This window comes from Mustelus asterias, unplaced genomic scaffold (assembly GCF_964213995.1).
Source record: "Mustelus asterias unplaced genomic scaffold, sMusAst1.hap1.1 HAP1_SCAFFOLD_193, whole genome shotgun sequence".
NCBI lineage: Eukaryota > Metazoa > Chordata > Chondrichthyes > Carcharhiniformes > Triakidae > Mustelus > Mustelus asterias.
Genome location: NW_027590186.1, coordinates 8421 through 296778, shown reverse-complemented (window position 1 = coordinate 296778; position 288358 = coordinate 8421). Strand labels below are relative to the sequence as shown.

General features: G+C 46.0%; 10 protein-coding genes and 3 non-coding genes across 20 annotated transcripts; 6 read left to right on the top strand and 7 right to left on the bottom strand.

Moving 5' to 3' along the window:
• Positions 1-60880: 60880 nt before the first annotated feature.
• On the bottom strand, positions 60881-60955 carry trnak-cuu (transfer RNA lysine (anticodon CUU)). The gene has a single exon. It is a non-coding gene; the product is annotated as a tRNA-Lys (tRNA).
• A 3114-nt stretch (positions 60956-64069) lies between these two features.
• Positions 64070-64141, bottom strand: trnaq-cug (transfer RNA glutamine (anticodon CUG)). Its single transcript has one exon. It is a non-coding gene; the product is annotated as a tRNA-Gln (tRNA).
• Positions 64142-68832: 4691 nt separating this feature from the next.
• On the bottom strand, positions 68833-68904 carry trnae-cuc (transfer RNA glutamic acid (anticodon CUC)). The gene has a single exon. It is a non-coding gene; the product is annotated as a tRNA-Glu (tRNA).
• Positions 68905-78039: 9135 nt separating this feature from the next.
• On the bottom strand, positions 78040-96176 carry LOC144485398 (uncharacterized). Its single transcript, XM_078203588.1, is given in 3 exon segments — positions 78040-78692; positions 92648-93695; positions 96027-96176. Coding segments are annotated over 2 exon segments (1338 nt in total). The 5' UTR covers positions 93401-93695; positions 96027-96176; the 3' UTR covers positions 78040-78107.
• A 28453-nt stretch (positions 96177-124629) lies between these two features.
• Positions 124630-154154, bottom strand: LOC144485388 (uncharacterized). Its single transcript, XM_078203576.1, has 4 exons — positions 153569-154154; positions 153217-153400; positions 138231-139194; positions 124630-125879 (listed from the first exon to the last, which is right to left on the bottom strand). Exons 1-4 carry the CDS (start codon positions 154152-154154, stop codon positions 125043-125045), a joined length of 2571 nt encoding a protein of 856 aa, XP_078059702.1. The 3' UTR covers positions 124630-125042.
• LOC144485395 (uncharacterized) lies at positions 130933-137207 on the top strand. The gene is made up of 2 exons (XM_078203586.1): positions 130933-131086; positions 133147-137207. Exon 2 carries the CDS (start codon positions 133493-133495, stop codon positions 134333-134335), a length of 843 nt encoding a protein of 280 aa, XP_078059712.1. The 5' UTR covers positions 130933-131086; positions 133147-133492; the 3' UTR covers positions 134336-137207.
• Positions 154155-155540: 1386 nt separating the features above from the next.
• Positions 155541-199121, top strand: LOC144485387 (uncharacterized). Its single transcript, XM_078203575.1, is given in 7 exon segments — positions 155541-155596; positions 156820-157858; positions 160782-160788; positions 170021-170872; positions 180196-181109; positions 194293-194352; positions 197895-199121. Coding segments are annotated over 6 exon segments (3192 nt in total). The 5' UTR covers positions 155541-155596; positions 156820-157025; the 3' UTR covers positions 198421-199121.
• A 1708-nt stretch (positions 199122-200829) lies between these two features.
• LOC144485386 (uncharacterized) lies at positions 200830-217563 on the bottom strand. Its single transcript, XM_078203574.1, has 4 exons — positions 217522-217563; positions 206243-206719; positions 201294-201971; positions 200830-201128 (listed from the first exon to the last, which is right to left on the bottom strand). The coding sequence occupies exons 1-4, from the start codon at positions 217561-217563 to the stop codon at positions 200946-200948; spliced, it is 1380 nt and encodes a 459-aa protein (XP_078059700.1). The 3' UTR covers positions 200830-200945.
• A 5522-nt stretch (positions 217564-223085) lies between these two features.
• On the top strand, positions 223086-227815 carry LOC144485385 (uncharacterized). Its single transcript, XM_078203573.1, has 3 exons — positions 223086-224317; positions 224476-225539; positions 227802-227815. The coding sequence occupies exons 1-3, from the start codon at positions 223956-223958 to the stop codon at positions 227813-227815; spliced, it is 1440 nt and encodes a 479-aa protein (XP_078059699.1). The 5' UTR covers positions 223086-223955.
• On the top strand, positions 227292-239793 carry LOC144485393 (uncharacterized). Of its 8 annotated transcripts, none has more exons than XM_078203581.1 (4): positions 227296-227694; positions 229146-230437; positions 233290-233407; positions 235912-239793. In XM_078203581.1, the coding sequence occupies exons 2-4, from the start codon at positions 229504-229506 to the stop codon at positions 235982-235984; spliced, it is 1125 nt and encodes a 374-aa protein (XP_078059707.1). In that variant the 5' UTR covers positions 227296-227694; positions 229146-229503; the 3' UTR covers positions 235985-239793. The 8 variants fall into 8 exon arrangements, 6 of the variants coding, with proteins under 6 accessions (XP_078059705.1, XP_078059707.1, XP_078059708.1 ...); XM_078203582.1 differs by having other exon boundaries at positions 227300-227694; positions 233290-233367; positions 235912-237229; XM_078203579.1 differs by lacking the exon at positions 235912-239793 and having other exon boundaries at positions 227292-227694; positions 233290-234579.
• Positions 236693-247874, bottom strand: LOC144485394 (uncharacterized). Its single transcript, XM_078203585.1, has 3 exons — positions 247816-247874; positions 244488-246025; positions 236693-237005 (listed from the first exon to the last, which is right to left on the bottom strand). Exon 2 carries the CDS (start codon positions 245672-245674, stop codon positions 244496-244498), a length of 1179 nt encoding a protein of 392 aa, XP_078059711.1. The 5' UTR covers positions 245675-246025; positions 247816-247874; the 3' UTR covers positions 236693-237005; positions 244488-244495.
• Positions 247875-248537: 663 nt separating this feature from the next.
• Positions 248538-257176, top strand: LOC144485384 (uncharacterized). Its single transcript, XM_078203571.1, has 2 exons — positions 248538-250151; positions 255631-257176. Exons 1-2 carry the CDS (start codon positions 249012-249014, stop codon positions 256567-256569), a joined length of 2079 nt encoding a protein of 692 aa, XP_078059697.1. The 5' UTR covers positions 248538-249011; the 3' UTR covers positions 256570-257176.
• A 24369-nt stretch (positions 257177-281545) lies between these two features.
• LOC144485396 (uncharacterized) lies at positions 281546-284839 on the top strand. Its single transcript, XM_078203587.1, has 2 exons — positions 281546-281659; positions 283065-284839. Exon 2 carries the CDS (start codon positions 283411-283413, stop codon positions 284167-284169), a length of 759 nt encoding a protein of 252 aa, XP_078059713.1. The 5' UTR covers positions 281546-281659; positions 283065-283410; the 3' UTR covers positions 284170-284839.
• The last annotated feature ends 3519 nt before the right edge of the window (positions 284840-288358 follow it).

Genomic DNA, 288358 nt, shown 5'->3' with positions numbered 1-288358 from the left:
ACTTGTCTATGTATAACGATGTGTGAACTGTTGATGTCCGGACCTCTCGACTCAACTTGCAACGATGTGCTAACGGCGAATGTCCGCACTGTCTATTATCTATAAAGTCTAAACGATGCTCAACTACCATCGTGTAGTTGAGAAGGTGACTGCCTGCATTGCGGAGTGCCAGCACTTCCCCCAAAGCGTTGTCCGAATAAAACTGTTTGTTGAACCTCCAAGTCTGACTCCGAAGTGGTGACTTTCCCACCACAACTGGGAGAGTGTTATGGCAATGCACAGGAAGCCCAGAACTGTATATATAATGCTGTGCTACATTTGCACTGGAGTTCCTGATGGGACAGTGAAGATGGACATGTTCTGCCTATCTCACCCTGTGCTGCACCTGAAGTGAAGTTTATTGATTTTAGAGGAACTTTTTCTGTGTATCTCAGCTGGTGTTGCGTCTGTACTCAAGGTATTGATGGGACAGTGTAGAGGCAGATTTCCTGTGTATTTCAGAAAGTGTTGCATCTGCAATCAGGGTATTTGATGGGACAGTTTGCAAGGAGATTTCCTGTGTATCTAACCGTGTGCTGCATCTACAATCAGGGTATTTGATGGGACAGTGTAGAAGGAGATTTCCTGTGTATCTCAGACTGCACTGTATCTACAATCAGGGTATTTGCTGGGACAGTGTAGAGGGAGATTTCCTGTGTATCTAACCCTGTGCTGCATCTGCAGTCAGGGTATTTGATGGGACAGTTCAGAGGTAGCATAACCTTGTAAATGTTAGTTGGGTATAAGCATGTGGAATTTTTTATGGGTCCGTGACTAATCCTCTGCATTGAACCTGTACTTTACCAGCCTCGCTACTTCCATGCCATGCAGTTTGAAGTGTGTGTGGAGAGGGGGGGGGTGTGGTTCGGGTGTGTGGGCAACACCCTCACACTGCACCTCTGTAGATAACAATGGAGTGCTTGATGCGATGGTGCAGATGGAATTTGTTCTGTGTATAACGGTACTCTGCCTGCCCTCCACACTTTGTACAGTATACTGAAGAGACACCTTTCCACCTAACCCCTGCTGCAAACACGCTGGGGGTGACTGGTGGACAAAGACATAGTGATATAAATCCATGTTCTCCCCATCTCACCACAATGCTCCCCCTCACACTAACACACCCCTCTCACCTCAACACGCCTCTACCAGCCCAACACTCACCCTTTCTCCTCAAAGATCCCCCACTCACGACACCACCTCACCAATCTCAACACCCTCCCTCTCTCAAATCAACACTTACCCCGCTCATCTCAACACTCTCCCCCTCAAATCAACACTCCCATCTCAATAAAACACACTCCCTCTCACATCAACACTTCCATCTCATACCTCTTCCATCTCTACCCTTCCCCCTCACCTCATTTCTACCCCTCTCACCTTCACACTCCTCATCGCAACACAACTCCTCCCCACCCCGCCCCCCGCTCTCACTGCAACCCGTCTACTCTCAGCTGCGCATCCCTTCTCTCAGCCAGAGGATGCTGGTTTAAGGTGCATGGAAACAGAAGCAACATAAGGAAGTGTTTGTAATGTGGTGAGTGGGCCCAATCTGGAATTTACCGCTTGACCATGAGGTGGAAGTGAATTCTATCCGGGACATCAAGAGGAAATTGAATGGAAGAATGAAGAGAGAATATTCACAGGGTGTGGGGAGAGAAACACATCTAATCAGCCATGATCTAATCGACAGGAGAAGAAGACACGAGAATGGCCAACTAATTATGATTAGACAACTATTAATGACGTGGATGATAATATAGGAGGCATGGTTAGTAAGTTTGCAGGTGACACTAAGATTGGTGGAATAGTGGACAGTGAAGAAAGTTATCTCCAATTGCAGCGGGATCTTGATCAATTGGGCCAGTGGGCTGACGAATGGCAGATGGAATTTAATTTAGACAAAGAACAGTACAAGGAACAGTACAGCACAGGAAACAGGCCCATCGGCCCTCCAAGCCTGTGCCACTCCTCAGTCCAACTAGACCAATCGTTTGTATCCCTCCATTCCCAGGCTGCTCATGTGACTATCCAGGTAAGTCTTAAACGATGTCAGCGTGTCTGCCTGCACCACCCTACTTGGCAGCGCATTCCAGGCCCCCACCACCCTCTGTGTAAAAAACATCCCTCTAATATGTGAGTTATACTTCGCCCCTCCCATCTTGAGCCCGTGACCCCTCGTGATCGTCACTTCTGATCTGGGAAAAAGCTTCCCAACGTTCAGCCTATCTATCCCTTTCATAATCGTGTACACCTCTATTAGATCTCCCCTCATTCTCCGTCTTCCCAGGAGAAAAACCCCAGTTTACCCAATCTCTCCTCATAGCTGAGACGCTCCATACCAGACAACATCCTGGTAAGCCTTCGCTGTACTCTCTCTAACGCCTCCACGTCCTTCTGGTAGTGCGGCGACCAGAACTGAATGCAGTACTCCAAATGTGGCCTAACCAGCATCTCTACAGCTGCATCATCAGACTCCAGCTTTTATACTCTATACCCCGTCCCATAAGAACATAGAACAGTATAGCACAGAACAGGCCCTTCGGCCCACGATGTTGTGCCGAGCTTTATCTGAAACCAAGATCAAGCTATCCCACTCCCTATCATCCTGGTGTGCTCCATGTGCCTATCCAATAACCGCTAAAATGTCCGTAAAGTGTCTGACTCCACCATCACTGCAGTCAGTCCAGTCCACAGCCCAACCACTCTCTGCGTAAAAAACCTACCTCTGATATCCTTCCTATATCTCCCACCATGAACCCTACAGTTATGCCGCCTTGTAATAGCTCCATCCATCCGAGGAAATAGTCTTTGAACGTTCACTTTATCTATCCCCTTCATCATTTTATAAACCTCTATTAAGTCTCCCCTTAGCCTCCTGCGCTCCAGAGAGAACAGCCCTAGCTCCCTCAACCTTTCCTCATAAGACCTACACGCCAAACCAGGCAGCATCCTGGTAAATCTCCTCTGCACTCTTTCCAGCGCTTCCACACCCTTCTTATAGTGAGGTGACCAGAACTGCACACAATATTCCAAATGTGGTCTCACCAAGGTCCTGTACAGTTGCAGCATAACCCCACGGCTCTTAAACTCCAACTCCCTGTTAATAAAAGCTAACACACTATAGGCCTTCTTCACAGCTCTATCCACTTGAGTGGCAACCTTTACAGATCTGTGGATATGGACCCCAAGATCTCTCTGTTCCTCCACAGTCTTCAGAACCCTACCTTTGACCCTGTAATCCACACTTAAATGAGTCCTACCAAAATGAATCATCTCACATTTATCAGGGTTAAACTCCATTTGCCATTTTTCAGCCCAGCTTTGCATCCTATCTATGTCTCTTTGCAGCCTACAACAGCCCTCCACCTCATTCACCACTCCACCAATCTTGTTGTCATCAGCAAAGGTAAGCATACCAAATGCCTTCTTCACCACCTTCTCCAACTGTGTTGCCACTTTCAAGGCTTTGTGGACTTGCACACCTAGGTCCCTCTGTGTTTCTATACTCTTGATGGCTCTGCCACTTCTTGTATAACTCCTCCCCACATTATTTCTTCCAAAATGCATCACATCGCATTCATCCGAATTAAATTCCATCTGCCACTCTCCCCCCAATTTTCCAGCCTATCTATATCCTGCTGTATTGCCCGACAATGCTCATCGCTATCCGCAAGTCCACACATCTTCGTGTCATCCGCAAACTTGCTGATAACACCAGTTCCACCTTCTTCCAAATCATTTATATATGTCACAAATAGCAGAGGTCCCAGTACAGAACCCTGCGGAACACCATTGGTCACAGACCTCCAGCCGGAAAAAGGCCCTTCGACCGCTGCCCTCTGTCTCCTGTGGCCAAGCGAGTTCTCCACCCATCTATCCACTTCTCCTTGTATCCCATGAGCCTTAACCTTCTGAACAAACCTGCCATGTGGGAATTTGTCAAATGCCTTACTGAAATCCATGTAGACGACATCCACGGCCCTTCCTTCGTCAACCGTTTTTTCACTTCCTCATAAAACCCCACCAAATTTGTAAGGCACGACCTCCCTCTTACAAAACCATGCTGTCTGTCACTAATGCGAGGTGATCCATTTTGGCAGATTGAACCAGGGCAGGAATTACTCCTTTAATGGTAGGACGTTGGGGAGAGTTACAGAACAAAGAGATTTCAGGGGACATGTTCATAACTGCTTCAAAGTGGAGACATAGGTGCACAGAGTGGTGAAGAAGGCATTCGGCATGCTTGGCTTCATCGATCAGAAGATTGAATACATAGAACATAGAACAGTACAGCACAGAACAGGCCCTTCGGCCCACGATGTTGTGCCGAGCTTTATCTGAAACCAAGATCAAGCTATCCCACTCCCTATCATCCTAGTGTGCTCCATGTGCTTATCCAATAACCGCTTAAATGTTCCTCAAGTGTCTGACTCCACTATCACTGCAGGCAGTCCATTCCACACCCCAACCACTCTCTGCGTAAAGAACCTACCTCTGATATCCTTCCTGTATCTCCCACAACGAACCCTAGAGTTATGCCCCCTTGTAATAGCTCCATCCATCCGAGGAAATAGTCTTTGAACGTTCACTTTATCTATCCCCTTCATCATTTTATAAACCTCTATTAAGTCTCCCCTCAGCCTCCTCCGCTCCAGAGAGAACAGCCCTCGCTCCCTCAACCTTTCCTCATGAGACCTCCCCTCCAAACCAGGCAGCATCCTGGTAAATCTCCTCTGCACTCTTTCCAGCGCTTCCACATCCTTCTTATAGTGAGGTGACCAGAACTGCACACAATATTCCAAATGTGGTCTCACCAAGGTCCTGTACAGTTGCAGCATAACCCCACGGCTCTTAAACTCCAACTCCCTGTTAATAAAAGCTAACACACTATAGGCCTTCTTCACAGCTCTATCCACTTGAGTGGCAACCTTTACAGATCTGTGGATATGGACCCCAAGATCTCTCTGTTCCTCCACAGTCTTCAGAACCCTACCTTTGACCCTGTAATCCACACTTAAATGAGTCCTACCAAAATGAATCATCTCACATTTATCAGGGTTAAACTCCATTTGCCATTTTTCAGCCCAGCTTTGCATCCTATCTATGTCTCTTTGCAGCCTACAACAGCCCTCCACCTCATTCACCACTCCACCAATCTTGGTGTCATCAGCAAAGGCAAGCATACCAAATGCCTTCTTCACCACCTTCTCCAACTGTGTTGCCACTTTCAAGGCTTTGTGGACTTGCACACCTAGGTCCCTCTGTGTTTCTATACTCTTGATGGCTCTGCCACTTCTTGTATAACTCCTCCCCACATTATTTCTTCCAAAATGCATCACATCGCATTCATCCGGATTAAATTCCATCTGCCACTCTCCCCCCAATTTTCCAGCCTATCTATATCCTGCTGTATTGCCCGACAATGCTCATCGCTATCCGCAAGTCCACACATCTTCGTGTCATCCGCAAACTTGCTGATAACACCAGTTCCACCTTCTTCCAAATCATTTATATATGTCACAAATAGCAGAGGTCCCAGTACAGAACCCTGCGGAACACCATTGGTCACAGACCTCCAGCCGGAAAAAGGCCCTTCGACCGCTGCCCTCTGTCTCCTGTGGCCAAGCGAGTTCTCCACCCATCTATCCACTTCTCCTTGTATCCCATGAGCCGTAACCTTCTTAACAAACCTGCCATGTGGGAATTTGTCAAATGCCTTACTGAAATCCATGTAGACGACATCCACGGCCCTTCCTTCGTCAACCGTTTTTTCACTTCCTCATAAAACTCCACCAAATTTGTAAGGCACGACCTCCCTCTTACAAAACCATGCTGTCTGTCACCAATGCGAGGTGATCCATTTTGGCAGATTGAACCAGGGCAGGAATTACTCCTTTAATGGTAGGACGTTGGGGAGAGTTACAGAACAAAGAGATTTCAGGGGACATGTTCATAACTGCTTCAAAGTGGAGACATAGGTGCACAGAGTGGTGAAGAAGGCATTCGGCATGCTTGGCTTCATCGATCAGAAGATTGAATACATAGAACATAGAACAGTACAGCACAGAACAGGCCCTTCGGCCCACGATGTTGTGCCGACCTTCATCTGAAACCAAGATCAAGCTATCCCACTCCCTATCATCCTAGTGTGCTCCATGTGCTTATCCAATAACCGCTAAATGTTCCTCAAGTGTCTGACTCCACTATCACTGCAGGCAGTCCATTCCACACCCCAACCACTCTCTGCGTAAAGAACCTACCTCTGATATCCTTCCTGTATCTCCCACAACGAACCCTAGAGTTATGCCCCCTTGTAATAGCTCCATCCATCCGAGGAAATAGTCTTTGAACGTTCACTTTATCTATCCCCTTCATCATTTTATAAACCTCTATTAAGTCTCCCCTCAGCCTCCTCCGCTCCAGAGAGAACCGCCCTCGCTCCCTCAACCTTTCCTCATAAGACCTCCCCTCCAAACCAGGCAGCAACCTGGTAAATCTCCCCTGCACTCTTTCCAGCGCTTCCACATCCTTCTTATAGTGAGGTGACCAGAACTGCACACAATATTCCAAATGTGGTCTCACCAAGGTCCTGTACAGTTGCAGCATAACCCCACGGCTCTTAAACTCCAACCCCCTGTTAATAAAAGCTAACACACTATAGGCCTTCTTCACAGCTCTATCCACATGAGTGGCAACCTTTAGAGATCTGTGGATATGGACCCCAAGATCTCTCTGTTCCTCCACAGTCTTCAGAACCCTACCTTTGACCCTGTAATCCACATTTAAATTAGTCCTACTAAAATGAATCACCTCACATTTATCAGGGTTAAACTCCATTTGCCAATTTTCAGCCCAGCTTTGCATCCTATCTATGTCTCTTTGCAGCCTCCAACAGCCCTCCACCTCATCCACTACTCCACCAATCTTGGTGTCATCAGCAAATTTACTGATCCACCCTTAAGCCCCCTCCTCTAAGTCATTAATAAAAATCACAAGGAGCAGAGGACCAAGCACCGATCCCTGCGGCACTCCGCTAGCAACCTGCCTCCAATCCGAACATTTTCCATCCACCACCACCCTCTGTCTTCGATCAGACAGCCAGTTACCTATCCAATCGGCCAACTTTCCCTCTATCCCACACCTCCTCACTTTCATCATAAGCCGAGCATGGGGGACCTTATCAAATGCCTTACTAAAATCCATGTATATGACATCAACTGCCCTACCTTCATCAATACACTTAGTTACCTCCTCAAAAAATTCTATCAAATTTGTGAGGCGCGACTTGCCCTTCACGAATCCGTGCTGACTATCCCGGATTAATCCGCATCTTTCTAAATGGTCATAAATCCCAACTCGGAAGACCTTTTCCATCAGCTTACCAACCACCGAAGGAAGACTAACCGGTCTATAATTACCAGGGTCATTTCTATTCCCTTTCTTAAACAGAGGAACAACATTCGCCATTCTCCAGTCCTCTTGCACCATCCCCGTGGACAGCGAGGACCCAAATATCAAAGCCAAAGGCTCTGCAATCTCATCCCTTGCCTCCCAAAGAATCCTGGGATATATTTCATCAGGCCCAGAGGACTTATCGACCTTCAGTTTATTCAAAACTGCCAGGACATCCTCCCTCCGAACATCTATTTCCTCCAGCCTATTAGCCTGTAACACCTTCTCTTCCTCAAAAACATGTGAATACAGGAATTGGAATGTCTGGTTGAAGTTGTACAAAACATTGGTAAGGCCACACTTGGAATCCTGTGACCAATTCTTGTCACCCTATTATAGAAAGGATATTAGTAAACTAGAAAGAGTACAGACAAGATTTACTAGGATGCTACCGGGACTTGATGGATTGAGTGATGAGGAGAGGCTGGATAGACTGGGACTTTTTTCTCTGGAGCGTAGGAGGCTGAGGGGTGACCTTATAGAGGTCTATAAAACAATGAGGGGCACTGATCATCTGGATAGTCAATATCTTTTCCCAAAGATAAAGGAGTCTGAAACTCGTGGGCATAGGTTTAAGGTGAGAGGGGAGAAATACAAAGGTGCCCAGGGGGGCATTTATTTTTCCACACAGAGGGTGGTGAGTGTCTGGAACAAGCTGCCAGAGGTAATAGTCGAGGCAGGTTCAATTTTGTCTTTTAAAAAGCATTGAGATAGTTACATGGGTACAATGGGTATAGAGGGATATGGGCCAAATGCAGGCAATTGGGATTAGCTTCGGGGTTTAAAAAATAAAGGGCGGCATGGACAAGTTGGGCCGAAGGGCCTGTTTCCATACTGTAAACCTCTATGACTCTATGACTTTATGGTTCTCCTATTTCTGTATACTTTAGAAGAAATGTTATTGTGCAAATGACAATGTACTTTATCTGACGTGGGAGTGTTTTTAATTGGATCATTGTAGAGTAGAGGGCGTGTTGCTCTGTGTCTAAACACTTGGGGTAACTTAATAAAAACAAATCACTGCGGATTCTGGAATCTGAAACCAAAAGGGAAAATGCTGGAAAATATCAGCAGGTCTGGCAGCATCTGTAAGGACGGAAAAGAGCTGACATTTCGATTACAGGTAACCCTTTGTCAAAGCTCAAAGACAAAGACTGTGAGTCATATTGATAAAGTGGGGTGAGGGAATGAAAGCTGCGTGATAGCCCCAAAAACAGGGGAAAGGCTCCGAATGGCAGTCCATTGAGGGAATAGATGGTGTAAATGTCCAAACGACAGAGAAGCTGAAATCAGAGGGTAAATTGTGACAGATGAAAATGTGTGTGTTGCGGGGGTGGGGTGGGGCGGGGGGGGGGGGGGTGGGGCGGGGGGGGGGGGCGGCGAGGTGGAGATGGGGGAGAGAGGTAAAATTGATAGAACACGGGGAGGGGGAAGCAATCATGTGTCACAAGTTTGATTGATGTTTTTGAAGGGTAATCAAGAAGGTAGAAGAGGGCAGTTCAGACGACGTTGTCTCCTTGGACGTTAGCAAGGCTTTTGTTGCCAAATTGATACAAAAGTGACTTGACGACAGAAGCCAGAGATTAGTTGTAGAGGGCTGATTTGCACACTGGAGGCCTGTGACCAGCGGTGCGCCTCAGGCAGCATTATTCGGTCCACTGTTATGTGTCGACTATTTTGATGATTTGCATGCGAATTTAGCCGGCATGGTGAGTAAATTTGCAGATGACAAAAAGATTCGTGGCAATGTGGACAGTGCAGAGGGTTATCTCGGATTGCAACAAAATCTTGATCAATTGGGCCAGTGGGCTGACGAATGGAATTTAATTTAGATAAGTGCAAGGTGATGCACTTTGATAGATCGAACCAGTGGAGGACTTACTCAGTTAATGGTAGGATGTTGAGGAGAGTTATAGAACAAAGAGATCTAGGCGTACATGTTCATAGCTACTTGAAATTGGAGTCACCTCAACACTCTCCCTTCTCACCTCAACACTCTACCACTTTCACCTGCACAACCCCCTTTCCCTCTCACCTCAACATCCCCCTTTCCCTCTCACCTCCACATCCCCTTTCCCTCTCACCTCAACACCCTCCTTTCCCCCTCACCTCACCATCTCCCTTTCCCTCTCACATCAACATCCTTCTTTCCCTGTCACATAACGACTCCACCTCTCACACTCACACTCCAACCCCTACACACCTCCCGCTCTAGCAAAGGATGCCGAGTGAAGGTACATGGGGACAGTGGAAACATTTGTAAAGTAGTGGATAGCTAGTATCTGAAATGTAGTGCCTGATCATGAGCCGAAAGCAGATTCAATCAAGAATTTCAAGAGGAAATGGGACACTGAAGTGTAAATATGTTCAGGATTACGAGATGAGAGACACATCAAATGAGCCATGATCTTATCAACTGGATGACCAGTTTCGAGGGGCTGAGTGATCGTTAGGGACGTAGGCTTGTCCTCCCCTCCCCGCCCCCCCCCCCCTCCGCCCACCCCCACGACTGTACTTCCAAGTTAATGCTTGATGGATGAGTGCAGGGGCAGAGTCCTGTGTCTCATTGGTGCTGTACCTCACCTGGGAGAGATTTATAAACACAGTGTCGAGTGAGGTGCATTCTGTATGCAATCGCTCATTCCACACAACCTCTCACCAGCCCCCAAACCTCAACACCAATCTTCTTATCACGACCTACACAATTACGTCACTAAATTCCTTTTATTCCCAATATATATCCAGGTAGATGCCTGACCTCAGTCCTACTGCCATTACCCTCCAGGTACATCACCGAATTCATTCTTAATATCCACAGACAAACAAATGCACCACTCACCTCACTCTCGCTGCTTAGTCCTTGTAACCTCGACATTAAAACATCGAAAAAGGACAACACAGCAAAAGTGCTACACAAACTGTCTCAAACACTTTAAGATTTCCTTCAATTTTTCTGATCCGAGGCTAATATGAACAACGTAAAGATTGAATTCAGGACTAAGTCTCTTCCTCCCGAATGCATTTGGTTTAACTAATTGCTGAATCGAGCATCTAATTCAGGTCAGGCAAAAGTGGCAGTGTGGGAGCATGGTGCTAAATATCAGAATTATCTGTATCAATATCTGACTTCTCCATAAAGCTTGCTACGTTGTTTGTGGCCAATTATTAGCAGTCGGTCCAAACTGAGATAGCTGATTCCAGCTCCGGAAAGAGGACAGAAATTCTGTGGAGTGAAAGGAGAACGTTGGATCATATAAATAAATAGAAATGGTGGAATATCCCGCGTTAACCGTGACTCAGCATGTCAGCGTTAAACAAGAGGGATGACATTCCCACAGCTGTTCAAAACTCTCACATCACTCAGTGAATGAAGGCATCATTCAGTAGCTGGGGATTGGTTTGCTGAATTCAGCGGAGTATATATCAGTGGAATTCATAAAGCTGCATTTTGTGACCTGATACAACTTAATCGAAAAACATTTCTAAAGCTGCTTCTTCCACTGACTTTGAGGCCTAGAAGAGACACAATTACTGAGATCTCAAGGTGAATGACATTTATTCCAGTCACTGAACGGCAGCATTAACCCTTTCGTAATCCAAATCTTTTCATGCATCGTGACATGCATCTAATATCTTTATTTTAAATCCCGTCGGGTACTTGTCATCATATGACATAGCTTTAAGGTGTGTTTAAAGGTTTAGAGGAGATTTGCGCTGCAAGTTTTCTTACACAGAGGGTGGTGAATGTCTGGAACGCGCTGCCTGGGGAGGTGGTGGGAGCAGGTGCAATAGCGGCGTTTAAGGGGCAACGAGACAAGTGCATGAATGGGATGGGAATGGAAGGATACGGACTCCGTAATTACATATGGTTTTGGTTTAGGCAGATATCAGGATTGGTGCAGGCTTGGAGGGCCGAAGGGCCTGTTCCGGTGCTGTACTGCTCTTTGTTCTTTGAAGGTTGAGCTGTAGTCAATAAATTGGAGTCCGACACATGTGTCTTTATTATCTACGTGTTCCAGGGTTGAGCGCAGGGTCAGGGAGATGGTGTCTGTTGAAGACTGGTTGCGTTGGTAGGCTAACTGTAATGCATCCAAGCAATCTGGGAGGCTAGAAGTGATTTGTGCAATTAATAATCTTTCAAAGCACTTCATAATGATTTTGAATTGATTTGTTATTGTCACATGAATTTGCATACAGTGAAAAGTATTGTTTCTTGCGCGCTATACAGACAAAGCATACCGCTCACAGAGAAGGAAACGAAAGAGTGCAGTCATAGCTGGGGTGTAGAGAAAGATCAACTTAATGCAAGTTAAGTCCATTCAAAAGCCTGATGGCAGCAGGGAAGAAGCTGTTCTTGAGTCGGGTGGTACGTGAGCTCAGACTTTTGTATCTTTTTCCCGACGGAAGAAGGTGGAAGAGAGAATGTCCGGGGTGCATGGGGTCCTTAATTATGCTGGCTGCTTTGCCGAGGCAGCGGGAAGTGTAGACAGAGTTAATGGATGGAAGGTTGGTTTGAGTGATGGATGGGGCTACATTCACGACCGTTTGTAGTTCCTTGCGGTCTTGGGCAGAGCAGGAGCCATACCAAGCTGTGATACAACCAGAAAGAATGGTTTCTATGGTGCATCTGTGAACGTTGGTAAGAGTCGTAGCTGACATGCCACATTTCCTGAGTCTTCTGAGAAAATAGAGGCGTTGGTGGGGTTTTCTTAACTATAGTGCCCGCAATGGGGGACCAGTACATGTTGTTCGTGATCTGGACACCTAAAAACCTGAAGCTCTCGACTCTTGCGACTTCGATGGATATCAGAGCCACCGGACGATCGTCATTAAGGCACGCTGCTTGTTTTATCTTTGCTATTGGGACAATGGTCGTCTTCTTGAAGCAGATAGGGACCTAAGATTGTTGTAAAGAGAGATTGAAGCTTATTGCAAGTACCCCTGCCAGCTGATCCGCGCAGGGTGTGTGTGCTTGTCCGGGTATACCCGATCCGGGCCAGTCGCTTTCCATGGGTTGACTTTCGAGTAGGTTGTTCTGACATCTGCAATGGTGACCTCAGACACAGCTTCTGGGGCTTCCGGGGTGGAGGGCATGCTGCTGCTGATCTCATGCTTAACACGGGCATAGAACGCATTGAGCTTATTAGAAATGGGTGTGCTGAAGCCAGCGATTTTACTTGCCTTCATCTTGCAGCCTGCTAGGTCTTGCAGACCTTGGCATAATCGGTGGGCTCCGTGTGGCGAGCATGGGGCACTAGCTTGGTCCAGTACTGGATTTTGGCAGCTTTGATGGATCTGTGTAGATCATATCTTGCTTTCTTGTATAGGTCAGGGTCGCCTGACTTGACGCCTCAGACTTGGACTTAAGGAAGCAATGGACATCCCTGTTCATCCATGGTTTCTCATTGGGAAACGCATGCAATATTTTCTTGGGCACACAGTCTTCTACATACTTCCCAATGAAGTCAGCTACTATAGTGGCGTTCTCGTTCAGGCTGGTCGCAGAGTTTTTAAATACTGACCAGTCAATGGACTCTAAGCAGTCACGTAGGAGATCTTTCGATTCCTCAGACCAACATTGTATGACTTTATTTGATGGATCATTCCGCTTCAGCTTTTGCGTGTAAGCCTGTAGCAGGAGCACAGCCTTGCGGTCTGACTTGTCGAAGTCTCTCTTATCCCAGTTGCGTCTTTTCTGATCCACACTCTCAAAGAGCAAAGGGCAAAGAAATGGAAAGCATAGGAACAGGCCTTTCGACCCTTTCCAAACCTGTGCGGATCATGATGCCCGATTAAAAAAAACTTTCTGCGCTTACTCGGTCAGTATCCCTCTTATCTCCTAATAATGTATCAATCCAGATGTCTCTTAAATGTTGCTAATGTGCATGCTTCCACCACCTCCTCTGGGCAGCACGTTCCAGGCACCCAACACTCTCTGTGCGAAAAATATCCCCCTCACATCTCCCTTAATATTTCCTCCTGCCATATTGAACCTGTGCCTCCTTGTAATTGAACCTTCCGCCCTTCGACAAAAGCCTTTGACTATACACCCTGCCTGTGCCTCGCACAATTTTTTAGACCTCTATCAGGTCTCCCCTCAGCCTCCGTCTTTCCAGTGAAAATAATCCTGGTTTATTCAACCTCTCCTCATAGCCAACGGAGCTGACTTCTCTCGAAGTTGAGTTACTGTTATAACCACCATTCGTTTCACAATAACTGCTTCCCCCATCATCAAACCTTCACTCCCACCCCATCTATACTTCTCTCTGCCTCTTTTTCACTTTCACTCGCTCAGCGTCTTCCTCTCTCACTCTTATCCATTCATTTCCCCAGCCTCGCACCCTTTCTAGATTCAGCCCATCCCATATGTCGTCCCTCTCTCTCGTGCTCATCTCTCTCCTTCCACATCTGAGCACGTTTCTGAACACTGTATCAGATGTGGGTCCAGTGTAATTTGGTGTCTGTGCATTGCTTGTCACAGTTAAATCTGTTATTTTACTGCTCCAAGAGGTGATGTGATTGTATCTGCTGCAGGGCCTGAATTTTCTGAGATGCCCCATTGTTTCTGAATATTTTCTCAGTTTGAGGAGTTGCATTAGATTTCAGGATAAAAACCACATCTCTTTGCAGGCTAAATAGTTCCAAATTATTGATCAACAGAATTTTGCAATTTATGCTAAACGCTAACCCATTTAAATCACATCGCAGAATGTCCACAGTTGAAGATCACACAGAGAGACCCGGTAACAATTGGAACTCAATTACTGAAATGTCACAGTCCAGTGACAGATATCACTGAAATTATCTGAGATCTAGAGGTGGGACTGATGGTGTTTGAGTGGACTGCATTTTTCCACTTGTTCTTGATAAATGTGATCAACAGAATCCAGTGTTTGGAAAGAAGTAAGTCAATCCTAAAAATAAATATTTTCCATCACTGAACTCAATGTCGTAATCTGTTTGTTCATGTATTTTTTTTAAAAACTTTAAACCAGATTGCTGCCACAGAGTCCCTAAGGTGACTTTACAGTGTATTAATTAAAGGCTTTGGGAACATATAGCTTCTGAGTTTAAGACAGAGAGACTGCCAGCAACTGGAAGAGGCAGATCACCTCACACTGAAGATGCATGATGTAATCCAGATGGTTGAGAAAATATTCTACCCAATCATTGCCAGTATTGGTGTTCCTGGTGAGTGACTCTAACCATTGAGGTTGTGTAAATCTGTGTGTGAGCGGCTCTCTGATTTTAAACTCTGACTGAAAATGCTCCATGCTGATTTCATGCTCACTGTTATGCAGACACCAGGTCAACGATGTAATTTACTTAAATCAAATGGCTTGAAATATCTCTGTGCTTTTAATCCTTTTCATGAACTGACAAAGCGCCTCTGTGTGTTACTCACCGGTTCACAACTCAATGAAGTTAATGTACTGAGTAGTGAACTACTCAATCTTATCTATTGTAAGATTGGACCTCAGTGAAGGTGATCTCTCTGAAATAATGTTTAGTGGGAGTAAGAATATAATCGAAATTTGAGTGTGGGTCACTAACCAGAGCGGAATACCTGACACCCAGTGAACAAGTATTGCAGGGTACATTTGTCAATGTAAAATTGTACTGATTGTGTTTCTTTCATCTGAGTGGAATATCTGATCGAATTCTCCATTAATATCTAGCACTATCTGTCCATGTAGAATTGTATTGTGTTTAGGAAAAGAGTTGAAATGAAATAAGTTGTTTCAATTTTAAATATATACTATTTTAATTTGGTGAGTGAGATGTCCATTCTGTGGAGCTGCCTCAGTCTTTAATCTTTCGAATATGTTGTAAACAGGAAGAGTTTTGCTTTGTTTGGTGGTCAGTGTATGTTGTGAAATTTCTCCATACCTCGGCTTTGTATTGAAAAGAAAGAAGTTTCAGCTCGTTCCTGATATTTAAACAAACCAATTATAAATCATGCAGTATTCAGGGATTGTCAAATATTTTGTGATTTGTTCACATTTCCATTAATCTGGAAATGAACTACAATGGGTTTTTTTCTGGATTGTTGTGGTTCTGTCGAAACTGTGTTGCTGCTTAAAGCGATTTGTGAATCTGATCCCATAAAGCCCCAAACTCCTGGAAAGCTTTCAGATACTTGAATTCGATAGAGTCATTGGGAAACATATTGTTCCGATCAGAATGAAGAACCTGACACTGAGCTGTGGTGAAATTAATTTCCAATTCTAATACCCAATTTGAAAGTTTATAGTTTATTATTAATGTGTTATTGTGTTTAGGTGTATTCTTCCACTCTACTGATTCGCATTCTCAGTTTGGATTGGTTAGTAAATTTTGAAATTATAATTTTGCTTCCTGATTCCATATTTTTTATGTAAATGGTGAAGGACAGTTATCCCAGCGGTGCTCCTTGTGGAAAACCACTTCCCACCTTCCAGCAATCAGAGAAAATCCCTTTAATTCCCTGTGTTGTGTCTTTGTAACCAGCTTCTAGTCATTCTGCTGCTGGTCCTCTCACTCCACTTGCATTGAGATTACTCACGAGTCTGTTAAGTATTAACTTACTGAAGGCATTTAGAAACGCCATGTGTCTGACATCAACATTCCTGATAATTGCTAAAATTATTCAATGAAATCTGTCAAGAATGATCTTGAGTTTGAATATGTGCTGACTGCTCTTTATCACTGCCTGTGTAAATTGATGTATTTTTTTTACTCTTTTGAAGTTAGTTCATTTATTTTTTTCTGGTGAGGTTGTGACTAGACAACTGCTCTTTGGATTTTTAAAAATTTAATTTCTGTTTAAACTCAAGAAAAAACATAAACCTTCTGTTGTTTTCCATTCCAGTGGGTAACTTCTGATGATCAGATACAGACATGACAATTTTCTTTCTTAGCTGATGTGTAGAAGGTAGAAGCAGTGAGGTCATGATGGAGATGTATGAAACGCTCATTTGTCTTCAGCGAGAGTACCGTTAGGATTACTCTGGCCTCACTTGAAGGAGGATGTGATTGCTCCGGAAGGAACGCAAAGGAGATTCAGGATGTTGCCTGTGCCACAGTTTTTTTCTGCAGTGAAGACAGTCTGGATAGGCTCGGGTTGCTTTCCTTAACACAGGATAGTTAGCAAGAAAATTTATCACCTTAGCAGAGGGCTCAATGTCCAAGGTGTGTAGATTAAGGGCAGCAGCAGTTAGAGGGTCTTTGAGGAAAATAAAATGTTCCTGTATCATTTCAGAAATCCTGCTGGTCATCTTGCACAGCAAGATCCCACAATCACACTGCAATGTGGGAGCAGCCAGATAGAAAACACAATCGCTGTTTGACAATCCAGCCTCTTGGGAGGAGCAAGGGATTAATTAAGGAAAGAAAAATAGAGTAGGAAAGTAATCTACCGTGGAACATAACAACTGACTTTATAAAATGTCTTTCGGGTATGTAAAGGGAAACAGATTGACAAACTAGGACCATTGCAGTCAGAAATCGGAGATCTCATAACGGGGAACAAAGTAATAGCCGGGGAATTAAATTGTACATTGCTTTGATCTTCAGAAAGGAAGACATGAATAACGTGCCAAAAGTTCTGAGAGGAACAAGTTTTAGAGAGAAGCTGAAGGAAATTTGAATTTGTCAAGAATTGGATTTGGGGAAAATGATGAGATTGAAGGTGGATCAATCTCTAGGTCCTGATAATCTTCATCCCAGAGTACTTAAGGAAGTCTTCCTGGGAATAGCAGATCCAATGGTGGTTGTTTTCCAATTTTATTGGACCCTGGGCTGGTTCCTACAGATTGGAGGGTAGCTAATGCAAACCCGGTATTCAGACATGGACATAGAGAGAAAACAGTGAACTAAAGGCCAACGAGCCTAACGTCGGTGCGAGGGAAGTTGCAATAGTCAAATTTGAAGGATTTAATAAACCGGCATTCGGAAGGCAATGGCATATTCAGACAAAGGCAGCATGGATTTACTAATGGGAGACCATGATTGGAATATCTTGCAATTGTTTGAGGGTGGAACTAGTAGAGTTGGCAGAGGGGAACCAGTGGGTGTGATTTATTTAGTCTTCCAGAAGGGTTACTGAATGCATCATCTCCAAATTTGCAGATGGTACAAACCTGGGTGGGAGGGTGAACTGTAAGGAGGATGCAGAGAATATTCAGCGTGATTTGGACAGGCTGGGGGTCTGCTCGTACGCTTGGCAGATGCAGTTTAATGTGGATCAGTGTGAGGATATCGACTTTGGTAGGAATAGTAGAAAGACAAGTTATTACTTGAATGGGTGTAAATTGAGAGAGGTGGATACTCATCAAAACCTTGGTCTCCTCGTGCATCATTCCCTGCAAGGAACCAGGCAGGTCCAGCAGGCAGGAATGGAGCTAAATGGTCTGCAAGTTTTCATATCGAGATGATTCCTATTTAGGATAGGGATGATTTGCTGCAATTTATGAAGCATTGTTGAGGCCACACCTGGATATTTTTGTACAGTTTTGATGTCCTGATCTGAGGAAGGATGTCCTTGCTATAGAGGAAGTATAACGACGGTTTACCAGGTTGATTCCTGGGATGGCAGGTCTGTCATATGAGCAGCGATGAGGTTTGTTATGATTATATCCAATGGAAATTTGTCGAGTGAGAGGGGACCACAGAAAACGTATTAAATTCTAACAGAATGAGGCAGGGTAGATTCAGAAAGAATGTTACCAATGGTGGGGGAAGCCACAACTCGGGGTCATAGTTTGAGGATTAGGGACAAACCTTTTGGAACTGAGGTGAGGAGAAATTTATTCAGTCAAATGGTGGTGAATGTGTGGAATTCACTACCACCGAATGTTGTTAAGGCAAATGCATTCAGAATAGTGAGAGAGAAACTCATAGAAATTTATAAAATTCAAACAGGATTCGAACGGGTCGGATCAGAAAGAAAGTTACCAATGGTGGGGGAGTCCATAACTAGCAGTCATAGTTTGATGATAAGGGCAAATATTTTTAGAACTGAGGGGAGGAGAAATTTCTAGAGTCAGAGGGTTGTGAATGTGTGGAATTCACAGGCGTTCTGTGATTTCAAAAATAAATTAGATATAGCTCTCGGGGCTAAAGGGATGAAAGGATTTGGGGTAAGGGTGAATCAAGATATTAAATTTGATGATCAACCACGGTAAAAAAAAATGAATGGCGGTGCAGGCTCCTGCTCATGCTTCTAATTTATATGTTTCAATGACTGGGGGGCTCGCCTGGAATGAAACGGTGGATGACCCCTTAAACACGTCCACTCTCCCCCCGCCCATCTTCCCTCCACCCACCCCCCCCCCCCCCCCCCCCCCAACCCCCGGCAATTTATCTTCTCACCTCTCCCTCTCGTGCTTCTCTCTCTCTCCCTCACTGATAACACAATCTCACGAGAACATTCTGTGAGAGAGTTGGAAAACAGACAATTGCATCCTCAGTGAAATGAATTGACCTGGCTGCTGCAGTTTTATTTAACGATTGCAGTCATAAAATTAAACACAGTAACTATACGGAATGAAGCGAATGGAAATGGCATCCTGAGGCCCCTGAGAGTAGGCCTTTAATTGAGCCCGAGTCACAGAAGCTGCAATAAACCTTGGGGACAAAGAACAGAATTCTCCCCACCCCAGTGAAACAGAACTGTCCTTTTCAGCCCCAAAACATCCCACACACGGATGGAAGGGGCGAGAGGGTAAAGAGATCCACTGTTCCCCACCATCTGTCCCATCCGCTCACCCCTCATACACTCCACAACAATAAAAAAACATTAAATCACAATGGGATTTTATTTTACATTAATTACAAGAATTCAACATTGAAGCAAATGGATGGAGAGAAAGAGGAAAGGTTGCAGTGACAGAGGCCGAGATATTGAACCCCTTTCCCTACCCAATCCCCCACAAAAAATAATTAACCCTCCAAATCGCACCACCCTGTCCAAAAACGCAAACAGGACACAGGGATTGAGAACAAGCCTTTACCATGGCCAGGGGTTTGATTTTTATCCCCTCCTCCCTCCCATGTGCTTTATTGTTTCTGATCTAAGTTGCCTATTAAGTTGTGTGGTTCCCATTTGCAGTTCTGTATATGCTGCCGGTCATTGATGCACAGAAGGATCCCAAGGGCAGCAATGTTTCCACACCGCCCAACCAAGTCGGCAAGTGGCTCAAACCTCATCTGGGAAGAAGCTGTTCATTTCTTCAGGATACATTTCAAAACGGGCTGTCTCAGGACTGGAGTGTTTGAACATCACACCTTCTGGAAAGATGTGACAGGGACATCAGCAGTTACTGCACACAGGAAACCCTTTCCCCCCAAATCCTGTGCCATTTTCCCTCCACCCAACTCCACAATGTTCAGATATCTCTCCCCCTGTTTACCCTGATCCTCCCTTTTCTCTCTCGCTCCCACATTCTGTAACATCAGCCTTTCCTCAGCCTATTTCCCCACTCTCTCACTCCCTCTCTCTCACAAGCCACACAATGGAGATTCAGAGACACAGATAGAGAGACAGTGTCATGAGACAGAGGTTGGTGCGCTTTTAACAAGCCATGGCAAATTCCCGAAGAGGAACACCTTGCTTTGTAATCTGTGAAAGGTATGTGGGAAGGTGTGAACTGTTCTTCATTAACATTTAGTGGTTAACTAACAGAAATATCTGACACTCAACAATTAACAATTTATTTATCTAACTACAGGGAACTTGACTTAAAGAAGTAACATAGTGATTACAGTATGATTCTACAGGAGTGCTGTTCAAATAAACACAAAGACATTCATTGACAGAAAAAAAAGAACATAATTTAGTCACTTGCAAAAATGTATACAACTAGATTGTGTGTCTTTGGAAAACTTGGCGGTCGTCTTTCTGTTCTGCTGCCTGCAAGTTATTTCTGATTCAGACAGATAAATGGAGAGGAATATTAAGTGATATTCGAAGCTTGAGAGAGCTGCTCTTTCCTTCTCTTGGTTTTGCGAGGTGGCCGCCCTTCAGCTGAACTGCAGGCAGGCAGTTGATCTCCTGTTTTTATAACTGCGATATCCTATGAATTTTCCTGCACCAAGGATTGATCTGATCTTGTCCACAACAATAAATTCACATTCGATAGTTTCCTGATAGCTGAGTGTCTTCTTTAAACTGCTCGGCTCAACACAAAATTCAAAAGCTGCAAAGCCTGTTACCATGGCGATGCTGATGCTTGTTCTGTCCCACAAATGTTGCAGTCTGTGTACCCTGTCTGCATCTGCATTTTAAACCTCCAGGCATTGACACAAGTGCAGCTTTAAAGGGACACAAAACCAGCTTTTAAAGGAACCACACTTCACAAACTCAGCTTCGCTACAACAGGCATTGAGCGAGAGCGCCGACAATCACCACCACAGCAAACTGTATTCAAAATGAAACCCTGTGCATTTCATTTCACCCTCACATTTATCTCTCTGCCTCAGACACATTTTTTATTCCAACATTATACCCGCCTCAAGTTAAAGAACTTTCATTCCAGGCCATCAAGAATTATTTACAGTAATGAGATTAATTGTTAATCTGACCTCACTGCTGTTAATTTGGATATTTCTGATATAACTTGTGCACAAGAAGATCCAAAGCACAGAGGCAGTTTCAAAATTCAGTTCAGATTTTCTGATAATTGTTGTATGTGTGTGTTTCTTGCTTTATTGTACAAACTGAAGCTGGAATATTGGTCGCACAGTAAGATCCCACAGGCCGCAATGTGATATTGGCTGATTGACCCCCGAGTCCTCTGCAGAAAGTGATCATGAACTCCCTCAGTCCCATTTTTCAAGTTTAAGCTTTTTTATATTCAAGGCCCTGGATCTTTCTTTGCAGTCAGTGAACTATTTTCAAAGAGGATGGTCATTGTTTCAAGGCAGGGAAAGGGCCCAGGACAGTGTGTGCACAGCAAGATCCCACAGCAGCTGCACTGTGAAATCAATCGAATGAGACACAGACATTCCCCTGCTCCGATCCTCAAACCTGCTGTGAGCCCCTTCCACCACTGCACTCAATGAAAAATCCCACCTACCTACCACTCTGTGTGTGTGCATTGTCCCAAGTCTGGAGAATTCCCTTCACTTCCCTGGAAAGATGAAACTCTCTCTTAACACTGAGACAACCTTTTAAAACAAGTTCTGCAGCACGATCGCACATGGTGCAGTTAGTAGTGTGGAGTGTGTTTTACACCGTTTAATGGAATGTAAACCGGAAAAGTGTGAACTGGTACACTTTGGAAGGAGTAATTTGACAAGGAAATACTCAATGAATGTACGGACTCCAGGAAGAACTATGGCAGAATGTGACCTTGACATGTTTGACCACACATCTTTGAAAGCAGAAGGGCATGTAAGTAGAGGGGTGAAAATGGCATTTGGGACACTTGCCTTAATTGAGCCATAGATTACAAAAGCAGGGGAGTAATGTTGGAGTTGAATAGACCTTTGGTGAGGCCCCAGATAGAGTACTGTGTGCAGTTCTGATCACTACATTATAGGAAGGATGTGATTGCACTGGAAGGGGTGCAGAGGAGATTCACCACGATGTTGCCTTGGATGGAAGATCTACATTATGACAAGAGAGTGCGTAGGCTTGGGTTATTACCGTTTTTGCAGAGAAGTCTGAGGGGCGACCTGATCAAGGTGCACAAGATTATGAGGGACATGGAGCGACGGTTCCCCTTATCTGAAGGGTCAGTCACGAGGGGACATAGGTTCATGGTGGGGACAAGGAGGTTGAGGGGGGGGGGGAAGTGAGCAAATAATGTTTTACTCAGAGGGTTGTGACAGTCTGGAATGCGTTGCCTGGGACGGTGGTGGAGGCGGGTTGCCTCACATCCTATAAAAAGTATCTGGATGAGCACTTACCGCATCATAACATTCAGGGCTATGGGCCAAGTGCTGGCAGATGGGGTTAGGAGGGATTTCAAGTATTTCTAATGTTTCAGTGCAGACTCGATGGGCCGAAGTGCCTCTTTTTCACGATATGATCCTATTATTCTATACCTTTCATTCTTGGTTCTCCGCATTATCTCTCACTCTTTCCTTCCCTCCATTTCTTCCAATCAGACGGAAATATTGAAATGGAGAAAGAGAGAGATCCACAGAGAGAATCTTCTAAAGCTGAATTAAAATGCCAGCCCTGCTGCACCCTGCCCACCTCTCAGTCTCTAGAAGCCGCTCAACTCCCTCTTTCAGTTTGGGAAGCGGCTGCTGATTCCTTCAGGACACTTTTTAAATACTCCCAGACTTCTGACAGGATTTGAGTGACCACACACTGGAGACTCTCACATCGTGTCTCTGTTTCTCAAATGCTCTCCCTCCATCACCACCTCTGCTTTGACCTTCCACTCCCGTCGGGCCTCCCTCCGTCTCTGTTCCACCACCCCTTCTCTTTTCTCATCCTGCCACTATCGCTCTCACTCATTGTAAAGATGGATGTTCTGATTGAGGGCAAGGTCTATGCAACCCAACCCAACACCCCTTACTCCTTCGTCCTTCTAACTTCCCATTTCTGTCCACATCTCTGCTTCGTTCCATTTCTTTCATGTGCACTGTGTTGAAAGGAGCCATGCAATATTTCTCACCCACATTGCCAATAAGCACAAATCATATTATTGTCATGGGGTGGGAAGAACCACGTTATCGAGGGGTCTCCAGTTAGGATTCAATGCCCAGATTCCTGTGTCTGGAGAATAGCCTCAGTCAGTGCCCTGAGATTCCTTATTTACAGAAATCAATCAATAGATCAATAAATCAATTAATTTAGTAATTAACAACTACTTGGAGGCTCATTTTAAAAAGTCTACCATCGGAATGACACAGCTTGTTCCCAGTTTAAAAAGTTGAGTTTATCTCTTTCTGTCACTGAGGGGATATGCATCCAACCTGAGGATTCACGTGGCGGTGGGTGGAGGATTACACCAAGTGCGAGGCTAGGGGAATGAAATGTCTCCCCCCCCACCGCCTCCCCCCCGACTTTGTTCTCTCTGGGTATGGTCACAGCGCTGCCCATGGGATCATGCTGTGCTTAAAAGTCCCACAAAGAAAGCTGGAAAGGGAGAGGGAGAGATTCTGGAGGGAGGTGAACAGAAATGGGGAGAAAGCGAGATGGAGAGAGCAATACTGGGGTGAGATAGAGAGATATGGGGAGAAACATTCGCAGAGAGAAAACAATTGGAGAGCGATAGGGAGATATGATGTAAAGCTATAATGTGAATGAAGAATGGAAAAGAAATCCAGACAGAGGGGAATAAAACTGGTCGGAGAGAAGAAGAGTTTAGGAAGAGATAGATAGGGAAGCAAAGGAGGGGGGATAGAGAGAGGGAGAGAAGAAGAAAAAAGGGACAGACAGAGGATATAATCTGGAAATTAGAAGCAGAAAAGCTGCGCGGGAGAGTCAGAATGGGGACGAAATTTGGAGAGGGGAAGTTAAATAGAAAAAGCCTGAATTGACTTCCAACTCCATCAGCTGTCCAGTCCAGAGACGTGTTAATTTTGGGGTGGGCTCTGATAATTGGGTGCAGGAAGGGATTGCAGATTCTATCTCTGTCCACTTTGGGTCTAATTTTGGAAACCCGTCCAGTTTGAATTAATCCTGTAAAACAGACCAGATGAGAAATGCAATCTCTCCGAAATATTTGAATGATCAGAATTTGCAGATTTACTCCATCAAAGTGAGAGATGTGTAATTCACAGCTGTCTGTCCCCCATTCCCTACTTAACCAGCGGTGTTACATTGGCCACTTTCCAATCTGCAATGTTAATCTCTAACACAACTCCTCCAACAACACTGCCGCCCCGGGAACCCCTGTCCATTGGATTGATGCTGAAATCCTCTCCTTACTGTCGGTTCACACATGGAGAATGTTTACTCACTAATTTCCCGGCTCTAATCCCTTTTTCTCTGACAGTTAATTTACTAGGAATTGTGATCCTGAGTCGAGGAAAGTGTGGCCTCTCCACCTGCACCACTCGCTACCTGGTGGCCATGGCAGCGGTGGATCTACTGTACATCATCATTAGCCCCATTCTCAGCTACATAAATAGTTATTATTTCCCTGTGAGTTTCCTGTACATCACCTCTGTGTGTAGTGTTACCGGTGTCCTGCTGACTGCAAGCAGAGATTGTTCTGTCTGGTTCACCATCAGTTTCTCCTTTGATCGATTTGTGGCCATTCGCTGCCAGAACCTGAAAACTAAATATTGCACCGGAAAAACTGCGGCTGTGGTTCTGGCAACAACCGGCATCCTGCTCTCTGTGAAAAACATCCCCGTGTACTTTACAAATGAACCTGAAAGGATAATACACAATGTCCAGTGGGGCTGTCGGACAAAGACAAGCTTCTGGACTGATCCTGGCTGGGTTGCATATTCCTGGTTTGATAAGGTTTTAACCCCATTGCTCCCATTCGGTTTAATCCTGTTGATTAACGCACTGACAGTCAGACACATTTTGGTAACCAGTCGAGTCCGGAAGGAACTGAGGGCTCAGAGTCAGGGAGAGAATCGCAGAGACCCCGAGATGGAGAGCAGAAGGAAGTCAATGATTTTACTCTTCAGCATATCAGGAGCTTTCATTATCCTCTGGGCCGTGACTGTTATATTTTTTATCTATTCGACAGTGAAAGGACTACATTACGTCACTCTTCCTGAATATACAGCTGAACACGTCGGATTTATGCTGCGGGATTTAAATTGCTGCACAAACACATTTATTTACATGGTGACTCAATCGAAGTTCAGGAAGCAGATGAGAATCGCAGTGAAATATCCGCTTACATCAATTATTCAATTAATGAAGAAACAAAACTGACTGACAGCCAATCACAGAGCGGGATCACTAAATCACCACCTCAGCCAATCAAGGACTGGATTGCTAACTGACTCTCCGCCCTCAGCCAATCAGAGACTGGATTGCTCACTGAATGCCTCAGCCAATCAGAGGCCAGACCGACTGCATGAATCAGCCAATCAGAATTGTCGCACGCTTCCGGACAGCCAAGTCTACCAATGACTGGTCTCCGCACTTTGACAGCGGATGATCCAATCAGAGACTGGGCTTTCAGACTGACAGCCTTGTCAGCCAATCAGAACACGGGCAGCTAACGGCCCGCCGGCAGAACAAATCCGGGAGCTCCATTCGCTTAGCGGCAGACGCTTCAACCAATCAGAAAGCTGGTGTGTGCTTGTTTGTATCAGTGTCTGTGTGTGTGTGTGTCGGTAAGATTATGTGTGTGTGTGTCTGTCAGAGTCTGTGTGTGTGTGCCTGTCAGTGTCCGTGTGTGTGTGTCTGTCAGTGTGTGTGTCTCTCAGTGTCTGTGTGTGTGTGTCTGTCAGAGTCTGTCTGTGTGTGTCTGTCAGTGTCTGTGTGTGCGTCTGTCAGAGTCTGGTGTCTGTGTCTGTCAGTGTCTTTGTGTGTGTGTCTGTCAGTGTCTGTGTGTGCGTGTCTGTCAGTGTATATGTGTGTGTCTCCGTCAGAGACTGTGTGTGTCTCTCAGTGTCTGCGTGTGTGTATGTCAGTGTCTGTGTGTGTGTCTCTCTCAGTGTCCGTGTGTCTGTCTGCCAGAGTCTGTGTGTGTGTGTCTGTCAGAGTCTGTTTGAGTTTCTGTTAGAGTCTCTGTGTGTGTGTGTCTGTCAGCGTCTGTGTGTATGTGCCTGTCAGTGTATGTGTGCGTGTCTGTCAGTGTCTGTGAGTGCGTGTCTGTCAGTGTCTATGTGTGTGTGTCCATCAGAGTCTCTGTGTGTCTGTCAGTGTCTATATGTGTGTGTCTCTGTGTCTGTGTGTGTGTGTGTATGTCAGTGTCTGTGTGCGTGTCTCTCAGTGTCTGTGTGTGTGTGTCTGTCAGAGTCTGTCTGTGGTGTCTGTCAGTGTCTGTGTGTGTGTCTGTCAGAGTCTGGTGTCTGTGTGTGTCTGTCAGAGTCCGTGTGTGTGTCTGCCAGAGTCTGTGTGTGTGTGTCTGTCAGAGTCTGTGTGAGTCTCTGTCAGAGTCTGTGTCTGTGTGTCTGTCATTGTCTGCGTGTGTGTGTCTGGTAGTGTCTATGTGTGTGTGCGTGTCTGTCAGAGTCTCTGTGTGTGTATCTGTCAGAGTCTGTGCTTGTGTGTCTGTCAGAGGCTCTGTGTAGTTTAAACTAGTGTGGCAGGGGGATGGGGATCAAAACAGTCGGCCAGTAAGTACTGAGGCTGGGGTCGAGCAGAGGGCCAGGGCAAGGCTAGCTAAGAAGAAGAGCATTCTGGAGCAGGATGACCTGAGTGGGCCTGGAGGTCTGGAGTGCATCTGCTTCAATGCGAGGAGCGTAACGGGTAAGACATACGAACGAAGGGCTTCAATGTTTATGCGGAATATGGATGTGGTTGCGGTGATGGAGACAAGGTTAAAAGAAGGACAGGACTGGCAGCTGAATATTCCGGGGTATAAGTGTTTTCGGTGAGAAAGAGGAGGGGCTAAAAAAGGCGGGGGAGTAGCGGTATGAGTTAGGGAGCATATTGCAGCGGTGCAGAGGTTGGACAATTTAGAGGGGTCCTGTAATGAGTCGCTGTGGGTGGAGCTCAGAAACAGGAAAGGTGCAATCACTATGCTGGGGGTATACTACCGGCCACCCAACAGCCCACGGGAAGTGGAGGAACGGATATAGACATAGAACATAGAACATAGAACAGTACAGCACAGAACAGGCCCTTCGGCCCACGATGTTGTGCCGAGGTTTGTCTGAATCCCAGATCAAGCTATTTCCTCCCTATCATCCCGAAGTACTCCATGTGCCTATCCAATAGCTTCTTAAATGTTCCTAAAGTTTCTGACTCCACTATCCCTGCAGGCAGTCCATTCCACACCCCAACCACTCTCTGAGTAAAAAACCTACCTCTGACATCCTTTCTATATCTCCCACCATGAACCCTATAGTTATGCCCCCCAGTTACCGCTCCATTCACCCGAGGAAATAGTCTTTGAACGTTCACTCTATCTATCCCCCTCATCATCTTATAAACCTCTATCAAGTCTCCTCTCAACCTCCTCCGCTCCAAAGAGAAAAGCTCAAGTTCCCTCAAACTTTCCTCATAAGACCTACCCTCCAAACCAGGCAGCATCCTGGTAAATCTCCTTTGCACTCTTTCCAGTGTCTCCACATCCTTCTTGTAGTGAGGTGACCAGAACTGCACACAATATTCCAAATGTGGTCTTACCAAGGTCCTGTACAGTTGCAGCATAACCCCACGGCTCTTAAACTCAAACCCCCTGTTAATGAACGCCAACACACTATCGGCCTTCTTCACGGCTCTATCCACTTGAGTGGCAACCTTCAGAGATCTAAGGATATGTCAGGAGATTCTGGATATGTGCAGAAAAATAGATCTATGGATATGTCAGGAGATTCTGGATATGTGAAGAAAAATGGGATTGTTGTGGTGGGAGACTTCAATTTCCCTGATATGGCTGGAAAGTGCTTAGGGCTGCGGGTCTGCACGGTGGGGAATTTGTAAAATGCGTACTGGAGGGTTATTTGGAACTGTATGTAGATAGCCCGACTAGAGATGGCGCTATACTGGACCGAGTTCTTGAACATTAGCCCGGTCAGGTCGTCAAAGTTTTGGTCGGGGAACATGTGGCAAATAGTGACTACGACTCTGTTAACTTTCGGATAGTAATGGAGAAGGACGAGTGTTGTCCTCAGGGTAGGGTGCTAAATTAGGGGAAGACTAACTGTAGCCGGATTAGGCAGGAATTGGTGGCTGTTGATTGGGAGAGGCTGTTCGGGGGTAAGTCCACATCTGGCACGTGGGAATCTTTTAAGGAAAATTTGATAAGGCTGCAGGACAGGCATGTGCCTGTAAAAAGGATAGGAAAGGTAGGATTCGAGAGCAGTGGATAACCAGGGAAATTGAGGATCTGATCAAAAATAAAAGAGAGGCATACGTTAGGTCCAGACAACTTTAAACAGATGGAGCTCTGGAGGAATGCAAAGAATATTAAAGCAAATCTGTGTCATTCACAGCAGGAGGCGCACAATTGAATTATGGCAAATATTTATTTTTTTGTCATAATCATCGAAGGACCCTGAACAACTTGTTGATTCTCTTAGATCGAGGCTTCAGATCCAGTGCCGTGCAGTTAGAAAATAATCTTTGTAAATCTTTGTAATCCGACCCTGATTCACTGCTTGTGAATGAATCAGAGAAATATCCGGGAAAGGCGAAATTGCACATCAGTTTAAAGTTTATTTATTAGTGTCACAAGTAGTGTGCGTGGCACGGTAACACAGTGGTTAGCACTGCTGCCTCACAGCTCTAGCGACCTGGGTTCGATTCCAGCCTCGGGTGACTGTCTGTGTGCAGTCTGCACGTTCTCACTGCGTTTTTGTGGGTTTTCTCCGGGTGCTCTGATTTGTTCCCACACTCCAATGATGTGCAGTTTAGGTGGATTGCCTGTGCAAAATTGCCCCTTAGTATCCAAAGATGTGCAGGTTAGGTGGATTGCCTGTGCAAAATTGCCCCTTAGTGTCCAGGGATGTGCAGGTTAGAAGGATTAGGCCTGTTAAATTGCCCCTTAGTGTACAGGGATGAGCAGGTTCGAAGAACTGGCCATGATAAATGAACCCGCAGTGTCAGAGATCCAGCAGGACAAATACAGGGGGTTTCGGAGATGGCACCTGGATGGGATTGGTGTTGGTACAGGCTCAATGGGCTGAATGGCCTCCTCCTGCACTGCAGTGATTCTATGACTATCTGATTAATTGAGCATTCAAATTAAAACTCCAGTACTTGGTATGGCTCCTGTTCTGTCACGGACTGAAATAAACTACAAAGGGTCGTAAATTAAGGACAGTCCATCACACAAACCAGCCTTCCATCCATTGACTTTCTCTGAACTTCCTGCTTCCTTGACAAAGCAGCCAGCAAAACCAAGGACCACACAAACCCCGGACATTCTCTCTTTCACCTTCTTCTGTCGGGAAAAAGATATAAAAGTCTCAGGTCATGTACCAACCGACTCAAGAATAGTCATTCAGGACATTAAAAGTCAAGTCAAGTTTACTTATTAGTGTAACAAGGAGGCTGACATTAACACTACAATGAAGTTACTGTGAAAATCCCCTGGTCGCTACACTCCGGCGCCTGTTCGGGACACTGAGGGAGAATTTAGCATGGCCAATACACCTAACCAGCACATCTTTCGGACTGTGGGAGGAAACTGAAGGGCTGGACTTGGCTGAAATGTTGCTGAAATCAGATCATAGATCAACATTCAAAAAATATAAGTGGAAGTAACATTGAAAAGGGAATATAGTCAGGGGTCTGCGAAAGAGCAGGGGGAGAAGATTATTGAGATAGTTATTACAAAGAACAGGCATCAATTTATTGGGTCGCATTGTCTGCCATTTCAAATGTCGTTCACACTCAAAGGATGTCACTTCAACATAAATAAAACAGTTCAAGTTTCCCGCGTCCTGGCATTTCCTTCTTTCCAAGTGTTAGAGCAAAATGATAAGTAATCTGAAATCAAACAACTATGAATAGAAAAGTTGCATGTGTTGTAAGGGATGCGCCAGTATCTCGATGACAATTTTAAAGATGCATTGTAAAATGCAATGAATGTAATTTAATTCCACCTGGACAGATAACATTAACACAATTGTGTTTGTTCACAGGTTATGTGTATGGATGTCGTAATAGCTTTGAATTATATTCCCTTCATTGTATATACTCGTTTAACCAAACGGAATAAAGACAAAAATATTATTAATGTATAAATACTGATCCCTTTACTGTACCTTTTTTGATTTAAAGTTTAAAGTTAATTTATTAGTGTCACAAGTAGGCTTACATTAACACTGCAATGAAGTTACTGTGAAAATCCCCTCATCGTCACACTCCAGCACATGTTCGGGTTACACTGAGGGAGAATTTAGCATGGCCAAAGCATCTAACCAGCACGTCTCTCGGACTTTGATTTGATTTATTTTTGTCACATGTATTAGTATACAGTAAAATTATTGTTTCTTGCGCACTGTACAGAAAAAGCATACCGTTCACAGAGAAGGAAAGGAGAGGGTGCAGAATGCATTGTTCCAGTCAAAGAAAAGTCAACGTAATACGAGGTAGTTCCATTCAATAGTCTGATCACAGCAGGGATAGAACATAAAACATAGAACATAGAACATTACAGCGCAGAACAGGCCCTTCGGCCCACGATGTTGCACCGACCAGTTAAAAAAAAAACTGTGACCCTCCAACCTAAACCAATTTCTTTTCGTCCATGAACCTATCTACGGATCTCTTAAACGCCCCCAAACTAGGCGCATTTACTACTGATGCTGGCAGGGCATTCCAATCCCTCACCACCCTCTGGGTAAAGAACCTACCCCTGACATCGGTTCTATAACTACCCCCCCTCAATTTAAAGCCATGCCCCCTCGTGCTGGATTTCTCCATCAGAGGAAAAAGGCTATCACTATCCACCCTATCTAAACCTCTAATCATCTTATATGTTTCAATAAGATCCCCTCTTAGCCGCCGCCTTTCCAGCGAAAACAATCCCAAATCCCTCAGCCTCTCCTCATAGGATCTCCCCTCCATACCAGGCAACATCCTGGTAAACCTCCTCTGCACCCTCTCCAAAGCCTCCACATCCTTCCTGTAATGTGGGGACCAGAACTGCACACAGTACTCCAAGTGCGGCCGCACCAGAGTTGTGTACAGTTGCAACATAACGCTACGACTCCTAAATTCAATCCCCCTACCAATAAACGCCAAGACACCATATGCCTTCTTAACAACCTTATCTACTTGATTCCCAACTTTCAGGGATCTATGCACACATACACCTAGATCCCTCTGCTCCTCCACACTATTCAAAGTCCTCCCGTTAGCCCTATACTCAACACATCTGTTATTCCTACCAAAGTGAATTACCTCACACTTCTCCGCATTAAACTCCATCCGCCACCTCTCGGCCCAACTTTGCAACCTGTCTAAGTCTTCCTGCAAACTACGACACCCTTCCTCACTGTCTACCACACCACCGACTTTGGTGTCATCAGCAAATTTGCTAATCCACCCAACTATACCCTCATCCAGATCATTAATAAATATTACAAACAGCAGTGGCCCCAAAACAGATCCCTGAGGTACACCACTTGTAACCGCACTCCATGATGAATATTTACTATCAACCACCACCCTCTGTTTCCTATCCGCTAGCCAATTCCTGATCCAATTTCCTAGATCACCCCCAATCCCATACATCTGCATTTTCTGCAGAAGCCTACCATGGTGAACCTTATCAAACGCCTTACTAAAATCCATATATACCACGTCCACTGCCTTGCCCCCATCCACCTCCTTGGTCACTTTCTCAAAAAACTCAATAAGGTTAGTAAGGCACGACCTACCTGCCACAAAACCATGCTGACTATCACCTATCAATTCATTACTCTCCAAATAACTATAAATCCTATCCCTTATAATTTTTTCCAACATCTTGCCGACAACAGAAGTGAGACTCACCGGTCTATAATTCCCGGGGAAGTCTCTGTTCCCCTTCTTAAACAATGGGACAACATTCGCTAACCTCCAATCTTCTGGTACTATACCAGAGGCCAACGACGACCTGAAGATCAGAGCCAGAGGCTCTGCAATCACTTCTCTTGCCTCCCAGAGAATCCTTGGATAAATCCCATCCGGACCAGGGGATTTATCTATTTTCAGACCCTCCAGAATATCCTGCACATCCTCCTTATCAACTGTAATACTGTCTATTCTACTCCCTTGCAACCCAGTGTCCTCCTCAGCTATATTCATGTCCCCTTGCGTGAACACCGAAGAGAAATATTGGTTCAATGCTTCACCAATCTCCTCCGGTTCCACACATAACTTCCCTCTGCCATCTATAACTGGCCCTAAACTTGCCCTAACCAACCTTCTGTTCTTGACATACCTATAGAACGCCTTAGGATTCTCTTTAACCCTATCCGCCAAAGTCTTCTCATGTCCCCTTTTAGCCCTTCTAAGCTCGCTCTTCAACTCCCTCTTAGCCAATCTAAAGCTTTCTAGTGCACTACCCGAGTGCTCACGTCTCATCCGAACATAGGCCTCCTTTTTCTTTTTAACCAACAAAGAAACTTTTTTGGTGCACCACGGTTCCCTAGCCCTACCAATTCCTCCTTGCCTGACAGGGACATACCTATCACAGACTCGCAGTAGCTGCTCCTTGAAAAAACTCCACATGTCGGACGTTCCCAGTCCCTGTAATCTCCTAGTCCAACCTATGTTTCCTAATTCTCTCCTAATAGCCTCATAATTACCCTTCCCCCACCTAAAACCATTGGCCCGAGGTTCATGCCTATCCCTTTCCATCACTAAGGTGAACGTAACCGAATTGTGGTCACTATCACCAAAATGCACACCAACTTCCAAGTCTAGCACCTGGTCTGGCTCATTTCCCAGCACCAGATCCAATATAGCCTCACCTCTAGTTGGCCTGTCTACATACTGAGTCAAAAAACCTTCCTGCACGCTTTGAACAAAAACTGACCCCTCTAACGAGCTAGAGCTATAACAATTCCAGTCAATATTAGTCAAGTTAAAATCCCCCATAACAATTGCCCTATTACTTTCACTCCTAAGCAGGATTGACTCCGCAATCCTTTCCTCAACCTCTCTAGAACTTTTAGGAGGTCTATAAAAGACTCCCAACAGGGTGACCTCTCCTCTCCTATTTCTAATCTCCGCCCATACTACCTCAACAGATAAGTCCTCATCAAACCTCCTCTCTGACACTGTGATACAATCTCTGACCAATAATGCTACCCCTCCCCCTCTTCTACCTCCTTCCCTACTTCGACTAAAACATTTGAACCCCGGGACCTGCAGCATCCATTCCTGCCCCTGCTCTATCCATGTCTCTGAAATAGCCACAACATCGAAGTCCCAGGTACTGATCCACGCTGCAAGTTCACCCACTTTATTGCGAATACTCCTGGCATTGAAGTATACACATTTCAAACCCTGCTCCACCCCACCTCTGCAATGCCGTGCATTGCAGTCCCCATCCATGCATCCCTCACTTTCAGCCCCACTACTCAGGATCCCTCCCCCCCCGCCGAATCAGTTTAAACCTCCCTGCATGGCCTTAGCAAATTTACCCCCCAGGATATTGGTCCCCTTCTGATTAAGGTGTAGACCATCCTTCTCATAGAGGTCACACCTTCCCCAGTACGAGCCCCAATTGCTTAAGTACCTGAACCCCTCCCTCCTGCACCATCCCCTCAGCCATGAATTCAAACCTTCCCTCTCCCTATTCCTCTCTAAACTATCCCGTGGTACAGGCAAGAGTCCAGAGATAACCACTCTGTCAGTCTTGGCCTTTAGTTTCCACCCCAACTCCATAAATCCCTGCCTAATATCCCCTTCCCCTATCCTCCCTATGTCGTGTGTCCCCACATGTACAATAACTTGTGGTTTATCTCCCTCCCCCCTAAGAGTCCTGAATACCCTGTCAGACACATCCCGGACCCCAGCCCCTGGTAGGCAACACACCAACCCTGAGTCCCTACCTTTAGTTCCGACCCTCCTATCTGTCTCCTTAATTGTGGAGTCCCCAATCACAAGGCCCAGTCTTTTACAGCCCCTAACCACCTGAGCTTTCTCACTCGGCTCACCCCCAGAGATCTGCTCTCTATGCTCAGTTGATTCCTCCTCAACTGTAGCCTCCAGCACCGAAAACCTATTATGGAGGGGAACCGCCCCAGGGGATTGTCTTCCCGATTGCTTCTTACCCCTCCTCCTGGCATTGACCCAAGCCTCATTTCTAGGAGTTACTATTTCTCTATAACTCCTATCAACTTCCACCTCCGCCTCCCGAATTATGCGGAGTTCCTCTACCTCCCCCTCCAGCTCCTTTACACGCTCCTCCAGAAGCTGCAATCTAATGCACTTCTTACAACTAAAATCTCCTGAAACACTACTGGATTTCCTCACCACATACATCCCACAGGAGATGCAGCATACTGCCTGAACTGCCATCCCTGAAGCCATTACCAGCAAGAAAAAAAGAAAACAAAAAACTTCCCCACACTTCCCCAACTGTCACTCTCCACTGCAGCCCGAGCAACACTCCCTCAGTGAGACACCAACTGTCACTCTCCACTGCAGCCCGAGCAACACTCCCTCACTGAGACACCAACTGTCACACTCTACTGCAGCCCGAGCAACACTCCCTCACTGAGACACCAACTGTCACACTCTACTGCAGCCCGAGCAGCACTCCCTCACTGAGACACCAACTGTCACTCTCCACTGCAGCCCGAGCACCACTCCCACAGTGAGACACCAACTGTCACTCTCCACTGCAGCCCGAGCAGCATTCCCTCACTGAGACACCAACTGTCACTCTCCACTGCAGCCCGAGCAGCACTCCCTCACTCAATGGATGAAGCTGCTCTTGAGTTGGTTCGTACATGACCACAGACCTTTGTATCTTTTTCCCGATGGAAGAAAGTGGAAGAGAATATGTCGAGGATGTGTCGGGTCCTTGATTATGCTGGTTGCTTTGCTATGGAAGCAGGAAGTTTAGACAGAGTCAATTGATGGATGGCTGGTTGGTGTGATGGACTGGGCTCCGTTCCCGACCCTTTGTAGTTTCTTGCGGTCTTGGGCGGAGCAAGAGCCATGCCAAGCTGTGATACAACCAGAAAAAACGCTTTCTATGATGCATCTGTAAACGTTGGTGAGAGCCGTCGCAGACATGGCAAATTTCCTTAGCCTCCAGAGAAAGTGAGGGAGTTGGGGCTTCCTTAACTGAAGTGTCGGCATGGGGGTCCAGGGTAGGTTGTTGGTGACCTGGACAACTAGAAACCTGAAGCTTTCGACCATTTCCACTTCATTTCCATTGATCGTGACAGAGGCATGTCCTCCACTACGCTTCCTGAAGTCGATGACTATCTCCTTCGTTCGACGGACATTGAGGGAAAGATTATTTTCATCGGACCAGTTCACCAGGTTCTCTGTCTCATTCCTGCACTCTGTCTCGTCATCAGCAAATCTGAAAACCAAGTTCGAGGGGAGTTTGGCCGCAAAGTTATAAGTTATAAGGAGAATAAGGGCTGAGGACACAGCCTTGTGGGCACCGGTATTGAGGATGATTGTCGAGGATGTGTTGTTACCTATCCTTACCAATTGTGGTCTGTGGGTTAGGAAGTCTGGGATCCCGTTTCAGAGGGAGGAGTCGAGCCCCAGGTCATGGAGTTTGGAATTGAAATATTATTAATGTATAAATACAAATCCCTTTACTCTACCAGATCACCATTCATTGATTTTATGTAAGTGTTAAAATTGCAAAGTGGAGAATCAAAATTGTCGATTAAATTAAATTCTGATTGTTTTGAGAGTTTGATCTTAATTTAGGGAGCAAATATGTGAACAGCATTCACGGAATCATTCATTCCACAGTGCAGAAGGAGACCGTTGGATCCATCGAATCTGCACCGACCATAATCCCACCCAGGCCCTATCCCCATAACCCCATGCATTTACCCGAGCTAGTCTCTTGACACTAAGGGGCAATTCAGTTTGGCCAATTCGTCTAACCTTCATATATTTGCAGTGTAGGAGGAAGCTGGATTACCCGGAGGAAATCCATGCAGACACGGGGAGAAGGTGCAGACTCCACACAGGCAGAGACCCGAAGTTGGAATTGAACCCGGGTCCCTGGCTCTGTGAGGCAGCAGTGCTAACCACTGTACCACCGTGCCGCAGATCAAATATGGAATCTTGAAACACAGGTAAATGTAGAACTTGTACAGATTTGCCTCCCCGTCCCCCACCCCCCTCACGCCCCTGCAGGTCAGTGCTCCAATCCTTTGGTTTCATTGACAGACACAATCATGATGTGAAGTCCATTTTCCATAGAGGTCAGTCTGGTGAAGTAAAATCCCTCACGCAGAAAGAAAGAATCACCAATGATGAAATAAAACATATTTTTTGGAGAAACACAAAAGTTCAATGATTTGCATTGAGATTTCCGATTGACCATCTGAGCAATGCGTGCCAACTTTTTCTTTTGTTCCACAGGATATGGCAGGAGAAACAGCTCTGATAAATGTTTCAATTCAGATCATCCGTTATTCTGCGATGTTCATGTTGGATATAGAATGACAGAATCCTTACAGTGCATTCGGCCCAGCAAGTCTGCACTGACCACAATCCCCACCCAGGCCCTATCCCCACTAATTTACCCCATTAATCCCTCTAAACTATGCATCCCCGGACACTATGGGGCAATTTAGCACCGTCAATGCACCTAACCAGCTCGTCTTTCAGTCAGTGGGAGGAAACCAGAGCACCCGGAGGAAACCCATGCAGACACGGGGAGAACGTGCAAACTCTACACAGACAGTGACCCACGCTGGGAGTCGAACCCAGATCCCTGGAGCTTTCAGGCAGCAGTGCTAACCACCGTGCCACCCTCATAATCTCATAAACAGACATCTGTCTGAGTTGTGACAGCCCACATTTTATTTTGTGACAGCATCTTACAAATGGCTACCAAAGAAAAGAACACTCCACATCTGCAAACATCCACTCCCTCCACCACCGACGCTCAGTAGCAGCAGTCTGTACTATCTACAAGATGCACTGCAGCAATTCACCAAAGATCCTCAGACAGCACCTTCCAAACCCACGACCACTTCCATCCTAAATGACAAGGGCAGCAGGTACCTGCAAACACCACCACCTGAAAGTTCCACTCGGACCCACACACCATCCTGATATGGAAAGAAAACTGCCATTCCTTCACAGTCGCTGGTTTAAAATCCTGGAATTCCCTCCATAACGGCATTGTGGGTCAACCCACAGCCCGTGGACTGCATTGATTCATAGAACACAGAACATAGAACACTACAGCGCAGTACAGGCCCTTCGGCCCTCGATGTTGCGCCGACCAGTGGAACCAATCTAAAGCCCCTCTAATCTACACTATTCCAATATCATCCATATGTTTATCCAATAACCATTTGAATGCTCTTAATGTTGACGAGTCCACTACTGCTGCAGGCAGGGCATTCCACGCCCTTACTACTCTCTGAGTGAAGAACCTACCTCTAACACCTGTCCTACATCTCCCACCCCTCAATTTAAAGCTATGTCCCCTCGTGCTAGCCATCACCATCCAAGGAAAAAGACTCTCACTATCCACCCTATCTAATCCTCTGATCATCTTGTATACCTCTATTAAGTCACCTCTTAATCTTCTTCTCTCTAACTAAAACAACCTCAAGCCCCTCAGCCTTTCCTCATACGATTTTCCCACCATACCAGGCAACATCCTGGTAAATCTCCTCTGCACCCTTTCCAATGCTTCCACATCTTTCGTATAATGCGGCGACCAGAACTGTATGCAATACTCCAAATGCAGCCGCACCAGAGTTTTGTACAGTTGCAGCATGACCTCCTGGCTCCGAAACTCAATCCCTCTACCAATAAAAGCTAACACACCGTACGCCTTCTTAACAACCCTATCAACCTGGGTGCCAACTTTCAAGGATCTATGCACATGGACACCCAGATCCCTCTGTTCATCTACACTACCAAGTATCTTACCATTAGCCCAGTACTCTGTATTCCTGTTACTCCTTCCAAAGTGAATCACCTCACACTTTTCCGCATTAAACTCTATTTGCCACCTCTCAGCCCAGCTCTGCAGCTTATCTATGTCCCTCTGTCACCTGCCACTTCCCTCCGCACTGACTACAACTCCACCGATTTTAATGTCATCCGCAAATTTACTAATCCATCCTTCCACGCCCTCATCCAGGTCATTAATAAAAATGACAAACAGCAGTGGCCCCAAAACAGATCCTTGCGGTACACCACTAGTAACTGAACTCCACGATGAATACTTCCCATCAACCACCACCCTCTGTTTTCTTACAGCTGGCCAATTCCTCATCCAAACCACTAAATCACCCTCAATCCCATGTGTCCGTATTTTCTGCAAAAGCTTACCATGGGGAACATTATCAAACGCTTTGCTGAAATCCATATACAACACATCAACCGCTTTACCCTCATCCACGTCTTTGGTCACCTTCTCAAAGAACTCAATAAGGTTTGTGAGGCACGACCTACCCTTCACAAAACCGTGCTGGCTATCCCTAATCAAATTAATCCTTTCCAATACTTTGCCCACAACAGAAGTAAGGCTCACCGGTCTATAATTACCAGGGTTGTCCCTAATCCACTTCTTGAACAAGGGGACAACATTTGCTATCCTCCAGTCTTCTGGCAATGTTCCTGTAGACAATGACAACACAAAGATCAAAGCCAAAGGCTCTGCAATCTCCTCTCTAGCCTCCCAGAGAATCCGAGGATAAATCCCATCCGGCTCAGGGGACTTATCTATTTTTACCCTTTCCAGAATTGCTAACACCTCCTCCTTATGAACATCAATCCCATCCAGTCCAACAGCCTGCATCTCAGTGCTCCCCTCGACAACACTGCCCCTCTCCAGTGTGAATACCGACGAAAAATATTCATTTAGTGCCTCTCCTATCTCTCAGACTCCACGCACAACTTCCCACTACTGTCCTTCACTGGCCCTAATCTTACCCGAGTCATTCTTTTACTCCTGACATACCTATAGAAAGCTTTAGGGTTTTCCTTGACCTTTCCTGCCAAATACTTCTCATGTCCCCTCCTGGCTCTTCATAACTCTTTCTTTAGGTCCTTCCTGGTTAACTTGTAACTCTCAAGTGCCCTAACTGAGCCTTCACGTCTTATCTTAACATAATTCTCCTTCTTCCTCTTCACAAGAGATTCAACCTCCTTAGTAAACCATTGTTCCCTCACACGTCTGCTTCCTCCCTGCCTGACAGGTACATATTTTTCAAAGACGCTTAGTAGCTGTTCCTTGAACAAGTTCCACATTACAATTGTGCCCATCCCCTGCAATTTCCTTCCCCACCCTATGCCAGCTAAATCTCGCCTAATCGCATCATAATTTCCGTTCCCCCAGCTATAACTCTTGCCCTTTGGTATATACCTATCCTTTTCCATAGCTAAGGTAAACGTTATCGAATTGTGGTCACTGTCACCAAAGTGCTCACGTACCTCCAAATCTAACACCTGGCCTGGTTCATTACCAAGTACCAAATCCAATGTGGCCTCGCCTCTTGTTGGTCTATCTACATACTGTGTTAGGAAGCCTTCCTGCACACATTGGACAAAAACCAACCCCTCTAAAGTACTCCAACTATAGCTTTTCCAGTCAATATTTGTAAAGTTAAAGTCCCCCAGTACAACGACCCTGTTACTTTCGCTCCTATCCAGAATCATCTTTGCAATCTTTTCCTCTACATCTCTGGAACTTTTCGGAGGTCGATGAAAAACCCCTAACAATGTGACCTCTCATTTCCTCTTTCTAACCTCAGCCCAAACTACCTCAGTAGACGAGTCCTCATCAAATGTCCTTTCTGCCAGCGTAATACTGTCCTTGACTAACAATGCCACACCTCCCCCTCTTTTGCCACCTTCCCTGCACTTACTGAAATATCTAAACCCCGGAACCTGCAACAACCATTCCTGTCCCTGCTCTATCCATGTCTCTGAGATGGCCACAACATCGAAATCCCAGGTACCAACCCATGCTGCAAGCTCACCCACCTTATTCCGGATGCTCCTGGTGTTGAAATATACACAATTCAAACCGCCTTCCTGCCTGCCAGTTCACTCCTGCGACTCTGAAACCTCATCCATGACCTCACTATTCTCAACTTCCCGTACGGAGGTTTCTTTTTCCAAAACAGGAAGTAGGCCCAGGAGAAGCCTGGGAAGGTTTTTGGAGGGTTTAAAAGCAGGCTGCACTTTTGAGCGGGCAGCGTCGGGAGCGGGCAGTGGAGTGAGTGGGAAGCAGAATGAGAGTTGACGGGCTTTGGCTCATCGGGCTTCGGCGTAAACAGGCAGAGGTGGGGTAGGTTTAGACAGTTTTTCCTGTGTGATTGGAAGAAGGCGGGAATTATGAGTGTGAGGCCAGTTTGTTGTTCTCAGTGTCGGATCTGGGAGGTCCTGGAGTCAGCTAGCCTCCCGGACGTCCATATCTGCGCCAGGTGCGTCGAGCTGCAGCTCCTAAGGGACCACGTTGGGGAACTGGAACTGCAGCTCAATGACCTTCGTCTGGTATGGGAGAATGAGGAGGTGATAGATAGGAGCTACAGGCAGGTGGTCCTACCGGGGCCACAGGAGACAGACCAGTGGGTCACGGTTAGGAAGGGGAAGGGGAAAGGTCAGGTACTAGAGATTACTCCAGTGGCTGTGCCCATTCAAAATAAGTACTCCTGTTTAAGTACTGTTGGGGGGAGCAGCTACCTGGGGGAAGCAACAGTGGCCGTGCTTCCGGCGCAGAGTCCGGCCCAGTAGCTCAGAAGGGTAGGGAAAGGGAGGATGAGCAAACTGACCACAGCACCAAGGTACAGGGAGCCATCCAATTGGTGGGGGGGGGGGGAGGGGAACAGAAAATGCACCTGCAGTAGAAATTGGGGATCGTACACTTTTGGGTGCTGTTGCGGGGGGACGACTTAGCAGGGGTAAGCCATGGTGTACAGGTCACTGGCTCAGAGTCCGTCCTTGTGGCTCAGAAGGGAAGGGGGGAGAGGAGTAGAGGATTAGTCATTGGGGACTCCATATTTAAAGGGACGGATAGGAGATTCTGCGGGAACGAGAGAGACTCACGGTTGGTGTGTTGCCTCCCAGGAGCCAGAGGCCACGATGTCTCGGATCGTGTTTTTGAAATCCTTAAGGGGGAGGGGGACCAGCCCCAAGTTGTGGTTCACATTGGCACTCAAGACATAGGTAGGAAAAGGCATGGGGATGTAAGGCAGACATTCAGGGAGTTAGGGTGGAAGCTTAGGGCTAGAACAAACAAAGTTGTTATCTCTGGTTTGTTACACATGCAAAGTGATAGTGAGGAGAGGAATAGGGAGAGAGAGCAGTTGAACACTTGGTTACAGGGATGGTGCAGGAGGGAGGGATTCAGATACCTGGGGCTCTTTCTGGGGTAGGTGGGACCTCTACAAACAGGATGGTCTGCACTTGAACCAGAGGGCTACAAATGTCTTGGGGGGAAATTTGCTAATGCTCTTCGGGAGGGTTTAAACTAATTCAGCAGGGGGGTGGGTACCTGAATTGTAGCTCCAGTGTACAGGAGGTTGAGAGTAGTGAGGTCATTGAAGAAGGCAGCTCACCACCACCATTTTTTTATTCATTCGTTGGACATGGGTGTCACTGGCTGGGCCAGCATTTATTGTCCATCCCTAGTCACCCTTGAACTGAGTGTCTCGCTCGACCATTTCAGAGGGCAGTTGAGCTTCAACCACATTTTTATGGTTCTGGAGGCACATGTAGGCCAGACCAGGTGAGGACGGCAGATTTCCGTCCCTCAAGGGCACTTGTGAACTAGATGGGTCTTTCCGACAATCGACAATGGTTTCATGGTCATCAGTCGATTCTTAATTGCAGATATTTTTTTGTTTGAATTCACATTCCACCACCTTCCGTGGCAGGGTTCGAACAGAACATTGGCTGAGTTTCTGCATTAATGATCGAGCGATAATACCACTCGGCCACCGCCTCTCCCCCAAAGGAAGGGATAATATTGCACATGGAGGCTGTGTTGACGCCTATCTTAGCTGTTGAATAGTTGGGGACCTTTCAAATTCATGTAGCACAATTGATCAATTGCTTCAAATTCAGTATAACCAACACGATGAAACTAGTCCCTAAAGATATCAGTCAGACAAAGAATTGTGAGGAACATAAAGTCCCAGTTCTATTGTATTCGTATTGTATTAATATGGATTTTGAATTGGGTTTAATCAATTAATGCTTATACAAATATTCATCTATCACAGGACACAATCACTATGGATACTCTCATCATCGCCACCCGTATGATTATGTTAAATATTTAATTTATTTAAGATTTTTCAACATTTTTCATTTGATTTGATTTTTTATTGTCACATGTATTTGTGTATAGTGAAAAGTATTGCTTCTTGCACGCTATACAGACAAAGCATCCCGTTCATAGAGAAGGAAAAAAGGTGCAGAATATAGTGTTACACTTATAGCTCGGGTGCAGAGAACGATCAAATTAGTGAGAGGCAGGCCCTTTCAAAAATCTGATGGCAGCAGGGAAGAAGCTGTTCTTGAGTCATTTGGTATGTGGCTTCAGACTTTTGTATCTTTTTCCCAAGAAGGTGGAATAGAGTATGTCCAGGGTGTGTGGGGTCCTTGATTATGCTGGCTGCTTTTCCGAGGCAGCGGGAAGTATAGACGGAGTCAATGGATGGGAGACTGTTTTGCCTGATGAACTGGGCTTCATTCGCGACCCTTTGTAGTTTCTTGCAGTCTTGGTCAGAGCTGGAGCCATGCCAAGCTGTGATACATCCAGAAAGAATGCTTTCTATGGTGCTTCAATAAACGTTGGTGAGAATCGTAACAGACATGCCAAATTTCCTTCGCTCCTGAGAAAGTAGAGGCATTGGTGGGCTTTCATAACTATAGAATTGGTGTGGAGGGACTCGGACAGTTTGTTGGTGATTTGGACATCGAGAAACCTGAAGCTCTCAACTTCCACTTAATTCCCCTTGATGTAGACAGGAGCATGACCTCCACTACATTTCCAGAAGTCGATTTGATTTGATTTATTATTGTTACATGTATTAGTATGCAGTGAAAAGTATTGTTTCTTGCGTGCTATATAGGCAAAGCATACCGTTCATAGAGAAGGAAGGGAGAGGGTGCAGAATGTAGTGTTACAGTCGTAGCTCGGGTGCAGAGAAAGATCGTTAATTATCTCCTTTATTTTACTGACGTTGAGGAAGAGATCATTGCACCAGTTCACGAGATTCTCTATCTCTTTCCTGTGCTCTGTCTCGTCATTGTTTGAGATCCGTCCCACTACGGTGGTGTCATCAGCAAATTTGAAAATGGAGTTGGAGGGGAATTTGGCCACGCAGTCAAAGGTTCATAAGGAGTATTGTAGGGGGCTGAGAACAACCAGAGCAGGAGTTATGCCAGGCTGTGATACAATCAGAAAGGATGCTTTCTCTGGTGACAACGATGACAAATGATGCCAACACAAATTGTTGCAGCCGTTGAAGTAATAAACATCCAGGATCCTTGGCGCAATGTTGATCAAACATGAAGAATAAATAATTGATGATAAATATTCTACTTAGTATTTCCTCGCCAATGTCTGTTCTCAACTCTGAGCACCGCCAGTTAGCAAGGCAGTGAAGGCAATGGAGGTTATGTGGAAAAGACAGACTGGAATCAATGAATAGGGATGAGAGACATGAATGAAAAGACACATTGAGAAAGATTCTGCCCAGAGCGAGGAACAGATAGAAAAGTGAAATGATTCAAATGAAGTTTTTGGAGAGGGTTGATTGGTCTTTCAAAGAGCTGCACAGATGAGGCAGGTCGATTGCTGTGTTGTCCATTCTATTATGTCATTATACATCTGCTAAATGGGGAAATGTGATTTCCAGTATCAAAGGTTTAAGGAAACACAGCACAGAAAAACCAAAGCAGTGGCAAGAGGAACAGAAGTGGAATGCCAGTGAGATAGAATCCCTACAGTGCAGAAGGAGGCCATTCGGCCCATCAAGGCTGCACCGACAACAATCCCACTCAGGCCCTATTCCTGTAACCACACGGATTTACCCTGTTGATCCCCCTGGCACTAAGGGGCAATTTAGCAATGGCCAATCCACCTAACCCGCACAACTCTCGACTGTGGAGGAAATCAGAGCCCCCGGAGGAAACCCACGCAGACAAGGGGAGAACGTGCAAACTCCACACAGACAGTGACCGGAGATGGAACTGAACCCGGGTTCCTGGCGCTGTGAGGCAGCAATGCTAACTACTGTGCCACCTTGACCCCTTTAGCTGCGAGGGCTACCTCCAGCTCCCTCTTGAACATATCTATCAAACTGGTCCCAACAACTTTCTGTGGTAGAGAATTCTACAGGTTCACAACTCTCTGAGTGAATACGCACTTCCCCATCTCAGACCTGAATGGCTTACCCCTTATTCTTAGACTGTGACCCACAGTTCTGGACTTCCCCAACATCAGGAACACTCTTCCCACATATAGCCTGTCCAGTCCAGTCAGGATTTCATATGTTTCTATGAGATCCCTTCTCATTCTTCTGAAACTCCAGTGAGTACAAACCCAGTCGATCCAGTTTCTCTTCATATGCCAGTCCTGCCATTCCAGGAATCAGTCTGGTGAACCTTCGCTGAATTCCCTCCGTGGCAAGAATGTCCTTCCTCAGACCAGGAAGCCAAAACTGCCCACAGTACTCAAGGTGTGGCCTCTCCAAGGCCCTATATAACTGATCTTGAATGCACTTCTGAATCGATTGTGGGATGAGCGTCAGGAGTTAACTGGACAGCAGAATTTAGGAATACAATTGATAACGATTAACTGTCCTGTCTGTGATGTAAAAGCAAATGCATCGGGATAGGTGGATGGCACTTCTAAAGAGCTGTCACAGACACCATCTCTCCATTGACACTTTCACAGAATCACAGGATACTACAACGCAGAAGAGGCCATTCGGCCCATCGAGTCTGCACTGCTGCATGAAGGGCCCTGACCTGCCCACCTAATCCCACGTGGCCCATAACCCTGAATGTTACGGCATGCCAAGCACTCATCCAGGTACTTTTTAAAGGATGTGAGGAAACCCGCCTCTACCACCCTACCAAGCAGCACATTCCTGACCGTCGCCATCTTCTGAGTAAAAAAGCTTTTCGTCAAATCCCACCTAAAACTCCCACCCTCACTTTTAACGTTTGCCTCCTCGTAACTGACCCTTCAACTAAGGGGAACAGGTGCTCCCTTTCCAACCTGTCCATGCCCCTCATAATCTTGAACACCTCGATCAGGTCAACCCTCAGTCTTCTCTGCTCCAGAGAAAACAACCCAAGCCTATCCAACCTCTCTTTGTGACTTCAATGTTACATCTCAGGCAGCATCCTGCTGAATCTCGCTTGCACCCCATCCTCTGCATTCATGTCCTTCCTATAATGTGAAATACAATGGGAAATTGAGGATCTGATTAAAATGAAAAGGGAGGCGTACGTTAAGTCCAGGCAACTGAAAACAGATGGAGCTCTGGAGGAATACAGAGAAAGTAGGAAAGAACTCAAACGGGGAGTTAGAAGGGCAAAAAGAGGTCACGAGATGTTCTTGGCAGGCAGGATTAAGGAGAATCCTAAGGCATTCTATTCATACGTTAGGAACAAAAGAGTTGTCAGGGAGAAAATCGGACCTCTCAGGGACAAAGGAGGGGAATTATGCTTAGAACCCAAGGGAATAGGGGAGATCCTAAATGAATACTTTGCATCGGTATTCACGAAGGAGAGGGGCGTGTTAACCGGGAGTGTCTCGGAGGGAGTTGTTGACCCGCGAGAGAAAATCTCCATTACAAGAGAGGAAGTGTTAGGTTTTTTAGGGAACATTAAAACTGACAAAGCCCCAGGGCCTGATGGCATCTATCCTCGACTGCTCAGGGAGACGAGAGATGAAATTGCTGGGCCTCTGACGGAAATCTTTGTCGCTTCTTAGGACACGGGTGAGGTCGCTGAGGATTGGAGGATAGCGAATGTGGTCCCGTTGTTTAAGAAGGGTAGCAGGGATAACGCAGGAAATTATAGGTCGGTGAGCTTGACGTCCGTGGTAGGGAAGTTGTTGGAGAGGATTCTTAGAGACAGGATGTATGTGCATTTAGAACGGAACAATCTCATTAGTGACAGACAGCATGGTTTTGTAAGAGGGAGGTCGTGCCTTACAAATTTGGTGGAGTTTTTTGAGGAAGTGACAAAAACGGTTGATGAAGGAAGGGCCGTGGATGTCGTCTATATGGATTTCAGTAAGGCATTTGACAAAGTCCCACATGGCAGCTTGGTTAAGAAGGTTAAGGCTCATGGGATACAAGGAGAAGTGGCTAGATGGGTGGAGAACTGGCTTGGCCATAGGAGACAGAGGGTAGTGGTCGAAGGGTCTTTTTCCGGCTGGAGGTCTGTGACCAGTCGTGTTCCGCAGGGCTCTGTACTGGGACCTCTGCTATTGTGATATATATAAATGATTTGGAAGAAGGTGTAACTGGTGTAATCAGCAAGTTTGCGGATGACACGAAGATGGCTGGAATTGCGGATAGCGAAGAGCATTGTCGGGCAATACAGCAGGATATAGATAGGCTGGAAAATTGGGCGGAGAGGTGGCAGATGGAGTTTAATCCGGATAAATGCGAAGTGATGCATTTTGGAAGAAATAATGTAGGGAGGAGTTATACAATAAATGGCAGAGTCATCAGGAATATAGAAACACAGAGGGACCTAGGTGTGCAAGTCCACAAATCCTTGAAGGTGGCAACACAGGTGGAGAAGGTGGTGAAGAAGGCATATGGTATGCTTGCCTTTATAGGCCGGGGTATAGAGTATAAAAGCTGGAGTCTGATGATGCAGCTGTATAGAACGCTGGTTCGGCCACATTTGGAGTACTGCGTCCAGTTCTGGTCGCCGCACTACCAGAAGGACGGGGAGGCGTTAGAGAGAGTGCAGAGAAGGTTTACCAGGATGTTGCCTGGTATGGAGGGTCTTCGCTATGAGGAGAGATTGGGTAGACTGGGGTTGTTCTCGTTGGAAAGACGGAGAATGAGGGGAGATCTAACAGAGGTGTACAAGATTATGAAGGGTATAGATAGGGTGAACAGTGGGAAGCTTTTTCCCAGGTCGGAGGTGACGATCACGAGGGGTCACGGGCTCAAGGTGAGAGGGGCGAAGTAGAACTCAGATATCAGAGGGACGTTTTTTACACAGAGGGTGGTGGGGGCCTGGAATGCGCTGCCAAGTAGGGTGGTGGAGGCAGGCACGCTGACATCGTTTAAGACTTACCTGGATAGTCACATGAGCAGCCTGGGAATGGAGGGATACAAACGATTGGTCTAGTTGGACCAAGGAGCGGCACAGGCTTGGAGGGCCGAAGGGCCTGTTTCCTGTGCTGTACTGTTCTTTGTTCTTTGTTTGTTCTTTGGATGTGATAAAGGCTGGAATACAGACTGTGGGAATGAGGGTGAAACTGCTGTGCAGAGCGAATGGTTCTTGTTGTAGGGAGGGATGGGAGGAGGGAGAGAGGGATGGATGGAGAAAGGGAGGGAGTGTGAGGTGGATGGAGGGAGAGAGGGATGAATGGGGGTGAATGTGAGAAGCTGAAGTTTACATTTGAAGAGGTTCCCAGTCTCTCTGATCTCCAGTCTCCAGCTGAACTGGGGAATCTTTTGCGCAGACTGTGCTGCTGCTGTTTCCCCACCTGTCCACCAGGGGTCGCTGTTGGCCTCCCAGCTGCTGCTCCTCCTAGTGTCACCACTTGCCCACTTCGGCCCATGCAGTACACCTCACTGGAGCCCCGGGCCATTCTTGCCATCCTGCCAGGTCGCGGGTACTGAGGCCAGTAGTAAAGTTTATTTATGGGTCACAAGAAGGTTTACATTCACACTGTAATGAAGTTTCTGTGAAAATCCCCTGGTCGCCACACTCCGGCACCTGTTCGGGTACACTGAGGGAGAATTCAGCTTGGCCAATGCACCTAACCAGCACGTCTTTTGGTCTGTGGGAGGAAACTGGAGCACCCGGAGGAAATCCACACAGACATGGGGAAAATGTGCAAACTCCACACAGTGACCCAAGCCGGGAATCGAACCCAAACCCCTGTGAGGCAGCAGTGCGAACCACTGTGCCACGTACCGCCCAGTGCTCGATGGTTACGTTTCTTCTTCAAACCTAAGATTCAGTGCCACATCAAGGCGGGGAAAAGGGAGATCATTGGCGTCAGATGGATAATGATAAAAGTTAATATCCCAATTTATTCACTCTATTCCTTCAAGCTGAGGTTTACAAAGTGAAAATTCCGCTGTTTACAGCAGTGACTAAATAAGCAATGACCCACCACATAGCTGGTCGTTCAGAATTTATCCCATAGGCAGCTCCTTGGCTCATTGTCTGCTGATGTGTCATCCAGAGCTGTTTTCCTGGCAGTTTGTGTCAGTAGCAGGCTGCCGTTACCATCCACTCTTGGGCAGGGTGAGGAGACAGCTCCGACACCGACCTCAGCTGGAATGGGAATTGAACCATACATTAATCCGCATGCCAGCAATGCTGCAGGAATTGCAAAGGGGCTGCACAGAGGTCCAGAATTAGAAGAGGGGGTTGTGAAGATGGAGGAAGCGTCTGCAAGACATGAGGACATTTTGGATTATCTCAAAATTATAGAATGCAGGAGACCAGTCAGGAATGTGTTGAAATTGTCAAGTCTGGCGGTAATGTGTGGATGTGGGATTCAGCAGCAGATGAAGGGCTGCACTGTGGAACAGTGGTTAGCACTGCTGCCGAACAGCACCGGGTTTGAATCCAGCCTTGGGTTTGTGTGTGGAGTTTGCACCTTCTCCCTGTGTCTGAGTTTCCTCTGGGTGCTTCAGTTTCCTCCTACAGTCCAAAATTGTGCAGGTTAGGTGGATTGGCCATGTTAAATTATCTGTTAGCGTCCAAAGATGTGTAGGTTAGGGGGGTTAGCAGGGTAAATGCACAAGGGTACAGGGCCCATTGAATCTGCACCGACTCTCCAACAGAGCATCTTACCCAGGTCCTATCCCCGTAACCCCACATATTTACCCCGCTGTTCCACTGTGTTACTTGTTCATTACAAAAGGACCAGAGTCTGAGGTTATAAATGGGTGAGTTTACTCCAATAGTAATTCCTTCAACATCTGACAAGTTTACAGCTATGAAGGGAGGTGTTGACCCGTTAGAGAAAATCTCCATTACAAGAGAGGAAGTGTTCGGTTTTTTAGGGAACATTAAAACTGACAAAGCCCCAGGGCCTGATGGCATCTATCCTCGACTGCTCAGGGAGACGAGAGATGAAATTGCTGGGCCTCTGACGGAAATCTTTGTCGCTTCTTTGGACACGGGTGAGGTCCCTGAGGATTGGAGGATAGCGAATGTGGTCCCGTTGTTTAAGATGGGTAGCAGGGATAACCCAGGAAATTATAGGCCGGTGAGCTTGACGTCCGTGGTAGGGAAGTTGTTGGAGAGGATTCTTAGAGACAGGATGTATGTGCATTTAGAACGGAACAATCTCATTAGTGACAGACAGCATGGTTACTGCTTCAGTAATTGATCCAATGCCAATTCAGTAGCTTCTTCCAATGGAATTCCCGCACTGTTGAATCAGTCACCTCCGGAAGAATGGATGGTCATGTCTCACCAACAGTGCTCATTGTGAACTAACCTGTATTGGGCACAGGAACTGCATATGGCATGTCCCCCACTGAGAAATAACATCACGTCTGCCCGACCTTTGGTGTCCGTGTGTCACCTGCCAGTAAAAAAAAGTTCATCTTCAGAGGAAATCTGTCCTCAAAGATTCCTGTATGACTTCCAAGCCGAGACTCTGGAATTTGCCATTCATTTTCAGATGCAGGATTGCATGTTTATTGTTTTTGCAAAGCCATGATGTTCCAGCCGGCTATATTTAGGGAGGCTGCAAAGAAACATCATACGAATTATTTTTTGAAGTCTTCGGGCGTTCCATAAGTAATTCCAAGAGGACATTCGACAGCCGGTTTTAGCCGATGCCAAACTGCGCTCCTCTGAAATGTGCTGGCTCTTCAGGTTTCCATGTGAATGATCTAAATCGCACTACAGCCATTCATCAACACAAAAGGGTTCCACTCCCTCAATGTGCAGATCGTCTGTGATCGTAGCACAGTGGTTAGCACTGCTGCTTCACAGCTCAAGGGTCCCGGGTTCGATTCCCGGCTCGGGTCACTGTCTGTGTGGAGTTTGCACATTCTCCTCGTGTTTGCGTGGGTTTCCTCCGGGTGCTCCGGTTTCCTCCAACAGTCCAAAGATGTGCGGGTTAGGTTGATTGGCCAGGTTAAAATTGCCCCTGAGATGCGTAGGTTAGAGGGATTAGCGGGTAAATATGTGGGGGGTAGGGCCTGGGTGAGATTGTGGTCGGTGCAGACTAGATGAGCCGAATGGCCTCCTTCTGCACTGTAGGGTTTCTATGATTCTATGACTATCAGCTGAAGATCATGCAGGTCGATGTACGCCACCCAGGGACTATCCATGACAGTTTTGTGATCCGGCAGTCGGGCATCCCTGAGCTCTTGGAAGACAAGACCAGCCCAGACTCCCGGGATGGCTACTGGGTGACAAGCGTTACCCGCTAAGGTCATGGCTGATGACGCCTGTGCGGAGGCCCCAGACCGAGGCGGAGACCTGCCATAGAACATAGAACATAGAAAAGCTAGAGCACAAACTGGCCCTTCAGCCCACAAGTTGTGCCGAACAAGTCCCTACCGAGCAGGCTTACCTATAACCCTCTATCTCACTAACTTCCATGAACTTATCCAAAAGTCTCTTTAAAAACCCTGTCGAATCCGCCTCCACCACCACTACCGGCAGCCCATTCCATGCACCCACCACCCTCTGAGTGAAACACTTACCCCTAACATCTCCCCTGTACCTATTCCCCAGCACCCTAAAACTGTGTCCTCTTGTGGCAACCATTTCAGCCCTGGGTAAAATACTCTGAGAATCCACTCTATTAATACCTCTCAACATCTTATACACCTCTATTAGGTCCCCTCTCATCCTTCACCTCGCCTAGGAGAAAATACCTAGCTCTCTCAACCTATCCTCATAAGGCAGTCCAACGATGTGCGGGTTAGGTTGATTGGCCAGGTTAAAAACTGCCCCTTAGAGTCCTGAGATGCGTAGGTTAGAGGGATTAGTGGGTAAATATGTGGGGGCAGGGCCTGGGTGGGATTGTGGTCGGTGCAGACTCGATGGGCCGAATGGCCTCCTTCTGCACTGTAGGGTTTCTATGATTCTATGATTTCTATGCCGCCTAATCCTTGTAAGTCTCCTCTGCACCCTTTCTATGGCTTCCACATCCTTTCTGTAATGAGGCGACCAGTACTGGGCACAGTACTCCAGGTGGGGTTTGACCAGGGTCCTATACAGCTGCAGTATTATCTCCCGATTTCTAAACTCAAGTCGTCTCCTGATGAAGGCCCGCATTCCATACGCCTTCTTAACCACCGCCTCTACCTGGGACACTGCTTTGAGCATCATATGAACCCGGACTCCAAGATTCTATTGGGAAAAAGAGACCAAAGTCTGAGCAGAAAAGATTTATCAGGATGTTGCCTGGTATGGAGGGCAGTAGCTACGAGGAGAGGTTGGAGAAATTTGGTTGGATCTCACTGGGCTGACGGAGGATAAAGGGCGCCCTGATAGAAGTCTTCAAGATTATGAGGGACAAGGCCAGAGTGGATAGTCATAAGCTTTTTCCCTGGGTGGTAGTTCAGTTACTAGGGGGTATAGGTTTAAGTTGCGGGGGGCAAGGTTTAAAGGAGATGTACGAGGCACGTTTTGTGCACAAAGGGTGGTGGGTGGCTGGAACTCGCTGCCAGGGGATGTCGTGGAAGCAGATACGGTAGTGACTTTTAAGGGGCGTCTTGACAGATACATGAATAGGGTGGGAAAAGAGGGATATGGTCCCCGGACGTGTAGGGGGTTTTAGTTCAGACGGGCAGCATGGTCGGTGCAGGCTTGGAGGGCTGAAGGGCCTCTTCCTGTGCTGCAATTTTCTTTGTTATTTGTTCGTGCACATGCATAGGCAACTGCGATCAAGTGGATCCCATGAAGAATACAGACGTTGTCGGAGTAGAGTTAAGAGGGAAATCAGGAGGGTAAAGAGGGGACATGAGATTGCTTTCGCAGATAAGACAAAGGAGCATACAAAGAGATTCTCCAATACATAAAGGGCAAAAAAATAGCTAGGGAGAGAATAGGGCGTCTTAAGGATCAACAAAGTCACAGATGTGCGGATCCACAAGAGATGGGTGAAATCCTAAATGAATGTCTCTCATCGGTATTTACTGTTGAGAAAGGCATGGATGTTAAGGAACTTGGGGATATAAATAGTGATGTCTTGAGGAGTGTACATATTACAAAGAAGGAGGTGCTGGAAGTCTTAAAGCGCACCAAGATAGTTAAATCCTCAGGACCTGATGAAATGTAGCCCAGGATGTTGTGGGAGGATAGGGAATAAATTGTAGGTCCCTTAGCAGAAATATTTGAATCATCAACAGCCACAGGTGAGGTGCCTGGAGATTGGAGGGTAGCAAATGTTGTGCCTTTGTTTAAGAATGGGTGTGACCGCCTCCTGAAACAAAACTTCCTGGTATCTCTCTCCCTCCCTGATGTGTCGCAGAGTCAAAATCCAGCTGAATGTCTGAGTCGAAGCTCCTCAAGACGCAGAAACTTACTGCAGACATACTTGCCCTGGATCACACCAGTATCCATGAGCACCACATACTGCAGTCATCACACATCAACTGCCCTGATATACTTCAGATCTTTAACTAACGACTTAATTATTTTATTCAGTTTAGATATTAATAAATCTTATCGCAAAGTGCAGAACAAATTTGAACCTTCGGAAAATAGATGTTGACCACTTACTGGATATTCACCAACAGCTCGCCACCTCCCCTTTGGAAAAGCAGAAACCAATTCCCACAGGGTGAAAAAGTTAGAAAAGCAAAGGAGTAGCGCTCTCCCCTCCTCACTGAACTCCCTCTTCTCACCAAACTTCCACACTCTGTCCAAAGCCACACTCAGTGCTGCTCACACAGAGACTGTCTGAATTTCAATTCCTTGCTTTGAGCCATGTATAAATCAGAAAACAGTCAGTTCATTTTCCTTCCATGTTTATTTCCAGAAGTTACATTTCTTACATTGAAGTTGTTGAAATAATATGATGTTTATAACATATGGGAAATGACAGACAGAGAAAAACACTCTGGCGCATCCAGCCTGTCTCACTCAGATGCAAGGCCTTGTGCAGCACATTATATAGACTTCTCCACTTCACCCAGGAGGCCTTATCAACCTGAATAAACAGATTGAAAAACAAAGTTAATTTGGGAGAAACATTTGCTGGTAAATTCCTCTCTGATCCCCATAGGCAATTGAAAACTAGTTCAGGAGATCACTCTGCTCCGAGTGAGTTCCATGCATTATAAGGTGATTGCTCATCACGAAACTAAATGCTCACTCAGCCACACAGCTGTGCCTTCACAACCATGTCTCACTCTCAATGCGCAACCACTATCTTTGTTTTCACTCCGCTCAATGCATTTCTCACTCTCACAATTCGCTATTTTCATCCCTTTCAATAAAGAGTGAGCCGAACTGCAGGGAAGGGCGAGGACAGGATGTGATCCTCCAGTGACAGGCACCTTGACAAGAACTGGCAATGCATGCCCTCCTGGTCCACTGTGGGGGAGGCCTTGTTACCAGGGGCTGCAGACATCAGCAAGACCTGCCATCAAAGTCTGAGCCTCTTGATTAAGCTTGATTGCTTGGACCTGGTGCTCACACATGTCGTCATCAGAGGTTCAAGGTGCTTCCGTGCTGCGGTGAGACATTCGGGAAGTGCTTATCAGGGTGAGTGATGCTCAGGACATCTGTCTCAGTAAAATATCTTCAGACCTGATACAATTTTCGGACATTTATTTTGATACTATTACTCTGTAGATCACATCGATTTGGTTTCCACAAACCGTGTGCCTCTGTAGATTGATCATTTTTAGCAGCCTAGCACTCAGCTTGTTGACACCTAAATAGAACTCAGGATGAAGTACAGAAATCAAGAAAATAATCCCCCAATCACCGGGGCTCAAGCAGGGAACAGGAAAATGCTGCACTCGCTGCAGAATGAACAGGGTTTTACAATGTACAGGTACTGGATCCCGTATCGGAGGCGCTGGGGACTGGACCTGTTCCAGATTCGCGTATTTTGGGCTCTGGACGGCGTGCTTGTAAAACATGGAGAAACAATGAGAAACAATGACCAAAAGGCTTTTATAATTTTATTTTTATACATTTACTATTTCATAATTTTGCATATTGCATTGGAACCGAGGCAGAGGCAGTTGTCATACTGACGCAGGCTGGGAAAATTGAAGGTTCAGGCTGATTTGGCAGATTTTGGGTCATTTTTGCTGTGTTGATAAAACATGGAGAAGGAATGAGAAATAAAGACTTTTAGTTCATTCGTGTACATTTATTATTTCATAATTTTACAAGTCAAATTACATATCAACCGAGGAAGAGACAGATGCCGTACAGACACAGGCTGTGAATATTGAAGGTTCAGGATCTATTGTACGTCTTTTAAACATGTCCTGCAGCTTAAATTGTTTCAAGTACATGGGGTTTTCTTTCACAAACACGTCTTGTACTATTTAGACCCACATAATATGCTGTTGTGTAATGAAGCTCTTCTGTCATTAGACATATTGATCTTCATCATCACCACTCTCATTCTCTTTATTCTTGGTCAAGACAACGGTGTGTTTCATTGTGTGGGACTTGGAAGTGAATTTCAGCACTGTTGCCAATATTACAGAATCCTCAACATCTTCTTCATCCAACAGCTGGGCTTCAGCACAGGGAAGTCTCTCACAAACGCCAACAATATTTCCAAAATATCTTTCTTCTGAGGCACACGGACACCGTTAAATTCAGGTTTAATTTCATCATCACCAATCAAGGAAATTTCTGGAAGATGGCAGGAAAATGCTGCATTTCTCACAGATGGAATAGGATTTTACAATGCACAGGTACCAGACCACACACCTGGAATGTCTGGGATCCAACATGTTCTGAATTTGTGGACTTGGCAGATTTTGGGCCCTTTTTGGCGTGCTTATAAAACATGGAGAAGGATTGAGAAATAAAGGCTACAAGGCTTTTAGTTCATTTATTATTTCATAATTTTACAGCTCAAATTACATATCAACCGAGGATGAGATATCTGCCGTACAGACACAGGCTGAGAATATTGACAGTTCAGGCTCTGACAACACCGTTTAAACATGTCCTGCAGCTTATGGATTCTGGTCTCTGAATCGCATGTTTATAAAACACGGAGAAGGAATGAGAAATAAAGACTTTCATTTGATTATTGTACTTTTATTACTTCATAATTTTACAACTCAAATTATATATCGTCCGAGGAAGAGAAAGCAAAGCAGAACTTTCACATCTGCCAATAGATCTTCAGCAACGTTCTCTCCTCAGAGAGATGAAAAGCACTAAATTCAGGTTTAATTTCACCATCACCATTTAGGAACACGGTAAATGGCTTGAGGTTGTGCCATCCATTTATCACTATCTTGGGTTACATTGGCTCAGGCCTTCGCTGCACTGCAGAGTGCATCGTTCACAATGAGTATTTGTTGGAATTCCTTCCCAACCAAGCTGAAAGTTCCATGCACTGAGCATTTTGTGCATGAATTCAGCCTTGTATCTGGTCTTGAATGGCCACAAAATGCTTTGACCCAGGCTGGATGAGGGACGTACAGTCGGGTGACAAATGAATTCCGAAAACATTCCGGATTTGACGGATTATGGTCTCTGGATGGCGTGTTTATAAAGCACAAAGAATGAATGAGAAATAAAGACTAAAAGACTTTTATTTCATTATTGTTCTTTTATTCTTTCATAATTTTACAACTCAAATTCCATATTAACCGAGGATAAGATATCCACCGTACAGACACAGGCTGTGAAATGTGAAGGTTCAGGATCTGTTGTACGTCTTTTAAACATGTCCTGCAGCTTAAATTGATTCAATTATGTTGACTTTTCTTTCAGGAACAGCTCTTGCATTTTGTAAACCCACGTAACTCACTCATTGTTCCATAGGAGCAGCTAGAGAGGTGATTCACGTGAGGAGAGCGAGTAGGAAAGAGGGATTTTTAACTTACTTTTTTTTCTTTTTTTCTGAGTTTTTGTAAGGCAGCCAGAAGTGTAAAATCGGAAGTCGGCACCAGAGAGACCTGGGAACTTTATATTCTGACGTCAGCCAGTAGCGTGCGGAAGGTTTAAAAAGTACGCCGCTCTATCCAGAGGGCAGCGTTGTGAGCGGGCGGCGGAGTGAGAGGGAGCAGAGTGGGACGGCTTTGGCTCAAACAGGGGCTTTGTGCGGAAACACACAGCTGAGTGAGTGTTCCAGTGCACTGACTATGTGTGAGTGTGTGAATGTGTGAGTGTGAATTTGTGAGTGTGAGTGTGTGTGTGCGTGTTTTTTCGGCTTTGTGCCTGAGTTACGGTTCGGGTCGCTTCCAAGGTGTAACGGTTAGTACTCTGGACTTTGAATCCAGTAATCCTGGTTCTGATCTGCGGCGAGCCATTATTCCACTATTCCTCTACGACCCCTTGTATAAATTGGGACATGTGCATGGGAGAATGACACTTGTAAGTGGTCCCTCTATTCGTTGTGGCTTATCTGCCTCTCAGCGAATTGTGTTCTTTAGCAATCGCACTCTGGTGCTGATGCGATGACGCCAGGCCTGTCAAGCGTTGCATAGTCTGCAATGTGAGTGCTATGGAATAAGCTGAAATTTTCTCAGTGTTTAAAGTAACACTTTCTGAGAAATTTAAATATAATTGCCTTCAACATATCAGTCGTTTGCTGTGGCAAAGAAAAGCAAAGTCCTGCCGAGATTTGAACTTCAATCGCTGGATGTCGAGTCTATCCTGCTCATCATTAGAACGCCGAACGTGGCCGTCCGCTGCAAATGGTCACTCACTGCATTCAATGCGGCAGCAACAACAAGTGCGGCAAAAATGTCTCATTATGCGGCTACCATTGATATGCGAAAAGCCCATATGACAATGCCCCTAAGTCACTGCATCTGAAGCCATATTGGGAGATATCAGCAGAAATAGTCATGTTTCACAAGGGCAAGTGCCCAATCATAGAGTCACAGAGCGCAACAGCACGGAAACGGCCCTTTGGCCCATCGAGTCTGCACCACTCAAACAAACAACTCTCTATTATGCTCCCACTTTTCAGGTCTGCATGCCTTGACATCACAAGTACAAACCTCAATACTTCCTCAAAGTAAAGAGTATCGCGGCCTCCACCCACCACCCTTTCCGGAAGAGAGTTCCAGATTCCCACCACCTCCTGGGTGAAACGATTTTTCCTCACATCCCCTCTAAACGTCCGACCACTGACCTGAAATCATTAACCCCGAGATATTGATCCCTCCGCCAACGGGAAACATTCATTCCTGTCTACTCTCGCTATGGCCCTTATAGTTATGAGGGACATGGATAGAGTGGATAATGTACATTTGAATGGTCAGTCGCCAGGAGGCATAGATGAGGAGCAGGAGGTTAAGGGGATTGTGGGGAAACACCTTTTCACCCAGACGGTTTTGACGGTCTGGCATGCACTGCCCCTGAGGGTGGCAAATGCGGGTTGCCTCATATCCTTTAAAAAATGCATCCAGGTGAGCGCTTGGCACGTCATGACATTCAGGGCTATGAGCCAAGTGTTGGTAAATGGGATTGGGTGGTATTTCGGGCGTTTGTAATGTGTTGGTGCGGACTCGATGGGCCGAAGGTTCTATTTTGCTCTGTATGATTCTATGATTCCATGAAATGCCGGGTACTGAGTCACACCCGGCCGAGGTGTGAATCCATTCTCAACCATGATGCACTTAATTTTCACTCTCCAGTGTGACACTGTTATTGTATCAGTAAATCGGATGACAGAATGTATCACTTTTCATAGTCAGCTGATGATGATCTTACTCTCACTTTGATTTTACCCATCGGGTTTCAGCTCAGCGGGAGATCTCTAAGCTTTCTTTGCAAATAATTCCAACATTCTGAGGACACACCAGTTAAACAAAGATATCATGCTGCAGCTGCTTGGTACCTGTAATAAGAACAGCTGGCAATTCTGGAATTTTCAGTCAATCTGACTGCATCTGTGAAGAGTGAAACATTGTTCACATTTAGAATCATAAAATTCCTATAGTACAATAGGAGGCCATTCGGCCCATCGAGCCTGCACCGTTAACAATCCCACCCTATTCCCATAATCCCACATTTTCACCCTGCTGATCTCCCGAAATTATGACCAATTTTGCATGGTCAATCAACGTAACTTGCACATCCTTGGACTGTGGGATGAAACCGGAGGAAACCCACGGAGAATGTATAAATTCCACACAGTCACCCAAGGCGGGAATTGAACCTGGGTCCCTGGCGCTGTGAGGCAGCAGTGCTCACCACTGCTAACCCAATGGATAGGGTATGGAACTCAGTGTCCGAGCTGTGTTGAGGTGAACACCTCCATTGGATTAAAAAGAGAACTCTTGGTTAAAAAAAACAGTTCAGATTCCGTAACCTATTGGGATACAGAGAAATATATAGACTGTGGGATTCGACTGGATCCCTCATCCCTGAAGGCATCGACAAGATCGATCGAATGGCCTCCTTATTGGGATAAATACTTCCATGTTTCATCATTTCAATGCTTAAGAATGATTGGATTTTTCTTGTGTGATTTATGAGTTTGTTCAACGAAAAAGCTTGCGAGAGGAAACTTGGAGAAGGATTGAGAGTTTTCAGACAGAAAACAAGAAAATACTGTCAATGCTTCAATCTAAAACAAGAACATAAAATGTTCCAACATAAAATGTTGGAAAATCGCAGCAGGTCTGGTAGCCTCTGTGGAGAGAGAATAGAGCCAAATCGAGACGTTAGCTCTGCTCCCTCTCCACAACTGCCGTCAGATCTGCTGAGACTTTCCAACATTTTCTGTTCTTGTGTTCCTGAGAATTTTCAGTGTAGGAGAGAAGTTAAATGGATCAACAGAGCAACACATTTCCAATCAGAGCAGAAATAGATAACAGATACAGAATGACTCACCTTTAGTTCCTTAACTTCTCCAATTCCCATCACTGTCCCTTTTCAGCCTCATACGTATTGTCATCAAATCTGTTCTGCTTCCACATGATTGCAAACCTTACCTTCCTTTCGTACCACTCCCCCTTTCCTTGCCTCTGATTTCTTTTGAAATCTGTGACGTCCCTAACTTCTTTCCAGTGATGACGGAAGATCAGTGATCTGAACGGTTCAAGTGTATCTCCCCCCGGCAGATTGGGCCTGTGCCGCTGAGGATTCACCACATGTTTCTGTATTTAAATGAGAGCAAGAGATGTCTAGTTATTTCCACTGTATCAAGGGTGTCTGAAACTGATTTCCACAGTCCACAGGTCAGAATGATTCTTCCAATGTGAAATTACCCGGTTTGATTCCACGTGGAGGATTTACACGTACATTCTTGAGGGAAGATGGTGACATAGTGGTAAAATCATTGACGTATGAATCCGGAGGCCCAGGAACACGGTCCAGATCCCCGCCCCTCCCTCGCCCCCCCCACCTCCCCCCGCACCCCCCCCCCCACCTCCCCCCCACCCCCCGCCCACACACACACACACACACACACAGGCTAGAACTGAAATTGAAGTGACAATTAGTCTCAATAATGAAGTATTGTTTTCTGATTGTCGTGAATACCCACCTGGTCCCGTACAGAAGGAAATCTGCCATTCTTATCGAGTCTGGCCAATATGAGAGTCCAGATCCACAGCAATGTTATTGACTGTTAACTGTGCTATGAAATGGCCCAGCAAAATACGCAGTTCAAGGGGAAATAGGGATGGCCAACAAATGCTGGCATTGACAACCAAATATATATTGCTTTCGTAATATTTTATGAAATTATTAACTTTCATTTTGCTTCATTTCATGTCAAACAGGGTGACATGCCCTGGTGTATCATTATTTAAAACCTCAGCCCTTAAATAATTTAAACAGGTAAAGTTCAGTCAGAGAATACTGATCCACTGTGACCCAAAAACAAGATACCGCAGTTGCTGCAAATCCCACCTCAAAACATAAGATGTTGGAAACAGTCAGCAGGACAAACAGCGTCTATGGAGAGTGAGACAGAGTGAATGTTTCAAGTCGCTGACCTTTTATCCAAACCTGAAGAATTAGAGATTTAATGATTTACAAACAAATGCAAAGTCAAGGAAAATAGAGACGGATAGGAGGAAAGGACAAACGGCCTCGTGATAGGATGTAACGTTGGAGTGATTGAATGACAATGGGGATGATTAATGTTTCCACTGACACAATATCCCAGATCTGGATCCAAATCTCAGGCGAAATGAGAAGGGAACTCCTCGCTGAAACAAGCACGAACTCCTGGATGCAGTTTTCACTCATATACTATTAACTGTGATATCAACAAAGCGGGATGGAGAAAGGCTCATTTTCAGCGGGGACATCACCAGAGGAATGGACAGCTGGAGTTCACCCAAGAAAACGGCAAAGTTTAAAAGCAGCCGCGGCCAACGTGGGGCTGGAACCCACGACCTTGAGATTAAGAGTCTCATGCCCTACCGACTGAGCTAGCCGGGCACCAGCAACCGCAACCATTCCAAATTCCAAAATGCGTGGAGACAAATATGTGTTTTTTTTCCATCTGGTGTCTCAGATTGTTCTGATTCCAAAGTTTGCAATGAATCGACCGACAGAATCGCTCGGGTTACAATGCATTCTTCTCAATCATCAATAACATCATTGTCATTTTCCATGTCCCAGCTTCATGTCCATACCAACATAGAGCGAGAGGGAGTGGGGCAGACATGTACAGCCCATGAGTAATACTACAACATCCCAACAATCCCATTTGGCCCATCGAGTGTGCATCGACCACAGCCCCGCACAGACACTATCTCCATAACCCCATGCATTTATTCGAGCTAGGCACTCAGAGGCAATTTGGCGTGGCCAATCCACCTAACCCGCAAATCTTTTCACAGTGGGAGGATTCTGGACCACCCAGAGATAACTCACGCAGACATGGGGAGAACGTGCGAATTCCTCACAGACAGTGATCCGAGCGGGGAATCGAATGCGGCTCTCTGGTTCCCTGAAGCAGCAGTGCTAACCACTCTGCAACCGTGACACCCAAATACACAGCAGTTACCTGATGAAGACGCTGCGGTCCGAAAACCTGTGACAGCAGAAAGGCCTGCTGGACTTTAACCTGGCATTGTGAGACTTCTTACTCTGCCCACCCCATCCAACAATGACGCCTCCACATCATGACTGTACACACAGCAGCTGTCTGAATCCAAAATCATGGGATCCTTTGAATTGGCGAATTGGGATAAAGTGAATGTCCATATGTTTAAAAAGTCTTGATTTACTTGTGAGTGTGTTATGTTGATCGAATCCCTGCAGCGTGTACTCAGTTTCTCAAACCAAACCCCATATAAACCAATTCTGCCGTGTGCACGGTTATAGGGACACACACAGGTACTGGGGCATACACAGTTACATGGGCACTCTCAGGTACATGGGCACACTCAGGTACATGGGTATACAGACGCAGATACGGGGGCGCGCACACAGGTACAGGAACAGCTCATACAGAAACAGGGGCACACATACAGATACAGGGACACACATACAGATACAGAGACATAGACGCACAGATACAGGGGCACACACACACAGACACACACACACACATAAACACACAGAAGCGCGCGCACACATGTACACGCACACACACACACACACGCACACACACACACGGAGAGACACAAAGATACCAGGGCAAACACACAGATACAGTGACATACCTCCAGATACAGGAACGCACACTCATGCAAATGCCTGAGTTCTCACAGATACAGGATGACGCACAGATTTAGGGGCACTCAGAGATAGAGGAGCACACACATATACAGGAGCACACAAACAGAGATACTGGGACATACAGAGATCCATGGGCACACACAGACTCTGCGGCACACACTCAGATAGTGGGGCATACGCAGCTACAGGTGCACACACAGTGAGATAGTAGGGCATACAGAGATTCAGGGGCACGCACAGAGTCAGCAGCACACACAAACACACACACACACACACACAGATAGTGGGGCATATACAGATCCGGGGCACACACACACAGATACAGGTGCGCACACAGAGAGATCGTAGGGCATACACAGATGCAGGGGCATATACAGATTCGGGGGAAGACACAGCGACACAGGGACACACACACACAACAATACAGGGGCATCTTCGGAGACACAGGAGCACAGTGATGTGACCACAGCTGCTGCCAAACCTACTGAGAACTTACGACTTCTGCTGTTTTTATTATCAATCCTGGTTTTATTATAACATAAAACACAACAAGTCGGCAAAGATCAGTGGAATGAGGTGCACCCCCTGGTAACAGCAGGACATGTTTCTCGACTCATTGATCGACAGTTCCGCCGCGCAATAGCAAAAAACCGCAATGGCCTCCTCAGAAACCAAACACAGGACATGGCTGATAGAGTGCACTTCGTCGTCCAGTACTTCCCCAGAGCGCAGAAATTACGACATTTTCTTCGGAGCCTTCAACATGTCATCGATGAAGATAAATATCTCGCCAAGGCCATTCTCACACCGCCACTACTTGCCTTCAAACAACCGCGCAACTTCAAACAGACCAATGTTTGTCGCAAAATACACAGCCTTCAGGAGAACAGCGCCACAACACCACACAACTCTGCCACTCCAACCTCTGCAAGATGTGCCGAATCTCGATATGGATGCCATCATCGCACCCTGAGAACACCATCCACCAGGTACACTGTACTGGACGTTGAACTGGCTGCCAAATTGTCCTCCCGATTCCTGCTTTATGAGGAACTTAAATAAAAGATGCTTCGACAAATCAATCCTCAACAATGGCAAAGAAGAGCAAAGGTCCGCCTAAATTTAAATTCTGTTCGCTGGATTCAGAGTGGCCACCATTAGACCAGAGGACCTACAACATAGCAGCCGGCTGCAAATGGTCACTCAAAGCATTTGACCCACTTGCAGTTGCTGCCACATTGAATGAAAAAGGTCACGTGCATTTCATTTTTAATTTTCAGAAAGTGGAAAACTAAACACTGAGGAAATTTCAGCAAATTCCAGCGCAATCACATTGCAGACGATGCAGCGAATGACTCTCCTGGCGTCATTGCATCAGCTCCAGAGAACGATTGCTCAAGAACACAAAGGGCTGAGAAGCAGAGTCACCACAGTGGGCAGGGGGTCCACCTACATGTGTCACTCATTCACTCATCCGTCCCAATTTAAACCAGAATTCGGAGGCGAGAGGCCAGAATGCGAACCATTACACCATGGAATCGACAGCAGTCTTTTCTCCAAAACATACGCACGCACCGACTCTCTTTCTCTCTCTCACGCACTCACACACACACACATTTTGCTCAATAATTGCCAGACTCCAATCGAATTGTTATTGTGCGACACCAACTACTTCTATCTTTCAACAGAGGAGTTAAAGAGTCGCGAAAAGATGAAAAGCACTGAAGTTGCAGGCATCTGGCGCCAGAGGTTCAGCAATGTGCATTGTAACAGCAGCTGAACTGGCTGACAAATTGTCTTCTCGATTCAGACTTGTTGAGTAAATTAAACTCCCTTCAGCATATCCATCATCTGTAAATTAAATCAAAGTTTCGCCGAGATTTGAACTCGGATCGCTGGATTCAGAGTCCAGAGCGCTTACCATTACACCACGGAACCCAGCACACGGCGCTATCCTGAAAATGGTCGCTCAGTACCTGTGTCAATTTGAACAGCAGGGAGAAATATCAGTCCCATTGCACAATTCCGTCAATTGCCCACTGCAATTCATATTTACTGCAGACGGGAATGGGTTAATGACCCTTGTCACACTTAAGCAGTAAGACCCGAACTCTGTGATTTTGTTTAGAACACTGCAGAGTCCATGTTTTTGTCAGAGTTCGGTGTTTTTCATGTCTGTGCCAGATAATAGGAACAGCTATTCCTCTGTCTCCATTTGTTATCAAGAAATGCGATTAACCCAGCTCGAAATAAGCTAAACAGTCTCCATTTTTATGTACCTTTGTTTAACACGATGGAGTTGGCATGTATGCCTTCTGTCTTTGAATCACCATAGATTCATATATATATTCATCATACGTTATTCATCTTATCCTGATATAAAGTATTATTCAAACCTGTATGTAGATTAGTTAACTTGTTTGTGCAAAACCTGTGATGTTGTTTCATAGATATAAATGACGAACAATCGTAGCCTTGGAGATCGGACAAACTGCGCAGAGGAAGATACTGCTAAAACAACAAGAATCTCACCATGAATAATGACAGCCATCTCAGAAAATTGCAATGTAATGAGGGCGGGAACAGGGACATATATAAACTCTGTTCTTACTTGTGTTCGAGGAGAAGGCTGGGGGTCCACTGTTAGGAACCTCACTTCTCCCACAATTGTGAAAATAAACTCTGCATTTTGAACCACTAATAGTGTCAGAGGTTTTTTGACCGACAACATTTACATTGCCCTTGCTGATTCCTCCTGCAAAAATGAGTAAGCTACCTTCAAGTGCATTATATTTCACTGTAGCTCACCACGTTTAAAGAACAATGTTAGCATCGAACTTTTATAAACCTGTTGGGTTAAAAATGCTGAACAACATCTGCTTTCGTCACACTGGAAGCCAGTTTGAAAATATGAACAATTTAATGTCTTAACAGACAGGAAGGAGTGTATGAATGTCGATAACTGGCACTGTGCACATTCCTGTTATTAGTATTTGGGAGAATCAGGAAGATGAGATCCTCGTGATCCAGTGGTAAGGGTTCAGCCCTTTCAGGGACGCAGACTGCTTTCCATACATTTAAATGGAATTAAATGTTTTGGCAAACAACCCCGAATACTTTCTGCTCGAAAGCAGCTCTGCCAGAAACAGTGGAGTGAGATTAGTATTTTTGCTTCCGAGTTGGAAATGTCATATGGGCAACAGGTCAGGTCGAGAACAAATACTGATAGTGAAAGACAGTGATAGCCTGCAAAGCGCTGACGATGGAGATGTTGATAGAAGGTAAAATCTGGGTGGTAATGGGTCAGATTTAACCGTTTGCATTGACACAAATATCATTCATTTCTGGATAAAAATATCTTGCTGAATGACAAGAAACTTCTCACTGAATTTAGCAGTAATCTATTTGACTTAGACTGATTCCAAGCAATCTTCATTCAGAAAGCAGTAACTGTGAGATTAACAAAGTGGGATAGAGAAAGACTCAGTTTGATTGGTGACGCTGCCGGAGGAATGGAGAGCTGGAGTTCACCCCGGAAAGCAGCAAAGTTTAAAAATAATGAGAACCAGCCAATGTTGCCCTTGTCCATCATTCCTTGTTTCAGTTAATCCATCCTGTTATACTCTCTATCACAGACCTTCCCTTTTAATCTCTTTACTGAGTGATTCCCGTCATAGATGTCGCAAAAACTCAACAGCTCAATTAATGTTTCGTGACAAACGAGAATAATTCTGAAATCTGAATCATTTTGAAATAAAACTATTTGAAAATGTTTCTACTCGGTCCTGAAGCGGAAACTTTCGCGTGTGAGGCGAACATGACAACAACGACACTACAGGAACATAGAAATGCATGCTTTTGAAGCAGTTCCAGTTTACTGGTGGAGCAACTGAACTCGTCCGACAAGCCCAAGTGTTGTTCATTTTACATTCTGTCTGCTGGTTCCTCGAAGCAAAATGAATGATGATGTATGCTACTAAATTCAATTTTAGTGATCACATGTTTGCTCAATTTTGTTCGTAGCGTTTAAAGGAACTGTAACGAAAATCTGACATTGGGAGAATTTGATCCACTCCTCCACAAATGTCGCTATCCTAACTTTAGTGCCTTAAACTTCCCATCACTGACACCATCAGACGTGATTGCTGACAGAGCTGGTATTGGCAGTGAACCAAATCAATGGAGTGGGATTGGATCACATGTCCCATTGAGTCTCCTCCGCCATTTAAAATCAGGGCAGAGCCCCGGCTCAACAATCGCCTCATTTCAGCAATCAATTCAATGAAACTTTGCTCCATCCAAATAGCGAGAGAATAGAAGGAACAAAAACAAAAGAGAGGAAATAATAGTAAGACTGAGGGAAGGACTGAGGAAGATCTACAGAGAAAAAGAAAAAATAGAGCCAGAGTGGGATCGATACTGAACGGAACAGATAGACTTCTCTGTTCCATATGATTTCTAGAAAAACGCCTTGAAGGCATTGGAAAGAGCAAATGCTGTGGCCCTGGAAAATATTCTGGCAATGGTGCTGAAAAATTGCGCTTCAGAATTGCCGCAACCTTAGCGAAGCTGTTCCTAAACTACAACACTGGCATCAAACCACAAATGCTACATTTGCCCATGATTGCCCTGTTTACAAAAATCAGGTCAAATCCAACGCCACCAATTACCACCAGTCTACACTTGATCATCAGTAATGTGATGGAAGAGGCAATAAACAATGTTATGAAAAGGCACTCCAATGCAAACTGGAGGAACATTGCCCCATCTCCCGATTCGGCAATTACTGCGTTCGGGTCTTAACATTGAGTTCAACAACTTCGGAGCATCTCCTCTCCTCCATCTTCATCCAATTTCCATTTATTTTGCTTTATTTCATTTTAACTTATTCATTTATTTATTATTTTATATCTTTTATATATTGTTTTAATTTCCACTTTCTCATTGTTTATTTAAAATTTCACTTTCCATCGCGTTGCCCCCTCTCCCTCCACCCCACTCGGGCCGTCTCTTACATTTCCTTTGTCCTGCTATTTCCACATTCTGATCTCTTAACGGGCAGCCAGCAGCATCCTTCTTAACCATGACGACCACCATTTAATTTGCCTTTGTTCTTGTATTTATATGTGACAGCTTTGTTACCCACCCCACACCCATGTCCCTCTCCGTTACAGTATAAATCTCGTCCAAATTTCTTTGTCTTCAGCTCTGACGAAGGGTCATCCAGACTATGAACTATAGCTCCATTCACTCTTCACAGAGGCTTTTAGACCTGTTGAGATTTTCCAGCATTTTCTGTTCTTGTTTCAGATTCCAGCATCCACAGTAAACGTGTTTATATCAAGAGGCACTTGTCAGACAGACTTGTCCCTGGAATACAAAAAAAGCCTGTCGTAGAAACAAAGCGTCAAGTTAGCAAGGATAGGATAAATTAAAACCATTGCAGGTGCTTTTGCTGGTGGTCAAAGGTTAGGATTCGGCGCTTTCCCCGCCGCAGCCCGGGTTCGATTCCCGGTCAGGAAGTTAAGATTTATTGTGATTTTGCAGCATATGATTTCAGTGGAGTTGGAATTACTTGGATCGAAAACAGGAGTGATATTGGTGCCAGTTTCAACAGCAGAGAGAAAATTGCGTCCCACTCCACAGGACCGTCAATAACCCACAGCAATTTATATTTACATTGCCGCTTTTGGTTCCTCCAGTCAAAATGAACAGTGCTATATTCTCATAGAATCCCGACACTACAGAAGGAGGCCGTTCGGCCCATCGAGTCCGCCCTACACAATCCGGCCCGCGGCATATTCTCTGCTAATCCCGTTGACATTCGTGTCAATTTACCATGGCCAATCAACCTAACCCATACATCTTTGAAAAGGAAACCGGATCACCAGGAGGAAACCCACGCAGACAGGGGGAGAACGTGAAAACTCTGCATATACAGTAACCCGAGAAATTGAACCTCAGTCACTGGCGCTGTGAGGCATCAGTTCGTACAACTGTCCCACCGCGTCGGTGTTCTACTGCATTCAATTTTACTGCAGCCCACTGCATTCAAAGGGCAGTGTTAGTATCAACCTGTGATTAAATTATGTTGTGGTAATTCTGCTGAACAACATGAATTTATCACCGTTAATGGACCGTGGGTTCCAGCCCCACGTTGAGCGCGATTGTTTTTAAACTTTGCTGCATTTCTGGTTGAACTCCAGCTCGCCATTCCACCAGCAGTCTCACCACTCAAACTGAGTCCTTCTCCATCCCGCGCTGCTAATCTCACCGTTACTGGTTTCTGAGTGAAAACTGCCTCCATTTCACTGGAGGTCAGAAAGTTTGCTGTTTAATTCGATTAAAGGTTTTCTTGTCACTGATCCCGAGATTTGGACCCAGATCTGCAAGATCTTTGTGTCAGTGGAAACAGTTAAATCCACTCCATTGTCAGCCAAATTCTACCCCGCATCACCATCTCTATCGTCAGCGCTTTCCAGTCCATCGCTTTTTAAAAAATTCTTGACATGTGACATTTCCAATTCAGACACAAAGGAAGAAACCTCCCTGGTACTAATTGCGATAAAACTGGTGCTGACCCGGAAGTAACGCGGGATTGTTGTTCAGGGTATAGCAATAAATTGACATCCCCTGACGGGGAATCGAACCCGGGCCCCGGCGGTGAGAGCGCCGAATCCTAACCACTAGACCATCAGGGAAGTTGATACAAATTCTTTAAAACACTAATTTATACATGGACCACCTGCCTTTTATGTTATTTTGGTCATTTTATTCACCAGAGCATGTTTCTCCTTCAAAGCTTAATGTTTAGATCGAACACAAGTGACTGCTTCAGCCAATGAAAACAGCGAATTCTGTTAGTTGGAACATGAAATCGACAGTGAGGTGAAATAGTCCCGCAAGCTGCCATGTGACACTTTCAATTTCCAAAACCCACCAACTCCATCACTGTGGCTCCTGTGAAACTTACAAGGTAACACACGGTAGGCATTCTTCACGGAGAGCAAGTGATACAAGTCATTTACGAAACACTATCATGTCGCTTCTCTTCCTGTTTCTGTTCTCCACCTTCCTCTGACCGTCCAGCTCCCAGGGTCAATTAGCTGCTTAATGCAGACAGAGACAAGTAGTGAGCCCGAGCTATACCTGGAAAGCAGGGGCAGGGAATGTAAGACACACGGTACTGAGAGGAGATGGAGTTTAGAGATGACAGTATAAAGAGATCCAGATATCTCATCTTCCTGATCCTCCCAGTAACTGATTACAGGAATGTGCACACTGCCAATTACCCACTGTCACACTCTCCTTCCAGCCTTCAACACGGAGTTAAGTTTTGAAGTTTTTGAAGTATTGCTACTGTTGTTCAGGGTTTAGCAATGCTGCCTCACAGCGTCAGGGACTCCGGTTCATTTCCGGCCTCAGGTGACTCTCTGTGTGGAGTTTGCACGTTCGCCCCGTGTCTGCACGGCTTTCCTTTCAGTTGTTCCGCTTTCCACCCACAGTCCAAAGATGTGTGGGTTCAGTGATTGGCCATGCTAAAATGCCCCTCAGTGTCAGAGGGGTTAGCAGGTTAAATACGTGGTGTTGCAGGGATTTGACGGAGGTGGGATTGTTGTGGGTGCAGGCTCGGTGTACCGAATGGCCTCCTTCTGTGCTGCAGGGAATCTATCATTCTATGAATTTGATTGGGGAAGACATTATTTTCCCTGGCTGTGGAATCTAAGACTTTCGCAGTAACTTCATTGCAGTGTTAATGTAAGGCTACTTGTGAAACTAATAATGAATAATAAATGAATAAACTTAAATAATGTTTTGATTCTAATTGTTAAGTTTAATGGGATAATGGAAGCAAATTTAAATTACGTGTAATTTGTTTGAAATCAATATGCATTAAAGAATGTTGATAACACCGGATAACATTCCATCCGGTAACACTTGATGGATATATAGATGTACGCGACACGTTTTTTACACAGACAGTGGTGGGTGCCTGGAACTCATCGGGAGATGCAGTGGAAGCAGATACGATGGTGAGTTTTAAGGGGCGTCTGGACAAATACATGAATAGGATGGGAATAGGGGGATGTGGTCCCCGGAAGGGTAAGGGGTTTTAGTTCAGTTGGGCAGCATGGTCGATGCAGGCTTGGAGGGCCGAAGGGCCTGTTCCTGAGCTGTAATTTTCTTTGGTCTTTTGTTCTTATATATTTAATGACACCTCAGGGCCCATTGCCAACCCGCAACTGTTTGCCTATGAATGCTGATGGGGTCAAAACAGTGAAAACTACGTCTCTGGGTGGTCTTAAACTGATGTGGAGATGCCGGCGTTGGACTGGGGTGAACACAGCAAGAGTTTTAACAACACCAGGTTAAAGTCCAACAGGTTTATTTGGTAGCAAATACCATTAGCTTGAGAGCACATTTCCACTCCATCTGATGAAGGAGCAGCGCTCCGAAAGCTAATGGTATTTGCTACCAAATAAACCTGTTGGACTTTAACCTGGTGTTGTTAAAACTCTTGCTGTGGTCTTAAACTACCAACTTTTCAGTTAACAGCTGAACGCGCTGACTAATTGCGCCACAGAGACTGACAAAACAGCTGCTAAAGATATTCTAAACCAGGGTGCCAATGACCCAAATTCTATTTCTGCAAAACCTGTTCCAGAGCTACAGCATGACCGCAGCGTTTACAATTCTATATAAGTCTCTTTGGTTATGTTGATCCCGCAGAATCCCGCAGGATATTATACTTTCCACTCAATCACAAATAACATCATTCACAGCTGCACCGCCTTCCCAACATTGTGACCCATTTCCCTCAGGATTTCTTCCAGTATTTAATATTTTCCTGGTTTTCTCATCATTTTGAAATGAGATTCTCTTCAATGTACAACACAAATGGAATTGCAAATCTGATGGACAAACAATGGAAAACAATTCACTGGGTAACAGAAATCCCACACTGCTCATTTCCAGATTCACAACACTCAGCTTTTCAGTCAAATGAACGAATTTATGACTGAAAAGTTTTGGAAAGTTGGTAAAAATATTGTTTGTGACTTACTCGGGTATTGTGTAAATGCTGTTTGAATATTCAGTGAACGCACTATAATCGATCAACTTTTTGATGAGCGTTTGGTCGGTGCATTGTTATGTTTCACCCCGTTTGGAGTATCCTGTGTCCCAGGGATGGGCAGGAAGCCGCTGATTGAAGCTGCAGTTGCCGCTTTCTGCTGGCAGTGGATGGGTGATTGGAGAGTGCGTGGTAAGATCCTGCTGCTTGTCCCTGTCCCACTCGCTGTGGAACTGGGGTAGAGAGAATCATTGATCGTTTTGTTTCCCCGTCTATGTTGCATTATAGGAAGGATGTGGAAGCATTGGAAAGGGTGCAGAGGAGATTTACTAGGATGTTGCCTGGTATGGTGGGAAGGTTTTATGAGGAAAGGCTGAGAGACTTGAGGATGTTTTCGTTAGAGAGAAGGTTAAGAGGTGACTTAATAGAGGCGTACAAGATGATCAGAGGATTAGATAGGGTGGATAGTGAGAGCCTTTTTCCTCCGATGGTGACAGCTAGCACGAGGACATAGCTTTAAATTGAGGGGTGATAGATATAGGACAGATGTCAGAGGTAGGTTCTTCACTCAGAGAGTAGTAAGGGCGTGGAATGCCCTGCCTGCAGCAGGAGTGGACTTGCCAACATTAAGGGCATTTAAATGGTCATTGGATAAGCATATGGATGATATTGGAATAGTGTAGGGATGGGCTTTAGATTGGTTTCACTGGTCGGCGCAACATCGAGGGCCGAAGGGCCTGTACTGCGCTGTAATGTTCTATGTTCTATGAATCAGGGCAGCACTTACTCAGTTAATGGTAGGGCGTTGAGGAGAGTTACAGAACAAAGAGATCTAGAGGTACATGTTCATAGCTCCTTGAAAGTGAGGTCACAAGATGGACAGTGGTGAAGAAGGCATTCGGCATGCTTGGTTTCGTCGGTCAGAACATTGAATACAGGAAGTAGGACGTCTTGTTGAAGTTGGACAAGACATTGGTAAGGTCACATTTGGAATACTGTGTACAGTTCTGGTCATCCTATTATAGAAAAGATACTATTAAACTAGAAATAGTGCAGAAACGATTTACAGGGATGCTACCCGGACTTGATGGTTTGAGTTATAAGGAAAGGCTGGATAGACTGGTACTTTTTTCTCTGGAGCATAGAAGGCTGAGGGGTGATCTTCTAGAAGACTATAAAATAATGAGGGGCATAGCTCAACTGGATAGTCAATATCTTTTCCCAAAGGTAGGGAAGTCTAAAACTGGAGGGCATAGGTTTAAGGTGAGAGGGGAGTGGTACAAAAGTGTCCAGAGGGGCAATTCTTTCACACAGAGGATAATGAGTGTCTGGAATAAGCTGCCAGAGGTAGTAGTAGAGGCGGGTACAATTCTGTCTTTTAAAAAGCACTTAGATTGGAACATGGATGCGATGGGTATAGAGGGATGTGGGCCAAATGCAGGCAATTGGGACGAGCTGAGGGGTTTTAAAAAAAAGGGTGGCATTTACAAGTTGGGCCGAAGGGCCTGTTTCCATGCTGTAAATCTCCATGAAATTGTGGTCAGTGCAGATTCGATGGGCCGAATGGCCTCCCTCTGCACTGCAGGATTCTATGATTCTATTGATCATAAGTCTGACGTGTCTGGGTCATGAATGTGCACAATATTAATTTACTGTGCCCTTAAATGTCAGCCACCTCCTGGAGAAAACATCCCTTTAATTGTGAACATTAGCAAAGAGACCATGCTTCATCCAGACAAATAAATGAGTCAAGCTGAGGGAGCAAAGGATGTCAATGTCTTTAAAAAAGAGCGACAGACAGACCTGGGCCAACCTTTCCAGAGTCTGCAGCCTCCCTGGATTCACTTCCTTTCCCTTCAGTTGCTGCAAGTCCCCAATTTCCCCCAGAATGAGAAAAGAAATGGAAAGGGGGAGAAAAGAAAGTCTTTTACTCACAGATGTTGCCCTCTTTTTAGGTCAAACCAAATAAACAAAGTCAAATTAAGTCAGGACAAAGTAAAAGGGGCAGCTCCCCAAAAGGAGGGGGAACAGTCCGAACAGAAATCAAAGTACAAAGGAAACTTAAAGACATCAAATTAAAATGTGATTATTAGGGCCGATAATGCACCCCAAACCCTGCGGTGCCCAATGGGTGGGGAAGGCGTCAACCGCGCCCGTGGACACCGCATGCTCCCTCTCCAGGGACACCTGGCCACGAATGGAGCCGCGGTAGAGGGGAAGACAGTCAGGATGGACGGCTCCCTTGATCGCCCGCTGCCTGGACCGGTAAATGGCGCGTTTCACCAGGCCCAGGAGCAGGTTCACGAGGAGGTCGCCATCCCGACCCTCCCCTCTCCGCACCGGGTGTCCGTAGATCAGGAGCGTGGGATTGAAGTGCAAACAAAACTTTAACAAAAGTTTCTTCAGGAAAACATAAAGGGAATGCAGCCTAAGACACACAACATAGACATGGTCCACGGACTCCACAAGGCCACAGAAGGGACAGTCTTCGGAGCCCGTGAACCAGTGAATCCTACGGTTGTGGGGGGGGGTGGGGTGGGTGGGGGGTGGGGGGGGGGTGGTTGGGGTGGTGAGGGGGGTGGGGGGGAAGGCTGGGGTGGGGGGGTGGGGGGGCGGGGCTGGGGGTGGGGGTGGGGGGGGTTGGGGGGGGTGCGGTTGGGGTGGGGGGGTGGGGTGGGGGTTGGGGAGCAGCGTCGCGAGGCGACCGTGTTCCAGACAGTGAGGAGGTCCTGGTTAAAGACAGGCAACTCCTGCAGGGCGGTCGAAGCACGCCCCAGTTCGATATGCAGGAGCTGCCCGTCATAATTGAGGTTGTGCCACTGGTGGAAGAAATACGTCGCCATGGCACACCACTGTGGAGGGGGCTCAACGTAAAGGTACCTCTGCAGGGCCTGGAGACGGAAGGTCGCTATCTGAGTGCGGAGGCACACCAGACCTTGTCCGCCCTCCTCAAGCGGGAGATGCAGAACTGCAGCAGGGACCCAGTGCAGTCGATTGTCCCAGAAGAACTGCACGAGGGACGACTCGGTGGGAGGCACGAGGGAGACCCCGCCTCGCTCTGGGCAGACTCCAAAAGTGCCCCCGTGCCCACCACCGAGCCGCTGACCTCCTCAGGGCAGTCACCCCTCGACTCCGAGTCCCCCGCCGCAGGACGTACGGCGGGCGGCACGGAGCCGCCAACTCACCCCAACCCCTCCCCGATCCCACCCCCAGGATCGGCGGAGGAGGGGTTCCCCCCGGGCTCACCTTCCCCGGTTTGCAGGCCCGCGTGCGGCGGCGACTCAGTCCCCCGCTCCGCCCCAGACGCTTGGACACCCCCGAGGTCCGGTACAACCTCCGGATTAAGGTTGGGGATGTCCAGCGTCCAAGGCCGGGACGGAGAGGACGAGTGGACCATTTCCTCGCCGCCGCCGCATGGGGACACGAACACTGGGGTGCTGCCCCAGTCCCCCGGCATACTGAAAAAGAACTCCGGGTTGTAATCGGCCGGGTGGAACGGATACTGAACCCTCCCTCCAGGACCTCCTCCCGGGTCAGGCAGACAAATGGAGAAATGGACAAAAAGGAGTAGACATGGCGGAGGGAGGGGTACCAAAGGTCAAGCGGGATCGGCACCACCCCGGACCTGACCTCCCCCAGTGGATGGAGGTGGGGGAGGAGGAGCTCACCGGGTAGAAAGGGCGGGACGTTCGAGATGATGATCTTATGGGCGGTGGCCTCCAAAGGGTCCACCGCCAGGAACGTCCCGCCCACCGTGAGCCCCCTCTCCAGGGCGAGGTGGACCGCCCGCTCGGCCTTCAAAAAGAATACGGCCCGGCCGTACATCTTAGAGGCCGCGACAATGGCTCAGGGGCCAACAACCCCAGCCATTGCCTTGACACAGGCCTCGATGGACATGTCGGGGTGGGCATAGCACTTTACACCGAGCTGCCGCGTGAGCAACGAAAAAGGTGGCAGGGCCTTGGGAGCGGCGGGGGCTCTGGTAGCTGCCACGCCCACATAGGTGGACCGAGGAGGCTCTGCCACCGGCGATACTGGCGATGCCGCCATAGTAATCAAGGGAGTGCTATGCCCACCCCGAGACTGCCCAGATGCACGGCAGGGCGTACAAAAGGAGGGAAAAATAAGGGAGGGTAGGGTAGGTGGATGGGGGTCTAGGTGCTCTCTCCCTGGAGCGAGAGAGGAGAGAGGAGGTCGGAGGAGCAGGAGGGAGGACGAGGGACAAGGCACGGAGGGGGGCCGGTGCCCCAGTCAGGGGGAAAGAGGGGAGGGGGTGTTAGTGTTGGGGGCAGCAGCAGTGGGTGGGGGACTTTACTCCTCCAGCCCTTTCGGGCGCGAACAGTTCAAGTCCGGGGTGTCTTCACCACCACCACCCCCCCCCCCCACTGCAGATGGAAAAAACAGTCTGAATTTACTTCACCGCCCCCTCCCTTTCAGGCACCGACCTTCTGATGATGAGGGCACCAGCCCAACCACTCAGTCCCTAGATGTTGAAGCGTGCAGTCCTCCCTCCCATAGATGGAAAGAAAAAAGAAAGAAAGTTACTCCGTGTCCTCTCTCCCTCTTTCCCTCCAGGGAGAGAGCACCCTCCAGTGGACGGACGGACGGCAGGCAGGTAGGCCAGACGGCAGGCAGGCCAGACAACAGGCAGGCAGGCCAGACGGCAGGCAGGCAGGCCAGACGGCAGGCAGGCCAAACGGGAGGCAGGCAGTCAGGCCAGACGGCAGGCAGGTAGGCCAGATGGCAGGCAGGCAGGCCAGACAACAGGCAGGCAGGCCAGACGGCAGGCAGACAGGCTGGCGAAACGGCAGGCAGGCAGTCAGGCCAGATGGCAGGCAGGCAGGCCAGACAACAGGCAGGCAGGCCAGACAACAGGCAGGCAGGCCAGACGACAGACAGGCAGGCCAGACGACAGGCAGGCAGGCCGGACAGCAGGCAGGCAGGCAACAGCTCACCTTCCTCCCCCTTCCCACTTTCAGATGCTGGAATGAACAAATTGACATTTCTTCCCGGTTTTGATCCAGGGACCTTTCGTGTGTCAGGCAAATGTGACAACCACTTCACTACAGAAACAACCTCTCTGATGTTGGAGACAGGAGGAAGTTTCAGTCTGTCTGAAGCTCAATCTTCATTCACACAAAGCCCGCGCTCTGATCAGCTGGAGGACCAGAGTCCATCCCGTCCTCCAACTCTTCCTATTAGTCAACACCTCAGAAGGTCAGGGGGCAGGATCTGCCCTGCAATTCGCAGCTTCCCCCTCCCTTGGACATGCGCAGACCTGGACCGGGGGGAGGGGGAGATCACCGAGCAGCTTCTCGCTCTGGCCGGAGCTGTCAGCCGGTTGCCTGGAAACCTTGGCTCGATGTGGTGCAGGGGGAGGGGAACAATGGGTGGGGGCGGGGCTCCCGGATCCTTGCGCCCGGGCCTGCGATTGGAACCCGGAGACGTCACCGCGGAGCAGAGAGATTCCTATTGGCTGATTCAAGGATGGCTCCGCTGTGACGTCACAAAGGGGAAGTTGGCCAATGATGATGTAATTTAAACAATGCCTGAGATCACTTCACTTCTTGGTCAGACCCCCTTTTCAGTCCAGTGCTACTTGGAGTTTACCGTCAATTCAACAACTATTGGGTTACAAGTCCCTCACAGTTCTGATCTCAAATTTATGATAAAATAATTTAAATAATGCATGAGAACGCTTCTTAACTAACTACCGACCACTGTTTGATTGATCAGACCCCCATTTTACAGATTCGGGAATCTCAGCCACTGAACACCAGCCCGTCCTGGAATAAGTTTAATTCTAACTCATTCTGAGTAAATATTCTCACCAGGTCCTCTGTCGGGGCCCTGCCAAGCAGCTTTAATAGTCCGTGATTGCAGAAACTGAGCAGTGACAGGAATGTGGTCAAGATAGTCCAGTCCCATAATGCCTCACATTCAATCTGTAGTCCTTCAATTATAACAGAATATGTGGCTGTATGTAGCTGCCTCGGCCACGATCAGCGCCAATACTGCCTTCCTGAACTGTTACAATGCCTAAGGTGTAAGTACACCCACAGTGCTGTTAGGGAGGGATTTCCAGCTACACATTCCACACTTCCTCTAGACTGTGGGTGGATACGAGATTGATACATTTCATTCAACTGCACTCAAGCTGAGTTATTCAAATCCCTTTATTGTACGGGACAATATATTCATGATTCCTTTAAAACAGAAATTAAACATTCCCATTTGATTTCAGGTATTAACATATTCTGTTAGTTTGTTCTTTATTGTCAATGTCAGGCTGGGGGTTGTTCCTCTTGGAGAAAAGGAGGTTGAGGGGAGATTTGATAGAGGTGGACAAGATTCTGACAGGTTTAGATAAGGTGGACAAAGAAAAGCTGTTCCCATTAGCTGACGGGACAAGGACGAGGGGGACACAGATTTATGGTTTTGGGTCAGAGATGCAGGAGGGATGTGAGGAAGAATATTTTGATGCAGCGAATGGTAATGACCTGGAACTCGCTGCCTACGAGGGTGGAGGAAGTGGAGACAATAAACAATTACAAAGGAAATTGGATGGGCATTGGGAGGTTTCAAACAGAAATAGTGACTCTGAACTTCCTAACATCCTGTCACTCTGTGATCCTTGTGAAATTTGAAACCAGGTATTCACAACAAGACTCAAGGAGCATCAGCCCACTGGAGGCAAAGTCATGAGACCGACCAGTCCAGCAGAAAGAAACCCTCCGACCCTCCCCATTGACCAACTGTGAGAATGAACAAAATGCAGTCCTGGATGTAATTGAGAGCAGAAACAATAACAGCAGAATCCAACCCCTGGAATCACTCGTGAACTTTTTGGTGTCTCAACAGATGGGATGAAAGACTGAATATCTTCTCACACACAGAGCAGGAGAACGGTCTCTCCCCAGTGTGAACTCGCTGGTGTCTCAGCAGCCGGGATGAAACTTTGAATCCCTTCCCACACTGAGAGCAGGTGAACGGCCTCTCCCCAGTGTGAACTCGCTGGTGTATCTGCAGGTCAGATAATTGACTGAACCCCTTCCCACACTGAGAGCAGGTGAACGGCCTCTCCCCAGTGTGAACTCGCTGGTGTCTACGCAGGGTGGATAAATTAGTGAATCCCTTCCCACACTGAGAGCAGGTGAACGGCCTCTCCCCAGTGTGAACTCGCCGGTGTGCCTGCAGGCCAGATAACTGACTGAATCCCTTCTCACACTGAGAGCAGGTGAACAGTCTCTCCCCAGTGTGAACTCGCTGGTGTCTCTGCAGGTTGGATAACTGACTGAATCCCTTCTCACACTGAGAGCAGGTGAATGGCTTCTCCCCAGTGTGGCTGCGCCGATGAACTTCCAGCTCTGAAGGGGCTCCGTATCCCTTCCCACAGTCCGCACATTTCCATGGTTTCTCCATGGTGCAGGTGTCCTTGCCTCTCTCTTGGGTGGACAATCAGTTGAAGCCTCGTCCACACACAGAACACGGGTCCAGTCTCTCCCCGCTGTGAATGGTGTGATATTTATTCAGGCTGTGTCACTGGTTAAAGCTCTTGAGTCTGTGAACTGGAACACTCTCACTCGAGTGTGACAGTGTGTTGGTGCTTTTCCAGTCACACTAATGTTTGAAATCTTTTCAAACTGACAGCCCAGACAACAATTTCTCCTTCAAGATACAAAGGCCGATGATATTCAGGTCCCAAGGAATATGACTCTGTCAGATCTAGATGTGACGTTTGAGATTTCAGCCTGTGATTCCTCTTTCAATATCCTGTAAAACAAGTTTACAGAAGTCATCAGTGTCAGTACAGGATCGAAATTCAGAACAGACAATTCTAGTTTCTATGGAACATTCTTTCCTCTCTCCAGACTCGAAACATTGGCTCTTTTCTCTCTCCATCTGGGGGATAGCGTGGGAAATGATGCTGCGGTAGATCAGCCAATTCTCAATGAATGGTTGAGGCAGTTCGATGGGCTGAATGGCCAACTGCAGCTCCTGTTATGATTTCTGAGTCGTGGACAGGAAGCAGTGAGCGTGGATCTGTCAATCAGCCTCAATCAGCACCTTCAGGAGAATTGGGAGGGTGAATATTAGATACAGCAGAGTGAGAATGGAGGGAGAGTGAGTGGGATGGAGATTCACAGCTTTTGGGAATGAGAGGGGAAAAAATGTTCATGAGAATCATAGAATTCCTACATCTTATCAACCGTCCCTGAGCCTTCACAATGAATCTCTCTTCTCAAGACACTCTTATCTCTGACTTGTCTGTGCTGCTCGCTGTCTCACAAAGCAGCTGCCTGTGTGTTGATACAAGGTTCCCTGTGAGGCAAGTTTAATGCTCCATGACTGTGTCTTTAATGACTGAATAACTATTGGAATATGGTCAAGTCAGCTAAATCACATGATGCTTTATATTTCGGTTAGTAACTGTCCATTTTGTTAACATAGCACATTTGGATATATAAATATATATAAAAGCAAAATATTGCGGATGCTGGAATCTGAAACAAAAACAGAAAATGCTGGAAAATGTCAGCAGGTCTGACAGCATCTGTGGAGAGAGAATAGAGCCAACGTTTAAAGTCTGGATGACCCTTCATCAGAGTTCTGACAAAGGGTCATCCAGACTCGAAATGTTAGTCTATTCTCTCTCTATAAATATATATAGGACAGCTGCCTCAGCCTTGGCCCACTCTAACACATGCACGAAGCAGGGCTGACTATGTGGAAATGCTCAGATTAAAGTTTCCTGCCTTCTCTGTAACAGCGAGTGAAAATATTTATCGGCTTGCAGACCTTCAAAGGAGTCAGTGTCTGCTATTTCAGCACGAACAGGCTAATCTTCACCGACGTAGGCCCCAGAACATTCTGCTTTTCGGCCTTCACCAGAGGGTGAGCAAGACCAGATTTCTCCATAACAAATACCAAAGGCGAGATATGGGGATATGCTATGCAAATAAAAGATTAGCAGAAGTCAATTTTGAACGCGAAAGGGCGAAAAGCTAGGATTTAATTGGCGAATATGTCCGTCAATGAAGGATTAGAAAAATTCCTGGTTTCTGATTTGCTGTAATTGACTATTATTGCCAAGTTATTTTTCTGTAACATCAGAACCACTTGCGGGACAGCTGCACAGGGTTTCTCCTTGTGCACAAGTCATTAAAGGCTCCACATTGGATTGTGCCTGGTGTCCAGTGCCGTTTGTACTCAAGTCGACTAAGAATGCCTAAAGTTGCTGGTACCCAGGATCTCTGACAACTCTCCCTAACCGGACCTTGATTATCCAAAGGTTGGTCAGAATCCTCTCCAGTAACTTACCCGCCACTGTTGTCAGGTTCACCGGCCTGTAATTACCAGGCTTCTCTTTGCTGCCCTTCTTAAACAATGGAACAACATTAGCCACACTCTAGTCTTCCAGAACTTTGCCAGTGGAAAGGGATGAAGCAAATACCTCTGCAAGGCCCTCTGCAATTTCTTCCCCAAGTTCCCCAAACTCCCACAAGATCCAAGGATGCACTTGATTTGATTTATTATTGTCACATGTATTAGTATACAGTGAAAAGAATTGTTTCTTGCACAGTATCAAGACAAAGCATACAGTTCATAGAGAAGGAAAGGAGAGAGTGAAGGATGTAGTGTTACAGTCATAGCTCAGGTGGACAGAAAGATCAACTTAGTGCGGGGTAGGTCCATTCAAAAGTCTGACGGCAACAGGGAAGAAGCTGTTCTTGATTTGGTTGGCACGTGAGCTCAGACTTTTGTTTCATTTCCCCAACGGAAATAGGTGGAAGAGTGAACGTCCGGGGTGTGAGGGTTGATTATGCTGGCTGCTTTTCCGAGGCAGCCGGATGTGTACAGAGTCAATGGATGGGAGGCAGGTTTGCGCAATGGACTGGACTTCATTCACAATCCTTTGAGAAATCCGTTGGTGAGAAAAGCATGGATGTTAGGGAACTTGGGGAAATGAATAGTGATGTCTTGAGGAGTGTACATATAACAGAGAAGGTGGTGCTGGAAGTCTTAAAGTGCATCATGGGAGATAATTCCCTGGGACCTGATGAAGTGTATCCCAGGACATTTTGGAAGGCTAGGGAGGAAATTGTGGGTCCCCTAGCAGAGATATTTGAATCATCGATAGTCACAGGTGAGGTGCCTGAAGATTGGAGGGTGGCAAATGTTGTGCCTTTGTTTAAGAAGGGCTGCAGGGAAAAGCCTGGGAACTACAGGCCGGTGGGTGAGCCTCACATCTGTAGTGGGTAAGTTGCTCGAAGGTATTTTGAGAGACAGGATCTACAGGCATTTAGAGACGCAAGGACTGATTAGGGACAGCATAGCTTTGTGAGTGGAAAATCATGTCTCACAAATTTGATTGAGTTTTTTAGAACGTAGAGTTTCAGGTCATTACCATTCGCTGCATCAGAATATTAGTATTGTTTCTGAAAATTTCATGCATTCCCTCTTGACTTGACCGGACATCTATTCATTACCAACTTGAGTTTCGCTAAATCCCTGTCTCAGCTGAGGTTTCTAGAACTTTCATTCATTCCTTTATTTTCTTTAGACTTGACTGTCAGCGTCCCTCATTTAACCCATGAAAAACTTTGGTGTATATAAACCTCTGTCCTCTGCATCAAGTCCCACACACTCACCCATCACCATGTCCTCACCATGGGGCTGCAGTGGTTATCACTGCTGCGTCACAGTGGGTTCAATTCATGGCTTGGGTGACTGTGTGTGTGGAGTCTGCACGTTCTCCCCATGTCTGCATGGGTTTCCTCCCACAGTCAGAAAGGCTTGCTGGTTAGGTGCATTGACCCGAACAAGTGCCGGAGTGTGGCAACTAGGGGAATTTTACAGCAACTTGCAGTGTTAATGTAGGCTAAGCCTACTTGTGACACTAATAAATAAACTTTAAAACACTGACCCACACAGGCTCCTGGTTAAACAACTCAATTTAAAACATTGCATCTTTTTTTGCAAATCCTTCCATGACATTATCGTTCCCTATTTCCAGTCACACAGATGTTTGAATCTTTTTCTATAGACACACTTACAATCAGGTTCTGATGAATGGAGTGAATCTGTCAGGTTTTGATCTGATGTCTGGTTTGAGTTTCCCTTCAAATTTTGTCATCAAATTTCCTGTAAAAAAAGATCATCACTGTCAGTCAAGAATAGAAATTAAGTGAGAAACATTTCTCTTGGGTTGAGTTTTCTGTGTGTAAATCCTCCCCTTCTAACTCCTTGTAAAAGGAGTTTCCAAAGTCCATCCCTGTCAGTCCAGGAGAGAAATTCACAACATTCTCTCCTCCTGCTGGCAGGGAGCACCGCGCATGCGCACTATTGCCCATCGCCCCGAGAAAGATGGCCTCCGTCAACTCGGGGCCTCCAAATCGGCATCTGTGGTCGCGGCCTCGAATGGTAGGAACGCGGCACTGAGCAGTTATTATTCGGGTTCTCCTGTCTCCACTGGGTGCTTATGAAGCCTCTCCACCCACCCCGCCGCCTCCATTACCCTCCAGAATAAGCCGTTTCCCTGGAAACCCGGAGCCGATATAACCCCCTTGCTGATACTGCGGCAGCAACATCCACTGCGCATACACTTTAGATCTACAGTACGCATGCGCAAAGTCTGTTGTAAGGATAGATCATATTCTGATTCACTGTGAATGCTGGGTAAGATAGCCACCATTGAAGTATGTTCTTGCATAAAAAATAATTATGTTTTCTGATTCAATTATGACTGAAGCCAAAGCACCAAGGTATAAAATAAAAATAACATACAGTAGCTAGCTCTGTCCTGAGTTTAATCAATGTAAGAAATCTCACAAAACCAGGTTGAAGTCCAACAGGTTTATTTGGTAGCAAATAAACCTGTTGGACTTTAACCTGGTGTTGTGAGACACTGGGGCATTGCAACAGGCCAAGGACAGCGATGTGGGCATGAGAGCAAGATGCTGAGTTGAAATCGCAAGTGACTGGAAAGCGAATGTCATGCTTGTGGACTGAGCAAAGGTGTTCTGCAAAGCAGTCACCCAGTCTGCGTTTAGTCTCCCCAGCATAGAGGAGACGGCATTGTAATGCAGTGGACTAAATTGAAGGAGGTACAATTGAAATGCTGCTTCATCTGAAGGGAGTGTTCGGAGTGTTGGACAAGGAGGATGTACTATTGCACCTTTTGCGAATGCGTGGGCATGTAAAGTGGGATGAGGGGTTGAGGGTGATGGAGGAGTGGACCGGGTATCATGGAGGAAACGGTCCCTGCAGAATGCTGATTGGGGTGGTGAGCGGATGTGTTTCATGGTGGTAGCATGCTAGAATTGGCAGAAATGATCACATGGTTAGCATGACTGCCTCACAGCTCCAGGGACCTGTGTTCAATTCCCAGCTTGGTCACTGTCTGTGCAGAGTTTGCACATTCTCCCCTTGTCTGTGTGGGTTTCCTCCAGGTGCTCTGGTTTCCTCCCATGGTCCAAAGATGTGCAGATTAGGTGGATTAGCCATGTCAAAATGCCCCTTAGTGTCCCAGGATGTGTATGTTAGAGGGATTAGCAGGGTAAATATGTGGGGTTTCGGGGATAGGGCCTGAGTGGGATTGTTGTTGGTGCAGGCTCGATCGGCCAAATGGCCGCCTTCTGACTGCAGGGATGCTATCCTTTGATTGTGGCCGCTGGTGTTGTGAAAAGGCAAGACAAGGGGGGGGACACCTTTCACCTTAATCATATTGAGTGACAGAGCAGGCTTGATGGGGTGAATAGCCTGCTTCTGTTCCTATTTCTTACTATCTCTGAGTCCAAGACAGGAAGCAGTTAACAGAGAATTGCAAAGGTGTAGAATTACGTACAGCAGAGTGGGGATAGAGGGAGGCTGTGTGGCGTGGAGATTAGCAGATATTGAGGATTGAGGGAGGAAAGAATATTCCTTAGAAACTAGAATTGTTTGTTCAGAATTTCTATCCCAGACTGACTGATTAATTTTGTAAACTCTCTTTACAGGTATTACAAGGGAAAAGTTTACAGATGCAAAACTCAGGACAAACATGACTTGAGTCACTTGATTGTTCTTCAACCTTTGAATGTGGAAGTATAAATGTTTGTCTGTGGAAAAGATGTCAATCGTCAGTGTGACTGGAAAAGCACTGAGTTGCATAGCATGTAAAAACATCATACCGTTCACAGTGGAGAGAAGCTGTACACGTGTTCTGTGTGTGGACGAGGCTTCAACTGATCATCAAACCAGGAGAAACAACAAGGACACCAGCACCATGGAGAAACCGTAGAAATGTGAGGTTTGTGGGAAAGGATTCCGTGCTCCCTGTGAGCTGGAAACTCATCAACGCAGTCACAGCGGAGAAGGCCATTCACCTGCTCGATGTGTGGGAAAGGATTAATTGATTCATCCACCCTGCACAGACACCAGAGAGTTCACACCGGGGAGAGGCCGTTCACCTGCTCTGAATGTGGGAAAGGCTTCAGTGATTCATCCAACCTGCTGATACACCAGCGAGTTCACACTGGGGAGAGACCATTCACCTGCTCAGAGTGCGGGAAAGGATTCACACGGGCATCTGCTTTGAGGAATCACGAGAGCTTTCACACCAGTGAGGGACTGTTCACCTGTTCTGACTGTGGGAAGGGATTCGCTCACTCATCCCTCCTGCTGACACACCAGCGCATTCACACCGGGGAGAGGCCGTTCAGCTGCTCTGACTGTGGAAGGGGATTCACTCAGTCATCAAGTCTGGTGAGACATCGACGCATTCACACCAGGGAGACGCCATTCACCTGCTCCGTGTGTGGGAAGGGATTCAGTCAGTCTGCTGGGACAACGAGGCACCCACACCAATGAGACACATTTTAAATGCTCTGACTGTGGGAGTTGCTTCATACAATCTGTGCTGCTGGACACTGAGGAGAGACCGTTCAGCTGCTCTCACTGCACAAAGTGCTTTAGAATGTCATACGATCTGCTGATACATCAGAGAGTTCACACCAGGGAGAAGCCATTCACCTGTTCTGACTGTGGGAAGGGGTTCAGTGATTCATCCAACCTGCAGAGACACCGAGTTCACACTGGGGAGAAGCCATTCACCTGCTCTCAGTGTGGGAAAGGATTCACTCAGTCATCCCACCTGCAGACACACCAGCGAGTTCACAATGGGGAGAGATCGTTCACCTGCTCCGTGTGTGAGAAAGGATTCAATGATTTATCCAATTTACTGAGACACCAACGATTTCATAACGCAGAGATTCATTCACCTGCTGTGTGTGTGGGCAGGGATTCACTTGTTCATCCAAACTGCTGAGACACCAAGGCAGTTACAGTGATTCGATGCTCTGTGGCTGTTAATCGCATCAATTGAGCGACTACATAGAAAGGAAGACTAACAACGAGTTACTTTAGGAGGTATACACCTGTAATGTTTCACTCTGAATAAATCTATTCCAAGTAAAGATTGGCTCCAGTTTCTTCCTTCACCATAAGACTGTCAGGAATAATAGATGGTCACAGAATTCTTGCTGAATGTTGGAAACTCAAGAAAAATAAAATTTCAGGCAGAAGATTACAATCCCAGCAGCTTTTGTGAGGATGGCTGAAAGTGAGTGGGAATTGTCAGGGTCTGATTTCCCACCGATGTTCTCGGAGTCTGAACCATAAGACCAGTGGAAGAATGAAGTGGAGATGTGGACAGGGGTTACATTTCGACCAAGGAGGAAACAAGGTCCGGCCTTGGCATTGTCACTTCCTCATTAAAGAAAGCTGAATACCTTCTTTAAACCAACAAAGCTACACAATTATTTTTACCAAAATGAACTTTATTGTACATAATACTATTTTGTTTTAATTCTTTTAATTTAACCCTATTATTTATAACTGTGTGTGATGTGTTCAGGTTTACTTTTTACATGCCCAGATTCTCTCTCAAGGCACAATCTGGAAGTTATTTATTTCTGTCTAGACCACAATAAACATACCACTGTCCCTTGGGAGAATTCTCCTCAGCTCCAGTTATTCTCCAAGGTAAAACTTTCATTTACCAGCCCCTGTCTATAAATGCTCAGACTTTTGTTCTCATTCCACACGCTAATCTGCTGTAGGTCATTGGTCCAAATTTTCTTCACCATTTCCAGAATGTCATTCAAATACTTCTGATGTTTAAGCAAAATGGTTTGCTGCTCCTGTTTGTTCTTTGAACATTTCATAATCCTGGAGTTTCTCCTGATCTAATTCAGATTGAGTTTTATTTAATTTCTTTCCAGCGATGTCGAAGCTTCTTCATTCTGGACTTTCATTTTGTTTTCTAACATTTTGAATCTTCCTCATCACTCACAAACTACTCATTCCAATCATTGGGGGGGGGTTTAAATATTTTTTTAAAAAATAATTTGTCCATTTCTCTGAACTCCTGTTGTTGTTATTTCTTGTTCTGTCTCAGCAATAGCAGCTACTCTGTCAATTGTCATTCACTATTTGAGGTCTTATTTCCTCTGGTGGTGGACTTTTATCTTGAAATGTTTCCAGCACTTTTCCTGCCTCTGCATTGTCCATTACCAGGGTGGATATCAATATCTTTACTCGTGTTAGTTTGATTTGATTTATTATTGTCACATGTACTAATATACAGTGAAAAGTATTGTTTCTTGTGCACTATACAGACAAGGCATACCATTCATAGAGAAGGAAAGGAGTGTGTGCAAAATGTAGTGTTACAGTCATAGCTAGAGTGTAGCAAAAGATCAACTTAGTGTGAGGTAGGTCCATTCAAAAGTCTGATGGCAGCAGGAAAGAGGCTGTTCTTGAGTCGGTTGGTATGGGACCTCAGACTTTTGTATCTTTTTCTGACAGAAGAAGGTGGGAGAGAGAATGTCCGGGGTGCGTGGGGTCCTTAATTATGCAGATTGCTTTTCCGAGGCAGCGGGAAGTGTTGACACTCAATGGATGGGAGGCTGGTTTGCGTGATGGACTGGGTTTCATTCACAACCCCCTTTGTAGTTCTTGCGGTCTTGGGCAGAGCAGGAGCCATACCAAGCTGTGATACAACCAGAAAGAATGCTTTCTATGGTGCATCTGTAAACGTTGGTGAGAGTCGTAGCTGATATGTCAAGTTTCCTTCGTCTTCTGAGAAAGTAGAGGCACCTCTGGGTGAAGAAATTTGTTGCTTCACTGGAGCACAAATAGATGAGGGATTGTTTTACTCACAGGAACATCTTCTGAACCGTGAACATGGTTTCAGAACATGAAAAACAATATCACCAACTATATAATTCCCCACTATAAAATCTCTAATCAGTAAGCCGATAACTGTCCCCTTTATTAAAGCGTAGTTTAAATTTACACTGCACAATGATAGACACACATTTAGAAACATAGAAACTAGAAGCAGGAGTAGGCCATTCAACCCTTCGAGCCTGCTCCGCCATTCATTTTGCTCATGGTTGATCATCAAACTCAATATCCTGATCCCCTTCCCCCCATATCCCTTGATCCCTTTAGCCCCAAGAGCTATATCTGATTTCTTCTTGAAATCAGACAACATTTTGGCCTCAACTATATTTTGTGATGATGAATTCCACACATTCACCACCTTCTAGGTAAAGAAATTTCTCCTCACCTCAAAAAGGTGTAAAAGTTTTACCCCTTATCCTCAATCTATGACCCCTAGTTCTGGACTCCATCAATACCCAAATTGTAGTTTTAACTCTACACAAATGAGATAGACACACAATTCAAATCAATGACCAAAGTGTAGTTTAAGTTCACTCTCCTGAATGTCACACACACTTCCCATCACAGCAGCTGGTGAAATTTGAATGCAATAAAAAAATGTAGAATTAAGAATCTACTGATGACCATGAAACCGTTGTCGATTATCGGAAAAACTCCATCTGGTTCAGTAATGTCCTTTAGGGAAGGAAATCTGCCATCCTTACCTGGTTTGGTCCACATGCAACTCCAGAGCCACAGAAATGTGGTTGACTCTTAGATGTCCTCTGAAACGGAGGGCAATTAGGGATGGGAAATAAATGCTGGTGCAGCCAGTGATGCACACATCTGATAAATGAATTTTTAAAAAAAATCTACACAATGGGATAGACAGACACTTCCAATCAATGTCTCAAAATCAATACATTTTGTTTCAGAGAACTTTTGGAAAAGTCTAAATCTTTTCCCAACAATAAACTCTGAACTGAGGCAGTATCCCTCAGGATAACAATCTTTCTCGGCTCTTGGACAAAAATGGAGTGATTTCCCCTTCAAATATAAATGCTTCATAAAAGCAAAATTCTGTGGATGAAGGATTCTGAAACAAAAACAGAGAATGCTGGAAAAACTGCAGGTTTGGCAACAACTGTAGGAAGAAAATAGAGATAATGTTTCAAATCTGTGTGACTCTTTCAGAACTAAAGAGAAGAAAAATGTGTTATTTACTGTATAGGACAAGGTGGAATTTACAATTCCTTCATAATCCCTCATGTCTCTATTTTCACCCATCATAAATACATTAGAAGGTACTGATTTCTGACAAGCTCCCTCCTTTGCTGCAACCTTCGCAGGAGAAACACCAACATCTTTAGCAATGCCATTGGTTTAGTTTTAATCTCCAATAATCTGATTTTAAATGTACGACCATGAAAACATATTGGTGTTTTAGACTCAGTTCTATCCTTTTACAACCCTGTGAGCATCTGTTTTCTTTCATTCCTCCAGCGTGTTCTGCAATAGTTAGAGGTCGGGTTGGCAACTCGAGTCCATGATTACTCTCTGTAGAGCAATCCTGTCAATCCTATTCCCCTTCTAGATTCCAATTCCCCTGCAATTTGATTTCCTTCAAATCAATTTCAATCATCCATCCAGTTTCATTTTGGAATCATTGATCATCTCCAATTCCACTCCGCTCCTGGTCAGTGAGTTCCTGTATGAGCTGCGGGCGGGCTGGAGCGGGCAAGAGTTGACAGTGGGAACAGCAATGGCCGGTAGAGTTACAGCGATCCTTCGTGGCCAGGAGGGGAAACTGCAGCAGCAGCAGCACAGTCTGGCCAAAAGCTTCCCCAGTTCAGCTGCTCAGAGGCACTGGGAACCTCTTCAAATGTAAACTTCAGCTTCTCACATTCAGCCCCATCCATCCATCTCTCCCACAATCCACCTCACACTTCCTCTCTCTCTCTCTCTCTCCATCCATCCCTCCCTAAAACAAGAACCATTCACTCTGCACAGCAGTTTCATCTTCATTCCCCCAGTCTGTATTCCAGCCTTCATCACACCCACTCTGCTCCCAGATACTTTACACCATTAGATATTACAATTCAAACTTTATAATCTCTACAATTTAATATTTGTTATTTGGCATTTAGAACGGAACAATCTCATTAGTGACAGACAGCATGGTTTTGTAAGAGGGAGGTCGTGCCTTACAAATTTGGTGGAGTTTTTTGAGGAAGTGACAAAAACGGTTGATGAAGGAAGGGCCGTGGATGTCGTCTATATGGATTTCAATAAGGCATTTGACAAAGTCCCACATGGCAGGTTGGTTAAGAAGGTTAAGGCTCATGGGATACAAGGAGAAGTGGCTAGATGGGTGGAGAACTGGCTTGGCCATAGGAGACAGAGGGTAGTGGTCGAAGGGTCTTTTTCCGGCTGGAGGTCTGTGACCAGTGGTGTTCCGCAGGGCTCTGTACTGGGACCTCTGCTATTTGTGATATACATAAATCATTTGGAAGAAGGTGTAACTGGTGTGATCAGCAAGTTTGCGGATGACACGAAGATGGCTGGACTTGCGGATAGCGAAGAGCATTGTCGGGCAATACAGCAGGATATAGATAGGCTGGAAAATTGGGCGGAGAGGTGGCAGATGGAGTTTAATCCGGATAAATGCGAAGTGATGCATTTTGGAAGAAATAATGTAGGGAGGAGTTATACAATAAATGGCAGAGTCAACAGGAGTATAGAAACACAGAGGGACCTAGGTGTGCAAGTCCACAAATCCTTGAAGGTGGCAACACAGGTGGAGAAGGTGGTGAAGAAGGCATATGGTATGCTTGCCTTTATAGGACGGGGTATAGAGTATAAAAGCTGGAGTCTGATGATGCAGCTGTATAGAACGCTGGTTAGGCCACATTTGGAGTACTGTGTCCAGTTCTGGTCGCCGCACTACCAGAAGGACGTGAAGGCATTGGAGAGAGTGCAGAGAAGGTTTACCAGGATGTTGCCTGGTATGGAGGGTCTTAGCTATGAGGAGAGATTGGGTAGACTGGGGTTGTTCTCCTTGGAAAGACGGAGAATGAGGGGAGACCTAATAGAGGTATACAAGATTATGAAGGGTACAGATAGGGTGAACAGTGGGAAGCTTTTTCCCAGGTCGGAGGTGACGATCACGAGGGGTCACGGGCTCAAGCTGAGAGGGGCGAAGTATAACTCAGACATCAGAGGGACGTTTTTTACACAGAGGGTGGTGGGGGCCTGGAATGTGCTGCCAAGTAGGGTGGTGGAGGCAGGCACGCTGACATCGTTTAAGACTTACCTGGATAGTCACATGAGCAGCCTGGGAATGGAGGGATACAAACGGTTGGTCTCGTTGGACCAAGGAGCGGCACAGGCTTGGAGGGCCGAAGGGCCTGTTTCCTGTGCTGTACTGTTCTTTGTTCTTTGTTCAAGGCAATCACAGACAGCAGATAAATCATCAATTCCACTCCCACCCTGAGCAATAGGGGATATATTTATACATTATCTCATTTCATAGTAAAACCCACACACTGAGCCTCAGATTTGCTTCTGTTATTATTTTAGTGTCCAGCAGGTGGATATTAGAATGAGATTAACATCAACCCTTCATGGTCTCAGTCTCCGTGTTTGTGAGAGTGTGTGTGATAATGTGTATGTCTGTGCATGTGTTTGTGTAAGTCTGAATATTTTTTCGTCTGCATGTCTGTGAATGTGTTTGTCTGCCAGTTTGCCTGTAGATGTTTGTCTGAGATTATGTATATCTGGAGATATGTTTGTGAGTTTCCCAGTGTCTGTCAATGTGTCTGTGTGTCTGCGAGTTTGCCTGTTGCTGTTTCTGAGATTGTTATCGATTTGTGAATGGGTCCATCTGTATTAAAGTATATTAAAATGAAAAATAATAGCAACAAGAAAATTACGGCAGCACAATTCTCCAATAAGATCCTTTCGTCATCTGAGAATTCAGTGATCTCCCAGGTAGAGACCAATTATCTCACAGCACCATAAGAGGGAGCTCCCTCACTGTGTTCGCTGCAGCAGGAGGAGGGTGGGATGAAAAGGTCTTCAGTTATTGTCAATCTTTTCATGTTTAATAGATGTTTTGTTAAAAGCTAATTGGCCGTCCAGTGACTCTGTTCATCCACATTTCTAAAACAAAAAGGTAAAAGTTATGGTCACTTGAGTCAGGGTTTTATTCTTGGACCGTCCTGTCCAATAGTAACATCAGCTGGGATTGTAACATTCCATCTCCTCTCAGCAGCTCATCGTGTCCAGGAGACCCACCTTCTGTTCTGTTCACCCAATTCCCACTAAACTGCTTTTAGATTTGGATAAGTTTGTATAAAATAGATAAAGGTGGATATTCAAGATACTTCACAAGTGAATAAAGGCACAAAATTCCACAGATTCTGAACAAACAAAATAAACTTTTCTATACACCTGTGAGAAAGGTACAACAATTCACAATATGAGGAAGGGGAGATTGAATGGTAGTTTACAAGGGCATGTGTCAAGGATATTTTGGAGAGAAGTGGATGATGATATTGGATTTGAAGGAGGGAGCTATTAACAATAGCAGCTATTATGGAGAAGTCGTGCTGTCAGTAGTTCAGTGGGAATAGGACTGAAGGATCAGGAGATGGGACTCATGGACAAGATGAGCTCTAAGAGGACACGAGGGGAGGTGGGAGAGAAACTGCAGAAAGATCAGAGTTCAGAGCGCAGACAAAAGGGAGCGTTAGAGGAGGTTTGGTTCAGTGGGTTAGGGGAAGGAGGGAAGCAGCAGAGGCAGCTGATTGGATTGTCCCAATCCTAGTGACAAAGAAGATCATGAGTTTCTCCTCCATGAGCACTTGTGGGGAGGTGAAGATAGAGGAAGATCAACGGGAGAGCACCACAAAAGGAATTCAATTGTGTTGATGATATTAAAAAGATTCAACGTGGCATTGAACACAAAGATAATTTATTTGACTTTTATTCAGAATGTTAAACAGTACAACTGGCTAGAGTTCATTAACATCAACAAAAACAAACCCAATGAACATATTACAGTCATGGACAGGATTAACAGCAGATTCCAATCACTGTGTTACTTGTGAATTCTTTGGTGTTTAAGCAGGTTGGATGAATCAGTGAATCCATTCCCACACTCAGAGCCTTTCTCCGGTGTGAACTCACTGGTGTCTCAGCAGGCTGGAGGACCGAGTGAACCCCTGCCCACATTCAGAGCAGGTGAACGGCCTCTCCCCGGTGTGAACTCGCTGGTGTCTCAGCAGGTTGAAGGACTGAGTGAATCCCTTCCCACATTCGGAGCAGGTGAATGGCCTCTCCCCAGTGTGAACTCGCTGATGGACAATGAGGCTACATGATTGCCTGAACCCAGCCTCACAGTGAGAGCACCTGAATGGTCTCTCGTCAGTGTGAACACGTTGATGGGACATCAGTTCACTAGAACTTTTATAGCACTTCTCACAGTCAGAGCATTTAAAAGGTCTCTCCCGAGTGTGAATAAGCTGGTGTGTCAATAGGTGGGATGACCGAGTGAATCCCTTCCCACAGTCGGAGCAGGTGACTGGCCTCTCCCCAGTGTGAACTCGCTGGTGTAATGCCAAATTGTATGACTGAATGAACCTTTTCCCACACACAGAGCAGCTGAACGGACTCTCCCCAGTATGAACACGCTGATGTAATGCTAGGTTGGATGACTGAGTGAAATCCTTCCCACATATGGAGCAGGTGAAGAGTCTCTCCCCAGTGTGGGTGCGTCGATGTGTTTCCAGTTTGGATGGACAAGTGAATGCTTTCCCACAGTCCCCACATATCCACGGTTTCTCCGTGGTGTCGGTGTCATCATGTCTCTCCAGGTTGATGATCAGTTGAAGCCTCGTCCGCACACACAACATGTGTACAGTTTCTACTCACTGTGAATGGTGATGTATTTTCAGGCTGTGTAACTGGTTAAAGCTCTTTCCACAGTCAGTTCACTGGAACACTCTCACTCGGGTGTGCGTGTGTCTCGGTGCTTTTCCAGTCACACTGATGTTTGAAATCTTTTCCCATAGACAAAACAAACAAACATTTCTCCTTCCACTTTCCAAGTACGATGATATCCAGGTCCTAATGAATCGAGTGATTCTGTCAGATCTTGATGTGATGTCTGGTTTGAGATTCCCGACTGCAATCCTCAACTTCTAATAGCTGTAAAAACCGTCAATAAAAGTCATCACTGACAGCCCAGGATAGAAATTCTCAACAGACAATTCTAGTTTCTCTGGAATTTTTTCCTCTCGAACCCCCAAAGTTGCAGATCCCCATCCCACACATTCTCCCTCCTCCCTGAACTGAAATCCAAATAAATTAACAGATAATCATTTCAGTATCCTTTTAAAAAATGTGTACAACTAGAGATAGTATTTTCGATGATTCACTTCATTCATAACACATGAGAAAACATTAATCTGAATCACCCCGACCCGATCAGTCAGAATAGCAGATATTAACTTTGTGTCCAGAACTGACTGTTTAGAGATTTGATGAGAAATTGTGAAGGGGGTTTCTCTAAACCTCCCTCTCTAACTAAGTTAAACCTGGTTTCAGTCTCGGGGCCTATTCTGCTTTCTGGTTCTCTTCCTGCTGACTAATTAACCTCAATTAAATATCAAGAATACTGAAGCCATTGTTTTTGGTCCCCCTTCCAAGTCTTGTTCCTTTGCAATCCACTCAATCCCTCTTCCTGGAAAATGTCTGAAATTAAGCCAGTTTGTTCATAACTTGGTGTCCCATTTGATCCCAAGTTTCTGGGACTGCCTATTTCCACCTCGGTAACATCGGCACGGTAGCACAGTGGTTAGCACTGCTGCTTCACAGCTCCAGGGTCCCGGGTTCGATTCCCGGCTCGGGTCACTGTCTGTGTGGAGTTTGCACATTCTCCTCGTGTCTGCGTGGGTTTCCTCCGGGTGCTCCGGTTTCCTCCCACAGTCCAAAGATGTGCGGGTTAGGTTGATTGGCCAGGTTAAAAAATTGCCCCTTAGAGTCCTGGGATGTGTAGGTTAGAGGGATTAGCGGGTAAAATATGTGGGGGTAGGGCCTGGGTGGGATTGTGGTCGGTGCAGACTCGATGGGCTGAATGGCCTCCTTCTGCACTGTAGGGTTTCTATTCTATTCTATTCTATCACATGCCCTCAACTCTGCCTCAGTGCATCTGCTACTCAAACCTTCATTCAGGCCATTGTTACCTCCAAACTCAACTGTTCCATCGCACTCTTCCAGGCCTCCCACATTTTATACATGGGAACGTGAAGTCATCCAAAAGTCTGCCAACCCTTTCCTAATTAACAGCAAGTCCCTGATCACCCCTGTCCTCCGTGACTTGCCTTGGCTCCCAGTCATGCAACACCTTGATTGTAAAATTCTCATCTTTGTTTTCAAATCGTTCCATGGCTTCAGCCCTCCCGATCTCTGTAATCTTCCCACAAACATCTGAGATATCAGTGCTGCTCTTGTACATTCCCTACTGTAATTGCTCCACTACTGGTGGTGTGTCTTCAGTTCTTCAGCCCCAGGATCTGAATTCCCACCTCTGTCTCTACCTCACTTTCCTCCTTTAAGCCTCTCTTTAAAACTCACCTCTTTGTCCAAGCTTTTGGTCATCTGTCCTAATATCTCCTGATGAATCTGGGAATCTCACTTTGTTTTATAATGTTCCTCAAAGTTTATTTATCAGTCACAAGTAAGACTTACATTAACACTGCAATGAAATTACTGTGAAATTCCCCAAGTCGTCACACTCCAGCACCTGTTTGGGTGAATGCACCTAAGCAGCACATCTTTCCGACTGTGGGAGGAAACATGGTACCCGAAGGAAACCCACGCACACACGGGGGAGAATGTACAAACTCCACACAGTGACCCAAGCCGGGAATCGAATCCTGGCGCTGTGAGGCAGCAGTGCTAACCACTGTGCCGCCTGTGTGAAGTGCACTGGGATGATTTATGATGTTATAAATAGAAGTTGTTGTTGGCTATAATTCTGACCTCCTGTTTTACAACAACCCACTGTTTTCACAATAAACTCTATCTCTGATGTTTTTCTCTGCTGAGGGTTATCCATTTGGTTTTGCCCTTAATAAAGATGGCAGATGTTAACGTCTGAGGATTTTGTCTTGTAAATTGAGGGATTAAAGTTTAATTATTAGTGCCACAAGTAGGTTTACATTAACACTGCAATGAAGTTACTGTGAGAATCCCTGAGTCACCACACTCCAGCACCTGTTCGGGTAACACTGAGGGAGAATTTAGCACGGTCAATGCACCCGAACCAGCACATCTTTCAGACTGTGGGAGGAAACCGGAGCACCCGGAGGAAACCCACGCAGACACGGGGAGAATGTGCAGACTCCGCACATACAGTGACCCAGGCTGGGAGTTGAACCCGGGTCCCTGGCGCTGTGAAGCAGCAGTGCTAACCATTGTGTCACCCATGCCCGAGATCCGGCACCTGGCCGACACCGGGTGTTTATGAAGCCTCACCGCCCGGATCCATTTATGTTTCCGGTTTTCTTTCGGGCTCTGGATCCGCGCCATTTAAAATTTCCATTGAAAACCCGCCGGCTCGAGCTCCTTCCCGCCTGCGGATCCACAAAGTTTTTCCAAATCCTCCCAGCCACCGCCTAACGCTGACTCCGCTTCTCCGGGACAAACAAGCGCCAAGGACAGCAATGACACTGCGCATGCTTCACATCACAATGCCCGGGCACTGATTGACGGCAGCTCCGGACCAATAGGAAGAGGGGGCGCGGCTGGAGGACCGAGCGGGAGTGGCTGGTCCTCCAACCAATCGGAGTGAATGAGGGGCGAGTCCAGGCTGGGAGTGGAGCATGCGCAAAGATGATAAGGCGCTGGGGAGCCTGGGAACGCACTGCGCAGGTGTGGTGAGCACAGTAAGAAGTCACAACACCAGGTGAAAGTCCGACAGGTTTATTTGGAATCACGAGCTTTCGGAGCGCCGCCCCTTCATCAGGTGACTCACCCAGTCCAACACCGGCATCTCCACATCAGGTGGTGTGGGTGTGCGCTCTGAGCATGCTCAGTGTCAGTCATGGTGTTGGGGAGGGTTCTGGGGGAGATTATGATGTGGAGATGCCGGCGTTGGACTGGGGTAAACACAGTAAGATGTTTAACAGCACCAGGTTAAAGTCCAACAGGTTTATTTGGTAGCAAAAGCCACCAAATAAACCTGTTGGACTTTAACCTGGTGTTGTTAAACTTCTTACGGAGATTATGAGCACAGGGTAGGAATGGAAACCACGGCTGCACTGGAAACAGCACCAACTTCTGGCCCAGGAAACAGGCCCTGGCTTTACCGCAGGCGGCTGGACATCTGGGAGGATTTGGAAACACTTTGTGGATCCACAAACCCTTCAGAATCATTGTCAGCTCCTGGTTTGCAGCTGCGGGGCTTCTCCCGGGAACAGGCCCAGGTTAACGGCCCCATCCTGGCTCAGCCACTGGAGGATGGTTCACATCAGAGGATGGGGGAGGGGGACAATAAATAAGAGGTTACACTTTGGCCTCAAATCAATGAGGACTCTGATCTCTGGGAAGGAAGGAAACCCTGGGAGGTGGGCGGGGAGGATTCACAAACACCCGCTGGAGGACCCAACACCCCCAGTAAGACCCATTGGTTTTATTGTCAGTCTGCAGACAGGAGCTGGAGAACTGAACCCAGACAGAGGAGAGGGAGGGAGAAAACTGAGAGTGGAGGAAAGAGAATTGTCTGTTCAGCATTTCTATTGTGGACTGACACTGAGATGTTTGAAAACTGCTTTTACACATTGTTACAAGTTGACGATTTACACAGAGAACTCAACCCCAAGAGAAATGTTTGTCTCTCTGTGATTTCTGTTCTGCATTGACTGTGATGATTTTTGTAAACAGAGATTATAGCTTTCAGGAAAGATTAAATGGATTGAAGTTTTTTCCTATCGAGCAGTGACCTGATAAAAGTCTTTCAAATTATTAGTGGCTTGGACAGGGGAAATGTGGAGAGAATGTTCCACTTGTGACAGAGTCTAAAAGAAGGAACGATCAATAAACAGAGTCATAAATACAAGATAGTTACCAATAAATCCAAGAAGCAATACGGACAAATTTCTTCACTCACAGGTTTAGAATTACCATAGAAATGAGTTGAGGAAAGTGCTGAGATTGTTTCAAAAGGAAATGGGAGAAACACACAAGAGAAAAAGAAATAGAAAAATCAACTGAAAGGCTGAGATGAGGTCTGTGGGACAGGAGAAGATGTGTCAAGTATAAAGAATTAAACTGAATGGCTTGTTTGTGTCTTGTATATTCAAAGTAATTCAATGTAAACTCCTTTTCCAGAATATCTGCAGACGGGCGATTCAAACCAAAGGTCTCGGGATCTGACAGTGTCACATGGTTCTTCAGGATCTGAATATCAAAGGCCTATGAATGTGGAATTATTCAACATCAGTGTGACTGGAAAAGCCCCGAGACACAGACATCTCAGTTATTTTTCCACAGTCAGCTGGAACAGAGCTTTAACCAGTCACACAGCGTGAAAAGAAATAGCACATTTACATCAGGTAGACACCGTACTCGTGTTCTGTGTGTGGACCTGGTTTCAACTGATTATATAACCTGGAGAGACAGGAGGACACCTGCACCATGTGAACAAGGAGCAGCAATAGGCCATTCGGCCCCACAGGCCAGTTCCGCCATTTAATAACATCATGGCTGATCTGATAGTGAGCTCAAATCTGCATCCCGCCTACACCCGATAGCCTGTCAATAATCATGGAGAAACCGTGGAAATGTGCGGACTGTGGGACGGGATTCAATTACCCATCTGAGTTGGAAACCCATCGACGTATTCACACTGGGGAGAGGCCATTCACCTGCTCTGTGTGTGGGAAGGGATTCACTCAGTCATCCAGCCTGTACACACACCAGCATGTCCATACTGGTGAGAGGCCATTCACCTGTCTTCAATGTGGGAAGGGATTTAATGCTTTATCAAACCTCCGGACTCACCACCAGGTTCACTCTGATCAGAGACCGTTTCAATGTTGTGAGTGTGGGAAGAGCTTTAAAAGCAGAAAGGATTTGATGATTCACCAACACACTCACACTGGGGAGAGGCCATTCATCTGCAAAGTGTGTGGTAAGGGATTCACTCAGTCATCCCACCTCCTGACACACCAAAGTGTTCACATTGATCAGAGACCATTTAAATGTTCTGACTGCGAGAAGAACTTTAAAAGTAAAAAGGATTTACTGATTCACCAACGCACTCACACTGGGGAGAGGCCATTCATCTGCTCCGTGTGTGGGAAGGGATTCACTTGTTCATCCCAGCTCCTGAAACATCGATTTGTTCACACGGATCAGAGACCTTTCAATTGTTCTGAATGTGAGAAAACATTTAAAAGCAAAAAGGATCTTCTGAAACACCAGCACACTCACACTGGGGAGAGGCCGTTCACCTGCTCTCTCTGTGGGAAGGGATTCACTCGATTAGCTCACCTTCTGAGACACCATCGAGTTCACACTGGGGAGAGGCCGTTCACCTGCCCTGTGTGTTGTCAGGAATTCATTGATACATCTGACCTTCTGATACACCGGCGAGTTCACACTGGAGAGAGACCGTACACTTGCCTCCTGTGCGGCAAGAGATTCACTCAGTCATCCCACCTGACTACACACCAACTTGTTCACACTGATCAGAGACCTTTTGAATGTTCTGATTGTGAGAAGAGATTTAAAAGTAAACAGAATCTGCTGAAACACCAGCGAGTTCACACTGGGGAAAGGCCGTTCAACTGCTCCATGTGTGGGAAGGGATTCGCTCAGTCAAACAACCTGCTGAAACACCAGCAAGTTCACAGGCGACAGCAGGGGTTGGATTCTGCTGTTATTGCTGCTGTTAATCACATCCAGGACTGAATAGTGTCTGGTTACCAGTGAGGTTCCACAGTTTTGTGGTATATATCAACGACTTTGACTTAAATGTAAGGCTCATGATCCAGTTTGCAGATGATACAACAATTGTATTTGTGTTTAACAATCCAGAAGAAAGCCGTGGACTGCAGGAAGATATCAGTGGGCTGGTCAGATGGGCAGAAAAATGGCACATGGAATTCGATCTGGAGCAGTGAGAGAGAATGAATTTGGGACATTAGACAAGACAAGGGAATGAACAATAAAGGGATGATACTGAGAATTATAGAGGATCAGAGAGAACCTGGAGTCAACATCCAGGCATCCGTGAAGGAGGCTGGACAGGTAGATCATAAGACCATCAGATGTAGGAGCAAAATTAGGCCATTCAGCCCATTGAGTCTGCTCTGCCATTCAATCAAGGCTGATCAGTGTCTCAATCAGGTGGTCAAGAAGACATTTGGCCCAAGCCTAGTGTATAAGAGGAGGGAGATTATGCTCAAACTGAAGCAGAGAGTGGGAATAAATGGATCCTTTTCAGAGTGACAAGCAGTGACGAGTGGGTGCGGCAGGTTCAGTGCTGCAACCCCAGCTGTTCATAATATACATTAATGATTTGGATGAAGGAATTGAATGCAATATCTCTAATTTTCAGACGACACTAAGCTGGGTGGCAGTGTGTGCTGTGAGGAGGATCCTGAGAGGCTACAGGGTGGCTTGGACAGGCTGAGTGGGCAGATACTTGGCAAATGCAATATAATGTGGATAAATGTGAGGTTATCAACTTTGGTGGCAAAAACAGGAAGAAAGATTATTATCTGAATGGTGGAGTTTAGGAAAAGGGGAAGTGCATCGTGACCTGGGTGTCATGGTGGGACAGTTGCTGAAGGTTGGCATGCAGGTACAGCAGGCAGTGAGGAAAGCTAATGGCATGCTGGCCTTCATAGCAAGAGGATTTGAGTATGGGAGTAAAGATGTTTTGCTCAGTTGTACAGGGCCTTGGAGAAGCCACACCTTGAGTATTGTGTGCATTTTTGGTCTCCTAGTCTGAGGAAGGACATTCTTGCTATTGAGGGAGTCCAGATAAAATTTAACAGACTGATTCCTGGAATGGCAGGACTGACATATGAAGAGAGACTGGATCGACTGGGCTTTTACTCACTGGAATTTAGAATGAGAGGGGATCTCAGGAAGGCAGCTCACCACCACCTCAAGGGCAATTAGGAATAGGCAATAAAAATACTGGTCTGGCCAGTGACACCCACACCCCATGAAAAAAAAATGTCTGTTCAAACAAGACTTAATTAAGGCAGGACAGAATTCTTTGGATAATAAATTTTACATTAAATTAACATTAAAATTATTATTAAAAGAAAGAGATTTGCATATCAATTCAGGAAAACTTCCAAGATGGTGCTGGAGTGTGGCAACTTCTTGCAAGCTGTTCCCAGCACACCCTCTAATTCTATCTTCTACTCGTTCTGTGCTTCTAAAACTTTATTCTAACTCTTATGACTGAAACACTACATTCTGCATCCTCTCCTTCTCTACGTACGGTACTCTTTCTCTGTATAGCACACAAGAAACAATGCTTTTCACTGTATGCTAATACATGGGTAACGAAATTTGCAGACGACACAAAGATAAGTGGAAAAGTGAATCGTGTGGAGGACGGAGAAGATCTGCAGAGAGATTTGGACAGGCTGAGTGAGTGGGCGAGAATATGGCAAATGGAGTATAACGTTGATAAATGCGAGGTTATACACTTTGGAGGAAATAATAACAAATGGGATTACTATCTCAATGGAAACAAATTAAAACATGCTACCGTGCAAAGGGACCTGGGGGTCCTTGTGCATGAGACGCAAAAGCCCAGTCTGCAGGTACAACAGGTGATCAAGAAGGCAAATGGGATGTTGGCCTATATTGCGAGGGGGATAGAATATAAAAGCAGGGATGTCTTGATGCACCTGTACAGGGCATTGGTGAGGCCGCAGCTGGAATACTGTGTGCAGTATTGGTCCCCTTATATGAGGAAGGATATATTGGCATTGGAGGGAGTGCAGAGAAGGTTCACCAGGTTGATACCGGAGATGAGGGGTTTGGATTATGAGGAGAGGCTGAGGAGATTGGGTTTGTACTCGTTGGAGTTTAGAAGGATGAGGGGGGATCTTATGGAGACTTATAAGATAATGCGGGGGCTGGATAGGGTGGAGGCGGAGAGATTCTTTCCACTTAGTAAGGAAGTTAAAACTGGAGGACACAGCCTCAAAATAAAGAGGGGTCGGTTTAAGACAGAGTTGAGGAGGAACTTCTTCTCCCAGAGGGTGGTGAATCTCTGGAATTCTCTGCCCACTGAGGTGGTGGAGGCTACCTCGCTGAATATGTTTAAAGCGCGGATGGATGGATTCCTGAGCGGTAAGGGAATTAAGGGTTATGGGGATCAGGCGGGTAAGTGGTACTGATCCACGTCAGATCAGCCATGATCTTATTGAATGGCGGGGCAGGCTCGAGGGGCTAGATGGCCTACTCCTGCTCCTATTTCTTATGTTCTTATGTACTTATGTGACAATAAATCAAATCAAATCTGACAATGATTTTTGCAACTTTATCGAGGTGTTGATCCATCACAGCGTTCCCCTCTCAAGACTCTGTCTCAGACACAATCCCACTTGCTGAGATGGACATGTGATTCTTGCCTCGAGTGAGTGTCTTCAGTAATCAGCCAGCAACAAATCATTACGGAGCCCTGACTTTTCACCCCTGAGTGGCCAGCACCCGGTGTCAGAGTCTGGGGTAAACCACTGTGAGCTTATTACCGGTATATGTGACATGCCTGGACACATCCCTGCCGGCCCTACCCGAGACTCCTCCCCCCCCCCCCCCCCCCCCCCCCCACCCCGGTCCAGGTATAAAGGCGACTGCTCCCCACCCCTCTGCCTCAGTCTGGACCAGTTCATCGGCATGGGTGTGCTCCAAGTATTTTGCTAATAAAAGCCTATTTGTTCTTGCATACAAACTCGTCTTTGCTCAATTGATGGTGCATCAGAGTCAACCTTTTCCTCAGTTAATAATTACCTCAAGCTGCTGCTCGGGTTAATCCAATTAGTTCTTAGGCACAGTGGCCACCCAGCCTCAGTATAGCAGACAAGAATACAAGAGAGTTAAAATCTCTTGATTTTGAACTATCTCGCTATCCACTGGATCAAACTAAAGATTGTAATGTACCATTCCTCGGGACCTTTATCAGGGATCCTTCATTATTAGAATAGTTTGTCTGAAATTGTCGTTTCTCACACAGAGAGACATGTAATAATTCAACTTAACAAGTTTTGAATGAAAATCCAGTCTTTCCAATATGATTATTAATTCATTATTTATAACTTAATCAAGGTTCATCAATTGTACAATCATCTGTTTCATGACTGGTTCCTCCCATCATACAGTAATTTGATTAATATATGTGGTTAATACAGTGAACAAAATGACCTCTTTCATCACATGTTAGTCTGACTTCCTTGACCTTGTTAGTTATTACAGCAGATACAATATAAAAATGGTCAAGTTAAATTAAGGTCTGACCAATCGGACCGACTTACAGTGAGAAACATGATTGAAAGCAGCAGTAGTGAGAAAGGGTCAATTGTAAAGTTAAAACTGAGATGTGTCTGGTGCAGTTTTAACAGAGAATATCTAGTCTGATGTAAGCTGATGCAGAATCTAATGTAACGGTAACTAAGAGAGATGTGAAGTATAAACAGAGACTTAGTCTTTAGTGGGATTAAAACCAGGGCCTCCTATGGTCTAAACAGAGAGATGTTTTGTCTAATTATTAATAAGGAGAGTTAAATGTAGAATAGAGCAATTGTCTAGTGTAACATAAACTGAGACGCAACCTGGTTTAACATAAATATAGTGGTTAGCACTGCTGCCTCACAGTGTCAGGGACCCAGGTTTGATTCCCGGCTTGGGTCACTGTCTGTGCGGAGTCTGCACATTCTCCCCGTGTCTGCTTGGGTTTCCTCTGGGTGCTTCTGTTTCCTTGCACACTCCAAACATTTGTGGGTTAGGTTGATTGGCCACGCCCCTTAGTGTCAGGGGGATTAGCAGGGTAAATATGTGGGGTTATGGGGCTAGGACCTAGGGAGGATTGTCAGTGCAGGCTCGATGAGCTGAATGGCTTCTTTCTGCATGAGAGGACTTCTATGCTTTGAAATATGAACATGGTCTAGAAACAGTCTTAACAAAGGGAGGGTCTGCAGTAATTTAAATAGGGGCACGGCTGGCACAGTAACTGAGACAGAGCTGTGAACAATGTGAACTCAGACAGGGTCTGGAGTTGTACAAAAAGGCTCAGGTGTAATAATAACAGATAATAATAACTGAGACAGGGCCCAACTTAAAATAACCAGAGATGGGAACCAGGATTTTACAGCCCTTCTTGCCCAGCAGTACATTATTGTCCTGTTGAACTAAATGCAGATTTAAATGGTTCATTGTCTTTCCAGAAGAAGAAAAGCTGTGCTCGGACCATAAAATTCTGATGTGGAGATGTCGGTGCTGGACTGGGGTAAGCACAGTAAGAAGTCTCACAACACCAGGTTAAAATCCAACAGGTTTATTTGGTAGTACGAGCCACAAGCTTTCAGAGAGTTGCTCCTTCATCAGGTGAGTGGGAGTTCTGTTCACAAACAGGGCATATAAAGACACAAACTCAATTTACAAAATAATGTTTGGAATGCGAGTCTTTACAGGTAATCAAGTCTTAAAGGTACAGACAATGTGAGTGGAGAGAGGGTTAAGCACAGGTTAAAGAGATGTGTATTGTCTCCAGCCAGAACAGTTAGTGAGATTTTGCAATCCCAGGCAAGTTGTGGGGGTTACAGATAGTGTGACATAAACCCAAGATCCCGGTTGAGGCCGTCCTCATGTGTGTGGAACTTGGCTCTCAGTTTCTGCTCAGCGATTCTGCATTGTCGTGTGTCGTGAAGGCCGCCTTGGAGAAAGCTTACCTGAAGATCAGAGGCTGAATGCCCATGACTGCTGAAGTGTTCCCCGACAGGAAGAGAACACTCTAGCCTGGTGATTGTCACCAGGCAGGAGTGTTCTCTTCCTGTTGGGGAGCCAACAGGATTGGTGATTGTCACCAGGCAGGAGTGTTCTCTTCCTGTTGGGGAGCACTTCAGCAGTCATGGGCATTCAGCCTCTGATCTTCGGGTAAGCGTTCTCCAAGGCGGCCTTCACGACACACAACAACGCAGAATCGCTGAGCAGAAACTGATAGCCAAGTTCCGCACATGAGGACAGCCTCAACCGGGATCTTGGGTTTATGTCACACTATCTGTAACCCCCATGACTTGCCTGGGCTTGCAAAATCTCACTAACTGTTCTGGCTGGAGTGGGTTTCATCTGGAGTGGTTTAATCTCATTCAACCCTTGGATCCCGCTCACTAATAATCTCACTAACTGTCCTGTCTGAAGACAATACACATCTCTTTAACCTGTGCTAATGCTCTCTCCACTCACATTGTCTGTACCTTTAAGACTTGATTACCTGTAAAGACTCGCATTCCAACCATTATTTTGTAAATTGAGTTTGTGTCTTTATATGCCCTGTTTGTGAACAGAACTCCTACTTACCTGATGAAGGGGCAGCGCTCCGAAAGCTAGTGGATTTTGCTACCAAATAAACCTGTTGGACTTTAACCTGGTGTTGTGAGACTTGTTACTGTGTCCTGTCCAGAACACAGGGACCTGAAAATTGTTATGCATGTAACTGGTCTAAACATACAAGTGCATCTTTAGTGGGCTAAAAGTGTGGGTAATATTATTCAATGTGAGTTACAGAGGTTGGGTGGGGAGGATATTTATTTAGGCAATGAGAGATGACATTGAACTCACTGCCTTTGAGAGTGTTGCACAGGATGATCAATAATTCCTCAATTTACCTGGATGAACACAAAAAGTAATAATGCTACAGGAAACGGGGTTAGGGTATATTGGGATATGGCGGGGGGAAGAGAATGGGACTGGCTGGATTGCTCTGCAGAGTTTTGGGCATAGATTCAAGTTGCTCAATATAGTCCTGTGCCACAACTTTATGATTGGAAATATATAACAGAGTTACAGTACAAGATTACAAGACTAGAAATATAAAGAAATGATCTTTATTATAGAACCATAAACAAAATATGTACCATATAATACTAGACATGTCTATGTTGTTACAATCCCCATAAAGACCTTGAAAACAAACAAATTCCCAGACAATCCCAATGGAATAAACTGAAGGACAAGGTTTCACTTAAAAAAAGCTTTTTCTGTAACGATCGAATTAAAATCAATATAAATGAATCAGAATGCTGCCAGGATGGAACCTTTAAGTTGTGAAGAGAGGTTGGATCGGCTTGGATTGTTTTCATTGGAGCAGAGAAGACTGAGGGGTGACCTGATCGAGGTGAATAAGATAATGAGGGACATGGACAGAGTGCAAAAGGAGCTACTGTTCCCCTTAGTTGAAGGGTCAGTCATGAGGTGACATAGGTTCAAGGTGAGGGGCAGTAGGTTTAGGGGGAGATGTGAGAAAAAACCTTTTTACTCAGAGTCTGGAATGCGCTGCCTGGGAGGGTGGTAGAGGCGAGCTGCCTCACATCCTTTAAAAAGTATCCAGATGAACACTTGGCACGTCATCACATTCAGGGCTATGGGTCAAGTGCTGGCAGATAGGATAAGGTGGGAGTTCACGTGTCGGTGCAGACTCAATGGGCCAAAGGGCCTCTTCTGTGCTGTATGATTCTATGAATCATGAATTAACAAACAGTATCTGAATAGACAGGATAAATTTGACTTTAAAAAGCTCAGACAATAAAAACACGTTTCACAAAATCACAAACATTTTCCCCTCAGTATATTTGGCTCTAATTCCAGTTCCAGAGAATTTCTCTGTCTCTGTATTTCCCAGGGGCAGAAAGAAAGTGTTTTCCTCACAGATGTTGTCCAGAGGATGAAGTTTGAGTCTGTGTGTGAAGTTTGAGTCTGTGGTGAAGTTTGAGTCTGTGTGTGAAGTTTGAGTCTGTGTGTGAAGTTTGAGTCTGTGGTGAAGTTTGAGTCTGTGGTGAAGTTGGAGTCTGTGTGTGAAGTTTGAGTCTGTGGTGAAGTTTGAGTCTGTGTGTGAAGTTTTAGTCTGTGTGTGAAGTTTGAGTCTGTGGTGAAGTTTGAGTCTGTGTGTGAAGTTTGAGTCTGTGTGTGAAGTTTGAGTCTGTGGTGAAGTTTGAGTCTGTGGTGAAGTTTGAGTCTGTGGTGAAGTTTGAGTCTGTGGTGAAGTTTGAGTCTGTGGTGAAGTTTGAGTCTGTGGTGAAGTTTGAGTCTGTGGTGAAGTTTGAGTCTGTGGTGAAGTTTGAGTCTGGTGAAGTTTGAGTCTGTGGTGAAGTTGGAGTCTGTGGTGAAGTTTGAGTCTGTGGTGAAGCTACAAACAGAAGCTGTTCTGTTTCAAATCAAACTGCGGCACTGGGAAGAAAATGATGGGAAGAGATTTTGCAAAGTCCCCTCCCCCACTCCCTCAGCTGGCAGCCCAGCACGCAGGCGCAGAGAGCGCTGCTGAGCCGAGCTGTCCGGAGCAGGCGCAGAGAGCGCTGCTGAGCCGAGCTGTCCGGAGCAGGCGCAGAGAGCGCTGCTGAGCCGAGCTGTCCGGAGCAGGCGCAGTGCGGCTGCCGCCAGCGATCGCTCTCGATCTCTTTTTGGAGCAGCAGCCGACGTAGAGAGAGGGGGGAGGGGGAGATCACCGAGCGGCTTCTCGCTCTGGCCGGAGCCGCCAGCCGGTTGCCTGGAAACCTTGGCTCGAGGAGATGCTGGGGGAGGGGAACAATGGGTGGGGGTGGGGGTGGGGGCGGGGCTCCCGTGGCCGCGCGCCCGGGTCCGCGCGCGCTTTGTCCCATTGTCTGAATGTAGAGTTCAGCTGCTCATTCCTGCCCAGCAAAGCTGCTGCTGCTCTCTCTCTGAATGAAGATGAAGCTTCAGACAGACTCAAACTTCCTCCTGTCTCCAACATCTGTGAGTAAAACACTTTCTTTTCTCCCCCTTTCCATTTCTTTTCTCATTCTGAGGGAAATTGGGGACTTGCAGCAACTGAAGGGAAAGGGAGTGAATCCAGGGAGGCTGCAGACTCTGGAAAGGTTGGCCCAGGTCTCTCTCTCTCTTAAAGACATTGACATCCTTTGCTCCCTCAGCTTGACACATTTATTTGTCGGCTAAAAGGATGGTCTCTTTCCTAATGTTCACAATTAAAGGGGTGGTTTCCCCAGAGGATGGCTGATCTTTTAAGGGGACAGTAAATGGGACAGAGTGTTGTTGTGGTACATATTAGACATTATTTATGTTTCTGTAATAATTATTTACTATTAATTCTACATTTTAATATGTACTGTATATCTTTACAGTCCTCGCGATCTAGAGATCATTCAGCAACTCCAGTCCTTACCAATGCTTTGTCGAGCAATCTAATCAGCTCTATTCCTCCCCATATAACTGTACTTCTGTAAGTTTATTTACATCCAATTTCACTTTGAAATAATTTGCCACTGCTTCCACGATCCTCATAGGCAGAGATGCAGGTTAAGATTACTCACTGTCTGGATAATTTTCTTCCTCACATCCCCTGCCACTGTGCTGCTAATTAAGAAATAGAGTATGGCATATCACATATTTGTCATTCAGGTTTATACACGTGATATTAAATATATATTCCAGCAGACTGCATATTGAGGTTTTCAGGTTTCTTTGAAGCTGTTGAATTGCTCCTTCACTAAAATTGTTTGGCTGAATATTTAGTACATCAGAGTGAGAATAGAGAGAATGTGTCATGCAGCACAAAGAACAGTACAGTACAGGAAACAGGCCCTTCGGCCCTCCAAGCCTGTGCCGCTCCTTGGTCCAACTAGACCAATCGTTTGTATCCCTCCATTCCCAGGCTGCTCATGTGATTATCCAGGTAAGTCTTAAACGATGTCAGCGTGCCTGCCTCCACCACCCTAATTGGCAGCGCATTCCAGGCCCCCACCACCCTCTGTAAAAAAACATCCCTCTGATATCTGAGTTATACTTCGCCCCTCTCAGCTTGAGCCCGTGACCCCTCGTGATCGTCACCTCCGACCTGGGAAAAAGCTTCCCACTGTTCACCCTATCTATACCCTTCATAATCTTGTACACCTCTATTAGATCTCCCCTCATTCTCTGTCTTTCCAGGGAGAACAACCCCAGTTTACCCAATCTCTCCTCATAGCTAAGACCCTCCATACCAGGCAACATCCTGGTAAACCTTCTCTGCACTCTCTCTAACGCCTCCACGTCCTTCTGGTAGTGCGGCGACCAGAACTGGACGCAGTACTCCAAATGTGGCCTAACCAGCGTTTTATACATCTGCAACATCAGACTCCAGCTTTTATACTCTATACCCCGTCCTATAAAGGCAAGCATACCATATGCCTTCTTCACCACCTTCTCCACCTGTATTGCCACCTTCAAGGATTTGTGGACTTGCACACCTAGGTCCCTCTGTGTTTCTATACTCCTGATGACTCTGCCATTTATTGTATAACTCCTCCCTACATTATTTCTTCCAAAATGCATCACTTCGCATTTATCCGGATTAAACTCCATCTGCCACCTCTCCGCCCAATTTTCCAGCCTATCTATATCCTGCTGTATTGCCCGACAATGCTCTTCGCACGGTGGCACAGTGGTCGGCACTGCTGCCTCTCAGCTCCAGGGACTTGGATTCGATTCTCGGTTTGGGTCATTGTGCAGAGTTTGCCTGTTCTCCCCATGTCTGCGTGGGTTAGAGGGATTAGCAGGGTAAATATGTGCGGTTATTGGGATAGGGCCTGGGTGGGATGGTTGTCAGTGCAGACTCGATGGGCCAAATGGCCTCCTCCTGCACTGCAGCGATTCTCTGGTTTCTATGATCAGGGTCGATTTTTGTTTAGGAACGATAGAGGAAAGATGGTTCCATTGGCACGAGAAGTTTTGCTTTTGAATTTCTATCCTGCCCGACAGTGATGACTTTCATGAACTTCTTTTACAGGGTATTAGAAGGGCAATATTTGCAGACAGAAATCCCAGACAGTGTAACTGGAAAAGCACCGAGACACACACACACCCGAGTGAGAGTGTTCCCTTGAACTGACTATGGAAAGAGCTTTAACCAGTTACACAGCCTGAAAAAATATCACACCATTCATAGCAAGGAGAAACCGTTCACATGTTCTGTGTGTGGATGAGGATTCAACTAAGTGTCCAACCTGGAGAGACACAAGAACACCGGCACCATGGAGAAACCATGGAAATGTGGGGATTGTGGGAAAGGATACAGTTACCCTTCTGAATTGGAAATGCATCGATGCGCTCACACTGGGGAGAGGCCGTTCACCTGCTCCACCTGTGGGAAGGGATTCACTCAGTCATCCAGCCTGCTGACACACCAGTATGTTCACACTGATCAGACACCTTTCAAATGTTCTGACTGTGAGAAAACATTTAAAAGCAAAAAGTATCTGCTGAGGCACCAACACATTCACAGTGAGGAGAAGCCGTTCACCTGCCCCTTGTGTGGGAAGGGATTCACTGCTACATCCAACCTGCAGAAACACCAGCGAGTTCACACTGACAAGAGACCCTTTAAATGTCCAGACTGCGGGAAGTGCTTTAAAACCTCCGGTGAAGTGACGTGTCATCAACGTGTTCACACTGACGAGAGACCATTTAGATGTTCTCACTGTGGGACTGGGTTCAGGCGATCATCTGAACTCACTGTACACCAGCGAATTCACACTGGGGAGAGGCCATTCACCTGCTCTGTGTGTGGGAAGAACTTCATTCAATCATACCACCTGCTGAAACACCAGCAAATTCACATCGAAGTAAAACCTTTTCAATGTTTTGACTGTGAGCAGAGCTTTAAAAGCAGCAAAAGTCTCGTGATGCACCAGCGAGTTCACACTGGGGAGAGACCGTTCACCTGCTCTGTGTGTGGGAAGGGATTCACTCAGTCATACAACCTGTTGAAACATCAGCGGATTCACTCTGATATAAAACATTATAAACATTTTGATTATGAGCAGAAAATTAAAAGTAGCAATGATCTAATGATACACCAGCAAGTTCACACTGGAGAGAGACTGTTCACCTGTTCCGAGTGTGGGAATGTATTCACTGACTTACAGCAAATGCTCAGACACCAGCAACTTCATGAGTGTCTGCAGGGGTTGGATTCAACTGCTTTTGCTGCTGTTAATCACATTGAGGACTGAATGTGTGGGTTAATCCTGAGGTGTGTAAGAAATGTGTTCAGCCGCTCTCTTCCATGGATCAGAGCTCCTTATCTGGGGAGAGAAAACAGGTCCATTCTGGGTTTGTCACCCAGCAAGCTGCTGTGGAAGCTTTCTTCATAAGAGGGAGAGAGGGAGGGACAGAGAGTGCTGTTCTGTTAATTTTCAAGGAACCTTTTTACATTTTATGAAGATTATTAGATAGTGATTGTTTACAAAGCATGCTCTGAAATCAGATTGATATAAAACTGCGAGCTGTTCCTGACCACAAGTGACTATTCCAGTCTGAAATGTCTCTGATCTGAAGTTTCCAAATGTTTTTGTGTCATTCCTGAGTTTTCAGATGAAAAGCGGCGACAACAATTGGTATTTACCCAGTAACAGGTTAAAATGTACCGAGACCCTTCACAGACGGTCAGAAGCTGGGTTGAAAAGGTAAGGAGCAGGTTTAGTGAGGGATTTCCATCCTTTAGGACCTCAGCAGGTGAAAGTACAGGTGGAGTGAAGCCGGTTGGGGGAGCTGAAGAGGGTCAGAACATTTTATTTTATTGTCTCCTGGGATGTGGGCATCACTGGAAAGGCCAGAACTTGTTACCCATCCCTTATTGTCCTTGAACTGAGTGACTTGCTCGGCCCGAGACTCAACCACATTGCTGTGAGTCCAGAGTCACACGTAGGCCAGACCAGATAAGGATGGCAGATTTCCTTCCCTAAAGGACATTGGTAAAGTTTTACAACAATCGATGATAACTAACATGGTCATCATCACTGAGACTAGCTTTAGAATTCCAGGTTCATTAATTGAATTGGGGATTTGAACCCATGTCCCCAGAGCATTAGGCTGGATTTCTGCATGTCTGTTCCAGAAGTGGAAATGGTTGAGAGCTTCATGATTTGAGGTGTCCAGATCACCAACAACCTGTCCTGGTCCCTCCACGCCAACACTATAGTTAAGAAAGCCCACCAACACCTCTGCTTTCTCAGGAGGCTAAGAAAATTTGGCATGTATTTTACACAGAGGGTGGTGGGGGCCTGGAATGCGCTGCCAGGCAAGGTGGTGGAGGCGGACACACTGGGAATGTTTAAGACTTATCTAGATAGCCACATGAACGGAGTGGGAATGGAGGGATACAAAAGAATGGTCTAGTTTGGACCAGGGAGCAGCACGGGCTTGGAGGGCCGAAGGGCCTGTTCCTGTGCTGTATTGTTCTTTGTTCTATGTCTGCTACGACTCTCATTAACTTTTACAGATGCACCATAGAAAGCACTCAAGTCTGAGATCACGGACCAACCAACTCAAGAACACCTTCTTCTCTGCTGCTATCAGACTCTTGAATGGACCTACCTTGCATTAAGCTTTTCTCTACACCCTAGCTATGACTTTAACACTATTTTCTGCACTGTCTCCTTTCCTTCTCCCTGATGTACTCTATGAACAGTATGTTTTTTGTCTGTATGTTGTGCAAGAAACAATACTTTTCACAGTATCCCAATACAGGTGACAATAATGAATCCAATCAAAGACATTACCACTGTGTCACCTTCTTCCCTAATTGGAGAAGGGCAGGGAGCTCGGAGGGTTGTGGGGCTGGTGGAGGTTCGAGAGACTGTCTATCATGGAGAAAGTGGCTGCCTCCATGGAGCTTCAAGCACGGCTCTGACTTGCCTCCAAGCAGGTCATGACCATAAACTGTAAACTTCCAGCCCTTGTCCATTGTTACATCCCGAGGACCAGCTCCCCCTCTCTCTGGCTTTGTGCTGATTGTCGATCCGGCTGGGAGCCACTGGGTGGATGAGTGGGTGAAGGAATGTTCAGTGAACATGAAGGGGGTTGTGTCTGTTTCCCCATTTTTGTTCTGTTCACTTTTCCAATATTTATTTATTTTCATTTTTAACCAAAACATATTCAAGTTGTAACATTGAAATCCAGAGGAGTTTAAATCTGTTAAAATCAATCCCCATCCAGTACACAGGAGGACTGGACTGGTCCCAACTTTTTATGGTATCAATAAACACGGATCTTACAAGATGTTTATCGGGGGAATAGTTTTTCTGTGAGACCAGGGACGGTCAAACACTGTCCCAAAGTTCAGATTAGAGCCTTGAGCCTGGGCTATGGGGCCACACACATGGAGCACCATTCCCAGATGTCCTTTCCCGGATGTCCTTCACCCCTGATTTAAATCACTCCACCATTGGTGGCCGTGCCTTCAGCTGCCTGGACCCTAAGCTCTGGAATTTCCTCCCTAAACCTCTCCACCTTTCCACTTCACTTTCCTCCGTAAAGACAATCCTTATAACCAATCTCTTTGGATCATCTGACCCAATATATCCTTTTGTTCCTATGAAACTGCTTAGGACATTTTATTAAGTGAAAAGTTCTACATAAATATAAGTTGTTGTTGTAGTTCAGTGAGATCTGATCACTTCCTGAGTGCGTGAGTTTGTATAAATGTAGCTCAGATGGACACAGTTTGTTAGAACAGACCTGGGGAGAAGGAAGCTCTGAATTAACCACTGGACTTTCTGTTCTAACTTGCTTTTACACCCTGAAGCTAAATGTTTTCCAGACACACTGGCTGCTTACAGAATAAATCTGAAATTTTAAACACCCCCCCATCAACAAGAAAAAAACCAATATAAATACATTGATACCAACTGCATGGCGATCATTACAACATTTTTTTATTCATTTGTGGGACATGGTCATCGTTGGCTGGACAGCATTTATTGCCCATCCCTAGTTGCCCTTGGTGGGCATTTAAGAAACAACCACATTGCTGTGGCTTTGGTGTCACATGTAGGCCAGACCAGGTAAGGATGGCAGATTTCCTTCCCTGAATGACATTAGTGAACATACATGCATAGAACATAGAAAAACTACAGCACAAACAGGCTCTTCGACTCACAAGTTGCGCCGGTCTATATGCGAATATAGGAATTAGGAGGAGTCGGCCATTTGGCCCCTTGCGTCTGGTCTACCATTCAATAAGATAATGTCTGATCTGATTGTAACCTCAACTCCATATACCCACCTACCCCGATAAATTTTCACCCCCTTATTGTTACAATCCTTGACCAGACCCCGGGATGTGAGGGGGGATCCAGTTAGGGACAATAAACACTTTGATTAAAAGAAAGGTTGCAATCCAAGACACTTGACAAGTGGTTAGCACTGTTGCCTCATCACCAGGGGCCCAGGTTCGATTCCGGGCTTGAGTGACTGTGTGGAGTTTGCGCAGTCTCCCTGTGTCTGTGTGGGTTTCCCCCGGGTGCTCCGGTTTCCTCCCACAGCCTAAAGATGTGCTGGTTAGGTGGATTGGCTGTGCTAAATTGCCCCTTAGTGTCAGGGGGACTAGCTAGGGTAAATGCATGCGGTTATGGGAATAGGGCCTGGGTGGGATTGTGGTCAGTGCAGACTCGATGGGCTGAATGGCCTCCTTCTGCACTGTAGGATTCGATGATTCTAACAAGTGAATGAAGGCACAAGATTCCAGAGTCTGGAGCAGGACTGGAGGGGGCACTCCGCTCCCTCTCGGTCCTCCAGCCCCGCCCCTCATTCACTCCAATTGGTTGGAGGACCAGCTGCTCCTTCCCGGTCCTCCAGCCCCGCCCCTCATTCACTCTGATTGGTTGGAGGACCAGCCACTCGCGCTTGGTCCTCCAGATGCTCCCTCTCGGTCCTCCAGCCACCCAGCGGAGCCTCTCTTTTCATTGTTGTGGAATCACAACCTGGAGCAAAGGCCCATCTGGGAAAAGGTGATTATTTCTGGATATTTAAAATCAGTAATAAAGTCATTAAAGTTGATTTGTTGTTGTGAGCTGTATAATTTGTTGGGATGAGAGTGAAGGAATGGACCCACAGCCTGAGTCACCAGTTTAAGGACAGGAGGAGAGAGAATCAGACTGAATCTGGAGCAATGAGCAGAGAGGGAGAGGAGTGTGTGGGACACAGTTACAGATCTGGGGAAGTATATATGGGGGAACTATAAGTATATAAAGAGGAAGAGAATAGCTAAAGTAAATGTTGGTCCTTTAGAGGACAATACTGATGATGGGGAACGCAGAGATGGCAGAGACACTAAACCAATATTTTGCCTCTGTCTTCATGGTAGTGAATAATGAAGATTTTCCAAAAATTGTCGTTAATGTAGAGGAACTTGGTACAATAACTAAAAGGATTAAAGGCAGATAAGTCTCTGGGACCTGATAACCTGCACCCTTAGGTATTAAAGGAGGTGGCAGCAGAAATAGTGGATGCATCAGTTGTGATATTTCAAAATTCCTTGGATTCTGGTGAGGTCCCGGTGGATTGGAAACATGCTAATGTAATCCCTTATTCAAAAAGGGAGAGGGAAAAGAAGTAGGAAACCAAAGGCAAGTTCACTTGCCCTCTGCAGTGAGGAAGTTGCTGGAATCAATCGTTAAGGAGGAGATGAAGGAGAAGGAATGTAAGAAAAAGGATAACCAGCCGTGGATAACTAAGGAAATAAAGGAGAGTATTAAATTAAAAACCGATGCGTACAGAGTGGCCAAAACTAGTGGGGAACTAGAAGATTGGGAAAGCTTTAAAAAACAACAAAGAACTACTAAGAAAGCAATAAAGAAAGGAAAGATAGATTACGAAACTAAACTGGCACAAAATATAAAAACTGATAGTAAAAGTTTTTACAAATATATAAAAAGGAAAAGAGTAGCTAAAATAAATGTTGGACCCTGAGAAGACGAGAAGGGGGATTTAATAATGGGAAACGAGGAAATGGCCGAGGCCTTAAACAAGTTTTTTGTGTCGGTCTTCACGGTAGAGGACACAAATAGCTCACCGAAAATTGACGGTCGTGGGACTGTAGGGGGCGAGGTCCTTAAAACAATTACTATTACTAAAGAGGTAGTGTTTGGTAGGCTAATGGGACTAAAGGTAGACAAGTCCCCGGGCCCGGATGGAATGCATCCCAGGGTACTGAAAGAAATGGCAGAAGTAATAGCGGATGCATTGGTTGTAATTTATCAAAATTCGCTGGACTCTGGGGAAGTGCCGGCTGATTGGAAAACAGCTAATGTGACGCCACTGTTTAAAAAAGGAGGTAGACAAAAGGTGGGTAACTACAGGCCGGTTAGCTTAACGTCTGTAGTTGGGAAATTGCTGGAATCCATCATTAAAGAAGAAATAGCAGACACCTGGAAAAAAATGGTTCGATCAAGCAGACGCAGCATGGATTCATGAAGGGAAAGTCGTGTTTGACGAATTTACTGGATTTTTATGAAGATGTAACGAGTGCAGTTGACAGAGGGGAACCAGTGGAAATGGTGTTTTTGAATTTCCAGAAGGCGTTCGATAAGGTGCCTCACAAAAGGTTGCTGCAGAAGATTGGGGTACACGGAGTTAGGGGTAAGGTGTTGGCGTGGATTGGGGATTGGCTATCTAACAGGAAGCAGAGAGTTGGAATAAATGGGTGCTTTTCTGGTTGGCAGTTGGTGACCAGTGGCGTGCCGCAGGGATCGGTGCTGGGGCCTCAACTATTTACCATATACATAGATGATCTGGAGGAGAGGACCGAGTGTAGGGTAACAAAGTTTGTGGATGACACAAAGATGAGTGGGAAAGCGAATTGCGTGGAGGATGTGGAAAGTCTGCAGAGAGATTTGGATAGGCTAAGTGAGTGGGCGAGGATCTGGCAGATGGAGTATAACGTTGACAAGTGTGAGGTTATCCGCTTTGGAAGGAATAATAGTAAAATGGACTATTATTTAAATGGTGGAAAATTACAACATGCTACTGTGCAGAGGGACCTGGGGGTCCTTGTGCATGAATCGCAAAAACTCAGTTTGCAGGTGCAGCAGGTGATCAAGAAGACAAATGGAATGTTGGCCTTTATCGCAAGAGGGATGGAGTATAAAAGCAGGGAGGTCTTGCTGCAATTGTACACGGTACTGGTGGGGCCGCAACTAGAGTACTGTGTGCAATTTTGGTCCCCTTATTTGCGGAAGGATGTATTGGCCTTGGAGGGAGTACAGAGAAGGTTCACCAGGTTGATACCGGAGATGAGGAAGTTAGCTTATGAGGAGAGATTGAGTAGATTGGGCCTGTACTCATTGGAGTTTAGAAGGCTGAGGGGAGATCTTATAGAGACATATAAGATAATGAAGGGGCTAGACAGGGTAGAGGCAGAGAGATTCCTTCCACTTAGAAAGGAAACAAGAACTAGAGGACACAGCCTCAAAATAAGGGGGAGTCAGTTTAGAACAGAGTTGAGGAGGAACTTCTTCTCTCAGAGGGTAGTGAATCTCTGGAATTCTCTGCCCATTGAAGCAGTGGAGGCTACCTCGTTAAATATGTTTAAGTCACAGGTAGATAGATTTCTGATCAATAAGGGAATTAAGGGTTATGGGGAGCGGGCGGGTAAGTGGAACTAAACCACTATCAGATCAGCCATGATCTTATTGAATGGCGGGGCAGGCTCGAGGGGCGAGATGGCCTACTCCTGCTCCTATTTCTTATGTTATTATTTGGAATGGCAAAGCTCAATCCATTATTGTCAGCATGGTTTTATGCAGGGTAAGTCATGTTTGACAAGCTTGCTTGAATTCTTTGAGGACAGAACCAGCAAGGTGGATAGTGGGGAACCTGTGGATGTGGTATATATAGACTTCCAGAAGTCGTTTGACAAGGTGCTACATGAAAGACTAATCCAGAAGTTGAGATCGCAGGGGATTGGGGGTATAGTACTAGATTGGATTGAGGATTGGCTCACTGACAGAAAGCAGAGGGTCGGGATAAATGGGTCCTTCTCTGGCTGGCAAAATGTAACTAATGGGGTGCTGCAGGGGTCAGTCCTCGGACCTCAACTCGACAATCTATATAAATGATCTGCAAGCAGGGACAGAGTGTAACGTAGCAAAATTTGCAGATGACACTAAAATAGGTGGGAAAGCAGACAGTGAAGAGGATATAAAGATTCCACAGATGGATATAGATAGGTTAGGAGAATGGGTGAAAGTTTGGCAGATGGAGTTTAGTGTGGACCGGTGTGAGGTTATCCACTGACAGAAAAAAATGGAAAGACAAATTATCTAAATGGAAAGCAGATTCAAAATGTGTCCAGGCAGAGGGATCTGGGTGTCTATGTTCATGAATCACAGAAAGTCGGTCTGCAGGTGCAGCAAGTAATAAAAAAGGCAAATGGGATGTTGGTATTTATTGTAAAGAATCTGGAGTATAAACAGGTGGATTTGAGACCAGGGAGAGATCAGCCATGATCTGATTGAATGGTGGAACAGGCTCGAAGAGCTGAATTTACCGACTTCTGCTCCTAATTCCTCTGTTCCCTTGAAAGCTTCCACAGAAACTAGAATTGTCTGCTCCGAATTTCTATCCTCTATTTACACTGATAACTTCTGTAAACTCCTTTTACAGGGGGTGAGAGGGAGAGGATTCCAGACAGGAAAGTCAGAACAAACATCATGTCAAAATCTGAGAGTCACTCGATTCATCAGGAGCTGAATATCATTGATCTTTGAATGTGGAAGGAAAAATGTTTGTCTCTTCTGTCTGTGGGAAAAGATTTCATAAATCTGTGTGACTGGGAAAGCACCGAGACACACACACACACCCGAGGGAGAGTGTTCCAGTGCACTGAGTGTGGAAAGAGCTTTAAACAGTTACACAGCCTGAAAAAAAATCACACTGTTCACAGCGGGGAGAAACTGTACACGTGTTGTGTGTGTGGACGAGGCTTCAACTGATCATCAACATGGAGAGACATGATGACACCGACACCACAGAGAAACCGTGGATATGTGGGGACTGTGGGAAAGCATTCACTTGCCCATCCAAACTGGAAACACATCGACGCACCCACTGGGGAGAGACCCTTCACCTGCTCCATATGTGGGAAGGATTTCACTCAGTCATCCAACTTAGCATTACATCAGCGTGTTCACACTGGAGAGAGGCCGTTCAGCTGCTCTGTGTGTGGGAAAAGGTTCATTCAAGTCATACAATCTAGCGTTACACCGGCGGGTTCACACTGCGGAGAGGCCGTTCACCTGCTCCGTGTGTGGGAAGGGATTCATTAATTCCTCTAACCTAGTGGCACACCAGCGAGTTCACTCCGGGGAGAAACCATTCAGCTGCACTGACTGTGGAATGAGCTTTAGGCTTTCATCCACCTGCTGAAACACCAGCGAGTTCACACTGGGGAGAGGCCATTCAGCTGCACTGACTGTGGAAAGAGTTTCAGACACTCAGGCAGTCTCACTGTACACCAGCGAGCTCACACTGGGGAGAGGCCGTTCACCTGCTCCGAGTGTGGGAAGGGATTCATTAATTCCTCTAACCTAGTGGCACACCAGCGAGTTCACTCCGGGGAGAAACCATTCAGCTGCACTGACTGTGGAATGAGCTTTAGGCTTTCATCCACCTGCTGAAACACCAGCGAGTTCACACTGAGGAGAAACCATTCAGCTGCACTGACTGTGGAAAGAGTTTCAGACACTCAGGCAGTCTCACTGTACACCAGCGAGCTCACACTGGGGAGAGGCCGTTCACCTGCTTCGAGTGTGGGAAGGGATTCATTGATTCATCTCAGCTGCTGAAACACCAGCGAGTTCACAAGTGAGGGCAGGGATTGGATTCTGCTGTTATTGCTGCTGTTAATGACAACCAGGCCCTTTCATTCTGACAGCTGGAGTTTGTTTATACTCAGTAACTGGGCTGGAGTTTAATATTCTGGATCTAGAGCTGATTGTGCTCCCGGGGCTGCAGTGTCCCTTTAAGAACCTCTGTCTGCGACCTTTCCCCATAATTCAGCAACTCGCATCAGAAATTAATTTACAACAGGATTCTGAACTTCTTACTTCAATCCCAAATTGATCTTTGGTACAAACTTTACAATTCGAGAGTTCCCAAATGTTACCTCTCCCATCTGGTACAGAATTCCCCTCAGCCCGGGAGTGGAGACAAGTTCAATCCAAGTAACGGATTGTAAGAAATTGCTATCTAATAACTTTATAAAATTTTCACAAATTTCTGGATTATAGAAGTAGCTCACTCTCTGTCTTATGAAGAAAGCTTCCATCACAGCTCTGATAAAGGGTCATCCAGACTCGAAACATCGGCTCTATTTTCTCTCCACAGATACTGTCAGACCAGCTAAAATTTTCCAGCATTTTCTGTTTTTGAAACACAGGACAGGCCTGTTATCTCTGCCAAGGACAATGTCTCTAGACCCTGAAACAAGAGATTTCTAACCCTGATACGATCGGATCTCATGACCCGTACATAAACCAGCTGCCTGTGTGAAGTTTAAAACAGGCTCTTGAGAGCAAAGAGATTTTGTAGTGATCCGTACTGACTTCAGCCCAACACCCGCACTCTGGCTCACACCAGTAAACCATTCAGAGGAGACTGCAGCCACCAGCTACAGAGACCAGCACTCTCTCTGTGTCATCTGTCTGTTTGTCCTCTGGGACTGGTAAACCATTCTCATCTGCCAGTTTGTGGGTTTTTCCTGTTTATTTGGCTTCTGCATCATATTCAAAGTGTTGCTTCTCAATGAAATACTTCAAATCACTTCTGAACTCAACACCCTTTTTGGGTAATCTGTGATTTATAGAAACATAGAAAAACTACAGCACAAAACAGGCCCTTCGGCCCCACAAGTTGTGCCGAACATATCCCTACCTTTTCGGCCTACCTATAACCCTCCATCCTATTAAGTCCCATGTACTCATCCAGGAGTCTCTTAAAAGACCCTATTGAGTTTGCCTCCACCACCACTGACGGCAGCCGATTCCACTCGCCCACCACCCTCTGTGTGAAAAACTTCCCCCTAACATTTCCCCTGTACCTACCCCCCAGCACCTTAAACCTGTGTCCTCTCGGAGCAGCCATTTCCACCCTGGGAAAAAGCCTCAGAGTCCACCCACTGCTAACCACTGTGCTACCGTGCCGCCCTGTACAAGTTGTACAAGACATTGGTGAGGCCACACTTCGAATACTGTGTGCAATTCTGGTCACCCTATTATAGAAAGGATATTATTAAACCCTCTGCAAATCCCTGACACTAGGGTCAATTTAGCATGGCCAATCAACCTAACCGGCACATCTATGGACTGTGGGAGGAAACCAGAGCACCCGGAGGCAACTCACACAGACACGGGGAGAATGTGCAAACTCTACACAGACAGTGACCTGAGGCCAGAATTGAACCCAGGTCCCTGGCGCTGCGAGGCAGCAGTGCTAACCACTGTGCCACCGTGCAGTGGGACCAAAATTCGTGTTTTAACTAACATCACCATGGATTGATCAGTTGGTCTGATTGCTGTTTGTGGAATCTTACTGTGTACAAACTGACTGCCAGGATCAGTAACAACTTGTATTTAAAGAACACGTTTAATGTAATAAAACATCCCAAGGTGCCTCAGAGGAATTTTGTAACAAAATACTGAGTCACACTGGGTGATATGTGAACAGATGGTCAAAAGCTTGATAGGAGTGGGAGATTTTAACGAGAATCTTTAATCAGGAGGGAGGGAATGGAGGGACAGAGAGGTTTAGGGAGGGAATTTCAGAACTTCACACCAGGACACAGACATTAATGATGGAGTAATTAAAATCAGAGATGTTCAAGAGGCCAGAATGAGAAGAGCACAGATATCTCAGAGGGTGTGTTATTGGAGATTAGAGATTGGGAAGGACAGGCCATGGAGGGATTTGAAAACAAGGATGCAAATGTTAAAATCAATGCATTACCTGATGTGGACCCGATGTAGTTCAGTGAGCATAGGATGTGATGGTGAACAGCACACGGGCAGCAGAGTTTTGGATAATCACAAATGTGGGGAGGCGATGGGCTGGTGGTATTGTCGCTAGACTATTGTCAATGTTCTGGGGACCCGGGTTCTCACCACCATGGAATTCAATAAAAAATATCTGGAATTAAGAATCTACTGATGACCATGAAATTATTGTCGATTGTTGGAAAAACCCATCTGGTTCGCTCATGTCCTTTAGGGAAGGAAATCTGCTGTCCTTACCTGGTCTGGCCTACATGTGACTCCAGACCCACAGCAATGTTGACTGACCCTCAACAATTCGGGACATTTTTTGGGTCCAACCAAATAAACAAAATCAAATTAACTTTGGGGCAACACAAAAGGGGCAGCTCCCTAAAAGGTGGGGAACCGCCCGAAACAAAAAAACTAAGCGCAAAGGAAACTTAAAACACCAAATTAAAATGTGATTAAGGGGGACACCCAGTCCCTGTGGTGCCCAGCGGGCACGGAAGGCATCAACTGTGCCCTCGGACACTGCATTCTCCCTCTCCAGGGACACCCGGTCACAAATATAGCTGCAGTAGAGGGGCAGACAGGCAGGTTGGACGATCCCCTCGGTCGCCCGCTGCCTGGACTTGTAGATGGCACACCTTCCCAGGCCCAGGAGCAGGTTCACGAGGAGGTCCTCCTCCTCCATCCACCCCCCTCTCCCTTGTACCGGGTGCCCATAGATCAGGAGTGTGGGGCTGAAGTGCAAACAAAACAACAACAAAAGGATTTTTAGAAAACTGAAAAGGTTTATACGGTTGCAACATTGAGGCTCGGATAATGTTCAGTAACAAACTGAAATTATGCAGATTTCCGTCACTTAATGAATGCTTCTGCCCGGTTTCGAACGGGGGACCATTCGCATGTTCGGCGAATGCGATAATCATTACAACACAGAAACAAGTGACAAAGAGAACAATAGGAGTGAACCATTCAGATCCTGGAATCCCTTCCGCATTTCAATGAGGTCATGAATGATCTATGAAGTTTATTAGTCACAAGTAAGGCTTACATTAACACTGTAATGAAGTTACTGTGAAATTCCCCGAGTTGCCACAGTCTGGCGCCTGTTTGGATTAATGCACTTAACCAACACATCTTTCAGAATGTGGGAGGAAACCGGAGCACCCGGAGGAAACGCACGCAGACACGGGGAGAACGTGCAGACTCCACACAAACAGTGACCTGAGGCCGGAATTGAACCCGGGTCCCTGGCACTGTGAGGCAGCAGTGCTAACCACTATGGCACCGTGCAGTGGGACCAACATTCATGTTTTAACGAACATCACCATGGATTAATCGGTTGGTCGGATTGCTGTTTGTGGAATCTTACTGTACACAAACTGACTGCTGGGATCAACAACAACTTGTATTTATAGAACATATTTATTGTAATAAAACATCCCAAGGTGCTTCAGAGGAATTTTGTAACAAAACACTGAGTCACACTGGGAGTCAGTGAATTGAGGAAAGATTCCAGACAGCGGTTCTTCGAGGTCCACTACAGGCCCACAGCTCAATCAGCTCCAATCTCAGCTCAGGAGAGCTCGACAACCCCACATACTGTCCAAAGCTTGATAGGAGTGGGAGATTTTAATGAGAATCTTTAATCAGGAGGGAGGGAATGGAGGGGTGGAGAGGTTTAGGGAGGGAATTTCAGAACTTCACACCAGGACACAGACATTAATGATGGAGTAATTAAAATCAGAGATGTTCAAGTGGCCAGAATGAGAAGAGCACAGATATCTCAGAGGGTGTGTTATTGGAGATTAGAGATTGGGAAGGACAGGCCGTGGAGGGATTTGAAAACAAGGATGCAAATGTTAAAATCAATGCATTACCTGATGTGGACCCGATGTAGTCCAGTGAGCACAGGATGTGATGGGTGAACAGCACACGGGCAGCAGAGTTTTGGATAATCACAAGTGTGGGGAGGCGATGGGCTGGTGGTATTGTCGCTAGACTATTGTCAATGTTCTGGGGACCCCGGTTCGAATCCTGCCACGGCAGGTGGTGGAATTTGAATTCAATAAAAAATATCTGGAATTAAGAATCTACTGATGACCATGAAACTATTGTCGATTGTTGTAAAAACCCATCTAGTTCACTAACGTCCTTTAGGGAAGGAAATCTGCTGTCCTTACCTGGTCTGGCCTACATGTGACTCCAGACCCACAGCAATGTGGCTGACCCTCACCTGCTCTCCAGGGCCAATTAGGGATGGAGAATTATTGCTGGGCAGCCAGCGATGCCCACGGTCCACAAATGAATAAAAAAGACATGTTTAATGTGGGGGTGGGGTGAGTGAGAGAGGCTGGTCAGGAATGGATTGGAATCATCCAGTTTAAGGGTAACACGGGTATGGATGAGGGTTTCAGCAGCAGGTGGGGTGGAGACAGGCGACATTATGGAGATTGAAATATCTAGGATCAGTGATGGGGTGGAAATGTGGTCAGAAACTCATCTTGACATCAAATCTAGCACGGAGATTGTGAAGAATGTGGTTCAGCCTCAGACAGTTCCCAGGGAGAGGGATGGACTCAGTAGTTAGGGAATTGTAGTGGTGACTGATCTTCCCAATTTTTAACTGGAAGGAATTTCTGCTCATCCAGTAGTGTACGTGGGATAAGCAGTTTGTTAATTTAGTAACAGTGGAGGAATGGAGGGGGATGGGGGTGAGGTCGAGCTGGGTGTTGTCAGTGTACAGGTGAAAACCAGCACGGTGCTTTTGGATGATGTCACCTAGTGGCAGCTTGTAGATGGGAAATAGGAGGGGCCAAGGATAGATCCTCGGGGGACACTGAGTTCAGGGGCGATGGAGAGGAAAAGGAGGTTGGAGAGGAGGTCAAAGATTGTTTTTTCAGAGTGTGTGGTGACAATGGATTTAAAGGTGAGAAGGCGAGGACTAGAAGAGAATGAGAACTGTAAAGAGTATTGATTAATATGGAGGAGGTGAATGGTCAACAGCTTCGTAGGAATAAGGTCAATGGAACATAGTGGGGGGTGGGGGAAGGGGGGGGAATGTCATGGACAAGCTGAGGTCTGACAGGACATAAGGGAGAGATGGGAGGGAAACTGGAAAAAGATGCGAGTTCCAGACTTAGTGGAGGACAGTTTGGCCGAGTGTGAGAGGGAAGCAGCAGAGGCAGCTGATCAGATTGCCTCAATCTTAGTGACAAAAAGCTCTTTGAGCTCCTCACACTTGTTGTTGGAGGTGAGGATGGAGGAGACAGGGGAGGGGGTGAGAATTTTAAAAGGAACTAACTTGTAACAGCTATTAAAAAGATTCAGCACAGTGTACTTTACACAAACTATTTTTTCAAAGCAAAAATATTAGCCCCTGTAACTGGGCTGGAGATTCGAAATAGGAGCAGAAACAGACCCCAATGAACACGGTTCAGTCCTGGATGTGATTAACAGCAAAATCCAGTCACTGTAGTTACACATGAAGTTGCTGGTGTCTCAGCAGGTAGGATGACCGAGTGAATCCCTTTCCACATTCGGAGCAGGTGAATGGTCTTTTCTTGGTGTGAGTGCGCTGGTGTACAGTGAGTTCAGATGATCGCCTGAACCCAGTCCCACAGCTGGAGCACCTGAACGGTCTCTCGTCAGAGTGAACTCGCTGATGGCCAATCAGATCCCAGCGTCTTTTATAACACTTCCCACAGTCCAGACATTGGAAAGGTCTCTCGTCAGAGTGAACTCGCTGATGGCACATCAGATCCTCAGAACCTTTAAAGCCCTTCCCACATTCCTGACATTTAAATGGTCTCTTGTCTGCGTGAACTCGCTGATGTCTCAACATGTTGGATGAATCAGTGAATCCTTTCCCACACTTGGGGCAGGTGAATGGTTTCTCCAAAGCGTGAATTCGCTGGTGCTTCAACTGGTTGGATAAATCATTGAATCCTTTCCCACACACAGTACAGCTGAATGGCCTCTCCCCAGTGTGAACTCGCCGGTGTCTCAGCAGGCTGGATAAATCACTGAATCCCTTCCCACACTCGGAGCAAGTCAATGGTTTCTCAGCATTAGTGCGTTGATGAATTTCCAGCTCAGATGGGGAACAAAATGACTCCTTCCAAGTGTGAACACATTTATGTTGCGACAAGCCTGAGGATCGACTGAAGCCTCGTCCACACACAGAACAGGTGTACGGTTTCTCCCCACTCTGAACGGTGCTTTTTCCTTCCATGTTCAATACTCGATGATATTCAGTTACAATAACTTGGGCAACTTTGTCGGATCCTGATGTGATGTTTGGTTTCCCGTCTCCCTAATACAAACCTTCCCCTTTGAAGACCCTATAAAACTGATTTAAAACAGAAAAGAGTGAGTGAGAGAGAACCCACAAAAACAGGTTGTGAAATGGAGCTGAATGAATGCAGTAATTTGTGGGGCCGGCACGAGGAAAGAGTGACCATAAAAACTGCTGGATTGTCATATAAAACACAACTGACTCACTGAGGTTCTTCAGGGAAGGGAAGCTGCCACACGGTCTGGGTCTTCACAAGACTCTGTCCTCTTTGAGGGGAGGAAAGTGAGAGAGGATTTGGGAGCAGAACAGAGGAGAGGGATTTTATATTTGTACAAATAAACCAGGATTTTAACAGATTCTCCTAAGACCAGGATATCCACACTAACTCCCTGTTGCACCTTGATTGTCGTCATTGTCAACAGTCCCTCGATTTGAGGATGATATTTATCATCATAGAATCCCTACAGTGCAGGAGGAGGCCATTCGACCCATTGAGTCGACACTGACTCTCTGACAGAGTACTTTACCCAGGCCCTCTTGCCCACCCAAGACATTGGTAAGGCCACACTTGGAATACTGTGTACAGTTCTGGTCACCCTGTTATAGAAAGGATATTATTAAACTAGGAAGAATGCAGAAGAGATTTACTCGGATGCTAACAGGACTTGGTGGTTGAGTTATAAGGAGAGGCTGGATAGATTGGGACTTTTTTCTCTGGAGCGTAGGAAGCTGAAGAGTGATCTTATAGAGGTCTATAAAATAATGAGGGGCATAGATCAGCTAGATAGTCAATATCTTTTCCCAAAGGTAGGGGAGTCTAAAACTAGAGGGCATAGGTTTAAGGTGAGAGGGGAGAGATACAAAAGGGTTCAAAGGGGCAATTTTTTCACGCAGAGGGTGGTGAGTGTCTGGAACAAGCTGCCAGAGGTAGTAGTAGAGGCAGGTACAATTTTGTCTTTTAAAAAGCGTTTAGACAGTTACATGGGTAAGATGGGTATAGAGGGATATGGGCCAAATGCAGGCAATTGGGACTAGCTTAGGGGTTTAAAAAAAAAGGGCAGCATGGATAAATTGGGCCGAAGGGCCTGTTTCCATGCTGTAAACCTCTATGACCTATCCCCGTAGCCTCACAGATTTATCTTAGCCAAGTCCCCTTATCTCCACATCTTGGGAAACTAAGGGGAAATTTATCATGGTCAATCCACCTAACCTGCACATCTTTGGACTGTGGGGGAGAAACTGGAGCACCCGGAGGAAACCCACGCAGATGCAAGGAAAACATATAAACTCCACAGAATTTCACAGTAACTTAATTGCAGTTTTAAAGTAAGCTTACTTGTGACACTAATAAATAAATTAACTTAAGTCACCCAAGCCAGGAACTGAAACTGGATCCCTGGCATTGTGAGGCAGAAGTGCTAACCACTGTGCCACCATGTCGCTCATGTCTACTTAGGGTTGAGAGTTTCACCATGGTTCTTCATGTGACTGAACAAACCCACAGATCTATAAATACTTAGCCAAAAAGATGTCTAGGTTAGCTGGATTCGCCATCCTAAATTGCCCCTTAGCGTCGAAAGATGTGCAGGTTAGGGGGATTGGTGGGGTTACGGGGATAGAGCGGGCGTAAAATGCTCTGTTGGAGAGAGAGTGGCACAGTTGGTTAGCACTGCTGGCTCACAGTGCCAGGGGCCTGGGTTCGATTCCCAGCTTGGGTCACCTGAGTGGAGTTTGTACATTCTCCCGGTGTCTGTGTGGGTTTCCTCCGGGTGCTCCGGTTTCTTCCTACAATCCAAAGATGTGTGGATTAGGTGGATTAGCCATGCTAAATTGCCCCTTACTGTCAGGGGGACTAGCTAGGGTAAATGTATAGGGTTATGGGGATAGGTCCTTGATGGGATTGTAGTTGGTGCAGACTCGATGGCCAAATGGCCTCCTTCTGCTCTGTAGGAATTCTATGATGCCAGGACGTTCCATGAGGGAGTGGGATTCGGAGAGCAGGATTTGCTTCCTTTTCTTTCCTGCTCTGGCACCACTCTGTCTGATCAAGAAGACAGTGGGACTCAGAGAACAAAGAAAATTACAGCACAGGAACAGGCCCTTTGGCTCTCCAAGCCTGCACCGACCATGCTGCCCAACTGAACTAAAACCCCCTACCCTTCCGGGGACCATATCCCTCTATTCCCATCCTATTCATGTATTTATCCAGATGCCCCTTAAAATTCACTGTTGTATCTGCTTCCATTACCTCCCCCGGCAGCGAGTTCCAGGCACCCACCACCCTCTGTGGAAAAAAACTTGCCTCGTACATCTCCTTTAAACCTTGCCCCTTACACCTATGCCCTCGAGTAATTGACTCTTCCATCCTGGGAAAAAGCTTCTGACTATCCACTCTGTCCATGCCCCTCATAATCTTGTAGACTTCTATCAGGTCTCCCTTCAACCTCGGTCGTTCCAGTGAAAACAAACCAAGTTTCTCCAACCTCTCCTCATAGCTAATGCCCTCCATGCCAGGTAACATCCTGGTAAATCTTTTCTGTACCCTCTCCAAAGCCTCCACATCCTTCTGGTAGTGTGGTGACCAGAATTGAACACTATACTCCAAGTGCGGCCTAACTAAGGTTCTATAAAACTGCAACATGACTTGTCAATTTTTAAACTCAATGCCCCGGCTGATGAAGGCAAGCATGCCGTATGCCTTCTTGATTACCTTCTCCACCTGTGTTGCCACTTTGTGACCTGTGTACCTGTACACCCAGATCCCTCTGCCTATCAATACTCTTAAGAGTTCTGCCATTTACTGTACATTTCCTATCTTTATTAAACTTTCCAAAATGCATTACCTCACATTTGTCTGGATTAAACTCCATCTGCAATCTCTCCGCCCAAGTCTCCAACCGATCTATATCTGCTGTAGCCTCTGATAGTCCTCATCGCTATCCACAAATCCACCAGCCTTTGTGTCATCCGCAAACTTACTGATCAAACCAGTTACATTTTCTTCAAAATCATTTATATATATTACGAACAGCAAAGGTCCCAGCACTGATCCCTGAGGAACGCCACTTGTCCCAGCTCTCCATTCAGAAACGCACCGTTCCACTGCTACCCTCTGTCTTCTATGACCGAGCCAGTTCTGTATCCCTTGCCAGTTCACCTCTGATCCCATGCGACTTCACCTTCTGCACCAGTCTGCCACGAGGGACCTTGTCAAAGGCCTTACTGAAGTCGATGTAGACAACATCCACTGCCCTACCCTCATCAATCATCTTCATCACTTCCTCGAAAAACTCGATCAAGTTAGAGACATGAACGCCCCTTCACAAAACCAGGTTGCCTCTTGCTAATACATCCACTTATTTCCAAGTGGGAGTAAATCCTGTCTCGAAGAATCCTCTCCAATAATTTCCCTACCATTGACGTAAGGCTCACCGGCCTGTAATTACCTGGATTAATCTTGCTTCCCTTCTTAAGCAAAGGAACAACATTGGCTATTCTCCAATCCTCTGGGACCTCCTGTGAGACTTCTTACTGTACCTCCCCTGTAGCCAGTGAGGATACAAAGATTTCCCTCAAGGTCCCAGCAATTTCCTCCCTTGCCTCTCTCAGTATTTTGGGGTATATCCCATCAGGCCCTGGGGACTTGTCAACCTTAATGTTTCTCAAGAACCCCAATACCTCCTCCTTTTTGATCTGAACATGACTCAAACTATTTATACACCCTTTCCCAGATTCATCATCCACCACCAAGTCCTTCTCTTTGGTGAATACTGACGCAAAGTACTCATTTAATACCTCGACCATTTCCTCTGGTTCCATGCATAGATTCCCTCCCCTGTCCTTGAGTGGGCCAACTCTCTCCCTGGCTACCCTCTTGCTCTTTATATATGTATAAAAAGCCTTGGAATTTTCCTTAATCCTGCTGGCCAATGATTTTTCATGACCCCTTTTATCCCTCCTTACTCCTTGCTTAAGTTTCTTTCTAATTTCCTTGTATTCCACACTTGCTTCGTGTGTTCCCAGCCTCCTAGCCTTGACAAATGCTTCCTTTTTCTCTTTGACTAGGCTGACAATATCGCTCGTTATCCAAGGGTCCCAAAACTTGCCATACTTATTCTTCATCCTTACAGGGTTTATGCAGTTTGATGGACAAGTTGTCACCATTCTGAACAATGGGAAACAAGTTCCTCTCACCGAAGCTCAGTAGCAGCCGTGTGTACGGTCTACAAGACGCACTGCACGAATTCACCAAAGGTCCTTAGACAGCACCTTCCAAACACACAACCACTTCCATCTAAAAGGACAAAGGCAACAGAGGCATGGGAACACCACCAGCTGCAAACTCCCCTCCAAGTCACTCACCATCCTGACTTGGAAATATATCACCGTTCCTTCGCAGTCGCTGGGACAAAATGCTGGAATTCCCTCCCGACCAGCAGGGTGGATATACCTGCACCACATGGACTGCAGGGGGTTCAGGTCACAAAGGTCGCCGCTCCTGCGCCGTACTGCCCCCTACAAATATGGCTTCCGCGCCTGCCTGCTGCTACACTTCGCCCCTGACAAAGATGCCGGCCGCACATGCGCACTGATGGACATTGCCACCGACAGATTGGCGGCCGTCAGCCCAGGCCCAACGCGACAAGTTGCGCCACTAGTTTGGTACTAACTGGGCGCCCGGGAAGTTATTTTCCGAAGTTTGGGTTTGAATAACATGTTTACGAAGCCTCTCCACCCACCCGCCACATTCATCGCTCTCTACGCGCCGCTCTCCACCTTGAACTAATCTCGGATCCAAACTAAAACCGTCCGTCCGCCGCCATTACGCACACTGCGCATGCTTCAGACCCTCCCCCATTCACTCTGGTTGGAGGACCACCCGCTCCCGCTCAGTCCTCCAGCCCCGCCCCCTTTACCTATTGGCCCGGAGCCGCCGTCAATCAGTCCCGGGCATTGTGACGTTGAGCATGCGCAGTGCGGCTCATGTCCAGGGACAGGCGCTTGTTTGTCTGATCTTCAGGCGGGAAGGAGGCGGATAAGCGGAGGCAGCGTTAGGGGCAGTGGGTGGGAGGGGAGGCTCCACACACCCAGTGGAGGCTTCAACACCCCCAATAAGGAACTAGCGGCACCGCCTCAACACCCAACACAACGGCAGCTGCAGCGCTTTCTCCCGGGGCCAGGCCCCACTGGACAAATGTGGCTTCAGGAAGGAAATGCAGCAATGGGTTTGATTTGATTTATTGTCACATGTATTGGGATACAGTGAAAAGTATTGTTTCTTGCGCGGTATACAGACAAAGCATACTGTTCATAGAGTACATAGGGGAGTAGGAGAGAGTGCAGAATATAGTGTTACAGTTACAGAAAGGGTGAAGAGAAAGATCAGCTTAATATGAGGTCGGTCCATTCAAAAGGAGGGGGCTTTGGAGAGGGTACAGAAAAGATTTACCAGGATGTTGCCTGGTATGGAGGGTATTAGTTATGAGGAGAGGTTGGAGAAACTTGGTTTGTTCTCACTGGAAGTCTACAAGATTATGAGGGGCATAGAATCATAGAAACCCTACAGTGCAGAAAGAGGCCATTTGACCCATCGAGTCTGCACCGACCACAATCCCACCCAGGCCCTACCCCCACACCCCTACATATTTACCCGCTAATCCCTCTAACCTACGCATCTCAGGACACTAAGGGGCAATTTTAGCACGGACCAATCAACCTAACCCGCACATCTTTGGACTGTGGGAGGAAACCGGAGCACCCGGAGGAAACCCACACAGACACGAGGAGAATGTGCAAACTCCACACAGACAGTGACCCGAGCCGGGAATCGAACCCGGGCCCCTGGAGCTGTGAAGCAGTGGTGCTAACCACTGTGCTACCGTGCCGCATGGACAGAGTGGATAGTCAGAAACCTTTTCCCAGGATGGAAGAGTCACTTACTAGGGGACACAGGTTTAATGTGTGAGGGGCAAGGTTTAAAGGAGATGTATGAGGCAGGTTTTTTACACAGAGGGTGGTGGGTGCCTGGAACTTGCTGCCGGGGGAGGTAGTGGAAGCAGATATGATGGTTACTTTTAAGGGGCATCTTGACAAATACATGAATAGGATGGGAATAGAGAGATATGGTCCCCGGAAGGGTAGGGGGTTTTAGTTCAGTCGGGCAACATGGTCGGTGCAGGCTTGAAAGGTCGAAGGGCCTGTTCCTGTGCTGTAATTTTCTTTGTTCTTTGTTTGTAAAAGTCCGATGGCAGCAGCAGGGAAGAAGCTGTTCTTGAGTCGGTTGGTGTGTGACCTCAGACTTTTGTATCTTTTTACCGACGGAAGAAGAGAGACAAGAGAATGTCCAGGATAAGTGGGGTCCTTGATTATGCTGGCTGCTTTTCTGAGGCAATAGGAAATGTAGACAGTGTCAATGGATAAGAGGCTGATTTGCGTGATGGACTGGGCCACATTCGCACCCCTTGTAGCTTCTTGCGCTCTTGGCCAGAGCAGCAGCAATACCAAGCTGTGATACAACTGGATGGGATGCTTTCTGTGGTGTCCCTGTAAAAATTGGTGAGAGTCGTAGCTGACATGTTGACATGTCGAATTTCCTTCGCCTCCTGAGAAAGTCGAGGCGTTGGTGGGCTTTCTTAACTAAAGCAGCAGTATAGAGGGACAGGTTGTTGTGATCTGAACACCGAGAAACTTGAGCTCTCAACCATTTCCACTTCGTCGCCGTTGATGTAGACAGGGCATGTCTTCCACTACATTGCCTGAAATTTTGTATATATTCCAGTGATAGTTGGAAGGAGTCCATGCTGACTCTCTGTACATCAATCCACTCAGTCCCATTTCCCCTCCATAACTCTGTTCCCTTTTTAATTCCTTCACACCTATCTGATTTATTTTTCAAATCATTGATCATTTCTGATTCCACCAAGCACAGAAGCAGTGAGGTCAGGTCGTGACCACTCGTGAATAAAATTGTTCCTCACATCTCCTTTCTATTGCTGATCAAATAATATGTTTAGTAATGTGGACATTGGCTAGCAGCCTGCATGAAGATTTTCAGGTCTCTTTGTACTGGACAGGAGCATAGGTCTGTCAATCAGCCTGAATCAGCACCTTCAGGAGAATTGGGAGGGTGTGTATGAGGTACAGCAGTATGACAATGGGGGGGAGAGTGTGTGGGATGGAGATTTACAACTTTAGGGAATGAGAAAGCAAAGAATATTTCATGGAAACTAGAATGGTCTGTTTTGAATTTCAGTCCTATACTTACACTGATAACTTCTATAAACAGGATATTAGAAGGAGAGAATTTACAGACTGAAATCTCACACCAAACGTCACAACAAGATGTTACAAAGTCACTGGATTCATCAGGACCTGAATATAATTGCCGTTTGAATGTATGAGAAGAAATGTTTGTTCTGTCTGTGGGAAAAGATTTCAAACATCAGTGTGACTGGACAAGAATGGAGACCCCACACACCTGAGTGAGAGTGTTCCAGTGAACTGACTGTGGAAAGAGTTTCAACCAGTAACACGGCCTGAAAAACATCACCCCATTCACAGCGAGGAGAAACTGTACATGTGTTCTGTACTTGGATGTGGAATCAACTCATTATCAAAAGGACACTGGCACCATGGAGAGACCATGGAAATGCGGGGACTGTGGGAAGGGATTCCAGTGCCCATCTGCACTGGACACACATCGACGAGTTCACACTGGGGAGAGGCCGTTCACCTGCTCCGTGTGTGGGAAGGGATTCAGTATATCAACCACCCTGCTGAGACACCAGCGAGTTCATTCTGGGGAGAGGCCGTTCACCTGCTCCGTGTGTGGGAAAGGATTCACTCAGTTATCCAGCCTGCTGACCCACCAGCGAGTTCACACCGGGGAGAGGCCTTTCGCCTGCTCAGACTGTGGGAAAGGATTCAGCGATCGTTCCACCCTGTGGAGGCACCGGCGAGTTCACTCTGGGGAGAGGCCGTTCACCTGCTGTGTGTGTGGGAAGGGATTCAGTCATTCATCCACCCTGCAGACACACCGTGTCACCCACACGAATGAGAGACTGTTTAAATGCTCAGACTGTGGGCGTAGCTTCAAAAGCTCTCAGACTCTGATGGGCCACCAGCGCATTCACACTGAGGACAGACCGTTCAGCTGCTCTTACTGCGTGAAGAGATTTAGAACATCATCCCAACTGCTAATACACCAGCGAGTTCACACTGGGGAGACACCCTTCACCTGCTCTGTGTGCAGGAAGGGTTTCAGTCATTCATCCACCCTGTTGGCACACCAGCGAGTTCATACTGGGGAGAGGCCATTCACTTGCTCTGACTGTGGGAAGGGATTCACTCAGATCTCCAATCTGCTCACACACCAGCGAGTTCACACTGGGGAGAGGCCGTTCAGCTGCTCCGAGTGTGGGAATAGATTTAAACGGTCGTCTCACCTGCTAAGACACCAGCAAGTTCACAAGTGATTACAGGGGTTGGATTCTGCTGTTCTTGCTGCTGTTAATCACATCCAGGACTGAACCATGTTCATTCTGACAGTTGCTGAAGTGAGAGGGTCGGAGGGTTTCTTTCTGCTGGCCTGACCAACCTCACGGCTTTGCTGCCAGTGGGTCGATGCTGTTTGAATTTGGGAGTGCACATTTTACTGAGATGATCCACAAACAGGAGGTAAATCGAAAATAAATATATTTGTCTCTGTTCCATTGAGTCGACAGCACAGGGCCAGGCCAGTCGGCTCAATTGGTCTGTGTCAGTATTTATGCTCCACATGAGCCTCCACCCACCCCTCTTCATCTCCCCCCATCAGCATATCCTTCTATTCCTTTCTCCCTCATGTATGTATCTAGCTTCCTCTTCAATGTATCCATGTTATTCACCTCAACCACTCACTGGTAGCGAGTTCCACATTCGCGTCATCTTCCTCATCTCTGGAACCATTGTGGTAAATCTCCTCTAGATTCTCTCAAGGACCCTCACATCCTTCCTAAGGTATGGTGACCAGAACTGGGCTCAGTATTCTGTTGTGGCCTCACCAGAGCTTTAGAAACTATCAGAATAACTTCCCTGCTTCTGTTCTCAATTCCCCAATTTCTGAAACCCAAGATCCAAAATGCTCCAAACAAGAATATCAGAGCTTTTTGCTTAACATAAAAAGCATTTTAACAACATTCTTAAAATGGCTAAATAAGATTTTGTCCAATGAAGGAACGAGTTGTTGGCACAGAAAGAAGCCATTTTGAACTTGCTCTCTCCAAAAGAGAATCCAGAATGTTTGATTCTGGGAAATGAAATTAAAAATGAAGCTGCAGCTACAACAGAGCAAGAAGAAGACATTTCAATGTGGAATTGACTGGAATATTCTCTTTGGATTTAAACAATGGAGGAGCTACAAATATGGAAGAAAGTGAAGTTCAAAATGTGAACTCTGAACAGACTGTTTTCAGAATTGGAAATCCACAACTGAACAGCAATGAGGACTGTCCTCTTGCAGAAGAAACTATAATTATTAAAAATTACGATAATTATTGAAAGAAAACTTCCAGAAAACACTGAAACCAATAATATTTTCCATCTTCAGTGGACTGAGATTCCTGGACATGGAACCCAGCAGTGTGCTGTTACCAAGCTGGACTTGTGAATGTGAAGTGGACAATGGAGGGATTATTGTGTCTATTGCAGGTTATAAGATAGTTAAACACAGGAAAACAGTGGATTTAGGAACAGGAGTCGGCCATTTGGCCCTTCGAGCCTGCTCCACAATTCGATTAGGCCATGGCTGTTGTTAAGATATACAGTATGCTGTACATTGTAATATTCTCAATGGGATATTATAGAGTGATACATTTCCATTTCTTCCAGGGAATATGTTGTGAAGATCTAGTTTAATAATTCATGTGTTTCAGAAATATTAATTTCGGATTTTTAAAAAAATGTAACAACTGGAAAACCTGGGTTGAGAATCTGATAAAAACGCCCTGAGGGAATTCGCAGTCACAAGGTGTGGCCCATGTTGGTTTGAGAAGTCAAAGCGAGAAGGGTAAGAACAAGTGTAACACGGCAGCTGGGCTCTTTTAGCTGGAGACATTGGGTCTGACAATTTTTTTCCTGTCTTTGTTAGAGAGGGGAATTCTTCACGCAGACCTCAAGAAAAAAGGTTTGGTTCTGAAACTAAAAGTTAATTAATTTAAACATATTTTGGACATCCCTACTGGCCTGTTAGCATGAGGATAAGTGATTCAGGGTGGTCTTGGTTGGAATTCTGGGTGTTTTTCACAGAAAGCAGGCAGTCTGCAGTTAGCTTGGAGCTGTGGGACCGGGAGCTGTGGGACCGGGAGCTGTGGGAGCGGGAGCTGTGAACCAGCTGTGGGAGCGGGAGCTGTGAACCAGCTGTGGGAGCGGTAGCTGTGAACCAGCTGTGGGACCGAGAGCTGTGAACCAGCTGTGGGAGCGGGAGCTGTGAACCAGCTGTGGGACCGGGAGCTGTGAACCAGCTGTGGGACCAGGAGCTGTGAACCAGCTGTGGGAGCGGGAGCTGTGAACCAGCTGTGGGACCGGGAGCTGTGAACCAGCTGTGGGAGCGGGAGCTGTGAACCAGCTGTGGGAGCGGGAGCTGTGAACCAGCGGTGGGAGCGGGAGCTGTGATCCAGCGGTGGGAGCGGGAGCTGTGAACCAGCTGTGGGACCAGGAGCTGTGAACCAGCTGTGGGACCAGAAGCCGAGGAGGTCATTAGAAACCATGGGTGTTCCCAATGTTTAAATCCCTCAGCAAGAAGGCAGTGAAGTCCATGCTTGGATTGAGGAGTCCATGTTTTGAGTTAATTTTGAAATCTCAAAGGAAAGTTGGAGAGTTGTTTAGCCGAAAGCTAATAGAAGGATCCTCATGAAATCTTGGAGCCCGGAGAATAGCTGGAATACTGAGGAGAATTAAAGTGAATTCTGGGAGCTTTGACATACCTTTGGGATTGTCCCAGGAACAGAAGTGAATGCACATTCAAGATATTAAGTATAAGGGCATTCTTGTCGAGGAGTAAGGGTTTAAAAAGTACAAAAAAGGAAAAATGCTGCAAAATCTCAGCAGGTCTGGCAGCATCTGTAGAGAGTGAAAACAGAGTTCATGTTTTGAGTTAGAACTGAGTTTACAGCATAAATCTTTACAAAATATAATTCATCGAGCTGGTTTTAAATATTCTGTTTATATTCAGTGAAGTTTGATTTTGTTTAAAAACCTGGAATCTTGTGATGAGTGTTTGGATTTCTCACTGAACGTTAATGTTCTCGACCCGAATTATAACAACAAACAATATTTCAAAACTATTTGGAAAATAAAACCATGATGGTCTTTATTTTGTACAAAGTATTACATTGTAAGACACCCCTCATCGAGGATCTACAATAATTTCTTAGCTTGAGCACCAGTGAAACAATCAGATAAATGAATAAAAATTGTACTAATTGTCGTCCCTTCTGAATCAGGAGGGTTATCCCCAGCACAGAGGGTCATTTGGAATTTTTCCCGCAGACCAATTAACAGGGATTATACTCTCCAACCATCTCTGAAGTGAATTCTTTACATGAATCGTCCAGGCCAGTGCAGTTATCAACTTGCAGTTTGGCTGATCAGCTGAGATTTTCTGCAGCATTTCATCGATCACCGAGTGATTCCTTTCACAGAGTCCATCACTGAAAGGACTTTCAGCTGCCGTGTTCCTGACCAGAATGTTCATGTTTTCACACGTCTCAAAACTCATCATTCAGAAACTGAGCTGGTGCCACAGCTCCAGCCCCAAGGGCCAAGGGAAGGTTCACTGTTGGGATGTGATGGCATCCTCCAATAATTTTTATACATTGTACACTTTGTCTCTTGTATGAGTCTCAGATACTCTTCATCAACTGCTCCTGCATCTTGAAGCAGGATTTTTAATCTTTGGCAAGTAGTGTGAACAAATTGTCTGTGTAGTTTTAAGATAATTTGCATCTTCCCCTTCTGATTTTTATCAAAGCTTTCATTATTCCTTCTCAAACATTCAGATTGGAAACGTCAGGTATTTTTAAACATTCTCTGTCACCACGTTATAATCCTGACCGCTTTCTGGTGAAGGAGGAAACTGGTTCCAATCTTTACTTGGTATAGATTTATTCACAGAGTGAAACATTGCAGGTATATAACTCCTAATACCATTCCATGCTCTGTCAGTAAGTGTCTATATGTGCTCATGTAAACATCTAATCAATGTCCACTGCTTGTATATATTTAACCCCAAATTATACAATTAACACCCACAGTCAGAGTATTTAAAAGGTCTCTAATCGGTGTGACTGCCATAATGTCTCAGCAGGTTGGATGACTCAGTGAATCCTTTCCTACACTCCGAGCAGGTGAACAGCCTCTCTCCTCCGTGTGAACTTGCTTGTGTTTCCGCAGGCTGGAAGGATCAGCAAATCCCTTCCCACATTCAGAGCAGGTGAAAGGCTTCTCCCCAGTGTGAACTCGACGGTGTGCGCGCAGACTGGATGACTCAGTGAATCCTTTCCCACACACACAGCAGGTGAATGGCCTCTCCCCGGTGTGAACTCGCCGGTGTTTCCAGAGGCTGGAGGAATCAGTGAATCCCTTCCCACACTCAGTGCAACTGAACGGTCTCTCTCCAGAGTGAATTCGCTGGTGTGTCAGCAGACTGGTGGACCGAGTAAATCCCTTCCCACACACAGAGCAGGGGAATGGCCTCACTCCAGTGTGAACTGCTTGATGTCGCAGCAAGGTTGATAACTGAGTGAATCCCTTCCCACACACGGAGCAGGTGAATGACCTCTCCCCAGTGTGAACTGCCTGGTGGTTCTGTAGGGTAAATGATGCACTGAATCCTTTCCCACACACGGTGCAGGTGAACGGCCTCTCCCCGGTGTGGACTCGCTGATGTATCAGCAGGTGAGATGACCGAGTGAATCCCTTCCCACAGTCAGAGCAGGTGTACGGCCTCTGCCCGGTGTGTATTCGCTGGTGTCTCCGCAGGTTGGATGAAAGAGTGAATCCCTTCCCACACACTGAGCAAGCAAATGACCTCTCCCCAGTGTGAACTCGCTTGTGTCTCCGGAGGCTGGATGAATCCCCGAACCTCTTCCCACACTCAATGCAGGTGAAAGGCCTCTCCCCCGTGTGAATGCGTCCGTGTGTCAGAAGACGGGATGAATCAGTGAAACCCTTCCCACATTCAGAGCAGGTGAATGGCCTCTCCCCAGTGTGAATTTTCTGATGTGTCACCAGGTTGGATAACTGAGAGAACCCTTTCCCACAATCAGGGCAGGTGAATGGCTTCTCCCCAGTGTGACTGTGTCGATGAATCTCCAGCTCACACGGTGCTTTGAATCTTTTTCCACAGTCCCCACATTTCCACTGTTTCTCCCTGATGCGGGAGGCCTTCTGTCCCTCCAGGTTTGACAATCAGTTGAAGCCTCGTCCTCACCGAGAACAGATGTACACTCCCTCTCAATGTAAATGGGGCAATGCTTTTCAGGCTGTGTAACCTGAACACACACTCAGGTTTGTACTTCTCAGTGCTTTTCCAGTCACACTAATGTTCAATCTTTTTCCACAGAAAAAAAAACAAACAATAAACAATTCTTCTCGAGTCAAAGGCCAATGATATTCACGTTGTGATTAATCGAGTGACTCTGTCAGATCTGAACGTAATGTTTTGTTTTGATATTTCTGTCCTGCAAATCCTCCCCTTCTAATATCCTGTGAAAGAAGTTTTCAAAAGTCAACACCATGCACATAGAAAATAAATTCAGAATGGACAATTCTCGATTCATTTAAACTATTTTCTATTCTTTTATTCCTGAAAAGTTGTAAATTTCTGTCCCACACATTCTGCACCGAATATTCACCCTCCCGATTCTGCTGAAGCTGCTGGTTCACACTCCAGGGCACAAAGACCTGAAAATCTTCAGGCAAGCTGTTCACCTATATATCCCTTATATTCATATAGAACTGGACTATAATTTGTGTAAAAGTGCTATATTACGTTATTAGAGAGAGGTCGGGAATATGTGTAGAAAGTTTGTTTGGACTTCAAGTGGTCATAAACTGGAATTCACTCCACATGTGGATGGTGGAAGCAGAGAGAACCCATGATTTCAAATGATGTTGGTCATTCAAAAGAAATAAACCTGTAGGACAGTGATACAGAGGGGGAATGGGACCCACTGGATTGTTCTATGGAGAGTTGACATGGACTCGAGTTGCCAAATGGACTCTTTTTGTGCTGCAATGTCTCACTGACTGGAAATATATAACACAACTACATTACTATATTCTAAGAATAGAAATAAAAAATAAATGTACTTTACTGCAGCACCAAAAATAATACATCTAACATGTACAATAACAAAACTAGAAATACCTCTGTTATGATCTCCATAGAGACTGATAATCTTCAAATAAACAATTTCCCAGACAATCCCAATGGAATAAACCAAAGAATAAGGTTTCATTCATTTCATACTTTTACTGCAATAATCAAACTAAAATCAACATAAATGAAGCATGCATTCACAGACAATGGTACTTGAGCAGACAGGATAAATTTGACTTTAAATAGTTCAGACAATAACAACAGGTTCCACAAAATCACAAAGATTTACAAATGTTTACAAATATTTACAAGCATCACAAACCAGCCTCCCATCCATTGACTCTGATTACACTGCTCGCTGCCTTGGCAAAGCAGCCAGCATAATTAAGAACCCCACGCACCCCGGACATTCTCTCTTCCACCTTCTTCCATAGGGAAAAAGATACAAAAGTCTGAGGTCACGTACCAACCGACACAAGAACAGCTTTGTCCCTGCTGCTGTCAGACTTCTGAATGGACCTACCTTGCATGAAGTTGATCTTTCTCTGCACCCTAGCTATAACTGTAACACTACATTCTGCACTCTCTTGTTTCCTTCTCTATGAACGGTATGCTTTGTCTGGATAATGTGCAAGAAACAATACTTTTCACTATGTTAATACATGTGACAATAATAAATAAAATAAAATAAAACATTTCCCCCCTCCACATATTTGGCTCTAATTCCAGTTACAGAGTCCCAAAACTCTCTAAATTTCCCAGGTATAGGTTCAGCTCCTTTCCCTTTACAGGAGGTTGGACTGGACTCTTTCCCGACAGCCCATTTCCACAGGCAGCTCCAGGAGTCACAGCCTCTGGATCTCTCACTGGTAGATTCTCCCAATCAGCCTTTTTGTTCTGCTTTTTCCAGCTGCTCAGACTCCCTCCCCATCTCCCACTCACAGCTTCACTGTTCACTGAACTCTTCCCTTCCCTCCTGAACACCTCTCACACCCTGCCTGTTCTTTGTCTGCAACACAAACAAACTGTTTTACTCACAGATGTGGGTTTCTTTTTGTTTATTACAAATACGTTAATACAAAACAATTACAAATACACAAAGAACAAATGTGAAAAAATACATTACCAATGGCTAACGCCATCCATTTATCAGTTACTATCTTCTATTTCGGAAGGGTTCACTAATGGTCATAGTTTTCCAGGGCATTGCCCTCTCAATACACCTCCAATTACAAATCATAATCTACAAAGTGACAAACATTAGTACAACACAACAAGAATAAACATTGCAGCATATCCGCCGCCCTCCAGGGCACCGTCTCCCGGGTTTTTCCCCTGCCGGGGGATGCAACCCTCCAGAGGTACTCAGGTCCGGGGGTTCCACCTGACGGATGTTCGACTGGAGGCGGGGGGACAGGAAAACCACCCCGAACCTACTCAATCCGGACTGCCTTCCGGATTTTCGGCTGGGGCGGTGGGAAAAGCTCTCCGGGATACTCAATTCGGCCTGCCTTCCCAATTTTTCTCCCGGAGAACAAAACCCCCCCGGTGTTACCCCTCTGGGTGCCCCGGACACTTTCCCCAACTGGATGTCACACCCCCCGGGGGTCACTCTATCCAGGGGAGGGGGAGGGGGGGGGGATACCCCCCAGGCCACAAACAATGCAAAGATTTTCCGTTGGTTAGTACAAACACGATATTACAAAACAATTACAAATGAACAAAGAACAAATATGAAAAATACATTACCAATGGCTAACACCATCCATTTATCAATTACTACCTTCCATTTCGGAAGGGTTCATCATCAATTACAGTTTTCCAGGGCATTGCCCTCAAAATACACCTCCATTTACAAATCATAATCTACAAATCTACAAACATTAACACAACACTACAACTATACACAACAAAAAATAAACACTGAAGCATAAGGGCACCGTCCCCTGGGTTTGTCCACCTGCCGGGGGATGCAACCCTCCAGTGGTACTCATATCCGGGGGTTACACCTTACGGATGTTCAGCCGGAGGGGGGAAATGGGGAAACCACCCCGAACCTACTCAATCCGGAATCCCTTCCGGAATTTCAGCCGGGGCGGTGGGAGAGTCTCTCCAGGGTACTCAGCTCGGGCCTGCCTTCCCAACCTTTCTCACGGAGAACAAAATCCCTCTGGTGTTACTATGTCCGGGGCTTCACCACCCAGAACTTTCCCCAAGTGGATGTCACACCCCCCGGGGGTGACTCCATCCAGGGGGGGATGCCCCCCAGGCTACAAACAACGCAAGAAAATAGACAGGGGCCGGAACAAACCACCAACCATCATAACAGGAAAACCACATATTACAATAACAAACAATCCATGAACAACCATACAATTGTGAAATATTTCGGAGGCATCGCCTTCCAGAGCTTCGCCCATCAACATTCCACCGTCCGAAGTCGACAACGCTCAATTGCAGTCCTCCAAAGTCCACCACTCCGGGCCAGAACTTCCAAAATCACACCCACTGGGGCTGCACCGTCTGGGGTCACACCCTCCGCGGCTGAACCTTCCGAAACCATAGTTCCCAAATGGCTCCTCCCTGGCTTGGGCCCTCCGAGACTGCATCCACCCGGGCCACGCCTTTCAAGGCACAGGAATCCCAGCGAGAGCAGCATTCAACAAGCCCCAGCCGAAACAAAAAGTTCTTGCACAAGTCACGAACCCAAGCACTTGAAACAGAAACTTCACGCCGACCAAGGCGTTCCTCCCAGCGGCCACATTTCCAAAAGTTCACCGCAAGGCGCGCATTAAGCCCGCCTTGAACTCCTTATCCTCTGCCCGCCCCCTGCCTGGAGCACACTATACTGGCCAACACGCAAAGCGAACGGCCAATATGGTGGACTGGCTGGACAATCCAATCTTTCCCACTCACAGATGTGGGACACAGGAAGAAGGTTCAGTCTGTGTGAAGCTCAACCTCCTATGTCACAAAGCCCACCCACTGATTGGCTGGAGTACAAGAGTCCTTCCGGTCTGCCAGGGCTCCCGATTGGCCAGAACTCGGGAGAGGGGCATCAATGGATCTCTTTCCGGGGGGGGGGGGGGGGGAGGGGGTGGAGAGGAGACAGCGTCCGAGCCTGCGCACTGGAACATCAGGACGTCACCGTGGAGCAGATTGATTCCTATTGGCTGCTTCAGGCTGGGCTCCATTGTGACGTCACAACGCGGAAGTTGGCCAATGAGCTTCAGAGTGAAACTCCCTCCTCTGGACAACATCTGGGAGGAAATCAATGTTTCCCCCTTTCCATTTCTTTTCTCATTCTGCGGGAAATTGGGAACTTGCAGCAACTGAAGGGAAAGGAAGTGAATCCTGGGAGGCTGCAGACTCTGAAAACGTTACAGACGGACACCAGAATTAGGAGCAGGACTAGGCCCAGGTATCTTTTTCTTTCTCTCTCAAAGACATAGACAACCTTTAACTCCCTAAGTTTGACAGATTTATTTATCTGGATAATAGGATAGCCTCTTACCCAATGTTCACAATTAAAGGGGGAGTTTCCCAGGAGAGGGCTAATATTTAAATGAACAGTAAATTAGTATGGGACAGAGATATGTTTAACATAGTTATATGTTATATACTATGTTATTTATGATTCCCTATTTCTTGTCTTGGAATATATAGCACTTTGTCAATGTTACCTATTTGATTCGATTTATTATTGTCCCTTGTCCAAAAATGTGCGGATAAAAGCAAATTACTGCAGATGCTGGAATCTGAAACCAAAAGAGAAAATGCTGGAAAATCTCAGCAGGTCTGGCAGCATCTGTAAGGAGAGAAAAGAGCTGACGGTTCGAGTCCAGATGACCCTTTGTCAAAGCTAAAAGGCATAGAAAGTGGGAGATATTTAAGCTGCAGGGTGAGGGACTGAAAGATGAGTCATAGCCACAAAACCAGGGGAAAAGGCTGCTAATGGCTGTCCATAGAGAGAATAAAGGGTGTGAATGGCCTGATGGCAGAGAAGCTGAAATCAGCGGGTAAGCTGTGACAGATGAAGATGTGGGGGGCGGGGGGGGGGGGGGGGAGGTAATATTTAAGGAAAGGGGAAGCAAAGGAGTTTCTGTGGCTATGACTCATCTCACCCTGCGTATAAATATCTCCCACTTTCTATGCTTTTTAGCTTTGACAAAGGGTCATCTGGACTCGAAATGTCAGCTCTTTTCTCTCCTTACAGATGCTGCCAGACCTGCCGAGATTTTCCAGCATTTTCTCTTTTGGTTCCAAAGATGTGTGGGTTAGGTTGATTGACCATGATAAATTGACCATAGTGTCGAGGGATTAGCAGGGTAAATGTGTGGGGTTGTGGGAATAGGGTCTGGGTGGGATTGTGGTTGGTACAGACTCGGTGGCCGAATGGCCTCCTTCTGTACTGTAGGGATTCTATTCTTGGATTAGTGTACAATGAAAAGTATTGTTTTTTGCGTGCTATACAGGCAAAGCATACTGTACATAGAAAAGGAAAGGAGAGGTAGAGTATGTAGTGTTACAGTCATGCAAACATTACAGCATAGAAGGAATCCATTTGGCAACTCAAATCCATGGCAACTCTCTGTAGAGCAATTCAGTCAGTTCCATTCTCACTCTATATCCTCATTCTCCTGAGTTTCATGTCACAAATAGGCAGTCTTGATGATGATATGTGGCTGGAAGCTCACCTTGGGGTGAAATATTTCACCCCAAGACAGTTGCTAGGAAGAGGGGTAGATTTGCTGGTGAGAGAGTGGAATTTGTAGTGGGAACTGAACTCAATGGGTTCAGTCTTCCCAGTATTTATATGGAAGAAATTTCTGTTCTTTTAGTACTGGATGTCAGACAAGCCAGAATGGTGTGTGAGTTAGAAGCGAACTTGGAGGTGATGGTGTTCACATCTACCTGCTACCTTGGTCCTTATAGGTGATGGAGATTGAGAGTTTGGGAGATTCTGTCAAAGTTCCCGTCGAGTTATAGATGTTTGAAATCCCTCTTCTTCGCCACTGCCTCTCCCACTTCTCTCTGTCACCTCACACAGTGCCCAGATTCTTGTGTAGACCCAGACCAGGTGGCACATACCCTTCCCTGAAGGACCTTAGTGACTCAGTTGGGTTTTTATGACAATTCAGCAGCTTTTATGTTTATCTTTTCCTCACTCCAGTCCCACAAAATACCAGATTCATTCAGCTCAATTTCACAACTTGCCTTTGTGTTTTTGTGGGTTCTCTCTCACTCCCTTTTTGCTGTTTTAAATCAGTTTGATTTAGAAGAGGAGGATTTGCAGTGGGGAAACGCAAACCAAACGTGGTATCAGAACCTGATGGAGTCGGCCAAGTTATTGTAACCTGAATATCATTGTGTTTTGAATATAGAAGAAAACAGCGCCATTCACAGTGGAGAGAAACTGTACACGTGTTGTGTGTGTGGACAAGACTTCAACCAATCATCCAGCCTTTCGGAACATAATTACAGTCACAACAAGGAGATGGCATGGAAATGTGAGGACTGTGGGAAGGGATTCAAATACCCATCGCAGCTGGAAACTCATCGACGCCGTCACACTGGGGAGAGGCCATTCACCTGCTCCCGATGTGGGAGGGGATTCATTCAGTCATCCAGCTTGCGTATACACCAAAGGATTCACACTAAGGAGAGACCATTCAGCTGCTGTGTGTGCGGGAAGGGATTCAATCAGTCATTCAACCTAGCATTACACAAGCGAGTTCACACTGGGGAGAGGCCGTTCACTTGCTCCCAGTGTAGGAAGAGATTCAGTCAGTCAGCCAACCTAGCAAAACACCGGCGAATTCACACTGAGGCCAGACCATTCACCTGCTCTGTGTGTGGGAAGAAATTCAAGGAGTCATCCAACCTAGCAAAACACCAGCGAGTTCACACTGGGGAGAGGCCATTCGTCTGTTCCCAGTGTGGGAAGGGATTTACTCACTCAGCCAATCTGCTGAGACACCAACGAATTCACACTGGAGAGAAGCCATTCATCTGCTGTGCGTGTGGGAAGGGATTCAGTCAGTCATCCACTCTGCTGACACACCAGCGAATTCATAAGTAACTATTGTGATTGGATTTTGCTGTTTTTCATATTCAGACTGAACCACATTCATTTGAGTCTATTTCTGCTGAATTGAAAAATAACCCCAGCTCAGTTACATAGAAACATGCATAGAAAATAGAATCTGGAATAGACCATTCGGCCCTTCAAGCCTGCTCCACCATTCATTATTATCATGGCTGATCATCAAAATCAATATCCTGATCCTGCCTCTTCTCCCCCACCCCTCCTCATCCATATCCCTTGATACCTTTAGCCCCAAGAGCCAAATCTACTTCCTTCCTGAAATCCTTCGAGGAGCAGTGCTCCGAAAGCTTATGGCTTTTGCTACCAAATAAACCTGTTGGACTTTAACCTGGTGTTGTGAGACTTCTTACTAGATGGAATTTAACACAGACAAATGTGAGGTGATGTAATTTGGAAGGTCTACTGCAGAAGGAAAGTATACAGTAAATGCTAGAGTCCTTAGAAATGTTGGCGTACAGAGGGATCTAAGTGTGCAGATCCACAGTACCCTGAACGTGGCAACTCAGGTGGACAAAGTGGTCAAGAGGGCAAATCGCATGCTGGTCTTAAATCGGTCGAGACGCTGAGTATAAGAATTGGGAAAACATGTTGCAGCTGTATAAGACTTTGGTTATGCTGACCCTAGCAACTTCCCTACTACCTACATTAGGCTCAGTAGTCTATAGTTCCCCATTTTCTCGCTTCCTCACTTTTTGAATCATGGGATATTCTTTTGTGAATTCAGAAGCAAAGTACGAATTTAGTTCCTCAGCCACTTCTTTATTCCCCGTTATGAATTCTCCTGTTTCTGACTGTAAAGGGCCTACATTCGTTTTGTCAACCTTTTTCTCTTTACATACCTATAGAACCTTTTACACTCAGTTTTTATGTTCCCCACTAGCTTACTTTCATATTCTAATTTCTCCTTCTGAATCAATTCCTTGTTCCTCCTTTGCTGTATTTTAAACTGCTCCCAATCCTCAGGTCTTTTGCTTTTTCTTGCCAATTTTTATGCTTCTTCTTGGAATCTAATGCTCTCTCTAATTTCCCTTGTAAGCAATGGTTTGGCTACAGTTCCTTTTCCACTCTTGTGCCAAATAGGAGTAAACACTTTGAGTTCACCTACTTGTTCCTTAAATGCCTACCGTGGGTGGCACGGTGGCATAGTGGTTCGCAATGCTGCCGGGTTCGATTCCTGGCTTGGGTCACTGTCTCTGTGGAGTTTGCATGTTCTCCCCGTGTCCGCGTGGGTTTCCTCCGGGTGCTCCGGTTTCCTCCCACATTCTGAAAGACGTGTTGTTAGATGCATTGACCCGAACAGGCGCCGGACTGTGGCGACTAGGGGAATTTCACAGTAACTTCATTGCAGTGTTAATGTCAGCCTTACTTGTGACTAATAAACTTTAACATTGTCTGTCCACTGTCCTTCCTTTCAGTCATGTTTCCCAGTCCATCATAGCCAATTCATGTCTCAATCCATTATAGTTACCTTTACTGAAATTCAGGACTCTGATGTCAGAATCAACGACATCATTATCCACCTGACAAAGAATTCTGTCATATTATGGTCGCTCATCCCCAAGGGTTCTCTCACAACTAGATTGTCAATCCTTTCTCATTGCACAATACCCAGTTCAAGATGGCATGCTCCCTTAGTCCCTCAAAGGTATTGGTCCAGAAAACCACTCCAAACATTCCTCCTCTATTGTAATGTGATTAATTTGATCACCCAATCTATATGCAGATTAAAGTCACCTCTAATCACAGATATTTCTTTAACACATGCATCTCTGATTTCCTGTCTAATGCTTTTCCCAACATTACCATTAATTTGGTGGTCTGTATACCACACCCACAAATGTTTTTTGCCCCTTGGTGTGGCTTAACTTGACCCATACATATTCCACATATCATCTTTAATCAACATTGCAACTCCACCACGTTTTTGTTTATGTCTGTCCTTCCTAAACACTGAATAGCCCTCAATGTTTAGTTCCCATCCTTGGTCACCTTGGAGCTATGTCTCTGTAGTCCCAACTGTATCATACCCCTTCACATCTAACTGTGCAACAAATTCATCCATTTTATTTTGAATGCTCCAAGCGTTCATGTACAAAACTTTAAGGTTAGTCCTTTTAACATTTGTTGTCCAGTTCCTACCATTTTTTACTGTGTCCGTATCTGATTCTGGCTCTCGATTCTCTGCCTATCACTTTTCTTATTCTTCTTGCTGTCTTTTTCTCTTGTTCTTGGTACCCTCTGCTCTGAATCCTTACATAGGTTTCCATCTCCCTGCCATTTTAGTTTAAACCTTCCCAATGACTCAACAAGTACACCCCCAACCCCCCAAGGACATCAGTCCTGGCCCTGTCCAGTTTGTACTGGTCCCACCTTCCCCAGAACCAGTCGCAATGTCCCAGGAATCTGAAACCCTGCCTCTCACATCATCTTTTCAGCCAGGTATTCACCCAATATATCCTGCTGTTTCGACTCTGAATAGCACATGGCACTGGTAGTAATCCTGAGATAATGTTAATATAGTCAGTCTTAGAGGATTTGTGGCCAGGAAACTCTCACAAAACATCAGATCAGGATTGGATGTAGCCACAGAATTTATCATAACCTGAAAAGTAGCAAGTTTTGAACATGGAAGAAATCAGCACCATTGATAACCACAGTCACATTAGGCAGAAACCATGGAAATGTGGAGACTATAAAGAGACATTCAATTAACCATCAGAGCTGGAAATGCATTGGCACACTCACACTGGGGAAATGTCCTTTATCTGCTCTGAGTAAGGCAAGGGGTCCATTCAGTCTTCCCAGCTTGTTACACGCTAGTGGGTTTAAACTGGAGAGATGCCATTTATCTGCTTCAAGTGTGAGAAGCGTGATGGTCGTGTTGCAGTGGGTGTATGTTTTTCTGCTGAGGGGGAATGTTTAAAAATCCAGCTTTATTCTGCAGGTATCTGGTGTGTCTGCGTCTCTCAGGGGTTGTGAAAGCTGGGAATCAGTTACTTTGATAGAGCTGATGGGCTTTTGTTTAAACAAGACATTCCTCTGGGATTTCTAGATTTGATTGACAGGTCATGTGATAGTGGGTCTATGATGTGGAGATGCCGGCGTTGGACTGGGGTAAACACAGTAAGAAGTTTAACAACACCAGGTTAAAGTCCAACAGGTTTATTTGGTAGCAAAAGCCACACAAGCTTTCGAGGCTCTAAGCCCCTTCTTCAGGTGAGTGGGAATTCTGTTCACAAACAGAACTTATAAAGACACATTTATAAGTTCTTTATAAGTGTCTTTATAAGTTCTTTATAAGTGTCTTTATAAGTTCTGTTTGTGAACAGAATTCCCACTCACCTGAAGAAGGGGCTTAGAGCCTCGAAAGCTTGTGTGGCTTTTGCTACCAAATAAACCTGTTGGACTTTAACCTGGTGTTGTTAAACTTCTTATAGTGGGTCTATGCAGGGAGAAAGAAGCTTTTGCAGTTCTGATCATTTGAAGATAGAGGGTTTCTACAAGCTGCTCTGAGACTTGTTGCCTTTCTGAAAGCTTTAAGACTGTCTACACTCAAGTATATTTATGGTTGCTAACTATATTTAAAGTGGTACTTACAACTATAAGAGTAATGTTGCATATTTGGAACTGAAACAGTGATAAGTTCGAAATCAAGATTGTTTCTTTGCATTTTTAAATATTGTTCAACTGTACATGATGAAGCTGATTCATTTGTTAGAGTTATATTTAAACTGTGATAGTAAATAAAGTTAGCTTTACTATGAAAGATCCCTAATTTGTCTGTGGACTTTCTCCTCATCAGAAGCATCCTATCCTTACATTTATGCCAAAATAGAAACATTGATGGGATCTAGCCTGACTTCCGAATGTAATTTAGGGGCTCTGGTCCAGGACCCTAACAGAAGGGATTCACTCACCCACCCGGCAAACACCCCAGTTTCATACTGAGGAGAGATCTTAAAAATGCCCAGACTGTGGGAGCTGCTGTAAAAGTTTTATAGAATCTTTACATTGCCGAAGGAGGCCATTTGGCCCATTGAGTCTGACCACAATCCCACCCAGGCCCTATTCCCCAAACCCCACATATTTACCCTGCTAATTCTTCTGACACTCGGGCCAATTTAGCATGGCTAATCAAACAAACCTGCACATTTTTGGACTGTGGGAGGAAATCGGACCACCCGGAGGAAACCCACGCACACATGGGGAGAATGTGCAAACTCCACACAGACATTGACCCGAGGGCAGAATTAAACCCAGGTCCCTGGCACTATGTGGCAGCAGTGCTAACCATTGTGTCACCGTGCCACCCCAAAATTGTGGATTACTAATGTCTCACCAATGTTTTCACACTGATGAGAGGCTGGGTTCAGGGGGTCATTTCAACTCACTGTGTACCAAGTTCACATTGGGGAGGGGCTGTTCACCTGCTTTGAGTTTGGGAAGATATTCACTGTTTTGAGGTCAGATTTGCAGTGTCTAGTTTTGGGGTCACTGTGGATAGTTTTCTCTGACTTACCGTTACCTGTTTAAAGATGAAGAAGGAGTTTTAAGAAGGAGACAACAGTAACTCTCATCCTGTTCAACATGAAACTAAACTCACTGTTAATTCCTCCTCAGTAACAATTTTAAACACAAAGTTTGCAGGCAGGATTGAAGCGGGGACTTTCTTCTGTAAAGTTGCAGTGAGAATGAGTGCCCTGGGGAAATGAGTGTGAATCCCCCAGCCCCGGACAGAGGGGAACTGACCATCCATCTCCAGCTCTAATTCCAGTTTGAAAAGCAACCCTCGACCACCACGCTCTGTCTCCGACCAGCAAGCCAATTTTGTATTCAATTTTTGATTTGATTTATTATTATCACATGTATTAGTATACAGTGAAAAGTATTGTTTCTTGCATGCTGTACAAAGTATACCATTCATAGAGAAGGAAACGAGAGAGTGCAGAATGTAGTGTTAGTCATAGCTAGGGTGTAGAGAAAGATCAATTTAGTGCAAGGTAGGTCCATTCATAGGTCTGGCAAGTTCTCCATGGATCCCATGTGATCTAACCTTAACTGGCCAGTCTACCATAGGTACCTTTTCGAAGGCCTCGCTGAAGTCCATGCAGCCAACATCTACCGCACCGTCCTCATCTATTTTTTTTTGGTCACCCTTTCAAAAAGCTCTGTTAAATTTTTAAGACACAATTTCCCATGCACAAAGAATCATAGAAATCATAGAAACCCGACAGTACAGAAAGAGGCCATTCGGCCCATCGAGTCTGCACCAACCACAATCCCACCCAGGCCCGACCCCCATATCCCTATATATTTACCCACTAATCCCTCTAACCTACGCATCTCAGGACACTAAGGACAATTTTTAACCTGGCCAATCAACCTAACCCGCACATCTTTGGACTGTGGGAGGAAACTGGAGCACCCGGAGGAAACCCACGCAGTCACGAAGAGAATGTGCAAACTCCACACAGACAGTGACCTGAGCCAGGAATCGAACCCGGGACCCTGGAGCTGTGAAGCAGCAGTGCTAACCACTGTGCTACCGTGCCGCCCCAACTATGCTGACAATCCGTAATCAGCCTTTGCCTTTCCAAATGCATGTAGATCCTGTCTCTCAGACTACCGTCCAACAACTTACCCACCACTGATGTTAGGTTCACCAGTCTGTAGTTCCCTGGCTTTTCTCTGCTGCCTTTCTCAAATAACAGTGTAACATTTGCCTCTCTCCAGTCTTCTGGCACCTCACCCGTGGTTGTTGATGATACAAATATATACACTAGGGGGCACCACAATGTTTTCCGCAGCTTCCCACAATGTCCTGGGATGCGCTTGATCTGGTCCTTGAGATTTATCTACCTTTACACGTTTTAAAACATCTAGCACCTTGTCTTCTGTAATGTGGGCGCCATTGAAGACTTCACTATTTACATCCTGAATTCCCAAGCTTTCATGTCTTTCTCCAGGGTAAATACTGGTGAGAAATATTCCATTTGGATCTCACCGATCTCCTGTGGCTTCACACATAAATGACCTTGTTGATCTTTAAGGGGCCTATTCTCTCCCTAGTTACTCTTTTGCCCTTAATATACTTGTAGAATCTCTTTGGATTTTCTTTGACCTTATCTGCCAAAGCTATCTCATGTTCCCTTTTTGCCCTCCTGATTTCCATTTTAAGTGGACTTCTGCACTCCCGATACTCCTCAAGGGATTCACTTGGCCCCAGCTGCCTGAACCTGACATATGCTTCCTTCTTTTTATTGACCAGAATCTCAGTATCTCTCGTCATCGAGTGTTTCCTTCTCCTGGCGGCTTTGTCCTTTACAGTAACAGGAAGGTGCTGGCCCTGAACTCTCGCTATCTCGCTTCTGAAAGCATCCCACATGCCAGACGTTCCTTGACCTGTGAACAGCCTTCCCCAATCAGCTTGTGAAAGTTCCTGTACAATACCATCAAAATTGGCCAAGCCCCAATTTAGAACTTTAACTTGTGGACCAGACCTATCCTTTTCCATAACTATGTTAAAACTAATCGAATTATGATCATTGATCCCAAAGTGCTCCCCAGTAACACTTCAGTCACATGCTGCTTTACATCCTGATTACTTGTTCGTATGTATATTTCCTCAACTTCATATCACAACAAGGACATCAATTTGTCTCTTATCTTGGGGAAATCAACAATAAATAAACTTTGAAACTTTAAACTTTTACCCAACACACACTGTCAAAACGCTGTTAGACTTAACACTATAAGAAAATATTAAACTCCAGTGCAGTCACAGGAATTATTATCATGAAAAGAATGAGCCCTGTCAGAATGAAAATAGTCCAGTCCAGGATGTGATTAACAGGAGCAATAATAGCAGATTCCAACCCTGCAGTCACTCGTGAACTCGCTGGTGTCTCAGTAGGTGATAGGACTGAGTAAATCCCTTCCCACACTGGGAGCAGATGAATGGCCTCTCTCCAGTGTGAATTCGCTGGTGTCTCAGTGGGTGATAGGACTGAGTAAATCCCTTCCCACACTGGGAGCAGATGAATGGCCTCTCTCCAGTGTGAATTCGCTGGTGTCTCAGCAGTTGGAATGACTGAATGAATCCTATCCCACACTCAGAGCAGATGAAAGGCCTCTCTGTAGAGTGAACATGCTGGTGTCTCAGGAGGAGAGCTGACTGAGTGAATCCCTTACCACAGATGAAACAGATGAATGGGTTCTCCGCAGAGTGAATTTGTTGATGTCTCTGCAAGCTGCACGACCGACTGAATCGCTTTCCACATTTAGTGCAAGGGAACGGCCTCGCCCCAGTGTGAACTCGCTGGTGTCGCAGGAGACTGAATGACCGAGTGAATCCCTTACCGCACACAGAACAGGAGAATGGGCTCTGACTAGAGTGAATGTATTGGTGTCTCTGTAGATCCCTTGTGCTTTTGAAGCTCGTACCACAGTCCGAACATTTAAAAAGTCTCTCATCAGTGTGAACAAGCTGATGAGAAGTGAGATTAGTTAAACTGGTGAATCCCTTCCCACACACAGAGCAGCTAAATGGTCTCTCCCCAGTATGAACTTGCTGATGTACAGTGAGGTGAGATGACTGAGTGAATCCCATGCCACATTGGGAGCAGATGAACGGCCTCACCCCAGTGTGAACTCGCTGGTGTCTCAGCAGGGTGGATGTCTGAGCAAATCCTTTCCCACACTTGAAGCAGGTGAATGGTCTCTCCCCAGTGTGACTGCGTCGATGAGTTTCCAGATCTGATGGGGATCTGATCACTTTACCACAGTCCCCACATTTCAGTGGCCTGTGTGTGATGTTGGCTCCCATGTGAGTGCATCGATGATATTCCAGCCGGGATGCATAATTAAATCCCTTCCCACAGTCCCCACATTTCCACGGTTTCTCCATGGTGCTGGTGTCCTTGTGTCTCTCCAGGTTGCACGATCAGCTGAAGCTTCATCCACACACAGAACACATGTACAGTTTCTCCTCGCTGTGGATGGTGTGATGTTTTATCAGGCTGTGTAACTGGTTGAAGCTCTTTCCACAGTCAGTTCACTGGAACACTCTCATTCGGGTGTGTGTGTCTCGGTGCTTTTCCAGTCACAGTGATGTTTGAAATCTTTTCCCACAGACAGAACAGACATTCTCCTCCTTCCACAGTGTAAGGTTGATGATATTCAAATCCTGACGAATCGGGTGATTCTGTTAAATCTTGATGTGATGTTTGCTTTTGTACTTTTTATCTGCAAATTCTCCCCTTCTAACACCCTGCAAAAGAAATTTAGGAAAATTATAACTAAGTCTGGATTAGAAGTTCTGAAAAGATAATTCTAGTTTTTCTGGAACATTTTATCCTCTTTTGTTCCCCCAAATCTGTAAATCCCCGTCCCACACACTCTCCCTCCTCCCAGGGCTGAAATCCAAACCCATCTCACCATCTCCACCATTTCTTTCCTCCACTCCCAGTTTTCTCCCTCCCTCTCCTCTGTCTGGGTGCAGATATCCACTCCATCTGACAAAGGAGCAGCGCTCCAAAAGCTAATCGCATTTGCTGCCAAATAAACCTGTTGGACTTTAACCTGGTGTTGTTAAAACTCTTACTGTGTTTACCCCAATCCAATGCTGGCATCTCCACATCATGGGTTCAGTTCTCCAGCTCCTGTCTGCAGACTGACAATAAAACCAATGGGTCTTACAGGGGGTGTTGGGGCCTCCAGCGGGTGTTTGTGAATCCTCCCCGCCCACCTCCCAGGGTTTCCTTCCTTCCCAGAGATCAGAGTCCTCATTGATTTGAGGCCAAAGTGCAACCTCTTATTTATTGTCCCCCTCCCCCATCCTCTGATGTGAACCATCCTCCAGTGGCTGAGCCAGGATGGGGCCGTTAACCTGGGCCTGTTCCCGGGAGGGAGGGAGGGAGAAGCCCCGCAGCTGCAAACCAGGGAGCTGACAATGATTCTGAAGGGTTTGCGGATCCACAAAGTGTTTCCAAATCCTCCCAGCCACCGCCTAACGCTGACTCCGCTTCTCCGGGACAAACAAGCACCAAGGACAGCAATGACAATGCGCATGCTCCACATCACAATGCCCGGGGACTGATTGACGGCAGCTCCGGACCAATAGGAAGAGGGGGCGGGGCTGGAGGACCGAACGGGAGCGGCTGGTCCTCTAACCAATCAGAATGAATGAGGGGCGGGATCGGAAGCATGCGCAGTGCGGGTAATGGCGATGGACGGACGGTTTTAAGTCGGAACCAAGATCAATACCAGGTAGAGGGCGGCGCGCGGGGAGTGATGAACATGGCGGGTGGGTGAAGAGCTTCCTAACCATGTTCAAAGGCAAACCCCGGAAATGAACTTCCCGGTTCCCCCGTTTATGCCAAATGGAGCCGCAACTTGTCGTGTTGGGCCTGGGCTGCCTGCCGCCATTGAGGCTGAGTATGGAAGACCGGCAGGGATTGTAGTCCTGACGTCACAATAGAATTCATGACAGTTTCGCGTCACAATGGAGAGTGAGTGTGACGTTATAATGGAGAGTGAGTGTGACGTCACAATAGAATGGATGAGGGTTCCAGATGAGCTGAGACTGGGGCGGAGTCGGGTGATGTCACTGAGGTGGAAATAGGCGGTCTTGATGATGATGTGGAAATGTGGCTGGAACCTCATCTTGAGGTGAAATATTTCACCAGGATTGTGAACAGCCTGGTTCAGCCTCAGACAGTTCCCAGGAAGAGGGATAGAGTTGCTGGTGAGGGAGTGGAGTTTGTAGTGGGGACTGAAGACAATGGGTTCAGAATTCCCAGTATTGATTTGGAAAATAATTATCTTAGTCCTGGACGTCAGACAAGTCAGGATGGTGTGTGAGTTGGAGGGGAACTTGGAGGTGATGGTGTTCACGTCTACCTGCTATCTTAGTCCTTCTTAATGATGGAGGTTGTGGGTTTGGGAGATTCTGTCAAAGTTCTCATTGAGTTGTTGATGTATAAAATCCCTCTCCTTCACCCCTGGCCTCTCCGACTTCTCTCTGTCTCCTCCCACAGTGCCCAGAGTCTTGTGTAGACCCAGCCCAGATGACAAGTTTCTTTTCGTGAAGGACATTAGTGAATCAGTTGGAACAAAAACAGAAAATGCTGGAGAAATTCAGCAGGTCTGACAGTGTTTGTGGAGAGAGAATAGAGCCAATGTTTTGGGTCTGGATGACACTTGTCGACAATGGGTCTTCCAGACTCGGAACGTTGGCCCCATTCTCTCTCTACAGATGCTGTCAGACCTGCTGAGTTTCTCCAGCATTTTCTGTTTTTGTTTCAGATTCCAGCATCCGCAGTATTTTGCTTTGATCTTAGTGAATCAGTTGGGTTTTTCATGACAATCCAAAAACTTTCATAGTCACTTTTTCCGAGTGCTGGCCCCAGATTCATTCAGCTCAATTTCACAACCATTGTATTTTTGTGGGTTCCCTTACTCTCTTCTTTCTGTTTTAATCAATTTCACAGGGTTTTAGAAGATGAGGATTCAAACAATATATCAGAACCTGATGGAATCGGCCAATTTATTGTAACCTGAATATCATTGTATTTTGAACGTGGAAGAAAATAGCACCGTTCACAGTGGAGAGAAACTATACATATGTTCTCTGTGTGGACAAGACTTCAACCAATCATCTGGCCTTTCGGAGCACAATTGCAGTCACAACAGGGAGATGGCATGGAAATGTAGAGACTGTGGGAAGGAATTCAATTACCCATCCCTGCTGGAAACTCATCGGCGCAGTCACACTGGGGAGAGGCCATTCACCTGCTCCCAGTGTGGGAAGGGTTTTGCTCACCCATCCACCCTAGTAAAACACCAGCGAATTCACACTGGGGAGAGACCATTCACCTGCTCCCAGTGTGGGAAGCGATTTGCTCACTCATCCAATCTGCTGAAACATCAGCGAATGCACACTGGAGAGAGACCGTTCACCTGCTCTGTGTGTGGGAAGGGATTCACTCAGTCATCCAACCTTGCATTACACAAGCAAATTCACACTGAGGAGAAGCCGTTCACCTGCTCCTAATGTGGGAAGGGATTCAGTCGGTCATCAAATTTGCTGACACACCAGACTGTTCACACTGGGGAGAGGCCGTTCACCTGCTCCCAGTGTGGGAAGGGATTTGCTCACTCTCACACATTGCGGACGCACCAGCGAATTCACACTGGGGAAAGACCATACACCTGCTCTGTATGTGGGAAGGGATTCAATCAGTCATCCAACCTAGCAATACACAAGGAAGGGCACACCGGAGAGAGACCATTCACCTGCTCCCAGTGTGGGAAGGGATTTGCTCATTCAGCCAATCTGCTGAAACACCAGAGAGTTCACACTGGGGAGAGGCCATTCATTTGCTCCGTTTGTGGGAAAGGTTTTGCTCGCTCATCCAACCTGCGGTTACACCAGCGAGTTCACACTGGGGAGAGACCTTTCATCTGCTCCACATGTGGGAAGGGATTCACTCAGTCATCCACTCTGCAGACACACCAGCGAGTTCACAAGTAACTATTGTGATGGGATTTTTCTGTTAATCATATTCGTTGAATGATTCAACCTCTGTTGAGACATCGCAGCAGTCACTCCGATTCGACTTATTATCTGCTCCCACTCTTGGGGATAACAAATCATTTGAGATTAAGTAAATACAAATTGAGGGCATTGATTGGATGATTATGAATGCAAATAAAGAGACATGTACTGACATAGCGTGAAGTTAGGAGGGAAATACCTGTGAAGTTTCACTCTAAATAAATCTGTACCAAATAAAGGTTGGCTCCAACTTCTTCTTTCACCTTAAGACTGTCAGGATTGTAACATGGTCAGAGGGAATATTTTCTAATGGTGGAGATTGGAAGCTAAAGGGAAATATTTTTCAGACAGAAGTTTTGCAATCCCAGCAGCTTTTGTGAGAAATGGCTGAAAGTGAGTGGGAATTGTCAGGGTCAGATTACCCGCTGCTGCTCTCAGAGTCTGAACCATGTGAAAGTGGAGATGTGGATACTGGTTACATCCCTACCAAGGGGGAAACAAGGTCTGGCCTTGGCATCGTCACTTCGCACCAAAAGGAAAATCAGAAGCAAAGTATTTTGTGAGCTGGATGTCCATCAGTTGGACACTGATAAAGGTTTGGATCTACTGTTTGGGTTCAATGATGAGATTGATAAGATAGATGATCTACTGGATGGTTATGAAACATGGTTAGACTTTGACAGGTTTTGTAGGGGGTGAAAGCAGCTATAGCAGATCTGGATATCACAACAAAAGACAGATTGGAACAGCATTAATAAACAAATGAACCCCAGGAATGACTGGGGAACAATTAACAAGTGCTTCAGGTCTGACTCAAAATATCATCATGTGATGAACTTCCCAAAGTGGAAAATTAGGGATTTTGCAGTGAGACACAACACAGAGAATTCTGAGAAATTAGAGATAGCATTAGATCCAAGATAGAGACATACAATTTGGCCAAGGAAAACAACAGACCTGATGATTGGGAGCAGTTTAGAATTCAGCAACAGAGGACCAAGGGATTGATTAAGAAGAGGAAAATGGAATATGAGAGTAAGCTTGCAGGGAACATAAAAACTGACTGTAAAAATTTCTACTGGTGTATGAAGAGAGAAAGATTGATGAAGACAAATGTCATTTACAGTCAGAAACAGGAGAATTTATAATGGAGAACAAAGAAATGGCTGACCAACTGACTACATACTTTGGTTCTGTCTTCACAAAGGAGGACACAAAAATGTTGGGGAACACAGGGTTTAGTGAGAGGAAGGAACTGAAGGAGATCAGTATTAGTCGACAATTAGTGTTGGGGAAACTGATGGGATTAAAGGCCTATAAATCCTCAGGACTTGATCATTTGCATCCCAGAGTACATGAGGAAGATGCCTGAGAAATAGTAGATTAATTGGTGGTCAACTTCCAAGATTCTATAAACTCTGGAACAGTTCCTACAGGTTGGAGGATAGCTAATGTAGCCCCACTATTTAAAAAGGGAGGGTAGGGAGAAAGTAAGGAATTATAGACCAGTAAGGCTGACACTGTTAGTGGGGAATATTCAAGAATCAATTTTCAAGGATTTTATAGCAAAACACTTGAAAAACAGTGGCAGGATCGCACAGAAAGGGAAATTGTGCTTGACAAAACTATTAGAATTCTTTGAGGATATCACTAGTTGAGTTGATGAGGGGGAGCCAGTGGATGTGGTTTATTTCGACTTTCAGAAGAATTCCGACAAAGTCAAAAAAGATTAACGTGTAAAATTAAAGCACATAGGATTGGGGCAGTATGTTGAGATGGATAGAAAACTAGTTGGCAGACAGGAAACAAAGAGTAGGGATAAATGGGTCTTTTTCCAAATGGCAGGAAGTGACTAATAGGGTACTGAAGGGATCAGAGCTGAGACCCCAGCTATTTACTACGTATATATTATTGATTTAAATGAGGGAACTAAATGCAATATCTCCAAATTTGCTAATGACACAAAGCAAGATGGGAGGGTGAGCTGTGAGGAGGATGCAGCAATCCTTCAGTGTAATTTGACAAGTTGAGTGAGTGGGTAAATGATTGGCAGATGCAGTATAATTTGGATAAATGTGAGGTCATCCACTTTGGGAGCAAAAACGGGAAGACAGATTACTATCTGAATAGTCATAAAGTAGGAGGAGGAAATATGCAACAAGACCTGGGTGTCCTCGTACACTCATCACTGAAGGTAAGCATGCAGGTGTAAAAGACAGTAAAAAAGGCAAATGGTATGTTGGAAAAAAAACTCAACAGGTCAGGCAGCATCTGTGCAGAGAGAGAAACAGAGTTAACATTTCAAGTCTGTGACCTTTCACCAGAACTGGAAAAAGTTAGAAATGTAACAGGTTTGGAGAAAGGGGTGGGTGGGACAGGGACTAAAGGAAGGTCTGTGATAGGGTGGAAGACAGGAGAGATCGAATGAGAGAAAAGTGAATCCCAAAGAGCCAAAGGGAATGGAGATGGAGCGAGAGAAGAAACAAAAGAAACAGAAGCCGTGCCTGGAGCAGGGGGGCTTCCGACTGAAAGAAAGAAAAATGAAACAATCAAAGACAAAGAAACAGAATGGGCTGAGAGTTTACTCACTGAAACTGTTGGACTGAATGTTGAGTCCAGAAGGCTGTAGTGTGGAGGGGGTGGGTGAGGGAGAGGATCTTCTCCTGGACCTGCTCTAGACCCTGGTTAAAACAGCAATCTGTAGATCCAGGATGGGTGGGGCTGAAGGGGGAGGCAGGGGTCACTCTGGCTGCCGACTGATCTTCTGTGATCTTGTCTGTGCCCAGGTGGCCCTGGGGAGGGGGATTCTATTGGTACTTTGTTGCCGATTTTGGTCTTTTTGTTTGATTGAACCACATGTTTGGGTGAAGGAGAGGAAAGAATGTTCCGAGAAAGTGGAATTGTCTGTTCTGAATTTCTATCCTGCACTGATAGTTGATGTCAGTGTCACTATCTCACTCACCATTTCTACCCCTCTTCAACTAAAGAACAGACATTCGGACTCGAACATTAACTCTGTTTCTCTCTCCACAGAAGCTGCCAGGCCTGCTGAGTTTTTCCAATTTTCTGTTTTTATTTCAGATTATCAGCACCTGCAAAATGTTGCTTTTATCTCAATAGCCGCACTTAAGATCCTAGGATTAAGTCCATCGGGACCCGGTCTCTCCCCAGTGTGAACTCACTGGGGTTCAGTGAGTTGAGATGATCCCCTGAACCCAGGCTCACAGTAAAAGCATCTGAATGGTCTCTCATCAGTGTGAATACACTGATGAGACATCAGTTCTTCACTACTTTTATAGCAGTTCCTGCAGTCTGGGCATTTTTAAGGTCTCTCCCCAGTGTGAAACCAGAGTGTTTGCAGTGTGGATGATTGAGTGAATCCCTTCGGTTAGGGTCCTGGACCAGAACCTCTAAATTACATTAGGAAATCAGAGTAGACCCCAACAATTTTTCTATTTTGGCATAAGTGTGAGGATAGAATGCTTCACTCCAGGAATGATTCCACTGACAAATTAGGGATTTTTCATGGTAAAATAAACATTTTTAAATAAAAGTTCAAATATAATTCCAACAAATGAAACAGTTTGACTATTAACAGTTGAATAATATTTAAAAGTGAAAGGAAAGAACTTTAATTTCTAACTTATCACAATTTCAGTTCCAAATAAGCAACATTCCTCTTCCCAATGTAAATCCCACTTTGAATAGTTAGCAACCATAAATATACTTGCTATAATGAGTATAGACTGCCTTGAAACTTCCAGAGAGATGACAAGTCTCAGAGTAGCTTGTAAAAAACCTCTATCAACAAAGAATCCTCATTGAGCTTCCAGCTCTGACGGATAACTGAAACTCTCCTCACAGTCTCCACATTTTCACGGTTTCTCCCTAATTTGAAATCCAGTCACAACAGTTACTTGTGAGTTCGCTGGTGTGTCAGAAGATTCAATGAGGTAACATATCCCTTCCCACACTACAAACAGGTGAATGGTCTCTCCCCACTGTGAACCCGCTGATGTATTGCTAGCTTAGATGACTGATTGAATCGCTTCCTAAACACATAACAGATGAATGGCCTGTCCTCTGTGTGGATTCGCTGGTGTATTGCTAGGTTGGATGAGTGATTGAATCCTTTCCCACACACAGAGCAGATGAATGACTTCTCCCAGTGTGAACTCGCTGGTGTGTCAGGAGAGTTGATAACCGACTGAATCCTTTCCCACACACAGAGCAGGTGAATGGCCTTTCCCCAGTGTGAATTCACTGGTGTGTGAACAAAGTGGCTGACTGAACAAATCCCTTTCCACACTGGGAACAGGTGAATGGCCTCTCCGCAGTGTGAACTTGCTGGTGTTTCAACAAATTGGTTAAGTCAGCAAATCCCATCCCACACAGGGAGCAAGTGAATGGCTTCTCCTGAGTGTGAGTTTGTACTGTATCAACAGAGTGGATGAGTGAGCGAATCTCATCCCACATTCAGAGCAGGTGAACGGTTTCTCCCCAGTGTTGAACTTGCTGGTGTGTTGCGAGGTTGGATGACTAATTGAATCCTTTCCCACATTGGGAGCAGGTGAATGGCCTCTCCTCAGCATGAGTCCTCTGGTGTATATGAAAGCTGGATAACTGAGTGAATCCCTTCCCACACTGGGAACAGGTGAATGGCCTCTCCCCAGTGTGACTACGTCGATGAATTTCCAGCAGGGATGGGTAATTGAATTCCTTCCCACAATCCTCACATGCTATTTTCCTGTTGTGACTGCAACTATGTTCCTCAAGGCCAGATGATTCTCCACACAAAGAACACGTGTACATTTTCTCTCCACTGTGAATGGCGCTTTTTTCTTCCATGTTCAAAATACAATGATATTCAGGTTACAATAAATTGGCCGACTCCATCAGGTTCTGATGTCATGTTTGGTTTCAGTTTCTCAACTGCAAATCCCCCTCTTCTAAAACAGTGCAAAATTGATTTAAAACAGAAAACAGAGTGAAAAAGAACCCACAAAAACGCAAAGGTGGGTTGTGAATTTGAGTTGAATGAATCTGGTAATCTGGTAATTTGTGGGGTCAGCGTGAGGAAAAGGTAACCATGAAAGCTGCTGAATTGTCATAAAAACACAACTGGTTTATTGATGTCCTTCAGGGAAGGGACCCTGCCACACAGTCTGGGTCTACACAAGACCCACTGTGGCACTGTGGGAGGAGACAGAGAGAAGTAGGAGTGGCTGGGGTGAAAAAGAGGGATTTAAACATCTGCATCTTGACAAGAACTTTGACAGAATCTCCTAAACCCTCAACCTCCAGCATCTAGAAGGACCAAGGTAGCAGGTGGATATAAACACCATCACCTCCAAGTTCCTCCAACTCACACACCATCCTGACTTATCTGACTTCCAGTACTAAAAGAACAGAAATTTCTTTTGTATAAATACTGGGAAAACTGAACCCATTGTCTTCAGTCTGACTACAAACTCCACTTCCTCGCCAGCAACTGAAAGATGTGCTGGTTAAAAAAGCGCATTGACCCGAACAGGCATCGGAGTGTGGCGACTAGGGGAATTTCACAGGAACTTCATTGCAATGTTAATGTAAGCCTTACTTGCGACTAATAAATAATCTTTTTTTAAAAACTCTCTCCCTCTTCCTGGGAACTGTCTGAGGCTGAACAAGGCTGTTCACAACCATGGTGAAATATTTCACCCCAAGATGAGCTTCCAGCCACATATCCACATCATCGTCAAGACCACTTTGTTCCTCCTCAGTGACATTGCACAACTCCACCCCAGTCTCAGATTATCTGGCACTCTCACCCCATTCCATTGTGACGTGAAACTCAGGGGAATGGGAATATAGAGAGGGAATGGGACTGACTGAATTGCTCTACAGAGAGTTGGCATGGATCTGTATTGCCAAACTGATTCATTCTATGTTGTAATGTCTCCATCACTGGAAATAAATAAAGTAGCCACATTGCTATATATTTCAAGACAAGAAATAAGGGATCATAAATAACGTAGTAGATGCAATATAACTACATTATACATATCTGTGAGGGGTGTGTCGAGCTGCGGTTCCTGAGGGACTGTGTTAGGGAGCTGGAACTGCAGCTCGAGGATCTTAGGCTGATGAGGGAGAATGAGGAGGTGATAGACAAGAGCTATCATCAGGTGGTCACACCAGGGCAACGGGAGGAGGCCAAGTGGGTGATGGCCAGGAAGGGTAAGGCTAGGGTGGTTGAGAGCACCCCAGTGGATTTGCCTCTGCACAACAAGTACTCCTGCTTGAGTACTGCTGGGGGGGACAGCCCGCCTGGGGGAAGCAGCAGTGGCCGTGTCTCCGCAGTGGAGTCCAGCCCTGTAACTCAGAGGGCTAAGGAAAAGAGGAGGAAGGCGGTATTAATCGGGGACTCGATGGTGAAGGGGACAGACAGGCGTTTCTGCGGAGGTAGGCGGGATTCTCGCATGGTGGTCTGCCGCCCTGGGGCCGGGATCCAGGATGTCGCTAGTCGCGTCCCGGAAATCCTGAGGTGGGAGGGAGAGGAGCCTGAGGTAGCGGTACATATTGGTACCGCTGATGTGGGTAGGAAGGGAGAAGGGGTCATGAAAAGGGAGTACAGGGAATTAGGGAGACAGCTGAGAAAGAGGAAAGCAAAGGTAGTAATCTCAGGATTACTACCTGTGCCACGGGAAGGTGAGGGCAGGAATGGAGTGAGGTGGAAGATGAATGTGTGGCTGAGGGACTGGTGCAGGGGGCAGGGATTCAGGTTCCTGGACCATTGGGACCTCTTTAGGGGCAGGGGTGATCTGTATACAAAAAACGGGTGGAACTTGAATCACACGGGGACCAATATCCTGGCCGGTAGGTTGGCTAAGGTTACTGGGGAGAATTTAAACTAGATAGGTTGGGGGGAGGGGAGCTAGAAGAGTTGACTAGGATCAAGGAACTAATTGATGGGGTGGAGGATGCAGGGGTAAGGGGAATTACAAAATTAATGGTAGAGGAGAGGGTGCAAGTGAATGAAGGCGGTAATTTAGATAAGGGAGTAGAGGGAGAGGGTGTTCGCGACTCATCAAAGCGGGTCCAGATAAAAGCTGGAATAAGGACACTTTGCCTGAATGCACGAAGCATTCGGAACAAGGTAAATGAGTTGATGGTGCAAATCAGCACGAGTGGGTACGATCTAGTGGCCATTACAGAAACGTGGCTGAAAGGTGACCAGGACTGGGAGATGAATATCCAGGGGTATCAGGCGTTTAGGAAGAATAGACAGGAAGGAAAAGGTGGTGGGGTCGCGCTATTAATAAGAGATAATATCAGGGTAGTACTGAGGGATGACATAGGCTCTGAGGAACAAAACGTGGAATCATTATGGGTAGAGATGAGGAATAGTAGAGGGAGAAAGACACTAGTAGGTGTGGTATATAGGCCCCCAAATAATAATGTTGAGGTAGGGAGGGCTATAAACAAGCAGATAAGGGATGCGTGTAAAAACGGAACGGCAATAATCATGGGGGACTTCAACATGCACATTGACTGGCAGACTCAAGTCGGTAAGGGTGGAATGGAGGAAGAGTTCTTAGAATGCTGTCGGGATAGTTTCCTTGAACAGCATGTTACGGAACCGACGAGGGAACGAGCTATTTTGGATCTGGTATTGTGTAACGAGGTAGGTAGAATTAAGGATCTTATTGTGAAGGACCCTCTTGGGTCTAGTGACCACAATATGGTCGAATTTCTGATTCAGATGGAAGAGGAGAAAGTTTGGTCCCAAACCAGTGTCCTCTGTTTGAACAGAGGGAAATATGATAGGATGAGGGATGAATTGGCTAAGGTAGACTGGGAGAGCAGGCTGGCAGGTAGGATAGCTGAGGAACAGTGGAGGATTTTTAAGGAGATCCTTTTCAGTTCTCAGCAAAAATATATTCCAGCAAAAAACAAGGATTGTAAGAAAAGGGAGAACCAGCCATGGATAACGAAGGAAATAAAGGAGAGTATTAAAATAAAAACAGCTGCGTACAGAGTGGCCAAAAATAGTGGAGAAACAAGTGATTGGGAAAAATTTAAGAAACAACAAAGAGAGACTAAGAAAGCGATAAAGAAAGGAAGGATAGACTATGAAGCTAGGCTAGCAATTAATATAAAAAATGATAGTAAAAGTTTTTATAAATATATAAAAAGGAATAGAGTGGCTAGAGTGAATGTTGGACCCTTGGAGGACGAGAGGGGGGAGTTAATAGTGGGAAATGAGGATATGGCTGAGTCTTTAAATAAGTTTTTTGTGTCGGTCTTCACGGTGGAGGACACAAATAGTTTGCCAAATATTAACGATAGAGGGTTGGCAGCAGGAGAAATACTTAATACAATTAATGTTACCAGAGAGGCAGTGCTGGGTAGACTAATGGGACTGAAGGTGGATAAGTCCCCGGGTCCGGATGGAATGCATCCCAGGGTATTGAAAGAAATGTCAGAGGTAATAGTGGATGCGTTAGTGATTATTTATCAAAACTCGTTGCATTCTGGGGTAGTGCCGGTTGATTGGAAAACGGCTAATGTTACGCCGCTGTTTAAAAAAGGAAGGAGACAAAAGGCGGGTAACTATAGGCCGGTCAGCTTAACGTCTGTAGTAGGGAAAATGCTGGAATCCATTATTAAAGAGGAGATAGCAGGGCATCTGGATAGAAATGGTTCGATCAATCAGACGCAGCATGGATTCATGAGGGGAAAGTCGTGCTTGACGAACATGTTGGATTTTTATGAAGATGTGACTAGGGCGGTTGATGGAGGAGAACCGGTGGATGCGGTGTTTTTGGATTTCCAAAAGGCGTTTGATAAGGTGCCCCATAAAAGGCTACTGAAGAAGATTAGGGCACACGGAGTTGGGGGTAGTGTGTTAAAGTGGATTGGGGACTGGCTATCCGACAGGAAGCAAAGAGTCGGAATAAATGGGTGTTTTTCCGGTTGGAGGAAGGTAACTAGTGGCGTGCCGCAGGGATCGGTACTCGGGCCGCAACTATTTACCATTTATATAGATGATCTGGAGGAGGGGACGGAGTGTAGGGTAACGAAGTTTGCAGACGACACAAAGATAAGTGGAAAAGTGAATCGTGTGGAGGACGGAGAAGATCTGCAGAGAGATTTGGACAGGCTGAGTGAGTGGGCGAGGATATGGCAAATGGAGTATAACGTTGAGAAATGCGAGGTTATACACTTTGGAGGAAATAATAACAAATGGGATTACTATCTCAATGGAAACAAATTAAAACATGCTACCATGCAAAGGGACCTGGGGGTCCTTGTGCATGAGACGCAAAAGCCCAGTCTGCAGGTACAACAGGTGATCAAGAAGGCAAATGGGATGTTGGCCTATATTGCGAAGGGGATAGAATATAAAAGCAGGGATGTCTTGATGCACCTGTATAGGGCATTGGTGAGGCCGCAGCTGGAATACTGTGTGCAGTATTGGTCCCCTTATATGAGGAAGGATATATTGGCATTGGAGGGAGTGCAGAGAAGGTTCACCAGGTTGATACCTGAGATGAGGGGTTTGGATTATGAGGAGAGGCTGAGGAGATTGGGTTTGTACTCGTTGGAGTTTAGAAGGATGAGGGGGGATCTTATGGAGACTTATAAGATAATGCGGGGGCTGGATAGGGTGGAGGCGGAGAGATTCTTTCCACTTAGTAAGGAAGTTAAAACTAGAGGACACAGCCTCAAAATAAAGGGGGGTCGGTTTAAGACAGAGTTGAGGAGGAACTTCTTCTCCCAGAGGGTGGTGAATCTCTGGAATTCTCTGCCCACTGAGGTGGTGGAGGCTACCTCGCTGAATATGTTTAAAGCGCGGATGGATGGATTCCTGATCGGTAAGGGAATTAAGGGTTATGGGGATCAGGCGGGTAAGTGGTACTGATCCACGTCAGATCAGCCATGATCTTATTGAATGGCGGGGCAGGCTCGAGGGGCTAGATGGCCTACTCCTGCTCCTATTTCTTATGTTCTTATGTTCTTATATCTCTGTACCATACAAATTTTCTGTTCATTTAAATGTTAGCTTTCTCCTGGGAAAATTCCCCCATTAATTGTGAACATTGGGTAAGAGGCTATCCTATTAGCCACATAAATAAATGTGTCAAACTGAGGGGGCTAAAGGATGTCAATATCTTTGAGAGAGAAAGAAAAAGATACCTGGGCCGAGTCCTGCTCCTAATTCCGATGTTCGTCTATAAGCTTTCCAGAGTCTGCAGCCTTCCTGGATTCACTTCCTTTCCCTTCAGTTGCTGCAAGTCCCCAATTTCCCCCAGAATGAGGAAAGAAATGGAAAGGGGGAAACATTGATTTCCTCCCAGATGTTGTCCAGAGGAGGGAGTTTCACTCTGAAGCTCATTGGACAACTTCAGTATTCTGACGTCACAACGAAGCCCTGCCTGAATCAGCCAATAAGAATCACTCTGCTACGCGGTGACGTCCCCGGATTCCAATGCGCAGGCCCGGGTGCGCGGACCCGGGAGCCCCGCCCCCATCCATTGTTCCCGTCCCCCTGCAACACATCGAGCCAAGGTTTCCAGGCAACCGGCTGGCGGCTCCGGCCAGAGCGAGAAGCCGCTCGGTGATCTGCCCCTCCCACCCAAGTCCGGGACTGCGCATGTCTAATGGCGAGGGGAAGCTGCGAATGTTCCGGGGGAGAACCCACCCTCTGACGTTCATGCTGAATTGTTGACCCATGGGAAGTGTTGGAGGACCGGAAGGGCTGTGGCCCTCCAGACAATCCAGAGCGCGGGCTTTGTGACAATGCAGGTTGAACTTCACACAGACTGAAACTTTCTCCTGTCTCCTTAATAGAGGCCAAAATCTGTGAGTAAAACACTTTCTTTTCTTCCCCTTTCCATTTCTTTTCTCATTTCTGGGGGAAATTGGGAACTTGCAGCAACTGAAGGGAAAGGAAGTGAATCCAGGGAGGCTGCAGACTCTGGAAAGGTTGGCCCAGGTCTGTCAATCAGCCTCTTCAGGAAAATTGGGAGGGTGAATATTAGATCCAGCAGAATGAGAATGGAGGGAGAGTTCTTTTTTCTTCATTCGTGAGACATGGGCATCACTGGCTGGCCAGCATTTATTGATGTGGAGATGCCGGCGTTGGACTGGGGTAAACACAGTAAGAAGTTTAACAACACCAGGTTAAAGTCCAACAGGTTTATTTGGTAGCAAAAGCCACACAAACTTTCGGAGCTCTAAGCCCCCTCTTCACCTGAAGAAGGGGCTTAGAGCTCCGAAAGCTTGTGTGGCTTTTGCTACCAAATAAACCTGTTGGGCTTTAACCTGGTGTTGTTAAACTTCTTACAGCATTTATTGCCCATCCCTCGTTGCCCTTGAACTGATTGGGTCACTGGGCTGTTTCAGAGGGCAGTTGAGAACCAACACATTTCTGTGGCTATGGTGTCACATGTAGGCCAGGACAGGTGAGGATGGCAGATTTCCTTCCCTAAAGGGCATTAGTGAACCAGATGGGGTTTTCCGACAATCGACAATGGTTTCACAATCATCAATAGATTCTTAATTCCACATTTTTTTTATTGAATTCAAATTCTACCGACTGCCGTGGCGTCATTCGAACCTGGGTCCCCAGAACATTAGCTGAGTTTTGGATGAATAATCTCGTGATAATACCACTCGGGCATTGCCTCCCAATGTGTGCGAATGAAATTTACAGATTTTGGGGAATGAGAGAGGAAAACGTGCTCCAGAGGAACTAGAATTGTCTGTTCTGAATTTCTATCCTGTACTCACGCTGATTACTTTTGTCAACTTCTTTTACAGATGTTAGAAGTGAGGATTTAAGCCAGAAATCTTAAATCAAACGTCGCATCAGGATCTGAAAGATTTCGTTGATTCATTGCAAAGTGAACATCAGTGGCCTTTGAATCCAGATGGAGAAATAATTGTCTGCTCTATCAGCTTCAGCAGTTATTAACTATCAGTGTGACCAGAAAAGCATCAACACACACACTCTGAACTGAGTGTTCCAGTTTTAACCAGTTACACAGCTTGAAAAAACATTCCCATTTGGAGCCGGGTGTCCTGTGTGCAGAAACCTAATTTGATCGTTGAACATGGAGAGACACAAGGACACCTGCACCACGGAGAAACCATGGAAATGTGAGGACTGCGGAAAGAGATTCATAACCCCCTCAAAACTAGAAACTCACCGACGCATTCACACTGGGGAGCGGCCGTTTACCTGCTCTGATTGTGGGAAGGGATTCACAAATTCATCCCACCTGCTGACACACCAGCGAATTCACACTAAGGAAAGGCCATTCACCTGCACTGCATGTGGGAAAGGTTTCAAACATTCATCCACCCTGAAGATACATCAGCGAGTTCACTCTGGGGAGAGGCCATTTGTTTGCTCTGAGTGTGGGAAGGGATTCACTCAGTTATCCAACCTGCAGACGCACCAGCGAATTCACACTGGGGAGGGGCCATTCAGCTGCTCTGAGTGTGGGAAGAGATTCAATCAGTTCTCCGATTTGCTGACACACCAGCGAGCTCACACTGGGGAGAGGCCGTTTACCTGCTCTCAGTGTGGGAAGGGATTCACTCAGTCATCCAACCTGCAGACACACCAGCGAGTTCACACTGAGCGGAAACAATTCAGCTGCTCTCACTGCGCAAGAAGGTTCAGATGGTTATCCAACCTGATACGACACCGACAGGTTCACACCGAGGAGAGGTCATTCATCTGTTCTGACTGTGGGAAGGGATTCAAAACTTCAACCCATTTGCTGACACACCAACGAATTCACACTGAGGAGAGGCCGTTCATCTGCACAGTGTGTGCGAAGAAATTCAAAGATTCATCCACTCTGCAAAAACACCAGCGAGTTCACACTGGGGAGAGACCATTTACCTGCTCTGATTGTGGGAAGCAGTTCCGAGATTTGTCCAACCTGAGAAGACACCAGCAAGTCCACACTGGGGAGAGACCATTCACCTGCTCTGACTGTGGGAAAGAATTCACTCAGTCATCTACCCTGCTGAGACACCAGCGAGTTCATAATTGATTACGGTGGTTGGATTCTGCTGTTATTGCTGCTGTTGATCAGATCCAGGACTGAACCATGTTCATTCTGACAGTTGGTGAAATGGGAGAGTCAGCGAGCTTCTTTCTGCTGGACTGGCCGGTCTCACAACTTTGCTTCCAGTGGGCAGATGCTCTTTGAGCCTGGGAGAGCACATTTCCACTGAAATGATCCACAAAAGTTGATGAAGGACATTTATTTTATCCTGGATAGTAAATAATGTTTTTCCTATCGCTACAGGTAGATCTAAAATAAATACATTTGTCTCTGTTCCATTGAGTCTACAGCACAGGGCAGGCCAGTCGGCCCAATTGGTCTGTGTCAGTATTTATGCTCCACATGAGCCTCCACCCACCCCTCTTCATCTCCCCCATCAGCATATCCTTCTATTCCTTTCTCCCTCATGTATGTATCGAGCTTCCCCTTCAATGTATTCATGCTGTTCACCTCAACCACTCACTGTGATAGTGAGTTCCACATTCTCACCACTCGCTGGGTAAAGAGGTTTCTCACTGAAATCCCTATTGGAATGTTGAACCCCTTCATAATCTTAAAGAGTTGCATCAGGTCACCCTTCAGTCTTCTCTGTCCCAGAGAAAAACAGCCCTAGCCTTTCCTGAGGGTCAAAGGGTATGTTGCTGTTCTGGAGGATTTAAGGTACAAGAAGAGGTTGGACAAGTTCAGATTGTTTTCACTGGAAAGACGGATGCTGAGGAGTGACCTCCACAAAACTATGAGAAGCAAATGTAGGGTGGATTGTCAGAGGCTTTTCCCCAGGGAAGAAGGGTCGACTACAAGAGGGCACAAGGTGAGAGGTGATGAGGTTCGGGGAAACATGCGGGGAAAGTTTTCACATACATGGTGAAAAAGGATGAGGTCCTGAAGAGTGAATTTAGTGAGTTAGGCAGCAGACTACAGTGCAAGACCTCGAAGGTAGTAATTTCTGGATTACTGCCGGTGCCACATGTTAGTGAGAGTAGGAATAGGAAGATTAGGCAGATGAATGCCTGGCTTGAGAGCTGGTGCAGGAGGCAGGGATTTAGATTTGTGGATCATTGGGATCTCTTCTGGGGAAGGGGTGACCTGTTCAAGAGGGACAGGTTACACCTGAACTGGAGGGGGACTAACATCCTGGCGGGGAGATTTGCTAGAGCCACTCGGGAGGGTTTAAACTAGTTTGGCAGGGGGGTGGGATCCAAAGCAATAGGGAGACAGAAGAGAAGATTGAGGACAGAAGTTAAAGAGAGCACATGAAATAGTAAAGACAGTGTCAGTAATCCTAGTACTGGACAGGTCAGTCAAAAGCAGAGCAGAGAGCAAGGGAAGTCCAGATTAAACTGCATTTATTTCAATGCAAGAGGCCTAACAGGCAAGGCAGATGAACTCAGGGCATGGATGGGTACGTGGGACTGGGATATTATAGCTATTACTGAAACATGGCTGAGGGAGGGACAAGACTGGCAGCTCAATGTTTCAGGGTACAGATGCTATAGGAAAGATAGAACAGGAGGTAAGAGAGGAGGGGGAGTTGCACTTTTGATGAGGGAAAACATCACAGCAGTACTGAGGGGATATATCCGAGGGTTCGCCCACTGAGTCTATATGGGTAGAACTGAGAAGTAAGAAGGGGGAAAATCACTTTGATACGGATGTACTATAGGCCCCCAAATAGTCAGCGGGAAATTGAGGAGCAAATATGTAAGGAGATTACAAATAGTTCCAAAAAATAGGGTGGTAATAGTCGGCGATTTTAACTTTCTCAACATTGACTGGGACAGCCATAGTATGAGAGGGTTGGATAGAGAGAAATTTGTTGAATGTATTCAGGAGGAATTTCTCATTCAGTATGTGGATGGCCCGACTAGAGAGGGGGCAAAACATGACCTCCTCTTGGGAAATAAGGAAGGGCAGGTGACAGAAGTGTTAGTGAGGGATCACTTTGGGACCAGTGACCATAATTCTATTAGTTTTAAGATAGCTATAGAGAATGATTGGTCAGGCCCAAAGGTTAAAATTCTAAATTTTGATGGTATCAGGCAGGAACTTTCAAAAGTTAATTGGGGGAGTCTGTGGGAAGGTAAAGGGACGTCTGGTAGGTGGGAGACTTTCAAAAGTGTGTTAACCAGGGTTCAGGAAAAGCACATTCCTCTTTGAGTGAGGGGCAAGGCTGGTAGAAGTAGGGAATCCTGGATGACTTGGGATATTGAGGCCCTGGTCAAGAAGAAGGAGGAGGCACATGACATGTATAGGCAGCTGGGATCAAGTGTATCCCTTGAAGTGTATAGAGGGTGTAGGAGTACAGTTAAGAGAGAAATCAGGCGAGCAAAAAGGGGACATGAGATTGCTTTGGCAGATAAGGCAAAGGAGAATCCAGAGATTCTACAAATACAGAGTATAGAGAGTAGGGTCTTTTAAGGGTCAACAAGGTCATCGATGTGCGGATCCACAAGAGATGGGTGAGATCCTAAATGAATATTTCTCATCAGTATTTACTGTTGAGGCATGGATGTTTAGGGAACTTGGGAAAATAAATAGTGATGTCTTGAGAAGTGTGCACAGAACAGAGAAGGATGTGCTCGAAGTTTTAAAGCACATCAAGGTAGATAAATCCCCAGGACCTGATGAAGTGTGTCCTAGGACGTTGTGGGAGGCTCGGGAGGAAATTGCGAGTCCCCGAGCAGAGATATTTGAATTGACATCCACAGCTGAGGTGCCTGAAGATTGGAGGATGGCAAATGTTGTGCCTTTGTTTAGAAAGGGCTGCAGGAAAAAGCCTGGGAACTACAGGCTGGTGAGCCTCACATCTGTAGTGGGTACGCTGGTCGAAGGTATTCTGAGAGACAGGATGTACAGGCATTTAGAGACACAAGGACTGATCAGGGACAGTCAGCATGGCTTTGTGAGTGGAAAACCATGTCTCAGAAGTTTGATTGAGTTTTTTGAAGGGGTAACCAAGAAGGTAGATGAGGGCAGTGCAGTTGTTGTTGTCTACATGGACTTTAGCAAGGCCTTTGACATGGTACTTCATGGTAGGTTGTTGCATAAGATTAAATCTCACGGGATCCAGGGTGAAGTAGCCAAATGGATACAAAATTGGCTTGATGACAGAAGACAGAGGGTGATTGTAGGTGGTTGTTTTTCAAACTGAAGGCCTGTGACCAGTGGTGTGCCTCAGGGATCGGTGCTGGGTCCACTGTTATTTGTCATTTATATTAATGATTTGGATGAGAATTTAGGAGGTGTGATTAGTAAGTTTGCAGATGACATCAAGGTGGGTGGCATAGTGGACAGTGAAGATGGTTAGCTCGGATTGCAATGGGTTCTTGATCAATTGGGCCAATGGGATGACGAATGGCAGATGGAGTTTAATTTAGATAAGTGCGAGGTGATGCATTTTGGTAGATCGAACCAGGATAGGACTTAGTTAATGATAGGGCATTGGGGAGAGTTATAGAACAAAGAGATCTAAGGGTACATGTTCATAGCTCATTGAAAGTGGAGCCACGAGTGGACAGAGTGGTGAAGAAGGCATTCGGCATGCTTGGTTTCATTGGTCAGAACACTGAATACAGGAGTTGGGACGTCTTGTTGAAGTTGCACAAGACATTGGTAAGGCCACACTTGTTATACAGCATACAGGTCTGGTCACCCTATTATAGAAAAGATATTATTAAACTAGAAAGAGTGCAGAAAAGATTTATTAGGATGCTCCCAGGACTTGATGGTTTGAGTTATAAGGATAGGCTGCATAGACTGGGACTTTTTCCTCTGGAGCGTAGGAGGCTTTGGAGTGATCTTATAGAGGTCTATAAAATAATGAGGGGCATAGATCAGTGAGATACTCAATAACTTTTCCCAAAGTCTAAAACTAGAGTGCCTCGGTTTAAGGTGAGAGGGAAGAGATACAAAAGGGTCCAGAGGGGCAACTTTTTCACACAGAGGTGGCGAGTGTCTGGAACAAGCTGCCAGAGGTAGTAGTAGAGGTGGGTACAATTTTGTCTTTTGAAAAACGTTTAGACAGTTACGAGCAAGATTGCTATCGAGGGATATGGGCCAAATGCGGGCAATTCGGACTCGCTTAGTCGTTTAAAAAAAGGGGCAGCATGGACAAGTTGAGCCAAAGGGCCTGTTTCCATGCTGTTAACCTCTATGACTCTGTAGAGGTGCTGGGTGCCTGGAATGCACTGCCAGTGGAGCGGGTGGAAGCAGGCACCTTAGCAATGTTCAAGGTGTATCTTGATAGACAGACAGGAGGTGAACAGAGAGATAGAAGCTCTATTGGCACAGGCTTGGTGGGCCCAAGTGCCTGTTACTGTGCTGTATTGTTCCTTGAACATTCTAAGTAACAAGGTCAAGGAAACAATCTTAAACTCTAACATGTGAATGAAGCTTTATTTTAAAAATTAATGCTGTAATCACCCAAATGCTTGTGGAAACTGCATAACCAGCAGAAATTGTTTAAACTAAGAATTTCTTCTCTCATTTTGATAAGCTACAGGACATTATATTCCGTCAAATCTGGCTCAAGAATAAGGTCGATTGTTCAGTCTGATCAAGGTGAATAAGAAAGAAACCTATTGTCTTCCATCGTGTGTCTTTTTGAACCAGTGAATCTTCTATTAACCAAATGAATTAAAGAATCCTGTATTAATTAGCCACCAGCCATTAACATGATTGTATTAAGTTGCAATTAATGAATCAGTAGTTATAGTAAAAGGCTGAGTTTTATTTACTGTAAAAATGTAAAAGCTTATTGCTGTGTATGTAAAGAATGTGCAATGAAGATAAATGTACTGGCGAGAGGGACCTTCAAACTCTTCAATATTTGAAACTGTATGAACAAGGGATTGTATGGAATCAGGTAATGGGATAGTCTGAAACAATTCTGTTGTATTCCTGAATAAGATGAAGAGAAAAGGTGGTGTAAATATTGGGGATTCAATTGAATTAATCTCATCAAATTGACCAATTGTCATGTTAAACAGGCCCAACTCTGATGTAAGGGGATAAAAGTAGAGGTTCCAAAGGTCTTCCCTGCTGGCCAAATACTGAAGAGTCCCGAGGCTGAGTTTCAAGGAAATTAATGTCTAAGAAGAAGCCAGACTCCCGAGGCTGAATTCCACAAAAAGTCCTGTCAAAGAAGGAGCCAGAGAGGGTTAACCTTCCAGACTGATCACCCACATCAAGTTATAAAAGCCAATGTCTTAAAGTTGTTCAGTAAACCTCTCTCATTGAATAAACTTATTTTTAAATTTACTATCCAGAGAATTCTGCCTTTGTCTTAATTGGTTAAAGTCTTGTCTGAACCAAAGTGAATTTAATAAATGACAAGATGGGGGTGGCTGAAATCAATTCAGTTCCAGATAACAAGATCAGAGAACGTAAATCTTCAATTTATAAACTTACATTTCTACAGAGCCTTTCACAACCACAGGACATCCCAACATACCAGTGTGTTTAATTCTATCCTGATTGTTATAAAGTTAGTTTCTCTGTGCGGTCTGTTTGATTTATTATTGTCACATGTATTAGTATACAGCGAAAAATATTGTTTCTTGTGCGCTATACAGACAAAGCATACCGTACATTGGGAAGGAGAGAGTGCAGAATGTCGTGATACAGTCATAGCGAGGGTGTAGAGAAAGATCAACTGAGGTAGGTTTGCAATCAATAGCCTTTTCCAGCTCAAGTGACAATTTCAGGGGAGCAACTTTGATGATGGGAAGGCCAACTACTCTCCTAATCCCATCATACACAGCACAGAGATTTCTGTTGCCACAGACAATTTGCATTTCTTGAAATAGGCTGATCCAATGATTATTTGCACAATCTCTCTCTGCTTTTTACACATCTGTCCTGGCTACATTCAAGTGACACAGTGTTCCAGCTTTTGGGTTGATGTTGTACATCAGGTAGGTTTTGCTTTTTGCTTCAATGACAGATGTCATCTCTGCTGAGTGGGTCTCAAACCATCTTTGCAACTTTTACCAAATGTTGCTGCTGCAGTGTCAGAAATGAGAGAACTCAGCGACTTCCAAGTTTCATCAGTATCAGTGTTGATTGATGAAGATTTTACTGATGTGACTGTGAAATATTTTTCTGTTTTGTTCAATGTACCTTGATAATGTACTGGAGTTCCCATTGTAAAGAATATTTAAGTCAGTGAGAATCGTCAGCAAAGATTAATCAGCATTTAATGATTGGAGATGGAACATTTCAACACTGAGTTGTAGATTTTGCATCAACGACCAACATGGAATTCAAGTGGAGGTTGATAATTTTATTGCAAACTCATACCTGTCGAGAGTTCTTGAGTTAGAGAGAAAGATCACAGATGGTGCTTTTAAATAGGGACTCAGCAGCCCCAAAAATCAAGGGATATCCACAATATTACAGTTCTGTCTGCAATAGGGCTGTTAACACCAGCAGAAACAAACCAAATAAAAAATAGACTAACAACCCTAGGTGTGCTTAACAGCAAATAACAATATAATCCAACTCCTGCAGTCACTTGTGAACGCTCTGGTGTGTCCGCAGATTGGCTGACCGAGTGAAACCCTTTCCACACACACAGCAGGTGAACGACCTCTCCCCAGTGTGAACTCGCTTTGTACGTTCAGATCAGATGAAGATCTGGAACTCTTTTCACAGAGAGTTCAGCTGAATGGCTTCTCCCCAGTGAGAACTCGCTGGTGTGACCAAAGCCCAGATGACTGAGTGAAGCCCTTCCCACATACGGAGCAGTTGAATGATTTTTCCCTAATGTGAATTCGCTGGTGTGCAGTGAGCGCGGAAGACTGCCTGAATTTCTTTCTACAGTGAGTGCAGTTGAACAGACTCTCCTCAGTGTGAACTTGCTGGTTTAACATGAGGCTGGCTGACTGAGTGAATCCCTTCCCCCACACAGCGCAGGTGAATGGCCTCTCCCCAGTGTGAGTGCATTGGTGTTCAGTGAGTGTGGATAACTGCCTGAAACTCTTTCCACAGGAGGTGCAGCTGAATGGTTTCTCCTCAGTGTGAATTCTCTTGTGTATTTCTAGGTTGGCTGACTGAGTGAATTCCATCCCACACTCGGAGCAGGTGAATGATTTCTCCCCAGTGTGAACACGCTTCTGTGTACTGAGGTTGGATGAAGACCTGAAGCTCTTCCCACAGGAAGTGCAGCTGTGTGGCTTCTTCCCAGTGTGATTTCTCTGGTATGTTAGCAGGGTGAGATAACTGAGTAAATTCCTTCCCACAGACAGAGCAAGGGTATGGCCTCTCCTCAGTGTGAACTCTGTGGTGTGACCAAAGGCCAGATGACTGAGTAAATCCTTTCTCACATATGGAGCAGATGAATTGCTTCTCCCTCGTGTGAGTGATTGGTATATTAACAGGATGGAGGACTGGGTGAATCTCTTTCCACGGAGAAGCTGAATGGTCTCATCCCAGTGTGAATTTGCTGATGTGCAGTGAGGGTAGATGACTGTTTAAACCTCCTTTCACAGTATGTGCAGCCATACGGTCTTTCCTCAGTGTGAATTTGCAGGTGTGACATGAGGCTTACTGCCTTAATAAATCCTTTTCCACACACACAAGAGGTGAATAGCTTCTCCCCAGCGTGACTGTGTCAATGGACTTCCAGCAGACATGGATAATAGAATCCTTCACCACAATCCTCACATTTCCGCGGTCTCTCTGTGATGCTGTTCCCAGTGTGACTGTGCTGATGGATTTCCAGGCGGGATGGATAATTGAATCCCTTCTCACAGTCCCCACATTTCCATGGTTTCTTCATGGTGCCGGTGCCCTTGTGTCTCTCCGGGTTGGACAATCAGTTGAAGCCTCGTTCACACACACAACACATGTACAGTTTCTCCTCGCTGTGAATGGTGTGATGTTTTTCAGGCTGAGTAACTGGTTGAAGCTCTTTCCATAGTTAGCTCACTCGAACACTCTCACTCATGTGTGTGTCTCGGTGCTTTTCCAGTCACACTGATGTTTGAAATCTTTTCCCACAGACCAAACAAACATTTCTCCTTCCTCATGCAGAGGTCGATGATATTCAGCTCCTGATAAATCTCTGTCAGATTTTGATGTTTATTTTAATTTGTGTAAATCCTCCCCTGGATAATGGTTTGAAAAGAGTGCTCACAATGAGTACAGGATAGAAATTCAGAGCAGACAATTCTCGTTTCTCTGGAATATTCTCTCCCCAATTTGTCAATCCCAGTCTCTGTCCCGCTCCAAGATGGCGGCGGCCGGTTGCCTGGGTAACCCGCACCTTGCAACGGGGAGAAGCTCCGCCCACTCACTATACCCTCACCAAGATGGCCACCCTTGCAGGACAGCTGAACCAGACCCACTTCGTCTCCCAAGATAGTTGCCTAGGTAACCCAGGCCCATTACCGGGGAGGAAGCTCCGCCTCTCTGAGCGCCCTCATTCACACTCGTAAGATGGCAGCTCGCGAGCCCGCCGCCCTTGGGCTTGTCCCCGCGGGGAAGGCGGGGCCCGAGGCCGTTTCCAGCGCAGCCGTGGTTTCCATTCCTCACCCTCCCCGACACTATGACTGACACTGAGCATGCTCAGACCGCACGCTGCGTTGCCAGGCTCACAACCGCCTTACCATTGCCGCGCATGCTCCACTCCCGACCTGGCCGCCCCCCATTCACTCTGATTGGTTGGAGGACCAGCCGCTCCCGCTCCGTCCTCCAGCCCCGCCCCCTCTTCCTATTGGCCCGCACCTGCCGTCAATCAGTCCCCGGGCGTTGTGATGTGGAGCATGCGCAGTGTCATTGCTGGCCTTGGCGCTTGTTTGTCCCGGAGAAGCGGAGTTTGTGAACTGTTTCTACAGGAGATCAGAAGCGAAGGATTTGCAGATGTGAAACGTCAGATCAAGCTCTGGTTGAGTAACTCCATTCATCAGGATCTGAATATCATCGGTCTTTGAATGTGGAAGGATAAATGATCAACTGTTCCAAAAGAACAGGTAGGGCCTGGGTGGGGTTGTGGTCGGTGCAGACTCGATGGGCCGAATGGCCTCCTTCTGCACTGTAGGGTTTCTATGATTTCAAACATCAGTGACTGGAAAAGCACCGAGACACACACACCCGAGTGAGTGTTCCAGTGAACTGACTGTGGAAAGAGCTTTAACCAGTTATTCAGCTTGAGAAAACATTGCAAAATACAAGGTGAGGAAAAACCATACATTTGTTCAATGTTTGGACAAGACTTGAACTGATTGTCCAACCTCGAGAGACACACGGATACCGGTACCATGGAGAAACGGTGGAAATGTGAAGATTGTGGGAAAGGATTCAATTATCCATCCCTGCTGGAAAACCATCAACGCAGTCACACTGGGGAGAGGCCATTCACCTGTTCTATATGTGGGAAAGGATTCACTCAGTCATCCAACCTATCATTACACCAGCGAGTTCACACGGGGAAGAGGGCATTCACCTGCTCTGTGTGTGGGAAGGCTTTCACTCAGTTATCTGGCCTTTTGTCACACCAGCGAATTCACACCGAGGAGAAGCCATTCAGCTGCACTACCTGTGGAAAGAGGTTCAGGCATTCTTCAGCACTCACGGCACACCAACGCACTCACACTGGGGAGAGACTGTTCGCCTGCCCTGAGTGTGGAAAGAGATTCACTCAGTCATCCAACTTCACATTACACCAGCGAGTTCACACTGGGGAGAGGCCTTTTACCTGCTCCATGTGTGGGGAGGGATTCACTGGGTCATCCCACCTGCTGTCACACCAGCGGATTCACACTCAAAAGCCATTCAGCTGCACTTCCTGTGGAAAGAGTTTCAGACAGGCAACCTCTCTCGTTGCACACCAACGGATTCACACTGGGGAGAGACCATTTACTTGTTCCATGTGTGGGAAGGGATTCACAGTTTTACCCACCCTGCTGAGACACCAACGAATTCACACTGAGGAGAAGCCATTCAGCTGCACTGACTGTGGAAAGAGTTTCAGGCAGTCATCCAATCTTGTTTTACACCAGCGAGTTCACACTGGAGAGAGGCCATTCAGCTGCTCTGTGTGTGGGAAAGGATTCAATCGGTCATCCAACCTCACTGCTCACCAGCGAGTTCACACTGGGCAGAGGCCGTTCACTTGCTCCGTGCCTGGGGTTCAACCTGCTGGCTCACCAATGCACTCACACTAAGAGACCATTTAACTGCTCTGTGTGTGGGAAGGGATTCACTCAGTCACAATGGTTCCTGAGACATCAGCAAGTTCATTAGTGACTGCAGGGGTTGGATTCTGCTGTTACTGCTGCTGTTTATCTTGTTTAGTATTGATACGTGGTTTTGTTCCTGCTGATATGACTGGCTGGGGTTTAATATTCTGGCGATGTCACCAATTTTCAGGGCTTCAGGGTCCATTTTTGACAACACCATTTCTTTTAATTCAAGAACTATTAAGAGACTTCTGGATGAGTACATGGGATTTAATGGGATTGAGGGCTATAGATAGGCCTAGAGGTAGGGATATGATCAGCGCAACTTGTGGGCCGAAGGGCCTGTTTGTGCTGTGGCTTTCTATGTTCTAACTTTCAACAGGAATTCTGTTACAACAAAATTATAAACTTTTACTTTAATCCTAAATTGTTCTTTGGTGGAAAATCTACAATTCTGTGCCTGAAAGGTTCTACTTCGGGCATCAAAATATATATTTTTAAATGACTGGTTTGAGATTTTCTCAAGAGCTACTCTTTGATTTTCAGAGCCTTCTCTTTCACTCTCACTAACTCCTTTATTAGTGATGTATTCACATAGTAATATTACAAAGGGTTGTGGGTTCTGAACGTACCCCAGTCCATCACACAAACCAGTCTCCCATCCATTGACTCTCTCTACACTTCCCACTGCCTCAGAAAGCAGCCAGCATAATCAAGAACCCCTCATACCCCGGACCTTCTCTCTTCCACCTGCTTCTGTCGAGAAAAAGATACAAAAGTCTGAAAACACCTGCCAACTAATTCAAGAACAACTTCCTTGCTGCATCAGAATTTTGACTGGACCTACCGTATATTAAGCTGATCTTTCCCTTCACCATACCTGTAACTACAGCACTATATTCTGCACCGTATCCTTTCCTTTTCCCCTCTGTACTCTATGAACAGTATGCTTTGTTTGTCTAGTACATAAGAAACAATACTTTTCACTGTATCCTAGTACATGCAACACTAATAAATTAAATCAAATATTGATGATATGTATTCTCTCAGTAACAATACCTTTTGTATTTTGTTGAATTTTGTCGTGTTTACTTCATTACATGTGTAAGATAGCGCAGATGCCACATACAGTGGAGATATTATAGAACATAGAACAGTACAGCACAGAGCAGGCCCTTCGGCCCACGATGTTGTGCCGAGCTTTATCTGAAACCAAGATCAAGCTATCCCACTCCCTATCATCCTGGTGTGCTCCATGTGCCTATCCAATAACCGCTTAAATGTTCCTAAAGTGTCTGACTCCACTATCACTGCAGGCAGTCCATTCCACACCCCAACCACTCTCTGCGTAAACTTAGAATCTATATATAAAATGTATTGTGTCAATTTATTTTAAATAAATCTCCCTTCCTCCACTTCCAAAATGTGATTTCAAACTATTTGACACATTTGGGATTGAGGCACGTATGTGTAACCCCTGGATGGTGAGTTGGGAGGAAGTGAAAGTGCAGCTGTTACATCTCCTGCACGTGCAGGAAAAGCTGCCTTGGGAAGTTTATAAGTTCTTTATTTCTAAAATAAGCATATTGTAGAAAGGCTCTGACTCGTGTGTGGTCTCAGTGTGTGACTGCCTCACTGACATTCTGTTTTCACTGACTGTCGATAAGTCGCAGCTGCTGCCGACTGTATTCTCTCTTTGAAAAGCTGGATTGAAAATGTAATGTTTGACAGGGTTTATATCAAATCCCCCGATAGTTATATTAGCCCACCATCAAATAAAAACATGTTCTAATATTCTGTGTCAATGACGTTCTGGATAAAAACAGTCATCAAAGTAGATTAAACACATTCCATTTTGTTAAATGAAGTGAATGAGATGCTGGTGGTCTTTGGTTTCGGGTTTTACTCATTTTATTGGAAACTGCTCATTTCATAAAGCATTTTTATATTTGGTAAATAGGTGCAGACGGTTATTGGTTCAGACGGTGGAGCAGGAAAAACTCACATGATTCTGATCTTCATTGTGTGTGAATTTACATTCGAAACCCATTGATAACCTCAGTACACAATCAGCTCTGACCAGGGCTTCCATATGTTGTTACTGAGCATTAAGCAGCAAAAAGAGTGGAACGGCAGTTATGCCACACAGCTCCAGGGACCCGGGTTCAAATCCAGCTTGGGTGACTGTCTGTCTGTCATGCTCTCCCCATGTCAGTGTGGATTCCCTTTGGGTGCTCTGGTTTCCTCCTACAGTCCAAAGATGTGCAGGTTAGATGGATTAGCCATGGTAACGTGTGGGGTTGGAGGGATAGAGCAGACGAGAGGGTCTGGGTGAGATACTCTGTCAGAGAGTCAATGCAGACTCGATAGGCCGAATAGCCTCTTCTGAACAGTAGGGATTCCATGATTCTATGAACAGTGGTTAAAATTTGAACATGGTCAAATGTATCTCAACTTCCAATGTGGCATATGTGATTTGTGAGTGAGTTCACAGTGCCTGGCTGTTAAATTCCTGAGCTGTGCACTCAGGATCTTTCTCCACACTGCCTGAAATACATACAAAAGTGTCACTCAGCAGAGTGAGGAGATTTTACGTGTCACCAAGAGCTTACATGGCTCACATTGCTACAAAATGCTTCAGTTCAGTCCCAGGGAGACAGCTCCTCCAAATATCACCCACCCAGACAGCACATCAGCAACCGTCCTTCCTCATAGAGTTTGATAGCACAAAAAGAGGCCTTTTAACCCATCGTGTCTGCACTGGCCATCAAACACCAATCCATTCCAATCCCATCACCCAGCACTTCACTTGGTCTGTACCCTTTTATGCTATAGCTTTTCAGGTGTTCATCTAAATGCGTCTTAAATGTGGTGAGGGTGCCTGCTTGCACCACCCTGAGGTCTGTTGTGGGAAAAATGCCACTTTGTGAATCAGGCTTGAAGGTTTCAACAATACAGTTTTATTTAACGAAGCTTCATGGAGAAAAGGCACTGGCACTCCGCAGTGCTTCGAGACAGCTACCTTCTCTCAAAGAGACAATAGGAGCGGTCCATCTTTATACCCTTTACACAATAGATGGACCGGACATCTAGCCATTATCACATCATTGTAATCAAGTAGGTGATCGATCATTAAACACATCGTTATAGACAAATACAGACAGATACAGACATAAACATGTTAACATCGCATTGTTCTATGAATGGATACATTTCCTACGTCAGTGACTATCAATGACTTTAGTTTCGGTCCATTCATACAGTAGTTTACAGTAATTGGTTTTCCTGCATTTTGTATTCCCGATCTCACCTGTAGCTAATCTCTTTACCAGACCCTTTTGTCCCTATTTCCATTGGCTTCCTGCAGTATCTAATTTCTGCATGTTTTAATTTACAAGTAGTTGTCTGAGTGTCTTTAATCCTAAGTAATTGTCTGGGCTCAGAGTCAGTGCCTGTTTGTGGTCTTAACTCTTTATGTGCCAGACAGTCATTTTTAAAGTGTACTCTTCTGTATATTTTTCCCACTTCAGGTCTAAGAGGACATGAGAGGAGGTGAGAGAAACTAGAGTAAGATTTGAGTTCAGAGCTAAGACAAAGGGGAACCTTAAAGAAGATTTTGTCGAGTCAATTAGCTTGCTGCCTCAAAGCGCCAGGGACCCAGGTTCAATTCCTGGCTTGGGTCACTGTCTGTGCGGAGTTTGCATGTTCTCCCCAGGTCTCCATGTGTTTCCTCCGGGTGCTCCAGTTTCCTCCCACAGGCCAAAGATAGATGTGCAGGTCAGGTGGATTGGCTATGCTAAATTGCCCCTTGGCATCCCAAGATGTGTAGCTTAGGTGCAGTAGGCATGGAAAATGTGCATGGGGTTATTGGGACAGGATGGGGGGAGGGGGAGAGGTGGTGGCAAAGGGAGCTGTGTAATATGTTCTTTCAGAGAGTTGGTGCAGACTTGTTGGGCCAAATGGCCTCCTTCTGCACCAGAAGAATCCTATGGAGTATGGAAAGGGAGGGAAGCAGCAGAGGCAGCTGATTGGATTGTCTCAAACTTAGCAACAAAGAAGATCATGAGTTTCTCCTCCATGAGCATTTGTGGGAGGTGAAGATGGAGGAAGAACAAAGGGAGCTATTTCAAAAGGAGCCAAAAGAGAAAATGCTGGAAAATCTCAGCAGTTCTGGCAGCATCTGTAAGGAGAGAAAAGAGCTGACGTTTCGAGTCCAGATAACCCTTTGTCAAAGCTGGTGTTTTGAGCTTTGACAAAAGGGTCATCTGGACTTGAAACATCAGCTCTTTTCTCTCCTTACAGATGCTGCCAGAATTGCTGAGATTTTCCAGCATTTTCTCTTTTGGTTTCAGATTCTAGCATCCGCAGTAATTTGCTTTTATCCATATATTTCAAAAGGAATTCATTTATGTTGATGTTATTGAAAAGATTCAATGCACAGTATTGAACACAAAGCTAATTTATTTGACTTTTATCCAGAATATTAACCCCTATAACTGGGTTGGATTTCATCAACTCCAGCAGAAATAGACCGAATGAACACATTTAAGTCCTGAGTGTGATTAACAGCAGAATCCGATCACTATGGTTAATTGTGGATTCGTTGGTGTTTCAGAAGGTTGGATGACTGAGAGAATCCCTTGCCACAATCAGAGCAGGTGAACGGCCTCTCCCCAGTGTGAATTCGCTGATGTACAGTGAGGTTATATGATTGTCTGAACCCAGTCCCACAGTGTCTGCATCTGAATGGCCTCTCGTCAGTGTGAGCACATTGATGGCGCATCAGTACACCAGATCTTTTAAAGCACTTCCCACAGTCTGAGCATTTAAAAGGTCTCTCATCAGTGTGAACACGTTGATGTGTCAGCAGGTAAGATGAAGCAGTGAATCCTTTCCCACATTCGGAGCAGGTGAATGGTCTCTCCCCAGTATGAACTCGCTGGTGTGATAGCAGTTTGGATGACTGAGTGAATCCCTTCCCACATTCGGTGCAGGTGAATTGTCTTTTCCCAGTGTGAATTTGCTGGTGTGTCAGCAAGTGGGAGGACCTAACGAACCCCTTCTCACACTCAGAGCAGGAGAATGGCCTCTCCCCAGTGTGACTACGACGATGGATTTCCAGCTTGGATGGGTAACGGAATCCCTTCCCACAGTCCACACATTTCCACGGTTTCTCCATGGAGTGACTGCACTAACGTTTCAACAGGCTGAAGGCTTGTCCACACACAGAACACATGTACAGTTTCTCTCCACTGTCAATGGAGCTTTTCAGTTCTATGTTCAAAATCTGACGATATTCAGGTAAGGATGCATTCAGCGGCTGTCAGACTTTGATGCGATGATGAGGTTGTTTCCTGACTGTAACTCCTCCCCTTCCGATACTCTGTGGAAAGGATTTAAAACAGAGAAAAAGGAGTGAGAGAGAACCCACAGAAACAAAAAGGCGGGTTGTGAAATTGAGCTGAATGAACCTGGGAATGTGTGGGACCGGCACAAGGTGAAAGTGACCCTGGCAGCTGTCGCTATGTCCACACTGGATGCACATCATTGCCAACTGGAGCTACCTCCACACTGGATGCACACATTGCCAGCTGGAGCCTCCTCCACACTGGATGTACATCATTGCCAACTGGAGCCTCCTCCACACTGGATGCACACATTGCCAGCTGGAGCCTCCTCCACTCTGGATGCACACATTGCCAGCTGGAGCCGCCTCCACGCTGGATGCACACATTGCCAGCTGGAGCCTCCTCCACACTGGATGCACACATTGTCAGCTGGAGCCTCCTCCACACTGGATGCACACATTGCCAGCTGGAGCCTCCTCCACACTGGATGCACACATTGCCAGCTGGAGCCTCCTCCACACTGGATGCACACATTGCCAGCTGGAGCCTCCTCCACACTGGATGCACACATTGCCAGCTGGAGCCTCCTCCACACTGGATGCACACATTGCCAGCTGGAGCCTCCTCCACACTGGATGCACACATTGCCAGCTGGAGCCTGCAACCTGGGACTGGGAAAAGGGATGAAGGAGAAAAGGTAACAAAGCCCCAGAGGGACTGGGCTCCCTGCGCATGCGCCCTGCTGCCCGTTGCCCCGGGAAAGATGGCGGCCGTTAACCCGGGATGAACAAAAGTGTCGGCGGCGCCTCCCGCGCGACCCGGGACTTTGGGATTCGGGCTCTGAGGCATGAGCATGTTTTACTAATGAGTTTCCCCGCTCCCCCGGCCCCACAAGACGGTTCCATTTCTTCCCCAGCCCCATTCCCCTCCAGTATCTTCTCACCCGATGTTGATTGAACAGACCGACACCCGGGACCGCGCATGCTCCAAACACAGCATTTCCCCCACGCCTGCGCAGTCTCTTCCTCTAGTGAGGATCGAGCACTTTCTGACCCGCGGAGAATGATGGGTAATCACTCCACCATTAAATGGAAATTTTGGTAATGATGTTTTCTGATCCGTTTGCGATTGCATCCAATGATCCAGATATACAATTATCATTTTTTCTTCAAAAACTGCACTTAATTAGTTATCTGCCATAGTGCTGTCCTGGATATGATCAACAGCAGCAGCTACATTAGAAACTATCCCTCGAGTTAAATGTGAGCCCATTCATGAATTGCTAGCTCAGGTGATTGAATTAATGAATCTTATCTAACACACAACATGAAAGCAGCCTCTCACCAGTCAGAATGCACTGATCATGTAACAAATAGAGTCATAGAGGTTTACAGCATGGAAACAGGCCCTTCGGCCCAACTTGTCCATGCTGGCGTTTTTTTAAACCCCTAAGCTAATCCAAATTGCGCGCACTTGGCCCGTATCCCTCCATACCCATGTAACTATCTAAATGCTTTTTAAAAGACAGAATTGTACCCACCTCTACTACTACCTCTGGCAGCTTGTTGCAGACACTTTATGACTCTATGTGATGAAAGAGCTCATTTTATTTTCTGTATTAACCACATATATTAATCAAATTCTGAAGGGAGTAACGAGTCATGAAACAGATGATTGCACAATTGATGAACCTTGATTAAGTTATAAATAAAGAATCAATAATCATATTGGAAAGACTGGATTTTCATTCAAAACTCGTTACGTTGAATTATTGCATGTCTCTCTCTGTGTGAGAAATAGTAATTTCAGACAAACTGTTCTAATAATGAAGGATCCCGGAGAATGGTCCCGAGGAATGGTACATTATAATGTTTAGTTTGATCCAGTGTCAGAGTCATAGAGGTTTACAGCATGGAAACAGGCCCTTCGGCCCAACTTGTCCATGCTGCCCTTTTTTTTAAAACCCCTAAGCTAATCCCAATTGCCCACATTTGGCCCATATCCCTCTATACCCATCGTACCCAAGTAACTATCTAAATGCTTTTTAAAAGCTAAAATTGAACCCACCTCTACTACTACCTCTGGCAGCTTGTTCCAGACACTCACCACCCTGTGTGTGAAAAAATTGCCCCTCTGGACACTTTTGTATCTCTCCCCTCTCACCTTAAATAGTGGATCGCGAAGTACTTGAAAGTCAAGAGATTTTAGCTCTTTTGTATTCTTTCTGATGTACAGAGACTGAGTGGCCACTGTGCCTAAGAACTAATTGGATTAACCCGAGCAGCAGCTTGAGGTAATTATTCACTGAGGAAAAGCTCGACTCTGACACAGGGAGCTGGCCACTCAGGGGTGAAAAGTCAGGGCTCTGTAATGATTTGTTACTGGCTGATTACTGAAGACACTCAATCGAGGCAAGAATCACATGTACATCTCAGCAAGTGGGACTGTACCTGAGACAGAGTCTTGAGAGGGGAATGCTGTGATGGATCAACACCTCGATAAAGTTGCAAAAATCATTGTCTGATTTGAATAATTATTGTCACATGTATGAGCATACAGTGAAAAGTACTGTTTCTTGTGTGCTATACAGAGTACCGTACGTAGAGAAGGAGAGGATGCAGAATGTAGTGTTACAGTCATAAGAGTTAGAATAAAGTTTTATAAGTATAGAACGAGGAGAAGATAGAACAGAGGGTGTGCTGGGCACAGCTTGCAAGAAGTTGCCACACTCCAGCACCATCTTGGAAGTTTTCCTGAATTGACATGCAAATCTCTTTCCTTTAATAATAATTTTAATGTTAATTTAATGTAAAATTTATTATTCAAAGAATCCTGTCCTGCCTTAATTAAGTCTTGTTTGAACAGACATTTTCTTTTCATGGGGTGTGGGTGTCACTGGCCAGACCAGCATTTTTATTGCCTATTCCTAATTGCCCTTGAGGTGATGGTGAGCTGCCTTCCTGAACCGCTGCAGTCCCTGTGGTGTGAGGTAAATTCCTTCCCTAAGAATTAATTGGATTAACCCGAGCAGATACAGTCCCACTTGCTGAGGTGGACATGTGGTTCTTGCCTCGAGTGAGTGTCTTCAGTAATCAGCCAGCAACAAATCATTACGGAGCCCTGGCTTTTCACCCCTGAGTGGCCAGCTCCCTGTGTCAGAGTCAAGCTTTTCCTCAGTGAATAATTACCTCAAGCTGCTGCTCGGGTTAATCCAATTAGTTCTTAGGGAAGGAATTTACTAAGTCATTCGCAGATTGGGGCGGCTGAGATTAGTTGTGTTACTGATAAGAAAATCAGAATACAATCAGATAACACAGGTGGGAAAGACAAAAAATCTACTCTGATGTGTTTTAATCAAGCTGATTTCACATTTATCCAGAATATTACACTACAGCCCAGTTCGAGGAGTTATTAACATCAGCAGAAACAAACTCCAACTGTCAGAACTGAAATATAGAAAATTCACTGAACAGCAGGAGGCCATTCAGCCCATCAGGTCTGTGCTGGCTGGAAAAGTACTGTCCAGTTTCACCCTACTTTCCAGCTCTTGATCTGTCCCTCTGTGTGTTACAGAATCTCAGCTGTGTATCTGAGTTCCTGTTTAATGTGATGAGGGTTTCTGCCTCTCCCGTCCTTTCAGGCAGTGAGTTCCAGATCCCCATCACTCTCCGGGTGAAATGATTCCTCCACGAACCCTCCTAATTCTTCAATCCTTTATTCACTAGATTTGAAAATTGAACAGATTGTAATTATATTAAAAATTCACCAACTGTCTTCAGCTTTCTGCCACACAGCTTTACTAGACATATACTTTTATAACTGATTAATCTGGTAACCAGAACAGAGCTCAGTACTCCAGCTTGCTCCAACTAGCATTTTATAAATATAAACAGACTATGCTGGGCAACCTCAGCAGGTCTGGCAGCATCTGTGGGGAGAAACAGAGTTAATCTTTTGGATCTTAATTTGTGATCTGCTATTTGTGATATATATAAATGACTTGGAAGAAGGTGTAACTGGTGTTATCAGCAAGTTTGCGGATGACACGAAGATGGCTGGACTTGCGGATAGCGATGAACATTGTCGGACAATACAGCAGGATATAGATAGGCTGGAAAATTGGGCGGAGAAATGGCAGATGGAATTTAATCCAGATAAATGTGAAGTGATGCATTTTGGAAGAACTAATGTAGGGAGGAGTTATACAATAAATGGCAGAGCCATCAAGAGTATAAAAACACAGAGGAACCTAGGTGTGCAAGTCCTCAAATCCTTGAAGGTGGCAGCATAGGTGGAGAAGGTGGTGAAGAAGGCATATGGCATGCTTGCCTTTATAGGATGGGGTATGGAGTATAAACGTTGGAGTCTGATGATGCAGCTGTATAGAACGCTGGTTAGGCCACATTTGGAGTACTGCGTCCAGTTCTGGTCGCCGCACTACCAGAAGGACGTGGAGGCTTTAGAGAGAGTGCAGGGAAGGTTTACCAGGATGTTGCCTGGTCTGGAGGGTCTTAGCTATGAGGAGAGATTGGGTAAACTGGGCTTGTTCTCCCTGGAAAGACGGAGAATGAGGGGAGTCCTAATAGAGGTGTACAAAATTATGAAGGGTATCAATAGGGTGAACAGTGGGAAGCTTTGTCCCAGGTCGGAGGTGACGATGACGAGGGGTCACGGGCTCAAGGTGAGAGGGGCGAAGTATAACTCAGATATCAGAGGGATGTTTTTTTACACAGAGGGTGATGGGGGCCTGGAATGCGCTGCCAAGAAGGGTGGTGGAGGCAGACATGCTGACATCGTTTAAGACTTACCTGGATAGTCACATGAGCAGCCTGGGAATGGAGGGATACAAACGATTGGTCTAGTTGGACCAATGAGCGGCACGGGCTTGGAGGGCCGAAGGGCCTGTTTCCTGTGCTGTACTGTTCTTTGTTCTTTGATCCTTCGACAGAACGTTTTATGAAGCATTTTATAAACATAGAAAATAGGTGCAGGAGTTGGCTATTCGGCCCTTCGAGCCTTCATCACCATTCAATATGATCATGGTCGATCATGCACTTTCAGTATCACAGTCCCGCTTTCTCTCCATACCCCTTTGTGGTACCGTTAGTCACAAGAGTCACATCCAGCTCCCCCTTGAACATATTTAACAAACTGGCCCCAACAGCTTTCTGTGGTAGAGAATTCCACAGGTTCACAACAAGAAGTTCTTCCTCATCTCAGTCTGAGATTGTAACCCCTAGTTCTGGACTTGCCCAACATTGGGAACATGTTGGGACAGCATCGAGCCTGTCCAGTCCCATCAGGATTTTAAATGTTTCTATGAGATCCCCTCTCATTCTAAATTCCAGTCAGTAAAAGCCCAGTTGATCCAGTCTCTCTCCATATGTCAGTCCTGCCATTCCAGGAATCAGTCTGTGAACCGTAGCTGGACTCCCTCAACAGCAAGAATGTCCTTCCTCAGACTAGGAGACCAAAAACGCACATAATACTCAAGGTGTGGCTTCACCAAGGCCCTGTACAACTGAGCAAAACATCTTTACTCCTGTACTCAAATCCTCTTGCTATGAAGGCCAGCATGCCATTAGCTTTCCTCACTGCCTGCTGTACCTGCATGCCAACCTTCAGCAACTGTCCCACCATGACACCCAGGTCACGTTGCACTTCCCCTTTTCCTAAACTGCCACCATTCAGATAATAATCTTTCTTCCTGTTTTTGCCACCAAAGTTGATAACCTCACATTTATCCACATTATGTTGCATTTGCCAAGTATCTGCCCACTCAGCCTGTCCAAGCCACCCTGTAGCCTCTCAGGATCCTCCTCACAGCACACACTGCCACCCAGCTTAGTGTCGGCTGAAAATTGGAGATATTGCATTCAATTCCTTCATCCAAATCATTAATGCATATTATGAACAGCTGGGGTTGCAGCACTGAACCTGCCGGACCCACTAGTCACTGCTTCCCACTCTGAAAAGGATCCATTGACTCCCACTCTCTGCTTCAGTTTGAGCATAATCTCCCTCCTCTTATACACTAGGCATGGGCCAAATGTCTTCTTGACCACCTGATTGAGACACTGATCAGCCTTGATTGAATGGCAGAGCAGACTCAATGGGCTGAATGGCCTAATTCTGCTCCTACATCTTACGGTCTTATGATCTACCTGTCCAGCCTCCTTCACGGATGCCTGGATGTTGGCTCCAGGTTCTCTCTGATCCTCTATAATTCTCAGCATCATCCCTTTATTGTTCATTCCCTTGTCTTGTCTAATGTCCCAAATTCATTCTCTCTCACTGCTCCAGATCGAATTCCATGTGCCATTTTTCTGCCCATCTGACCAGCCCACTGATATCTTCCTGCAGTCCACGGCTTTCTTCTGGATTGTTAAACACAAATACAACTGTTGTATCATCTGCAAACTGAATCATGAGCCTTACATTTAAGTCTAAGTCATTGATGTATACCACAAAACTGTGGAACCTCACTGGTAACCAGACACTATTCAGTCCTGGGTGTGATTAACAGCAGCAATAACAGCAGAATCCAACCCCTGCTGTCGCCTGTGAACTTGCTGGTGTTTCAGCAGGTTGTTTGACTGAGCGAATCCCTTCCCACACATGGAGCAGTTGAACGGCCTTTCCCCAGTGTGAACTCGCTGGTGTTTCAGCAGATTCTGTTTACTTTTAAATCTCTTCTCACAATCAGAACATTCAAAAGGTCTCTGATCAGTGTGAACAAGTTGGTGTGTAGTCAGGTGGGATGACTGAGTGAATCTCTTGCCGCACAGGAGGCAAGTGTAAGGTCTCTCTCCAGTGTGAACTCGCCGGTGTATCAGAAGGTCGGATGTATCAATGAATTCCTGACAACACACAGGGCAGGTGAACGGCCTCTCCCCAGTGTGAACTCGATGGTGTCTCAGAAGGTGAGCTAACCGAGTGAATCCCTTCCCACAGAGAGAGCAGGTGAACGGCCTCTCCCCAGTGTGAGTGTGCTGGTGTTTCAGAAGATCCTTTTTGCTTTTAAATGTTTTCTCACATTCAGAACAATTGAAAGGTCTCTGATCAGTGTGAACAAATCGATGTTTCAGGAGCTGGGATGAACAAGTGAATCCCTTCCCACACACGGAGCAGATGAACGGCCTCTCCCCAGTGTGAGTGCGTTGGTGAATCAGTAAATCCTTTTTACTTTTAAAGTTCTTCTCACAATCAGAACATTTAAATGGTCTCTGATCAGTGTGAACACTTTGGTGTGTCAGGAGGTGGGATGACTGAGTGAATCCCTTACCACACATGTTGCAGATGAATGGCCTCTCCCCAGCGTGAGTGCGTTGGTGAATCATCAAATCCTTTCTGCTTTTAAAGCTCTTCCCACACTCACAACATTTAAACGGTCTCTGATCAGAGTGAACCTGGTGGTGAGTCCGGAGGTTTGATAAAGCATTAAATCCCTTCCCACATTGAAGACAGGTGAATGGCCTCTCACCAGTATGGACATGCTGGTGTGTGTACAGGCTGGATGACTGAGTGAATCCCTTCCCACACACACAGCAGGTGAATGGTCTCTCCCCAGTGTGAATACGTCGATGGGTTTCCAATTCAGATGGGTAATTGAATCCCGTCCCACAGTTCGCACATTTCCACGGTTTCTCCATGATTATTGACAGGCTATCGGGTGTAGGCGGGATGCAGATTTGAGCTCACTATCAGATCAGCCATGATGTTATTAAATGCAGAACTGGCCCGTGGGGCCGAATGGCCTATTGCTGCTCCTTGTTCACATGATGCCGGTGTCCTCCTGTCTCTCCAGGTTATTTAATCAGTTGAAACCAGGTCCACACAAAGAACACAAGTACGGTGTCTACCTGATGTAAATGTGCTATTTCTTTTCACACTGTGTGACTGGTTAAAGCTCTGTTCCAGCTGACTGTGGAAAAGTAACTGAGATGTCTGTGTCTCGGGGCTTTTCCAGTCACACTGATGTTGAATAATTTCCCAAAGACAAAATAGGCAAACATTTCTCCTTCCACATTCATAGGCCTTTGATATTCAGATCCTGAAGAACCATGTGACACTGTCAGATCCCGAGACGTTTGGTTTGAATCGCCCGTCTGCAGATATTCTGGAAAAGGAGTTTACATTGAATTACTTTGAATATACAAGACACAAACAAGCCATTCAGTTTAATTCTTTATACTTGACACATCGTCTCCTGTCCCATATACCTCATCTCAGCCTTTCAGTTGATTTTTCTATTTCTTTTTCTCTCGTGTGCTTCTCCCATTTCCTTTTGAAACAATCTCAGCACTTTCCTCAACTCATTTCGATGGTGATTCTAAACCTGTGAGTGAAGACGTTTGTCCTTATTGCCTTCTTGGATTTATTAGTAACTATCTGGTATTTATGACTCTTTGTCTATTGATTGTTCCTTCTTTTAGACTCTGTCAGGAGTGGAAACATTCTCCCCATATTTCCCCTGTCCAAGCCACTAATAATTTTAAAGACTTCTATCAGATCACTGCTCAACAGGAAAAAACTTCAATCCATTTAATCTTTCCTGAAAGCTGTAATCTCTGTTTACAAAAATAATCACAGTCAATGCAGAACAGAAATCACAGAGAGACAAACATTCCTCTTGGAGTTGAGTTTTCTGTGTGTAAATCGTCAATTTGTAACAATGTGTAAAAGCAGTTTTTAAACATCTTTCAGTGTCAATCCACAATAGAAACGCTGAACAGACAATTCACTTTCCTCCACTCCCAGTTTTCTCCCTCCCTCTCCTCTGTCTGGGTTCAGTTCTCCAGCTCCTGTCTGCAGACTAACAATAAAACCAATGGGTCTGATTGGGGGGTTTGCAGCCTCCAACAGGTGTTTGTGAATCCTCCCCGCCCACCTCACAGGCTTTCCTTCCTTTCCAGAGATCAGAGTCCTCATTGATTTGAGGCCAAAGTGTAACCTCTTATTTATTGTCCCCCTCCCCCATCCTCTGATGTGAACCATCCTCCAGTGGCTGAGCCAGGATGGGGCCGTTAACCTGGGCCTGTTCCCGGGAGGGAGGGAGGGAGAAGCCCCGCAGCTGCAAACCAGGGAGCTGACAATGATTCTGAAGGGTTTGCGGATCCACAAATTGTTTCCAAATCCTCCCCAATGTCCAGCCACCTGCTGTCCCTGCGGTAAAGCCAGGGCCTGTTTCCTGGGCCAGAAGTTGGTGCTGTTTCCAGTACAGCCGTGGTTTCCATTCCTATCCTGTGCTCACAAACTCCTCCCGAACCCTCCCCAACACCATGACTGACACTGAGCATGCTCAGAGCGTGCACCCACACCACCTGATGTGGAGATGCCGGTGTTGGACTGGGTGAGTCACCTGATGAAGGAGCGGAGCTCCGAAAGCTCCTGATTCCAAATAAACCTGTTAGATGTGAACCTGGTGTTGTGACTTCTTACTGTGCACACCACACCTGCGCAGTGCGTTCCCAGGCTCCCCAGCGCTTTATCATCTTTGCGCATGCTCCACTCCCAGCCTGGGCCCGCCCCTCATTCACTCCGATTCGTTGGAGGATCAACCGCTCCCGCTCCGTCTTCCAGCCCCGCCCCCTCTTCCTATTGGTCCGGAGCTGCCGTCAATCAGTCCCCAAACATTGTGATGTGGAGCATGCGCAGTGCCTGCGGCAGACGGTAAGGCGCTCGAGCGAGCAGGTTTTAAATGGAGATTTTTACAAAGATCCAGTGCGGATCCAGAGCCCAAAATAAAATTGGAAACATAAATGGAGTTGGCGGGTGGATGGTGAGGCTTTATAAACACCCGGTGTCGGCCACAAACCCTCAATTTGCAAAGCAAATTCCTCGGGCCTTCCGAAGGCTTCAGACCCGAGTTCACATCCGCCATCTTTAGAGGGAACCAAGTATTGCAAAGCGCATGCGCATCCGCCATCTTTGTTGAGGTAAATTGGAATAACGCATGCGCAGCCACCATACTTCTTGAGGGTGAAACCAAATGAATAACCCACTGGAGACAAAAAAAATCAGACAGTTTGTTATAAAATCAATGTGTTGTTGTAAAACCGGAAGTTAGGGTTACAGCCAACAACAACTTCTATTTATATAACACCATTAATATCAGGGTGGTTAGCACTGCTGCCTCACAGCTCCAGGGACTCAGGTTCGATTCCAGCCTTAGGTCACTGTCTGTGCAGAGTTTGCACGTTATCCCTGTGACTGTGGGTTTCCTCTGGATGCTCTGGTTTTCTCCCACCGTCCAAAGATGTGATGCTTAGGGGAATATATTGCCCCTTCGTGTACAAAGATGTGCAGGTAAGGTGGGTTAGAGGTATAGATCAGGGGTAAAATATTCAGAGTTGGTCCAGACTTGATGGGCCAAATGGTTTCCTTCTGCATGGTCGGAATTCTTTGAGAAGTCATCCTTGTGCAGTGAAGGTCTCGTCACTAATGGTGGAGTGATTAAAAAATGGAATGTGTAGGAAGCCAGAATCAGAGCAGTACGAGAGGTGATTCCAGAGATGGGGAGGAACAGGCCTTGGAGTGATTTGTATAAATTAGTTGTAAGGATGCATGAAAAAATGCAACATTTCATTTGGATCTCATAGAATCCTACAGTGCAGAAGGAGGCCATTGGGCCCATCGAATCTGCATTGACCACAATCCCACCCAGGCCCTATCACCGTTACCCCATGCATTTACCCTAGCGAGACCCCCCCCTCCCCCGCAACACTCAGGGTTAATTTAGCATTGCCAATCTACTTAATCCACACCTGTTTGGACTGTGGGAGGAAACTGGTGCACCCGGAGGAAACTAATGCAGAAACAGGGAGAACCTGCAAACTCCACACAGACAGTGAACCAAGCTGGGAATCAAACTCGGGTTCCTGGTGCTGTGAGGCAGCAGTGCTAACCACTGTCCCACCGTGCCGCCCTCAGCTCAGGGAGGAGGGGAGAGGGAGAGCTCAGGGAGGAGGGAGACATAGATTTACTGTTTTGGGGAACCAGACCAGAAAAGTTGTTCCTTAGAAATTAGACTTGTCTGATCAGAATTCTATCCTGGACTGACAGTAGTTTTGTAAACTCCTTTTGCAGGATATTTGAAGGGGAAAATTTACAGTCAGCAAAATGGAATCAAGTTTCACACCAAGATTTAACAGTTGCTCAATTCACCAGCACCTGAACACTATCAGCCTTTGAATGTGGAGTGTGGGGAAATATTTCAAACTTCAGTGTGACTGGAAAAGCACCGAGAGAGAGACACACCCGAGTGAGAGTTTTCCAGTGAACTGACTGTGGAAAGAGCTTTAACCAGTTACACAGCCTGAAAAAACATCACACCATTCACAGCAATGTGAATCTGTGCATGTGTTCATTGTGTGGATGAGGCTTCAACTAATCACCCAATATGGAGAGACATGATGATATTGACACCATAGAAAAACCGTGGATATGTGTGGACTGTGGGAAAGCATTCACTTGCCCATCCAAACTGGAAACTCATCGACGCACCCACACTGGGGAGAGGCCCTTCACCTGCCCCGTGTGTTGGAAGGAATTTACTCAATCATCCTGCCTAACATTACACCAGCGAGTTCACACTGGAGAGAGACCGTACACTTGCTCTGTGTGTGGGAAGGGATTCGTCCAGATGTATAACCTACAATTACACCGGAGAATTCATACTGGGGAGAGGCCGTTCACCTGCTCCGTGTGTGGAAAGCGATTCATTAATTCATCCAACCTCGTGACACACCAGAGAGTTCACACTGAGGAGAGGCCGTTCAGCTGCACTGACTGTGGAAAGAGCTTCAGACATTCATCCAGCCTCAAAGCACATCAGCGACTTCACACTGGGGAGAGACCATTCACCTGCTCAGAGTGTGGGAAGGGATTCACTACCTCCTCCCACCTGGTGACACACCAGCGACTTCACGAGTGAGTGCAGGGAGTGGATTCTGCTGTACTTGCTGCTGTTAATCATCCAGGAGTGAGCCACATTCATTGACATTTGAGGTTTGTTTCTGCTGATGTTAATAATCCCCGTAGGTGGGCTGCAGGTTAATATTCTCAATCTAGAGCTGAGTGTGTTTTTGGGGTTGCAGTTTCCCTTTAAGAACCACTGTTTGTGATCTTTCCCCATCATTCAGGAATTCTCATCACAGATTCTTTACAGTACAGAAAGAGGCCATTCAGCCCATCAAGTCTGCACTGGCTCACTGAAAGAGCTTAATCCCATTCCCCTGCCATACCCCTGTAACCTTGCACACTCTTTCTTTTCAGATAACAATCCAATTCTCTTTTGAGTACCTTGATCAAACCTGCCTCCACTGCTCTCACAGGAAGTTTATTCCAGACTCCAACCACCCACTAGGTGAAAATAATTTTCCTCACATCAGTTTGACTCTGTTTTCCCCATTAAGGTAGGTCTGTGCCCTCTAGTTCTTGACGTTCTCTTGGTGGGAACATTTTCTCACTATTTCACCTGCCCAACTCCTCAGGATCTTGAATACCTGTATCAATCTCCTCTCGACCATCTTCAATCAGACAATTAACATTTATTTCTTCAGATGTTAATCTCTACCTGACCTGGAACTTAATATTCTGACATCTGTTAAATAAATCAGCTTTGTTTCAAACACACGGTGTGTTAAATCCTTGATTTCTCAGGATAGGAGATTAATTGATGTCCTGCTACTGACTGTTCTGTTTTTTGGATCTTTTCTCCTTTCTAACTCTAGATTATTTCAGTTACACTCATTTTTTAAAATTTGATTTATTATTGTCACAAGTATTAGCATAAAGTGAAAAGTATTGTTTCTCATCATGGACAAGTCCCAGCTCCCGATACCTTTCAGAGTGTCTCTCCCAGCCTTGAGATCCAGGGAAGTTTTCAAGATTTAAAAACACAAAATACTGGAAATTATAATCCATACTTTTCCAAGTATCAGTTGATTGTGTCCCAGATTATTGGCTTTTCCCCACCGCTGATGTTAAGCTGATTGTTCTGTAATTGCTGTGTTTTTGAACAGGGATGTAACATTTACACACTCTGTCCTTTGTCACCACGACTCGATAAGGATTGGAAGGTTCTGGCCAGTGCGCCACAAGCTCCATGTGAAGGACAGTGTGTGTCAGAGTGCAGCAGTCCCTCAATGTCAGACTGCAGTGTCAGCCTAGATAATGTGCTCAGCTTGATGAGTATTTCCTGTTGTTATTGATGTGGATCATTCAGAAACAATGGACTCTGATGATGTCATCCAGTCCTGCTGTGATGATGTCATAGAGACTATTACATCACAGCAGAGCCTGAGTAGTGAAAACAGTTTTGTTCCAGGTGGGAGGTGATGGCCCAATGGTATTATCCCTAGACTTAATCCATAAGCTCCGCTAATGTTCTGGGGACCGGGTTCAAATCCCACCACAGCAAGTGGTGTAATTTGAACAAAGAACAAGAAAAAAGAAAATTATAGCACAGGAACAGGCCCTTTGGCCCTCCAAGCCTGCACTGATTATGCTGCCCGTCTGAACTAAAAAGACCTCTGGGGACCATATCCTTTTATTCATGCATTTGTCCAGGTGTCCCTTAAAAGTCACTATCATATCTGCTTCCACTACCTCCCCCGGCAGCGAGTTCCAGGCACCTGCCACTCTTTGTAAAAAAAAACTTGCCTCGTACATTTAATTCAATAAAAATAATTGAATTCAATTTAAAAAATCAGAATTAAGAATCTACTGCTGACCATGAAACCATTGTCAATTGTCAGAAAAAAACCATTTGGTTCAGTAAAGCAAAAAGTAAAGTTTATTTATTAGTCACAAGTAGGCTTACATTAACAGTGCAGTGAAGTTACTGTGAAATTCCCCTGGTTGCCACACTCCAGTATTTGTTCGAGTCAATACACCGAACCAGCATGTCTTTCAGACTGTGGGAGGAAACTGGAGCACCCGGAGGAAACCCATGCAGACACGCAGAGAACGTGCAAACTCCACACAGACAGTGACCCAAGCCGGGAATCGAACCCGGGTCCCTGGCGCTGTGAGGCAACAGTGTTAACCACTGTGCCACCCCATGAATGTCTGTTTGGGGAAGGAAACCTGCTGTCCTTACCTGGTCTGGCCGACATGTGACTCCAGAGCCATAGCATTGTGGCTGACTCTCAACTGCCTTCTGAAATGGCCTAGTGAGCCACTCAGTTCGATGGTAACTGGGGATGGGCAATAAATGCTGGCCATGCAGTGACGCCCATGTCCCACAAATGCATAAAAAATCCTCACAGTTTAAATTCACACAGACATTCTGTCTCCTTTTCTAATTACCACTCACTTCACCCGTTTAAAAAAAATCAGAAATTACCCACAAAAAATATTTTAATTTCTCAGATTTTCTTGACATATCAGTAGAAATGGACGTCAATGAACATAGTTCATTCCTGGATGTGATTTACAGTAAAATCCAGTCACTGATTATTTGTGAACTCGCTGGTGACTCATCAGGGTGGATGAGCGAGTGAATCTCTTCCCACACTGAGAGCAGGTGAATGGTCTCTCCCCAGTGTGAACTCGCTGGTGTCTCTGCAGGGTGGCTGATTGAGTGAATCCTTTCTCACACTGCAAACAGATGAACGGCTTCTCCCCAGTGTGAACCCGCTGGTGTGCAGTCAGTTGACATAATTGTCTAAACCCAGTTCCGCAGTGAGAGCACCTGAACGGTCTCTCGTCAGTGTGAACAAGCTGATGGCGCATCAGGTCCACAGAACCTTTATAGCATTTCTCACAGTCAGCACATTTAAAAGGTCTCTCCCATGTGTGAACTCGATGGTGTTGTAGAAGCCCTGATGATCGAGTGAATCTCTTCCCACATTTGAAACAGATGAACGGCTTCTCCCCAGTGTGAATTCGCTGATGTGCAGTGAGTTCAGATGATTGTCTGAACCCAGTCTCACAGTGAGAGCATCTGAAGGGTCTCTCCTCAGTGTGAACATGCTGATGTCGCATTAGGTTCTGAGAACTTTTATAGCACTTCCCACAGTCCAGGCATTTAAATGGTCTCTCATCAGTGTGAACTTGCTGATGTTTCAGCAGAGTGGATGAATCAGTAAATCCCTTCCCACACTTGGAGCAGGTGAATGGCCTCTCCCCTGTGTGAACTCGGTGGTGTTGTTGCAGCCCAGATGATCGAGTGAATCCCTTCCCACACTCGGGACAGGTGAATGGCTTCTGCCCATTATGAACACGCTGGTGCCTCAACAGGTTGGATGACCAAGTGAATCCCTTCCCACACTCAGGGCAGGTGAATGGCCTCTCCCCAGCGTGACAGGGCTGATGAGTTTCCAGCTCAGACGGGGATCTGAATCCCTGCTCACAGTCCCCAGATTTCCACGGTTTATCTACACTGTGAACATTGCTGTTTTCTTGCATGTTAAAAACCCGATGATATTCAGATCCTGATGTGATGTTTGGTTTGTTTCCCTGACTGCAAATCTTCCCCTTCTAATGCCCTGTGAAACTGATTTAAAACAGAAAAAAGGGAGTGAGAGAGAACTCTCAAAAACAGAAATGCAGATTGTTAAATTGAGCTGCTTTTAGCGCCAATTTCCCACCCCCTCCCCGAATCCTTTGATTCCCTGAAAAAGCTCTCCAGCTCTGGGCTAGAATTTTCCTCCATTTTAATCCTGGGAAAACTGCAGTTATTGTCACCGCTCTCTGCTACAAATTCTACCCATTGACTCCATCCCTCTCCTCGGAAACTGTCTGAGACTGAGCCACAACCAGAGCAAAATATTTCACCCAACCTGAGAATCTGACCACAAATCCACATCATTACCAAGACCAGTTCCACCTCAGTAACATCACCCAACTCCAGTCTACTCTCAGTTCATCTGCGGCTGAAACCATCACCCATTCCTTTGTTTTGTTTTGATTTGATTTATTATTGTCACATGTATTAACATACAGTGAAAAGTATTGTTTCCTGCGCGCTATACAGACAAAGCATACCGTTCATAGAGAAGGAAATGAGACTGTAGTGCTACAGTCATAGCTAGGGTGTCGAGAAAGATCAACTTAATGCAACGTAGGTCCATTCAAAAGTCTGATGGCAGCAGGGAAGAAGCTGTCCTTGAGTCGGTCGGTACGTGACCTCAGACTTTTGTATCTTTTTCCTGACGGAAGAAGGTGAAAGACAGAATGTCCGGGGTGTGTGGGGTCCTTGATTATGCCGGCTGCTTTAGCAAGGCAGCAGGAAATGTAGACAGAGTCAATGGATGGGAGGCTGGTTTGAGTGATGGATTGGGCTACATTCACGACCTTCTGTAGTTCTTTGCGGTCTTGGGCAGAGCAGGAGCCATACCAAGCTGATGCTAATGCTTTCTATGGTGCTTCTGTAAAAGTTGGAGAGAGTCATAGCTAACATGCCAAATTTCATAGAGTCATAGAGGTTTACAGCAAGGAAACAGGCCCTGAGGCCCAACTTGTCCATGCTGCGCTTTTTTTTTAAACCCCCAAGCTAGTCCCAATTGCCCGCATTTGGCCCATATCCCTCTGTACCCATCTTACCCATGTAACCGTCTAAACGTTTTTTAAAAGACAAAATTGTACCCACCTCTACTACTACCTCTGGCAGCTTGTTCCAGACACTTTGCCCCTCTAGATCCTTTTGTATCTCTCCCCTCTCACCTTAAACCTATGCCGTCTAGTTTTAGACTCCCCTACCTTTGGGAAAAGATATTGACTATCCAGCTGATTGATGCCTCTCATTATTTTATAGACCTCTATAAAATCACCCCTCAGTCTTCTATGCTCCAGAGAAAAAAAGTCCCAGTCTATCCAGCCTCTCCTTATAACTCAAACCATCAAGTCCCGGTAGCATCCCAGTAAATCTCTTCTGCACTCTTCTAGTTTAATAATATCCTTTCTATAATAGGGTGACCAGAACTGAACACAGTATTCCAAGTGTGGCCTTACCAATGTCGTGTCCAACTTCAACAACTCCTGTATTCAATGTTCTGACCAATGAAACCAAGCATGATGAATGCCTTCTTCACCACTCTGTCCTCCTGTGACTCCACTGTCAATGAGCTATGAATCTGTACCTCTGGATCTCTTTGTTCTGTAACTCTCCCCAATGGCCTACCATTAACTGAGTAAGTCCTGCCCTGGTTCAATCGACCAAAATTCAATACCTCACATTTATCTAAATTAAACTCCATCTGCCATTCGTCAGCTCACTGACCTAATTGATCAAGATCCCGTTGCAATCCGAGATAACCTTCTTCACTGTCCACTATGCCACCAATCTTGGTGTCATCTGCAAACTTACAAACCACGCCTCCTATATTCTCATCCAAATCATTAATATAAATGACAAATAACAGTGGACCCAGCACCGGTACTTGAGGCACTCCGCTGGTCACAGGTCTCCAGTTTGAAAAACAACCCTTTACAACCACCCTCTGGTTTCTGTCATCAAGCCAATTTTGTATCCATTTAGCTACCTCACCCTGGATCCCGTGAGGTTTTCCTTAGTCTTCTGAGAAAGTAGAGGCGTTGGTGGGCTTTCTTAACTATAGTGTTGGCTTGGGGGGACCAGGACAGGTTGTTAATGATCTGGGCACCTAAAAACATGAAGCTTTCGACCATTTCTACTTCATCCCCGTTGATGTAGACAGGACACGTTCTCCACTATGTTTCCTTAAGTCGATGGCAATCTCCTTCATTTTGTTGACATTGAGGGAGAGATTATTGTTGCCGCACCATTTCACCAGATTCTCTATCTCATTCCTGTTCTCTGTCTCGTCATTGTTGGAGATCCGACCCACTACGGTGGTGTCACCAGCAAACTTGAAAATCGAGTTGGAGGGAAATTTGGCCACACAATCATAGGTGTATAAGGAGTATAGTAAGGGCTGAGAACACAGCCTTGTGGGGCATCGGTGTTGAGGATGATCATGGAGGAGGTGTTGTTGCCTATCCTTACTGATTGTGGTCTGTTGGTTAGGAAGTTCAGGATCCAGTTGCAGAGGAAGGTGCCAAGCCCAGGCCACGGAGTTTGGAGGTGAGTTTCGTGGGGATAATGATGTTGAAGGCTGAACTGTAGTCAATAAATAGGAGTCTGACATAGGTGTCTTTGTAATCTAGGTGTTCCATGGTTGAGTGCAGGGCCAAGGAATTGGCATCTGCTGTGGACTTGTTGGGCGGTAGGCGAACTGTATTGGATCCAGGCAGTCCGAGAGGCTGGAATTGATTCGTGCCATGACTAACCTTTCGAAGCACTTCATAATGATGGATGTTAGACCCACCGGATGGAAGTCATTAAGGCACGCTGCTTGGCTTTTCTTTGGTACCGGGATGATGGTCATCTTCTTGAAGCAGATAGGACCTCAGATTGTTGTAAAGAGAGGTTGATGATGTCTGCGAATACCCCGGCCAGCTGATCCATGCAGGATCTGAGTGCTTGTTACCATTAGACTTAATAATTCTAACACACCCCTGGCCGGTCTCCCTCACTCAACCTGTCTATTAACTTGAGGTCATCACAATTCTGCTGCCCACGTGTTTACTCATTCCAGATCTTGTTCACCCATCACCCCTGTGCTACAAAGGCTCCTGTTTACGAATCAACATTTTAAATTTCTCATCCTTGTTCTCAAGTCCCTCCATGGTTTCACCCCTCCCTATCTCTGTAATCTCCTCTCGCCTCACAACCCTCCAATATCTCTGCATTCCTTTCATTCCGGCTTCCTCAGCATTCACAGTTTTAATCACTCCATCATACGTGTCCGCACTCCCAGTTACCAAGGCCATAATCTTTGGAATTTCCCCCTAAACTGCTCCCCCTCTCTATCATCCTTCCCCCCTTTAAGATACTCATTAAAACTACCTCTTTAACCAAGCCTTTACCCATCCACCCTCATGTCTGCTCACATGACTCTATGTCAAATGTTGCTTTATATCACACCTGAGAAATGCCTCAGAAGTTCCAGTACATGAAAGATGCTGTATAAATACACATTGTAATTATTGATTTGGAGATGTATCACTGTCCCTTCTTCATCACTGGGTGAATAGCCTGTAACTCTTGACCTAAAGGGGAGCACCTTCACCACATGGACTGCAGCTGATCAAGAAGATAAAACATAATCTTCTCCACAGGTAATTGGGGATGGGAAATATTTTCTGTTGGTCTTGTTAGTGAAAAGACAGGGTAGTGGGATGAGCTGATTTCCTTGCAGAGAACCAGCACATGCGTGACTGGTTAGTCATTTTCTGTAGTGCAATAATTCAATGTTTCTGTGGCTTAATGGAAAGGGACCAATTCTGGAGGCCAGGAACTAACTTCTGGAATCAATGCCCACTGCCTCCTATAGAGGTGGCGGCTGCACATGCGTCCTGTTGCCCATTGCCCCCTATAAAGATGGCCACCGCCCTGCTGTCCATTGCCCTCTCTGAACTTCCTCACACCCTGTCACTCTGTGATCCTTGTGAAATCTGAAACCAGGTATTCGCAACGAGGCTCAAAGAGCATCAGCCCACTGGGGGCAAAGTCATGAGACCGGCCAGTCCAGCAGAAAGAAACCCTCCGCCCCTCCCCATTGACCAACTGTGAGAATGAACAAAATGCAGTCCTGGGTGTAATTGAGAGCAGAAACAATAACAGCAGAATCCAACCCCTGGAATCATTCATGAACTTTTTGGTGTCTCAGCAGCCGGGATGAAACTTTGAATCCCTTCCCACACTGAGAGCAGGTGAACGGCCTCTCCCCAGTGTGAACTCGCTGGTGTATCTGCAGGTCAGATAATTGACTGAACCCCTTCCCACACTGAGAGCAGGTGAACGGCCTCTCCCCAGTGTGAACTCGCTGGTGTCTACGCAGGGTGGATAAATCAGTGAATCCCTTCCCACACTGAGAGCAGGTGAATGGCCTCTCCCCAGTGTGAACTCGCTGGTGTGTCAGCAGGCTGGATAACTGACTGAATCCCTTCTCACACTGAGAGCAGGTGAACGGCCTCTCCCCAGTGTGAACACGCAGGTGCATCTGCAGGTTAGATAATCGACTGAACCCTTTCCCACACTGAGGGCAGGTGAACGGTCTCTCCCCAGTGTGAACTCGCTGGTGTGTCAGCAGGGTGGATAAATCAGTGAATCCCTTCCCACACTGAGAGCAGGTGAACGGCCTCTCCCCAGTGTGAACTCGCTGGTGTGCCTGCAGGCCAGATAACTGACTGAATCCCTTCTCACACTGAGAGCAGGTGAACAGTCTCTCCCCAGTGTGAACTCGCTGGTGTCTCTGCAGGTTGGATAACTGACTGAATCCCTTCTCACACTGAGAGCAGATGAATGGCTTCTCCCCAGTGTGGCTGCGCCGATGAACTTCCAGCTCTGAAGGGGCTCCGTATCTCTTCCCACAGTCCGCACATTTCCATGGTTTCTCCATGGTGCAGGTGTCCTTGCCTCTCTCTTGGGTGGACAATCAGTTGAAGCCTTGTCCACACACAGAACACGGGTACAGTCTCTCCCCGCTGTGAATGGTGTGATATTTATTCAGGCTGTGTAACTGGTTAAAGCTCTTTAGTCAGGGCACTGGAACACTCTCACTCTAGTGTGGCAGTGTGTTGCTGCTTTTCCAGTCACACTGACATTTGAAATCTTTTCAAACTGACAGCCCAGACAACAATTTCTCCTTCAAGATACAAAGGCCGATAATATTCAGGTCCCAAGGAATATGACTGTCAGATCTAGATGTGACGTTTGAGATTTCGGCCTGTGATTCCTCTTTCAGTATCCTGTAAAACAAGTTTACAGAGATCATCAGTGTCAGTGCAGGATAGAAATTCAGAACACACAATTCTAGTTTCTATGGAACATTCTTTCCTCTCTCCAGACTCGAAACATTGGCTCTATTCTCTCTCTATCTGGGGGATAGCGTGGGAAATGATGCTGCGGTAGATCAGCCAATTCTCAATGAATGGTTGAGGCAGTTCGATGGGCTGAATGGCCAACTGCAGCTCCTGTTTCTTATGATTTGTGTGTGGTGGAGAGGAAGCAGTGAGCATGGATCTGTCAATCAGCCTCAATCAGCACCTTCAGGAGAATTGGGAGGGTGAATATTAGATACAGCAGAGTGAGAATGGAGGGAGAGTGTGTGGGATGGAGATTTACAGCTGTTGGGGAATGAGAGAGGAAAGAATGTTCATTAGAATCATAGAATTCCTACATCTTATCAACTGTCCCTGATCCTTCACAATGAATCTCTCTTCTCAAGACACTCTTATCTCTGACTTGTCTGTTCTGCTCGCAGTCTCACAAAGCAGCTGCCTGTGTGTTGATACAAGGGGCCCTGCTCAGCAAGTTTAATGCTCCATGACTGTGTCTTTAATGACTGAATAACTATAGGATTATGGTCAAGTCAGCTAAATCACATAATGCTTTATACTTCGGTTAGTAACTGTCCATTTTGTTAACATAGCACATTTGGATATATAAATACATATAAAAGCAAAATATTGCGGATGCTGGAATCTGAAACAAAAACAGAGAATGCTGGAAAATGTCAGCAGGTCTGACAGCATCTGTGGAGAGAGAATGGAGCCAACATTTAAAGTCTGGATGGCCCTTCATCAGAGTTCTGACAAAGGGTCATCCAGACTCGAATGTTAGTCTATTCTCTCTCTATAAATATATATAGGACAGCTGCCTCAGCCTTGGCCCACTCTAACACATGCACGAAGCAGGGCTGACTATGTGGAAATGCTCAGATTAAAGTTTCCTGCCTTCTCTTCAACAGCGAGTGAAAATGTTTATCGGCTTGCAGACCTTCAAAGGAGTCAGTGTCTGCTATTTCAGCATGAACAGGCTAATCTTCACCGACGTAGGCCCCAGAACATTCTGCTTTTCGGCCTTCATCAGAGGGTGAGCAAGACCAGATTTCTCCATAGCAAATACCAAAGGCGAGATATGGGGATATGCTATGCAAATAAAGGATTAGCAGCAGTCAATTTTTCATCGAATGCGAAAGGGCAAAAAGCTCAGATTTAATTGGCAAATATGTCCGTCAATGAAGGATTAGAAACATTCCTGGTTTCTGATTTGCTGTAATTGACTATTATTGCCAAGTTATTTTTCTGTAACATCAGAACCACTTGCGGGTGGAGTTTAATTTAGACAAATGCGAGGTGATGCATTTTGGTAGATTGAACCAGGGCAGGACTTACTCAGTTAATGGTAGGGCGTTGGGGAGAGTTACAGAACAAAGAGATCTTGGGGTACATGTTCATAGCTCCTTGAAAATTGAGTCACAGATGGACAGAGTGGTGAAGAAGGGATTCGGCATGCTTGGTTTCATCGGTCAGAACACTGAATACAGGAGTTGGAATGTTTTGTTGAAGTTGTACAAGACATTGGTAAGGCCACACTTGGAATACTGTGTGTAATTCTGGTCACCCTATTATAGAAAGGATATTATTAAACTAGAAAGAGTGCAGAAAAGATTTACTAGGATGCGACCAGGACTTGATGGATTGAGTTATAAGGAGAGACTGGATAGACTGGGACTTTTTTCTCTGGAGCGTCGGAGGCTGAGGGTTGATCTTGTAGAGGTCTATAAAACAATGAGGGGCACAGATCAGCTCGATAGTCAATATCTTTCCCCAAAGGTAGGGGAGTCTAAAACTAGAGGGCATAGGTTTAAGGAGAGAGGGGAGAGATACAAAAGTGTCCAGAGGGGCAATTTTTTCACACAGAGGGTGGTGAGTGTCTGGAACAAGCTGCCAGACTTAGGAGTAGAGGCCGGTACAATTTTGTCTTTTAAAAAGCATTTAGATAGTTACATGGGCACAATGGGCATAGAGGGATATGGGCCAAATGCGGGCAATTGGGATTAGCTTAGAAGTTTTTTAAAAAAGGGTGGCATGGACAAGTTGTGATGTGGAGATGCCAGCGTTGGACTGGGGTAAGCACAGTAAGAAGTCTCACAACACCAGGTTAAAGTCCAACAGGTTTATTTGGTAGCAAATACCAGGTATTTGCTACCAAATAAACCTGTTGGACTTTAACCTGGTGTTGTGAGACTTCTTAATGGACAAGTTGGCCAAAGGACCTGTTTCCATGCTGTAAACCTCTATGACTATGACTGTGTAAAAAACTTGCCTCAAACATCTCCATTAAACCTCGCCCCTCACACCTTAAACCTATGCCCCCTAGTAATTGACTCTTCCATCCTGGGAAAAAGCTTCTGACTATCCACTCTGTCCACGCCCCTCATAATCTTGTAGAATTCTATCAGTTCACCCCTCAACCTCCGTTGTTCCAGTGAGAACAAACCAAGTTTCTCCAACCTCTCCTCATAGCTAATGTCCTCCACACCAGGCAACATCCTGGTAAATCTTTTCTGTACCCTCTCCAAAGCCTGCTCCTTTTGAATGGACCTACCTCATATTAAGCTGATCTTTCTCTTCACCCTGTCTGTAACTGTAACACTATATTCTGCACTCTCTCCTTTCCTACTCCCCTATGTACTCTATGAACAGTATGACTTATCTGTATACCGCGCAAGAAACAATACTTTTCACTGTATCCCAGTACATGTGACAATAAATCAAATCAAACCCATTGCTGCATTTCCTTCCTGAAGCCACATTTGTCCAGTGGGGCCTGGCCCCGGGAGAAAGCGCTGCAGCTGCCGTTGTGTTGGGTGTTGAGGCGGTGCCGCTAGTTCCTTATTGGGGGTGTTGAAGCCTCCACTGGGTGTGTGGAGCCTCCCCTCCCACCCACTGCCCCTAACGCTGCCTCCGCTTATCCGCCTCCTTCCCGCCTGAAGATCAGACAAACAAGCGCCTGTCCCTGGACATGAGCCGCACTGCGCATGCCCAACGTCACAATGCCCGGGGACTGATTGACGGCAGCTCTGGACCACTAGGAAAAGGGGGCGGGGCTGGGGGACCGAGCAGGAGCGGCTGGTCCTCCAACCAGAGTGAATAGGGGAGGGGTCTGAAGCATGCGCAGTGTGGGTAATGGCGGTGGACGGACGGTTTTAACTCGGAGCCGAGATCAGTTCAAGGTAGAGGGCGGCGCGCGGAGAGCGATGAATGTGGCGGGTGGGTGGAGAGGCTTCGTAAACATGTTGTTCAACCCAAACTTCGGAAAATAACTTCTCGGGCGCCCTGTTGGTACCAAATTGGAGGCGCAACTTGTCGTGTTGGGCCTGGGCTGACGGCCGCCAATCTGTTGGTGGCAATGTCTATCAGTGCGCATGTGCGGCCGGCATCTTTGTAAGGGGCAATGTGCAGCAGGGTGCAGGTGCGATCGCCATGTTTGTAGGGGGCGCAGGAGTGTCCACCTTTGTGATGTATGGGACCTGAACCCACTGCCGTCCATGTTGTGCAGGTACATCCACCCTGCTGATAGGGAGGGAATTCCAGGATTTTGACCCAGCGACTGTGAAGGAACGGCGATATATTTCCAAAATGTGGAGATGCCAGTGTTGGATTGGGGTAAACACAATAAGTCTCACAACACCAAGTTAAAGTCCAACAGGTTTATTTGGTAACAAAAGCCACTAGCTTTCGCAGTGCTGCTCCTTCATCAGGTAAGTGGGAGTTCTGTTCACAAACAGGGCATATAAAGACACAATTTACAAAATAATGGTTGGAATGCGAGTCTTTACAGGTAATCAAGTCTTAAAGGTGCAGACAATGTGAGTGGAGAGAGGGCTAAGCACAGGTTCAAGAGATATGTATTGTCTCCAGCCAGGACAGTTAGTCCTCTTGTGTGCGAACTTGGCTATCAGTCTCTGCTCAGCGACTCTGTGTTGTCGTGTGTCGTGAAGGCCGCCTTGGGGAACGCTTACCAAGCGTTGGAGAATGCTTGGTAAGTTCCACACACATGAGGACGGCCTCAACCGGGATCTTGGGTTCATGTCACACTATCTGTAACCCCCACGACTTACCTGGGCTTGCAAAATCACACTAACTGTCCTGTCTGGAGACAATACACATCTCTTTAACCTGTGCTTAACGCTCTCTCCACTCACATTGTCTGTACCTTTGAGACTTGATTACCTGTAAAGACTTGCATTCCAACCGTTATTTTGTAAATTGAGTTTGTGTCTTTATATGCCCTGTTTGTGAACACATCTCCCACTCACCTGACGAAGGAGCAGCGAGCGCTCCGAAAGCTAGTGGCTTTTGCTACCAAATAAACCTGTTGGACTTTAACCTGGTGTTGTGAGACTTTTTACAGGGAGGTCCCAGAGGATTGGAGAATAGCCAATGTTGTTCCTTTGTCTAAGAAGGGTAGCAAGAATAATCAGGTAATTACAGGCCAGTGAGCCTTGCTTCAGTGATAGGGAAATTATTGGGCAGTATTCTTCGAGACAGGATTTACTCCCACTTGGAAATAAGTGGATGTATTAGTGAGAGGCAACATGGTTTTGTGAAGGGGAGGTCATGTCTCACTAACTTGATCGAGTTTTTGGAGGAAGTGACGAAGATGGTTGATGAGGGTAGGGCAGTGGATGTTGTCCACATGGACTTCAGTAAGGCCTTTGACAAGGTCCCTCATGGCAGACTTGTGCAGAAGGTGAAGTCGCATGGGATCAGAGGTGAGCTGGCAAGATGGATACAAAACTGGCTTGGTCAAAGAAGACAGAGGGTAGCAGTGGAAGAGTGCGTTTCTGAATGGAGGGCTGTGACCAGTGGCGTTCCTCAGGGATCAGTGCTGGGACCTTTGCTGTTTGTAATATATATCAATGATTTGGAGGAAAATGTAACTGGTTTGATAAGTTTGCGGTCGACACAAAGGTTGGTGGAATTGCGGATAGTGATGAGGACCATCAGGGGATACAGCAGGATATACATCGGTTGGAGACTTGGGCAGAGAGATGGCAGGTGGAGTTTAATCTGGACAAATGTGAGGTAATGCATTTTGGAAGGTCTAATAAAGACAGGAAATATACAATAAATGGCAGAAACCGTAAGAGTATTGCTAGGCAGAGGGATCTGGGTGTACAGGTACACAGGTCACTGAAAGTGGCAATGCAGGTGGAGAAAGTAGTCAAGAAGGCACAGGGCATGCTTGCCTTCATCGGCTGGGGTGTTGAGTTTAAAAATTGGCAAGTCATGTTGCAGCTTTATAGAACCTTAGTTACACCGCACTTGAAATCTAGTGTTCAATTCTGGTCGCCACGCTACCAGAAAGATGTGGCAGCTTTGGAGAGGGTACAGAAAAGATTTACCAGGATGTTGCCTGGTATGGAGGGCATTAGCTATGAGGAGAGGTTGGAGAAACTTGGTTTGTTCTCACTGGAAAGACAGAGGTTGAGGGGCGATCTGATAGAAGTCTACAAGATTAGTAGGGGCATTGACAGAGTGGATAGTTAGTTTCCCAGGGTGGAAGAGTCAAATTACTCGGGAGCATAGGTTTAAGGTGCGAGGGGCAAGGTTTAAAGGAGATGTACGAGGCAAGTTCTTTTACTCAGAGGGTGGTGGGTGCCTGGAACTCGCTGCCAGGGGAGATAGTGGAAGCAGATACGATAGTGACTTTTAAGGGGCATCTGGACAAATACATGAATAGGATGGGAAGAGAGGGATATGACCCCCAGAAGGGTAGGGGGTTTTAGTTCAGTGAGGCAACATGGTCGGTGCAGGCTTGGAGGGCTGAGGCGCCTATTCCTGTGCTGTAATTTTCTTTGTTGCTTATTTAGAAGTGCATTTGCGATACCAAGACATGCAAGGCAACGGTCCAAGTTCTGGGAAATGGGATTAGAATAGTTTGATGATTTGTCTTTGACCAGCATAGAAATGATGGGTCGAATGGCCTTTTTCTGTGTTGTATAACTCTATGACTAACAGGAAGAAGAGAGTTGGCATAAAGAGGAATTTTTCTAGTTGGCTGGATGTGATGAGCGGTGTGCCACTGGGTTCAATGCTGGAATCTTTTTACCATTTATTTCAATGACTTGGATGAAGGTACTGAATGTATGGTTGCTAAATTTGCTGATGATATAAAATAATTAGTAAAATAAGTTGTGAAGAGGATGTGAGGAGGCTACAAAGGGACATAGGTTAAGTGAGTGGGCAAAGAACTGGCAAATGTAGTATAATGTGGGTAAATGCGAAATTGTCCATTTTGGCAGGAAGTATAAATACAAAGAATATTGTCTAAACAGTGAGAGATTTAGAGGGATCTGGGTGTCCTTGTGCATGAATCAGAAAAGGCAGGTGCAGCAAGTAATCAGGAAAGTTAATAGAATGTTATTGTTTATTGTGAGGAGAATTAATTACAAAAGAAGGGATGTTATTCTTCGGTTATACAGAACACTGGTGAGGTCACATCTGGAGTATTATTGGTCTCCTTATTTAAGAAAGGATGTAAATGCGTAAGAAATGGTTCGGAGAAGGTCCACTGGACTAATAGATGGTGAAAGGGTTAAAAATCATTCAATGCAGCAAAGTTCCTGGGAAACTGCTGGAGCTGCAAGGCACAGCTGCACAAACAATAGACAAGGGGGCTTTGATAGGCCACAAGAGGCTGTAACTACAACATCACTGCTTTCAGATAACAGCCCAAGACTGCAGTGTTTTGATAGAAGTCATATGTCAGCACTCAGGGTGCCAGATCGTCAAGGACCATAGACATGTGTTTATTGATGATGTAGCTATGTGTACGTGCCCTGTTGATAATTGGATATTTCAATTAGGCAAGGGGAGAGTTGCTGTAATTGGTTAAACATCACTGTGGGAAACAAATGAAGTAATCAGAACTATTAGTTGTGATTGGATAGTGAGTACCTTTAAATCAGTGTACAATTTCAATCTGTGTATGTTAATTACCTGTAGTTGATCCTAAAGGTATGATTGCAATAGTATTCCTTTGTTCTGGCAGTCTGTCGCCATGTGTGCGGAAACCAGTTTACCCTGCTTTAACTTGAATAAAGGGCAATTTTAGACTCCGAAAATCTTCATTTGGTCTCTTGGGGGAGCCAAGAGCTGGATAGCTTATGAAATTCACTAGCATGGGGAAAAGGCAGGAGAATGGCACTATGCCTTAATGCTCACTTGGGGAGCAGACACAGACACGATGGGCCAAATGGCCTTCTGTGCCAAACGTCTGTGAAATTCAGGTCCTGATGAAATGAGTGACTGTCAGATGTTTGATCTGAGTTTTCTATCAGTAAATCCTCCCCTTCTAATCCCCTGTAAAAAGAGTTGACAGTGTCAGTGTCACTATCAGTGCAGGATAGAAATTCAGAATAGACAATTCCAGTTTCTCTGGAACATTCTTTCCTCTCGTTTCCCCAAACTTGTGATTAAATCAAACTAATCAGCAACAAACCCCCGATAGAATCTCCCTCTCCAGGGTCACCTGGGCACAGACAAGACCACAGAAGATCTGTCAGAGTGACCCCCGCCACCCCCTTCAGCCCCACCCACCCTGGATTACTGTTCTAACCAGGGTCTAGAGCAGGTCCAGGAGAAGATCCTCCCACTGACCCATCCCCTCCACACTTTACAGCCTTCTGGACCCAACATTCAGTCCAACAGTTTCAGAGAGTAAACTCTCAGCCCGTTCTGTTTCTTTTTCTTTGATTGTTTCATTTTTCTTTCTTTCAGTCGGCAGCCCCCCTGCTCCAGACACAGCTTCTGTTTCCCTCTTTCTTCTCTCGCTCCATCTCCATTCCCTTTGGCTCTGGGGGTGATTCACTTTTCTCTCATTCAATCTCTCCTGTCTTCCACCCTTCCTTTAGTCCCTGTCCCACCCGCCCCTTTCTCCAAACCTGTTACATTTCTGGCTTTCCCCAGTTCACAGGAAAGGTCACAGACCTGAAATGTTAACTCTGTTTCTCTCTCTGCACAGATGCTGCTGAACCTGCTGAGTTTTGTTCCAGCAATTACAGTTTTTAAGGATTTCACCAGAATCACCAAATAGTTTTGATGCAGGAGGCCATTTGGCCCATCATGTGTGCACCAGCTCTCCGAATGAACAACTCGCCTAATTCCATTCTCCCGCCTTCTCCCTGTAATCCTGCACATTCTTCCTTTTCAGATAACATAGAAACTAGAAGCAGGAGTAGACCATTCAGCCCTTCGAACCTACTGTGCCATTCAATTTGATCATGGCTGATCATCGAATTCAATATCCTGATCTAACCTCCACCCCCCCCCCCCCCCCCCCCCCGCCACATCCCTTGATGCCTTTGGCCCCGAGAGCTATATCTAATTTCTTCTTGAAATCAGACAACATTTTGGCCTCAACTACATTCTGTGATCAGGAATTCCACACATTCACCACCCTCTGGGTGAAGAAATTTCTCCTCACCTCAGTCCGAAAAGGTTTACCCCTTGTCCTCAAACTACGACCCCTACGTTTGGACTCCCCCACAATTGGGAACATTCTTAATTCCCTTTTGAATGCATCAACTGAACCTGCCTCCATCACACTCTCAGGCCGTGTATTCCAAACCCTAATCTGGGATTTGCTCAGTCATACTGTCTCATTGAACATCAACTTGTTCACACTGAAAAGAGTCATTTTAAATGATCTGAATGTGAGAAGACATTTTAAATGATCTGAATGTGAGAAGAAAGTTAAAAGCAGATGTGAAGTGCTGAAACACCAATTAATTGACACTGCAGAGGTCATTCACTGGCTCCATGTGTGGGAAAGTATTCATCCATTCTTCTAACCTGTGTTGACAGCAGCAAGTTCACAAGTGACTGCAGAGATTGGCTTCAGCTGTCACTGCTGCTTTTAATCATATCCAGGATTGAACCATGTTTGTTCAGAGAGTCAAATTTTCTTTCTGATGCGAATCACCACTTTAACTTTGCTACAGTTTAATATTTTGAATAAATGTGAAATAATCCAGCTTTGTTTTGAGACATAGGATGGCAAGACAAAATCGACACCAGAGTGTTTATCACCTGTCTGGAGCTCAGAAAGGCAATCTGCGTGGGGATCGTATGGCAAGAACAGAACTTCAGCCTGGACACAGTCCAGGATCATGACTACCATCCACATCTTGTCCCTGTTGATAAAATCAGGGTCACTGTTTGCAGAATCTGCATGTTCTCCCCTTTTCTGCTTGGGTTTCCTCCGGGTGCTCCGGTTTCCTCCCACAGTCCAAAAAGATGTGCTGGTTTGGTGCATTGGCCATGCTAAATTCTCCCTTAGTGTACCCGAACAAGCGGTGGAGTGTGGTGATTAGGAGATTTTCACAGTAACTTCATTGCGTTTATTCTCCATCCAGTTTCCTGACCTTTTCACTGGCCTTCATGGTGTGTTTTCTTCCCTCATTTCCAATTTGCTAAGATAAGTTTTGCTTTTCCCCAATCTATCTGGAACATCAAATGTACCTTCCCAATTTGCCACCTGGCCTCATTTTATAACAATGTTTTTAACATTACTTCATTTCACATTGAACAGTTAGTGTACTGTGTGGGAGTTTCTCCCTGGAGGTGTTGAGATGGGCAGGATCCATCTTTTCCACTGTCTGTAGCAGGGGGAATGTGAAGATTTGTTGGAGATTCTGAAGAAACTGGCCATGAGTCTGTAGAGTAATGATGGGGTGTGGAAGCCTGGTGAGATACACAACCTGGATATAATATCGAGGACTCAAAACAGAAATATACCAAGCTATGATCCAACAACAATGTATGTAATCCATGTAACTAAAAAAGGTTTTAACCATCTTTGTGATACACATCACATCCTTGTGACAGAAAACCTCATCATGTAGGATGGATGAGTTCTTACTTGCTATGAGGGATGAGGGAAAGGCTTTCCTATGGTGTGTGGTATCTTTGGCCATACTCACGTCAGGGTCAGAAGGAAAAAACTTGAAAAACTCTCCATTGTTCCAGAAGATAGCAGTATTTTCATACCTACACTGCAGAAGGAGGCCATTTAACTCATTGAACCTGCACCGACACCAGTCAGGTTTAACTGGAATCTGTCGTACTGGTGCCAACGATTGTGTTTTGGGTGGATCCTATGGAATCTCCTTTAGAGCAGCTTTCCTGCTGAGTCAGTTTGCCTAGTTATTACCATCACCCTCTTCACTAACTCCTGCTGCTGATGTACCTTCATCTTACAAATAGCAATTTGTCCTGGACACTTACCAGCAATATCCCCATGCATTCTGAGCTTGGATTGATGAGTGAATGATTTCCTTTCTACTGTGGAGAAGCCATATTTATTTTGCCAGAGAGATTTTCATAGAGAGAATTACAACCGAATATCTGATGATTCTATTATTAATGGTTTGAAAGGCTGTGATGACAATGCCCTCAGATTTCTGTGTTAACTGTTGCGGCGGATTTTTAGTAATGATACTACTGTCATAGGGAATCAAGTCTCACAACACCAAGTTAAAGTCTAACAGGTTTATTTGGCATCATGAGCTTTTGGAGTGCTGCTCCTTCATCACTCACCTGATGAAGGAGCAGCGCTCTGGAAGCTCATGATTCCAAATAAACCTGTTGGACTTTAACCCGGTAGTGTGAGACTTTTTACTGTGCCCACCCCAGTCCAATGCCAGCATCTCCACATCATAGGGAATCAAGTAATAGACACAACAAAGTAATAATCACAAATAAAGTAGTAATGACAGAGGAACTACTAATTCTGATTTTTGAACCCAGCCAGTGTCTGCATCTTCTGAGAATGAGAGTCAGGGGAACTAGAAGGAAAAAACTTGAAAAACTCTCCATTGTTCCAGACGATAGCAGTATTTTCATACCTACACTGCAGAAGGAGGCCATTTAACTCATTGAACCTGCACTGACACCAATCCCAGCCAGGTCCTGTAGGGTGGTGGAGGCAGACACGCTGACATCGTTTAAGACTTACCTGGATAGTCACATGAGCCTGGGAATGGAGGGATACAAACGATTGGTCTAGTTGGACCAAGGAGCGGCATGGGCTTGGAGGGCCGAAGGGCCTGTTTCCTGTACTGTACTGTTCTTTGTTGTTCTTTGTCCTACCCTGTGCACATTACAACTTCTGGTCCCCTGACACGATAGGGCAATTCAGCAGGGCCAATCAGCCTAACTCACACATCTTTGGAGTGTGGGAGGAAACCGGACGAAACCCACGCAGACACAGGGAAAGCGTGCAAATTCCATATGGACAGTGAAACGAGGCCGGAATTGAACCCGGGTGCCTGGTGCTGTGAGGCAGCAGTGCTACCCACTGTGCTCCTGTGCTGCATGCATGGTTTCGAGAAATGGAGCACAGCAGAGTGCCCATTCACAATAGACACATTCACAATTCACAGAATTCACAATTTATCTGTATAGCACGTGAGAAACAATATTTTTCACCATATACTAACACGTGACAATACTAAAACCAATAATTTATTTTAATATTTTTATTAATTGATCTCAATTAGTAACAAATCCATTTTCTGTTGCTATTTGGTTTTTCAATGGCCCTGTTGTTACCCAGCATTCCCCGTGGGTTTGAAAGTGCCTGATTTCCTTCACAAGAGACCAGTGCGCAGGCTCCATGCTGCATCTAGAGCATGCGCAGTGTCACTTGTTCGGATGCTTGTGTGCGGCAGACGCTTTTCTTCAGCTGGTGAGAATCAGTGGGGCGGAGGGAGGAATTAGCCGGGAGTCGGGGTGGGGAGGGATCGGAGGCTTCACAAACACTTGCTGAAAGCCGAAGGCCCGAATAAGACCCTGCGGGTCCCGGGTTTGCTGCTTTGGGGATTTTTTTCTTGGAGCAGGCCCAGGTTAATGGCCGCCATCTTGGTCCAGCAAGGAGCGGAGCGCATGCGTGGCCCTCTTGGTGACGCAACAGAGAGGGGGCGGGGCTTCGGGGTCCCGGTCCCCAGGAGAGAAAATGATTGTGTGATTGATTGACAGGCCCTGGTGAACGGAGCTGCTGCAGAGACTGTGGACATCCTGAGAACATCAGTGTGTTAGCGTCAGGAGTAGGCCATTCAGCCCATTGACCTTGCTCTGTCATTCAATAAACTCGTGGCTCATCTGATTAATTCTATTATGCTGACTGCCTCCCTCAGATAAAAAATAGTCTAACTCAGCCTTGAATTTATTAAATGACACCAGGTTAAAGTCCAACAGGCTTATTTGGTAGAAAGAGCCACACCGGGAAGTGGCTTTTGCTACCAAATAAACCTGTTGGACTTTAACCTGGTGTTGTTAAACTTCTTACTGTGTTTATCCAAGTCCAATGCCGGCATCTCCACATCTTTATGAAATGACCCAGCCTCCAGTGCTTTCTGTGGTAGAGAATTCCACAGACCAATGAAATTTCTCCATCTGATTCGATTTAAGAACATAAGAAATAGGAGCAGGAGTAGGCCATCTAGCCCCTCGAGCCTGCCCCGCCATTCAACAAGATCATGCCTGATCTGAAGCGAATCAGTTCCACTTACCCGCCTGCTCCCCATATCCCTTAATTCCCTTAGCGATCAGAAATCTATCTACTCCATGATTTAAACATATTCAACGAGGTAGCCTCCACCACTTCAATGGGCAGAGAATTCCAGAGATTCACTACCCTCTGAGAGAAGAAGTTCCCCCTCAACTCTGTTCTAAACCGGCCCCCACTTATTTTGAGGCTGTGCCCTCGAGTTCTGGTTTCCCTTCTAAGTGGAAAGAATGTCTCCACCTCTACCCTATCCAGCCCCTTCATTATCTTATACGTCTCGAGAAGATCACCCCTCAGCCTTCTAAACTCCAACGAGTACAGACCCAATCTGATCAATCTCTCCTCATAAGCTACACCCCTAATCTCTGGTATCAACCTGGTGCATCTTCTCTGCACTCCCTCCAAGGCCAATATATCCTTTCGCAAACAAGGGGACCAAAACTGCCCACAGTACTCCAGTTGCGGCCTCACCAGTGCCTTGTATAGTTGTATCAAGACCTCCCTGCTTTTATATTCTATCCCCCTCGCGATAAAGGCCAACATTCCACTCACCACCTTGATTACCTGCTGTAGCTGCAGACTGAGTTTTTGCGATTCGTGCACAAGGACTCCCAGGTCCCTCTGCACAGTCGCACAATGTAATTTTTCTCACATTTGCCAATGTCTATTCCATCTGCCAGATCCTCGCCCACTCGCTCAGCCTATCCAAATCTCTCTGCAGACTTTCCGCATCCTCCAATAATAATTTATTATTGTCACATGTATTATCATACAGTGAAAAGTATTGTTTCTTGCTCGCTATACAGACAAAACATACCGTTCATAGAGAAGGAAAGGAGAGAGTGCAGAATGTAGTGTTACAGTCACAGCTAGGATGCAGAGAAAGATCAGCTTAATGCAAGGTAGGTCCATTCAAAAGTCTGGCAGCAGCAGGGAAGAAGCTGTTCTCAAGTCGGTTGGTACGTGACCTCAGACTTTTGTATCTTTTTCCTAAAGGAAGAAGGTAGAAGAGAGAATGTCCGGGGTGCGTGGGGTCCTTAATTATGCCGGCTGCTTTGCCGACGCGGCGGGAAGTGTAGACAGAGTCAATGGATGGGAGGCTGGTTTGTGTGATGGATTGGGCACATTCACGACCTTTTGTAGATCCTTGCGGTCTTGGGCAGAGCAGGAGCCATACCAAGCTGTGATACAACCAGAAAGAATGCTTTCTATGGTGCATCTGTAAAAGTTGGTGAGAGTCGTAGCTGACACGCCAAATTTCCTTAGTCTTCTGAGAAAGTAGAGGCGTTGGTGAGCTTTCTTAACTATAGTGTCAACATGGGGGGACCAGGACAGGTTGTTGGTGATCCGGACACCTAAAAACCTGAAGCTCTTGACGCTTTCTACTTCGTCCCCATTGATGACGACATGGGCATGTTCTTCTTTACGCTTCCTGAAGTCGATGACAATCTCCTTTGTTTTGTTGACATTGAGGGAGAGATTATTGTTGCTGCACCAGTTCACCAGGTTCTCTGTCTCATCATTGTTTGAGATCCGACCCAGTACTGGGGTGTCGTCAGCAAACTTGAAAATCGAATTGGAGGGGAATTTTGCCGCACAGTCATAGGTGTATAAGAGTATCATAGGGGGCTGAGAACACAGCCTTGTGGGGCACCGGTGTTGAGGACGATCGTGGAGGAGGTGTTGTTGACTATCCTTACTGATTGTGGTCTGTGAGTTAGGAAGTTCAGGATCCAGTTGCAGAGGGAGGTGCCGAGACCCAGGCCACGGAGTTTGGAGATGAGTTTCATGGGAAGAAGAGTGTTGAAGGCTGAGCTGTAGTCAACAAATAGGAGTCTGACATTGGTGTCCTTGTAATCTACGTGTTGCAGGGTTGAGTACAGGGCCAGGGAAATGGTGTCTGCTGTGGACCTGTTGCGGCGGTAGGCAAACTGTAGTGGATCCAGATAGTCCGGGAGGCTGGAATTGATTTGTGCCATGACTGACCTTTCGAAGCACTTCATAATGATGAATATCAGAGCCACCGGCCGATAGTCATTAAGGCACGCTGCTTGGTTTTGCTTCGGTACCAGGATGAAGGTAGTCTTCTTGAAGCAGATAGGGACCTCAGATTGTTGTAAAGAGAGGTTGAAGATGTCTGTGAATACCCCCATCAGCTGATCCGCGCAGGATCTGAGTGCCCGTCCGGGTATCCCATCCGGGCCCGTTGCTTTCTGTGGGTTGACCTTCAAGAAAGCTGCTCTGACATCTGCAATGGAGACCCCAGATACAGATTCATCCAGGGCTTCCAGGGTGGAGGGCATGCTCTCGCTGACCTCTTGCTCAAAACGAATGCATTGAGCTCATCAGGGCGAGGAGCGTTGGAGCCGGCGATTTTACATGCCTTCATCTTGTAGCCTGTTATGTCTTGCAGACCTTGCCATAGTCAGCGGGGGTTGGTGTGGCTCGCCTGGGACTCTAGCTTGGTCCGGTATTGTCTTTTGGCATCTTTGATGGATCTCCTTAGATCGTATCTGGTAACAAAGAAGTTAGATAAAGGAGAACTAGTGGACCTGATTTATTTAGATTTCCAGAAGGCCTTTGACAAGGTGCTGCAGAGGAAACTGTTAAATCCGTTAAGTGCCCATAGTGTTAAGGGTGAAATCCTGGCATGGATAGAGGATTGGCTGACTGGCAGAAGGCAGAAGTGGGGATAAAGGGATCTTTCTCAGGATGGCAGCCGGTGACCAGTGGTGTGCCTCAGGGGTCAGTGCTGGGACCACAACTTTTCACAATATACATTAACGATTTGGAGGAAGGAACTGAAGGCACTGTTGCTAAGTTTGCAGATGATACAAAGATATGTAGAGGGAGAGGTAGTAACGAGGAAGCAGGGAGGCTGCAGAAGGACTTGGACAGGTTAGGAGAGTGGGCAAAGAAGCGGCAGATGGAATACAATGTGGAAAAGTGTGAGGTTCTGCACTTTGGAAGGAGGAATGGAGACAACAAGTATTTTCTAAATGGGGAAATGCTTAGGAAATCAGAAACAAAAAGGGACTTGGAAGTCATTGTTCAAGATTCTCTTAAAGTTAACGTGCAGGTTCAGTCGGCAGTTAGGAAGGCAAATGCAATGTTAGCATTCATGTCGATAGGCCTAGAATACAAGGGCAAGGATATATTTCTGAGGCTGCGGAAGGCTCTGGTCAGTCCCCATTTGGACTATTGTGAGCAGTTATGGTCCCCATATCTAAAGAAGGATGTGCTGGCTTTGGAAAAGGTCCAGAGGAGGTTCACAAGAATGATCCCTGGAATGAAGAGCTTGTCCTATGAGGAACAGTTCAGACTCTGGGTCTGTACTCATTGGAGTTTATAAGGATGAGGGGGGATCTTATTGAAACTTACAGGATACTGCGAGGCCTGGATAGAGTGGATGTGGAGAGAATGTTTCCACTAGTAGGAACAGCTAGAAATAGAGGGCACAACCTCAGACTAAAGGGCCGATCCTTTAAAACAGAGAGGAGGAGGAATTTCTTCAGCCAGAGAGTGGTGAATCTGTGGAACTCTTTGCTGCAGAAGGTTGTGGAGGTCAGGACATTGAGTGTCTTTAAGACAGAGATAGATAGGTTCTTGATTAATGAGGGGATCAGGGGTTATGGGGAAAAGGCAGGAGAATGGGGATGAGAAAAATATCAGCCATGATTGAATGGCGGAGCAGACTCGATGGGCCGAGTGGCCTAATTCTGTTACTGTGTCTTATGGTCTAATGAGTTGAGACTGGGGTGGCGTCGGACGATGTCACTGAGGTGGAAATAGACAGTCTTGATGATGATGTGGCTGGAAGCTCATCCTGGAGTGAAATATTTCACCATGGTTGTGAACAGCCTGGTTCCGGCTCCGACAGGGAGTGGAGTTTGTCGTGGGGACTGAAGACAATGGGTTCAGACTTCCCAGTATTTATATGGAAAACATTTATGTTCTCTTAGTCCTGGATGTCAGACAAGTCAGGATGGTGTGTGGGTTGGAGGGGAACTTGGAGCTGATGGTGCTAACCACTGTGCCACCGTGCCGCAGAATGCTAAATGGAATGAGAGAGAGAGTGTATGTGTGAGGGGCGTGGGTGGAGATTTAAAGAATGTTCCATAGAAACTACAATTGTCTGTTTTGAATTACTATCATGTGCTGACAGTGATGATTTTTGTAAACTGCTTTCAGTGTATATTGGAAGGAGAGGTTTTGACTGGAAAAGCACTGAGATTCTCACACCCGTATCAGAGTGTTCCAGTGCACTGATTGTGGAGAGACACAAGGACTCCGACACCATGGAGAAACCATGGAAATGTGGAGACTGTGGGAAGGGATTCAGAGCCCCATCTGGGGTGGAATCTCATCGACGCAGTCACACCGGGGAGAGACCGTTCATATGCTCCACTTGTGGGAAGGGATTCAATCATTCATCGAATCTGCTGAGAGAGAGAGAGAGAGAGAGAAAGATTGAGAGAGAAAGAATCCAACCCCTGCAATCACTTGTGAACTTGTTGGTGTCGCTGCAGGTTGGATGACCGATTGAATCCATTTCCCACACACAGAGCAGGTGAACGGTCAATTGGCTAACCTGCAGAGACACCAGCGAGTTCACACTGGGGAGAGGCCGTTCACCTGCTCTCAGTGTGAGAAAGGGTTCAGTCATTTAGCTAACCTGCAGAGACACCAGCGAGTTCACACAGGGGAGAGACCTTTCACCTGCTTTCAGTGTGGGAAGGGATTCACTGATTTATCCACCCTGCGGAGACACCAGCGAGTTCACACTGGGGAGTGGCCGTTCACCTGCTCTATGTGTGGGAAGGGGTTCAGTCAATTAGCTGAGCTGCAGACGCACCAGCGAGTTCACACTGGGGAGAGACCATTCACCTGCTCTCAGTGTGAGAAGGGGTTCACTGATTTATTCACCCTGCGGACTCACCAGCGAGTTCACACTGGGGAGTGGCCGTTCACCTGCTCTGAGTGTGAGAAGGGGTTCAGTCAATTATCTAACCTGCAGAAGCACCAGCGAATTCACACTGGGGAGAGACCGTTCACCTGCTCTCATTGTGGGAAGGGATTCACTGATTTATCCACTCTGCGGAGACACCAGCGAGTTCACACTGGGGAGTGGCCTTTCACCTGCTCTATGTGTGGGAAGGGGTTCAGTCAATTAGCTAAGCTGGAGACCCACCAGCGAATTCACACTGGGGAGAGACCGTTCACCTGCTCTCAGTGTGGGAAGGGATTCACTGATTTATTCACCCTGCGGACTCACCAGCGAGTTCACACTGGGGAGTGGCCGTTCACCTGCTCTCAGTGTGAGAAGGGGTTCAGTCAATTATCTAACCTGCAGAAGCACCAGCGAGTTCACACTGGGGAGAGACCGTTCACCTGCTCTCAGTGCGGGAAGGGGTTCAGTCAATTATCTAACCTGCAGACGCACCAGCGCCTTCACACTGGGGAGAGACCGTTCACCTGCTCTCAGTGCGGGAAGGGGTTCAGTCAATTATCTAACCTGCAGACGCACCAGCGCCTTCATACTGGGGAGAGACCGTTCACCTGCTCTCAGTGTGGGAAGGGGTTCAGTCAATTATCCACCCTGCGGACACACCAGCGAGTTCACACTGGGGAGAGACCATTCACCTGCTCTCAGTGTGGGAAGGGTTTCAGAGTTTTATCCGCCCTGCTGAGACACCAAAATGCTCATGAGTGATTCCAGGGGTTGGATTCTGCTGTTATTGTTTCTGCTCTCAATTACATCCAGGACTGCATTTTGTTCATTCTCACAGTTGGTCAATGGGGAGGGTCGGAGGGTTTCTTTCTGCTGGACTGGCCGGTCTCATGACTTTGCCTCCAGTGGGCTGATGCTCTTTGAGTCTTGTTGCGAATACCTGGTTTCAGATTTCACACGGATCACAGAGTGACAGGGTGTTAGGAAGTTCAGAGATTTTTAGTCAGCATTTCTGTTTGAAACTCCCCCAGATGCCCATCCAATTTCCTTTGTAATTGTTTATTGTCTCCACTTCCTCCACCCTCGTAGGCAGCAAGTTCCAGGTCATTACCATTCACTGCATCAAAATATTCTTCCTCACATCCCCCCTTCCTCTCTGACCCAAAACCATAAATCTGTGTCCCCCTCGTCCTTCTCTCGTCAGCTAATGGGAACAGCTTTTCTTTGTCCATCTTATCTAAACCTGTCAGAATCTTGTCCACCTCTATCAAATCTACCCTCAACCTCCTTGCTCCAAGGGGAACAACCCTAGCCTGACATTGACAATAAAGAACAAACTAACAGAATATGTTAATACCTGAAATCAAATGGGAATGTTTAATTTCTGTTTTAAAGAAATCATGAATATATTGTCCCGTACAATAAAGGGATTTGAATAACTCAGCTTGAGTGCAGTTGAATGAAATGTCTCAATCGCGTATCCACCCACAGTCTAGAGGAAGTATGGAATGTGTAGCTGGAAATCCCTCCCTAACAGCACTGTGGGTGTACTTACACCTTCGGCATTATAGCAGTTCAGGAAGGCAGTGTTGGCGCTGATCGTGGCCGAGGCAGCTACATACAGCCACATATTCTGTTATAACTGAAGGACTGCAGATTAAATGTGCGGCATTATGGGACTGGACTATCTTGACCACATTCCTGTGACTGCTCAGTTTCTGCAATCATGAACCATTAAAGCTGCTTAGCAGGGTCCTGACAGAGGACCTGGTGAGAATATTTACTCAGAATGAGTTAGAATGAAACTTATTCCAGGACCGGCTGGTGTTCAGTGGCTGAGATTCCCGAATCTGTAAAAAGGGGGTCTGACCAGTGGTAGGTAGTCCGGTAAGAAGCGTTCTCATGCATTATTTAAATTATTTTATCATGAAGTTGTGATCAGAACTGTGAGGGACTTGTAACCCAATAGTTGTTGAATTGACGGTAAACTCCAAGTAGCACTGGACTGAAAAGGGGGTCTGACCAAGAAGTGAAGTGATCTCAGGCATTGTTTAAATTACATCATCATTGGCCAACTTCCCCTTTGTGATGTCACAATGGAGTCCTGCCTGAATCAGCCAATAGGAATCACTCTGCTCCGCGGTGACGTCTCTGGGTTCCAGTGCGCAGGCCCGGGCGCGCGGACCCGGGAGCCCCGCCCCCACCCATTGTCCCCCACCCATTGTTCCCCTCCCCCTGCACCACATCGAGCCAAGGTTTCCAGGCAACCGGCTGGCGGCTCCGGCCAGAGCGAGAAGCTGCTCGGTGATCTCCCCCTCCCCCCGGCCCGGGACTGCGCATGTCCAAGGGAGGGGGAAGCTGCGAATTGCAGGGCAGATCCTGCCCCCTGACCTTCTGAGGTGTTGATTAATAGGAAGAGTTGAAGGACCGGAAGGACTCTGGTCCTTCAGCTGATCAGAGCGCGGGCTTTGCGTGAATGAAGATTGAGCTTCAGACAGACTGAAACTTCCTCCTGTCTCCAACATCAGAGAGGTTGTTTCTGTAGTGAAGTGGTTGTCACGTTTGCCTGACACGCGAAAGGTCCCCGGGTCAGAACCGGGCAGGAATGTTAATTTGTTAATTCCAGCATCTGAAAGTGGGAAGGGGGAGGAAGGTGAGCTGTTGCCTGCCTGCCTGCTGTCCGGCCTGCCTGCCGTCTGGCCTGCCTGTCTTCCGTCCGTCCGCCCACTGGAGGGTGCTCTCTCCCTGGAGGGAGAGAGGACACGGAGTGACTTTCTTTCTTTTTTCTTTCCATCTATGGGAGGGAGGACTGCACGTTTCAACATCGAGGGACTGAGTGGTTGGGCTGGTGCCCTCATCATCAGAAGGTCGGTGCCTGAAAGGGATGGGGGGGTGAAGTAAATTCAGACTGTTTTTTCCATCGGCGGGCGGGCGGGCGAAGACACCCCGGACTTGAACTGTTTGCGCCCAAAAGGGCTGGAGGAGTAAAGTCCCCCACCCACTGCTGCTGCCCCCAACACCGGCACCCCCTCCCCTCTTTCCCCCTGACTGGGGCACCGGCCCCCCTCCGTCCCTTGTCCCTCGTCCTCCCTCCTGCTCCTCCGACCTCCTCTCTCGCTCCGGGGAGAGAGCACCTAGATCCCCATCCACCTACCCTACCCTCCCTTATTTTTCCCTCCTCTTATACGCCCTGCCGTGGCAGAGCCTTCTCGGCCCACCTATGCGGGCGTGGCGGCTGCCAGAGCCCCCGCCGCTCCCAAGGCCCTGCCACCTTTTTCGTTGCTCACGCGGCAGCTCGGGGTGAAGTGCTACGCCCACCCCGACATGTCCATCGAGGCCTGTGTCAAGGCAATGGCTGGGGTTGTCGGCCCCTCAGCCATTGTCGCGGCCTCTAAGATGTACGGCCGGGCCGTATTCTTTTTGAAGGCCACCCACCCGCCACATTTATCATTCCCCGCGCGCCGCCCTCTACCTTGTATTGTTCTCGCTTCCAAGTTGAAACCGTCCGTCCGCCGCCGCCATTACCCGCACTGCGCATGCTTCAGGTCCCGCCCCTCATTCACTCCGATTGGTTGGAGGACCAGCCGCTCCCGCTCGGTCCTCCAGTCCCGCCCCCTCTTCCTATTGGTCCGGAGCTGACGTCAATCAGCTCCCGGGCATTGTGATGTGGAGCATGCGCAGTGTCATTGCTGGCCTTGGCGCTTGTTTGTCACGGAGAAGCGGAGTCAGCGTTAGGCGGTGGCTGGGAGGATTTGGAAACACTTTGTGGATCCGCAAACCCTTCAGAATCATTGTCAGCTCCCTGGTTTGCAGCTGCGGGGCTTCTCCCTCCCTCCCTCCCGGGAACAGGCCCAGGTTAACGGCCCCATCCTGGCTCAGCCACTGGAGGATGGTTCACATCAGAGGATGGGGGAGGGGGACAATAAATAAGAGGTTACACTTTGGCCTCAAATCAATGAGGGTTCTGATCTCTGGGAAGGAAGGAAACCCTGTGAGGTGGGCGGGGAGGATTCACAAACACCCGCTGGAGGCCCCAACATCCCCAATAAGACCCATTGGTTTTATTGTCAGTCTGCAGACAGGAGCTGGAGAACTGAACCCAGACAGAGGAGAGGGAGGGAGAAAACTGGGAGTGGAGGAAAGAAATGGTAGAGATGGGTTTGGATTTCAGCCCAGGGAAGAGGGAGAGTGTGTGGGACGGAGATTTACAGATTTGGGGGAACAAGAGAGGAAAAAATGTTCCAGACGAACTAGAATTGTCTGTTCAGAGTTTGTATCGTGTTCTGACAGTGATGACTTTTCTAAACTGTTTTTACAGGATATTGGAAGTGAAAGATTGGCAGACAGAAAATTCAAACCGGACATCACATCTGACAAAGTCATTCAGTTCCTTCGGAGCTGAATATCATTGGTCTTTGAATATAGAAAGAGAAATATTTGTCTGTTCTGCCTGTGGGCAAAGAAATTAAACATCACTGTGACTGGAAAAGCATCGAGACAAACACACACCCGAGTGAGAGTGTTCCAGTGAACTGAATGTGGAAAGAGCTTTAACCAGTTACACAGCCTGAAAAAACATCACAGTTCACAGCAGGGTGAAACTACGTGTATGTTGTGTGTGTGGATGAGGCTTGAACTGATCATCCAACCTGGAGAAACACAAGGACACCCGCACCATGGAGAAACCGTGGAAATGTGTGGATTGTGGGAAGGGATTCGGTTTCCCATCACAACTGGAAGTTCATCGGCGCAGTCACACTGGGGAGAGACCGTTCACCTGCTCCGTCTGTGGGAAGGGATTCACCCATTCATACAACCTTCTGACTCACCAACGGGTTCACACTGGGGAGAGGCCGTTCACCTGCCCTGTGTGTGGGAAGGGATTCACTCGCTCATCCCACATTGTGACACACCAACTTGTTCACACTGATGAGAGAATGTTTACATGTTCTGACTGTGAGAAGAGTTTTAAATGCAAAAAGGATCTGCTGACACACCAACGAATTCACACTGGGGAGAGACCGTTCACCTGCTCTGTGTGTGGGAAAGGATTCATTCAGTCATCCCACTTGCAGACACATCAACTTGTTCACTCTGATAACAAACTTTTTAATTGTTCCCACTGTGCGAAGAGCTTTAAAAATAAAAAGGATCTGCTAACGCACCAATATGCTCACACTGGGGAGAGGCCATTCACCTGCTGTGTGTGTGGGAAGGGATTCAGCCGTCCATCTGCCCTATTGAACCACCAGAGAATTCACACTGGGGAGAGGCCCTTCACCTGCTCAGACTGTGGGAAGGGATTCACTCGTTCATCCAACTTATTGAATCACCAGCGAGTTCACACTGGGGAGAGGCCGTTCACCTGCTCTGTGTGTGGGAAGGGATTCAGTCAGTCATCCAACCTGCTGACACACCAGAAAGTTCACAGTGCGGAGAGGCCACTTACCTGCTCTGTCTGTGGGAAGGGATTTTCTCATTTATCTTATCTTCTGAAACACCAGCGAGTTCACACTGGGGAGAGGCCGTTCACCTGTAATGTCTGTGGAAAGGGATTTATTCAGTCATCCCACCTGCTAACACACCAGCGAGTTCACAAACGACTGCAAGGTTTGGATTCTACTCTTAATGATGCTGTTAATCATATCCAGGACTGAATCGTGTTCACTCTGACAGTCTTCATCCGTTGAGGTTTAATATTCTGAATAAATATGAAATAGACCAGCTTTGTTTTTTAAAATTGTTGTAGATTTTTGTCTTTCCCACCTGACTGTTTAACATCACCAGGCTGGAGCTCAGAAAAGACAATCGGGGGTGGATCATATGGCAAACAGGACGCAGTCCTTCAGGGTCACAGAGGGACAAACAGCACTTTGCTCTTCCTCGTCTCTCTTCACGACAGCAAAGTACCCGTGTGGTTTAATCCTGAGATGTGCAAGAATCTCAGTCACTCCCTTCTATGTTTCAGCGCTCCTAGACCAGGAACAGAAGTTCCTTTACAACTGTGTTTAGAGTCAGGAAGAACAACAGTGAATGCTGGAAGCATGCTGCTAAATCAGAGATTGGTGCAAAACTGGGATCTGTTCCTGACTGAGAGTGAAATGGCAGGATTAGATTTCCAGACTGAAAATGCAGAAAAGTCTAAAATATTTTAATGTGTTTGTGTGTCAGTGCCAGTTTATTGAACAGAAACCAGCTCAAAATAAATTGGTTAAAGTCTGCATTAAAGTAGCAGCTGGAGAGTTCAAAGGAACCTGTTATCTGCTGGGACAATTAGACAACAATTTGATTCCCACTGAGACCCACAGTGAATGAGGCTCCCGCGGGCCTCATACAAAAAGTGACGCAGACGTTTCAGGGTCAGAGAAAAAGAGTCGGATCTCAACGAAAATGCGCAGGAAATGAAGGCCACAATACAGCCCCAGCTGAATAATATTCCCCCACTGAGCTCAGCCATTGTCAGTGTTGTGAAATGTCACATTTGCCATCCTATTATTCCCGGATCAAATCCAACCATTCTCCGATCCCATCCGCACAAAATCTGCAGATTACCCCGGGTGAATAACTTCCTTAATCTGTACTTAGAAAAATTCTGGATTCGGTGCCTATCTGCCCAGCGACACATTTTAAAAGTGATCTATTATCAAATGCAGCCTCAGAATTGTTCCATTTTCAAGTCCGTGGAGCAGAAATAATAACTGATTGAAATCAGAGCTTTTCTATTTGGGGAATAGAGGGGTACAGTGAAGATTTACTATGCTGATTCCTGGGATGGCAGCTCTGTCATATGAGGAGAGATTAAATCCGTTAGGATTATATTCACTGCAGTTTCGAATAGTGAGAGGGGGTCTCATAGAAACTTATAAAATTCTAACAGGGTTCGACAGGGTAGATCCAGAAGACTGTTCCCAATGGTGGAATCCAGAACCATGGGTCATCTTTTGAAGATAAGGGAAAAACTGAGGTGAAGGGAAATTCCTTCATCCAGAGAGTGTTGAATGTATGGAATTCAATACCACCGAATGTAGTTGAGGCCAAAACGTTGTCTGATTTCAAGAAGAAATTTGATATAGCTCTTGGGGCTAAAGGGGTCGAGGGGGAAGGAGGATCAGGATATTGAATTCCATGATCAGCTATGATTACGATGAATGGCGGAGAAGGCTCCTGCTTCTAGTTTCTATGTTATGAGTCCGTGAAATATTTCCTGGTGCAGAGTTGAGTGACTACTTATCCCCGGTATACTTACAGCACTAATTATTAATTATGTTGAGTCCTGGATGCTACTCATTAATCCCTGTACGTTAGGCTGCTGAATCATTGAATCCCGACAATGCAGGATGGAGCCTGTCCCGACAACAATCCCACCCAGGCCCTATCCCCGTAACCCACATATTTACCCTGCTATCCCCTGACACTTAGGGTAATTTTGCGTGGCCAATCCAGCAAACCTGCACAGTTTAGGAATGTGGAGGGAAACTGGAGCACCTGAGGAAACCCACGCAGACACGGTGAGAAAGTGCAAACTCCACAGAGACAGTGACCCGAGGCGGGAATCGAACCCGTGTCCCTGGGGCTGTGAGGCAACAATGCGAACCACTGCGCCACCGTGTCACCCATAAATGATTAAATTAGAAAAAAGGATCTGCCTTAAGAAAGATTGATGGACTGAGTTCTGAGGAAAGCGAGTTAACCAGTTAATGAGACAGAATAAGTGATGATGTGGGAGAGAGCAGAGAGGGAGCAAAGACTTTAGAAATAAGTTTACGGCCAGGGAAGGAATGTGATTGGAAAGTGCCAGCTATATTAAATCATTAACTAACAGTGATTGGTTCACTGGTTACGGGGCGGCATGATGCCACAATGGTCAGCGCTGCTGTCTCACAGTGTCAGGGACCCGGGTTCAATTCCGGCTTCGGATCACTTTCTGTCTGAGTTTGCATGTTCTCCCAGTGTCTACGTGGGTCCCCTTCGGGTTCTCCTGTTTCCTCCCACAGTCCAAAGATGTGCAGGTTAGGTTGATTGGCCATGCTAAATTGACCCGAGCGTCAGGGGATACGCAGGGTAAATACATGGAGTTGCGGGAGTGGAGCCTGGGTGGTATTGTGACCGGTATAGACTCGATGGGGCGAATGGCCTCCTTCTGCACTGCAGGGATTTTATGATTCGCAGCTGACGTCAGCTCAGGGAGATGAACCAATCGCAGCACTGAGAAACGCCTCCCTGTTTCTGAATACTTGAAGCTGCCTCTGATCTGAGTTCACTCTGTGATATAAGACTAGAGGCAGCAACTTATTGTAAACATTGTCGCTGCTTACTGTCCAATCAGGAACCATGTATCTCCTGTGTGCTTTACTGATAACAATGACCACGCTGCCCGGTGAGTCTGAGCTCAGATCCTCAGTGTGTGTTTCATGGGTTATATTTGTTCACAGATTTCTCACACATTCTACATTTTGTTGCAGGAATCAATGGCCAAGATTCAGTTTCCCAGGACCCGGCTGAATTAACGGTTCAGGAAGGATTGAACGTAATAGTGAATTGTAATTACACAACAACGGATGCTTTTCCAAATCTCTTCTGGTACATCCAGTATCCCGGGGAAGCTCCGAGATATTTACTGCAGAAATATAGCACGGGGGGCGGAGAAAAGTCTCCAGATTTCCCTGACCGGTTTTCTGCTGATTTGGACAAGGACAAGAAAACAGTTCCTTTAAATATCACTGGGGTCCATGTCTCTGACTCTGCCGTGTATCACTGTGCGCTGAGCCCCACACTGTTACAAAGGCGCAGTGAGCCCGTACAAAAACCTGCAAAGGCACTCTCACCTCCTCTCACTGAATCAGATCTGTGACCTGGATTGTGAACTGTTAATACAAACAGAACAATTGTATAACGAAGAGTTAGTCCGAATGTTCTCATTCCATGGTGCTGAATGTGCCATTCTTGTTTAAACACTCTGCAATGCTGAGACTGGGAGAAGTGAACAACAGGGGGCAGCATTGCAGCTTCCATTTTACTATTATTCCTTCCAAAGTGGATAAGCTCACACTTACCAACGCTATACTCCATCTGCCAGATCCTCGCCCACTCACTTAGCCTATCCAAATCTCTCTGCAGACTTACCGCATCCTCCACGCAATTCACTTTCCCACTCATCTTTGTGTCATCCGCAAACTTTGTTACCCAACACTCGGTCCCCTCCTCCAGATCGTCTATGCATATGGTAAATACTTGAGGCCCCAGCACCAATCCCTGTGGCACGCCACTAGTCACCAACTGCCAACCAGAAAAGCACCCATTTATTCCAACTCTCTGCTTCCTGTTAGATAGCCAATCCCCAATCCACGCTAACACTTTACCCCTAACTCCGTGCACCCTGATTTTCTGCAGCAACCTTTTGTGAGGCACCTTATCGAACGCCTTCTGGAAATCCAAAAACACCACATCCACTGGTTCCCCTCTGTCAACCGCACTCGTTACATCAACATAAAAATCCAGTAAATTTGTCAAACACGACTTTCCCTTCATGAATCCATGCTGCGTCTGCTTGATCAAACCATTTTTTTCCAGGTGTCCTGCTATTTCTTCCTTAATGATGAATTCCAGCAATTTCCCAACTACGGACGTTAAGCTAACCGGCCTGTAGTTACCCGCCTTTTGTCTACCTCCTTTTTTAAACAGTGGCGTCACATTAGCTGTTTTCCAATCAGCCGGCACTTCCCCAGAGTCCAGCGTATTTTGATAAATTACAACCAACGCATCCTCTATTACTTCTGCCATTTATTTCAGTCCCCTGGGATGCATTCCATCCGGGCCCGGGGACTTGTCTACCTTTAGTCCCATTAGCCTCCCAAGCACTACCTCTTTAGTAATAGTAATCATTTTAAGGACCTCATCCCCTACAGTCCCATGACCGTCAATTTTCGGTAAGCTATTTGTGTCCTCTACCGTGAAGACTGATACAAAAAACTTGTTTAAGGCCTCAGCCATTTCCTCGTTTCCCATTATTAAATCCCCCTTCTCATCTACTAAGGGTCCAACATTTACTTTAGCTACTCTTTTCCTTTTTATATATTTGTAAAAACTTTTACTATCTCTCTGTCCCTCCCCCCCCCCTGGGCTTTGCCCCCCCCCCCCCCCTGGGCTTTGCCCCCCCCCCTGGGCTTTGCCCCCCCCCCCCCCCGGGCTTTGCCCCCCCCCCCGGGCTTTGCCCCCCCCCCGGGCTTTGCCCCCCCCCCCGGGCTTTGCCCCCCCCGGGCTTTGCCCCCCCCGGGCATTGCCCCCCCCTGAGCATTGCCCCCCCCCGAGCATTGCCCCCCCAACCCACACATCCTGGGACACTAAGTGGCAATTGAGCATGGCCAATCAACCTAACCTGTACATCTTATAAACAGTAAGAAGTCTCACAATACCAGGTTAAAGTCCAACAGGTTTATTTGATCGCACGAGCTTTCGGAGCACTGCTCCTTCATCAGGTGAATGGCCACTCACCTGATGAACCTGGTGTTGTGTGCCCACCCCAGTCCAACGCCGACATCTCCACGTCATCTTATGGACTGCAGATTGATTCTCTGTAGAATCCTGTTCTTTCTCTCTATCAACATTCCTCTGCAAGTTTTATTTCCTTCAAGTACCCATCCAATTTCATTTTGAAATGATTGAATCTTCTGTTCCACCATCCTCATAGGCAGCGAGTTCTAGATCATGTGCTCTCCCTACCTAAATATAAATCTTCCTCAAATCCCTGCTCTACCACTACTCAAGTAATGTCCTGTATGTTACACTTTTATCCAGTATTATAGACATCTGTCTGGCAGCCTGCATGGAGATTTTCAGCTCCCTGTGTCCAGGACAGGAAGCCGTGAGCATGGATCTGTCAATCAGCCTCAATCAGCACCTTCAGGAGAATTGGGAGGGTGAATATTAGATACAGCAGAGTGAGAATTGAGGGAGAGTGTGTGGGATGGAGATTTACTGCGTTTGGGGAATGAGAGAGGAAAGAATGTTCCATAGAAACTAGAATTGTCTGTTCTGAATTTCTGTCCTGTACTGACACTGATGAATTTTGTAATCTCCTTTTGCAGGATATCAGAAGGTGGGGATTTACAGACAGAAATCTCGAATCAAACGTCACATCAACATCTGACAGACATTTGATTGATTGGGACCCGAATATCATTGGCCTTTCAATCTTGAAGGAGAAATCTTTTAATGTTCTGTCTGCGTCAGAATTTTTTATAACATAAATGTGACTGGAAATACACCAAGACACAGACACACCTGAGTGAGAGTGTTCCAGTGCACTGAGTGTGGAAAGAGCTTTAACCAGTTACACAGCCTGAAAATACATCGCAGTATTCACAGCGGGGAGAGACTGTACCCGTGTTCTGTGTGAGATTTAATTGACTGTTTAACCAGGAGGGTGACAAAGACACCTGCACCATGGAGAAACCGTGGAAATGTGGGGACTGTGGGAAGGCATGTCAGTGCCCATCTGAGCTGGAAACCCATCGACGCAGCCACACCGGGGAGAGACCATTCACCTGCCTTGAGTGTAGGAAGTGTTTCACTCAGTCAAGCAACCTGCTGAGACACAAGCGAGTTCACACTGGGGAGAAACCGTACACTTGCTGTGTGTGTGGGAAGGGATTCACACATTCGTCCACCCTGCAGGATCACCAGCGGGTTCACACCGGGGAGAAGCCTGTCACCTGCTCCAAGTGCGGGAAGGGATTCAGTCGGTTATCAAACCTGCAGGAACACCAGCGAGTTCACACTGGGGAGAAACCATGCACCTGTTGGGCGTGTGGGAAAGGATTCACTCAGTCATCCAGCCTGCTGAGACACCAGCGAGTTCACAAGTGATGACAGGGGTTGGATTCTGTTTTATTGCTGCTGTTAATCACATCCAGGACTGAACCATGTTCATTCTGACAGTTGGTGAAGTGGGAGGGTCGGAGGGTTTCTTTCTGCTGGACTGGCCGGTCTCACGACTTTGCTTCTAGTTCGCTGATGCTCTTTGAGCCTGGGAGAGCACATTGCCACTGAAATGATCCACAAAAGCTGATGAAGGACATTTATTTTATCCTGGATAGTAAATAGTGTTTTTCCTACCACTACAGGTAGATTTAAAATAAATACAGAAAGGACTGGAAAAACACAACACGTCTTGCAGCATCTGTGGAGAGAGAAACAGTGTTAATGTTTCACACTACTGGATTGGGAATCAATCTTGTAAACCTCCTCTGAACTGCTTCCAATGTATTTATATCCTTTGTTTAATAGGAGACAAAATTGTACCCTGTGTTCAAGGTGCAATCTCAGCAACGCCCTGCACAACTGAAGCATAACATCTTTACTTCTATGTTCAATTTCTCTCAGAATAAAGGATAACATTCCATTTGTAAGAACTTTGATTTGTTTGAACTAAGATTTATGGGGGTTCTCTTGTTTACAATAACCTCCCTAATCGTAAATCACACCAGGTTCCAGTGACTTAACCATATGGCAAGAAAGAACACTTTAAATGGTGAATTCAGAAAGTTTATTAACCATTAAAAATGTAACGAGTCAGAAAGATAAAAAAGCAAAGTATCGATCAACAGCAAAAGGAGGAGAGCTTAACTTCAACTTCTCCATCCTTCTCAAACCAGGACATGAAGTGATGGCTCTGAAAACGTGGATAACTTGTAAAACTAACAGCTCTCAACGTCTCTCTGTAGGGCACAGTGTGAGGCACTGCTGCCTCACAGCAGAGGGTTCGAGTCCCGGCTTGGGTCACTGGCTGTGCGGAGTTCGCCCATTCTCCCCGTGTCTGTGCAGGTTTCCTCTGGGTGCTCCGGTTTCCTCCCACAGTCCGAAAGACGTGCTGGTTGGGTACATTGGCTATGCTAAATTCTTCCTCAGTTTACCCAAACAGGCACCAGAGTGTGGCGACTGGGGGATTATCAGAGTAACTTCATTGCAATGTTAATGTAAGTCTATGTGTGACACTAATAAACAAACTATAAAAAAAGTTAACTTTTAAAAACTTCTACCAGATTGGTTTCTCGAATCCCCTTTTTTATACTTTCAAAATGTAGAAAGCCATCCTCAGCTAATTGTTAGGAATTAGCCAATTGGTCTATAACTTGTCAATAATGAAATTGATTTGGTTTTTAGCTAATTGCACATATTGTCTTAATTTTAAGACATACCTTTCTCTCAAACGATATCTCTTAGCTTGGGGTAGCCCAAGTGTTGACTGATAATTGGTTCACATCAGTCATTCAATGTTGAGACATCTTGAACAGGAGCCGATTCATTCCCTCCAGTCAAGGTTAACAAGTCCTTTCATCTTTCTTTATTCTGTCAGCATGGGAAGGGAACATCTTATAATTCCCACAGCATTTTAACCATTCTTAAAGTGTTTATAATTCTAAAAGTTATAAACCTGTGTTCAAATTTATATTTCCAGCCTTTATAACATATGTATTAATGAATCATTTATTATTTAATTGTCTCACAATTAATGCTGTCTATTTAACTAATCTGGCTGCTTTCCAATTGTGGGAACTTCAGGCCACAAAAAAGGTAGTTAGAGTCGTAGAGGTTTACAGCATGGAAACAGGCCTTTCGGCCCAACTTGTCCATGCTGCCCAGTTTTTACCACTAAGCTAGTCCTAATTGCCCTGGAATATTACTCATGATCTGTGCTTCCAAGCATTTTGAATGTGCATCTACAACAAGCAAAAACATGTGATTCATGAAAGGCCCCCCAAAGTCCACATGTAGTCTGGACCACGGCCTATCAGGCCACTCCCGAGGATGAAGTGGTAATGTACCCAGTGTGTTGTGGGGAATGAACTCAGAAGAATCATTCAACACTCAGACCTGATTCAATCGACAAACAGTTTATTGAGTTACGCCAGCGGGGAGAAGCCACAGGGGCTGACCATGTGCAACTCCACCCAATAAAGAATATCATCAATTCTTATCCAGTTACTCAGCCCATCCCGGCTGGACACAATCCAATCAGAATGGTGATCGATTACATACATTATAGGTTCAATAAAATTAGTATCTGGGCATTATGGGGCTTTGTGATCATCTCATGGACAGATAGGTGCCCCCATCATGATGTTTTCCAGACCCCCTCGTCTACCATCCTTGGGGTTTTCTTTGTACATAGACTCAGTTTGAAAAGGGGTGGATTAAAAATTCTCAAATGGATGTCAGCACCCTTCCTTTGTTTCAATCTAATGACCACACGGTCTGGGAACATTTCTATTTAATAATCTCTCCTTTTAAACTCTGTTCTTCAGTATCCAATTCCAGAATTTTCCTTTTCATTGTGTTAATTGTGTCAGGATTAAATCTTTGGACCTGACAGGAAGTTTAACCCAAGATCAATCCAACACAGGATTGGTCAGAATCGTTTCATATGTACCAAATTTTAAATAACTGAAGGGGGCGACCTTTATGCTTAATATCATGGATATTTTTACGTGTGTATATCAAATTTATTTTAAAATATTGTCAACAGTTCACAGCAATGCGATGACTCATGGAGAGGCTCCTTGCACCCCCTAATCACTTCAGACAGCCTTAATCACTTTAGACTCCAAGCAGGGAAACACAGACAATAGCTCAACTGATTAGATTATGCAAGAAGCTCAAATCACAAAGGGAGCCCTCCAGAAACAGATCAGCCCAGGGGAAATGGGATCAGCTCCACCTATCTATAATGGCTGTTTTAATATCTCGCTATTGTGCCACTGCTTTGTGTTATGAGCTGGTACTGATCATGTAACTTGTCGTAAATGTTGAACCTATTACCATATGTTTGGCATGAAGTTCAAAACCCTATAAACTGTAAAGCGCATAATGGCCAGGCAGAGCAGTTGACGAGCAGCTGTCTCTCCCCAGGCCTGCGGTTTTGTTATTTTAAACAGAGAATAAAATTTGTGTTGCCTTTTTGTACTGTACTCATGTCTGCTTGTCTTTCATGCTGGTAGGAAGTGAGAAAACTTCCCCTTACAATAACCATGACAAATTAAAACTCTCAATTTCATGAGTGAGTTTTATCTGGATTAAAATTCCCACATGTTTAGTAAAATATCCTGGAATCCTGTCTCTGGACAGTAAATATGGCTCCAGGTTCATAACTTTTGAAAAAAAAAGCTTTATTCATTACACTTCCATTTTAAAAATCTGTTTGATTTAAATCACAGACAAAAAACCTCAAAGCTTAAAGCGTTCAACCCACAAATATCATCCACACACCAACAGAGAAACTTAGCATGTGCTTTACAATAATAACCAAAATTAATTACTTAAGCATTCTTCTGATTCTGTTTTTAAACTCCCAAAAATGCCTTTAATTAAAGACTCAAGGTAAGGTTAATTCCCCAGAAAGATAAACCTTAACAAATGTAGCCCAAAACAATGATAAAACACATCTACAAACATCCACACAAAAACAAACAAAACACACAGATTCTCACAGCTTGTAAATTTCAAACAATGAATCCTCAGCATTCTCTCTCGCAGCTATAACTTCTTAAAGCGACAGAGCACTACAAGCTCACAACTCCTTGATTAAAATAAGATGCAAGATCCTTCATTGTAACTTAACCCTTTTTAAGCCAACTTCCAAGGCCTGATTTTATCAGCAACATCTAATCTTTGTTAATTTAAAATCCCAAACACGTTACCACCTGCAAACTCTTTGTTCTTTATCTGGTGTTGAGGTGACAACAAAATAAAATTCTCAGTTATTCCAAATTCCTCCAGGGTATGCTTAAAATTTCCACATTTAACTGGCTCCAATAAATCCACAATTATAAACTAAAATAGACACGAGTTTCTGGGTGATTTAAAAACAAGTTAAAAACAAGATGCCAGAGGAAAGATAGAACAGGAGGAAAGAAAGGAGGGGGAGTTGCACTTTTGATTCAGGAAAACATCACGGCAGTACTGAGAGGGGATATATCCGAGGGTTCGCCTACTGAGTCAAAATGAGAAAGAAGGGGGAAATCACTTTGATATGGTTGTACTATAGGCCCCCAAATAGTCGGTGGGAAATTGAGGAGCAAATATGTAAGGAGATTACAGATAGTTCCAAGAAAAATTGGGTGGTAATAGTCGGGGATTTTAACTTTCCCAACATTGACTGGGACAGCCATAGTATTAGAGGCTTGGATGGAGAGAAATTTGTTGAGTGTATTCAGGAGGAATTTCTCATTCAGTATGTGGATGGCCCGACTAGAGAGGGGCAAAAGTTCACCTCCTCTTGGGAAATAAGGAAGGGCAGGTGATAGAAGTGTGAGTGAGGGATCACTTTGGGACCAGTGACCATAATTCCATTAGTTTTAAGATACCTATGGAAAATGATTGGTCAGGTCCAAAAGTTAAAATTCTAAATTAGGGAAAGGCCAATGTTGATGGTATCAGGCAGGAACTTTCGACAGTTAACTGGGGGAGTCTGTGGGAAGGCAAAGGGACGTCTGGTAAGTGGGAGGCTTTCAAAAGTGTTTTAACCAGGGTTCAGGGTAAGCACATTGCTCTTAGAGTGATGGGCAAGGCTGGTAGAAGTCGGGAACCCTGGATGACTCGAGATATTGAAGCCCTCGTCAAGAAGAAGGAGGCACATGACATGCATCGGCAGCTGGGATCAAGTGGATCCCTTGAAGAGTTTCGAGGGTGTAGGAGTAGAATTAAGAGAGAAGTCAGGAGGGCAAAAAGGGGACACGAGATTGTTTTGGCAGATAAGGCAAAGGAGAATCCAAAGAGGTTCTATAAATACATAAAGTGCCAAAGAGTAACTAGGTAGAGAGTAGGGCCTCTTAAGGATCAACAAGGTCATCTATGTGCGGATCCACAAGAGATGGGTGAGATCATAAATGAATATTTTTCATCATTATTTATTGTTGAGAAAAGCATGGATGTTAGGGAACTTGGGGAAATAAAGTGATGTCTTGAGAAGTGTACTTATAACAGAGAAGGAGGTGCTGGAAGTCACAAAGCGCATCAAGGTAGATAAATCCCCGGGACCTGATGAAGTGTATCCCAGAACACTGTGGGAGGCTAGGGAGGAAATTGCGGGTCTCCTAGCAGAGATATTTGAATCATCGATAGTCACGGGTGAGGTGCCTAAAGATTGGAGGGTGGCAAATGTGGAGCCTTTGTTTAAAAAGGGCTGCAGGGAAAAGCCTGGGAACTAAAGGGCGGTGTGATTCACATCTGTAAGTTGTCAGAAGGTATTTGAGAGACAGGATCTACAGGCATTTGGAGACACAAGGACTGATTAGGGACGGTCAGCATGGCTTTGTGAGTGGAAAATCATGTCTCACAAATTTGATTGAGTTTTTTGAAGGGGTAACCAAGAAGGTAGATCAGGGCAGTACAGGTGATGCTGTCTACGTGGACTTTAGCAAGGCCTTTGACAAGGTACCGCAAGGTAGGTTGTTGCTTAAGGTTAAATCTAATGAAATCCAGGGTGAGTTAGCCAAATGGATACAAAATTGGCTTGATGACAGAAGACAGAGGGTGGTTGTAGAAGGTTGTTTTTCAAACTGGAGCCTGTGACCAGCGGTGTGCCTCAAGGATCGGTGCTGGGTCCACTGTTATTTGTCATTTATATTAATGATTTGGATGAGAATGTAGGAGGCATGTGTAGTAAGTTTTCAGATGACACCAAAGTTGGTGGCATTGTGGACAGTGGAGAAGGCTATCTAGGATTGTAGCGCGATCTTGATCAATTGGGCCAGTGGGCTGACGAATGGCAGATGGAGTTTAATTTAGATAAATGCAAGGTAATCCATTTTGGGCGATCGAACCAGGACAGGACTTACTCAGTTAATGGTAGGGTGTTGGGGAGAGTTACAGAACAGAAATCTAGGGGTACAGGTACATAGCTCCTTGAAAATGGAGTTGCAGGTGGACAGAGTGGTGAAGAAGGCATTCTGCATGTTGGTCAGAACATTGAATACAGGAGTTGGAATGTCTTGTTGAAGTTTTACAAGACATTGGTAAGGCCACACTTGGAATACTGTGTACAGTTCTGGTCACCCTATGATAGAAAGGATATTATTAAACTAGAAAGACTGCAGAAAAGATTTACTGGGATGCTACCGGGACTTGATGATTTGAGTTATAAAGAGAGGCTGGATAGACTGGGACTTTTTTCCCTGGAATGTAGGAGGCTTAGGGGTGAACTTATAGAGGTCTATAAAATAATGAGGGGCATAGATCAGCTAGATAGTCAATATCTTTTCCCAAAGGTAGGGGAGTCTAAAACTAGAGGGCATAGGTTTAAGGTGAGAGGGGAGAGATACAGAAGGGTCCAGAGGGGCACTTGTTTCACACAGAGGGTGGTGAGTGTCTGGAAAAAGGTGCCAGAGGTAGTAGTAGAGGCAGGTACAATTTTGTCTTTTAAAAAGCGTTTAGACAGTTACATGGGTAAGATGGGTGTCGAGGGATATGGGCCAAACGTGGACAATTGGGATGAGCACAGGGGTTAAAAAAGGGGCGGCATGGACAAGTTGGGCTGAAGGGCCCGTTTCCAAGCTGGAAACCTCTATGACTCCATGACTAAATCAACTGTCTGCTGAAAGGGTTAACTTTTCTACAGAACCGAAAGGGGTGGGGAGTGAGAAGAAACTTGGCACACAGTTACATCACTTTACATAATTTTTAAAAACTTCTCTAACAACAAAACAAAGTTGATTTTAAACTTTATCTATGAATTCTTTTGTTCTCTTCCTCAACCTAATTATTTTAATTTGTTCAGTTTTTGTTAGGGATAGGTAACTTCTGTTCTTTATAAACTGGTTCACTCATTTTGTTAATTCTACATGGGCTCGGAGAATCAGAACCCAGACTTTATCATCCTGATCCTTTTTCTCCTTCTGCCACCACTCCCTCTGTTTTGAAGGAGGGTCATGGGGATTCCAATCAGAACTAATCATTTCATCAGAAGAGTAAAATACTGCAGATACCGGAATCTGAAACAAAAACACAAAATGCTGGAAAATCTCAGTAGGTCTGACAGCACCTGTGAAGAATGGAGCCAAGGTTTCGATAATGGATGACCCTTCATAACAGCTCTCATGAAGTATCATTCAGACTCAAAATGTTGGCTCTGTTCTCTAATCATTTTATCGATACATTTCTTGTTCTTAGTTTGAGGTTTAAAGTGAGAGGGGAGAGATACAAAAGGGTCCAGAGGGGCAGTTTTTCACTCAGGTCGTGGTGAGTGTCTGGAACGAGTTGCCAGAGGCAGTGGTAGAGGTGGGTACAATACTGTCTTTTCAAAAGCATTTAGACAGTTACACGGGTAAGATGGGTATAGAGGGATATGGGCAAAATACGGGCAATTGGGACTAGCTTAGTGGTAAAAACTGAGCGGAATGGACAAGTTGGGCTGAAGGGCCTGTTTCCATGTTGTAAACCTCTATAACTTCCTAACACCCTGTCACTCTGTGATCCGTGTGAAATCTAAAAACCAGGTATTCGCAACAAGACTCAAAGAGCATCAGCCCACTGGAGGCAAAGTCATGAGACCGGCCAGTCCAGCAGAAAGAAACCCTCCGACCCTCCCCATTGACCAACTGTGAGAATGAACAAAATGCAGTCCTGGATGTAATTGAGAGCAGAAACAATAACAGCAGAATCCAACCTCTGGAATCACTCGTGAACTCGCTGGTGTCTCAGCAGGTGGGATGAAACTCTGAATCCCTTCCCACACTGAGAGCAGGTGAATGGCCTCTCCCCAGTGTGAACTCGCTGGTGTGTCTGCAAGTTGGATGACTGAGTGAATCCCTTCCCACACTGAGAACAGTTGAATGGTCTCTCCCCAGTGTGAACTCGCTGGTGTCTCTGCAGGTGGGATGACTGAGTGAATCCCTTCCCACACTGAGAGCAGGTGAACGGCCTCTCCCCTGTGTGAACTCGCTGGTGTGTCCGCAGATCAGATGAGTTAGTGAATCCCTTCCCACACTGAGAGCAGATGAATGGTTTCTCCCCAGTGTGAACTCGCTGGTGTATTCGCAGGCTGGATAACAGAATGAATCCCTTCCCACACTGAGAGCAGGTGAACGGCCTCTCCCTTGTGTGACGTAGCTGGTGTCTCTGCAGGTCGGCTGACTGAGTGAATCTCTTCCCACACTGAGAGCAGGTGAACGGTCTCTCCCCAGTGTGAACTCGTTCGTGTGTCCGCAGGATGGATGAGTTCGTGAATCCCTTCCCACACTGAGAACAGTTGAATGGCCTCTCCCCAGTGTGAACTCGTTGGTGTCTCTGCAGGAGGGATAACAGAATGAATCCCTTCCCACACTGAGAGCAGGTGAACGGCCTCTCTCCTGTGTGAACTTGCTGGTGTTTCTGCAAGCTGGATAACTGAATGAATCCCTTCCCACACTGAGAGCAGGTGAATGGTTTCTCCCCAGTGTGAACTCGCTGGTGTATCCGCAGGCTGGATAACAGAATGAATCCTTTCCCACACTGAGAGCAGGTGAATGGCCTCTCCCCAGTGTGAACTCGTTCATGTGTCCGCAGGGTGGATAATTGAGTGAATCCCTTCCCACACTGAGAGCAGGTGAACGGCCTCTCCCCAGTGTGAACTCGCTGGTGTCTCTGCAGGTCGGATAACTGACTGAATCCCTTCTCACATTGAGAGCAGGAAAATGGCCTCTCTCCAGTGTGAACTCGCTGGTGTCTCTGCAGGAGGGATAATCGAGTGAATCCCTTCCCACATTGAGAGCAGGTGAATGGTCTCTCCCCAGTGTGGCTGCGTCGATGAGCTTCCAGCTTAGATGGGGCTCTGTATCCCTTCCCACAGTCCCCACATTTCCATGGTTTCTCCATGGTGCAGGTGTCCTTACCTCTCTCTTGACTGGACAATTAGTTGAAACTTCGCCCACACTCAGAACAAGATTACAGTCTCTCCCCGCTGTGAATGGTGTGATATTTATTCAGACTGTGTAACTGGTTAAAGCTCTTTAGTCAGTGCAGTGGAACACTCTCACTCAAGTGTGGCAGTGTGTTGATGCTTTTTCACTCACACTGACATTTCAAATCTTTTCAAATCGACAGACTGGACAATCATTTCTCCTTCTGGATTCAAAGTCCGATGATATTGAGGTCCCAAGGAATATGACTCTGTCACGTCTAGACATGACGTTTGAGATTTCGGCCTGTGATTCCTCTTTCAATATCCTGTAAAACGAGTTTACAAAAGTCATCAGTGTCAGTACAGCATAGAAATTCAGAACAGACAATTTCTATGGAACATTCTTGCCTCTCTCATTCCCCAAAAGCTGTAAATCTCCATCCCACACACTGTCTCCCCATTCTCAGCAGGTCTGGCAGCATCTGTATGGAGAGAAAAGAACTGATGTTTCAGAGCTTTGACAAAGGGTCATCGAGACAAGAAACATCAGCTCTTGATGTCGGAAGAGAGATTCCTATTCGCTGATTCAGGCAGGCTCCATTGTGACGTCACAATGCGGAAGTTGTCCAATGAGCTTCAGATTGAAACTTCCTCTTCTGGACAACATCTGGGAGGAAATCAATGTTTCCCCCTTTCCATTTCTTTTCTCATTCTGGGGAAATTGGGGACTTGCAGCAACTGAAGGGAGTGAAGTGAATTCGGTCTGTATATTCCACACATTTTTACTCCAGTAATGTAGACATTTATTTGTCTGGCAGCCTGCATGGAAATTTTCAGCTCTCTGCATCCAGGGCAAGAAGCAGTGAGCATGGATCTGTCAATCACACATGAGGACGGCCTCAACCGGGATCTTGGGTTCATGTCACACTATCTGTAACTCACACTGTCTGTAACCCCCACAAATTGCCTGGGCTTGCAAAATCTCACTAACTGTCCTGGCTGGAGACAATACACATCTCTTTAACCTGTGCTTCACCCTCTCTCCACTCACATTGTCTGTACCTTTAAGACTTGATTACCTGTAAAGACTCACATTCCAACCATTATTTTGTAAATTGAGTTTGTGTCTCTGTGCCCTGTTTGTGAATAGAACTCCCACTCACCTGATGAAGAGCAGCGCTCCAAAATCCTGTGGCTTATGCCAGCAAATTAACCTGTTGGATTTTAACCTGGTGTTGTGAGATTACTTACTGTCTGAGGCTGAAACAGGCTGTTCACAACCAGGGTGAAATAGTTCATCCCAATATGAGCTTCCAACCACGTCCACATCATCATCAAGACCACCTTCATTCAAAGTAATTAATTAATTAACAGTAATGAATCATAAAATACATTGTAGGAGGAGGCCATTCAGCCCATCGAGCCTGCACCGACAACAATCCCATCCAGGCCCTATCCACATATTTACCTGTTAATCCCCCTGATACCAAGGGTTAATTTATCATGGCCAATCTGTCTAACCTGCACATCTTTGGACTGTGGAAGGAAACCGGAACACCCGGAGGAAACCCACACAGACACGGGGAGAATGTAGAAACTCTGCACAGACAGCGACCCGAGGCTGGAATTGAACCCGGGTCCCTGGCGCTGTTAGGCAGCTGCACTAACCACTGTGCCACCGGGCCACATGTCAGTGCCATCGCCCGACTCCAGCCCAGTGTCAGCTCATCTGGAACCCTCACCCATTCCATTGTGACATCACACTCTCACCCATTCCATTGTGACGTCACACTCTCACCCATTCCATTGTGACATCACACTCTCACCCATTCCATTGTGACCTCACACTCCCACCCATTCCATTGTGACCTCACACTCTCACCCATTCCATTGTGACGTCAGGGCTTCACTCTCCGATCACAATCCCTGCCGGCCTCCCACATGCAGCCTCAATGGCGGCAGTCAGCCCGGGTCTAACACTACAAGCTGCCGCTCCATTTGGTACAAAGGGGGGGAACCGGGAAGTTCATTTCCGGGGTTTGGGTTTGAACAACATGTTTACAAAGCCTCTCCACCCACCCGCCACATTTATCATTCCTCGCACGCCGCCCTCTACCTCGTATTGATCTCGCTACCGAGTTAAAACCGTCCATCCGTCGTCATTACCCGCACTGCGCATGCTACAGGCCCCGCCTCTCATTCACTCCGATTGGTTGGAGGACCAGCCGCTCCCGCTCGGTCCTCCAGCCCCGCCCCCTCTTCCTATTGGTCCGGAGCTGCCGTCAATCAGTGCCCGGGCATTGTGATGTGGAGCATGCGCAGTGTCATTGCTGTCCTTGGCGCTTGTTTGTCCCGGAGAAGCGGAGTCAGCGTTAGGCGGTGGCTGGGAGGATTTGGAAACACTTTGTGGATCCGCAAACCCTTCAGAATCATTGTCAGCTCCCTGGTTTGCAGCTGCGGGGCTTCTCCCTCCCTCCCTCCCGGGAACAGGCCCAGGTTAACGGCCCCATCCTGGCTCAGCCACTGGAGGATGGTTCACATCAGAGGATGGGGGAGGGGGACAATAAATAAGAGGTTACACTTTGGCCTCAAATCAATGAGGACTCTGATCTCTGGGAAGGAAGGAAACCCTGGGAGGTGGGCGGGGAGGATTCACAAACACCCGCTGGAGGCCCCAACACCCCCAATAAGACCCATTGGTTTTATTGTCAGTCTGCAGACAGGAGCTGGAGAACTGAACCCAGACAGAGGAGAGGGAGGGAGAAAACTGGGAGTGGAGGAAAGAAATGGTGAGATGGGTTTGGATTTCAGCGCAGGGAGGAGGGAGAGTGTGTGGGACGGAGATTTACAGATTTGGGGGAACAAGAAAGGAAAAAATGTTCCAGTAGGACTAGAATTGTTCAGAGTTTCTATCCTGTTCTGACAGTGATGACTTTTCTAAACTGTTTTTACAGGATATTCAAAGTGAAGGAATGGCAGACAGAAAACTCAAACCGAACATCACATCTGACAAAGTCATTCAGTTCCTTCGGAGCTGAATATGATCGGTCTTTGAATATGGAAGGAGCAATATTTGTCTGTTCTGCCTGTGGGCAAAGAAATTAAACATCAGTGTGACCAGAAAAGCAGCAGGACAAACACACACCCGAGTGAGAGTGTTCCAGTGAACCGACTGTGGAAAGAGCTTTAACCAGTTACACAGCCTGAAAAAAAATCACAGTTCACAGCAGGGTGAAACTACGTGTATGTTGTGTGTGTGGATGAGGCTTGAACTGATCATCCAACCTGGAGAAACACAAGGGCACCAGCACCATGGAGAAACAGTGGAAATGTGTGGATTGTGGGAAAGGAATCAGTTTCCCATCACAACTGGAAGTTCATCAGCGCAGTCACACTGGGGAGAGACCGTTCACCTGCTCTGTTTGTGGGAAGGGATTCACCCATTCATACAACCTTCTGACTCACCAACGGGTTCACACTGGGGAGAGGCCGTTCACCTGCCCTGTGTGTGGGAAGGGATTCACTCGCTCATCCCACATTGTGACACACCAACTTGTTCACACTGATGAGAGACTGTCTCCATGTTCTGACTGTGGGAAGAGTTTTAAATGCAAAAAAGATCTGCTGACGCACCAACGTATTCACACTGGGGAGAGACCGTTCACCTGCTGTGTGTGTGGGAAAGGATTCATTCAGTCATCCCACTTGCAGACACATCAACTTGTTCACTCTGATAACAAACTTTTTAATTGTTCCCACTGTGAGAAGAGCTTTAAAAATAAAAAAGATCTGCTGACGCACCAATATACTCACACTGGGGAGAGGCCATTCACCTGCTGTGTGTGTGGGAAGGGATTCAGCCATCCATCTGCCCTATTGAACCACCAGAGAATTCACACTAGGGAGAGGCCCTTCACCTGCTCAGACTGTGGGAAGGGATTCATTAATTCATCCAACCTTCTGATACACCAGCAACTCCACACAGGGGATCGACCGTTCACCTGCTCTGAATGTGGGAAGGGATTCACCCGTTCATACAACCTTCTGACACAGCAGCAGGTTCACAGTGAGGAGAGGCCATTCACTTGCTCCGTATGTGGGAAGGGATTCACTCGTTCATCCAACCTATTGAATCACCAGCGAGTTCACACTGGGGAGAGGCCGTTCACCTGCTCCATGTGTGGGAAGGGATTCAGTCAGTCATCCAACCTGCTGACACATCAGAGAGTTCACAGTGGGGAGAGGCCATTTACCTGCTCTGTCTGTGGGAAGGGATTTTCTCATTTCTCTTATCTTCTGAAACACCAGCGAGTTCACACTGGGGAGAGGCCGTTCACCTGTAATGTCTGTGGAAAGGGATTTGTTCAGTCATCCCACCTGCTAACACACCGGCGAGTTCACAAACGACTGCAAGGTTTGGATTCTACACTTATCGATGCTGTTAATCATATCCAGGTCTGAATCATCTTCACTCTGACTTTTTTCTTCTGTTGAGGTTTGATATTCTGAATAAATGTGAAATAGACATTTGATTGAATCATTGTTGTAGATTTTTGTCTTTTTCATTTGAGTGTTTAACGTCACCAGGCTGGAGCTCAGAAAGGGCAATCTGAGGGAGGATCACACAGTAGGAACAGAACTTCATTCTTGACCCAGTCCTTCAGGGTCACGCTGAGAGGGTCACACAGCACTTTGGTCTTTTTCGTCACTTTTCACTGACAGCAAAGTCCCCGTGTGGGTGAATCCTGAGGTGTGTAAGAAATGTGTCCCAGTCGTTCTTTTCCATGGTTCCGAGCTCCGAGACACGGAACAGAAGCTCTTTTACAACTGTGTTTAGAGTTAGGAAGAACAATGGTGAATGCTGGAAACGTGCTGTCAAAGATTGGTGTAAAACTGGGATCTATTCCTGACTGAGAGTGAAACGGCAGGTTTAGGTTTCCAGACTAAAAATGCAAAAAAGTCTAAAACATTTTAATGTGTGTGTGTGTCAGTCCTGGTTTATTGAACAGAAACTGGCTTTAAATAAATTGGTTGAAGTCTGCATCAAAGTAGCAGCTGGAGACGTTCAAAGGAGCCTGTTAACTGCTGGGACAATTAGACAACAATTTGATTCCCAGATAGAGAAGGAGCTGCAGTGTGGATCCAAAAATTCTCAGTTTTGTTGTGTGCTTCCCATACACTATCCTTTTAAATAAACCTCACTCCTATCAGCCTTTAACCATTAGAAACAGAACAGAGAGAAGCTGAGCAGCAACAGAGCCCTGACTGACCATTTAAGAATGAGTGATGTGTTCAGCTGAAGTTTCCTGTTGGTAGTTTTTTGGGTGATCTTATTTTGATCATTCTCAGTGACCCCTGGGTGTGAACCTGCTCTCCTCTCTTTCAGACATTCACTCACTTAGCATCTCCTCTCCCTCAGAAACTCAATCACTTAACATCTCTCATCTCTCTCACACTCACTGAACATCTCTCTTTCTCTCCAGGCATTCACTCACACTTACCTTACCTTCCACCTCTCTTACACTCTAACCTCGCTCCTCTCTCACATTCACTTCACCTCTCTCCTCTCAGAAACTGTCTTCATCACTTAACGTCTCTCTATCTTTCTTTCAAACACTCACTCATTTAACCTTCCTATTTCAGATCTGCTTAAACTTATTCATTGTTTTCTCTCTCTCATTACCTCTCTCTCAAAAAGCACAAACACACTTCATCTCTCTTCGCTGTCTGAGAAAACATCTAATTGATGGAGATTCAATCCTCTCTGTTTCTCTCTCCCACTTCCTCTGACAGGCCCTGACTCACTTTAAATCTCCTCTTTTCTAATAACCCTCTTTGGGAAAACTCATTTGTTCTCTAATTCCTCCTCATTTCTCCCAGTGATGACCCTCAGTCCATCTCCCAATTCAGTGAATGTGTTAAAAGTCCAAATAATCTCCTTTATTGTTTAAAATGGGAATGGAGGTGAATGTAATGCTGAGAGCGGCAGCAATCTGTGTGGTTGTTCTTGATGCTGTCAGAGTGAGTTCACCCTCACAGACAGGAAGACTGTTCACGGTGATAACATCAAACTGACGCCGGCTGTTTCATTCTCAGGTATCACAACTTCCTGTTTCCCTGCTGCCGGTTCCAAACCTCACATCTCACTTCTGAGCAGAAAATAAATCCAGGGACCACAATCTGGTGAGAACATCTGTCAATGCGGCCGATATCTGTCCACAGAGTCAGGGCAGAATCTCACAGGTCACATTGTGGTGACATTTACAAATGAGCCAGTTATTTCTGTTCAGAGTTTCCATTCTCAGATATAACCAGCTGTGTCTGTGGATCAGTTACTGAGTTCCCTCTGCTTCCCATAGCTGGGAACTGATAGCCTGCTCCCTTATATACAGAGCATTCTCTCTGTATTGCTTGTTTCCTCTGATTCTCAGCTTTTATCTTTGACCTTCCTCATCTTTCTGCTTTTTAAATCTTTCTCAATTTTTCTCTGTCTTTCTGTCTCTCCCTTCCTCTGTATCTCTCTCAGGCTTTGTGTGTTCCTATTTAATCGAGCTGTTCAAAATCATGAAGAGTTTCTGATTGATTTTCGAAGGAAAAACAGGGAGAGAAGCAGAAAAACCCGGCAGATCCGGCGGCATCTGTTCAGAGAGAAACAGTTAACATTTTGAGTCCATATAATTCTTCAGGGCAGGAAAAACATGGGTTATCCACCTTAGATCAGGGAATGTAATGGGGAGAGGTGTTTAAAATGACAAATGATTTATGATAGTGTCAATGGAGAGAAATTATCTCCCAGGAGCACAAGGGTTTGTCGATGGAGAGAATCTATTTCCCCGGTGCAGGAGGGTCTGTAAGCAGAGGACACAGAGATTTAACTTAATTGACAACAGAACTGGAGGGGGTGATAAGGAGAATGTTTTACACAATAACTTGATATGATCTGGAATGCACAAACTGACAGGTGCTCGAAGCAGGTTTAGTAGTACCTTTCAAAGGGAATTGGATAAATACTTGCAGAAGGTAAATTGGCAGAGTTATGGTGAATGGGATTAATTGGACAGTTCACTCATCTTTGTGACATTCTGAATGTTTCTCTCCGAAGGTTTTAATATTTGATCTTTTCGGTCATAATGTGTCTCAAACAGAAGATTTAAACATTGGGTTTGATGAGCTGTCAGATCTCTTTCCTGTGTGTCTCTGTAACTTGCGAACTGGAGATAACCATGAGAAGGAACTGATTATTTTCAGTTCCTCTAACAGATTCCCCTCAGATATCAGGAATCCCTGGAGTTCCCCATATCCTCATTATTCTCGCCTCGAGTATAACAGCTCTCAGTCAGGCCGAGTCAGTCACATGTGTCTCTGTCATGATGTTTCCACTTGTATTTTATCACTCACCTCCCAGTGACACTCACCATAACACAGACACCGTAAAATATCATTGTTCCCTTACACTTTGTCCTCCTATTATAATCAAATGTTTGTTGGGCCTCTTGTCTCCCTTAATGTCAGATTACCTGCAGTTAAAATGACCTCAGAGACACTGAAACCGACCTTTCTGATTATTATACCAGACTCCAATCAGCCCCAGGAGCTGCAGTTGTAAAATACAGCAGAATTGGAATAACAGACAGGTTATTGTCTGATACTGACAGTGGCAGAGTAACACACACCGGAATCTAAATACATTATATCAATGGACCATGACTCACTCACACTATCAAATGAAACTTAAACTTTGGTTATGGTGCACGAGATACTGACTGTATTACCATTACATTGGATCAAATGCTGTGTTCACTAACATACTGCAACGTGACTCTTATTATTTGAACAAGCATTGTATTTGTTACACTCAGAGTAAGTCAGTGCTTTGCTGTGTTGTCTCTGTGCTCCATCCCCACTCTGATTGTATTGGAGCCTGTGTGTGTCATTGTTACACTCAGAGTAAGTCAGTGCTTTGCTGTGTTGTCTCTGTGCTCCATCCCCACTCTGATTGTATTGGAGCCTGTGTGTGTCATTGTTACACTGAGACTCTGTCACTGTGATTATTGGACAAGCAGCAAGTCACCGTCACAATGCCCGGCTGATTGACGGCAGCGTGGACCAATGGGAAGAGGGGGCAGAGCTGGAGGCCCGATCAGGAGCGGTTGGTCCTCCAACCATTAGGAGCAAACGAGGGGCGGGGCCAACTTTGACTCGAGCATGCGCAGTGTGAGTAAAGGCGATGGAAAACGGTTATTTTGGGCTCGGAAATCTGTTCGAGGTGATTGGCGGTACGGAGAGAGCAATGGATCGTCCTGGTGGGTGGAAACGCTGTGTAAGCATGTTGTGAGAGTCGCAAAATGCGGAAGAGAGCTTCCCGGACCCAGTTTGCACCGAGCGGGGCTGCAGCTCCTCATGTTCGTTTCGGGTTAACGTTCGCCATCTTTATTGGGGGCAATATGCAGCAGTGCGCACGTGTGGCCGCCATGTTTGTAAAGGGCAATGTTGTCAATCAGTGGGAGGAGCTTGTTCCCCAGTGTTCAGAATGGAGACAACTTGTCCATCAAACTGCATCAACCCTCTGAGTCCCAATGTCTTATTGATGAGGCAGAGCGGTGACAGAGAAGGAAAAAGAAAGGGAAAGTAAAACAGTAAATGCTGGAAAATCTCAGCAGATCTGACAGCATCTGTGGAGAGAGAATAGAACCAACGTTTCGAGACTGGATGACCCATGGTCAGAGCTTGTACACGTGTAAACAGAGCATGTAAACTTTGACACCTCCATGTACCCTTGTACACCTCTATCAATCTACTTTGCTCCAAGGAGAACAAGTTATCCAGCCTAACATTGAGGTGTATAAAATTCTGAGGGGCACAGATAGGGGGGACAGGAAGGAACTTTTCTCTTTAGTAGAGAGGTCAATAACCAGGGGCCTGGATTTAAGTTCAGGGGCAGTAGGTTTATAGGAGATGTGAGGGAAAGCTTTTTCACTCAGACGGTGGTGGGAATCTGGAACTCACTGCCTGAAAGGGTGGTAGAGGTGGGAATCATCATCACATTTAAGAAGAATTTAGATAAGCTCTTGCAATGCCATAGTATGGAAGGTTACACATCAAGTGTGGAAAATGGGATTAGAATAGAACGGTGCTTGATGGCCGGCACAAACACGATGGGCCGAAGGGCCTCTTTCCATGCTGTAAAACTCTATTGATCACCCACGTTGGCAGCAAGTTCAATATCATCATCAGTCACAACCCCCCTGTATCTTCACTAACTGAAACAATCCATTTAAAACATTTTTATCGAGAATGTAGCCATATTTCTTTTGGACTGGCAGCCTGCATGGAGACTTTCAGCTCTCTGTGTCCAGGACAGGAAACCGTGAGCATGGATCTGTCAATCAGCCTCAATCAGCATCTTCAGGAGAATTGGGAGGGTGAATATTAGATACAGCAGAGTGAGAATGGAGGGAGAGTGTGTGGGATGGAGATTCACAGCTTTTGGGGAATGAGAGAGGAAAGAATGTTCCATGGAAACTAGAATTGTCTGTTCTGAATTTCTATCCTGTACTGACTGTGATGAATTTTGTAAATTGTTTTTACAGGATATTAGAAGAGGAATCACACTGATAAATCTCAACTATCACATCTCGATCTGACAGAGTCACTCGATTCCTTGGATACTAAATATCCTCAGCCTCTGAATGGGAAGGAGAAATGTTTGACCGGTCTGTCCACTGCAAGATTTTAAGCAACAGTGTGACTGGAAAAACACCGGGACACAAACACACACCTGAGTGAGAGTGTTCCAGTGCACTGACAGTGGAAAGAGCTTTAACCAGTTACACAGCCTGAAAATACATTGCAGCATTCACAGCAAGGAGAGACTGTACACGTGTTCTCTGTGTGGACAAGGCTTCAAATGATTGACCTGCAATGATACAAGGAGACCGACAATATGGAAAAACCGTGGAAATGTGAGGACTGTGGGAAGAGATACAAAGCGCCCTCTCTACTGGAAGCTCATCGGCGCAGCCACACTGGGGAGAGGCCGTTCACCTGCTGGGTGTGTGGGAAGGGATTCACTGATTCATCCACTCTGCAGAGACACCAGCAAGTTCACACTGGTGAGAGTGCATTCACCTGCTGTCAGTGTGGGAAGGGATTTACTCAGATATCAAGCCTGCGGACACACCAGCGAGTTCACACTGGGGAGAGGCCATTCACCTGCTCTCAGTGTGGGAAGGGATTCACTGAGTCATCCAACCTACAGAGACACCAGCGTGTTCACACAGGAGAGAGGCCATTCAGCTGCTCTGCATGTGGGAAAAGATTCACTCAGTTATCTCAACTGCGGGCACACCAGCGAGTTCACACTGGGGAGAGACCGTTCACCTGCTCTCAGTGTGGGAAGGGATTCACCCAGTTATCCAACCTGCAGACACACCAGCGAGATCACACTGGGGAGAGGCCATACAGCTGCTTTCAGTGTGGGAAGGGATTCATTCATTTATCAAACCTGCAGACACACCAGCAAGTTCACACCGGGGAGAGGCCATTTACCTGCGCCGTGTGTGGGAAGGGATTCACTCGGTTATCCACCCTGCAGTCACACCAGCGAGTTCACACTGGGGAGAGGCCATTCACCTGCTCTCAGTGTGGAAAGGGATTCACTCAGTTATCTAATCTGCGGAGACACCAGCGAGTTCACTCTCAAGAGAGGTCGTTCACCTGCCCCGTGTGTGGGAAGGGATTCACTCGGTTATCCACCCTGCAATCACACCAGCGAGTTCACACCGAGGAGAGACCATTCACCTGCTCTCAGTGTGGGAAGGAGTTCTGTGATTCATCCACCCTGCTGACACACCAACAAGTTCACAAGTGAATATGGGGATTAGATTCTGCTGTTATTGTTTCTGCTCTCAATTACATCCAGGACTGCATTTTGTTCATTCTTGGCCAATGGGGAGGGTCGGAGGGTTTCTTTCTGCTGGACTGGCCGGTCTCATGACTTTGCCTCCAGTGGGCTGATGCTCTTCGAGTCTTGTTGCGAATCCCTGGTTTCAGATTTCACAAGGATCACAGAGTAAGACGGTGTTAGGAAATTCAGAGATATTTCGTCAGTATTTATTTTTGAAATCCCCCAAATGCCCCATCCAATTTCCTTTGTAATTGTTTATTGTCTCCACTTCCCTCACCCTCGTAGGCAGCGAGTTCCAGGTCATTACCATTCGCTGCATCAAAATATTCTCCCTCACATCTCTCCCTGCATATCTGACCCAAAATCTTCAATCAATGTCCCCCTCGTCCTTGTCCCATCAGCGAATGGGAACAGCTTTTCTTTGTCCACCTTATCTAAACCTGTAAGAATCTTGTCTACCTCTATCAAATCTCCCCTCAACCTCCTTTGCTCCAAGGGGAACAACCCCAGCCTGACATCGACAATAAAGAACAAACTAACAGAATACGTTAATACCTGAAATTAACTGTGGAGGTCGAATTTCTGTTTTAAAAATATTGCAAACATATTGTCCTGGACAATAAAGGAATTTGAATAACTCACCTTGAATGTGGGTGAAATGTGTTATGATCCAGGTCAGAAATCCAAGGTGTTTTAGAAAATCAGCCTCGCCAGAAGATTTGCACTCGAGTGAGTGTAAGGTGTTTCACTCCAGGTACGATTCAAGTGACCCACTAGGAAGCTTTTATCAAACAAAGTTAATTTAAGAACACAGTTAAAATATAATTAGAAAAAATAGCATAACTTTTACCAATTGCAATAAAAAGCAACCATGATCTTGCTTATATCAACCAGTGCAGCTTAGTGTTCCAAATCAAATAATCCCTACAAATATACACCCCATTCTAGGTTTTGCACAGAAAGCAGGTATGCTCACGTGATGCTGGATTTGGCAGCTTTTTAACACCTGCTGTGAATTAGCGCTTAAAATGTTGAATTCAAACTCTGCCTTCCCTGTCCTGGAACTTCCAAAACCGAGAGAGAGAGAGACTGCTTGCTTCTATGTTCCAGCTGGCAACTCTCAGGCAGCGGAATCTTCATTCTAGAGAGAGAGACGACAAACACTGCTTTCAGTTTGCAGTCCAGACAGCTTGTGACAAAATGAAACTAAAACTTTCTCCTGTTAAAAAAAAACTGTCCAAAGACAGCACTGACCTTTCAATCAGGCTCCACCCAACAATTCCAAAAGGATTATAAAACTCCAGGTCACTGTATTAGCCCAGGCTGAAAATCAACAAGATGCCCATTACATTAGCTTCATTATATTCATAGAATAGAATCCCAACAGTACAGAAAGAGGCCATTCAGCCTATCGGGCCTGCACTGACAATAATCCCAGCCTTTCTCCGTAACCCCACCTGTTCACCCTGCTAATCCCCCAGAAACTAGGGTCAATTTAGCACAGCCAATCAACCCAACCCACACATCTTTGGACTGTGGGAGGAAACCGGAGCATCTGGAGAAAACTCACGCAGACACAGGGAGAATGTGCAAACTCCACACAGACAGTGACCCAAGCCAGGAATCAAACCTGGATCCCTGGTGCTGTGAGGCAGCAGTGCTGACCACTGTGCCACCGTACTGCCATGTTGTTCTTTGTATTAGCCGAGTTGTAAATCAGTGAAGGCCAGCATAATATTTGGTCTGTGAAACACTCCGACATCCATGAACTTTGTTTTAAAGAAATCCACATTTGAAAGCCCGGTCACTGCATGAAATATCAGACCATAACAAGGGGAGATAAGAAAGACAGACACTCACTTTGATCCTTTCGTCAGCACATCTGAGAGTTAAGAATGTGTGACATGATTTTGGGATAGCGGAGTGAGTGTGCAGATGTGATTTGTTACATGTGAAAAATAGCAAGCCTAAATTCATGGTGAGATGGAGTGAGGAGCGGGTCCCAAACACACACAGCTACTTGAGACACAGCAGGAGATGAAATGGTTAATGTGGCCAGGGGATTGAGACAACATTGTGACATCATCAAGGCATTGACACACACTCCAGAGAGAAACTGAGTTCAAAACAATCAGGGTCCAATTAAACACACTGCACATGGACACAAAGTGAGGAAAGGTAAAATGATAATATTATAGATTAGGACAATTAAGGGCTTGGAAGAAATAATACTGAGTAAGAACTGTCCACAACTCGGATAGGGGTAAAGAGAGAGCTGGAGAATCTTTTACATCCATGCTTGATCTGTTGCTTGAAGCATCTGTCCTTATGTACAAGTAACCTAGAACTCACGGTGCTCCTTCAGAAGAAAAAAGATCGATCAGATGTTACCCCAGGCGGGGCCAGAACAGAACTGGAAAATAATGGAGTGAAATTGAGTGAGTGTCAGCGACATAATTTTCCTCCCCTTCACGGTGTGGACTTTAAGAATCCTGGGAGATCCCCTACTTGGGATTTTCTTGCTAATTAATGAATCTATGACTGGCTGTGCATTTATATTGAATTTGATTGTTACACTTCTCCTGTTTTTATTCCTGTTGTGATTACGCTCTGGGTAAGGATGGTTGACAGGTGACAGGATGGGAAATTGTGGTTTGGGTCATTGACCAAATGTTTTATTGATCTGAAAGGTGTAAAAGGGGCCAAACTTCAGCAGAAATGTTAGCTGGGCAATGATTGGGTTAAATCAGTCTTCATAGACTTTGTGATGTAAAAAAGTATAAGAAGGGATTCCCCGAGCACAGAGATTTGTCGAGGTTTTACATATTGCATTGACTGGTGCCATGGCATCTGGGGCAGAGCAGGGAGCATTTCCGTGGAGATGCTGCTTCTACCCAGAGTGTAATGGTAATGCTGCTGCACTTTGATACGACTGCTCAGACATTAGCCTGTGTCAGCTCTTATTGATACTGAATAAAATCTAACCACTGTCACCAATAAGGGTTATCACTGGGAATCATTTCAGAGTTTGGGAAAAGGGGAGAAAGGGTTAATTGACTCCCTGAACCCCATTTTCTAACATCGCTGAGTCAAAAATAAAATCTCATCTCCCCCTCTGGCTCCTTTGCCAATTACCTTAGAGGGACTCACTTTCTGTTAAAGAGCCTGCCAACCCCTCTCACCCACTTTCCCTAAAGTGCATCAATCTCATCAGGAAAAGTCCAGAACAATCAAATATTTTTACTGATAAAAGTTTATTGATGAAACAGAACATGGTTAAAACAAACAGAAAATGACTTGAGGATCAAAGACAACCAGAGTAAAGGGATGTTCACAATGTTCTGGACACAACTGGATTCTCTTCAGCTCCTCTGTCCCCTAAGACCATAAGACATAGGAGCGGAAGTAAGGCCATTCGGCCCATCGGGTCCACTCCACCATTCAATCATGGTTGATTTCAACTCCATTTACCCGCTCTCTCCCCATAGCCCTTAATTCCTCGAGAAATCAAGAATTTATCAATTTCTGTCTTGAAGACGCTCAACGTCTCGTCCTCCACAGCCCTCTGTGGCAATGAATTCCACAGACCCACCACTCTCTGGCTGAAGAAATTTCTCCTCATCTCTGTTCTAAAGTGACTCCCTTTTATTCTAAGGCTGTGCCCCCGCGTCCTAGTCTCCCCTTTAATGGAAACAACTTCCCTACGTCCATCCTATCTAAGCCGTTCATTATCTTGTAAGTTTCTATCAGATCTCCCCTCAACCTCCTAAACTCCAATGAATATAATCCCACGATCCTCAGAAGTTCATCGTATGTCAGGCCTACCATTCCTGGGATCATTCGTGTGAATCTCCGCTGGACCCGCTCCAGTGCCAGTATGTCCTTCCTGAGGTGTGGGGCCCAAAATTGCTCACAGTACTCCAAATGGGGCCTAACCAGTGCTTTATAAAGCCTCAGAAGTACATCCCTGCTTTTGTATTCCAAGCCTCTTGAGACAATTGACAATATTACATTTGCTTTCTTAATTACGGACTCAACCTGCAAGTTTACCTTTAGAGAATCCTGGACTAGGACTCCCAAGTCCCTTTGCACTTTAGCATTATGAATTTTGTCACCGTTTAGAAAATAGTCCATGCCTCTATTCTTTTTTCCAAAGTGTACGACCTCGCACTTGCCCACGTTGAATTTCATCAGCCACTTCTTGGACCACTCTCCTAAACTGTCTAAATCTTTCTGCAGCCTCCCCACCTCCTCAATACTACCTGCCCCTCCACCTATCTTTGTATCATCGGCAAACTTGGCCAGAATGCCCCCAGTCCCGTCATCTAGATCGTTAATATATAAAGAGAACAGCTGTGGCCCCAACACTGAACCCTGCGGGACACCACTTGTCACCGGTTACCATTCTGAGAAAGAACCTTTTATCCCAACTCTCTGCCTTCTGTCTGACAGCCAATCGTCAATCCATGTTAGTACCTTGCCTCGAATACCATGGGCCCTTATTTTACTCAGCAGTCTCCCGTGAGGCACCTTGTCAAAGGCCTTTTGGAAGTCAAGATAGATAACATCCATTGGCTCTCCTTGGTCTAACCTATTTGTTATCTCTTCAAAGAACTCTAACAGGTTTGTCAGGCACGACCTCCCCTTACTAAATCCATGCTGACTTGTCCTAATCCGACCCTGCACTTCCAAGAATTTAGAAATCTCATCCTTAACGATGGATTCTAGAATTTTGCCAACAACTGAGGTTAGGCTAATTGGCCTATAATTTTCCATCTTTTTTCTTGTTCCCTTCTTGAACAGTGGGGTTACAATAGCGATTTTCCAATCCTCTGGGACTTTCCCTGACTCCAGTGACTTTTGAAAGATCATAACTAACGCCTCCACTATTTCTTCAGCTATCTCCTTTCGAACTCTAGGATGTAGCCCATCTGGGCCCGGAGATGTATCAATTTTCAGACCTTTTAGTTTCTCTCGCACTTTCTCCTTTGTGATGGCAACCATATTCAACTCTGCCCCCTGACTTTCCTGAATTGTTGGGATATTACTCATGTCTTCTACTGTGAAGACTGACTGACTCCCCGCTTTGGACACAGGGACACTGAACCCCGGGGGTCACGTCACCATCAGCCCCGGTCACCTCCTCCGGTGCCCTGATTGGTTGGAGGCTCATTTCCCAGTCAGTCCTCCTCCTTGTCTCTCTGTTAGTGCGACGCCCATGGGGGGCAATGCCCAACTGGGGTGCAGGCCCCATTATTCTCAGCTCCATCGCCTGGCTGTCACTGACACGAGCAAGAGAGACAGAAAGGTGCCCCAGGCTCAAATGGGAAGTCAAAACTTGTGTCTCTGAATCAACACTTCAACATTTATCAGCCAAATCCATGTTATTTACACTGGGGGGTTTTTATGATGAGATTAATTGAAGTGTTCGGCTGGTCAGCAAGCTCGAGAAGCACTGATTCCAGATTGTTCAATACTTCTGTCTTGAATCGCAAAAGCTTCTCACTTTATCCCCTTCCTGAACTGAATTCCATCATCCTGAGCAGCTGTGGGTGTCACCTCTCTGTGTAAACTCCTGCCCCTTTTTATAAGGCTCTCTCATTCCTTATTGTGGGTCAATTCTTTAATGGTTGAGGATCGCTCTGTGATGCAGTGAGTGTTTATCCGGTCAATCAATGTTTCTGATGTCAGTCGGAACGTCCATCGTTACTTTTCACCTGTTTCTTACTCTGTGTTTTATAAAAATAAAGTTTATAAACTTTTACAGAATGGTCAGCTTTAAGGTTTCTGTAGTTGGTGATGAGGTCATCCAAAGGTCAAAGCCTTTCTCTTTTCTCCTTCCTGTTTAACGAAGGGGTTGTGGAATATTCCATTCAGGGGGAGGTGGTGGGAATGTCGCTGGCCGAGTAATGCAGAGACGCAGCAAAGGATCTGGGGACAGGCAGCTGGTGGGATTTGAATTCAGTGAATCAATCTGGAATTATACAAAGGTAGTCTCAGTAACATTGACCATGAAACTATCATCGATTGTTGTAAAAACCCATCCAGTTCACCCTATTAATGCTCCCTATTAGGGAGGGAAATCTGCCATCCTTACCCGGTCTGGCCTACGTGTGAATCCAGACCCACACAGCGATGTGGGTGACTCTTAACTGCCCCTCTGAAATGGCTGAGCAAGTCACTCCATTCAAGGGCAATTAGGAGATGAGCAACGTGTGCTGGGGCTTTGCCAGCAGTGTCCACATCCCAGGAAAGAATAAAGAATATTCCACGGAAAGTGATGGGTGATTTGAAATGAATTGAAAGGAGGTCAGGAGGTGCTCGTATCGTCCAGAGCTGCTTTTCAATGGATCCTCCCGTTTAAAATAAAAACACATCAGTGTGCCCCTTTCCCAGACACACTGACCTTGGAATATCACAATGCTGTTTTTAAACATTCCTTTGTTAAAGAATCAGTCATTTAGAATTGTGAAACAGACAGAAATTAAATGTTTCGTTTTTCCTGGGATCCTCCTGTGCCTGGCACCGGTGTCCTGAACAAGGTTATTAACATTCTCTGTGTTAAAGGTTCCTCCTGGTTCTTGCTGTCTGTTGTGTCCTTTGTCACAGTCGGTACCAGGACATTTCTATTGAAAGGTTGTTAAGAAATTCCAGTGAATTCCAGCCCCTTGTGTAACGTTCCATTTGGTGTGCGTCAGATTCAGAGATGTCCACGTGTGTGTGAAAAGGGTTCTCGGTAAGGGTTTTAACCCTTCTTTCCCCGTTAGTAACAATGAGCCCTGTATTCAATTCTAAAGTATAAAGTCCTCATTAGATATCAATTCTACCTGTTATCTACATTTCACCAACCAGTCTATATTTTCATCACAGGACTGCAGTGGGAGCACCGTCAACATCTTACTGACTGGATCGATTTTATCGAGGAGATGATGAAGGTGATCGATGAGGGTAGAGCAGTGGATGTTGTGAACATGGATTTTAGTAAGGCTTTCGACAAGGTCCCTCATGGTCGGCTCATCCAGAAGATTAAGATGCATGGGATTCACGGTGACTTGGCCGCTTGGATTCAGAATTGACTTGCCCATAGAAGTCAGAGAGTAGTGGTGGAGGGTGTTTTTCTGGCTGGAAGTCAGTGACTAGTGGTGTTCCACAGGGATCCGTACTGGGACCTCTGCTGTTTGTGATAAATATAAATGACTTGGATGAAAATGTGGATGTGTGGGTTAGTAAGTTTGCAGACAACACAAAGCTAGATAGAGTTGTAAATAATGTAGAAGGTTGTCAAACGATACAGTGGGATATAAATCAGCTGGAGATATGGTTGGAGAAATGGCAGATAGAGTTTAATCTGGGCAAGTGTGAGATACTGCACTTTGGGAGATCAAATATTAAGGATAAGTATACAGTTAATGGCAGGTCCCTGAACAACATTGATGCACAGAGGGATCTTGGGGTTCCAATCCACAGTTCCCTGAAATTGGCCACAAAAATAAATAAGTGGTAAAGAAGGCATATGGCATGCTTGCCTTTATTGAGTACAAGAGTAAGGATGTCATGTTGCAGCTTTATAAAACTTTGGTTAGGCCGCACTCAGAATATTGTATTTAATTCTGGTTGCCACGTTACAGGAAGATGTAGAGGATTTGGAGAGGGTGCAGAAGAGGTTTCCCAGGATGCTGCCTGGATTAGAGGGTACGAGCTATAAGGAGAGGCTGGACAAACTAGGGTTGCTTTCTCTGAAGCAGCTGAGGCTGAGGGGAGACCTGATAGAAGTCTATGAAATGATAAGAGACATAAGAACATAAGAACATAAGAAATAGGAGCAGGAGTAGGCCATCTAGCCCCTCGAGCCTGCCCCGCCATTCAATAAGATCATGGCTGATCTGACGTGGATCAGTACCACTTACCCGCCTGATCCCCATAACCCTTAATTCCCTTACCGATCAGGAATCCATTCATCCGCGCTTTAAACATATTCAGCGAGGTAGCCTCCACCACCTCAGTGGGCAGAGAATTCCAGAGATTCACCACCCTCTGGGAGAAGAAGTTCCTCCTCAACTCTGTCTTAAACCGACCCCCCTTTATTTTGAGGCTGTGTCCTCTAGTTTTAACTTCCTTACTAAGTGGAAAGAATCTCTCCGCCTCCACCCTATCCAGCCCCCGCATTATCTTATAAGTCTCCATAAGATCCCCCCTCATCCTTCTAAACTCCAACGAGTACAAACCCAATCTCCTCAGCCTCTCCTCATAATCCAAACCCCTCATCTCCGGTATCAACCTGGTGAACCTTCTCTGCACTCCCTCCAATGCCAATATATCCTTCCTCATATAAGGGGACCAATACTGCACACATAGATAGGGTTGACAGTCAGAATCTTTTTCCCAGAGTTGAAATGTCTATTACTAGGGGGCATGCACTTCAGGAGAGACGGGGAAAGTTCAAAGGAGATGTGAGGGGCAACTTTTATAACACAGAGAGTGGTAGGTGGCTGGAACGCGCTGCCAGGGGTGGATGAGGCCCATTATCTTTAATGGGCTTTTAGATAAGCACATGAATATGCAAGGAATAGAGGGATATGGACCAAGGGCAGGCAGAAAGGAATAGTTTAATTTGGCTTCATGTTCGACACAACATGGTGGGCTGAAGGGTCTGTTCCTGTGCTGTACTGTTCTACGTTCTATTTGTGATCTCCATTTAGAAAAAGGAAGTGAAGGCACTGGAGGAGGGGCAAGTAAGGTTCACAAGAATAATCCCAGAACTCGAATCACTTGTGAACTTGCTGGTGTTTCACTAAGTTTGTTGACCGAGTGAATCCCTTCCTACAGTCAGAGCAGGTGAATGGTCTCTTCCCAGTGTGAACTCACAGGTGGGACATCAGTTCCCGAGAGCTTTTGAAGCCACTCCCACAGTCAAAACACTTAAAGGGTCTCTCCTGGGTGTGAGTGACTTTGTGTCTGCGCAGGCTGGATAACCAAGGAAATCCTTTCCCAACACACAGAGCAGGTGAATAGTCTCTCCCCAGTGTGAACTCACTGGTGTTTCAGCTGAAGATATTCTAAACCTCTTTGTGCAGTGAGAGCAGGGGAACAGTCTCTCCTCAGTGTGAATGCACTGGCGGGACACCAGTTAGTCAGAGCTTTTGGAGCCATGCCCACAGTCAGAGCAGCTGAACGGCCTCTCCCCTGTGAATGCGCTGGTGGATCATCAGTTCCTGAGAGCTTTTGAGTCCAGCCTCTCAGTCAGAGCATTTAAAGAGTCTGTCCTTGGTGTGAGTGGCTTTGTGTTTCAGCAGCTGGATGTCGGAGTGAAGGTGAATGGTCTCTCCCTGGTGTGAACTCGCTGGTGCATCCACAGGTGGGATGACTGAGTGAAACCCATCCCACACACAGAGCAGGTGAATGGTCCATCCCGAGTGTGAACTCGATGGTGTGCCCGCAGACTGGGATGAATCACTGAACCCTTTCCCACACACAGAGCAGCTGAGCGGCCCCTCCTCAGTGTGAATGCGCTGGTGGATCATCAGTTTCCGAGAGCTTTTGAAGCCACTCCCACAGTCAGAATGTTTAAAGGGTCTCTAATTGGCGTGAGTGGCTTTGTGTGTCAGCAGGTTGGATGAATAAGTGAATCCCTTCCCACACACAGAGCAGGTGAATGGTCTCTCCCCGGTGTGAACCCGCTGGTGTTCCCACAGGTTGGATGACCTTCTAAATCTCTTTGTGCAGTGAGAGCAGCTGAATGGTCTCTCCTCAGTGTGAATGCGCTGGTGTGTCAGCAGGGAGTACGACGTTTTAAATCTCTTTGAGCAATGAGAGCAGCTGAACAGTCTCTCCTCAGTGTGAATGCGCTGGTGTCTCATCAGATACTGAGAGCTTTTGAAACCACTCCCACATTCAGAGCATTTAAAGGGTCTGTCCTGGGTGTGAGTGAGATTGTGATTGTGCAGACCGGCTGAAGTAGTGAATCCCTTCCCACACACAGGACAGGTGAACGGTCTCTCCCCAGTGTGAATGCGCTGGTGTTTCACCAGTTCCCAAGAGCTTTTGAAGCCACTCCCACAGTCAGAGCATTGAAACGGTCTCTCATTGGTGTGAGTGAGATTGTGTGTCAGCAAGTGGGATAACCGAGTAAATCCCTTCTCACACACAGAGCAGGTGAACGGTCTCTCCCCAGTGTGATTGTAATGGTGTGTTTCCAGCTCACATGGGAACCTGAATCCCTTCCCACACACAGAGCAGGTGAACGGCCTCTCCCCAGTGTGACTGCGTCGATGAGTTTCCAGCAGAGATGGGAACCTGAATCTCTTCCCACAGTCCCCACATTTCCATGGTTTCTCCATGCTACGGGTGTCCTTGTAACTCTCCAGGTTAAACAATCAGTTAAATCTCACACAGAACACGGGTACAGTCTCTCCCCGCTCTGAATGCTGCGATGTATTTTCAGGCTGTGTAACTGGTTGAAGCTCTTTCCACACTCAGTGCACTGGAACACTCTCACTCGGGTGTGTGTGTGTGTGTGTGCCTCAGTGCTTTTCCAGTCAAACTGATGTTTAAAATCTTCTGAAGCAGAAAGAACATGGAAACATTTCTCCTTCTAGAATCAAATGTGGCTAATATTCAGGTCCCGATAAATTGAATGACTCCGTCAGATGTTGATGTGATGTTAGTTTTGAGTTTTTGTCTTTAATTCCTCATCTTCTGATATTCTGTAAAAGGAATTTACAAAAGTAATTATTGTAAAAATGATTGTAAAAATTCATCAATGTCAGTGCAGGACAGAAATTCAGAACAGACAGTTCCAGTTTCTATGGAACATTCTTTTCTCTCTCATTCCTCAAAAGCTGTGAATCTCCATCCCACACACTCTCCCTCCATTCTCACTCTGCTGTATCTAATATTCACCCTCCCAATTCTCCTGAAGGTGCTGATTGAGGCTGATTGACAGGTCCATGCTCACTGCTTCCTGTCCAACACAGAATCGCTAAGCAGAGACTGAGAGCCAAGTTCCGCACACAAGGTTGGCCTCAACCGGGATCTTGGGTTCATGTCACACTATCTGTAACCCCCACAGCTTGTCTGGACTTGCAAAATCTCACTAACTGTCCTGTCTGGAGACAATACACATCTCTTTAACCTGTGCTTAACCCTCTCTCCACTCACATTGTCTGTACCTTTAAGACTTGATGACCTGTAAAGACTCGCATTCCAACCATTATCTTGTAAATTGAGTCTGTGTCTTTATATGCCCTGTTTGTGAACAGAACTCCCACTCACCTGATGAAGGGGCTTGGAGCTCCGAAAGCTAGTGGCTTGTGCTACCAAATAAACCTGTTGGACTTTAACCTGGTGTTGTTAAACTTCTTACTGTCCTGTCCTGGACACAGAGAGCTGGAAATCTCCATGCAGGCGGCCAAACAGATATATGTCTATCTGACTGGACTAACAATGTGTGGAATGTACAGACTGGATTCACTTCCTTTCCCTTCAGTTGCTGCAAGTCCCCAATTTCCCCCAGAATGAGAAAAGAAATGGAAAGGGGGAGAAAAGAAAGTGTTTTACTCACAGGAGGAAGTTTTACTCTGTCCACTCCCCCAAGGCCCAGGGCTGCGCATGTCCAAGGGAGAGGGGAAGCTGCGCACGTGCGGTAGAGTGCCCACCCCCTGGTCCTTATGCTGAGGTGTTGACCAATGGGGGAGTTGGAGGACCGGAAGGACTCTGGTCCTCCAGCCAATCAGAGCTCCCCATTGTCTGAATGCGGAAGTGGACAATGAGCTTGTTCAGTTGCTCATTCCTGCCCAGCAAAGCTGCTGCTGCTCCCTCTCTTGAACATTGAGCTTCAGACAGGCTCAAACTTCCTCCTGTCTCTCCGACATCTGTGAGTAAAACACTTTCTTCTCTCCCCGCTTCCATTTCTTTTCTCATTCTGGAGTTGAATTTTTAACTTCCAGGTCACCATTCGCTGCTTCAATAAAGATCCTCCTCACATTCTTCATGTTTCTCTAACCAGGTGATACAGTGTATTACATGCTCATTTATGTCCAATTGTAAAGCTTTAACGTGGCTGTCAGCTTGAAGATTTGCAGCTTTTTTTGTCCAGAACAGGAAGCAGTGAGCATGGATCTGTCAATCAGCCTCAATCAGCACCTTCAGGAGAATTGGGAGGGTGAATATTAGATACAGCAGAGTGAGAATGGAGGGAGAGTGTGTGGGATGGAGATTTATGATTTTTGGGGAATGAGAAAGGAAAGAATGTTCCATAGAAATTGTCTGTTCTGAATTTCTCTCCTGTACTGACACTGATGACTTTTGTAAATTCCTTTTACAGGATATCAGAGGGTGGGGATTTACAGACAGTGTTCCAGTGCGCTGAGTGTGGAAAGAACTTTAACCAGTTACACAACCTGAAAAAAACATCTCAGCATTCACAGTGGGGAGAGACTGTACCCATGTTCTGTATGTGGACGAGGCTTCAACTGATAGCCAAACCTGGAGAGTCACAAGGGCACCCGCACCATGGAGAAACCGTGGAAATGTGGGGACTGTGGGAAGGGATTCAGATTCCCATCTCGGCTTGAAGTTCATCGACACATTCATACTGGGGACAGACCATTCACCTGTTGCATGTGTGGGAAGGGATTCATTCAGTCATCCGACTTGCTGACACACCAGCAAGTTCATATCAGGGAGATGCCGTTCACCTGCAGCATGTGTGGGAAGGGATTCATTCGCTCATCCCAGCTGCTGAGTCACAATCTCTCTCACACCAGTGAGAAACCCTTCAACTGCTCTGACTGTGGGAGCGGATTCAAAAGTTCTTGGGAACTGGTGTCCCATCAACGTGTTCACACTGAGGAGAGGCCGTTCAGCTGCTCTCACTGCACAAAGAGATTTAAAAGGTCATCCAACCTGCGGGTACATCAGCGAGTTCACACTGGAGAGAAACCATTCACCTGCGCCATGTGTGGCAAGGGATTCACTGCTTCATCCAGCCTCATGAAACACAAAGGTACTCACAGCAATGAGAGACCTTTTAAATGTGCTGACTGTGGGAGCGGCTTCAAAAGTGCTGCAGTTCTTCGAGAGCATGAGCGCATTCACACTGAGGAGAGACCGTTCAGCTGCTCACAATGTTCAGTGAGGTTTAAAAGGTCATCCACGCTGCAGAGACACCAGCGAGTTCACACTGGGGAGAAACCATTCACCTGTTCTCAATGTGGGAAGAGATTCACTCGGTCATCCGACCTGCGGAAACACCAGCGAGTTCACACTGGGGACAGACCGTTAAGCTGCTCTGTGTAGAAAGTATTAACTTGGTTATCCAGCTTGCTGAAACCCAAAGTCACTCACACCAAGTAGAGACCCTTTCAATGCTCTGAATGGGGGAGTGACTGTGTACAGTTCTGGTCACCCGATTATAGAAAAGATATTATTAAACGAGAAAGAGTGCAGAAAAGATTTACTAGGATGCTACCGGGACTTGATGATTTGCGTTATAAGGAGAGGCTGGATAGACTGGGACTTGTTTCTCTGGAGCGTAGGGGGCTGAGGGGTGACCTTATAATAAGGAAAATAATAAGGGACATTGATAAGGTAGATAGTCAATATCTTTTCCCAAAGGTAGGGGAGTCTAAAACTAGAGGGCATAGGTTTAAGGTGAGAGGGGAGAGATACAAAAGGGTCCAGAGGGGCAACCTTTTCACACAGAGGGTAGTGAGTGTCTGGAACAAGATGCCAGAGGTAGTAGTAGAGGCAGGTACAATTTCGACAGTTACATGGGTAAGATGGGTAGAAAGGGTTATGGGCCCAATGCGGGCAATTGGGACTAGCTTAGGGCTTTTAAAAAAAAGGGGGGGCATGGACAAGTTGGGCCAAAGGACCTGTTTCCATGCTGGAAAGCTCTATGACTTCACAAGGTCTGCAGAACTGGTGTCCCACCAGTGCAGTCTCACGGAGGAGAGAGCATTCAGGTGTTCTCACTGCACAGAGGTTTTAAAGCTCATCAAACCTGTGAATTCACCAGTGAGTTCACACTGGGGAGAGACCATTCACCTGCTTTGTGTGGGAAAGGATTCACTCAGTTATCCACTCTGCTGACACCCCAGCGAGTTCACATCTTTCCTAAAGTGTGGGGCCCATATATAGGGTTCCATTCCAGAGGGATATAATTGAAAACCAGCGAGGTTATGGCCAACTTGTTTAGAACCAGGGTTAAAATAAACTGGGAGCCCTGTCAAAATTAGTGATCTGCATTTAGAAGAAGGAAAGAGAGGCACTGGAGATGGAGCAACGTAAATTGACAAGAATAATCCCAGAGCTGAGAGCTTTTAACCCTCAGAAAAGTCTGAGGCTGCTTTTCCCTGGAAAAGAGAAGACTGAAGGGCGACCGAAATGTAATGGAGGACATGCCCTTGTCTACATCAAAGGTGATGAAGTGGAGATGGTTCGAGATCTTCAATTTTGAGGTGTTCAGATCATCAACAACCTGTTCTGGTCCCTCCATGCCGACGCTATAGTTAAGAAAGCCCACCAATGCCTCTCCTTTCTCAGAAGACTAAGGAAATTTGGCATGTTAGCTATGACTCTCTCCAACTTCTCCAGGTGCACCATAGAAAGCATTCTTTCTGGATGCATCACAGCTTGGTGTGGCTCCAGCTCTGACCAAGACCGCAAGAAACAAAGGGTTGTGAACGTAGTTCAGTCATCACGTAAACCAGCTTCCCGTCTATTGACTCCGTCTACACTTCCTGCTGCCTCGGAAAAGCAGCCAGCGTAATTAAGGACCCCACGCACCCCGGACCTCCTCTCTTCCATTGGGAAAAGGATACAAAAGTCTGAGATCACGTACCAACAGACTCCAGAACAGCTTCTTCCTATTACACATTAAGCTGATCTTTCCCTTCACCCTATCGGTAACTGTAACACTATTCTGCACCCTCTACTTTCCTTCTCCCCTATGTACTCTGAACGGTGTGTTTTGTCTGCAACGGCTTGCAAGAAACAATATTTTTCACTGTATCCCAATGTACCCATTGTACCCATTGGTAAGAGGGACAGGGGCCAAACGCAGGCAATTGGGACTCGCTTAGTGGTAAAAACTGGGTGGTTTGGACAAGTTGGGTCGAAGGGTATGTTTCCATGCTGTAAACCTCGATGACTCGAATGTGACAATAATGAATCAATCACTCTGAATGGTTGAAGTGAAGAGCGTGAATACATTGAAAGGGAAGCTGGATAGAATCACAGAATCCTACAGTGCAGAAGGAGGCCATTTGGCCTATAAAGTCTGCACCGACCACAATCCAACTCAGGCTATCCCCATAACCCCATGCATTTATCCTAGCCAGTCCCCCTGACACTAAGGGGCAATTTTAGCGTGGCCAATCAACCTAACCTGCACATCTTTGGACTGTGGGAGGAAACCGGAGCACCCGGAGGAAACCCACGCAGACACGGGGAGAATGTGCAAACTCCAGACAGACTGTGACCCAACCCGGGTCCCAGGCGCTGTGAGGCAGCAGTGCTAACCACTGTACCGCCATGTCGCCAACAGATAGTAAAATAAGGGAGTACAATTTTTAAAAATCCATTTCCTATCTCTGTCACTGAAAGCCGATTCAGTGCACCACAGTTTGGAACATATTCCAATGCACTAAATCTATATTTGAGATGAAGCTGAAATCATGCTGTTTGAACTTTCCCAACATACTGTATATTATCCAACATTTATATAAAACATCTACTCAGTTTCACTATACTTCATTAAATCCTCAATATGAAGAAAACAGCTAGTTTTTATCTTGAAATCAAATCTTTCTCTTCAATAATATCAAACCAGATTAATGACTCTAATTGGAATTTAATGGAACCCGGTCAAATGGAAAAATATTTAGGTGCTCGATTCGCCCCTTGGTTAGGTTGAAAGGATATAGTTTGGGAAGACCTGTTAAAAACATGGACAGTAATCAGAAGCGTAACCCTCAGAGAAATTTCATATTTTAAAGACTTATTTTATTCCCTGGTTTTATTATCATCTCATTTTAAATGAAACCTCACAAAATAGACGTATTTCATTGCAGAATGTTATTAGCAAGGCGGCAAAAGAGATTTTACATCTGCCTAACCATATTGCCGATGACATTTGATGTGCCAAGACTAGAAATGGAGGTCTCGCCTTGCCGAAATTGGAGAGGGTGGTGCCAATTGCAGTTTTTAAGAAATGATTTACTTTGAAAACTAGAAATGAATCAGTGGTGTTGGCATCATTCCAATTTAGCGGTACAGATTTAGATACCAAGTGTAACCAGTTGAGAAGTCTCCGGGTCATCAGGGAAGGCGAGGATAGAGAGGATCTTGTCAAACAGCATTACGGTTTGGTACGGCAGTTGTTCCATTTCTGACCAGAAAGCTCTGCAGCGGGTAGTCAAAACTGCCCAATGCATCATCGGCATCCAGGACATTTATCACAAATGCTGTCTGTGGAGATATCTCCGCATCACTAGAGATTCCAGTCAGAGACTGTTTGTTCCCCTGCCATCTGGGAGGCGCTACAGATGTATTTGACCTGTATGACCAGCTACAGGAACAGCTTCTTCCCCAGCGCTGTTACCCAGCTGAACTCCGTCCTTTAACATATCCTCAGGCGATGGGTATTGTGCAATACACATGTATACACTTAATGTTTGAGGGCAAATCAACATCTGGCACGTGGGAGGCTTTCAAGTGTAAGTTGATAGGGATTCAGGACCGGCACATTCCTGTAAGGATGAAGGATAAGTATGGCAAGTTTTGGAACCTTGGATAACGAGAGATATTGTGAACCTAGTCAAAGAGAAAAAGGAAGCATTTGTCAAAGCTAGGAGGCTGGGAACACACGAAGCAAGTGTGGAATACAAGGAAAGTAGAAAGAAACTTAAGCAAGAAGTAAGGAGGGCTAAAAGGGGTCACAAAAAAGCATTGGCCAGCAGGATTAAGGAAACTCCCAAGGCTTTTTATACATATATAAAGAGCAAGAGGGTAGCCAGGGAGAGGGTTGGCCCACTCAAGGACAAGGGAGGGAATCTATGCATGGAGCCAGAGGAAATGGGCGAGGTATTAAATGAGTACTTTGTGTCAGTATTCACCAAAGAGAAGGACTTGGTGGATGTTGAGTCTGGGAAAGGGTGTGTAGATAGTTTGAGTCATGTTGAGGTCAAAAAGGAGGAGGTATTGGGGTTCTTGAGAAACATTAAGGGAGACAAGTCCCCAGGGCCTGATGGGATATACTCCAGAATACTGAGAGAGGCAAGGGAGGAAATTGCTGGAGCCTTGAGAGAAATCTTTGTATCCTCACTGGCTACAGGGGAGGTCCCAGAGGGTTGGAGAATAGCCAATGTTGTTCCTTTGTTTAAGAAGGGTAGCAAGAATAATCCAGGTAATTACAGGCCGGTGAGCCAAACATCAGTGGTAGGGAAATTATTGGAGAGGATTCTTCGAGACAGGATTTATTCCCACTTGGAAATAGGTGGACGTAATAGTGAGAGGCAACATGGTTTTGTGAAGGGGAGGTCTTGTCCCACGAACTTGATCGAGTTTTTCGAGGAAGTGACGAAGATGATTGAGGGCAGGGCAGTGGATGTTGTCTACATGGACTTCAGTAAAGCCTTTGACAAGGTCCCTCATGGCAGATTGGTGCAGAAGGTGAAGTCACATGGGATCAGAGGTGAGCTGGCAAGGTGGATACAAAACTGGCTCGGTCAAAGAACAGTAAGAAGTCTCACAACACCAGGTTAAAGTCCAACAGGTTTACTTGGCAGCACTAGCTTTCGGAGCCCCAAGCTCCTTCCTCAGGTGAGTGAGTCACCTGAGGAAGGAGCTTGGGGCTCCGAAAGCCAGTGCTGCCAAATAAATCTGTTGGACTTTAACCTGGTGTTGTGAGACTTCTTACGTGCTTCCCCCAGTCCAACACCGGCATCTCCACATCATCGGTCAAAGAAGACTGAGGGTAGCAGTGGAAGGGTGCATTTCTGAATGGAGGGCTGTGACAAGTGGTGTTCCTCAGGGATCAGTGCTGGGACCTTTGCTGTTTGTAATATATATAAATGATTTGGAGGAAAATGTGACTGGTTTGATTCGTAAGTTTGCGGACGACACAAAGATGGATTTGTGGATAGCGATGAGGACCATCAGAGGATACAGCAGGATATAGATCAGTTGGAGACTTGGGCAGAGAGATGGCAGATGGAGTTTAATTTGGACAAACATGAGGTCATGCATTTTGGAAGGTCTTATACAGATAGGAAATGTACAGTAAATGGCAGAACCCTTAAGAGTATTGATAGGCAAAGGGATCTGGGTGTACAGGTACACAAGTCACTGAAAGTGGCAATGCAGGTGGAGAAGGTAGTCAAGAAGGCATACAGCATGCTTACCTTCATCAGCCGGGGCACTGGGTTTAAAAATTGGCAAGTCATGTTGCAGCTTTATAGAACCTTAGTTAGGCCACACTTGGAATATTGTGTTCAATTCTGGTTGCCACACTATCAAAAGAATATGGAGGCTTTCGAGAGAGTACAGAAAAGATTTACCAGGATGTTGCCTGGTATGGAGGACATTAGCTATGAGGAGAGGTTGGAGAAACTTGGTTTGTTCTCACTGGAACGACGGAAGTTGAGGGCCAACCTGATTGAAGTCTACAAGATTATGAGAGGCATGGACAGAGTGGATAGTCAGAAGCTTTTTCCCAGGGTGGAAGAGTCAATTACTAGGGGGCATAGGTTTAAGGTGTGAGGGGCAAGGTTTAAAGGAGATGTACGAGGCAGATTTTTTACACAGAGGGTGGTGGCTGCCTGGAACTTGTCGCCGAGGCAGGTAGTGGAAGCGGATATGGTAGTGACTTTTAAGGGGCGTCTTGACAAATACATGAATAGGATGGGAATAGAGGGATATGGTCCACGGAAGGGTAAGGGGTTTTAGTTCAGACAGGCAGCATGGTTGGTGCAGGCTTGAAGGGCCTGTTCCTGTGCTGTAATTTTCTTTTAGAACCATAGAACCATAGAAAATTACAGCTCAGAAACAGGCCTCTTGGCCCTTCTTGTCTGTGCCGAACCATTTTATGCCTAGCCCCACTGACCTGCACTTGGACCATATCCCTCCACACCCCTCTCATCCATGAACCCGTCCAAGTTTTTCTTAAATGTTAAAACTGACCCCGCATTTACCACTTTATCCGGCAGCTCATTCCACACTCCCACCACTCTCTGCGTGAAGAAGCCCCCCCTAATATTCCCTTTAAACTTTTCTCCTTTCACCCTTAACCCATGCCCTCTGGTTTTTTTCTCCCCTAGCCTCAGCGGAAAAAGCCCGCTTGCATTCACTCTATCTATACCCATCAAATTTCTTTGACTATTTCTTTGACTATTGGCATTATTTTATAATGACGACTGCATTTGCTTTTTTCTTTGTATCTTGGAGCCTGCAAGCTCTCTTTCCGTTGTATTTGTGCACTATACAATGACAAAATTGAAGTGATTTGGACCCGCCAAATGCTTTCCATCAAAAAGCAGGTCATGAAGAAAGTCCAATTTTGGGTTGGCATCAATTTTAAGCTCACAAATGGTCCACCTTAAATTACCAAGGAATTGGCATTTCCTACTTCCTCGACCTGGTTTCTAATCACTGGCTGAACTTTAACTTTTGTAAAAGCACAACCTCAGAATTAAGGGACAATCCTTTAAAACAGAGATGAGGAGGAATTTCTTCAGCCAGAGAGTGGTGAATCTGAGGAACTCTTTGCTGCAGAAGGCTGTGGAGGCCGGGTCATTGAGTATCTTTAAGACAGAGATAGATAGGTTCTTGATTAACAAGGGGATCGGGGGTGATGGGGAAAAGGCAGGAGAATGGGGATGAGAAAAAATCAGCCATGATTGAATGGCGAAGCAGACTCGATGGGTCGAGTGGCCTAATTCTGCTCCTATGTCTTATGGTCTTAAGGAGTCAAATTTTATTAATACTCTGATTAGAAGTAATGCATACCCGGCAAGAATTTTTTTAGCATTTGGAAAATCCGGAGGTCGTGAATTATGCTGAAGTTGCAACTCCGTGAATGAAACGATTGGACATATTTGAGGCTCTTGTCCTTTTGCCAAAAATGCCAGAATCCTCAGACACAATAAGATCTTGCATCAATTGGAGGAGTATGCACACACACATCATTTTAAAGTTATTTCAGGACCCCCAATAAGAACGGCCGATAAAACAACTGTATAAACCCGACATGCTGATCAGCAATGGGAAAGAAGTTGCGGCTGTTGATATCACAACAAGATTGAAGATAACATGAATTCTCTGGAAAAAGCATGGGATGAAAAGGTTAAGAAGTATCAACATCCAACTAAAGAGATGAAACAACTGACAAGTGGTTCTGCTGTGAAGTTTTTTGGGTTTATTATAGGTGCCGGGGAAAATGATAAACACAAAATGACCTGATGTTGAAATTCCTCAATATCCAGAAATTTAAATCGTTTGTGGAACAAATCTGCTGACTGGCATTGTTACAGACGGTAAAAATGTTACAGATTTTTAGACAAATGATGTTGCCTTATTGTTAACCACTTTTAATTCTTTTTTTCTTTTTGTATGTTTTGACATTTTATATGCTGATTTGTATATCTTGATCTTGTTTCTTTTCTTTTTTTAATTCATATTTTATTTAATAAAGTTTACTCTGTAATTATATAATATATGCAACATCAAAACACACATGAAATGATGAGGGATTTATACCATTGTCAAGAGGTGTGTCTCATTAGCTCTGCATTACCCCGATTGGTTTTATTCTGCAGTTACAAAGGCACTTATTTAATGTTTACAATTTTATTTTTTTAGCCCTGGATGGGTCGCCGGCATCGGAGCATCGGGACCCTCCCGATGCATCCTCTGTCAGAACACCGACATGCCCTGCCCCTGAACGACCCTCCCCCCCACCCCCTTGGCAGAGATTCCCCCCCCGCCCAAGCCAATCACACCACCCCCCCATACAGAGCTCCCCTCTTGACAAGCACCCCCCTTGCAAAAACCCCTCCATCATGTTAAATACCTCTCCAGGCCCCACCACCACACATGCCCCACCCCCTTGGCACCGTCCATGGTGCACTTAGGGCACGCAACCAGGCACTGCTACGATGCCAGGTGGGCATGCCAGTGTGGCATTGCCCAATTTGCGCTGCCCAGATATCCCCCCCCATCACCTGGTGGTTTCATTGGCCTCTGATTCCCCCCCCCACTCCCCCCCCCCCCCCCCCCCCCCAGCGTAGTCCAAGCGGCTGGTCCCCGCTGGTGAAGACCAGTAGTGATTCTCGTCGGTGTGATGTCTCACCGGCTGACCGGGGGGGGGGGGGGCGGTGGGGGGGGGGGCAACTGTACCGAACCGAACCCGGCAATCATATTGCAATGTAAGCAAATCTATGCAATTAGCCTTCACCCTCTTTCTGGTCACAAAACCATTCACGCCGGCAAAACAGGGCCAGGAAGATAGCAATACTTTAGCCTCGCACGCTATCTTCCCGGCTCACCGCGCTGATCGAGTGGCAAATCGAGCCGGTAAGATCGCCCCCTGTATCTTTCTTTCACACTCAGACTGAACCAATCAACCTTATTCTTGAGGCAGATTTCACAGAATATAATCTCTTCTAGCTGATCAAAAGGAAAGAAGAAATTCTTAGTTTAAACAGTTGCTGCTCGCTACAGATTCCACAAGCATTTAGGTGAATACAGGATCCATTTTGAAATAAAGCTCCAGTCACGATAGAGTTGTGGAACACCTCCGCTCAGCCCACAAGCATGACCCTGACCTTCCGCTTGCTTGCCATTAGAATTCACCACCTTGCTCTCACACTCACATTTCTGTCCTCGGCCTGCTGCAATGTTCCGGAGAAGCCCAACACAAGCTGGACAAACAGCCCCTCATCTTCCGATGAGGCACTTTACAGCCTTCTGGACTCAACATTGAGTTCAACAACTTCACACCCTGAACTCTCTCCTACATTTTGATTTGTTGTTTTTTGCCGAGTGCCAGTCTGCATCTTGTTTTCATGTTTTTTTTTGCTTCCAGACAGAGCTGTCCTTTATTCTGCCATTAACACTTACTGTGGACCAATGCTTTGTTTCTTTACCACAACCATTACCTCTCCCTTTGCCTTTTGTTCCAGGACATTTTTGTCATTTAATCTCACCCACCCTCTAACCAATCCCTGACTTTCCCTTTTGTTCTACCTGCCCCTCCCCCCTTTCTCAGCAGCATCAAACCCATCACATTTCTCCCTCTCTTTTGTTTTGAAGTAGAGTTGCATTGAACATAAAAAGTTATCTTTGTTTCTCTCTCCACAGATGCTGCCAGACCTGCTGCGATTTTCCAGTTCTTTCTGTGTTTATTTCAGAGCTAACTGTAGCAGTGGGAAAAACACTATTTACTATCCAGATAAAATAAATATCCTTCATCAGCTTTTGTGGATCATTTCAGTGAAATGTGCTCTCCCAGGCACAAAGAGCATCAGCCCACTGGAAGCAAAGCCATAAGACCGTCCAGTCCAGCAGAAAGAAATCCTCTGACCCTCCCACTTCACCAACTGTCAGAATGAACATGGTTCAGTCCTGGATGAGATCAACAGCAGAATCCAACCCGTGTCATCACTTGTGAACTCGCTGGTGTTTCAGCAGGTGAGATGACTGAATGAATCCCTTCCCACACACAGAGCAGGTGAATGGCCTGTCCCCAGTGTGAACTCGCTGGTGAGTCAGCAGGTAGTATGAATCACTGAATCACTTTCCACACAGAGAGCAGGTGAATGGCCTCTCCCCAGTGTGAATTCGCTCATGTTTCTGAAGGTGGGATGACCTTCTAAACCTCTTTGTGCAGTGAGAGCAGCTGAACGGTCTCTCCTCAGTGTGGGTGCGTTGGTGGGACATCAGTGCCCGAGAACTTTTGAAACCACTTCCACAGTCAGAACATTTAAAGGGTCTCTCCTGGGTGTGGGTGACTTTGTGTTTCAGCAGGGCGGATGACTGAGTGAATCCCTTCCCACACACGGAGCAGGTGAATGGTCTCTCCCTGGTGTGAACTCGCTGGTGTTCCCGCAGGCCGTTTGACCATTTAAACCTCTTTGTGCAGTGAGAGCAGCTGAACGGTCTCTCCTCAGTGTGAATGCGCTGGTGGGACATCAGATTCTCAGCACGTTTGAAGCCACTCCCACAGTCAGAGCATTTAAAGGGTTTCTCATTGGTGTGAGTGAGATTGTGTTTTATCAGGCTGTGTGACCGAGTGAATCCCTTCCCACACACAGAGCAGGTGAACGGCTTCTCCCCAGTATGAGTTCGCTGGTGTAGCTGCAGTGCGGATAACTGAGTGAATCCCTTTCCACACTGAGCGCAGCTGAACGGTCTCTCCTCAGTGTGAATGCGCTGGTGGGCCATCAGTTCCCGAGACCTTTTGAAGCCGCTCCCACAGTCAGAGCATTTAAAGGGTCTCTCATTGGTGTGAGTGACTTTGTGTCTTAGCAGGTAGGATGAAGCAGTGAATCCCTTCCCACACTCAGAGCAGGTAAACGGTCTCTCCCTGGAGTGAACTTGCTGGTGTATTTGCAGGTTGGATGATGTTTTAAACCTCTTTGAGCAGTGAGAGCAGCTGGTCGGTCTCTCCTCAGTGTGAATGCACTGGTGGGACACCAGTTTTCCAGAGCTTTTGAATTCACTCCCACAGTCAGAGCATTTAAAGGGTCTGTCCAGGGTGTGAGTGACTTTATGCCTCAGCAGGTGGGATGAATGAATGAATCCCTTCCCACACACAGAGCAGGTGAATGGCTTCTCCCCAGTGTGACTGCGTCGATGAATTTCCAGCTCAGATGGGGACATGAATCCTTTTCCACAATCCCCACATTTCCACGGTTTCTCCATGGTGTGGGTATCCTTGTATCTTTCGTCATGCATTGATATAACACGGGTACAATCTGTCCCTGCTCTGAATGCTGCAATGTTTTTTTCAGGCTGTGTTACTGTTGGTTCCACATCTGTACACTGGAACACTCTCACTCAGCTGTGTTTATGTGTGTCGGCGCTTTTCCAGCCACACTGATGTTTAAAATCTTCTGACGCAGACAGAACAGAGAAACATTTCTCCTTCTAGATTCAACGGCCGATGGTATTCAGGTCCGGATGAATTTAGTGACTGTCAGATATTGACGTGAACTTTAGTTTAAGATTTCTGTCTGTAAACCCTCATCTTCTAATCTCCTGTAAAAGAAGTTTATAAAAGTCACCACTGTCAGTGCAGGATAGAAATTCAGAACAGACAATTCTAGTTTCTATAGAACATTCTTTCCTCTCTCATTCCCCAAAAGCTGTGAATCTCCATCCCACACACTCTCCCTCCATTCTCACTCTGCTGTATCTAATATTCACCCTCCCAATTCTCCTGAAGGTGCTGATTGAGGCTGATTGACAGATCCATGCTCACTGCTTCCTGTCCTGGACACAGAGAGCTGGAAATCCCCATGCAGGCGGCCAGACAGATATATGTCTATCTGACTGGACTAACAATGTGTGGAATGTACAGACTGGGGAACAATGGGTGGGGGCGGAGCTCCCGGGTCCGCGCGCCTGAACCCGGAGACGTCACCGCGGAGCAGAGTGATTGCTATTGGCTGATTCAGGCAGGGCTCCATTGTGCCGTCACAATGACTCAGAGGGGCGTTCGCAGCACACAGTGTCCCATTGGCAGCAATATCGCTGGTTACAGAAGCGAAATACTGCGGATTGGACGCCAGCTCAGCGCGGCTGGCGGTCAAAGCCCCGCCCACCCCCACGTGGGCTCGGGTTCCGCCCCCTCATTGTCTACATGCGACAGATTGACCAATGGCAACGCGTGGAGGACCGGATGGGCACTGGTCCTCCAGCCAACCAGAGTCCGGGCCTTGTGTCAATTGTTGCATGGAGCTTCCACTGTTGCCCAGCAAAGCTGCTACTGCTCCTCTGTCTGAGTGAATATTGAGCTTCAGACAGACGAAAACTTCTCCTATCATCAACATCTGTGAGTAAAACGCTTTCTTCCCTCCCCCTTTTCCATTTATTTTCTTACTCTGGGGGAAAATTGGGGCCTTGGAGCAACTGAAGGGAAAGGAAGTGAATCCAGGGAGGCTACAGACTCTGGAAAGGTTGGCCCAGGTTTCTCTCTCTCTTAAAGACATTGACATCCTTTGCTCCCTCAGCTGACACATTTATTTGTCTGGCTAAAAGGATGGTCTGACTTCCCCAGGTGATGTCTGACATATAAGGGGAGCAAATTAATATTGTGCACATTAATCATAGAATCCCTACAGTGCAGAAGGAGGGCATTCGGCCCATCAAGTCTGCACTGACTACAATCCCAGGCCCTCTTCCCAGAACCCCTCAGATTACCCTGATAATCCCCCTGACACTAGGGTCAATTTGACATGGCCAATCAACCTAACCCGCACATCTTTGGACTGTGGGAGGAAACCTTATGCCTGGAGGAAACCCACACAGACACTGGAGAATGTGCAAACTCCACACAGACAGTGACCCAAGACCGGATTTGAACCCGAGTCCCTGGCGCTGTGATGCAGCAATGCTGTATCTAATATTGCCACCGTGCCGTCGAGCCTTAATGATCCAAATGTGTCAGAATTATGATCAGTAATTTCACAGGTGTAATAAATAGTGAGGAGCAAAGCCTCAGATTACAACAGGATGCAGATGGGCTGGTTAGATGAACAGAGCAATGGCAAATTCAATTTAACCCTGGAAAGTATGAGGTAATTCATTTTGGGAGAACTAACAAGGTAAGGGAACATACAATGAATGGTTGGTCCCCAGGAAGTACAGAGGACCAGAAGAATCTTGGGGTGCATTTCCATCAGACCCTGAAGACAGCAGGATAGATTAATGAAATGGTTCAGAAGGGATTTGGGATACTTCCCTTTATTAGCCAAGGCAGAAAATATAAGAAAAGGAGGTTATGATGGAGTTATGCACAATGCACACAGCTAGAATACTGTGTGCAAATCTGGTCACCACACAAGAACAAGGACATGATTGGGTCCTGGCAACTTGTCCACCCTTACCCACTGAATGGAAAAGAAGTGAATCCACTCTGTATATTCCACACATTTTTAGTCCAGTCATATAGACATTTATGTGTATGGCAGCCTGCATGGAGATTTTCAGATCTCTGTGTCTGGGACAGGAAGCAGTTCGCATAAATCTGTCAATCAGTCTGAATCAGAATGTTCAGGAGAATTGGGAGGGTGAATATTAGATACAGCAGAGTGAGAATGGAGGGAGAGTGTGTGGGATGGAGATTTACAGCTTTTGGGGAATGAGAGAGGAAAGAATGTTCCATAGAAACTAGAATTGTCTGTTCTGAATTTCTATCCTGTACTTACAATAATTACTTTTGTAAATTCCTTTTACAGGATATCAGAAGGTGAGGATTTACAGACAAATACCCAGAACAAACATCACAACAACATCTAACAGAGTCACTCAATTTATCGAGACCTGAATATTATCGACCTTTGATTCGAGAAGGAGAAATGTTTCTTGCTGCTTCAAAAGATTTTAAAGATCAGTGTGACTGGAAAAGCACCAAGACACATAAACAACCCTTGAGTGAAAGTGTTCCAGCACAATGAGTGTGGAAAGAGCTTTAACCAGTTACACAGCCTGAAAATACATCACAGCATTCTCAGTGGGGAGAGACTGTTCTGTGTGAGATTCAACTGATTGTTTAACCTGGAGAGTCACAAGGACACCCGCACCATGGAGAAACCGTGGAAATGTGGGGACTGTGGGAAGGGATTCAAAGTCCCATCTGATCTGGAAACTCATCGACGCAGTCACACCGGGGAGAGACCATTCACCTGCTCTGTGTGTGGGAAGGGATTCAGTCACTCATCCAGTCTGCAGAGACACCAGCGAGTTCACACCGGGGAGAGACCGTTCACCTGCTCTGTGTGTGAGAAGGAATTCACTCACTCATCCGACCTGCAGACACACCACCGAGTTCACACTGGGGAGAAACCGTTCACCTGCTCGCAGTGTGGGGAGAGATTCACTCGGTTATCCAACCTGCGGACACACCAGCGAGTTCACACTGGGGAGAGACCGTTCATCTGCTCTCAATGTGGGGAGGGATTCACTCAGTTATCCCACTTGCAGACACACCAGCGAGTTCACACTGGGGAGAGGCCGTACAGCTGCCCTCAGTGTGGGAAGGGATTCAGTCATTCATCCACCCTGCGGACACACGAGCGAGTTCACACTGGGGAGAGGCCGTTCACCTGCTCTCAGTGTGGGAAGAGATTCACTCAGTTATCCACCCAGCTGGCACACCATCGACTTCACACTGGGGAGAGGCCCTTTACCTGCTCTCAGTGTGGGAAGGGATTCAGAGTTTCATCCCACCTGCTGAGACACCAGCGAGTTCACATTGGAGAGAGACCGTTCACCTGCTCTCAGTGTGGGAAGGGATTCAGAGCTTCATTTGCCCTGCTGAGACACCAACACGTTCATGAATGATATTCGGGGTTGGATTCTGCTGTCATTGTTTCTGCTCTCAATTACATCCAGAGCTGCGTTTTGTTCATTCTCACAGTTGGTCAATGGGGAGGGTCGGAGGGTTTCTTTCTGCTGGACTGGCCGGTCTCACGACTTTGCCTCCAGTGGGCTGATGCTCTTTGAGTCTTGTTGCGAATACCTGGTTTTAAATTTCACAAGGATCAGAGTGACAGGGTGTTAGAAAGTTTAGAGATATTTCGTCAGCATTTCTGTTTGAAACCTCCCAGTGCTCATCCAATTTCCTTTGTAATTGTTTATTGTCTCCACTTCCTCCTCCCTCGTCGGCAGCGAGTTCCAGGTCATTACCATTCGCTGCATCAAAATATTCTTCTTCACATCCCCCCACTGCACCTCTGAACCAAAATCTGCGTCCCCCTCGTCCTTGTTCCATCAGCTAATGGGAACAGCTTTTCTTTGTCCACCTTATCTAAACCTGTCAGAATCTTGTCCACCTCTATCAAATCTCCCCTCAACCTCCTTTGCTCCAAGAGGAACAACCCCAGCCTGACATTGACAATAAAGAACAAACTAACAGAATGTGTTAATACCTGAAATTACCTGAATGTTTAATTTCTGTTTTAAAGATATTGTGAATATACTTTCCTGGACAATAAAGAAATTGGAATAACTCACCTTGGGTGTGGTTGAATGGAATATATCAATCTGGTATCCACCTACAGTCTAGTGAAAGTCTGGAATGTGTAGCTGGAAATCCCTCCCTAACAGCACTGTGGGTGTACCTACACCTCAGGCATTGTAGCAGTTCAGGAAGGCAGTGTTGGCGCTGATCGTGGCCGAGGCAGCTACATACAGCCACATATTCTCTTATAACTGAAGGACTGCAGATTGAATGTGAGGCATTATGGGACTGGACTATCTTGACCACATTCCTGTGACTGCTCAGTTTCTGCAATCACGGACCATTAAAGCTGCTTAGCAGGGCCCTGACAGAGGACCTGGTGAGAATATTTACTCAGAATGAGTTAGAATTAAACTTATTCCAGGACCGGCTGGTTTCAGCTGGTGAGATTCCTGAATCTGTAAAAAGGGGGTCGGACCAATCAACAAATGATGATAGGTAGTTGGTTCAAAGCGTTCTCAGGCATTATTTAAATTATTTTATCATATATTTGTGACCTGATAGTCGGTGAAGTGACGGTATACTCCAAGTAGCACTGGACTGGAAAGCAGACCTCTGAGCGTACATTCTAATGGTTATAATCCTATCCAAGCATGGATAGGATTATAATCAGAGCTCGAGTGGGGACCGGACAGGTCTCTTACCTGCTATTTGGAAACTAAGAACAAGAAACTTATCGACACAATGTTAAGAGAATAGAGCCAACGTTTTGAGTCTGGATTACACTTCATAAGAGCTCTTATGAAGGGACATCTAGACTCGAAACATTGGCTCTATTCTGTCTCCACAGATACTGTCAGACCTGTTGAGACTTACCAGCATTTTCTGTTTTTGTTTCAGATTCCAGAATCCGCAGTATTTTACTTTTATGATGAAATGATTAGTTCTGATTGGAATCCCCACGACCCTCCCGCAAAACAGAGGGAGTGGTGGCAAAGGGAGAAAAAGAGTAAGGATGATAAAGTCTGGGTTCTGATTCTCCGAGCCCATGTAGAATTAACAAAATGAGTGAACCAGTTTATAAAGAACAGAAGTTACCCATCCCTAACAAAAACTGATCAAATTAAAATAATTAGGTTGAGGAATATAACAAAAAAAAGATGAAGTTTAGAAAAGTTTGTTTTGTTGTTACTGAACTGTATTGTTGTCATTTTGTTGTTACCACACTGTATTCACCTCAATGCTTGTGGAATCTGTGTAGCGAGCAGGAATTGTTTAAACTAAGAATTTCTTCTTTGATTTTGATCAGCGAGAGGACATTATATTCTGTGAAATCTGCCTCAAGAATAAGGCTGATTGTTCAGTCTGAGTGTGAAAGAAAGATACAGGGGGCGATCTTACCGGCTCGACTCGCCGCTCGATTAGACCGGTGAGCCAGGAAGATAGCGTGCGAGACTAAAGGATTGCTATCTTCCCGGCTCGTGTTTTGCCGGCTTTATTCCCAGAAAGGGAGTGAAGGTTATTTGCACAGAGTTGCCGACATTACAATGTGATTGGTGGGTTCAGCATGGCTGCTTCCCCCACTCGCTGGCGAGACATCACATCGCCGAGAATCACTACTAGTCTTCACCAGCGGGGACCAGGTGCTTGGGCCACACTGGGTGTGTTGTGTGGGGGGGGGCTGTGTGTGTGGGATCAGAGGCCATTGAAGCCACCATGGTGGTCAGGGGCAGTGCCCATTGGGCAATGCCACATTCAGTACCCTCCTGGCACCCTGGCAGTGCCCAGTTGAGCACCATAAGTGTACCATGGGCAGTGCCAAGGGGATGGGTGAGGGTGGGGCTTAGTGAAGGGGTATTTATAATGACTGGGTGCTTATGCAAGGAGGGTGGACGCCAAGGGGGGAGCTTTGCATGGGGGAGGGTGATCGCGGGGGGGGGGGTGAATCTCTGCCAAGGGGAGTGGATGTGCACGGGGGAGCGTTCAGGAATTGGCCACGGAGGGGGCATCATGGTGATTGAATAAGCAGTGACCCTTAATTGAGTTACAATTAATGAATCAGTCATTATAGTAAAAGACCGAGTTTTTATTTGCTGTTAAAATGTAAAAGCTTAATTGCTGTGTATGTAACGAATGTGCAATGAAGATAAATTTTTAAAGTTTATTTATTTGTGTCACAAGTAGGCTCACATTAACACTGCAATGAAGTTACTGTGACAATCCCCTCGTCACCACATCCGGCGCCTGTTTGGGTTACACTGAGGGAGAATTTAGCATGGCCAATGCACCCTAACCAGCACGTCTTTCAGACTGGGTATGGATACAGGAGCAGCTGGAGGAAACCCAAGCAGACACGGGGAGAACATGCAGACACCACATGGACAGTGACCCAAGCTGGGAATCGAACCCGGGTCCCTGGCACTGTGAGGCAGCAGTGCTAACCACTGTGTTACCGTGCTGCCAAGTCGGCCATTTGGCCCGTCAAGCCCGCTCCGCCATTCATTTTGGTCATGGCTGATCATCGAATTCAATATCCTGAATCCCCCCGCCCCCGCACCCCCCCGCACCCCCCCATACCCCCCCGCACCCCCCCCCATACCCCCCCCCAATACCCCCCCCCCCCCCATACCCCTCGATCCCTTTAGCCCCAAGAGCTATATCTAATTTCTTCTTGGAATCACACAATGTTTTGGCCTCAACTACTTTCTGTGGGAGTGAATTCCACACATTCACCATGCTCTGGGTGAAGAAATTTCTCCTCATAGCATCTGCAGTATAATGTGGATAAATGTGAGGTTATCTACTTTGATCGCAATAATAGGAAGACAGATTATCACCTGAATGGGTGTAAATTGGGAGAGGTGGATACTCAGCGAGACCATGGAATCCTCGTGCATCAGTCGCTGAAAGCCCGCAGGTTCAGCAGACAGTAAAGAAGGCAAATGGTATGTTGGCCTTCATAGCGAGAGGATTTGAGTACAGGGATAGGGATGTTTTGCTGCAATTGTGTTGGGCGTTGTTGAGGCCACGCCTGGAGTATTGTGTGCAGTTCTGGTGTCCTTATCTGAGGAAGAATGTCCTTGCTATAGCGGGAGTGCAGCGAAGGTTTACCAGCTGATTCCTGGGAATGGCAGGTCTGTCATATGAGGAGAGAGTAAGTCAGTTAGGATTATATTCACTGAAGTTTAAAAGAATGAGAGGGAAATCTCATAGAAACTTATAAAATTCTAACAGGTTAGATTCAGAAAGAATGTTCCCAATGGTGGTGGAGTGTAGGTTAGGTGGATTGGCGATGCTAAATTGCCCTTTAGTATCAGGAACAGGAGTAGGTCCCAATCAGCCCCTTCTTCAGCCTGTTACACAGTAATAGCGGGGAGGGGGGGGGGCACATTCAGCCCCTTCTCCAGCCTGTTACACAGTAATAGGGCGGGGGGGGCACATTCAGCCCCTTCTCCAGCCTGTTACACAGGAACAGGAGGAGGCCCCATTCAGCCCCTTCTCCAGCCTGTTACACAGGAACAGGAGGAGGCCCCATTCAGCCCCTTCTCCAGCCTGTTACACAGGAACAGG

What these genes read in the sequence shown, in the direction of transcription:
- LOC144485395 (XM_078203586.1), top strand. Translation starts at nt 133,493, where the DNA reads ATGGAGAGACCATGGAAATGCGGGGACTGTGGGAAGGGATTCCAGTGC.
- LOC144485388 (XM_078203576.1), bottom strand. Translation starts at nt 154,154, where the DNA reads ATGGGAGCCAACATCACACACAGGCCACTGAAATGTGGGGACTGTGGT. An exon ending in GTCGTGCAGCTTGCAGAGAC is followed by an intron (nt 153,401 to 153,568) that starts ATCAACAAATTC and finishes AACTGCTGAGAC; the next exon opens with ACCAGCGAATTCACACTGGA. An exon ending in AGACACCAGCGAGTTCACGA is followed by an intron (nt 139,195 to 153,216) that starts GTGACTGCAGGG and finishes TCATCGACACAG; the next exon opens with TCACACTGGGGAGAAGCCAT.
- LOC144485386 (XM_078203574.1), bottom strand. Translation starts at nt 217,563, where the DNA reads ATGAAGGTACATCAGCAGCAGGAGTTAGTGAAGAGGGTGATG. An exon ending in AGTTAGTGAAGAGGGTGATG is followed by an intron (nt 206,720 to 217,521) that starts GTAATAACTAGG and finishes ACCTGCTCTCAG; the next exon opens with TGTGAGAAGGGATTCAGTCA. An exon ending in TACACCAGCGAGTTCACACT is followed by an intron (nt 201,972 to 206,242) that starts GGGGAGAGGCCG and finishes ACAGGGCATTAG; the next exon opens with AAGGGGAAGATTTGCAGTCA.
- LOC144485385 (XM_078203573.1), top strand. Translation starts at nt 223,956, where the DNA reads ATGTGTGAGGGGCGTGGGTGGAGATTTAAAGAATGTTCCATAGAAACT. An exon ending in TTCAATCATTCATCGAATCT is followed by an intron (nt 224,318 to 224,475) that starts GCTGAGAGAGAG and finishes TAACCTGCAGAG; the next exon opens with ACACCAGCGAGTTCACACTG.
- LOC144485393 (XM_078203579.1), top strand. Translation starts at nt 229,504, where the DNA reads ATGGAGAAACCGTGGAAATGTGTGGATTGTGGGAAGGGATTCGGTTTC. An exon ending in AGTTCACAAACGACTGCAAG is followed by an intron (nt 230,438 to 233,289) that starts GTTTGGATTCTA and finishes ATTTTGTTGCAG; the next exon opens with GAATCAATGGCCAAGATTCA.
- LOC144485394 (XM_078203585.1), bottom strand. Translation starts at nt 245,674, where the DNA reads ATGGAGAAACCATGGAAATGTGGGGACTGTGGGAAGGGATACAGAGCC.
- LOC144485384 (XM_078203571.1), top strand. Translation starts at nt 249,012, where the DNA reads ATGGAGAAACAGTGGAAATGTGTGGATTGTGGGAAAGGAATCAGTTTC. An exon ending in TCGATGCTGTTAATCATATC is followed by an intron (nt 250,152 to 255,630) that starts CAGGTCTGAATC and finishes CAATGATACAAG; the next exon opens with GAGACCGACAATATGGAAAA.
- LOC144485396 (XM_078203587.1), top strand. Translation starts at nt 283,411, where the DNA reads ATGGAGAAACCGTGGAAATGTGGGGACTGTGGGAAGGGATTCAAAGTC.